The 244,160-nt window shown below is 45.2% G+C and overlaps 1 protein-coding gene across 5 annotated transcripts; it reads right to left on the bottom strand.

Moving 5' to 3' along the window:
• Positions 1-10,824: 10,824 nt before the first annotated feature.
• GIT2 (GIT ArfGAP 2) lies at positions 10,825-236,867 on the bottom strand. Of its 5 annotated transcripts, XM_082252665.1 has the most exons (21): positions 236,623-236,867; positions 190,929-191,062; positions 187,310-187,422; positions 186,456-186,561; positions 166,885-166,971; positions 154,917-155,047; positions 126,270-126,364; positions 126,103-126,148; positions 119,058-119,109; positions 118,539-118,611; positions 114,583-114,680; positions 113,915-114,026; positions 111,726-111,868; positions 109,125-109,274; positions 96,926-97,174; positions 95,471-95,560; positions 85,847-85,929; positions 68,426-68,614; positions 44,954-45,079; positions 25,472-25,535; positions 10,825-11,097 (listed from the first exon to the last, which is right to left on the bottom strand). In XM_082252665.1, exons 1-21 carry the CDS (start codon positions 236,672-236,674, stop codon positions 10,885-10,887), a joined length of 2,406 nt encoding a protein of 801 aa, XP_082108791.1. In that variant the 5' UTR covers positions 236,675-236,867; the 3' UTR covers positions 10,825-10,884. The 5 variants fall into 5 exon arrangements, with proteins under 5 accessions (XP_082108791.1, XP_082108787.1, XP_082108788.1 ...); XM_082252661.1 differs by lacking the exon at positions 44,954-45,079; XM_082252662.1 differs by lacking the exon at positions 44,954-45,079 and having other exon boundaries at positions 119,058-119,106.
• Between the last annotated feature and the right edge of the window lie 7,293 nt (positions 236,868-244,160).

Here is a 244,160-nt window from a genome sequence, read left to right as displayed (position 1 = left end):
CTAGCGCTTCCCGAGGGCTTCAAGCACTCCATCAGACCCCACAAACCGCCGCAGCTTGGTTGGGGTCTCGCCGTCTCTTACCCCCCCCCCCTGGACCTGCGACAAGGCTCCAGGTTCCATTGGGTGAACCACTCTTTCCCCAGAGAGTGCAGAAGACACAGGAACAAGCTGTTACAAGAGCCTAGTGATTATTCAAGGGAGTACGAAGAGCATAGCAATCCCTTGTAGCAGATTACCCTAATAAGAGACAGGACTCTCTATTGAGCGTAAAGTATAACTCAAACTTTAATGGTACAGCTGCTCTTTTATACAGTCCCCCCACAAGGTTACCGCCCAGGTGGACCTTGTGGGGAACAGGCCCTGAAACTCACAATCCAATGAAAACAGAGTGTTACACTCAGTCACTCCCATACAGTGTACACAATCCCTCCCCTCCGCCTGATTACAGTATCATATGTAGATGAAAGTGTATACAGGAAAATAATTAACCTAAACTAATTATCTAGCTATCTGGACAGAACAATGTGAGGTCATTAACATTTAACAATGGGACAGGCACAATCCACATTCTAGCTCAATACATAGACAATAGGAAGAGACCCCAGTATCAGTCTGTCCGTCTCTTACACTCCAGTACATGGAATACACATTATCTGAATACACAAAAAATAGGGAAAACCTGTCTGACATTGAGGGATATGGAATACTCACATTATTTAGGAGTCACAGACTTCATGGCAATGGTCTACAACAGTCTAAGTCTCCCAGTGTAAAGTGGGATTAAATCTTCATATTTCTATATGAAGATATTGCTGACAAATATTGCTGTCCCACTTTAAGCAATTCAAACCATTATTTATCTCTTTCACACCCAGTGGCGATGAACACCGTCACAGCCGATAACCAGCACTTCCTGGTAATGCTGCGATCAGACACAGCTGATCACACGGTAAAGAGCCTACGTCACAGGTTCTTTACCGTGATCGGAGATGCGGTGTGTTGGAGCAACTGCTGGACATATGACGTCTAGTCAGAACGGGAGAGCCACTGCCCGGCCGTCATTTTGCCATATGCTGAATGGGATGTGGTTAAAGCACCTTGCATAATCTGAACAGGTCAGAAATAACTTGTTTAGTAATACGAGGTGTTTTAGCCCCCATTCACACCGGTGTGATTTGTCATGTTAATTGACAGTTTCAAATCACATGACAAGTCGCACCCTATTGTCGGCAATAAAACCATTTAAATTGTTGTGACTGAAAAAAGGTCCTGCACTACTTTTTGCCCATTTCATTGTGACTTACATAGATTTCTGTTAAAAGAAGTTGCAAGCCACAATGACATCAGAGGGGAAAATCGCACTGATCTGTGGCTCTTAAATCCAGCTGAAGTAGCGCAATTTCAAAGCCGTCGCAGTGTGAACTAGGGCCTTTTTATTGAGACATACTTATTGCTGGCTCATAATTAGATACTGTTTGCATAGGTTAGGTTTATTCTGGTGAGTTGGGTGGGTTTCTTATCTCCAAGTTTTAATTCTAGCATTGAAATGAAAGAAAACATCACAACAGGCTCACATGAAGACCGTTTATTGCACAGCTATAAGTTGAAAATAAAAACCTAAAAATAAGATAAGATTCACAATTTTACATAAGTGTACATTAATAAACAATGTATACAATATTCAAAAGGTTTAATAATACCACATAAATACAGGTTCCAAGAGGCATTGAACGTTTCCTATGTCATAAAAACTTAATTTTAATATCCTTTAAAAGAAATTTTCTGGTTTGTATTACCTAGGCAAGCTGCTTAAATTCACCGTTCACCTCAATAGTAACCAAACCAGCCCTGTCCTCTAGAAAAATAAAATTTCATATTTTGACCAGCCTGACACTTCATAGCTTTTGGCACTGAAGGTAATAACAACTTAAGTGGTTACAATAGAAAATGCTTTCCTATTCAAAATCACATTCTAAAGCTAAGGGAAGATTGGGGAGGATAATGAAAAGTGCTTTTAATACTGTTTAAATCGTACAGCTCCAAATGGGAGGCATCCAGTACTACTGTCCAGTGAGGTTACCTCCTATTTTCAGTGGCAGACATATTTGTAGACCAGCAATGCTAACCAAGTATGTTACTAAAATAAAATGCAATAAAAATGGCATATTTTCCAGACACATCCAAACCACACATATACATCCTTTACTTCTGTTTGCAATGAATTAAAAAACTTGTAATGGGCCATACACACTATACAATTGTCTTTAGATTTACCAAAACCATAAAACAGGAGGTCAAATGTAAACACTTTCAATTAGTATGCAATCAGGCAGGCCCTTGCACTACAAAAGTTGTATAGTGTGTATCCAGTTTAACACTTCAGTGATAAGCAGGCTGGCTTTCATACACTGTTGGGGTAGTGCATGATCCTTGTTGCGTGCCATATATTTTGAATGGCACTTTAATGCACCTTGCCCGGGCACGTGGGTCTGAGCACATTCTAAGGCTCAGATGTGAACCATTGGTGCACTGTGTTGTGCTGCATTGAAAAACAAGGTCTATGTATGGGTTTGTGCACAGTAAAGTGAGCTCACAAAATACATCACTTTTAGGCCTCTTTCACACGTTTGCGACCTAAAAGTTGCACAATTTTTCCGTGATTTTGCAGCGATTTGGTTGCTGCGATTTTGACTGGACTTGCATGTCTTTGGACCTCAAAACGCACTAAAATCGTTCCAAAATAGTGCAGGGACTACTTTGAAGTCATTGCGACTTGAAGTCGTAACTATGAACCGTACTCATTGGAAATCATGGGGTACGACTTTCATGCGACTTTGCAGTCCCAAATTGCAGGAAAAGTCACACAAGTGTGAAAGGGGCCTAACATTTGCACTGTAAAGCACCAGACAACTGTGAGGGTTGCCTGAAAGTCAAATTGTAATTTCTTTACTCTTATAAACCTGGTATCTTTGGCATTACGCCTCAATGTACAAAGTTTTCTTAACCAACTTTTTTTTTTGGTGAATGTGTTGCAAAGTCTGTCACCTGGATATCCTGCCAGTAACAGCACTTCCTGTTTAAGGCTGACAGTGGTAATCCACTGCCTTGTAATAAGCATTAGAGCTGTCAGTCTGCTGTGTGCACCCCTTTAGCTGGCCTGCCTTTCAGGTCTATCGGACAAAACCCAATGGCCAGCCCAAATGAGCTTGCATGGCAAGCAAACAATGCTGCTAATTGTGAGGTAATGGTATAGTCTTGTCAGTCTGAAGCTGGATGTGTTGTAATTGGCAGGATCTCCAGGTAAGAAACCTTACAAAAAAAATATTTGTTTTAAAAAAGTGTATATAGTAAAACATGCTGCCAACAAAAAAAAATAGATTTCAGGTTTACATACCTGCCAATTGTAATCAATTACATTTTTAAACTGAGAACTTCTGCTGACCAGATCTTAAATATTCAGGTGAAGTGTGTGTGTGTGTGTGTTGGATCGTTGACTTGCCTTATTTAAAGCGTCTGTAAAGGAAATTAAAAAAATAAAATAAACATGTCATACTTCCCTGCTCTGTGCAATGGTTTTGCACAGAGCAGCCCCAATCCTCTTCTTCTCGGGTCCCCTGCTGGCACTCTGGGCTCCTCCCCCTTGCTGTGGGGGCACTCATGTGTGCTCACTCCCGAGCTGGCTCTCTGTCCCCATAAGACACAGAGTGCAGCTCAGCCCCACACCCCACCTCACTGATCATTGAGGTTTCAATGATTACAATACTGCATCCAAACTCTGCAAGAGGAGAGTCTCAAACACTTTGTCACAATGAATTACTGTAGAGCATGCCCCTCTTAAAAGTGAATTTTCTGTTATTTTAGTGAATGAGCTGAAACAAAGCAAAAAATTCACTCTGAAAAATTATTAGGTGCAAGAAAAAAATAACTGGATGCTTGATGTCAGCACAACTTCACCTCCTAAAACCCCGTTCACATAGGGGCGACGCTACTTGCTGGGGCAACCTCGGCGTGACATGCACGGACTTCATATCATTGAAGTCTATGCAGGTCGCCCCAAAGTAGTACAGGACCCTTTTTCTAAGTCGGAGCGACTTGTGTCGCTCCTATTAGAACGGGTCCTGTGCTAATCTATGGCAGGTGACCAAGTCACCTGACAAGTCGCGCTAGTGTGAACCGGGTCTAAATTTCAAATTGCAGAGAGAAAATTCACTTAGCTTGAAGTGATGTTGTACTGACCTCAATTGTCCATGTATTTCTTGCACTTTATTGGGTTTACTTCGCAAAGTGAATTTTCACTTTGATTCACCTCATATCCTATGAAAAGTAAAAAATCAATTTGAAAGTGAACAGGCTCTACTTTAGCAGATCAAACCAAATGTGTTTAAAATGTTGACTAATATTTTAGATCTACTAAAATCTGTGTAACTCATATGCAGCAGCATCGGACTGTAATAGAAGTGTGGCAGACTATATGACATAATAAACATATCCTGAGTTGCAGCCCAGTGGGAATAATAATTCATACATCTGTCCCATATGTTTTTACAGGTGAAATCCAATACGGTCATTCTTGCAAGCACCAGGGTAAGCAGGTGCAGATTAGAATAGCTGTCATACTGCTATATGGGAATCCACATTTTGTTTTTTTTACTACAAAATTTGGGACATATCTTTAATTAATTGGAGGCATACTCTGGCTCACAGAGCATTTTTTTCCAATACAACACTGGCCGCAAGTACTGCTTCTTCTAAATGTCAGTTTTTAGGCCCATTTTAAATAATCCTACTCCAGATATCAAAGTCCTATTATCTATTTTTTTTTTAATTCATTTTTCACTGAGCGGGGTTCCCTTGAAGCCCGATTTGTAATACCAACTTTGCTCCCTCCATTAAGGACCCATATACACTAATGTGTAACATACGTTGGGGTATCATTCATTCTGAATGGCATGCCAACGCAAGGTAATGCACAGTAGTATGTTGCAGTGTTTTGCATTACAAAAAAAGGATTACGTCTGATTTTTGGCAAGTTAAGGTGTGCTGTTAACACACTACAAATAAGTAAATGGGCCTAAAGCAAAGAACTATTTTCTTCAAAATACATATTGACACCTGGACAGTTTTGCCACATGCCAGCAGGCTGTCTACTAACTGCCAACATACAAACATGCGGTAGAGTCATGTATTCCATTGGGAGGTACTGTAATTTAAATGCTTTGTAATGTGACATTATATAAGGAACACCATGCAGCAAACAGAACACGCCATCCAACACATTAACACTGTTAAAAAGCCATCTATGCCCTTAAAAACTCTGTAAAATAAGAAATGTCCAAAAATGTGCCATTAGACAAACAGTTAAAACACTTTTTGAAATGTTGAAGTAGGAAAAGCACTGTTTTATGTTTTATCAGGTATTGTAAGTAATCTGCCCTCTTATCGTCTGTACCACACAGAACTCTACAAATATGTTCTACTATAACTTAGTGTAAACCTTCACCACTTGTACATGCTATTAAAGAGTTGCAGAATAGCTCCACCGCCAGTGCTTCTTAAATAACAGTCCTCTGAAACACTCTGAAACATTTGAATTGGATAGCAGCCTCCTGTCGTAATGCGGTATAACTTCTATGTTGAAAAAATGGTTCCCAATGGAGGGACTTGGATCATTCTTCCAATGGGAACCATTTATTCAACATTCCCTCCTTCCTTAAATGAAAGTCAACGTATCAAAACAATGATATTGTGATGTAGAAAAAAACCCTGGTACATATGGTAAACTTTCACCTCTTAAAACAAACTGTAAAAAGTATAAAACTGTATTTTAAAATTAAGTCACAAATTGGTAACACATGACGACTTGGTCACATGACTCTAGATTTGCTCTGCCAAATACACAAAAGGTATGACACAAGGGTACTATATTGTCACAACTTCTATGGGTGAAGAACGAGAGGCATTGAAGGCATGGTTGTATCAAGATTCTAATGGGCTAAAGGAGCCAGTCCTTCTAAAGACACAAGATCTAAATTTTCTCAGAAACCACTTTACCGCCAACCATAAACCTAACATTAACCCATGTATTATTAATATAATAATAAATATGCACCGTTAATATATTGCACTAAGCTAAAATGTATGTCTCCCATGGGGAACAAACTCAAAAACAAACCAAGTAGCTTGCCAAGATCACCTCTCCATGCCCTCTAGTGGTTTAATCACCTAATTACACATGCATTAACTCTTCCCATCAAACTCACATCATAACATTACAAAAGTCATTTAGTCCCTTTTGAACAATTCTGGTGGCACTGAAAGTGTCCAAAGTACCACCATTTTATTTAAACGCCACCACAGTCTTTAGAGATTTAGTGCTTGCTATATGAAGAATATGGGTTGCATGGCAAGAATATAAATGGTAAGGCACCCTAATTGGGGGTATGGGCTACAGGCTATTGGCCTAAATTACACTTTGAAGGATTCCAAGTTTCAAGAGAGGGAAAAATATTTATGGGACTACATGCTACTATTAAACTGTATTTGATTAAAAGCCAGTAGGCATTTTAAAAAATGAAGAAACCCCTGCCCACACTTGCTGAGATCCAAGCAGAAAAAAAGCACCACCAATTAATGCAGTTATGTATTAATTCAAATGATTACTAATTTCATAAAGATTACTACAATAATACCCAAGTCTGATTTATATAAATACAATTTATCACAGGACATATAAACCCCCAGTCCTAAAACTTGTAGTATGGGGGTGAAAAAAAACAATAAAACCATATCAGATTGAAAAATGATGCCCTTTTTTCTTTGATCAACAGGTCAAGTTATAGTTTTTGTTAGTTAATTGAATGCAACTCACAATCTGGATGAACAATGAAACTCTGAATGGTTTCCACTTCTGTACTTAATATTGTGCAATGAATGTAAGAAAAATACTTGGTCTAAGTGTGGTCTGGTCTATGTAAGAATATACTGAACAAAACAGAGATATATGTATAGTCAGTCATTGTTGTTTTAAAAAAAATATATTACATATGAAAATAATGAATAAATGCACATAATTTTGGAGGAAAGAGCCCGCAAAGCTTTGCACCCGTGATCACTAGATTGTAGTTGCAATGTCAGGCTTTTGCAGACAAACCCTACAGCTTTCTGCCCATACCTCTGTACAGGCTGTCAGATTGAAACCTGCTGGGCTTGTGAATGAACAATAGAGCATGAATAAATAAGGGTGTAACATGCTCCTAAAGGTGAACTTATCCTTTAAAAAGCAAAAAAAAAAAAAAAGGAGGTTATCGGATTTAAAAAAATATATTACATGTATTTTTAAAACAAATTAGTAAAAGTAATTAAGTTTGACTTCATAGCCTCTAGAAGCTCCCTGCTTAGTAGGATTGAGAAGACTGGAGAGGGAGGGGCAGTACTAGAATCCAATCAGGTGGGCTGCATGCAAATTTATTGACAAGCAATAAGCTCATAGGAAAAAGCATTCCGCTGCTGCTCCTTCATTGCCCAATTACGAACCCCCCCCCCCCCCCCAAAGAGAGAGGTAACCAGGCTGTATTGCATTACTGCCATAGAGAAGTGTAAGAAGGTAATCTGGTTGGCTGTGCGCATTGGCAGGGCTGTGTAAATCTCAGGACTAAAAGTACAGAAATACAAATACTTTAGCAAATAGAACTACACAGTACACACACATATATATATATATATATATATATATATATATATATATATATATATATATATAGATCTGGAGCCCAGCTTTTATAACTAATCCACTAGTCATTTAGTGCAATTCCCATTTCTCCATATATTGCTAAATCAAAGCTTCTGTGGTTGATTGTGTATTACATTTGCCCTGCTTTTTTTTTTATATGGCCCCAGAGGTCAGTTTTAAGTGCACTGCTTATAGAAATTGGAGTCGTTACATGAGAGATATTTCAAAAAGCTATGCAGAATCCCTTTTTCTTTTATCAATTATAACATACATTACCAGTCAATCCACCTGCACAAAACAAATTCAACAGTTATCATGATTCTATGTTATCTCACACCAGTGTTGTCCATTTTTTTGCCCAGTTACTGTTGGATAAATATTTTAGAAAAAGTAGCATTTTAGAAAAGTCATTGAAAATCATGAGATGTTTTGTTGCTTTGCTTACATATGGCAGCAATGACAGAATCTGTTTCCATATTGACTAGACAAAGGTGATAATAGGAAATTACCTTCTCCTTTCTAACAAATATTTGCCTGCCCAGGAGCAGGAGGGGGTCTAGTAATGCACAGTGAGGAAAGTAGTCTCCCTTACATTTCCTCTTGGGTGTTTTTTATATTGTAAAAATGAAGAGGAATGATGACTATGTGTACAATTAGCGCAGACAACACGGCTCTATATGAGGAGGAAACTTTGCAGCACTGCTGCAACTTGTAACACAAATATTTTATACTCTCCATTTTCTCACCAATAAATGTACTACACTAAAATTCCAAAAGTTTTCTTTCACTAAACAAAATCTGGCAAAAACATTTAATAAATTCTACCTCCAGTTATCAAAAAATAACTTTGCTTCTAACACTTTCTGTGCTGCTAGGCAAACAAATGTTGGAGCTCAAACACTTCCCTGGTATGCTCTAGTGCAGTGGTCTCCAAACTGCGGCCCTTAAGGATCTATTAAGGTCCCAAAGACAACAAGAGTGGGGCATAGTTCCTGCCACTGACACCGAAAATGGGGCACTTTTCCTAAAACATGGTATTAATGATGGGGTACTACCCCTTCTATTGACCAAAGGTGCTATGCAATTTCTTTACTGCCACTGACCATAAAGCCTGAGGCATGGTTTATTCCCACTGAATCCAAGATATTTTCTACCCCCACTGGTCACAATCCTGCCCTCCTAAAGTCTGAAGGAGAGTAAACTGAGCCTTCAGTTTGAAAGTTTGGAGACCGGTGCGCTATTGCAATCCAGACTCGCCTGCAGCTAAGAGAAGCAACCTATTTTAAATTGTAAATTTAACAAAGGGTAGGCTGGGTCTCAAGGAGCCAATCATTTTTTATTTACAGTGCACAGCTGAGTTTAAGGGCTGTCCAAATGCACAGCTGTTTTCCTGACAGCTGGAGGTAAGTGAAGGCATCTTGTGGTGCTTGCTAGTAGGCCATTATATTAGGTTTTGACTTGCTCTTTTTCCTTACCAGGTTAACTTTAAGGGGATGATTTGGGGAACCTGGAAGGTAAAAAGTAAGGGCAATGCACACATCATCTGAACTTTGTTAGATTTTTCAAAACACAGAGTGACGGATAGAGACAACAAGGTCTATATTACCTCCACTCTAATCCCCACTGTGTATCCAATAAACATTTTTACTTTCAAAACTAGATTCATCGAGAACCTGGAATCAATGCAATGGAAACATTCTGCTGGCAGTATTCTGGTATTACTTTAAATATTGGTGAGTGAGGCAGTTATCATATTTAAATATAGTTAAGGGAGCAGCATCTCTCTGAATATGGGAGCAGTAAGTAATAAATGCGTGGCATTTAAGTGTGCATTCTCATGGGTTATGAATGTCCAAATCTTTTAGTGCACTTGATATCAACATATCAGTGCCCACAGCATAAACATGTTTGGGGTACAGTACTTTAATGTTCATAAACAGGCACTTCACAGAAATCGAAAAATGTATTTTTAAAAGTGTAATAAAGTATCCTAAAATAGTAACAAATTTAAAAAATTTATTCATTTTGACCATTTTCACATTGGCCTGCAACCAGCTTGGTTTGTACTTTTTGTCAATCTGAAATCCAGAATGCACGATTCATAAAACCTAGTTATGTTTAAATACAGTGACCACCTTCTAAAGGCAGCTAAAAGTAGGATTATCAGCATTTTAATGCAGCTGACCTAGTACTGTTTAACCAGGGTGTTACACGTATCACCCCAGCTCGGGCACCAGCATAGACCTGCACATGTCAACACTGGTGAAGGGAGTTTTTTGTTTCAGAGTTATGTGCTCTTTCCTGTAAATACTACGTAAGGAAAAGATGACTTAGAAGAGAAGACTGCATTATAAAAACCAAATTTCAAGCCACACTTCAAAAGACACATATGCTCCCACTGAGATTGTTAACCCTATGAAATCAAACTCAGATTGAAGGGGTTATCTCAACAGGCTGTACATAGATTTTCAAACTTGCTGCACGACTCCTGTGACTAGCATTGATCACTTTAAACGCCAAAAAACATTTCATATCAGTTCTACACTATCAGGCTTATTTAGTAAGGCAGTGTAAATAAGCAATTGTGATGTGCAAAATGCGGACTGTAACCATAATTTAGGCAGTCAGTTGGTTATTGCATGTTGCAAACATTTACTGCTCTTTTGAACTGCATACCATGTATGGTTGACCTTAGAAACTACTGTGTCACACAAGGTTCCCACTGATTTCAAAATAAGAATCCCCCAGCTTTGGAAGAAACATTATAACAATATTTCGGGAGTAGGAGGAAGTGGGGTGACCCAGCACAGAATAATACTTTCAGTAATACAGAATGTGAAAAATGTTTCATGAAAGCATTTTTCTATATCTTCTCACAGTGATTTAAGTGAAAAAAAAAAAATTAGAGCAATGATAAAAACTATAGGACGCGACGCTGCTGATTTAAATAACACATTATTGTTTGAACTGGCAGTTTTACATATAAGGCAGTGTGTTAAATAGTCCAAAACAAATACTTTAGAATAAAACATGCAAATAGTAATACTGATATTGAGGAACCTGCCATTTCATATATATATATATATATATATATATATATAAAAAAGTCTTGGAAGTCAAGCCTCCTTCTCAATAAAACAAAAGGAAACGGTCATTTAGTTGGTGTTTTCTTTGGTTGTGATGGTGACTAGTTGCTTGGCTGCCTTAGCAATATCGTAGGCGCACTGGATCACTTGCTGTGTCACCAACTGGATGTCCGTGCTTGGACTAGATTCCACCTGAAGAGTCTTTTTGCATTCTGTTTGCAGTCGATAAGCACTGGATGTAAGAAGTCGTAGAGATGTCTTTACCAAATCGGACTTGGGTTTCTATCAAGACAAAATGGAGTATACATTAAAAAAAATAAAAGAACAGGGGTAAAAGGACAACATGCAGTCATAATGTTTTGCAATTGCTGCAGATGTTATTAGAACACTGAAGTTACAGCCCTTAAGCTGGGCACACATGGGGTTAATTTACTAAAACTAGAGAGTGAAAAATCAGGTGTAGCTCTGGATGGTAGCCAAGCAGCTTCTAACTTCAGCTTGTTCAATTAAGCATTGACTAGCACTCTAGACTTTTAGTAAATGAACCCCACTGAGTTTGTTTTTTCGTTCAACCAGCGGGCTGAACAAAAAAAGATAAGCCTCTTGGAGACTGGATGTGGACATGAGGCCCCCAATCTTCTCCATGCAGTCACAAGATGCCTTGGAAGGGGAAAAGGAACTTTACAGCCCCTTCCTGCAAAGTGCATTCTCCGAATGATGAAAAACATGTGGCCTAGTATAGTTCAGGAGAGGAACGGAGCCTGGCCACCCAGGCTTGCATGCCTGGATAAAAATCTGGCAGAAATTTTAAAAGGGGACCACATCATTTCTATTTCCTGTAACTATCGCTTTAAAATACTTTATCAAATTATTCTGAAACTGTACATGCAGCTTTAATTAACCACTTCCTTACCGCTGGATGTCATATGATGTCCTGGGCTTTAAGTGGGGATATCTGAATGATGCCCTCAGCATTCAGATATTTTTTTTGCCTGGTGATTTACTTCACCATAAGAACAATCATATTTTTGATGTGGGATGTGTAGTTCCGCAACAGCTGGAGGGCCGTAGTTTGAGGATCCCTGCTATATGGGTTATACTGCATCTTACAGGAGTAGGACACTAGGGCAGACAAAAACTTGACTATGCCTATGGGGCAGTCCCAGGGGTACACTCCCACTCTCTGCTATAGGTATTCAGTTTTGTTACAAGCAGTGTCAGAAGAAAAAAACCCAACTCCATAAAGAGGCAGGTGCTGTGTCCGTCAATGAACATCAGAGAAATGGATTTTACGGTAAGTCAAAAATTCAATTTTCTCTTTCGTTCATTGACAGGCACAGCTTCATCTTCATGACTATATGGGACATCTCAAAGCAGTGTCAAACATAAGGGGTGGGAACAGTAAGAAAAAACCTTTCCCAAGGCTAAACATAGCCAACCAGGTAACATGGAGCTCAACTATCAACAACTGGAGCTCACCTGAAAAAAATATAAAACACCCCCAAGTCCTCTAAATAGCAGCCTGCAAAACCTTGCGGCCGAAGGAAGCATCTGTGAATGCCACACATCCACCTTATAAAACTTTGTGAACGTGTGCACAGATGACCAGGTAGCCACCATGCAAACCTGCATCACTGACACCTGATGTTGGAAGGCCCAGGAGGCGCTAAGCGCCAAGTAGAGTGCGCCTTAACAGGGAAAGGAGGAACCTGACCCTTAATGGAATAAGCCTGAACCACAGTCTGTCTGATCTGTCTGGAAATGGTCGCAGCAGAAGCAGCCAGCCCTTTGCGAGGTCCATCCGTGAGGTTAAATAGTGAGTCTGACTTTGTAAAAGACTCCGTAGCTGCTAGGTAAACCCTTATTGCCTGAACCATAGCTTGTTCCCTCTCCAGGTCTCAGCGTAGGAGTTTTGCCAACTCTGTCATAGCTTGCGACACCAGGGCAAACGTAAATACTGGTCTAAGTGCCGAACCAGCCACAGTGAACATATGGTGGGTCAAGGGCCCGACCTCCTATCGGCCGGATCTGTGAAGACCTGGGACTCTTCAACCGGGATTACGATGGCTTTATTCAACCTGGAAACCGAGGAGTCCACTACAGGAGGAACCATCCATTTTTAAAGGAGGAAATCCTCATAGGGGTACCGCATTGCAAAACGCTTAGGGAATGCAAAGGTTGTTTTGTGACAATTTTGTCAAAGAAAACGGGAAAGGGGAACACCTTCGCCACTTTTGAGGACCTGTGGGTGCCAAAAGGTGACCCGCGCCTCCAGATGCTGCGTTAGTCGCATCCTCCATCTTTAAGGTTTCCCGCACTGAAACAATCAGTGCATCCACTAGCCCTTTTCATGTGTGGCTAGAGGAGCAGAGGAATCATCCTCACTATCTGAGCACGCGGGGTGCGTGGAGGCAGACTCCAAAGGGTAACTCGCATCCGCAGCGGCCGAATCAGATTCTAGATCTGATGAGACAGAGAAAACAGGTGAAGACGGGACACCAAGGACTCCAGGACCGCCGTTAGTGCAGTCAGTTGTTGGGACTCAGAGGGCCCGACAGCCTCTGAGAGGGAATCAGGTGGTGAAATATGCTCCAGGGACTCCATGAGTGGAGAGGGGAACCCACACAAAAAAAGGTGTAGAACACTGTAAGGGACTCCCCACTGTGCTGTGGCACCACAAGGCCCAGAACAGAGCACTACCGCTGCAATAGCAGAGAGAGGGAGAGAAAACCCCACAAAAGGACTCACCACCACTGGTTAAGTACTCACAGCACCGGACTTACTGCACACCGTGCGGCGATTAGGAAGAGTACACTTAATGGCAGCGCATAGAGACACCTCAATCCAAGGGGAAAAGCCAGGTTGACGTCCAATGTGTAAAAGTGCAGTTTATTGGTATTAAAAAAAAAAAAAGAATTACGACACAATTATTTACTTTCTTGGACCAGTTCTACTTGCAGGTCAAAGGCACTGCCATGGGGGCCAATTTCACCCCAGGTTATGCCAATCTCACAATGGGATATTGGGAAGAGAGGCACATCTGAGCACACAACCCCTTCGCCCAACACATTGTGTTTTATGGGCGCTACATAGATGACATACTTTTGATCTGGGGAGGTGGCCCTGACGTCTTCTCTTCCTTTGTCAACCATTGCAATGCCAACACTTTGGGCCTTACCTTCACCCATGTGATTGATCCCATAGAGATAGTGTTTTTAGATCTTGTTTTGACCCATGAGGTTGGCAAATTATCAGTAGGAACCATATCGAGCTCACTAGTGGCAATTCCTATCTCCACTACTCCAGTTGTCATCACCCCTACTGGAAGCGAAACATTCCTGGAGGCAAATATAACAGGTTGCGGAGAAACTGCATCAAGGTGGATGATTCTATTACACAAGGCTCCTCCCAGACCAACAAGTTTGTAGACAAAGGGTATCCTCCATCATTAATTAGGGAAGCTTTTGATGCCCATTTGAGTCCTGTTAAGAGCAACAGTTTTAAGGCAGTTATCAAGGACCAGGATACAATAAGATTCACCAGAGTGTTCAATGATAAATATAAAGTCATATCTGGTATCATAAAGAAACATTATAAGATCCTTCAGCCCAATCAAAGTTTAGCCCCCGTGTTACCTCCTGCTCCCCAAGTGACGTTTAGGAGAGCACGAACACTTAAGAATATTCTGGCTCCAAGTAAATTGCATTCCAGCAATAGAACATCACCTTTTGATATTAGATCATATTTTGACCACAGGACCGGAATTTATCAATGTAAGATAAGAGGGTGTCTCACATGCCAGTCCATCCCACACGGACAGACTGGTATTAGAGACAGTAAAGGTAGAATGTTTAACATTGAACAGTTTATTACATGCTCGACTGAGTTTGTGATTTACGTTTTAAGGTGCCCCAGTGGTCAGCTCTATAAAGGGCGCACTATGCGCACCTTACGCACAGAAGTTCGTGAACATCGCAGACTCATTAAGAAAGGATGCGATAAACACCGCGTCCCCCGGCATTTTCTACACACACATCACAAAGATGCCTCTGGTTTGGAAGTAATGGCCATTGAATCAATGTCCAAGGGCACATTGACGGACAATGAGAGTTTTTTACTCCTTTGCAAAAGGGAAGTCTTTTGGATATACCGTTTTGGCTCATTGTCACCCAATGGTCTAAATGAGAATCTGGAGATACACAACATAGGGTAATTTATATTCATTTATTACTATTTCTCTTTCCGTATACAACATCTATTCATTGTTTATGGGCTCCTTACCAATACATATGCTGTCTTTCAAAAAAAAATATATATATATATATATATATATATATATATATATATATATATATATATATATATATATATATATATATATATTTACCGTTTCTCCAAGACTGGCATGACAATGATATTACGTTGAAATAGACAAAGTTGGTCTCTCTTTTTTTTCTGTACATCAGTATACTGGCTCGATTTGTTGCATTTATACTCCAGTATTTATCCATATTGCTTTTGGATTTGATGCCCATAGGAAACTTTTACATATCTTACAGTTACACACATCAAAACAGAGAGCATATATTGCGATATGATTCTCCCAATCATTTGGTCTCTATACTAATTAATTTTATATTTTGTTCTTCCTTCCTTTCTCGTTATCTACATTTTTATTTTGATTTAGTTATCAATTGCATTGCCATTAAGTTTTTTTGCTCAAATTTAATTTGTATATGTCATATTTTTTTTTATAGATACAGTACATACATTTCCCACTGTATGGTTTATTATTAATATTTTGATTTTAGAGGTTTTGTGCGTATTAGAAACATAGAAACATAGAATGTGTCGGCAGATAAGAACCATTTGGCCCATCTAGTCTGCCCAATATATCTGAATCCTATGAATAGTCCCTGGCCCTATCTTATATGAAGGATAGCCTTATGCCTATCCCATGCATGCTTAAACTCCTTCACTGTATTTGCAGCTACCACTTACAGCGGCATAAGCACTTCCCTCTTTCTACTGCTTATACCTCCCCTATACATCCAAGCATTCTGCTGGCATTTCGTGCTGCTCTATTACATTGTCCTCCCACCTTTAAGTCTTCTGAAATAATTACTCCTAAATCCCTTTCCTCAGATACTGAGGTCAGGACTGTGTCAAATATTCTATATTCTGCCCTTGGGTTTTTATGCCCCAGGTGCATTATCTTGCACTTATCCACATTAAATTTCAGTTGCCAGAGTTCTGACCATTCTTCTAGTTTTCCTAAATCCTTTTCCATTTGGCATTTCCCTCCAGGAACATCAACCCTGTTACATATCTTTGTGTCATCAGCAAAAAAGACAAACCTTACCATCGAGGCCTTTTGCAATATCACTTATGAAGATATTAAACAAAATTGGTCCCAGTACAGATCCCTGAGGTACCCCACTGGTAACATGACCTTGTTCTGAATGTTCTCCATTGACTACAACCCTCTGTTGTCTGTCACTCAGCCACTGCCTAATCCACTCAACAATATGGGAGTCCATGCTCAATGACTGTAGTTTATTGATAAGTCTTCTATGTGGGACAGTGTCAAAAGCCTTACTAAAATCTAGATATGCAATGTCTACTGCACCTCCACTGTCTATTATTTTAGTCACCCAGTCAAAAAAATCTATAATATTTGTTTGACATTATCTCCCTGAAGTAAACCCATGTTGTTTTTCATCTTGCAATCCATGGAATTTAAGGTGTTCCACAATTCTATCCTTTAATAGGGTTTCCATTAATTTGCCTACTATTGATGTCAGACTCACTGGTCTATAGTTGCTCGATTCCTCCCTACTACCTTTTATGTGAATGATCACGACATTTGCCAATTTCCAATCTTCCGGGACGACTCCTGTTACTAATGATTGGTTAAATAAATCTGTTAATGGTTTTGCCAGCTCACCACTAAGCTCTTTTAATAATTTTGGGTGTATCTCATCAGGACCCTGTGACTTATTTGTCTTCACTTTAGACAGCAATCTTAGAACGTCTTCCTCTGTAAAGACACATGCATCAAACGATTCATTAGTCATCTTTTCAAGTGGAGGTCCTTCTTCTTTTTCTTCTGTAAAAACTGAACAGAAGTATTCATTAAGGCAGTCGGCTAGCCCTTTATGCTCTTCTACATACCTTCCGTCCTTTGTTTTTAATTTAGTTATTCCTTGTTTTAATTTCCTTTTTTCATTTATATATCTGAAGAATGTCTTATCCCCCTTTTTCATAGACTGAGCTAGTTTTTCTTCTGCCTGCGCTTTAGAAGTTCTTATAACTTGCTTGGCCTTTTTCTGCCTAATCTTGTAGATTTCCTTATCTTCATTGCTCTGGGTTTTTTTATAATTACAAAATGCTAGCTTTTTATTTTTAATGATTTGGGCCACTTCTGCTGAGTACCACAGTGGTCTCTTCCTTTTTTTGCTTTTACTGACAAGTCTAATGCAATTTTCTGTTGCCTTCAATAGTGCACCTTTTAAGTAGTCCCATTTCTCCTGGACTCCATGTAATCCGTTCCAGTCTGATAAGGACTCATTTATGACTAATTTCATTTTTGAAAAGTCCGTTTTTCTAAAATCTAAAACTTTTGTTTTTGTGTGGTGTGGTTCTTTCACAGTTCTTATATTAAACCACACTGACTGGTGATCAGTAGATCCCAAGGTTTCGCCTACAATGACATCATATACCGAATCCCCATTTGTGAATACCAAATCCAAAATGGCCTCCCTCCGGGTTGGCTCCTCAACCACTTGTTGCAGAGACAACCCCAGTAGGGAATTTAGAATATCTGTACTCCTGGTAGAACTTGCTATTTTGGTTTTCCAGTTTATATCTGGAAGATTGAAATCTCCCATAATGATAACTTCTCCTTTCATTGTCATTTTAGCTATTTCTTCAACTAGTAGATCATCTAGTTCTTTAACTTGACCAGGTGGTCTATATATCACACCTACACGAGTTACTGCATGATTAGCAAACTGCAACGTAACCCAAACTGACTCTATGTTAGCCTCACCAACTTGTATTAGGTTAGATTCAATGCTATCTTTCACATACAGGGCCACTCCTCCTCCTTTCTTGCCTTCTCTGTCTCTTCTGTATAAAGAGTATCCTGGTATGGTTATGTCCCAGTCATTTCTTTCATTAAACCATGTCTCCGTAACAGCCACTAAATCTACATTCTCAGATGCCATTATTGACCCAAGTTCATTGATTTTTTTACCTAAACTGCGAGCATTTGTAGACAGGACTCTGAGCTTATCATTTCTTAACCTCTGTGCTTCTGACCTGTTCTGGCATTGTTTCGGGGGGCAATTGGACTCTTGTATTTTCACTCTTTTGCCCCCCCCTCCTAGTTTAAATACTCTTTCGCAAATTCTTGGAGTTGTTCACTAAGTATATTTGTTCCTTTGAGAGAAAGATGCAAACCATCTATTTTGTACAGTTCCTTTCTATTCCAAGTAGAGCTATCATGAGAAACAAAGCCAAATCCTTGCTCTTGACACCATTTACTAAGCCATATGTTGAACTCCTTTATGCGCCTCTGCCTATCATTCTGAACATTATGCACAGGCAGAACTTCAGAAAATGAAATGGTGGATGCAAAATCCTGTATGTCATTTCCAAGTGTGATAAAAGATTTATTCACCTCTGACACTTCATTGCAAGCCAGGTCATTTGTCCCTAGATGGACAAGAACATCCACGTCCCCTTCCTGCTTTGCTTGCTTAACAATATTAATAATACGTCTTCTATCTCGCCTAGCAGTAGCACCAGGGAGACATCTCACAAAACTATTTTCTTTAAGCTCCACACTTCTTATGATTGAATCACCCAGCAACAGCTGCTTCCTTTGAGACTTCACTTTATCTTTTTTGTCCTTGGCTGCAGTCTTGCATACATTAGACATAGGAGTCGATGGTTTCTCACCCTCTGTGCTTGAGTCCATATCCATGTTGTCCTTACATTCTGAGAGTGCTGCAAATGAATTTTGGAGAACCACCGACTGTGGGACATGTCTTCTATCCACCACTCTAAGTCTTCCAGAACCTGCAGTAACCCATCTGCCATTTCTGGGGGTCCTCTGTGGCAGTGGCATTGCAACAGTCCCAGCTGGAGTTTGTTTAACAGATAATTTAAATATCTCTGATTTCAAAAATGCAATTTCCTGCTGCAGTAAGGAGAATTGCCTACAGATCTGACAGCATCCGAATCTCCAAAGAGTGGAACATGAAATAAATGCACAACAATTCAAACTTTTTCTGTCAGTCAGGAGTAAGGCATGGGCAACGACAGGTAATTAGTACACAGTACGCCTTTCCTCGTTTTGTTTCACAGTTCCGCCCCTCCTCCTGGCTTTAAATTCCCTTGTTTACGTTCCCTTCTGTGACTTGATCAACCAAATGCGTGCAAAACGCATAGTCACGACAACAGAGACTGATTGCGTTCCACCCTGGTTCCTTCACAGTGAGTGACGTCCTTCTGGTTTCACATCATCGCATTGGAGCACAGCAGAGACAATCGGAGCACAGCAGAGACAGTCTAGTCTATCCCCGTGCCGGCTGGTCCCGGCCATTGCCACACAGCGAGACTCAGCGTTTGATCATCTTGTCCTTCACGCTCCCAGTGCCCCTGTCTGACTCCCGACCCAGGGTGATGTATGCATTTTATGGACTTCCCTTTCTTGGTTTTTTAATACCAATAAAATGCACTTTTATACATTGGAGGTCTACCTGGCTTTTTCCCTTGGATTCCGGCGTCTCTATGTGCTGCCATTAAATGTACTTTTCCCTGTGTTAGTATCTATCCTATGCTTACTGGTTGGCAGCATAGCGACCTCTCTGGAGGCTTACAGGCCGTTTTTACCCCCTAGCGCCTGGTCATTTGGTTATGACGATTAGGAAGAGGAATGTCCAGGCATCAGCACTAGAGGCCGAGGAGAGGCTCCCACCACCGAATCAACGCCCATCCAGTTCCAAAAACATGGCCGCCGCTATTTTCAATGGGAAACTACAAGAAAATGGCCTCGAGGCTACACATGGCTGCCGATCTGTAGCATGAAAAGCTACAAGAAAACGGTGGCACTACATGGCTCCCGGGGGCCCTAGCGGCACAAAAAAAAAAAAAAAAGATCCCAACAGGAAGGGGGGCCCGGGTAGGCGCCCCCACCAGGCTCATCCCCCTTCTGGGAAATTATCATTCAGTCACGGTGCGCTCCCCCACCCCCTCCCCCCCATGCCCAGTGCAACACCCCAGGCCGACCTAAAAAGGTATGTCCACCCGGGGGGCGCTGTCAAAGCACCGGAGAGAGCGTAGCCACCAGATCAGGGATCTTCTCGTATTCCGGCTCAACAGGATCAGATTGTCTAGAACCTGTGGATTCTTGTTCCATCTGGCAAGGATCTACTTCTGTAGAGACCTTATTTGGAACTGAGCAAATGGAACCGCCTTGAAGGTGGAGACCATCAGGCCCAGCACTTGCATGCAAGTACTGAAGGATGATTGCCGGTTAGACAACAGGAGCCGTGTCGCATCCTGCAACTTCTTGAGTTTCACCTCCGAAAGAAACACCCGGGCTAAGGTCGTGTCCAGGGTCAGGCCCAGATAGTCCAGTTTTGTAGACGGAACCAGAACAGATTTTTGGAATTTCAGTTTCCATCCGAACGCTTGCAAAATTTGCACCGAAATGTCTAGATTGTCTTTCAGGGCATTCGGAGACTCACAGAAGGAGATCGTCCAGGTACTCCAGCACCGTATTTCCCTTCTGCCTCAGTAAAGCCAACATTGGGGCCAACACTTTTGTAAACACCCGAGGGGCCGAGGCAAGACCAAAGGGTAATGTCACAAACTGATGGTGCTCCTCGCCCACGGCAAAGCGAAGGAAACGCTAATGCCTGACATATATTGGGATATGAAGGTGGGCGTCCTTGATATCGATAGAGGCCAAGAAATCCCCTTGATGAATGGATGCCACCACAGTGCGAATGGATTCCATTCAAAATTTCTGAACCCGCACAAGGCGGTTCAAAGTCTTGAGATCCAGAATGGGACGGACCTTGCCTTCCTTTCTGGGAACAGTAAACGGGTTTGAATAAAAACCCCTGAAAACATTGCGATTTCGGAACCGATACAATGACCCCCCCTGTGAGAGCAGATTCTGTACCTCCCCAAGAAGACCTTGTAGACGATCCAGAGGCAAGGACTGAAACTCGATCTTGTACCCGGACCAAATCAACTCGTGGAACTATTTGTTTTGAATCAACGAGGTCCACAGAGCCTGAAAGAAGAGAAGACGTCCCCCCACCCCAAGTACAGGTGAGAGCGTCCCTTTAGGCAAAAGCGAACGTGTGTGCAGTCTAGGAGGGGCCCGCTCTGGACTTACCCGGCCACTGCCTCTTGGAACCCACTGCGGGGTTACAGGTGGATTTTGATCCCTGGTCCTTAGATCCCAAAGAACGGAAGGACCGCTTATGGGCCGAGAAGAAAAGACAGCGCTTGCGACAAGTCTCTTTACTCCTGGCAGACTGCGGAAGCAGAGTACTCCTACCTCGTGTAAGACCATTAATGATCTCCTACATGGAGGCACCGAACAAGCGACCTCCTACAAAAGGTAGATCAGTCAATACCTTCTTGGAAGCCTGGTCTGCAGACCAGTATTTCAGCCATAACATGCGACGCTGAGTCACCGCTGTCACATACATCCTGCAGGCTAAAGAGGGGCACATCCAGAGAGGCATCACAGATATAATGCGTGACGGTACTCACCATCACTGGGAGTGAAAGACAGATACTTAATGGACACTGAGAATATGGCTTGGATTGCTTCAAATGGGGTCTGTGCTTACACTTATGCTAATGTGTATTGAACTTCAATGTCAGAGACAGGCTCTCCCTATTGTTTGTGTATTGAGATGTGATGTGGATTCTGTTAAGCCTGTCTGCCTGTTAAATGTTAATGAACTTACATATTGTTTCAGTCCAGGTGGCTAGATAATTAGTTCAGGTTAATTCAATTTATGTATACAATTTCATCTACATATGCATGTACATCTGTGTGTGGTAATCTGATCAGGAGGGGGGGGGGGGGGGAACCATGCTGTATACAAGTTCTGTGTGACTGTTCAATAAAGAGATTCCAGTACAAGCTAAGTTGTTGGCTAGCTTTGTATGGGGGCAGCTAGAAAATCTGATATCTATGTTCAAGGCTGAAGGAAGCCGTATACTGACAGAAGCCCACAAGCACTGTGTGGGTCGGCGGTTCCGTTACATACTGTAACCCCTACACCAACTGGTCCACCAGCTCTGCCAGGTCAGGAGGATGTCCACCTTCCAAACCCTGCAGGAGCTTGGCCCATTACGGTAATGCTTGGGAAACCAAGGTTATGGCAAACACTGGCCGCAGAATGGAACCGGCCATGGTGAAAAGGTATTGTACCAGATATTCAGCTCTCTTGTCAAAGGGGTCCTTAAAGGATAAGTTAAGTTGTTGGCTAGCTTTGTATGGGGGCAGCTAGAAAATCTGATATCTATGTTCAAGGCTGAAGGAAGCCGTATACTGACAGAAGCCCACAAGCACTGTGTGGGTCGGCGGTTCCGTTACATACTGTAACCCCTACACCAACTGGTCCACCAGCTCTGCCAGGTCAGGAGGATGTCCACCTTCCAAACCCTGCAGGAGCTTGGCCCATTACGGTAATGCTTGGGAAACCAAGGTTATGGCAAACACTGGCCGCAGAATGGAACCGGCCATGGTGAAAAGGTATTGTACCAGATATTCAGCTCTCTTGTCAAAGGGGTCCTTAAAGGATGGAGAGTCCTCCACTGGAAGGAGGGTGGCTTTATTCAACCTGGAAACCTGAGAGTCCACCATAGGTGGTACCGTCAGTTTCTTTAGCAGGGACTCTTCAAACGAATACCTTCTAGCAAAGCACTTAGGGACCTCGACAGTGTGTTTGGGGGAACCCAACTGACTTGCGACAATGTTGTCGAAATAGGCAGGAAAGGGGAATACCTTTGCCACCTTGGAGGTTCTGCTGGTACCAAACTGCACCATCGCAGCCAATGCAGTAGTAGCTGCGTCCTCCAATTTTAAAGTTTCCCGCACTGATACAATCAATGCATCCACCATCCCCTTTTCATGAGCGACTGTAGTGGAGGAGGAATCATCCTCACTATCAGAACACTCAGGGTGCATGGACGCAGACCCAGCAGGGTGAGTCGAGTTCATGGTGGCCAAATCAACTAGGTATGGGTGAATGGGGGGTGGTCCTCAGAGGGCCCCTGATACTGAGGGGAAGCGTAAAGTGGGAAGGAAGGGCACTTGGGGGTCCGACCAACCCAGGGGGGCTTACGTCCACCCCAAGGGGCCCCCAGAGGGGCAGGGGGATACTACTGCACCAAGGGACCAGGCGGGCACCACTCTAGGCAGACCACCCACCATCTTGGCATGGGGGTGCTGTGGGCCAGAGGTACGCTGCAACTCAGGTCATGACTAGGATCGTGACCAGGGCTATGCATCCTCGTGAGACAATTAACTCGCCGTCCAGCCCCCGTCCAGTGGGGCTTTGCTGCGGCCAACCCAGCGCGGAGCTAAGGTCAGGTCGCGTTCGCTGGCCAGACTGGGAAGACTGTAAAGATCTAGGATATCCAGTCCAATGCCCAGTCCAGTGGATCGTAGTTCTCACAGGAAAGAATTTCTCACATAAACAGAAAATAATAAAAAGAAAAAAATGTTTAAAAAGAAAAAAATACTAGGACCAGAGATCCAAGCAAAGAACTAGGTCCTTACTCCTGACTAGGCAGAAAAAAGAGACTGAAGTCCTATGGCAGAAAGTGGGAGTATACCCCCTGGGACCAGGCATGGTCAAATATTTTTCCCACCTAGTGTCCTACTCCTATGGAGAGCAGAAAAAACCCATCGGTCAAGAAGATATGGTGCTGTGTCCGTCAGTGAGCGAAAGGAAATTATGATTTTTAAATGTAGAAGCGGAGTGCCAGAATTGACCCGGTATGGAAGAGGTTAAGGCATGCCCTAAGGATGCTATATATTTCCAATGTTGCTCTGAAAATGTTGCTGCATGAAAAGACCCTCTCCCTGCTGATAGTATTTTTTATTTTTTTTGTTATTGTATTTTGCATTGGTACAGGTCCCACAAAATGGTGTACAGCTACCCATGCCTCCTTTTTCAAAATAGCTTGCAAATTATTCTTGAAAAAGGCCAGGAAAAAAAAATGACAATATCCACCTCCTACAGACTTTAACCACTTCACTTCCAGAGCCATAATTTTCTGTTATTTGCATGTGTTAAAATACACATTTTCGGCCTGATGTTTCGTTTACAACCACCCCTGCCCCAAACAGTATATATTTTTAAACGCAAAATCCCTGGAGAATAAAATGAAGGTGGTGCATTTTTTTTTTATTACATATTAGGGCATGCTGATTAAATACCAATGATGAGGTTGCAACAAGTAGACAGATACCAAACATGTCAGGTTTTAAAATTGTGCATGTCCAAAAAATGGCGACTAACTTTGATAACCAAAGCTATTCATAGGTGTGGCTTTAAAAGCCTTTTGAGGTTATCATTTTAGCATTTATCATGAATGATGACCCTTGTATTGTTCGCCTCACTCCAACATTTACAAGTAACACAATTTTATGTGATAGCATACTGTAATAACAGGTTCCTTTTTACAGAGACATCATGGACCTGTTAGACCCCTGATATCGCCCCTGCCTTCCACTGAAGCGAACAGAGCACAGATGATGCTTCATTCGCTTTTTTTCCTAGCCACAGCAGTCACAGAAATTGACAACCAAACCCAAAAATGATGTAATACACATCACGTCCATGTACATTCACCAGAGGAGAGATCAAAATGGTGGGCTTAAGTCCAGCAGACTGTGGAAGTGATAACTTCCAACTGAAAGCCCATCGCTGGGCTACAAATTTAACCACAGTACCAGCTGCCAAATGTGTTTGAAGTCTCATTATATAAACAGCACTAAATAAATGAATATTAAGGTTCAGCACTATGTTCTGGGTTTGCGGAATCCACCACATACCGAACTTTGCCTGGTTCGCTAATTCTTAAACTTTACAAGACATAGGCATGTCCCACATACAGTATGGTGGGAGTGTACTCAAATACATCATTTCTGAGATACAATTCTAGCTATCTACAATAATGTTGTAAAGCTATCAAGCAATATGTTGCCTCCTCACCACCTGAGTTAAACCCATGATTTCCAAGAAATGCACGCGATTGCGACTTGGTAGTACAGCAATTAGAGGTTTAAATCAGGTGTGAGGAGGCAGCACTGTGCCTGGTGATCTTTGACTTCTCCCATGTTGTTCAGGTAGATCTTCATCTCTATAAGGCTGCCTATCCCTGATCTAAGGAGTCACTATAGATTTTAGCAATGAAGACATAAAATCAAACAAATATGTGGAGTAGACACTTTTGTCCTCTGTTTTCTTGCATTGAAAGTGCAGTAACCTTTAGTGTAAATGTAAACTTTATAGTTTTCCTTTAAATTACTAGCTATGCCCTTTGTATGAAACTTACTTATTCACATGGTAAACTAATTAAACATCACATGCATTGAGAAACTTACCTTTGGAAATAAGGCTGCCATTTCGGTCACTGCAACGTGTATTCTTTCTGAACATGGTATATAGCTGCAAGAAGGAAAACAAAAATATGAAACCTAGAACCTTCCACAGTGACAAATGCCACTACAATACTTTAAAAAATATTAAGAAAATTCTCTGAACCCCTCTTGGAAACCTGCGGTTTAGACATTTGATGGCTGTGTGTTGAGTTATTTTGAGGGGACAGCAAATTTACACAGTTATACAAGCTGTACACTCATTGTAGCAAAGTGTCATTTCTTCAGTGTTGTCACATGAAAAGATATAATAAAATATTTGCAAAAATGTGAGGGGGTACACTCACTTTTGTGAGATACTGTACATACATACACAAGCAGAGTTTAGGGAGTACTCAATTTTGTGAGATACTGTATGTTTTGGTTGTTTATTGCACTTTTGTTGGCTCGTATATTTGAAAGGGAAGCACAACAAGATTTAAGCATATACATTCTTTTGTTGTTTTGTATTTAGGCAATTATTTAGTGCTGCGGTTTTTTTTTTTTTTAGTTCTAATCATCTAGCCCAGATTCATTTTGTTTTTTCAAAACCTTGACTAGCAAAAAAATAATTTGCATACATCTCTGCCTAAATTAAGGTCTGGTCCATGGACCATAACAAACAAAAATGTAGGCCCTGTACATTTGTGATCGTGCAGCAGTGCAGCACACAGCATTTAAAATAAATGTTAAGACACGTGTTACCTAAATGTGGGTTGTTTGAATGTACTCCTTGGAGTAAGAGCACTCTCACTGGACAAGAATGGCAACTGGTGAAACTTAACCACACACATTACAATCTGATGTATAATGTACAATCTTCTTTATATCTACCAGCAATTATGTAAAGCAAGGGCCTACCTGACTGGATACAGATTGATCGGAAAGTTTCACTACAACCTCATGTTACATAGTTTTGGTAAATCTAGTTTATTGTGCAAAAATTGTGCCGTCAGATTGTAAGGTGTATTGGTTACCCTAAAGCCTCGTACACACGTACCGATCGTCGGCCGAACGATCAGCCGTCTTTTGTCCAGGGCTGTCGTGTCTGTTGAAAACTGCAAAAGACTGCACACAAATTTTGTCGGCCAACAACAGCCGACTGCAGAAGTGATGTCATGTGATGGTTAACTTTCCTTGTCTTTTTTTCTTTTCTGAGCATGCCCACTCTTGCTAATCTGCTGTCTGTCGGCCGAAATCTGTACTGACTGGCGAACAATCGACTGTTCTGGTGTTGGCCAACAAAAATTTTAATGCTTGCATGACAGATTCTGTTCGGCCGAAAAATGCGCTGTCGGAAGCATCATACTAACAAGCCTACAATCGGCCGATCGGTCGGTACGTGTGTACGGGGCTTTAGTCCTGAAGTCAGGACTCTAATAACCCCCATGCTTAAAGAACTAATGAATGTGCCCAATGTTTGCAGAGTACAGACACAGACTACCTACCAAAGAGACCCAAAAGACCCAATGTGTGAGCCGCTCAGGCTCCAAAGAGGGGTGCAGGTCCTTGATATCCACAGCTGAGAGTGCTGGACTGGGAGGGAGCTCGTCCTAGCTCCTGTGATCGCTAGATATAAAAGAAGGTCTCCCTTTAGCAGCACATCTGAACAATCCCACGGATCAATGGTTAGTGGCAACCTCAGCCTGGACTCGGAGCTTAATCATGGGGATGGAGATCCCAGGCATGAGGGGGAGTTTTTATAAATCATTGGCAGTCACATTAAAATAAAAAATTGGATTTTTGTACCTACCATAAAATCCATTTCTCTGAATTCATCGACAGACACATAAATCATAACTACTGGGTTATATTGCCTTCTCCAGGAGTAGGACTAGGCAAAACAGAAAAAACCTGGCTACACCCATGCCATGGGCCATCCTTAGCTTGGTATATAACCCCCCCCTCTCTGCTCTAGGTAATCAGTTTAGTAGCAAGCAGTATTAGAAGTATAAGAACGCCATAGAAGGGTGGGTGCTGTGTCCATCGAACTCAGAGAAATGGATTTTACGGTAAGTACAAAAATCCCATTTTCTCTTTCGTTTCACGGACACAGCGCTCCATAAATCATACCTACTGGGACGTTCAAAAGCAGTGCCAAAAGGAAAATGAGGGTGGGGAAAATAACCCAAGGCTAAACATAAGTGCCCTTAACCAGAACACAGGAGCCTTAACCGGTTGACAGGAGCCCCATCTGAAAAAATAAAAGTTTAAAGAAAAACACCCCTCAAGAGGGAACAGCCCTTCTCAAACAGCAGCCTGCAAAACTTTGTGGCCAAAAGAAGCATCTGCAGATGCCAAAGTATCTACCTTATAGAATTTTGTGAAGGTATGCACCGACGAACAGGTGGCACAGAGTGGCTGCCTTGCAAACTTACGATATTAATGCCTGATGACGGAAGGCCCAAGAAGCACTCAGTGCCCGAGTAGAATGCGCCGTGACAGGGAAAGGTGGAACCTGACCTTTAATGGAATAGGCATGAAACACCGTCTGTCTGATCCATCTGGAGATGGTAGCCGAAGAAGCAGCCAGCCCTTTTCTTGGTCCATCCGTAAGCACAAAAAGCAAGTCTGACCTCCGAAAGGACTCAGTAGCTGCCAGATACATCAGAATTGCACGAACCACATCCAAGGTATGCAAAGCAAATTCCTTGGGATAACCTGGCTTGGGACACAAGGAAGGAAACACAATGTCCTCATTCAAATGGAAGTCAGAGACAACTTTGGACAGGAATGATGGACAGGGACGAACAACTACTTTATCCCTATGGACCACCAAATAGGGACTGCGACAGGATAATGATGCCAATTCCAATACCGATACGGCGAGAACCCAGCATCATCATGGATTGGACACCATCCCTGTTCATATGTCCCGGGCACATGAAGAGGAAACTGAGGAGGAAGAGGAGGAGCTTTGGCATCCCCACGAGGCTTCAGTTTCCAGCGTCTCCCAGACTAAAGGAAAATAGCCCTCGTGACATCATCAGGCTACACAAACATGGCCGCCAACTCCCCCCAAAGCTAGGATATACGTTGGGGGACACTCTGATGTGTACTCTGCACTGGTCTATGCACTGGGACCCCCCTGCACTACCACCTACCCACACTGCAAACAGCTAGGGGTCTCCTACACTGGGACCCCTCCAGACTACAAGAGCAAGACACACACTGTCCCAGGACCCTTACAGAGTGGGGATAGCAGGGACCCCAGGGGTCTCCGCTACATTCTCTGCCCTGGGACCCCCACCAGACTCCTGGTCCAGACAGGGGGGAAAGGGAGTGGGGGAAAGCCCAGCTCATTGAGGGATTCATGGATAGGAGGAGGAAACCTGCAGGCAAGTCTGACCGTTCCTAGAGGTTACCCGCGTCCACCCTAAAAAACAGCTAAAAGGGGAGAGGGGGGACTGTACTTACCCTTCCATGGCGTGGGTAACGGTCCAGACAGAATCTTCGCCACCGAAGTAGGGGAGCTGTCGGCCAAAGGACCACTGCGACTCAGACCCACGCCTGGTCGTATGCAACCCTGCGAGATGTTTAACTCACGGGCCAGCCTCTGTCTGTGAGGCTATGTCACAGCCGACCTAGCACGTAGCTGCGGTCTGCACGCCCTCACTGGCTGGGGGGACCACTGGATCTAGATTATCCAGCCCATCGCCCAGCCAGTTGATTGTAGATCTCCCGAGAAAAAAAAAATTGATAGGACCAGAGATCCCAGCCGGGAGCCTAGGTCCTTACTCCCGTCTAGACAGATAAAAACTGATTGACTAGAGCAGGGGCTTATATACCAAGCTGAGGACGGCCCATGGGCATAGCCAGGTGTTTTTTGTTCTGCCTAGTCCTACTCCTGGAGGAGGCAATATAACCCAGTAGTTCTGATTTATGGAGCGCTGTGTCCGTCGATGAACGAAAGAGAAAAGGAATTGCCAGGTGTGTGCAGGTCTGCTATAGTGCTCTGTAAGAAACATGGCAAATATGTGATCAATGTAATCAGACTGCAGAGACCTATAGGATTTTTAAAACATTGGTATTTCACGTAACCTAAATGCAAAAGAGCAGAAGCAAAAAACAAATGCCAAAGCCTCCCTCCTCCCAAAAAAAAAAAAACAATAAAAATCTTCTTTATTATGTTGCTAAATAAAAACAACATGAACAAATATATAAGAGAAAACTTATTTTGCTAGGTATGGGGAAAAAAAAAGGTAAATATCTCTATTAATAGAATATTTGTAAGAATCCCTAAAAAAAGGGCAGTGCACTCAAGAATGGATTGACGTAAACATGAATAAAGCAAATTTAAAAAATAAATTTGATACTATGTGCAGTTTTAGAGTAGGAATAGATGAAAGAACAGGGGAAGGGGGTCAAAGGAAAGAATATAAGAAGCTATTCATAGTAAAGAGTGATGTCCCATGCAACATAAAGGCATTTGAGGATAGGAGTATCCAATTTAAAGATGCAACATACTTCCCTTCTAGATAGAAGGGAGAAATTATCCCCACCGTGAGCCGAGCAATCAACCTTTTCAAAAATTTGGACTTTAAAAGATGGTACATTTTGATGATGAAATTGACTGAAATGCCTGGCTAGATTGGTGTTTATGTTGGTTCTTATGTTAGAAAAATTGTCTCTCATTCGGTCATTGAGTCGCCTGGGTCATTCTTCCTAAGTACTGGATGTTACATATGGTACAGGTAATTACAGTACCTTGAAAAATTATTCATACGGCTTGAAATTTTCCACATTTTGGCATGTTCCAACCAAAAACGTAAATGTATTTTATTGGAATTTTATGTGATAGGCCAACATAAAGTAGGACATAATTGTGCAGTGGAAGGTAAATTTTAAAGGTTTTCAAAATTTGTTTACAAATAAATATCTTAAGTGTGGTATGCATTTGTATTCAGCCCCCTTTACTCGGATACCCCTAACTAAAATCTAGTGGAACCAATTGCCTCAGAAGTCGCCTAATTAGTAAATAGAGTACACCTGGGTGTAATTTAATCTCAGTATAAATACAGCTGTTCTGTGAAGCCTTTAAAGGTTTGTTAAAGAACCTTAGTGAACAAACCGCATCATGAAGGCCAAGGAACACACCAGAAAGCTCAGGGGATAAAGTTTCAGAGAAGTTTAAAGCTTTAAACATCACACGGAGCACTGTTCAATCCATCATCTGAAAATGGAAAGAGTATGGCACTACTGTGAATCTACCAAGACATGGCCGTCCACCTAAAATTACAGGCCAGGCAACGAGAGCATTAATTAGAGAAGCAGCCAAGAGGCCCATTGTAACTTTGATGGAGCTGCAGAGATCCACAGCTCAGGTGGGAGAATCTGTCCACAGGACAACTATTAGTTGTGCACTCCACAAATCTGGGCTTGTGGGGGACACAGCAAACATGTGGAAGAAGGTGCTTTGATCAGATGAGACCAAAATTTAACTTTTTGGTCTAAAAACAAAACGCTATGTGTGGCAGAAAACCAACACTTCACATCACCCTGAACACACCATCCCCACCGAGAAACATTGTGGTGGCAGCATCATGTTGTAGGGATGCTGGTCTTCAGCAGGGAAAAGGTCAGAGTTGATGGGAAGATGGATGTAGCCAAATACAGGGCAATCTTGAAAGAAAACCTGTTGGAGTCTGCAAAAGACTTGAGACTGGGGCCGAGGTTCACCTTCCAGCAGGACGAACCTAAACATGTATCCAGGGCAACAATGGAATGGTTTAGATCAAAGCATATTTATGTTTTAGAATGGCCCAGTCAAAGTCCAGACCTAAATCCAACTGAGAATCTGTGGTAAGACTTGAAAATTGCTGTTCACATACGTTCTCCATCCAAACTGACAGAGATTGAGCTACTTTGCAAAGAAAATGGGCAAAAATGTCACTCTAGATGTGCAAAGCTGGTAGAGACATACCCAAAAAGACTTGCAGCTGTAATTGCAGCAAATGGTGGTTCTACGAAGTATTGACTCAGGAGGGCCCAATACAAATGCACGCCATACTTTTCAGATATTCGTAAAAATTGTTTAAAACCATTTATCATTTTCCTTCCACTTCACAATTATGTGCCACTTTGTAATAATCTATCACATAAAATCCCATTAAAATACATTTGCGTTTTTGGTTGGAACATGACAAAAAGTGGAACATTTCAAGAGGTATGAATACTTTTTCAAGGCACTGTACATATATTACCTTCTTGGTGTAACAATTGACCAGCTGTGCAATGGTTAAGCAAAAACCATTTGAACATGAAGTAATGGCATGAGAGTAGCCAAAATGGCCTCAGGTCAAACATCTGGTGGCACCGCATCGGTACATCCCAGTGGTGTTTAACCACATGTATGTACATGCTAGGGTAAACCATGTTTCTTATTCTGCGTGCCTTCCTAGCAACGTATTTGACCCCTTTATATCTTGCGCTTTATAGCCTGAAACTGTGAACTGTAGTGTGTAGAAAACATGGGTAGGTCAGACTAACCAGTCTGTTGGGGGGATTGATGGATAATTTATTTGGTCCTATTTAAGTTCCTAGCGTGAAGGTGGGCTTGTTTGACTTGTGATTTCTTTTAGCCCCGTTCAAGTCTTTGTTCCAGTGAAAGGGCCTCTTTGTCATAATCCATCAAGCTGGAAAAGTTCCGCCTGATCTGGAGAAACTGTCCCCGTGGAATCGCTCTGATGGTAATAGGGGGATGACAACTAGATGCGTATAGGAGAGCATTTTTTTAAGTAGATTTCCTATATGCACCCACAGTAACCATCAACAGATATGGTGAGGTCAAGATAGCTGATCTTGACTTGATGTTCTTCTCATGTAAACCTAACGGGTTTTTGCTTAGATAGTTTTACAACTCAATGGCAGATAAACTCTGATCCACAATGAAAATCAAGTCATCAGTGTAGCGAAAATATGAAATGGTGCAGTCTCTGAGGATTCTGTGGCTGGAAGATTTATTCTTCCTCCTGCCATCCCATGTACAAATTAGCATAGGTGGGGGGAAAATATCGCTCCCATGGAGGTTCGTTGTTTTTGAATGTACCACTTTTCATTAAAGATAAAGTATTTATGATGTAGACCAGGTGTCACTAAATGGCGGCCTGTGGTCCAGTTCCGGCCCCAGTAACCTTCTTGCCCGGACCGCAGCCTTGCCAAGTAATTGCCGGTTTGTTCAGTCCCCGCCGCCGGCTCCCCTGCCTGCCTGCGCTGCCGCTATGTTCACAGATGTCCCTATCATATTAGCTCTGTATTGCCCCCTCCCCACACTTGCTGTCCTATTTACACAAGACATGAAGCATGGCCGCTCTGAACAAAGGGGCGGGACTTTTAAAGTTAATTAGTGGGTGATTGGTTGCTAGGCAGTGGGGTGGTCCCAGCAATCAATCACCCACCTTTAATGTGAAAAGTCTCGCTCTTTGTCCAGGGCTGCAGTGCTTTCCATCTTGTGTGAATAAGGTAGGGCTCTGTCGGGAGGGGGGAGTGCTGTGCTGTTATGAAAAGGACAAGCGTTTAATATCAAGAGAAAACTGTGATGGGGGTCTGTGATGGGTCAGTCTGATGGAATTGTAAAAAAATTTTTTTTTCTAAAATGCCGTGCCCCCCCATCAATACCAGACCCTTATACAATCATCCAGACTGGCAGGCAAGGAAAGGGGAGGGGTGAATAAGCGCCCCCTCCTCCTGAACCATACCAGGCCGCATACCCTTAACATGGGGGGGTGCTTTGGGGCAGTCCACCTCAAAGCACCTTGTCCCCATGTTGATGGGAAAAAAAGGCACTTTCCCCAAAACCATAGGTGGTGGCTATGGGAGTCTTTGGGCAGGGGGCTTATCAGAATCTGTAAGCCCCCTTTAACAAGACCCACCCCTATGTGAATGTGATTTCACCAAAAAAGTGTCAAAAAGACAAAACACAGGCACAAATTTTGACAATACCTTTATTAAAAATAAAAAAAGAAATGTCCTCCAGTGTAGATCCATTGTCAATCACGAAGCCACTGCCAGGATAAAAGTCCGGTATGGATATTTTTTTTTTTGGGGGGGGGGGTGTAACGCCACTCCATTTTTTATTTTTTTGCCGTGGGGTTCCCCTTAAAATCCATACCAGACCTGAATATGGTATGGATTGGGGGGACCTGCATGCTGTTTTTTTTTTTTTTTTTCTGGGGATTAAAGGAGGGGAGTCTCCAAGGAGCATTGGCTACCAGCCTTACGAGGCCTGCGTACCAAGACCAGCGAGGCCAGTCTGGAGCCACCAGAATGACTTGAATCTCTTCTGCCTCGATTCTGTGCAGAAGTCTCCAAGGGGCCACCAGAGCATCGGCGGCGTCGGCCAAAGGATCCCGAGAACTTGCCACAAACCTCTGAACCTTCCGGTTGAGATGAGAGGCTAACAGGTCCACATCGGTAGTCCCCCACTGGAGAGACAGTTGTTGAAACACTTTCGGGTGAAGAGACCATTCGCCCGGCTCCAACGCCTGTCGACTGAAGTAGTCTGCCTGCCAATTTTCCATCCCTGGAATGTGCACAGCAGAGAGGGCTGGAACATATCGTTCCGCCCACCTTAGAATGCTGGCTACTTCTCTGGCTGCTAGGGCACTTTTGGTGCCCCCTTGATGATTAACATATGCCACAGCCGTGGCATTGTCCGACTGAATCCTTACTGGGCACCCCTGCAGACGATCCATCTACAGGAACAGGCAAAGTGCGATCGCCCGGATCTCCAGGATATTGATCGGCAGACTGGACTCCTCACGAGTCCAAACCGCTTGAGCTGAATCTGTGCCCAAGGCACCTCCCCATCCGGACAGGCTGGCATCTGTGAAAATCACTGTCTAGTACCGGGGGAGAAAGGACTTGTCCTGTCGAAGCACCGGGCACCGGAGCCCCCAAATCAAGGATCCCCTCACACCCACCGGCTCAACAGGATCAGATTATCCAGAGATAGAGAATTCTTGTCCCATTTGGCAAGAATCTCCTTTTGCAAAGGCCTGGTATGGAACCACCTCAAAAGGTGGAGACCATCAAGCCCAGCACATGCATGCAAGTCCTGAGAGACAACCGACGGCTGAATCGCATGCTGAAACTATAACATTTTCGCCTCCGGAAGAAACACCCTGGCTAAAGCTGAATCCAAAGTCAGGCCCAGGTAGTCCAGGTTATTGGACGGAGTCAGAGCCGATTTATGAAAATTCAGTTTCCAGCCGAACTCTTGCAGAGTTCACACAGTGATGTCCAGATCGTCTTTTAAGACAGATGGAGACTCTGTTCGCAGAAGGAGATCGTCCAGGTACCCCAGTACCATGATCCCCCTCTACCTGAGCAAAGCTAACACCGGGGCCAACGCTTCTGTGATCACCTGAGGCCAGACCAAAGAGTAATGCCACAAATTGAGAATGTTCCTCTCCCACGGCAAAGCGAAGAAAACGCTAGTGCCTGACATATATTGAGATATGAAGGTATGCATCCTTGATATCGATAGAGACCAGAAAAACCCCTTGATGAAGGGATGCCACCACTGTGCGAATGGACTACATCCGAAATTTCTGAACCCGCACAAAGCAATTCAGAGTCTTGAGGTCCAAGATTGGACAGACCTTGCCTTCCTTCCTTCCTGGGAACAGTAAACAGATTTTAATAAATTCCCTGAAAATCGTTCCAACTGTGGAACCAGCACAATTACTCCCTGTGAGAGCAGATCATGCACCGCCCCGTAAAGGCCCCGCAAACGATCCGGGAACAGGCGTAAGTTGGAAGGAAAAAACCTTGCCTGAGGCAAGGACCGAAACTTGATCTTGTAACCAGACCAAATCAAATCATGTATCCATTTGTCTTGAATGAAAGCGGTCCATGGGTCTGGAAAGAAGCGAAGACATCCCCCCCACCCCAGATACGGGTGAGGGCGCCCTTTCAGGCAGAGGAAGGCTTGTCTGCGGGACCAGTGAAACCCGCTTTTGACTTACCAGCCCAGGGTCTCTTGGAACCTCCCACGAAGTTATGGGTGAATTTTGACCCCTTGTCCTGCGAGCCCGCGGGACCAACCTGTGGAAGCAGAGTAATCTTACCTCCCATAAGACATTTAATGATCGCTTCCATAGAAGCTCCAAACAGGCGGTCTCCTACAAAAGGGAGATCAGTCAACACCTTTTTGGAAGCCTGGTCCGCAGACCAGTATTTCAGCCAAATGCGGCAAAGGATCACAGCTGTCACAGACACTCTGCAGGCTAAAGGGGCTGCATCCAGAGAGGCATGACAGATATACTGTAACCCCTGCATCAACTGATCCACCAGCTCAGGAGGATGTTGACCCCCTTCCAAATCCTGGCACAGAAGCTTTGCCCATTCCGTTAAGGTCTGGGACACCAAGTTGATGGCAAACACCGACCTCAAAATTGAACCTGCCACGGTAAAAAAGGTATCGGACCAGAGCCTCAGCGCTCTCGTCTTAAAAGACATGGAATCCTCCACGGGAAGAAGCGTGGCTTTATTCAATGTGGAAACCTGAGAATCCACCACCAGTGGAACTGTCAGTTTCTTCAAAAGGAGCTCTTCAAAAGGATACCTCCTAGCAAAACGCTTAGGTACCCAACCATGCGTTTCGGGGATCCCCCACTGACTTGCGACAATCTCGTCGAAATAGGCAGTAAAGGGGAAACCATAGTCACCTTGGATGGTCTGCACCAACGCAGCCTTTGCAGCATTAGCGGTGTCCTCCAATTTAAAAATGTTTTCCGCACTGATACAATCAGTGCCTCCACAAGCACCTTTTAATGCGTGGCTGTCGTGTAAGAGGATTTATCCTGTCAGAGCACTCAGGGTGTGTGAATGCAGATCTGGTGGGTTGACTCGCATTGGTCAAATCCACCTCAGATTTTGAGGAGGCAGAGGATACAGGTGAAGGTGGGCGCTTCTTGCTAGGCCGCTTTGGAAGGGCCTTCTCAACTTTGGACACTAGGGACTGCTGGACCGCCGTCATAGCCGCCAGGGAAGACTGAGACCCAGAGGGTCCCGCAGATTTTGAGAGTGTGTCAGGTGGTGACACATGCTCCAGGGACTCAATGGTTAACCCAGGGATCACCTGCAATAACTGAAAAAAAATTGCTACAAGAATCCCCTCACCTCTGCAGCAGTGGTACTACAGGTCCCAGTGCACCAGCCGCAATGCTATAGCAGAAAGAGGGAGCTGCACACCCACAGGGACTCACCACCACTGACTTAAGGACACAAAGCGCCAAGCTGCTTACCATGCAGCGATCAGAAAGGAAGAGCATGTGCAGCCACTGCCAATAGAGGCCCACCGCCACATCAGTTCTCAACAGGCTACAAAAAAAATGTCCGCCACATTGAAGTCAATGGGAAACTTCGAAAACATGGCCACCGGACTACACAAACATGCCCGCCAAAGCCCAGAACAGCCATCCACAGGAAAATGGCGGCACTATCCCCCCCCCCTCAGGCACTTGTAGCCCGCCCAAGCGAACCTAACAGGGACCCCCACCATGACAATGTTAGTGTGAGCTGACGGCGGCGTGCTCCCTCCCCCCTCCAGCCCATCCCTGCATGACACCCCATACCTGAGAATAGCCTCGCCACCCCGGGTAGGGAGGACTAAGGGGGTAGGTGAGGGTGAGATATGCAGGGGGAACCCGCTAGTGAGGGAGGGCACCATGTGGGAAAGAAGGGCAGAAAAGTGGCCTACCAACCCAAGAGAAGGGCCGCATCCACCCCAACAGATCCCTAGAGGAGAGGGGGGGACACTACTCACCACACCTGGGAACTGAGCAGGCATCACTCCGGGCAGTCCACCGCACCATCTTGGAATGGGGGTGCTGCGGGCCAGGAGGTACACAGCGACTCAGGTCATAAACCAGGGCTATGCATCCTCGTGAGGTGTTTCACTCGCTGGCCAGCCTCCGTCCAGTGGGGCTATGTCGCTGCCAACCTAGCGTGGAGCTAAAGTTGGGTCACGCTCGCTGGCTAGACTGGGAAGACCGTAAGTATCTGGGATATCCAGTGCGTCACCCAGTCTGGCAGCTGATTGTAGTTCTCACAGGAACAGAAAATAATAAAAGAAGAAAAAAAAATTCTGTTTAAAAAAGGGGAAAATGCCACAACCAGATACCAGCAAGGAACTAGGTCCTTACTCCTGACTAGGTAGAAAAACTGAAGTCCTATAGCAGGAAGTGGGAGTATACTCCCTAGGACTGCCCTATAGGCGTAGTCATAATTGTTTCTGCCCAGTGTCCCACTTCTATGGAGAGCAGCATAACCCAAGGGTCAAAGAAAATATGGAGCTGTGTCCGTCAATGAACGAAAAAGAAAAAGAAGATTTTTATTGGGTTTTTTTTGGGAGGGGGGAGGCGTTTGCATGTTTGTTTTTTTCTTCTGCTCTTTTGTTTTTAGATTACATTAAGTACCAATGTTTTCCAAATCCTACAGGTCTCTGCGATCTGACTACATTAATCACATACTTTCCATGTTCCTCACAGAGCTCTATATCAGACCCCCACACACCTGACAATTCTGACATCTGACACACCTGACGATTTATGAAAACACCCCCTCATGTCTGGGATCTCCATCCCCATGACTAAGCTCCGAGGGGAAGAGCCAAACACATTGGAGGCGTCGCCTGGTTGGAGTCCAGGCTGAGAATGCCACTAACCATCAATCCATGGGATTGTTCAGATGTGCGGCTATAGCGAGACCTTCTTTCATACCAACCATCAGTTGTCTGCTCAGAGGCAACACTTTACAATGGCTGCCAGGTGTGCTTTATGGCATACAGTGGGGAAAACAAGTATTTTATACATTGCTAATTTTGCAGGTTTTCCTACTTACAAAGCATGTAGAGGTCTGTAATTTTTATCATAGGTACTCTTCAACTGTGAGAGACGGAATCTAAAACAAAAATCCAGAAAAATCACATTCTACGATTTTTAAATAAATAATTTGCATTTTATTGCATGAGTATTTGATCACCTACCAACCAGTAAGAATTCCAGCTCTCACAGACCTGTTATTTTTTCTTTAAGAAGCCCTCCTGTTCTCCACTCATTACCCGTATTAACTGCACCTGTTTGAACTTGTTACCTGTATAAAAGACAACTGTCCACACACTCAGACTCCAACCTCTCCACAATGGCCAAGACCAGAGAGCTGTGTAAGGACATCAGGGATAAAAATTGTAGACCCGCACAAGGCTGGGATGGGCCACAGGACAATAGGCAAGCAGCTTGGTGAGAAGGCAACAACTGTTGGTGTAATTATTAGAGAATTGAAGAAGTTCAAGATGACGGTCAATCCCCTCGGTCTGGGACTCCATGCAAGATCTCACCTCATGGGGCATCAATGATCATGAGGAAGGTGAGGGATCAGCTCAGAACTACATGGCAGGACCTGGTCAATGACCTGAAGAGAGCTGGGACCACAGTCTCAAAGAAAACCATTAGTAACACACTACGCTGTCATGGATTAAAATCCTGCAGCGCACGCAAGGTCCCCCTGCTCAAGCCAGCGCATGTCTAGGCCCGTCTGAAGTTTGCCAATGACCATCTGGATGATCCAGAGGAGGAATGGGAGATGGTCTTGTGGTCTGAGGAGACAAAAATAGAGCTTTTTGGTCTAAACTCCACTCGCCGTGTTTGGAGGAAGAAGAAGGATGAGTACAACCACAAGAACACCATCCCAACCGTGAAGCATGGAGGTGGAAACATCATTCTTTGGGGATGCTTCTCTGCAAAGGGGACAGGACAACTGCAACGTATTGAGGGGAGGTTGGATTGGGACCATGTATCGCAAGATCTTGGTCAACAACCTTCTTCCCTCAGTAAAAGCATTGAAGATGGGTCGTGGCTGAGTCTTCCAGCATGACAACGACCCAAAACACACAGCCAGGCCAACTAAGGAGTGGCTCCATAAGAAGCATCTCAAGGTCCTGGAGTGGCCTAGCCAGTCTCCAGACCTGAACTCAATAGAAATTCTTTGGAGGGAGCTGAAAGTCAGTATTACCCAGCGACAGCCCTGAAACCTGAAGGATCTGGAGAATCTGTATGGAGGAATGGACCAAAATCCCTGCTGCAGTGTGTGCAAACCTGGTCAAGAACTACAGGAAACGTATGATCTCTGTAATTGCAAACAAAGGTTTCTGTACCAAATATTATGTTCTGCTTTTCTGATGTATCAAATAATTATGTCATGCAAAAAAAATGCAAATTACTTAAAAATCATACAATGTGATTTTCTGTATTTTTGTTTTGGATTCTGTTTCTCACAGTTCAAGAGTACATATGATAAAAATTACAGACCTCAACATACTTTGTAAGTAGGAAAACCTACAAAATCGGCAGTGTATCAAATACGTGTTCACCCCACTGTATATGTACATGTATACACTGATAAGTAATTTTGATTTTACAGCTGTAAAAAACACAGGTGAGTTTCCTACACTTAAAAAGGTTGTATGTGTTAACTGTGGCATTAGGAAACCAAAACTCTTGAATTCAGGGCTTCACAAATACATCTTACAGATATTAAAGAACAAAAACATTTTATCCCATTCCATGCAATTATCTGAAAGGTGCAGAAGCTTAAAACACACCACTTAAAACAATTAGAAATAAATAATTTTATTCTATAAGCTATAAGTGTTTTATTAGACTTCAAACACTGCACACAGATGTTAATCACACGTAGCCTAAGAGCCTTATAACCTGTAGAACTCCAGAATGTTTTTAGCTTGTATCTCCATAGCAAACTGCTCTTTGCTTTTCTCAAACCTGCTGTCCCTGAAGATAAGCTACCCTAATGATGGCTATAAAAGCGGAGGTTTTTCATTCGTTTGTTGAGTTTGACGTAAAAATGTTGTCTTATAAAAATTGAAAGAAAATTTTGCCTGCATCAATTTGATCGCTTTCACTGACAAAAGCCGACTAGTAGCTATTGAAAAAGATTGTGTTGGTAATTGGTTTATTTGAATAGAAATGACGCATATAACACCATCTTTGCTTCTAACATCGAAATCATCCCGAACAAAAGATCTGAAGAAACATTTCTTCATTTGGTTGTTTTTCTATTTAATATTATGAAATTGGTTGAAGGAGGATCAAAATAACAGGCAAAATGATATTTGCTAGATGATTGTTTGATTGACATATGTATGCCTCCAGCATAAGACAGGCTGGGTCCCATTCATCGATTTGTGCATCCAGCATTAGACTGACTAGGTCTCATGCATTAAGCATCGCAGACACCACAACCAAGTAGTTGTAGCTGTCGGAAAAACTCTCAGATTGCTCTTCCCACAATGAAGAAAGGTCATGATACAGATTCATTTATCTACTTGGTGAGTGCAAGCACAGAATGCACTGGATTTTTACACAATACCACTTTAAAAAAATCTGTACACAGGTATACACAGCACAAAAAATGCTCAAAACTATAAAATTAGTCAACTTAATCCATTGATCTGTATAGCTGAAAGTACCTCTGCTACAAAAGTTAACAAATGTGAATAAAGTATCTTTTAATTCACAAAGCCAATACATGTCAACCTTATTGAGACCCTGTCCTCAATCTAAAAAAACTGAAGACAAAAGCACAGAAAAATGAAGTATTTTAAATGCTTACTTGCAGAAATTTTCTTTTTCATAAACAATCTTTAATGACTTGAAAATGCCTCTGAACTTGCTAGAAAATTGGAATATATAAAAAAAAGTCCATTGCCTGGCAAAGTTCCTTCCTTTCCTTGTGTGTCATAGCCCTGTTCTCTTCTGGGACTGTCTGAATACAGCCTGTGTGGGCCAAGCTCCTATGTAAACTGGCAGGAATGGGGAGCGAAGAGCAATACTAAAGAGCACATATGTCAAACTAAAGATTAAGGAATCTGGCATTTTCATGTGGCTCTTGCACCCAATTTTGTAGCTGGAACTTCTAGATTTATAGGGTACCCCTTAACTCTGTACGTATAATACTCCTAAACTCGGTGTGTGTGTGTGTGCGTGTGTAGATGTATGTATGGATGTACGTACAGTATCTCACAAAAGTGAGAACACCCCTCACATTTTTTGTAAATATTTTAGTATACCTTTTCATGTGACAGCACTGAAGAAATGACACTTTGTTACAATGTAAAGTAGTGAGTGTACAGCTTTTATAACAGTGTAAATTTGCTGTCCCCTGAAAATAACTCAACACACAGTCATTAATGTCTAAACCACTGGCAACAAAAGTGAGTACACTCCTAAGTGAAAATGTCCAAATTGGGCCCCATTAGCCATTTTCCCTCCCCGATGTCATGTGACTCGATAGTGTTACAAGGTCTCAGGTGTGAATGGGGAGCAGGTGTGTTAAATTTGGTGTTATCGCTTCTCACTCTCTCATACTGGTCACTGGAAGTTCATTATGGCAAAGAGCTCTCTGAGGATCTGAAAAAAAAATAAATAAAAATGTTGCTCTACATAAAGATGGCCTAGGCTATGAAATGATTGCCAAGATCCTGAAACTGAGCTGCAGCACGGGGGCCAAGACCATACAGCAGTTTAACAGGACAGGTTCCACTCAGAACAGGCCTCGCCATGGTCCACCAACAGAGTTGAGTGCACATGCTCAGCGCCATATCCAGAGGTTGTCTTTGGGAATGTATGAGTGCTGCCAGCATTGCTGCAGAGATTGAAGTGGTGGAAGGGTCAGCCTGTCAGTGCTCAGACCATATGCCACATACTGCATCAAATTGGTCTGCATGGCTGTCGTCTCAGAAGGAAGCCTCTTCTTAAGATGATGCACAAGAAAGCCAGCAAAGAGTTTTCTGAGGACAAACAGACTAAGGACATGGATTACTGGAACCATATCCTGTGGTCTGATAAAATCAAGATAAACTTATTTGGTTCAGATGGTGTCAAGCGTGTGTGGCGGCAACCAGGTGAGGAGTACAAAGACAAGCATGTCTTGGCTACAGCCAAGCATGGTAGTGGGAGTGTCATGGTCTGGGGCTGCATGAGTGCTGCTGGCACTGGGGAGCTACAGTTCATTGAGGGAACCATGAATGCCAACATGTACTGTAACATACTGAAACAGAGCATGATCCTCTCCCTTTGGAGACTGGGCCACAGGGCATTATTACAACATGATAACGACCCCAAACACACCTCCAAGACAACCACTGCCTTGCTATATAAACGAAGAGTAAAGGTAATAGACTGGCCAAGCATGTCTACAGACCTAAATCTTATTGAGCATCTGTGGGGCATCCTCAAACGGAAGGTGGAGGAGCACAAGGTCTTGAACATCCACCAGCTCCATGATGTCATCATGGAGGAGAGGAAGAGGAGTCCAGTGGCAGCCTGTGAAGCTCTGGGTAAGTCCATGCCCAAGAGGGTTAAGGCAGTGCTGGAAAATAATGGTGGCTAGATAAAATATTGAAACTTTGGGCCCAATTTGAACATGGCCTCTTAGGGGTTTACTGACTTTTGTTGCCAGCAGTTAAGACATTAATGGCTGTGTGTTGAGGTATTTTGAGGGGACAGCAAATTTACACTGTTATACAAGCTGTACACTCACTACTTTACTTGGTAGCAAAGTGTCATTTCTTCAGTGTTGTCACATGAAAAGATACAATAAAATATTTTCAAAAATGTGAGGGGTGTACTCACTTTTGTGAGATACTGGATGTATGTAAGTATGGATATATATATAGTACACTCCAGATACAACTGGTCATACTGCTGAAGCTGCCCACACTGAAATTAAGTTTGACATCCTGCTATAAAGTGTCACTTGAGTGATGGCTCTGTCTCTGCTGAGGCTGCTGATATCACAACCAAGATAGTAGGACCCAGCAGCAGTCTCAGGGCTTTTGGAAATCTACTCAAGGAAGGTTTTTTACAAATAAATAACATGGCCACAATATGTTAAATGGACAAATAGTTCTACGGAACGATTGCTTTTGAAATGAATATTCTGACAACTGAGCATCTTTAAAGCAAACACATCATCTGAAAGCATAGTAAGTATGGCCATGTGTAGATTTTAGGCGCCGTTCCTCTTTAAAGGGGAACTATCAGGAGAGAACGCTACAGACTCATTTTGGAATGTACAAGTCTTAATTCTCATCTTTGTTTCACTTTGTGAGCTCGACATGAACCAAGCATGCAGGTAGTCAAGTGCTCTGACACCTGATACGCGCATGCTCTCACCAAGTGGTTAATGAAGGAGAAGGATTATGGCCTTGGAGCATGGCACCTCTCAAGTAACTTTCACATAACACAGTTGGTCCTCAAATAAAAAAAGATATAAGATATTTTGTCACAATTAACTTAGATGTGGCTTATGTGCATTAATAACCGATTTCATTTTCTTTCCCGTAAACTTTTGACATTAAAATGATCAAAGTGAAACAGGCAAATTAATCACTTGCTTTGAACTGAGTGATCAATTCAGACATCTAATTGAAAAAAAAAAAATAATAATGTTTTATCAATCAAGACATGTTGCTAAATAATGCTAATTTCCCATTTATGGTGAAGCCCAAAAGTGATAATAAAGACCTAACAAGCCACAACAGTGAACATGCTGAATCATCGACACAATTTGATGCCTGCGCTAAGAGCTTCCAAAAGAAAACGATTCTGACTACATAAACACTGCAGAAGGTTTCAGAAAAAAGTCTTTCAAAACGTTTTAAATCTACACCTAGAAAGAGACAGATGGAAGTTGATTGCCCTCAATATTGTGAGGCAACAACACTTTCCTTTAGAAATCTTCTTGTGAATTAGCCCTACTATGTTGATATAAAGGAAAAAAAAACACTAGTGTGATAACTAAAAAATATGTTTGCATAGTTTGGCAATCATCCAAATAAAATCAGTATTCTGCCACAAAAACATAAAAAATATTATCCAAATATACTGAATGACTAGGGATTGCTATAGTGCCAGGTTATTTTGTCATTATTTGCTTTAAAACCTAAACTTCTAAATTATGGAGAAATATTACTGATGCAGAAAACCATGTGCATAGAGAAAAGGCAGTGCATCAAACAAAGGGCATAAAAGGAAACTCTCCATTTGTAAGTAGAAAGTATTTTATAAGCTAGTTAGGTAATAAAGTTATCCACATGCACTACTTATTCAACAGAGCATTGGCAGAGGTAGAAAAAATGATTCCAATACAATCTTTAGCTTTCTCACTGATAATGTGGTAAGTGTTGCAATGCTACTTTTATCAGTTGCTATCGCAATGTTGCTCTGATCAGCTTCTACCACATTAAGCAAGGTGAGCTACATTGTATTGCTATCATCTGAAAAAGATATTTATGCTATATCAAGACTATATGGAAATAGGATGCTTCAACCAATGGACATAACTTGCAGCAAAGAGAAAACAGGCAAAAACAAAGAAAGAAGAGAGGTCACTGTGCCTGGAAAACAGGGACAGAGGCCGGAATACCAGGAGGTAGAGTCAGTCTGCTGGAGGCTCAGTGGCGGGAGAGGGGCTTTCTCTGCCCAAGGAACCAGTGTACTGAAACAGCCAAGGCTATGCCTCAGCCTACGCACACCTTCACGTTCAAAGGGCCTGAGTCACAGTGAGGGACGGACAGGAAACAAAACATTAATATATAAAATGTTTAGTGAAATTTAGAGGAAAAAAAATATAATATATAGACATAAAACAGATCATTAAAGTAAAATTATAATGTGTAAATAAAAGAAAGGAAACAGCTATAACATATTTTAAATAAATTAAACAAGGGATACACCACCATGAGCCATAGTCTTATTCTCATTGATTGTATAATTCTCCAATGAAACTTTTCAATGTTTACTAACAAATATACTTCATATAAAATTGTCAGTGCTTATAGGGGTGGCAGCTAGCAACTGAACAGGTTAAAACACAAACCTTGGTACAAATGATAAAATATAATGTGCAGCGCCACAAAGTATTGTGAAAAAAAAAAAAAAAAACAATTAAATGACAATCATAAAAAAAAAGTTAAAAATTATTTTATTACATGCTGAAAAGTTCATAATAAAGTGATCAGCATTTTCTCTACCACTGTGTTCTCTCAGTCATGAAATCTTCTAGTTAAAATCACCACCATACCTGAGTGAGTGAAAAACAAACTCACCAAAATAATGTGTTGCAAACCACTGCAGCCCAACCAGCTTTAAAGTATAAAGCCCAGGATATTAGCTCTCTTCCTGTCATCATCAGCTCCATGCAAAGGCACTATCCCATTAGGTAGCAATTTGAAATTCAGTAACCTGCACAGTACTAGATCAAAAGAGGTTCACCACACAAGTAGATGAAGTGCCACATAGTGTAGTGTTTAATAATAAAGTGCAAGTATACACACAGAATAAAAGACCATTCAAAAACGAATCGGTCAAACTCACATAGAAAGCCATTGCCCAGCATCCAACAGCAGCAGCCTGACGTCAGCACTATGACTCCGCAACTATGCATTTCATCCCTGAAGAAGTCTTATTGGGAGATTTCATGATCAAGAAGTGGTAGAGATAAATCTGAATACTTTATTATGAACTTTTTAACACGTGATAATATATAGGTTTGAACTTTTATTTATAATAAATGTGCTGAGCTAAATTTTGAGGAAAGTTATAAGACATACTTCTGCAAATAAAAAAAAAAAATATATAAGAAGAAATGGAATAGTAATAAGAAAAGAAAATTAAAAAGAAAACACAAAATCAAGAAACTCAGGAACAAGCACTTCTGGTGTCCGTTCTCTATAAAAAGGTCTTCCTGCATCAGCTCTCAATAGGATATCTAGAACCCAGCAGATCAGTAGTTTTCCCGTGTTAAACGAAGGTGCCAAACTTTTGGATGCATTGCCCTTCAGAGCGGATTTTTCAGAATAATTTCAGTGTTATTAATGGCTTGATCGCTAATTTTTATCATAAATGGTTAAAGTGGTAATAAAGCTTACTATTTTTCTTTTTTTAATAAACATGTTATACTTACTTGCTCTGTACAGTGATTTGCACAGAACAGCTTCAATCCTCTTTTTTTCAGGTCCCTCTCCGGCGCTCTTGGCTCCTCCCCCTGGAGCAGTGCCCCCAGAGAAAGTCACTTGCCCAGGGGGTACTGCTGCAATCTCACTCCTGAGCCATTGCTCTATGCATCCATAACAGACACATAGAGCCATGGCTCAGTCAACCCCCTCTCTCTCCTCATAGGCTCACTGGCTGTGACTGACAGCAATGTGAGCAGGTGGGCTCCTGCTGCTGTCTCAACCAATGAGGAGGGAGAGTCCTGGGAGGGCCAAGGCGATCGTGAACATCGCTGGATCGGAGGGATCTCAAGTAAGGATTGGGGGGCGCTGCACACAGAAGGTTATGCATAAAGGTAAAAAACCTTCAGCCTTTAGAACCACTTTAAAGAGCCAAACCTTTTCTTACTTGTGGGCAGTGTGGAGGAGAATTCATAAACATCTCAGGTTTTTATGCAGGTTGTGGATTCCTTGTTAGGACAGGAAGTGATGAGAAATCTCTCGAGTGAAAACACAGACATTAACACAATTTTTCAGTGAAATGGTTAAGTCTCAGAGTCCTTGCCATGTTCTTCTTACTGTCCGGGGTCTTCCTGTGATGGTTTTGATTACCTCATTTATTTTCCTGCTATAGCAAAAACAGGAAGGGAGGTAAAAGGCAGCAATGAAATCTGACTTTAATGGTAGTGGGGCTTCAAGTTTAGATTTAGAATAAAGTTTGTTGGCTTGTTCTTTTGCACACCACTGCACATATTGGGGGGGAAACAAGAGAAAGTGCAGAGCAGGGCAACCAAACTGATAAGAGGCATGGAGGAGCTCAGCAATGAGGAAAGATTAGAGGAACTGAATTCATTCTCTCGAGAAGAGGAGATAAAAGGGAAATCTGATCAACATGTATAAATACATAAGGGGTCCATATAGTGAACTTGGTGTTGAGTTATTCACTTTAAGGTCAACACAGAGGACAAGGGGGCACTCTTTATATCTAGAGGAAAAGATATTTCATGTCCAAAATACAGAAAGGTTTCTTCACAGTAAGAGCTGTGAAAATGTGGAATAGACTCCCTCCAGAAGTGGTTCTGGCCAGCTCAGTAAATGGCTTTAAAAAAGGCCTGGATTCTTTCCCAGATGTACATAATGTAACTGGGTACCAATATTTATAGGTAAGGTTGATCCAGGGAATATCCGATTGCTTCTCGGGAGATCAGGAAGAAATGTTTTTACCTGCTGTAGCAAATTGGATCATGCTTTGCTGGGGTTTTTTGCCTTCCTCTGGATCAACTGTGGGTATAGGATTGTGCAAATGGTATGTCGGTTGGGTTTTCTTTTTTGTTTTTTTATTGGTTGAGCTAGATGGACTTGTGTCTTTTGATAACCTATGTAACATGTATGGTAAGAACTGGGCACATGGGAAACGGTGTGCTCAGCTCACACCATGGATGTGCAATGGCTTGTAGAAAAATGCAGCTCAATGGACATGGTCTGAACATACGATTCATGTTCTTACATACTTGAGCTTTTATATTTTTGTTATTGCAATAAATATAGAGATTAGAATTAGGATGTATTCATTCACCCTGCTTTATTAAATGTTCAGGGCTCGGTTTTCGATTGGTCCGTTGACTCTTAGACTTTGTGACGGAACCGTCGACCCACACCGTGCTTGTGGTCTTCCGTCAGTATAAGGCTTCCTCCAGTCTGGACATATAGAGATATTCCAGCCGCCCCCCATACAAAACTAGCCTGAACTTAGCTTGTATGTCTCTGAAAGCAACTAACTCTTTTATTAAAACAAGCAGCAGATTTTTATACACTTGAGAAGCATGACAGTCACTACATGAACAATGGCCTGAATATTTACATAAAAGCATCACATAATGAATAGATAACGAGGTAGAGCTGACTCATGGCTAATCCCATCTAGACAAGGTTATCATTCACATGCTAATTAGCTCAGCGTACTTAAGTCAGCCTGGAAGCCCAGACTGCCGGTGTTCCGTGAGAATTACCTACCCGTGAGAAAAACCTACCCCTCGTCACTTCCGGTTCACGGCACTGTATGGAATGCAGCGGTTACATTAAAACAGCGGGGCTGCAATACGAATCATCTCCGCTCCTGTGCCTGTCACTTCCCTGCTCTCGGCAAGTAAATATAAAAGCGGCGGCGGGTGTATGTAAACATAAATCACGGAGACGCCAGCCGCTTTTATATTTACTTGCCGTTAGCAGGGAAGTGACAGGCACAGGAGCGGAGATGATTCGTATTGCAGCCCCGCTGTTTTATTTAACCGCCGCGTGGGTAGGTTTTTTCCACGGTACACCGTGCTATTTCCATACTAGTGCGCATGCGCACTAGTCTGCTCCTCTGTTGTCCCTTTAGGTATCCGGCCCTGTGAGCATGCGCACTGCTGCGCTGCTCAGCTGTTCCTGGCCGGAAGTGACGAGGGGTAGGTAATTCTCACGGGGTAGGTAATTCTCACGTTACACCGGCACCAAAAGTAAAACAAGATACAAATACACATATTATAGTGTAAATACTGAGAACCCACAGTAAACAATAGATGATCAAATCAACATGATTTACAATCCATGGAAGACAGGTGTTTGAGCTGATGACATGCATCTGTTACAAGTCTGATCAACTGAGCAGTCCAAACCATCAATTTATCTGTCACATAGTTTTTTTTCAGTCTCAGTGACGGCGAGTACCGTCACAGACTTGCACTGCAAGAAAGAGAAGTAAAGCACTGACAAGCATAAAGGCAAATGTGAGTATGGAACAAATTATGGATGCCGCTGGTTCATATATCATTACAAACTATACACAGACGCACGCATATCAAGCAGATATATATTATAATATTGTATATCTGACATTTTTCAACACATTTCACAGAATTAACAAAGGTTCTTGCACCCAAACTGTCAAAAGTGGCATTAGCAGAGCAGATAGCTCTGTTTCAGGTCCATCTGCACCAGTTTTTTCAATTTTGCAGTAAAAAATAAACTAGCGCAGATCTGCACCTGAATAAACACATGGAATACGGCAGTTTTCCATATAGAAAACCACTGCAGATTCCCACCAGGTACAACCTTGTCGTATGGGATGCAGGCTGTTAGCAGATAGCTCAGATCCCTCTCTCTACACATCTAATAATTACGCAGTACAAGTAGAAACTGAACAGGGTTAACAACCCTACCCCCCCCCCCCCTCCCCCTCTGCTCTGAACCAAGATGAGGGTGGAGACAGGCACAGAGATTGGCTCTTCATTCTCTGTGCTGTGCCTGTCACACAGAGAACAGATTACTCCTGCTTAGGAGCAGCATCTGCCCAGTGATCTAAATTTGGAAGAGTTGTACAAGCATTGTGCTTGCACAACTCATTTCTTCGATATCTTAACATATTGATACATTAAAAAATTACATCCTCCCTTTAAGTGTTACTAAACCCACAATAGTAAAATCAGTGTGTATATGCAGTAAAGCATGCTTGTTATACTCACTGTGGAACCTAAGGGGTTAATCTTCTGCATTGTGTAAAAAGGCTGTTTTTAGCCTGTATCCTCTGATCTTCCCCTCCTTCCACTGTCCCTATTATATTTCCTGATAATACAGAGCCCAGCCGGGGACATGCTGCACATGCTCAGTTTGGTGTGTATTGCTAGAGAGTTTTTTTTTTTTTTTTTAATTGGGAGAGTGCATGTGATCAGCACAGGGCCAAACAGCACTGTCCAGATAGAGGGACAGGGGTCCTGCATCCTGATAGCAGAGTCAGTGCAGAATTAAAACTCCTACAAGCTTTACCCAAACACCAGTCAGAAGACTGCTATATACTGATGATGAGAAAAAGCATTTAGCAGTTTATATATTTACTAAAATAATTGCATTTCCATGTTATGCGTACTGTATGGAGACCAGATATAGTGAATGCAGGGTCCTGAGTTTAGTAATACTTTAGGTTAAATCTGAACTCCAGGAGAAAATAGCTGCAATACACATAAAAAGGTAGCTGCTTTATCTGCCAAAAGGATTTTTATTTTTGTCTATTCGATCTTGAAATTTACACAGCACAGCCAGCCTGGTAACCTAACTCTACTGCAGTTAAGCAATACAGATAGTTTATCTGCCCACCCCTCGCCTGTTACTGGACAAAGAATAAGCAACAACAGACTAATGAGGCCCTCTGCACACTCCTCCTTTTAGCATATTCCTTGTCAGCATATTTGCATGTAGCATACCTGGACGATTATCGGTGCTTCTCCCTCCCCCCGCACAAATACGTGCATTAACATGACTAATTTTATGCGCGCACACCTATAATAAGGCTTACCTGTGGGTAAAATGAATATCCCCTAAATGTGCACTGTTTAGGTGATATTTACCCATCATGAAACTGCTGACATATCTGCTGGAACTTCAGAGCTTCTTGCCGGAGCCGAGGGCTCCCGCGTGAGCCCGGAAAAGAAACGCCGGGGGAACATGTCAGCCCCCTCAGCCGTGACCGGGTACCGCTGCATGGGCTTCGTTCTAAGGTAAGTATTTCATAATGTGCTAGTATGCGATGCCACATTATGCCATTGTCTTGGTTTTTTTTTTTTTTTCAGGGTATACCACCGCTTTAAAGACTAAGCCTTTTTCTTACACTTTTTGCTTACAAGTTAAAACAAGTTTTTTTTTTTTTTTTAGCAGAGACCCTAGAGAATAAAATAGCGGTCGTTGCAATATTTTATATCACACTGTTATTGCGCAGCGGTCTTTCAAACACAATTTTTTGGGAAAAAATACGCTTCAACTATTTAAAAAAAAAACTAAACTGTACAGTTAGCCCAATTTTTTGTATAATGTGAAAGATGATGTTACGCCAAGAATCGTGAACATTATTCTAGGCAAAAAAAAAACGTGATTCTCATTTTATCCAGAATCGCAACGTTCTAATTCAGACCAATGGTTGGTTGTTTTTGTAGGCTTTGTTTACAAAAACAAAGCTATTGTGGGACCCACAGGACATGATGGGGGCCGAAACTTGAGGTCCTCTATAGTTACTAAGTTGACCACCACTGCTTTAGGACTTTGAGCATCAGCTGCCAGCTACTGCTGATTCTAAGGAGGTTCTGGACTATGGATATTTTGACTTTAGAACTGCAAGCTCCAACTGTTCATGAATTAGAACATAACAAATAATTCACTTTTATCATGCTAAAAACCTGTTGTTCGGTAACCTAGCGATTTATACTTGTGAAGCTTGCGAAAAATAAAAATAAAGGATGCAAGTTCACATGCATCTTAAGACTGGAAATTTGGTACACATTTTTTAATGCCAACCAGTTGCCCTTATAACTGCCAGGTTCGGTTTTTATACAGCTAAGTGTGTGCTTGTTGGGTATGGTGATGCCATGCTGACCTGGGTGCTGCATGCAGTGTGCAGGCATTACTAAGCTGAGATTTGTGGCGTAAAGTGTATAGTCTAAAACAAATGCATAGTACAACACAGGGTGCAGCAAAGCAAGGTAAAGCATTAAAGCTAATCTACAGCATTGCTGCAAAGTATAGTCGCATTCTATTTTTTTTTTATTATCCTCACAAAGCTAGGTAAAATTTGTCTTCCATTAGTGGTAATATGGTAATTCATTGCACATCCTGAAACTAAAGAATCAACTGACACCACTGAGAAGCATTAACAACTTGGAGAGGAGTCTGGATTTTACTTATCAGGTGCTGCCTGGGGCCAGTATATAGGAGGGTGGAGAAACGGAAATACAGGGTTCAGAGGGAAGTAGCGGCCTGGGCTTACACTTAGAATTCAAGAAAGTGGGAAATTTTTATGGTGGCTAGCCCTGTGTTGATACACCCCAATAGATGTTTGGTTGGGTAGGTGATATAGGGGATATCAATTCAGGGGGATATCAATTCAGGGGTAGAATTGATGGAACAGAACACCTCATCTAGCAGCCAAAGGAATGACTACTCCATTGAGGAAAAGAACAGATGTACAGGCTAGGAGAACCACATACTGGTGGTAGGTGACTCAGTTATTGGAAGGACAGATTGGATATGATGGTCCCGGTGACAAATTACACAGTCTGATGTTTTTCTGTGTGCTCAGGTTCTACATATTGCAGATCAGGTTGATAGACAGTTGGGTGGGGGTGGGGCTGGGAAAGACCCAGTTGTCATAATACACATAGGTACAAAGACAACGTAATGGGTAAATGGAGCATCCTTAAAATTATTACAGGGATTTGGGATGCAACCTTAAAAAAAGGACCTCCAAGGTAGTAACTTCAGAATTACTTCCGATGCCACAAGTCATGCCAAAGAGCCAGCAGGAACTGAACAAGAGGTTGATAAACATGAGTAGGAAGGAAGGTTTCAAGTTCATGGAGAAGTAGGATGACTGTGTCAAAGGGGTCACCAATTAAGAGATGGGTGAAACAGAAGGGGAAAGGGGGGCGGAGGTCACGCTAGACAGTAGGGTAATGATAGCGTTATCTAAGCCCTATAGGTAACAAATCCAAATTGAAGTTAAAAAAGTGAGCAATAATAAAATAATAAATGCGAATTAAAATGATTGTACACTAATGCAAGAAGTCCAACAAGCAAAATGGAAGAGCTAAAACTTATGTTAGTAAAGGAGTATTTTAATTGGGTGAGAAAACTAGAAACCTGATTGGACAACTCATAAAACTGGGATGTTACTATCAAGGGGTAGAGGAACAGAATAAATAGAAAAGCTGGTGACGTATACCTGTATGCCAAGAGTGATTTGAAAGTGAGAAGGAGGAGAGCGAACATTACTAACGAGAGTTGTAATAGTGGATGGAGTCACTATGCCTAAAACTTCTTAGTGCATCAAATGCCAAATTATTGTGGGAGTATGTTACAAACCCTCTCAAATGTAACAGATCAAGAAAAAAAAGAAAAAAAAGCTCCCTTCACAGACTTTTCCTATTAAAGGGGAATTTAATTAGCCAGGGTACTGATTGGGCATTTGGAAGAAGGGTTTGTGATTTCTTGAACTTAAAAGCAAATCAATGGGGAAAAGTGTCTTGTAAAAACACAAATTGGATGGAATATCCTTTGTATTTCAAAGCTACAAGAAATGCGATAACATATGCAAGAAAAATCAAGCCAGCTAAAATAGAATATCAAAAACATATTGCCACACTAAATAAAACAAATCAAAAAAAAAAAAATCAAATATATTAGGCATAAAAAGCTAAGAACAGAATATAGGCTCCATAAAAAATACATGGTGAGTTGGTGACAAGCCATAAGTTGAAGAGAGATGTATTAAACACATTTTTCTCTTCAGTTTATACAAAAAAAAGATATGGGTTTGACAAAGCAAATCCTAATACCAAAAGTAATGAATGTACTCCTGAGGCTGACAGAAATTCAGGTTTAAAACCGACTGAAAAAACAATGAGAATAAATCACCAGGACGGGTTGGCTTACATTGGCATGTCCCTAGTGAGTAAAGTGCAAAGAGAGGTTGTAAACGGCGCTACCTTTGTGCAATTAAAAGAGATAAAGTGCATACATTCACTGTTAAAGAATTATAAGAAGGGGAGTGTCCCATAAAATTGAAAAAATATATGTGCTATATATCAAGTGGGTTCTGGTCATAAAAGATCAAGATATCCTAGTCTGTGATAAATTAAACCCAAAAAGTGCTGAAGTGCAATAAATAAATTTAATACCATAGACAGTGTTTTTATTGTGATGTACAAATAATAAAAATCAATCCAGTGTAGAAATAAAATCAGATGTTAGTGATATTTCGGGCACTGTTTATTGCTGAAAGTGCACCATGCCCGCAGAAAAACAAATCAGTGAAGTAAAAGTGATAAAGGTTACCGGGGAAAAAATCCCTAAAGATAAAAAGGAAATAATGAAATGAAAAAGCCAGCTGCAATCACCCGTGTGACCACTAGGTGTCGCGCTGTAAATACAACCTGCCCTGCACGGAAGCTTTAGGCAAGGATGGATCTCCAGGGGTCCCCCTCCACAGTCAAAGCACCAGTTGGCGTGTTTCCATATGGAGAGAAAGAAGAGGGGAGCCTCATGAAGTATCAGATCGTATAAATAAAGAAGAAACGTAGCATCCACTCACTGTGTGAAACCGTGATAGCTGCCTCGGATCAGTAGTACTCGCCAGGAAGCTTCCGCGTTCCACGGCGGTGGAATCTCAAAACCGGAAGTGACGCTGTGACGCAATGGACCCGCCCTGCGCGTTTCGTCATCGACGTCTGCTGATCCGAGGCAGCTATCACGGTTTCACACAGTGAGTGGATGCTACGTTTCTTCTTTATTTATACGATCTGATACTTCATGAGGCTCCCCTCTTCTTTCTCTCCATATGGAAACACGCCAACTGGTGCTTTGACTGTGGAGGGGGACCCCTGGAGATCCATCCTTGCCTAAAGCTTCCGTGCAGGGCAGGTTGTATTTACAGCGCGACACCTAGTGGTCACACGGGTGATTGCAGCTGGCTTTTTCATTTCATTATTTCCTTTTTATCTTTAGGGATTTTTTCCCCGGTAACCTTTATCACTTTTACTTCACTGATTTGTTTTTCTGCGGGCATGGTGCACTTTCAGCAATAAACAGTGCCCGAAATATCACTAACATCTGATTTTATTTCTACACTGGATTGATTTTTATTATTTGTACATCACAATAAAAACACTGTCTATGGTATTAAATTTATTTATTGCACTTCAGCACTTTTTGGGTTTAATTTATCACAGACTAGGATATCTTGATCTTTTATGACCAGAACCCACTTGATATATAGCACATATATTTTTTCAATTTTATGGGACACTCCCCTTCTTATAATTCTTTAACAGTGAATGTATGCACTTTATCTCTTTTAATTGCACAAAGGTAGCGCCGTTTACAACCTCTCTTTGCACTTTACACATATCCTGACCCCTTTGGGGTTTGGTTGTTGGCTGCTTACACCTGTCAGTCTCTCACGCTTCACCGCACACTCCATAGCGCTGGTCATCTCTTGCCTTTACATGTCCCTAGTGAGCTTAACTCTGTTAAAGACAGGCCATTATTTGACCAATAACCGAAAAGAGTTGAGATGTATGCCAGGAAACTATAGACCGGTCAGGATTCCAATAGCATGTAAAGTAAAGTATAGGAGGGTCTGCTAAGGAACTATATTCTGGAATTTGTTTGGGATAAAGGTATGAAGAGTTATACCCAGCATGAATTTATAAAAGATTGTTCTTGTCAGACCAACTTATTATTCTGAGAGGTGACGGGTAGGTATTTAGATAAGAGGAATGCCAGTAGGTGTAGTATACCTGGGATTTTGCTAAAGCATTTGACACCTCAGTAATGTTTAATTTACAAAAAAAAGATCTCTTGGTGCAGAAGGACGGACTAGTGCTGTTTAACTTGTTTAATAAGGATATGGAGGTTGGAATTAAAAGTTATACACTTGAGCACTAAAAATATGCATGCAACAAACTGTACAGGAGTGGCTCCTCTAGGAAAATCTTTCCTAGAGAAAGATTATGGGGTCATTGTAGAATACAGAGTTATTCTACATTATCCACTTAAGGACTGCCCCACGTACATTTACTGTGGCAGGGCGGCCCTTAATCGCAAAATCATGTACCTGTACGTAAATGTTTCCATCGGCTCTGGGGCACATGAGCGGGCCACGCTCCTATTGGGATTGGACACAACGGGAGCCAATCAGCGGGTCCGGCGGCCGGGATGGCTGCCGGCCACCCACAATCGTTCAGTGGGATGACAGAACAGCGGTCTGCCTATGTATCGCATAAAATGCCCTGGAAGTGGTTAAAGAAGGTATATATTCAAAAGATTAATAATTCTACTCCTATAAAAAAAATTAAAAAAAACTCTGGTTCATTCTTTTCTTGAACACCCAGCTGAGTTTTGGTCAACAATCCATAGGAAGAATGCAGGGCAGCATTATTATTAAGGAAGTTGGAAGATCTCAGTTACGAGGACCGAATACAGAGATTACAATTATACATTGTGGAAGGAAGAGATCACAATGTACAAACATATCAAAGGAAATCATATAAAATGTAATAACTTGTTTGACCCTGAAGAAGACTTGTGGGCACAATTTAAGACTGGGTGAATAGAAGTTTAATCTTAAAGGCTAAGTTCACTTTTAAGAAAAAAAAAAAATAAATGCCCATATTTTTGCAGAAAACCCCTGTATGGGCTTTCAGTTGGAAAGCTGGAAGAAGTGTCAATGGAGTACAAGCGTGCTAATTACTGCACTCGTAGTCCGTTGATTGATGTAACATGTTCCTAAAAGGAAAACATATCTTTTAAATTGTGAAAGGGGTTCTTTACTGTTAGAGCAGTGAAAATGTGGAACTCTTCCCCGGGAAGTGGTACTAGCGGAATGTGAATTAAAAACAAAATGGAGATACCTTCCTCCATTAGCACAATATACAGGGCTATAAGAATTCTTCATATCAATAGGCATTGATCCAGGGATTATGCAATTGCAAATATGGGGTCAGAAAGAAATGCACACACAAAGGTTGAACCCGCCTTTTTTCAACATTATCAGCTATGTAACACAGCACGAGGAATGCTGTGTTTGGAAGACATCTGTAGATAGCTTAGTCTGCCACAAGTTATAAATCTGAACTATAGGAAAAAAACGTGGGTTAAACCAGGGCTTGACAAATTTTCCTGAAATCTAGGAGCCAGCTAAAAAAGTTAGGAGCCAGTTTTTTTTTTTTTTTTTTAAACTAACAACCAAGCTTTATTTAATAAAACGGATACTAAATTTACACATAAATACGACTAGAACCCCACTCTCCTCTATAGCGCAATTGGATGAAAACAGACTGTCTGTCTCTTTCCATCCGATGCTATCTGATCCGATCCACGGGATGGATAGAAAATAGAACCACCATCCGTCTGCATTTGGCGGACAGGATCAGATGGCGGCAGATTACTGCTCCATAGAGGAGAATGAAGGGTCCGATCAGGTCTGCCTGAAAAACTGACAGGCGGACCTGATCAGACAGCCCGTGTGAAAGGGGCCTTCGGCTGTGGCATGGCGATTTTTTTAATAATAATAATAGGGGAAAAAAATATTTTTTTTAAATTTTTTTAATAATTAAAAAAAAAAAAAGAAAAAAATATTATTTTTTTTTTTTTACATTTAAAAAATAAATTAAAATAATAATAATAACCACACTCCCTGTCAAAGGTAACTAACTGGACAGGGAGATGGTAATGCATTGAGAAGAAACAGGCAGTGGAAACAGTCATTCCAACAGTCATTACTCCCGGCCACCACAAGAGGGCGCCAGTTCCCCATTGGAAGCCTCTCTCATCTCAAGTAGGCCGAAAAGCCGGGGCCTCAATTTTTGGACGGCGCGGAAGTCCATGCACTCTGTGCGTGGAAGTCCGTGCAAAAATGACAGGACACCTTCTGCAGGGCACCCCAGGCGCCAGGTCGCTAATTCTAGTTGCAAATGCGACCTGGCGCCCGTGTTTTGTCGAGCCCTGGGTTAAACATGTACTTATTCTTGAGCAATATGACCTTCACTGGGAGCTTTATGATAAAATGTATTGAGAGGATTTCCATGCTGGCCATTAGCTAAATAAAATGTGTTATCTGATTTACTGCCCAATTTAGAGTCAGGTCCATAAATATTGTGACATCGCCACAATTCTTATCTTTTTTGCTCTATACACCACCACAATGGATTTGAAATGAAACAAACAAGATGTGCTTTAACTGCAGACTTTCAGTTTTAATTTGAGGGTATTTACATCCAAATCAGGTGAACGGTGTAGGAATTACAATGGTTTTATATGTGCCTCTCACTTTTTAAGGGACCAAAAGTAATGGTACAATTGGCTGCTTAGCTACTCCATGGCCAGGTGTGTGTTAGTCCCTCATTATCCCATTTACAAGGAGCAGATAAAAGGTCCAGAGTTCATTTCAAGTGTCAATATGAGATCCAAAAGAGCTGTCACTATCAGTGAAGCAAGCCATCATTAGGCTGAAAAAACAAAATAAACCCATCAGAGAGATAGCAAAAACATTAGAGGTGGGCAAACCAATCAAGACCCGGAAGACCATGGAATACAACTGTGGTGGATGACCGAAGAATTCTTTCCCTGGTGAAGAAAACACCCTTCACAACAGTTGGCTGGATCAAGAACACTCTCCAGGAGGTATGTGTGTCAAAGTCAACAATCAAGAGAAGACTTCACTAGAGTGAATACAGAGGGTTCACCACAAGATGTAAACCATTGGTGAGCCTCAAAAACAGGAAGGCCAGATTAGCGTTTGCCAAACAACATCTAAAAAAGCCTTCTCAGTTCTGGAACAACATACTATGGACAGATGAGACCAAGATCAACTTGTACCAGAGTGATGGGAAGAGAAGAGTATGGAAAAGGAAAGGAATTGCTCATGATCCAAAGCATACCACCTCATCATTGAAGCATGGTGGTGGTAGTGTCATGGTGTGGGCATGTATGGCTGCCAATGGAACTGGTTCTCTCGTATTTATTGATGATGTGACTGCTAACAAAAGTAACAGGATGAATTCTGAAGTGTTTTGGGCAATATTATCTGCTCATATTCAGCCAAATGCTTCAGAACTCATTGGACAGCACTTCACAGTGCAGATGGACAATGACCTGAAGAATACTGCGAAAGCAACCAAAGAGTTTTTTAAGGGAAAGAAGTGGACTGTTCTGCAATGGCCAAGTCAATCACCTGACCTGAATCCGATTGAGCATGCATTTCACTTGCTGAAGACAAAACTGAAGGGAAAATGCCCCAAGAACAAGCAGGAACTGAAGACAGTTGCAGTAGAGGCCTGGCAGAGCATCACCAGGGATGAAACCCAGCGCCAGGTGAGGTCTATGTTTTCCAGACTTCAGGCTGTAAATGACTGCAAAGGATTTGCAACCAAGTATTAATTAAAAAGTGAATGTTTGATTTACGATTGTTAATCTGTCCCATTACTTTTGGTCCCTTAAAAAGTGGGAGGCACATACACAAACTGTTGTAATTCCTACACTGTTCACCTGATTTGGATGTAAATACCCTCAAATTAAAGCTGAAAGTCTGCAGTTAAAGCACATCTTGTTTGTTTCATTTCAAATCTATTGTGGTAGCTTGTTCCTCCATGTACTGCTATGAGAGACCTGCAAGTTCCTGTATGAGTCGTTTTGGCCACCTCTTCACAACATCAGGTGTTCTGGCTACCGTTTGGGAATTACAACTACCAGCTTGTATGGCCCATGTACTACAAGGTATTTTGGGTCCATACCCTCCGGTGTGCGCATCCACTGTCTCTTTCTGGTGTGGGGATTCTTAACATGATCAACCTTCACTTATGAATTGGATGCACAGATTTATGTATTTTGTACTTCACTTGGGACTCATTTATGAACTTTTTTTCATAATTTTTTTTTTACCTTATAAAATTCACATTTCACATATGGTTATACATTTGTCCATTATGTAGCGCCGCACTTTTATGTTATATTTTGTATTACACAACAGATGTTGGTGTGCTAGCAGCTCAATTTCACGTTTATATTTGATTAGCGTGGTTGATTATTTTATATATAGAGCCAAAAAGATTAGAATTGTGTCAATGTCCCAATATTTATGGACCTGACTGTAGTTTTCTAACCCACACTAAAAAGTGTTTACCTCAGAGTGACTTAGGCTACATTCACACCTGAGCGTAGCGTTTTTCGCGCGTTTTTTACCGCGATTTTAGCGGCGATTTTTACCGCGATTTTACCGCGATTTTTACCGCGATTTTTGTGCAGCCGTTTTTAGATTCAATAGAGATCAATGGAAAACGCCTGTAATCTGCCCAAAAAGAAGCTCATGTACTTTTTTGAGCGTTGGGCGTTTTGTATACAGCTTCAAAACGCTCAGATGTGAACAGGGGCCATTGAAATGAATAGGATTTGTCTTGTTGGGCGTTTTGAGAGCTGATCCTAGAGCAGAAAAACGCCCCAAAAACGCCCCAAAACGCCTAGATGTGAACGGAGCCTTATGGACAGAGGCCCACTTTTTCTGCCTATCACACTTTACACAACAATACTTCAGTTTAAACCTTCAGGTTAAATTTGATAAAAACTTTCAAGGTATATCAAAACAAAAGGGGTTTACTGCCTCGTGGTTTGTTTTCTTTTTAAAGCAGTCATATCCTGAGCAGAAAAGCATGTCCCCTGTTAGCATACTACATAGTGGGACTGTGGGGAAACTGCAGTCTCATTGCAGAGGTCTGACACTACACCTATCAAGTAAAACCATTCAACAATGTTTGTGCTTCCTATGTCAGTGCTCTGGTTGTGACACGGCAGCAGCCATATCCAACCACAGAAAAAGAGAACTGCTTTCACAGAGATTAAGAGCCAGTTCACACCATAGAAACGCAGTCCAGATGCGTTCCAGATGCTTTTCTGCATGTGCGTTTTTGATGCATTCCAGTGCATCCCCCCCTTTTTTTCTTAACCTTAAATGTGTGAATTTTTGGTGCTTTCCGGAGCATTTCAGTGCGTTTTGGATGCATTTTACAGCTTTGTAGTTCAGTCCAGTTCAGGAAAAAACAAGCATATTCTACTTTTTTTGGAACTAAAACCCACTGGAACTGCAAGCACTGGTGTGAACTTTGCCACTGGAAACCATATAACCTACTTCCCATGCATTTTTGATGCAGAAAAAAAACCACTGGACTGCATGTGTTGTGAACTGGTCCTAAAGGTCCCACTCTGGCAGGGAATAGGGTTTGTAATTAAAATCGGATGATTTTTTTATAGAACAAAATGGAAGATTACAATAGGATACCTAATGGAATCAAAAATTCCTAACAATGATCACAGAAGTCACGCTGGGGTGTTTTAAAACAACCACATTTGTCAGTGTAATCCTATGGGTAACAAAAAGCGAAGAGAATTAAAACCTAAGAGGCTAAATCCTAGTGTAAAAAAGCAAATCAATGGGGAAAAGTGTCCTTTAAAAATACAAATTTGACGGGGGCGTGGCCTGAAGCTTCATGTGAGCAGACGTGCATGAGCTCCTCTCTCTTGGCATTTACGGTTTCTACCCATCCTGTGTCCCGATACCTGCCGATTCTCTGCCCTGGTGTGCCTGCCTACTCACCGTGCTTCCTCGCTGCCATGTCTCCGCCACAAAAATGGTCCGAGGCCGCTGCTAAGCTGGATCGTTTCCGCAGTCTGGAAGAAGGCATGCAGGCCCAAGATGGCGGCGCCCCATCCCCCGCTCCGGATCCGCCCGCGCAGCTCTCGGACAGCGGTAAGATCCTTGATGCTATTTTGCACTGTCAGGCTACCCTTACCTCGGAAATTGAGGAGGTTAAGGTGGACATATCGCTAATCCGCCAGGACCTGCAGAAACTCAGGGGGCGGGTGACCAAGGTGGAGGACCGTTTGGGGGTGGTGGAGAATGAGCTCCCTCCGGTCCGCACGTTGGTGGAACAGGCCTCCAGAGATATTGCACAATTGTTCTTTAAGCAGGATGACCTGGAAAACCGCGCAAGACAGAATAATATAATATACGCTTTATTGGTCTCCCTGACGGATAGGAGGGTGCCGACCCTGCCACTTTCTTGGAAAACCTACTGGTCACTACGTACAGCTGAGCCGCCTTTTCCCAGGCTTTTGTGGTGGAAAGGGCCCACCGGATGCCCGCTAAGAAGCCTCCTCAGGGTGCCCCACCGCGAGTCTTCATAGCCCGTTTCCACAACTACAGGGACCGGGATGCAGTGCTTCGCCTGGCCTGGGAGAAGGGCAACATTTCTCTGGATAACCACACTGTTATGGCGTTCCCTGATTTCTCTGCAGCTGTCCAAAAGCAGCGCAGTCAGTTCACTGAGGTTAAACAATGCTTAAGAACCCGCAATCTCAAGTACTCAATGTTATATCCTGCAAGATTGCGTGTTGTTGCTGAGGACAGGGTGAGATTCTTTGAGGATCCTGATGCTGCGGTGGCTTGGCTGGATGGTCTCCCGTAAAGCTGCATTCCACTGTCATCGACTGCTACCCTGGGCCTCATTGTGTAGCAGATGTCCCTCTGCAACGCCATCCTTGATTTACTTTTACTACTTCAGCTGCTGCACTTTTTCCTTGGACTGTTGTTTCCCCTCATGGACAGGCCTCTCTGCTGCAGGACGCGGGATCCCCTGCCTGGCCGTGCTCTATACAATCTCCCTGTCCATGCCTTTCTGCTGTGGAACAGTTCCTCTCCTACCTGGCTGCACCTCTCCCTCACCCCATGGACATGCCTTCCTGATGTGTGATATTACTCTCTCCTTTGGCTGGGGTGAGAGGGGTGCCTTGCATTGAGTCTCCCGTGGGATCTGCCGTTTCCCTCCTACTCCCCTGAGCCTCCTCCATCCCTCCGATGCGGAACATGGTTTACTTACTAACCGGGATATATCTGGCTCACGCTGACCTCTCATGTTTGATGACATACATCACTACAGGGCCCAGGACTTGGGCTCTTCCTTTGGAGAATGTTCACCCCTTTTCCCCGTTTTGGGGGGTACTAGTGTTAAGCCTGGTGCCCCAGCTGGTGTTCCATGGCCCCTTCTGGCTTTATTCGACCTGCTGGTGTCTTTCACATGTGCCTTATTGTTTTATTTTTTTGGTGTTTGTTCTGGGTTGATGCTCCCACGTGTTGGGGTCTGTGCGGAGCCGGGTGGGTTAATGTATTTGGGACTTGTAGGTTCCTGCTCATGTGTCTTTTTTTGGGTTCACTTTTTTATGTTTCTCATTTTATTTGCTGTACGGTCAATATTGCTTGTCACTTATGGTTGGGGTGGGCGTTGCTGCCTGCGCTGGGGATCCTCCCACTTCCCTTGCCTTGTTATTTCTTGCTTCCGTTACAATGGCCTCTCTAAAAATCCTTACCTGGAATGTACGAGGGGTGCGAGACAGGATTTAACGTTCTGTTGTCCTATCCTATTTCAAGGACCAGCGTGCTGACATTATGGTCTTAGTTGAGACACACGCTTAAGGCCACCTGTTACAGGCTCTGCACCGCCCATTAGTTGGATGGTCGTTTCATGCCACCTATTCCTCGTACTCGAGGGGGGTTTCCCTACTCATATCTAAATCGAATCCTTTCCAGGCGGGGGGAAGTGCTCACAGACCCTCAGGGCAGGTATGTTTTTGTCCGGTGGGGGGTGATCGGTGGTCGGGAAGTTCTGATTCTAGCATGGTATGTGCCGCCCCCTTACGCTGCCTCCCTTCTTGCAGTGGGTTTTGACTTTATGGCCAAGTTCCCCTCCATACCTGCAATATGGCTAGGGGACTTTAACATGGTCTCTAATCCCGTATTGGACAGAGAGAGCCCCTCCCTGGTGGACACTGCCCCTGTGCCTGACACTAGATTTAGTAGACTGCTTACAGACTGACTTGGTGGACACCTGGAGACATCTCTACCCTACTACTCGCGCCTACTCCTGCTACTCCGCCACCCATTCCTCCATGTCGAGAATTGACTCTATTTGGCTATCGCGCTCACTGACACCTGGTCTGCGGGTTGCGGGGTTTGGGCCCCCGCCTGCTCTCCGATAATGCCCCGTATTGGATCTCCTGACCACCTTTCCTGGCCATCCACGGGGCCACTGGCGCCTGAATCCCTTGTGGCTCTTTGTGGTACTGGGGATGGACAGCCTTGAGGGGGAGTGGACGCACTTTTTTGCTACCAATGACCTTGCCACCTCCCCCTTACTGGTGTGGGAGACGTTCAAACTTCATGCTAAAATGCTCTTGTCGGGAGCGCATCTCCAGGTTTAAGAGGTCTTCTCGGCTGGAGTGCTCCTCGGCAGAGTGCCAACTTGAGGCGCTGGAGAGTCAGTATGCTCTTGCGCCCTCCCCGGAGTTTCTTGCGGACTTGAATTTACAGACAAGGGCGGTGGAGCAGCTCTGCCGGGAGCAAGCTCTTTTTCAGTAAACAACGGGCTTTTGAGTTTGGTGAGAAGGCGGGTAAGCTCCTTGCGTACTTGGCTCATCTCCATGACAAGCCCTCGGTTGTTATCTCCCTCCACCGGATCGCTTCCGGAGACCCTGCGGATCCGGCTGCGGTTGCTGAGGAGTTCGTCTCCTTCTTCCAGGACGTCTACACGTCCAAGGTGCAGTATTCCCCTTCGGATCCAACGGCTCTACTTGACTCCATTACGTTCCCCACTCTATCCCCCAAACAGGCCTCTGCTCTTGATGCCCCCCTGTCGTTTGCCGATATTATCGAGGCCCTCTCCTGCTTTTCACGGGCCAAAGCACCGGGTTCGGATGGCCTCCCGGCCGAATTCTATTCCCTGTTCTCAGAGACCCTAGCTCCCAAACTCCTTGAGGTTTATAACGCTATGTTTGAAGCTGAGGACAGTCCTGTGTCCATGAATGAAGCCCAGATTGTCCTTATACCCAAACCCGGCAAGGACCTTTAATTTCCAAAATCTTATCGTCCCATTTCCCTCCTCCAGTGCGATATTAAAATCCTAGCCAAGATACTGGCTCTGCGCCTTAAGGTTATCCACTCCCTCATACACCCGGTTCAGACAGGTTTTATGCCCTCCAAGAACACGGCATGCAACACGCGGCGTCTGTTCATGAATGTACAGGCGACGCATGACCTGGTGGGTACACGAGTCTTGGTATCCTTGGATGCTGCCAAGGCCTTTGACTCGGTGGAGTGGCACTACTTGTGGCAATGTCTGGGGCGCTTCGGGCCTAAATTCGTGAAGTGGTTGACCATCCTCTACCATCGTCCCTGTGCTCGGGTGGTGGCAAATGGGCATACTTCCAGATCATTTCCTCTTTCTAGAGGCACTCGGCAGGGCTGCCCGATTTCCCCACTATTATATGAATTGGCGGTCGAGCCCCTGGCCATTGCCATACGAGCACACCCCGCTATCGTTGGCCTTCATCGTGGTGACCACGTTGACAAAATAGGCCTTTATGCAGACGATATGATTCTTTATCTAGCCGACCCTGGCCCTTCTCTGTCCATGGTCCTGGACCTCATCACTACCTTTGGTGGGTTCTCGGGCCTGACTATCAACTGGGATAAATCGCAGATCTTGTCCCTGGATGTCTTCCCCCAGTCACAGGAACAGTCTCTTTTGCCGTTATTGCGCGTCTCCACCCTTAAACACCTAGGAGTGCACGTTTCCCATACCCTTGCAGATAACATCTCTCTCAATATTGAACCCTTGTACTCCCTGATTAAGCATAAGACTCAAATTTGGTCCCGCCTTCCCATCGGTGTGAAGGGTCGCGTGAACTTAATTAAGATGATCCTTCTACCTAAAATCCTATATGCCTTGTGGCATTCTCCTAAGTATATCCCTTATAAATATTTTGCGATCCTTGAACAATTACTGAAGACTTTCGTATGGGGCTCCAGTAGACACAAACTGGCTTGGCGTCATGCTCAGAAGCCTACCATATTGGGGGGACTCGCTGTCCCTGACTTTGGGGCTTATTACCTCGCGTCTCAACAGTCTCATTTCTATCACATTAACGCTTTGGATGCCTCTAGGTACATAGCCCTGGCCTGTCCCCCTGCATTGGCCTTGAGTTCTCACCCCTTTTGTTATGTTCTCAGGGGAGCGGGCGGGCCCTCAAATGCCCATGTGTTGAGCGCTGTCTCTTCTCACTATAGGAGGATATGGGATTTGGCCCTGTCCAAGACGGGTGACCCGATGTTCCACGCTAAGACTCCCCTGTGGTTTAATCAACATCTACCCGAACTGCTACAATTACCGGGCTCTGGACTGTGGATGACGAAGGGGGTCTTGTATCTCTCCCATGTGCTGCGCAGGGGGGCGATCAGACCCTTTTCCCAGTTGCGGACTGAATTTGACCTCCCCCCTACCATGTATTACCGCTACTATCAACTTGGGCATGCCCTTCATGCTCAGTTTAGGGGCCGTTAGCCAGACTTGACAACAGTTGACCTTTTGGATGTCCTGACTAGCTCTGACTCCCGTAAGCTTATATCCCTTCTGTACGAGATGTTGACATCCAAATCTGCCACGACTCTGGCATTCATTGTTCGCCCTCGCTGGACTGAAGACACAGGCGACCTTGACGACGATTGGGCGGAAGCCCTTGGTGCCTGTAAGCTTGTCTCACCCAATTTGTCCGATAGACTGATTCAGGTGTATATACTCCATAGAGCATACCTCTCTCTCGATAGAATAGCTAGATTTGCTCCCTCCAGGGACCCTACGTGCCCCAAATGTCTTTTGTCACCGGGCACATTTGGACATTTTATGTGGCACTGTCCCCGTATCCAGGGATTCTGGGCGCAAGTCGTCCGCTTCCTGCATGACCGCATGGGCGCTCCTGTATCGCTGGATCCTAGGATCTGCCTTCTGGGTATATTTCCCAATGAGGATGTCGATAAGCATACCATTAAATTCCTCCATGAAAACCTCTTCAGTGCTAGAAAACTAATTGCCCGCACGTGGATCCAGCCTGCGTGGCCTGATTTGGCTATGTGGAAGGCGGATGTTAATCAATCTCTACCCTATAAGAAAGTTATCCACACAAGCCGGGGCTCTCTTGGTAGTTATCACAAGGTTTGGGACAGGTGGCTCCCCCGGGTGATTACTCGTTTTACTGTGACCGTTTTCCCTAGTTGAGCTGCTCTGCTCTGTGCATCCTCGTTCTCTACCCCGGGTGGTGTATGGGTGGGATTTGGCACTGTGTGATGGCTTGTATTTCTTTCCCTGCATAGATGTTGCACCTCCCTACCCCAGACATATTAATATTTTCTTGTATGGTGCCTATGCTCTCCCTTTTCTTGTTGTTTTTTATACTACTGTTATGTTGTGACTTGCTGTATTGACTGTTTGTGCTATTTTTCTTGTGAACCCAATAAACGTTTGTTTTCAAAAAAAAAATACGAATTGGACGGAACATCCTGTGTGATTCAAAGCTACAAGAAATGCTATAACATATGCAAGCTAACAATCAAGCCGGCTAAAATAGAATATCAAAAACATATTGCCACACTAAATAAAACAAATAAAAAAAAAAATGGAATATACATTAGTCATAAAAAGCGAAGAACAGAACATAGGCTCCATAAAAATACATGGGGAGTTGCTGACAAGTGATAAGTTGAAGAGAGATGTATTAAACACATTTTTCTCTTCAGTTTATACAAATAAAAGAAAAGGGGTTTGACAGAACATAAATCCTAATAACAAAGTAATGAATGTACTCCTGAGGCGGACACAATGTGAATAAATCACCAAGACAGGTTGGCTTACATTGGCATGTCTACCAATAACCGAAGAGAGTCGAGATGCCAGGAAACTATAGACCAGTCAGCATAACAATAGTATATAACAAATTTCAATTGGGCTTCAACAGTGACAGCAATAATTTAAACTGCTTGTACCATAGCACCAACCGCAGTATATAAAATACCCTGAGGTGCAGCCTCAAATGAACACTGCATAGCTTTGTTACAGCATTGTGGACACAGCCACTTTGGATTCTACTACATGCCGAGTCATAGCTGTCCTGTAAACGCATTGCCTCAAATGAGCGAATCAGCACGATCATGTGACAGCCCCTCTTTACTGGCTGTCATAACTATAACCCGAGTGAGGCTGGAAGGCCAGCCTGGGAAAATAACTTGAATCCAAGTTGGTTCATCTTTGAGGTTTCATACAGAATTACTTTTTCAAGCTGGTACATTACTTTAAAGAGCTTGAAGTCAGGGACAGCTGGTTTTGAAGGTGCTTCATTGCTTAGTTTACATATGTAATTAATTAGAGTCTGACTACATATTTATTTTAAAATTACAAGTCCATTTCCTGAACAAACATTAATTTTCTGAGACAAATATCCTCATGGCTTACCTGTCATGCTTGTTTTCTTGTGCTGCTCTCAGAAGTTCCTGAATGTTTTTTGTGATCTGCTCAGTTTTCCTTATAACATCTTCAGTGCTGGGGAGAGTTGCACTAGCATCAACATCAGGATCTTCCATTTCAGGAATTGAACCTTCTCCATGCCATGGTATACTTCGCTGCCTTCCTTTTCTACTTGAACTGCACAGAAAGCAAAAATTCATGTTACTATACACCAATACTATTTACGTCCGATGACCACAGTAACTGTTAACCCAACAGCAAACTTCTTCCCTCAGAAAGCAAAACGTTTCCTCTATTACAATCCTTAGTGATACACACATACATGGGGTATGGGGTACTGGTCTTTTAGACATTCTCATTCCAAACTCTTTTGGTGCTAGTCACTGGATCAATGCTAAAGTCATTTGATCAGTGCTAAGGTATTGGTCATATGGTCTCTGCTGAAGAATTTGGGGGACTGATTCAACCACAGCTGACCAGGATCTCAATCTAAACACTGATCTTCCACTCTTGCAGAGACCACTCCCTCTGCAACTGTCCTATAACCAGAGCCAAAAGAGTTTCCATTTAGAAGAACTGCATCCTCCAACCCCCATCATTATTAACCACTTCTGGACTGGAAGGTTTTCCCCCTAATGACCCGGCCATTTTTAGCAAAACAGCACTGCTTAATTTAACTGACAATTGTGCGGTCGTGCGACGCTGTACCCAAATAAAATTGATGTCCTTTTTTTCCCACTAATAGAGCTTTCTTTTGGTGGTATTTGATCACCTCTGCGATTTTTATTTTTTGCACTATTAACAAAAAAAGAACAATTCAGAAAAAAAAAAAACAATACTTTTTACTTTCTGCTATAAAACATTCCCAATAAAAAAAATTAATTCTAGGCTTATATGTATTCTGCTACATATTTTGGGTAAAAAAAATCCCAATAGGTGTATATTGATTAGTTTGTGCAAAAGTTATCGCATCTACAAACTAGGGGATAGATTTAGGTCATTTTTTATTTTTTTTACTAGTAATGGCGGCGATCAGCGTTTTTTAGCGGGACTGCAACATTGTGACGATCGGACACCTAACTGACATTTTGACATTTTTGGGGGTACCAGAGACATTACTACAGAAATCAGTGCTAAAAATATGCACTGTTACTGTACTAATGACACTGGCAGGGAAGGGGCTAACACCAGGGCGATCAAAGGGTTAAATGTGTCCCTATGGGGTGCTTTCTGGGGGATGTATTCACTGAATGAACACAGAAACCTGTGTTCCTAAATAAGAGGAACACATGATCTCTGCGTTCATTACTGACAGAACAGCAGTCTGCTGTGTTTACAACGGCAAACTCCTGTTCTGTCTCCACGGGGAGCGATCTCAGGTGTCTGGCGGGAATTGTGGCCGCTGGACCTGCTGATTGGCTCCTCCACTAGCGGTCCCGCAAAACACTTCCGTCGTTTCGTGGGATAGAGCTGCCTTGCCCCAGTATACGTACTGCTGGCGGTCGGCAAGTGGTTAAAGAAAAAAAAATCTACTTCATACTGTCTCGCTTGCCCACAACCAGACAGTGCTTTTCAGCCACAGCTTTAGTGTTCTCTCCACTGTATTTCAGTTTCTATATTTTAAACTACACTTATACTTTAAATAGGGCCATTAGTATATTTGGATGGGCAGAGTTTGAAGTACTGGGTTATGGGGGAGAATAGTCTGTAGCCAGTCTTACCCTAAGAAAGGCAGGCATTGCCACCCAGTCAGGCTATGAAAGTAAGAATAAAATCTTAACTAAAGGCTTGCAGAAGGCACAATTCTTTCATTTAAAAAAACAAATTAAACTCTGCCTTTCATTCTACCAGATAAAAAAAAAAATGGATTTTTGTCTTACTGTAAAATCCTTTTTTCTGAAGTTCATTGATGGACGCAGTCTCTGATCTTTTTTGGTAGGGTTATGCTGCCCGCTACAGGAGTAGGACACTAGGCAGAAAAAAAAACTTCTGGCCAAGCCTATGGGCAGTCCCAGGGGGTATACCCTCTCTTCCTGCTATAGGATGTCAGTTTGGATCAAAGCAGTGTCAGAGAAAATAATAAAACAAAAAGGGTCAGGGTACCACACGGGTGGAAAACCCCTGAAAGAAAGTTGCAAATAAAGCTCAACACCGGAATCGATACAAAACACACTTTATTGAAAACTCAGGCTGGATAACCAATTCCAGCCGCTAAAAATTACAGAGGGGAAAAAGACCCCTGTGGCACTCAGTGTATACACAAATAAACACAGTCACACATTAAACCGCGCATAAAATGGACCCCACACAACCAAGCTAGCGAACCAACAAGGAACTACATCTATTGAAACCTCATGTATTAAAGTGCAATGAAAGAAAATGTATGGGTGCTGTATTTACACTCCTTAAACAATCCAGTTTTACTGGTTCCCTCCTAACTGTGACATTTTACCTTTCATTGCACTTTAATACAATAGTCCCGACTCCAGACGAGGCTGTCCAAGGCGAGGGAGGCAGCCTAAGAAGGCAGAATGACGTCACGAAAATATCGGCCAGTTCCGGGGCCGATACCGATATATTGTGGGAAAGTGCATATCGGTCCCCAATTTATCGGCCTTGCCGATAATCGGTCTATCCCTTGTGAGAACAGCAGAAAAATAAGTCCCCAAGGCTCAACATATCCAACCAGGCAACATAGGACTCATCAGAACAACAAGATGAAACCCACCTGAAAAAAACATTAAACACCATCAAGGGAGACTAAGAACCCCCTCAAACAGCAGCCTGCTGTTTGAATTTTGTGAAGGTGTGAACAGAAGACCAGTTAGCCGCCTTGCAAACCTAAAGCACAGATACCCGATAGTGAAAAGCCCAGGAAGCACTAAGCGCCCGAGTAGAATGCGCCTTAACAGCGAAAGTAGGAACCTAACCCTTAATTGAGTAAATCCACACCACCGTCTTTCTGATCCATCTGGAAATAGTATCAGCAGACGCAAGCAGCCCTTTCTTAGGGGCATCCGTGAGTACAAAGAGTGAATCTGACTTCCGAAAAAAGACTCAGTAGTCACCAAGTACACCCTGATTGCCCCATCCACATCCAGAGTATGCAGTGCAAATTCCTTAGAATGTTTCGGCTTAGGACACAGAGGCTAACACGATGTCCTCATTCAAATGAAAACTGTAAACCACCTTCGGAAGGAAGGACGGATCTGGACGAAGTACCACTTCATCCCTGTGAACCACCAGATAGGGAGAACGACAGGACAATGCCGCCAGTTCATTACAGGGGAATCTCCCGAATACTTTCAAAAGGAGGTTTCTGGAGAACCAAATTAAGGTCCCAAGGTGGCAACGGAGGTAGCAAGTGTCGCACCCCCTGGATAAAGCTATGCACCAGGGAATGGGTAGCTAATGGCCTTTGGAAGAAAAATTGCCAAGGCCGAGACCTGACCCTTTATAGTACTCAAGGCCAACCGTTGATCAATTCCCCATTGAAGAAAGGCCAAGATCTGAACCACCGAGAAAGAGTGAGGGGGAGCCCCAAGATACTCTACGCAATATACGATTTCCACGTACGAGGATAGATCTTCCTAGAAGTTGCTTTCCTCGCTTTAGTGGGGGTCCTTCAGCACCTGGCCAAGCCATCAAAGCCAGTGACCGTAAAGCTGGATGGAAGATTGGCCCCTGAGACAGTAGATCCTCCCTGAGAGGAAGTCTCCAAGGAGCATCCGAGACTAACCTGACCAGGTCGGCGTACCAAGATCGGCGAGGCCAATCCGGAGCCACAAGAATGACCGTAATCCCTTCCGCCTCGACCCTGCAAAGAAGTCTTGGCAGCAACTTCAGAGGAGGAAAGGCATACATCAGCTGATACTGATCCCACAGGGCCACCAGCGCGTCTGCGGCCTCCGCCAGAGGGTCCCAGGAGCAGGCCACAAACCTCTGCACTTTCCTGTTGACCCGAGACGCCAACAGATCTACATCTGGAGTGCCCCAACGAAGGCACAACTGCTGGAACACCTCCGGATGGAGAGACCATTCCCCTGCATCCAATGCCTGTCGACTGAGGTAATCCGCCTGCCAATTTACCACTCCTGGAATCTGAACAGCGGAGGGAGCCGGAACAAAGCGCTCCGCCCATCGAAGGATGCCTGCCACCTTCAAGGCCGCAAGGGCACTTTTGGTGCCCTCTTGGTGATTGACATAAGCCACGGCCGTGGCATTGTCTGTTTGAATGCGCACTGGACAATCCTGCAGGTGCCCAGTCCAGTGGACTAGGCAAATCCTGATCGCTCTCAGCTCCAGAACACTGATGGGTAACATGGACTCTTCCAGAGACCAGACTCCTTGAGCAGAAAACCTGCCGAAAACCCCTCCCAATCCGGACAGACTGGCATCTGTGGTGACAATTGTCCAATATACAGGGAGGAAGGATTTAGCTTGCTTGAGCATCAGGGACCAAAGCCACCAAATCAGGGACCCCCTGGTCACCCGGCTCAGCTGGATCTGATTGTCCAGGGAAGTGGGATTCTTGTTCCATTTGAGAAGGATTGCCTTCTGGAGGATCCTCGTGTGGAATTGAGTGGAGGGGACCGCCTCGAAGGACGACACCATCAGTCCCAGAACTCTCATGCAGGTCCAAAAGGGACGACCATTTGCTGGACAGCAACAGCTGAACCGCGGTCTGGAGTTTTTAGAGTTTTTCCAAAGGAAGAAATACCCTGGCGGAGGATGAGTCCAACATCAGGCCCAGATAGTCCAGTCTCAAAGGGACCAGGGATGACTTCTGAAGGTTCAGAATCCACCCAAACTCCTCCAGAATTCTCATGGTGATCCCTAAATTTGTCACTAGCACCGAGGGAGACTCGGCACGGAGAAGCAGATCGTCCAGGTAACCCAGGACCGAAATCCCCTGCTGTCACAACAGCACCATAACCGGAGCCAACACCTTTGTGAAGACCCAAGGAGCAGAGGCGAGACCAAAGGGTAACGCCACAAACTGATAGCGATCCTCTCCCACGCCAAAACGGAGAAACCGTTGGTGACCTGCACAGATTGGAATGCTGTAGGGAAGCCACCACCGTGCGAACTGATTCCATCTTGAATTTTTGAACTTGCATGAAGCAATTCAGTACCTTCAGGTCCAGGATTGGACGCACCTTGCCCTCCTTCCTGGGGACCGTAAACAGGTTTGAATAAAAGCCTCGAAAACGTTCCGCACACGGAATCGGAACTATCACTCCCTGTTGTACCAGGTCCTGTACCAGGCCCCAAAGAGAGCCTGCAAGTGATCTGGGGACAGTCACACATTGGAAGGGAAAAACCTCACCGGCGGGACAGATCAAAACTCGATCTTGTAACTGTACCGTATGATCTCTTGAACCCATTTGTCTTCTTGTATCCGGGAGAGCCACCGGTCTGGAAACTAGCAAAGACGTCCCCCCACCCTAGATACGGGTGAGGGCGCACCATCAGGCCGAAGGAGCCTTGCCCTCAGATCTGGAGAAACGAGATTTATGTTTGCCAGTCCAGGGCCGCTTAGACCCATCCAAGGGAGTCTTGAAGAACTTTGCCTTATCGACTGACCCTGAGGGACGAAAAAACTTTTTGTGAGCTGAAAAGGAGGGACCCCGTCTGACGCGGATCCTTACCCTTTTTAGCCTGTTGGAGAGAGGTACTCTTACCCCCTCTGTAAGACCTTTGATAATATCATCCAGGGTAGCCCCAAACAGGCGATCTCCTTGAAATGGTAGATCAGTCAAGCCCTTCTTTGAGGTCTGATACGGAAACCTGCACTTTAGCCAAAGTATACACTGGAGGACCACTGTCGAAACCGACAGTCAGCTCAATATGGAAGCAGTATCCAGCGTGGCATCGCAAACAAATTGCAGCCCCTGCACCAGCTGGTCCAACAGCTCCTCAAAGGCAGGAGGAAGATGTTTCCCATCCAGGTCACGGCGTAGTAACTTAGCCCATTCAGTCAATGTTTGCGAGACCAGGGCAACCGTAAACACCCGAGTGCAGACCCCGCCAGGGAGCACATATTGTGGGCCACAACTCCGCCTTTCTATACCCCGGATCCCTAAAGGATGGGGAATCCTCCACTATTCAGTCTTTAGACTGGAGGGTCCACAGTAGGTGGCACAATCCACTTCTTTATAAGAGACTCCTCAAAGGGGTATCGTCCAGCAATCTGCTTAGGCACCTCAGGGGAATGCTTAGGGCGGTCCCATTCTTTTTTGAGCATGTTGTCCAAATAAGCAGGTAAGGGATAAACTTTTGCCGCTCTGAATGGCTTGTGAGTGCCAAATGTAACCTGCGTTTACACAGCTGCATCCTCCATTTTTAGGCTCTCAAGCACAGATACAACCAGTGCGTCCACCAGCGCCTTTTCAAGCGTGGCAGTGGAGGTAGAAATATCCTCATCACTATCAGAGGAGACAGGACGCAAGGTAGTCGGCCCGGCAGGGAGACCCGCGTCTGCGGTGGCTGAGTCAGACTCAGAATCCGAAACATCAGATTAGGCAGGGGTAGGCGGAGGGTGTTTTTTAGCACCTCGCCCCTTAAAGGCCACCTCCACCCGGGACACAAACAATTCCGGGACCGCCAAAATTGCATCTATGGACAGCTGGGAGCTGGAGGGCCCTGCGGCCTCCCTGAGGGAGTCAGGTGGGGACACGTTCCGCAGGGTCCATGTTGCACCAGGGGAACCCGTCAGCAAAAAACTTGGGCAAAAGGTTTTTTTTTTTTTTTAAAAACGTCCTACCGTGCTACAGCGCCCCCAGGAGGTCAGGCTGCGCGCACTGGGGACCCCCAGCAGAGAGAGAGACAGACCCCCCAGACTCACCAGGAGGCCCAGAACGTCTGCACAGCACGTGTCAGCAGCGATCTTGATTCAGAAATAAAGATCAGAAAATCCGCCAAAGGAAGAAGGGGGGGGGGGGGGACATTTACCATACCGGAACAGGCGGGAGCCATCTCCTGACAGAACCCCTCTCCGCCGAAGTGGGGGGAGCTGTTGGCCAGATAGGAATGCTGCGATTCGATCCGGTAGTATGCGACCTGGCGATAGGTTTATCTCGCGGGGCCAGTCTCCTTCCAGTGGGACTATGTCGCGGCCGACCCAGCGCGGAGCTTAAGTCTGCGAGTGCTCGTTGTAGGGCTGGGCGATTTTGCCTAAAAAAAAAATCTTCGATTTTTAAAGAAAAATTCGAGTTTCGATTCGATTTTCGATTTTTTTTCCAATATACTTAAAAAATGACTACAGACATCAGATATAGTGTCAAAAGTGCAACTTTATTGCTATTTTAACTCCTCAAGAGTTAAAATGCATAGAATCCCAAAACAAAAAGTAAACGAGGCTCTGTCATTCAACAATTCCAAGTTTTAACCCAGGTTTAAGCAAAACTAAAGTGCAACAACTTCACAGTAGCTTAAATTTTCTGTTCAAAAAATCAGATAATTACAAATTTTGTAACATATAACATTACACAATTAAAAAAATAAACTCTTCTCAGTGTGAACTGTGAATATAAAAAATGAAACATGCCTGGCCCTGTGGCAAACATATAGCCTGCTCAAAGAGTGAACAAAACAAATGTAAACTAAGTTTTATCTATAACAACAAAACACGTGCTTGTTAGATCTCTGAAACATTGCGCATGCTCAGAGTCATTCTAAACATTTTTTGCAAGAAAGATGAGCCTGTCCACAACCTCTGGCTTAAGGCAGGCCCGGTTGCAGGTAACTATTCCCCCACCCACACTAAATACCCTCTCTGAAGGGGCACTAGTGGCTGGAATAGAAAGATATTTTTTAGCCAGTAAGCTTAGCCTTGGAAAGTTGGGCTGATGCAGCTTCCACCATTCAAGAGGATCTGTGTCAGGCTCTATGTCTGGAATAAGTAAATACGTTGCAAGCTCAGTCTCAATTTTAGCTTTCTCAGATTGTGGGTGTGGCGTGGTGGATGGTGCACTGTTTTTAAAGAAGGCACCCAGAGTCATTTTCTTTTTTGGTGGCAATGGTGGTGGGGTGTTCTTCTCTTGAACAGCTGAGGGACCAGCTTCCTCTGTGTTAGAGTTGCAGAGAGCAGAGATCTCAGACACCGCTCTTTTTTTGACAACTTCCAATTTGCTAGTATCAATGTAGGTTGTACGGAACCTCGGGTCTAAAAGTGTGGCCATGTCCAAAAGTTCCTCTTTCTCCAAATCAGAGTATTTACTTTCGAGGTAACGCATGATGTCAGCTTTGATTGTTTTTGTTAGCTCCAAATCTTCCTCCTCTGGCAGGAGGAGACTTGTTTTAAACAAATGCAGCACTGGTTTGATGCAGGACACACTGACATATGATTCCCCTGACAGTGCATCAGTGAAGTCCTGGAGAGGTTTCACTGCTTTGTTGGTGGCTTCTAATACTTCCAAATCTTGCCACGTGGGAACAAGATGACGCGTTTTCTTGTCCGCACCCAGGACACGAGTTATTGCCTTCTCTTGCTCAAGAAAGCGCTCAATCATCTTTTGACGAGACCCCCAACGTGTTGGGGATTCTGAGATCAAAAGATGCTGGGGAAGTCCAAGCTCAGCCTGCAACTCTGTCATGTCTCGCCTTTTTTTCCAGCTGTAGGAGAAGGCTGATACAGCTTTTTTGCAGACCCCTATGGCCCGATCGATCCTTGGATCCTTTACACCATTCTCTGTAATAAATGTGAAAAGATATTTAGTATACAGTTCTGGCTAATTAAATTATGAGCAAACAGTACTTTACAATGTGCAACAGTGCAAGTATTGTGCACCTATTTATTCTTACACCAACTCTTACCTATAGCATTGTGGAGTCTGTGGCCAAAACACTGCAAGCTGGGCCAGTTGTTGTCTTTAAGGGCTTTTATGATGTTGGTGCCACTATCAGTTGTCATGCAGACGAGTTGTTCCTCCGAAAGTCCCCAGGAGCTGAGAGCGTCTTTTAAGCCATGGGCAATTATGTCACCAGTGTGGTTGTCGGGGAAATACGCTGTCTGAAGGCAGATGCTGCGCAGAGTCCAACTAGCGTTGATGTAGTGAACTGTCAGACTCAGATATGGCTGCATCGTCCGGCTGGACCACAGGTCTGTTGTGGCTGAGAAAAACTGCATCTCCTCCATCTCACTGCGGATCTTTTCCCGAGTTGTATTGTACAGGTGAGGCAGCGCTACTTCAGCGAAATACTTGCGACTGGGGACAACGTACCTCGCATCTAATACTTTCATCATGTGATTAAAGCCTCGCTTTTCGACAGAATAAATTGGCAGCATGTCTGTGGCAATATAATACGTGATCGCCTCTGTAATCGCTTTCCATCGCGCTCCGTTCTTATCATAAGGCACACAGTTTGTAAAGCTGTCAGGAAGTGTAGTTTGCTTTTTAGCAGCAATAGTAGCCTTAGTAGGTGTGCTAGAGGAGCTGTTTTCGCTACGGAGCCGGCTGCACTTCTCCCATTCTTCGCGATGTTTATTCCTCAGGTGCTGGAAAAGATTTGTTGTACTGCTGCTTCCAGTAGCAACAGCCTTGAAACATATTTTGCAGCAAGGCTTCGTCTGTGTATTGTCTGCTGCATCAAAACCAAACCAGTTCCAAATTACAGAATTACCTGTGCCTTTCTTTGGAAGTAGTTCTTTGCTGGTGCTAGTAGTACTACACGCTGCCATGTTGTTAATTTTTTGACTGTGTTCTTTTAATAGACTACTAGACAGATTAGACAGTAAAAGAAGACGCGGGGGCGTCGCGCTGAGCGGGGAGGGAGGAGAGCTCACTGTGTTGAGGGAGGACTGAGGAAAGAGAAGCGCTGTATATGTGACTCTGACGGACCACCGCCGCGCCTGGATGTTGTGAGGTCAGCTGCGGGCGGTGCGTCTGTACAGGGGCTGCGCTGTGATAGGTACAGTCCAGAAAACACACAGTAACCGGCCACCTTTTTTAGTTTGACACAATTTTTTTTTTTTCAAAAATTTGAGTTTTTTTCTACAATATGGTTACTTTATTCTGCCTTGTGCAGCCAGCCCCTGCCTAACTACACACACTGGGTCACACCCTGGGCCTGGGCTCAGCCAGCTCATAGTCTGCTGCACAGGAACTGATTCTGAACTAGTCCACCACAGTCAGTAACGTTTAGTTGAAGACAGTACTTTGAAACGTTTTTTTTTTTAACTCGAGTTTTTGTGTACAATACAATACTTTTCTGCCTTGTGTGCACTGTGTGCAGCCACCGAACTCCCCACCGCCGCGCCTGGATGTGACGTCAGCTGCGGGAGCGGGCGGTGCGTCTGTACAGGCCGGGGCTGCAGCGCTCTGTGATAGGTACAGTCACAGTGACAGTCTCCCCGGCCTGCATGTGACGTCAGCTGCGGGGTGGGCGGTGCGTCTGTACAGGCCGGGGCTGCGGCGCGCTGTGATTGGTAAAGTCTCCCCGGCCTGGATGTGACGTCAGCTGCCGAGAGAGGAAGTGGGCGGTGCGCCTGTACAGACGCACCGCCCGCTTCCTCTCCCGGCAGCTGACGTCACATCCAGGCCGGGGAGACTTTACCAATCACAGCGCGCCGCAGCCCCGGCCTGTACAGACGCACCGCCCGCCCCGCAGCTGACGTCACATCCAGGCGCGGCGGTGGGCAGTTCGGCTGCAAGGGAGAAAAAAGGATTATACAAAAAAACTCGAGTTTCCCAAAAAAAAACCGTTTCTAACCAAAAAATCGATAAATCGATTAAATCGATTTATCGCCCAGCCCTAGCTCGTTGGCCGGCTGGGGTGACCACTAGATCTATACATCCAGCCCGTCACCCAGATACAGCATAGTTGCTTGTAGATCTCACAGGAAAAAATCCGGAGAAAAAGTGAACTAAAAAAAAATTATCTAGAAAAAAATAAAAACTTTGCTAGGACCAGAGATCCTAACAAGGAACTAGGTCCTTAATTTAGACTAGGCAGATTAAAACTGACATCCTATAGCAGGAAGAGAGAGAGGGTATACCCCCTGGGACTGCCCATAAACATAGACAGAACTTTTTTTCCGCCTAGTGTCCTACTCCTGTAGGGGGCAGCATAACCCTACTGATATGAAGATCAGAGACTGCGTCCGTAAATAAACGATAGAGAGAAACTTTATTTTCATTTCAACATATTCAGATGTGTTAATGAGTGAAATAGCCCTTTCTTAAAAGAAAATGTTTAGATTCATAAATTATAGTGCAGTTAGGTTACAGGTAGAATAAGGAGCAAGCATAGGAAAATTGAATTATTAGGATAGCCTCTGGTCAGATATGCTTTAAAACAAACATATGCTTTGTCTATACAAAGGAAAGCAACAAGTTTGCATATTAATACCCTAACCACCAGCAGCACACACTCACCCTTCCTTCGGGTCCCCCACCTCTAATTTCCGCCGTAGAAAAATAAAGAAATAGCACCCTGCGCAAGCTCTGTGTCACTCTAGTTGGAGCTTGCACAGAGTTGAGGAACAGGAGTGAGTCACATACGTATCTATAACCAGTACCAGGTAACAACTTTGCACATGCTACAAAAAATGATCTTCTAGTCACCTTCCACAAACACATCAATAGACTGTTTGACATTATTATTTCATTTCTTATTAAAAATAGAATAATATTTTCTCTCTTCAGGAGAATCACAGAGGTAAGTTTATAATGTAAATCATAGTTAAGGAATAACATTTTTTTGGGATCACGTTACATCCAAGCATTGCATAGACTCCACAGGCTTGTCTTCTTCCCATACTGCATACTACTGCCATCACTTTCCCAGGTGCTGTGACAAATATGCATCCAGCAATCGACATGATGTAAAAGAAAACGTGTGTCATCAGACCAGGCCACTTTCTTCCATTGCTCTGTGGTCCATTTCCAATGTTTGTGTGCCCATTGTAGCGCCTGCCTTCACGCCCCATGTGCATAAATAAGCTTTGGCTGCCCATGAGCCTGTCGCTGGGTTGCCAATTTTCCTTCCTAGGACCATTTTTGGTAGGTCTTAATTACTGCAGAGTGGGAAAATCCCACAAGAGCTACAGTTTTGAGGTTATTCTGACCCCGTTCTCTAGCCATTACAATTTGACTCACATACCTACGCTTGCCCATTTTTTTTTTTTTTTTACTCTTAAAACAAATTTCGGAGACAATAAGTTTACTTGCTGCCTAATATATCCCCACCCACTTTCAGGTGCCATTGTAATGGATAATCAATTACCTTTTTTCTCCTATAACCACTCATTTGGTCCTGGGTTGTCCTGGTTCTACTCATCAGTCTGCAACATTATTCCTGGAAGAAATGTATGTTTTGCAAAGAGGACTGTGCAACAGATGTGTGATATCACTGCACTGGTTCATCTAACACCTGACGACATCTGATGTCATTGCCCCGTGCAGGGAAGGCACGCAAATCCAGCATGGTAAATGTCAAAATGCTAGATGGGATAATTATCAATTTTAGAAAGTAACTTTTTAGACTTCGGGTAAGATTATTTATGATTATTTAGCTATTATAATTTGAATGAGACATTATAACTCCAGAGATGGGAGTGACACTCCCCTTTAAGAAAAATTCCACTAGGCGTAATCTTGCAGGAAAAAATGTCCCCATACTAAAAGATTGGAAATTACTGAACTTTCTGCACAGTGCATACCACTGAGAGATGGGGCAAAGGTAACCTTTGCAACACCATTGATTAGAAACTGTTGTACAAGTACTGTCACTCCTGGAACCCCTTTTTGGCTTATTTTTGGAAGGGCATGGGTTTGATCACCATTCTGAATGCCACTCAATAGTTCTACTGATAATGTTGTAACAGCTTCATTGCTGTTCTAAGTGTAGCGAGAACAAATTTACAAAGAATGTATGAATAAGAACTGATGCAATAAATTGTGTTCTTAAACTATGATTTACATTATGCAGATACTTACCTCTGCATTTCCCCTGAAGAAATGCGTCGTTGGCTCAAAAAACATGAAGTTCCTCTATCATGCATTTTGACGTGGATAGAAGATTTAACATAAAATTTGATATTAAATTTGATTAAAAAAAACTTTAATGTGAAGAAGGTTTTTGAGCAGGTTCAGTGGGCTTAGTGGTGAAGGGTTTGCATGAGGTAAAACACCTGCAATATAGGATGAATGGGGGGGGGGGGGTCACAAATCGTTTCTGTATGGTAGAGGAGGCCTACTGTATAGAGAAGCATGTGTAAGAATAATGGGGTAGGAACGTCCTTCCCTCAGGAATCACCTCATGGAAATTTCCAGAGGAGTTTACTTTCAAAGGGCATGCAAAAAAAGTCACCTTTCATGAGGGCAAACCAGGTTTTAAGCCATAAGATTATGCACAGACCATAAAGACACTGGAGAATCGACAGGATCATGTTTGACATGTCATCTACACAGAAAAGCAGTGCTGCGGGCAAGAGTTGTAATATCTTGTGGCAAGATTAGGACCAACTATATGTGGAGAAAGTTCACCATCGATCTCTCCAGTGCAGTTTGCCTTGGTCTGGGTAATAGCTAATTGCAAGGTTGGGCCTTCCAAGGCAAGTTTTAAAGAGTCTGCAAACGCCTGTCAACTGAATCCCTGATGGAGGCAATGCCATTAATGGAAACAGTAGATTGAATATTTAGTGCAAGAAAGGCCAAGTCCACGGTGGGAACAGTTAAATTCAACTGTGTGGTAGAAAAGCAGCACTAGGTATACAATACCTATCCAGTAGCCAGCCCGGCGATGAGCTAAAAAAGTACTGTCACAAAACCCTGGGAGGTGAAAAATCACTTGCAGCCACCACTAAAAAATTGACATCCCCCTTGTGTTTTGTAAATGGAGTGCACTAGGTAGATCAGGTTGTAATGTCTTAAGATAAAAAGGGGGATTAGAGAGGCAGAAGAGCATTTAAGGGTGCTTGTTCCTATTAAATTCAGAAATGGTGATATCCTTTGGAATAGATAAAAGAGAATGGCAGAGAATTCTGCTTTGGTTAGACAAGCCACATGTTTTACATATGTAAGGGAGCCCCAATTATGGTGTTGGAGCAATGTTAGTGTAAGACCTGGTTTCGGGAAATGGGAACTGCTATCAACCTGGAAGGTACTTGAAGTTTCCCCAGGACCTGCAGAGGAATCTCTGCTATTTGACCCATGTGCTTTCCTCTCCCAAGTGCCTGTAATCTGCAGTTACTAAGTGAGAATCTTCCCCTGTGAGGTATTCAGAATGGATGCAGACCAAGGGTGCTGTGTGTCTAGTATGAAGGAAATGACAATAACCCAGAAGCTAAAAGAGTTCCTGTGGCTGTGTCTTGGAGGTATCGGGCAACGGATAAGATGGTAAATGATCCGCTTGCGTCGTCAGCGGAAATGGCAGCCAGAAATGAAGTCTTATGGAATCTATGTCACTAGCCTCTCTGGCTAGTGACATAGATTCCATAAGACTTCATTTCTGGCTGCCATTTCCGCTGACGACGCAAGCGGATCATTTACCATCTTACCAAAGTAGAAAAGACTGCCAATTTCAAATTATGTTAACCACTTTCTGCCCAGCCCCTGCATTGTTTTCACTGGGTCTTTATGCCTGGGCTGGAAGAACTGCCCAATTATAAAGCTGTTTTTTGCCAGTGAGAGAATAGTGGTGTCCAGTCTGTTAAATTTTTGACAACAGATAACATGTAAATTGTGAAGCGAAATAGGCCTACACATGGACAATGCAGTATGGTCAGTGTAGGGTTTAGGCATCATGCACGTGGCAAGTAGTGGTTTTACTCTCCCCTAGACCGAAACAAGCAGATAACCCTTGCAGTGCGGGCAAAGTCCCTGCACAATGGGAGAATTTTTCACGAATTACCAAGTTGGTCTTTAAGGAGATGGGTAAAGAATGATTTGGTTGCCGGCTGGTTGGTGAGTTGAGCTGGGAATATTAGTTTTCTTTTGCATGCGTTGCCCTTTCATGTGCTCCTTGCCGTGAAGGCAAGTTAAAGGTAGAGGCAGTGGCCATTTGTTTGTACTGTAAAGAATGTTTTTTGTCTAGTTTTGGGGGTATAGTAATAAACAAAGGTGAAATACACACTGTTAAGTTGTCCATTAAAGATTACATATTGCTCATCAGGGTAAGGCTGTTTCTTAGAGGTAGAAAATGGATCATATGCTTAAAGGATACATTACTTTTTGGAACTTGTTACAGGCTCCACCCATATTTAGGGTGGAACATGAAACATGTTCCAACAACTGCAGCCATTCCCATACCCCCCTCCCCCCTGGTGACAGCAGGCGGGCATCTTCTCCGGGCGCCTGTTGTCACTCTTTAAAACTAACTCTGCCCTGCCATTAATTTACAGTCCTCTGTGAATGGGAAATGGGTAGTTTTTGAATGGGTAGTTCTCAATGAACTACCACAGCGCAGTTCTTTCAAGCTTTCTGCCAGTGAGTTTCTGCTTGCCTGTATGAGGTATGAACAAACACTCAATTAGGTCTGTCAGCAGGAGTCCTGCATGGTAACAATGATCTGCTGATCACTGGTGCAATGCTTTACAGCAGCCTTTCTCAACCTTTTCAACACAGAGGAAACCTTGAAATAAATTTCTCATCTCTGGGAACCCCTGCTAAAAATGAAAAATATACAACTCATGACACATTAGTGTGACAGTCAGTGGGAAGAATGCGCCTTACTCTTGTCATCATTGAGAAGAATTACCGCCTTACAGATAGCTAAAAGGAACAATGGTGTCATTGGAAACTTATCTGAGAGGCAGAAATTGCCCACAGCTCAAGGAACCCCTAGCAACCTCAGGAGGAACCCTAGGGTTCCATGCAACCCTCGTTGAGAAACCTTGCTTAACAGGCTCCCAAAGGAAAACAAAAAAACAGTAAATGCACAATTTTTTACCTGCAAAAAAATGTGCACTTATTTTTTTGTTAAAAAGTGAACTTTTCTCTTAAAAATACAATGAGAATCCGCTTTTTAGTTGAAACATTGGGTGTGTGTGTGTGTGTGTGTGTGTGTGTGTGTGTGTGTGTGTGTGTGTGTGTGTGTGTGTGTGTGTGTGTGTGTGTGTGTGTGTGTGTGTGTGTGTGTGTGTGTGTGTATATATATATATATATATATATATATATATATATATATATATTTACACACACATATACAGTACAGACCAAAAGTTTGGACACACCTTCTCATTCAAAGAGTTTTCTTTATTTTTATGACTATGAAAATTGTAGAGTCACATTTCAAGAGGTAGTCACCTGAAATGGTTTTCACTTCACAGGTGTGCCCTGTCAGGTTTAATAAGTGTGATTTCTTGCCTTATAAATGGGGTTGGGACTAGGGATGCACCGAAATTATCGGCCGAAAAGGAGCCTATCCAATTTCAGCAGATAATGGGTTAACATTGCCGAAATTAATTTGGCCGCCGCGAGGAAGGAGGAGGGAGCAGCGCAAGGCAGGTTTTAAAAGTCCCGCCTCTGGCCGGCCGCCCGCCTCTCAATGACGTCCCTACTACTATGATCTTTGTATGAATGAAGGGACATACCAGGCGGGAGGGCGGGGCAAGCGGCCGCTAATAGATATAACTATGTGATCCTTCCCTGTCAGCGGGACTGTGTGTGAATGAGAACTGACCTGACACCGGGCGGGGGGAGCGGCCGCTAATAGCTGTAACTATGTGAGCCTTCACTTCCCTGTCAGGCATGCATCTCCGCTGACAGGGAAGTGAAGGCTCACATAGTTATAGCTATTAGCGGCCGCTCCCCCCGTTCCCCTCACCTGGTGTCAGGTCAGTTCTCATTCACACAGTCCTGCGATACTGTATTTTAAAGTGCTCCCCCTGCAGGGATAGGTCATAAAGTACTAGTATGCACCGCATACTAGCAAATGCTGACAGGCTTACCTGTAAAGCAGATCCCTCCCGCACAGTGCGGTCATGGATCCCCGGCGCTGCCATTTTCACCTGGTCTTCCCCTTTTGGGTTCGTGGGCACTGGCTGTATGAATGGTTGCGCCCCCCGGTGACATCGCTCCTGCATATGCGCGTGGGAGCCCTCGGCTCTGGCACGGAGCTCTGAACATCACTGGCAGTATCGCTTGTGAATATCTCCTAAACAGTGCAAGTTTAAGAGATATTCACTGTACCTACAGGTAAGACTTATTATAGGTTCAAAAATAGAGTTCACCTCCACTTTAAAGCAACCCTTTCAGACAAGAAAAACTACTGGTACCACTGACTTTAAAGCAGTTGATATAGGCATTGTGACTGTGTTGCAGTGGATAGCGCCTGCTGAAAAGCTATTATAAGTAATATCAGCAGCTGAGAGACACATGTGAGGTTTACAATGCACGGATGTACATGAACATGAAAACAGAAAGCAAAAAATTAGAATTTTTGGAATTAACATTTTGAACTTACCTTGTTTCCTCAAGCTCTGTATCATGGATGGTATTATCATAGTCACTTTCTGGCACACTTGACTGTTTTTCTACTTTTGACCCCTAAAGCGAGTAGACATTTATCTTTACATTTGTACCAATTTCCATTGTAAGCAAGTTACAACATAAAAGAAATCACAAAAAACAGTAAACAATAGTGAAAACCTGTCAATCAATGACAGCAATTGATGGCATTAGTCACTTATATAGAAATTAATGATATGGCAGGCTAAATATTTGACTCTATGTTTTATATGTATAACCTATGCAGATAATAAAACTGAATCTGGCTGAGGAAATACAGCCAATATTAAAGGCTGAGGTCCTTTCTTAAGCTAATAAGCAGAAAAGAAGGAACCATTAATTTTAAATTGCCAGATGATCATTTTAGTCAAATCAGCTACACACTTACTTCATTTATCTTCCATTCAGGAAAAAATAAAATGTATATTGTACTGCCATACCATATCTGCACTAGAACACAGACAAGCATTAAAAAAATACTCTTACCTTAAAGTAGACTTTTTTGTTCTTCTGACTGGTCCTCTATCAATAGTGGCAGCAGGCCAGTGACACGTGTAGCCTTTTCATTGCAAGAGTCAAAAGCTTGCATTTTAAGAGCTACTAACTTTCACTACTAGAGAATGAGATGACATCACAGCTGCTAATACTACTGACTAGATCAGAATCCACATCTGGATTTCAGGGTCGAAGTAAATTTGACTCTGTTCTCACAGTGCTGTACAGTTGTACAAGCAATTGTTAAAAAAAAAAAAAAAAAGACACCAGCCAAAAATGGAAATGCTATTAGGCAGGCTTTTAAAACTAAATAATAGACCATCCATAAAGATGGCTTTGGGTTTAACAACACAAAATTTCCAAAGCAGCCAATGAGGAGTAAGCACACAAAGGCACCTCGGGAGCGAGCACAAGCGAATGCCCCAGAGCAAGCAGCCTGCTATGGGGGCACTTGGCAAGGAGGGGAGCCAGGAGCGCCAGTGGGGGATCTGAAGAGGATCATCGGGCTGCTCTGTGCAAAACCATTGCAAGAAGCAGAAAAGTATAACATGTTTTTTTTTTTAAACATAAGCTTTTATTATTACTTTAAAAGTACATCACGGGACATGGAGCATCTTCATGTTGAGGATGATAGGTCGTCCCCTTCCAGGCATAACCCCTCTGTAAAAGGCAAGGCTTCAGTTTTTTGTAGCAAGCCATAAACCACAGAGCAATAGGAATAGGATCTGTGTCCCATGATGTACTCCAAGAAAAGGATTTTACAGATAAACAAAAAAAATCTAATTTTCTTTATTGTACATCACAGGACACAGAGCATCTTTATATCCATGACAATAGGGATGTCACAAAGCACTGAATATTGGTGGGGGTATAGCAACAAGACAACAGGCCCCCAAAATGAGAAAAGATTTGAATCTCACACACTCCAACCAAAGGTAGTGTCCTCAGCAGCTCTAACATCCACTCTGTAAAACATAGTAAAACTATGAACTGAAGACCAAGTAGCAGCTTTACAAACTAGGGCTACTGAAGCCTGATGGCGAAAAGTACAGGAAGCACCAATGCTCCTTGTAGAAGTGCAGTCACTAAAAAAAGATGGAACTTTGTCATTTAGAACGTAAGAATAAGAAATAAGCTGACAGATCCGAGAAATGGTAGACCTGGAAACAGCATGACACTTCCTTGGGCATTCAGGAAGCCACAAAGAGGGAATTTAACTGATGAATTGCAGCAGTCGTATTCAAGTTACATGTGATGGCATGAACCACATCCAGTGTGAAGAGCCCAGTCCCCAGCATCTGCAACTTAAAGCGGAGTTCCGGCCTCAAAAAACACTTTGGGCCATCCGCTTGCTCTAGGTCACCTGAAAAAGAAATGGATAGTCCCGATTTTTTTTTTTGTTTACTTACCTTGTTATTGAAGAAAATACACTTACCTTTCTTCCACTTCCTCCATCTGCGGCCGCAGCCCGCGCCGTCTCTTCCTGCTTGCATTGACTCCTGGGAGCTGAAAGTCGTCGCTCCCAGGAATCAATGCGCCTGCACCGGCCCCACTCGTCAGTTCTGGTGCAGGCGCGTCATTCCCTGCTAAACAGCTTCTGGGCATGCCCCGGAAGTGACGAGCGGGGCCGGGGCAGGGCATTCAGGGACCGAAGAGGACACGGAAGAGGACACCGAAGAGGACGCTCAGGCTTCAGCTGCCCACACCTGAGATAGCAGCGCTGGACAAGACATTTTCAAGGTAAGTATTTCTTCTAAAAGGCAAGTGCAACCTGGGACAGTTCAGAGAATATCTATTATGAAATGCACTAGCCCTGACTGTCCCGGGGGTATTTTTATCTAAAAAACATTTCCAAGGCCGGAACTCCGTTTTAAGACAAAGGAGGGAAACACAATGTCCTGGCTGGAACAAAATGATGAAAAATTACAGAAACACTGCTAACCAAAGTAATGGCAAGCAGAAAAAATCTTCAGAATTCAGAAGACTAGGAAAGAAAAAAAAAAGTCAAAGGACTAAAGGAATATTCTGGATGGATTCAAACGGATTTCTGCAATACAGAAAGTACCAAATTGAGGTCCCAGGAAGTCAGAAAAAAGCAGAAAAAATCTTCAGAATTCAGAAGACTAAAAAAAAAAAAAGTCAGAAGGACTAAAGGAATATTCTGGATGGATTCAAAACGGATTTCTGCAATACTGAAATTACCAAATTGAGGTCCCAGGTAGTCCTGACTGGTGGATAAATATATGTGTTATGCCTTGGACAAAAGGCACACACTAATGGATTGTGGAAAGTCGGTCTCTGAAGGACTGCCAAAGCCGAAATCACTCAAGGCCAGGCCCACTCCAGGTTGGAGAAACACCAGGATGCAACCCATGACACACTTGCAAGGAAGAAATTTCCTAGCCTCACACCAAGCAATATAAAAAGTTACAAGTCCTGTTTTAAAACTTCCTCAAGTCACCTTTCTAGCATTCGGTAGGGTAAGAATGACCTAAAAAGAGACTCACTTGTGTCTCAAAACCATGCCGTTAAAGTCAGAGACTGTAAAGAAGATTACAGATTGCACCTTGCAACAGAGGGTTGGGTCAATTCAGAAGGATCAAAAGGTCATCTGATGACATGTTAATGTTAAGAGTACCAAGTTCTAATGGACCCGGCCAAAGCAATCAGAATCACCAGAACTCCTTCCATCTGAATCCTTCAAAGCAGACAAACAGGAAGCTTTAACAGTGGAAAGGCATAAATTAGGGACAACTGGTCTCACAATGTCACCAGAGCATCCACTGCCAGCACCTGAGGATCCCTGATCCTGGAGCTGAACCTGACCAGCTTCCCATTGAACTTGGATGCCAGAAGATCCACATCTGGTGTGCCCTACCATCAAGTTCTTTAAACATCTCTGGGTGAAAAACCCAACCCCCCAGTTGTTGACAGCTGAGAAAATCTGCCTGCCAATTTTTCACACCTGGAATGTAGACAGCAGGCAGCATGGGAACATGGAGTTTTGCCCAACACAGGATGAGATACACTTCCCTCTGCACAGACCGATTTCTGACGGCTCCTTGATGATCTATGTACATCACAGAAGTGGCGCCATGTGACTGGGCCCTTACAGAAAAGCTCTTCCGCTACACCGTTAAACACAGTAAGGCAAGGCGAATTGCGCACGAATCCAGGATGTTAAAGGGCAGTGACCTCTCATGCGGTGACTGAGTTCCCTGGACCAAGAGATTGTTCAGAACGCTATGCCAGCTCATCAAGCTGGTATCTGGTTAACCAAATGGTAAGCCCCTTCATTGTGAAGAGAACTTGTTCCCCCGACTTTGCAGGCTTTGAAGTTCAAGGTTTCTGGCAGAACTGAGGTTTGGGCTCAGAGTTCAAGGCCTGGGAATGATGAAAGGAATGCTTTTTTGAAGAAGGAGGAATGGCATGTTATATAACCGTAGGATTAACCTTCTTTCTAAGCGGTAACAGAGTACTCACACAGCCACCTTCTGTATGTAATCATGCAAAGCAGGACCAAATGTACATTTCCCTTGAAAAGGTAAACGTTTCATGCAGGGCAATTCCACTGACCAGCCCTTCTGCCATAAGGTAATGTGCATGTTTATGGATAAGACTACTAAATCGGAAAGTTGCTGTATGCAGTCCTTCAAGGCATCTACAGAAAAACTAAGAGCATGTGGAAAAACCTCCAAGTTTCTGCTTTATTCAGTATCTCCACTAGTAGGATCTTGCTCTCAGGTCATGCGACGAGCCAAGATTTTAAGGCTTTGACACATGCCTACAGTCGCAATCAACAGGTTGTAAAGCTACTCCCACCAGAGCAAGAGAGGCTTTGAGTAAAGCCTCCAGACATTTGCCAGAGGCAACCTTATAAACCAGGACTCTGACCACTGGACATGAGGATCTAGTTAAGAAAAGTAGTTCGGAAAAGAAAGCTGCCAAATCCACCAAAAGCATACTCAATTTTTTAGTGAATTTTCCACGGGTATTGCTGAGCAAGCCTACCTGGGGGAATGAACACACTGCCAGGGTGAGACCAGCCCACGTACAAACCATCCTTTAAGTGAGGATGTAAAGGAAATAATTGGGGCTTTTGTGGAGGATGCCATATTCCTAATCATATCTGAGTAGAGGACTCAGGAAGTAGTAACTTTAAATTAGTTTGAACAACTGCAACAGCAAAGCTTAAAAGGCCTTTTAGGTCCGATATAAATTCTGACCCCGAGTTCTTCAGCAGTAGATTGCTCAGCTGAGGTTCTTCTGTGTCTCCTTTTACAGGAATTGTCTCAGCTTCCACTACCTCATCCTCTACTGATTCCTCCTTGGTTCATGAGGAGAAGGGGAAAGCTTCCATTTGCGACCAAGGACGTCCACGCTGGTAAGTGTTTCACAAAGCCGATACTGTAAACCTGCAGCAGCAGATGGTAAATCCTCCCCTGACACAAAGGTACTGAAGGAAGATGCCCTAGAGGTGGTGGAGATACCAGATAGTAGAAGGGTGTCAAAACCACATGGAACGCATAGACCTCCAGAGGATGCATAGCACGGGGGATTGCATCCAAGTTTCTCCCTACCTGGAGAAAGTATTTGGAACCCCTGACTCCCTATATCCCTTCCTCTCTGGCATAGGTGAGACATGACCTGCTAATGACTGTTCAGAGACCTTCGCTGGATCAGCAGTTGGCGTCAACCGAGAGGGCACCATGTTACTAAACTTTTGCTTAGAAGGGGACAGTGTCTTTTTTGCCAGTGTCCAATCACCTGAAGGAGTCAGCATAACCCTATCGCTATGGATATGAAGATGCTCTGTGTCCCGTAATGTACAATAAACAAATTAGGCAGGCATCTTCTGTTACAGTGCTAGATCTATCCCAGACCTTTACAAATCTGTCACAGTTATCTGCCCAGGATTACAGGTGTATGGGTGGCAAATTAAGAATGTTCCACAGACTTCGCTAAATGAGAGCCGCTTTCATTTGCACATAACTGTATTGCTAATTTGCTTGATAAATGTGCCCCACTGTGAAGCAATTCATCCTCAAGAATCACTAGAAATGCATTAAGTTTTCAAGTTGGATCTCAACAACTCTGCTTTTCCCCCTTTTAGACCACCTGCTGTATGTTAAAGTTACCAGGAGAACGTCACAAATACAGAACAAACCACTAGTAAAAGTAGCGCAGATAGATAATTAATAATGTCATAATAGTCCTCCACAAACAAGATTAAAAGTCTCTTTAAAATCTCATGCAGAAGAACAGACTCCTCAGATTGGGAATAATCGTGATTTTTATGGGGTCACCACACCACACATCCTTCACCTCGGTGCTCAATAAGGGGGGTGGCAACTCACCGGACAATGTGGCCCACCTACTCTCACAGGATAGGCAGCAGAGCAGAATACCACAAATCTTATCCAATCAGATGGCACCAAGTGACTGTGTCTTTTCTTGCAAAGATCTCCTTCTCATCACAATGATACTCCCATTCACCACAGTTGCAGGGAAAGAAGGGAAAAACCACACTAGCGTAATATTGTTTACACTCCACACGTTTTATTCACCAAATCCAAAAGAAATGTACTCACAAACAAAGCATATAAAAGAGCCTCCAATATCAAACGGATTGTGTCACGGATGCACCGATCGGTGCTGAAGGTCTGGCTTTTAATCTTGTTTGTGGAGGACTATTATGACATTATTAATTATCTATCTGCGCTACTTTTACTAGTGGTTTGTTCTGTATTTGTGACATTCTCCTGGTAACTTTAACATATCTTTAACTTTAAAGTGGCTGCGATAGGTCTGTAATTGGACTCATTTGCTATTTTTATACTTGTGCGCAGGGGATATATTTTATTTATCACTTGTTGATATTTATTTTATATATTACACACCACCTGCTGTATGTTGACATTAAATATAATAAGGCTGGCAAATGCCTGCTGGGAGGTGGAAAGCAGCAGAAAGTGAAAGTACTTCTGCTGTAAAATTTGAAGAGGAAATTACCTCATACCTTACCTGAGGTCAGTGAGGGCTTGCTTCACAGCTCATTTACCATTTGCTAAGAATATGTTCATATCTTTATGTCCATAGCCTGGCCGCAGTTGAGTTTTAAGTGGGTTTAGGTATCTCTATTTGAGAATCATATTTCTTTATGCAGAAGGAGAAAAAGTAGGATGTGCTGTTAAATGGTAGGTAGAAGGTCTTCTTTATGGTCCAATAACTTTGACTTAGGATCTAGGTAAAATGGATTTTTCACAATATGCTAGTCAAACCTGGGAAGCATCTACAGAGTTTAGTATTTTTATCAAAGTTCCATTTTAAATGTCAAAACAAGCTAACACCTGGCTCAGCCTCTCAGCGAACCGCTGAGAGCCTTAGCTGGCCTCTCCCCGCCCCTCCACAGCTCAGCGATCCAACGAGCGAGGAGGCAGGGCTTGGGTAGCTGTCAGAACCGAGTGATCGGCGGTGTTCGATCAGTCTGTTCTCAGTGCAGAGGTAGCATCGGACTGATGCTGCATCCACCTAGGTAAGTATAACTGGGGGAAAATATTAAAACCCATACTTCTCTTTTAAGCAAACAAAACAAGTAAGACATTTACCGTATATACTCGAGTATAAGCCGAGTTTTTCAGCACATTTTTTTGTGCTGAAAACGCCCCCCTCGGCTTATACCCGAGTCATAAAAAAAAAAAAAAAGAAAGTCCCGGCCGGCCTGATGTGCTCTTATTCGCCTTGGATTTAAAAATGGCGACGCCCGGCGCCAACATGTCACCGCGCATGCGCCGCCCCTCGGGGAAGGCCGTACACGTTCGGCTATTCCCGGGAATAGCCGAATGTATACAAGCTTTTCCGAGCGCCGGCGGCACCGCATGTGCAATGACGTGTTGGCGCTGGGCGGCGCCAGTTTTAAATCTAAGGTGCCTCAGGAGCAGGTGAGACTTCTGCAGCTCACTGATTCCCAGATGGCAGATGTGGCCAGGTTCTGTAACCGCTATCCTAATATTGAGCTGTCTTATGAGGTAGCCGAGAAAGACTCTATTAGAAGTGGTGGTGTCATTCTTGTGCTTGAGCAACTGATGCAAGAGAAAGAAGTTACAGCTCATGCAATTGCTCCCTTATTCCCATACCATGTACCATGCCTGCAGCACTGCATCTCCTGTAGTATGCCCGCAGGCCCGCATTCTCTTGTACTATGCCCGCAGCCCTGCATTCTCCTGTACCATTACCATGCCCACAGCCCTGCATTCTCCTGTACCATTACCATGCCCGCAGCCCTGCATTCTCTTGTACCATACCCGCAGCCCTGCATTCTCCTGTACCATGCCCACAGCCCTGCATTCTCCTGTACCATGCCCACAGCCCTGCATTCTCCTGTACTATGCCCACAGCACTGCATTCTCCTGTACCATGCCCACAGCCCCTGCACCATGCCCGCAGCCCTGCATTCCCCTGTACCATGCCTGCAGCCCTGCATTATCCTGTACCATGCCCACAGCCCTGCAACTCCTGCACCATGCCCACAGCCCTGCATTCTCCTGTACCATGCCCGCAGCCCGTCTTGGGTCTCGTGGTGGTCCAGTAGCTAATGCATTTCCCACCCTAGGCTTATACTCGAGTCAATCATTTTTTCAATTTTTTTGTGGTAAAATGAGGAGCCTCGGCTTATACTCGAGTATATACGGTACACATCTCTGTATCTTGGTTGTTTATGTGGCATAGTAAAATTTACTATACAAAAGATTAAGAATGCGTGTACAGTGAATTATTATGGATTTTGGACACATGGGCCTCTCATGATCAGTCTGTCACATTTTTGGAAAAGGTAATAAAAAAAAAAAATAGGAGAAGTGGGGCCAAAACAGCACACTAACCAACAGTTTTTGGTTTAATTTCAGTTCTGGTGTTAAAACTTCTGTCAGGCAAAAAAATAAGGGGCCATTCAAACCAGCAGCTGTGCCAGAGTGCAGCATCTGGTGTGTGGTATGATCACAGTGCTGCCAATGCGCTGATCCCATAACACAGTTTAGTTTTTTATTAAGCAAACTTCATAGTAATGTCACAACTGTGTCAAGGCATGGATCAATGGGGTCGACTGCATTGCACCAAGATATGCTGAAAAAGTTCTGCATTCTATACTTCTTTCAGTACTTCCATCGCAACAGGGTGAACTGGCCTTATTTTGATTTGTCTTGCTGTGGGACTGCACTCCTTAGTCCCATCGCACCTGGTGTTAAAGAGTCCTAAAGTGTTGAAAGATTTACACATTCATTGTTCTCCATGGTGTTCGGCGCCACAAAACATCTTAGACCAATCTCTTCCACTTGGCCCAAAATAGGTTACATGAGATCAAAAGATAGTACTGTAGTATACATTTGGCCTTATATAAAAAAGAAAACATTATACGACTAAGGCCGGCCATAGATGGAATTCCCCATCAACACAGTCAGTGTTGATAAGGGAATCCCTCCCATGGAGCAATTGTGTTCTCCCTGTGTGAACACAGTGATTATTGCTTGCAACTATAACAGCCGCTAGCAATAATCACATTTAAAATCTGACAGGCTGAATGTATCCAAGTTGCTCGATTGATCCACTTGGGTTCATTCAGCATTCCCATACATAGTTCAAACCATCTATGGCCGGCTTAAGAGGTTATTATGATATTGATTCTTCAACCTAGATGGCTTCATTCCATAGATTTCTACATATTTTCAGCTGCTGACTACAATCAGAAACCTATTTCCAACTCACTTTGAGTCATTTAGAAGTTCAAAATTTTCACACAATAGTTTAGCAGTGTTTGAATACATATATCAAGTTGTCCATTGCAAGTGAATGAGTGGAGCCAAGACTTTCTCATGTGAAGTTTGGTTATACAGAACATCGTGCTGCTAGCATTACATGGTTGTGGAGAGTGGATGGGTAGCAGTGAATGAAAGTTATAATGAGGCATTATTGCTTCATGCAGAGAAAAAAAGAGGTCTGTTAGCAAAAATGGCAAAAAGAACAGATATAGAGCTCTCATGGAGAAAGTCAAGGTCTCCAAGGAGCAGAGCTAACTTGGAAGGTACTTAACCCTTCGTGTGCTTTCATCTCTTGACCAGGAAAGCGTGGAGGGGAAGGATGGCAGGGATGAAGAGGAGGTCACAAAAGCACTCCTCCCAATCTGAAGGGAAAAAGAAAAACACTCGAGACACCCAAAAACAAACTTGAATCAAAACACTTTAAGAGAATATGGACCAGATACTTCCACAGTTATGAATGCAGATAAAATAATGAATTGAATACTTCAATATTATGCTTCTTTCTCCTTGCTTAAAAGTATTAACAATTACATGCTTAGGTATACACAATTTATTTAGGGCATTTATATTTATAAAAAAGCTTAACCTTGCTTGGAAACACTGAATATTAAACATAAAACAGCTAAGGCATAGATGAAAGTAAGGAACCGACGACCGTGCTTCAGCCTCATGATGTAGTATTTGCTCGTTATGATGAAGCGTCAGTCACAAAAAAAAAATCTATTTCTAGTGTTTCAGTAAAGCAGGGTCCCAAATTTCAACTTGACATATGGAAGGGGATCCGCTCCCCTCCGGCTGGCCGGATTGGATTGGAGGGCAGCCAGGTATAGACAGCCAGTCTCTTTACATCCGGCTACCCATAGAGCAGAGCAAGCTGCATCTGTGTCAACTCTGCATAAGCAGAGCAGGCATGAACCTGTCATCTGCCAGCTCTGCTCAGTTCAGCAGGGGATCCACAGACGGATCCCCTGCTGAGCACAAACGGATCCGGCCCATGTGAAAGGGGCCTTAGGGTAGCAGTACCCTGAAGATGTAGGTAGTACAAATACAGCAGTGTAGGTTTATTAGTGTGTATTGGCAGAAAACGTATCATGAGAGGCCATTTCCTTTTAGTTTGACATTTTCTTTAGCTAATGCAAGAAATATGAACATAATGGGGGAAATATGGACATCCTTATGTATGTAGCTGTTTGATAGCTTTCCTTTTAAATTCCAGGAATATAATCTATAAATAAAATAGGTTCTTCTAAAAATAAGGGCTTTATGTGCAGAACATCGCAACCACTGGGAAAAATGTAAGCCTGCTACCTTTTCAACACCTACACCCCTAATTGGGTAATGAAATAAACCTAAAAGTCCAATTTGGGCCAAAAAATTGACAAAAATAATGCTTTACACTTTGATCCAATCTGAATGAGTACTCTTGCAAAATAATTACCGTAAATTTAAAAAAAAACTTTTGTAAATATGGGACTTTTCTTGAAAGTCTGTTAGTATGTGTGTTGAAAAAGATTGTAAAATAGGATATAACTGGGGAAACAAAACGTGCACATCATATTTGGATGCACAACTAACTGTTGGTGAATTGATCATAGCTGTTTTTTTATAGCAATAACCGGTTTAAAAAAAAAAAAAAAAAAACTGTAAAAGGCAAAAATGGGGAAGCACAAATGCTAGTTGGAACAGCAAAGCATGCAAAAAGTGGGAGAAGCACTCTGTTTACTTACATGTGGTGGAAAAGGCTGCAGTCTTTTAATGCCCTCTTCTGGATATGAGACTTCCCCCAATGGGAGGTAGGGTTTCTGAGCTGATCCAGTCTCATACATAGACATGGGTCTACTACCTCGTGCTGAAGGCCGTCTCTTTAGGGAAGGTGGGTTGGTGAGGTCTGCAAATTCTGACCCAGCAGGGACCTGATATAGATTTGCTGTGGCCTGTCTCCTGAGGTTGGTGTTTTCACATTGCAGTGTTTGGAGCTGAAAAACATGTTCACCAGTGGGACTTTGCAATTTGCTTTAGAATAGAGATGTAGGGTGAATAGGTGGACAAACAGCTCTTCTAAAGTAATCATATGTAAACATAAAATTCTGTACATGCTGAAATTAACTGGAGCTAGTGCCTGCCACTAAAAAAGACCACATTCCAGTATAAATGGAATAAGCAGATGATCAACCGCTATCATTAAATAGATAACCATCACGTAAAGTTATATACCTATAGAGCTGTTAATAAGATAAGATGTAAGAACCTATTTCCAGTTGGTTGCCTTTTTATCGTTTCTTTTGGATAAGCCAAGTAAATTAAACCTATCCTATAATAATTCCCGAGTTATGCCAAATATTCCTCGTCATTGAAGTGAAAACAGTTCAACTAGAACGCACTGTTTTACCACCAGACGTCAGCAGTGATGCCAAGAAAGAAAAAAATAAGAAGCAAAGCAAAGCAATAGCAGCAATGCAATGAACAAATAATCATCCAAACAAATCCAGAAAAATATGTTTAAATAGATTTTATTATCAATTGCTTACAAAATTGTACATAAATGACAGGCAATATCAAATGTCTATCCCAATTTACAGAAAACCTCAAAAGAAGTGGACTGTCTGGTGGTACTGCAGTGTTATGAAATAACACCATTTTCCCACTACATTGCTATTCAGATTCTCAGCTGACAGTGCTCAAGACTGATACTTTAATAAGTACTATGGCTAACAAAACTTTACATTAAAGCAGCATATAAACAATGTACAACAGAGATTGATGTAGGCCAAGATAATGAAATGTATTGTCCAATGTCTTGCAAAAGTACATAGAATTTAAAAACGTATTTGCTGAACATAAAAACCTACCCTGAACCGCTGTTCGCTAAGTTTGTTAAATGCAATACTGTTTAGGAAAAAAAAAAAAGAACTGAAATATTTTGCATTTATGATTGACCCCAAACATTACTATTCTGCAGAGCAGTCTTTTAGGACTGAATAAACCAGCTTAGCACACTATTTGGGAGAAAATTTTTTTTATTCAGTATAGTGCCAGGTTCTCAAAATACCTTAACAAATTGGAGCAAATCTGCCTTAAAAATAGGCCATAATCAGAACGAAATACAGAGCTGGTAATGTACTTAACTCCAAAGATTTATTAGGGGTACCTATAGGTAAAGTAAATCTCTCCTAAACGTGCATCTTTTAGGAGATATTTACTTTAACCACTTTAAGACCGGAAGGATTTGCCCCCTTAATGAATAAGCCCTATTTTGCGATTCGGCACTGCGTTACTTTAACGGACAATTGCACGGTTGTGAAACGCTGTCCCCAAATAAAATTGATGTTCTTTTTTCCCCCACAAATAGAGCTTTCTTTTTGTGGTATTTGATAACCTGTGTGATTTTTATTTTTTGTGCTATAAACAAAAAAAAAAAAAAAAAAAGAGCGACAATTTTGAAAAAAAAAAAAAAAAAACAATATTTTTCACATTTTGCAATAGGACATTCTCCAAAAAAATGTAAAAATCAAAATTTTTTAACATTTTAGGCCAAATTGTTTTCTGCTACACATTTTTAGTAAAAAGAAAAATTGCAATAAGCGTATTTTAATTGGTTTGCGCAAAAGTTACCGCGTCTACTAGATACGAGAAAGATTTATGTAATTTTTATTGTTGTTTTTTTTTTCACTAGTAATGGCGGCGATCTGCGATTTTTTTGCGGGACTGCGACATCACGGCGGAGGGATCGGACGCCTGACATTTTTTACACTTTTGGGGGTACCAGTGACATTACTACAGTAATCAGTGCTAAAAAAATGCGCTGTTACTGTAATAATGACACTAGGAGGGAAGGGGTTAACCCTGTGGGTGCTCAAGGGGTTAAATGAGAGCCTAGGGGAGTGATTCTAACTGTGGGGGGGGGGGGGGGGGTGGCTTCTGAAATGACCATAGAGACATGTGATCCTATATAGAAGGATCACATGGGCTCTATGACCATTCCAGGGAGAAGAACGGTCTGTGTTTACGACTGGGTGAAGATGGAAGTACCTACAGTGGTGACAGCATGGCGCTTGAGGGCTTCAGTTTTAGTTAAATCGGTCACAATGTGCTACAATGCAGTGCACAATAGTATAATATGATTTAAACTGCCTGGGGCCCAGTTTTTTTTTTTTTTTTTTTTTTTTATTTACTGCTGCGGTTTACTACCGCTTTGATACAGTTGTTGTTGTACATGGTAATGCCACAAAATATGTACGTGTAGTAACTGAATAATTGAACAGTCAACTTCTGTTTTTTTCTGTTAAAGTTAAGTGCCTCTGTGTAGTAAACATATCTATCTTTTAGCGATATGGTCTTCCAATAAGTATTTAATGGATAAGTTCACCTTTACAAACAAAATAATAAATGCACAATTTTTGCATGTAAAAAAATATGCATTTATTATTTTTTTTGTAGTGGACCTATAAAAGCATTGCACCCACAACAGCAGATCGTGGGTGTAATGCCACCATCCCCTAGACTTTCTGTGCATCTGTCTCGCTGTACCTCCGATACAACCAAGCAGTTACACTGTGACAGGAAGACTTGATGAACTACCACAGCGCCCCCAACAGAGCAGTGGTAGTTCATTGAGAACTAAAAGCCAATAGCTGCAAAGGCTGTTGAACTTTGTAGTTTTCCCATTTACAGAACACCTTTTTTGCAGCTTGTGACAGCTAGCAGGGCAGGGCGGTGGGGGGGGGGGGGGGGGGTTGGGAGATCCCCCACTGTCATAACGGGGGATCGGTACATCTGTAACATGTTACACCCTGAATATGAAGTATAGCGTAAAACTAACTCTAAATCTACTGGTGGCCAAACTCTAAGACTAATTTAACCCTGTATAGCAAGAATTGCTATACTTATCTTCTCTGCAGCCGATCCAGACAGCCAAAAATGGGTGTAAAATGCCTGGGAAGTGACATCACCCATAGAGTTACTATGGTAAGCTGCACAAAAAGGTATGTATAGAGATTTTTGCTTTACAGGATCAGGTAGATTAGTCTTGGAATGTGGAAGCTAGAAGATTTAGAATTAGTTTTAGGGCTGAGCTTCTAGTTTAAGGCTTTTTTTTGTATTTCTTTTTTTTATGGAACACGATATGCTAAAACTAACTGACAAAATGAGCAAGGACATGCAAACAAATCTTAATAGTATGATTAAAAAAACAAATCTAAGGATGGCAGGGGGATGAGTTAATAAAGGCCAGATTAGTGGGTAAAGTCTAAGTATCCACTTTCTTTAACCACTTGCCTACTGGGCCTGTATATCTCCTTCCTGCCCAGGCTAATTTTTGGTTTTCAGTGCTCTCACACTTTTGCATGACAATTGCGCAGACATGCAACAATTTACATATATATGACATTTTTATCATTTTTTGAAACCCATAGAGCTTTCTTTTGGTGGTATTTAATGACCACTTAGTTTTTTTATTTTTTGCTAAACAATTGAAAAAAGACCAAAAAGTTGGGGAAAAAAAAAAAACACCTCTCTTTAGTTCGGTTATAACATTTTGCAAATAAGTAATTTTTCTTTTCACTGATGGGCACAAATAGGCTGCGCTGACTGGCTCCGATGAGGCTGCACTGATACGCACAGATTTGTGGCACTGACGGGGCTGCACTGATGATCAGTGCCCGGATCATCAGTGTAGATGTGTCCTGTCACAGGAAAGCTGGTTTTCGGCTTTTCTTTCCTCAGACAGTGACAGCGCTGAGGAATGGAAACTGGGATTTGTTTACATGTGATGAGCTGTGATTGGACATAGCTAACCACATGGTAAAGGGCCACTGTGATTGGCCCTTTACCTCGATCTGTGATCAGCTGTGTCCATGGGCACAGCGATCACAGAGCGCACCCCAGGGGCACGCAGCAGGCATGGTTCTGAAAGAACGTCAATAGACGCCCTCCCGGAAATGTGCAACCTCGCTGTAGCAAACATTCGGCTATAGTGCGGTCGGGAAGAGGTTAATAAACCACTATAAAAAAATAAATATGGCAGATACACTAAGTAGTTTTTTAGAAAGTTGCAGCTAGCTATAATATACAAAGTTTTCAAGCTGTCAAACTGACATCAGTTACCGGCAGCTACAAGCATGGGCTCAGTGTAGGATTTACTGTTCAGTAAAATGAAAAAATTAGTTCAGGGACAGAAACTTTTGCAAGAAAATGTATATACACACACACACACACAACATTACCAGCCACATCTACCACTGAATCCTTTAGAAGAATGAATAAAAAAATCTAAATTAAATAAATAGCATACAGGCCATCTTAAGGAACCAGCAAGCCTAAAATACTACTTGACCTATACAAACCAGCAAAAACATTAACGAATTTTCCACCAGATGAAGAAAATATTGGTCATGTTAAAGTATTACTGGAATGGCTTCATTTCCACCATGCAAGCTGTTTGAAGAGAGGGAAAGCGCATACAGCCTTATGTCCTGTTGATCAGAATTTTACAGTTTAAAGTAAAACTAAAGGCAGTGGATGCAGTGTAAAGGGATTAAACCACCCATCAGGTTTTTACTGCTATCTGTGCCCCTGTCAGGGAGATTCACCCTCTCTATTTTTCCATTTTACCCTTATCAATAAAAGTGAAAGTTAAAGAAAATCGCCAAATTTTGGATTGTCCCCAGAATAGGAATAGAGGGGGAAATCTTCCAATGGGGAAACTAAATCTGGAGACAGCAAAGGATTCCCTCACTTTAGATGGATTCTCGCTCACTTCCCGTTTTGGTATGGGGAAGGAAGTGAGGGGAAATTTCCCCAATGGGACACAGATGGCAAAAATAAACCTTAATAAGAATAGAAAAATGTGCCGAAAATGGCGCCAAGAACGCCATGCGACTCAAAAATGCCATCAAAAACATATGGGTGAGTTATTGATGCGTTCTGTGTTTTTAATGCATTTCAACAGTTAGGTGCGTTTTTTAACTGACCAAAAATGCAGCAAGTCAAATTTTTAACACCAACGGACCAGTGTGAAGACATGCATAGAATTTAGAGAGATACATTTTTCTTGAGCTTTTCTTGCGCTAAAAGCTGCTAATAATATCCGACAATAAATTCAAATTCATTTAAATTCATGATATTAATTAAAAAGTCGAATAGAATACAATTATTTATAAAACTATCAATATTTTTTTAAAAATATGATTTTCGGTTTCTAACCAAGTGCATTCTGCATTTTCGGTACCAAGATTTCCATTCGGTGCACCTCTAGTTATAACTCTACCCTACTCTAACCTTTAGTTCTACTTTAAAGAGGAAGTAAACCCTCCTCTGCAATGGTCGCTGGTGCCGTTCCTTCAGAGCCCGTGCCGTGACCGTCGGCTCCCGTGCGGGAGCAACGTAATCGCGGGTCCGGCTAATCAGATGGCCGGATGCCGCGATCCCGGAAGACGGGCTACTGAACATGTCGCCCGGCATACAGGTAAGCGGGCGGCACGGCGGGGGCTCGTTCTAAGGTAAGTATTTCATAATGAACTAGTATGCGATGCATACTACCTCATTATGTGTTTCTATTTCAGGTTGGGAAAAAAAAAAACCTTTTTTAATGAGTTTACAACCTCTTTAAGTCAACCTCTAAAACACATCAAACAGCATTGCAAAGGCTCAAATATAATATACCTTAAAGGTTATCTAAAACACAAGAACACACTTTTAATATATTGTACCTTGCCAGCCCTTAAATATAATGGCTGCATTCATTTTCTGTTTTCAGACTAAGAACATTTTTAGCAAGTACAAAAAATAAATCTCGATCTTGCCAGAAATGGAGTGTCCTTTTCATTTCCTGTTGGATAAACTAGGAGCAAAAACCAGGTTATCTTTCTTTTGCAAACTACTAATATCATCAAACTCTATATAATGGGGACAAGCAGATATAAATTCAAGCCCCAGCCTGTGTGGCAACCATCATTCCTTCGACAGATGGAGTGGAGCCACACAGGGACAAGAAAGTGTGTGTTTATTTCATAGAATTACCTTTTGAAAGTCAAGGGAAAAGGGGCTGAAAAAGAGACAACAAACGCAGCCATTTTATCGTAGGACTGGCAAGCTGCATCAAATTAAAGTGTGCTTTTAGATTTGCACTGAGTAGTTAAGAGTTAGAACCTCTGCCAGGTTTATTGCTTTCCTGCTTTTACTTTGTGGGGGTTTACTCTCGGTTAGTTGTCACCAGAAAATAAATATAAGGGAAAACAAATATCTAAGATAGTGTTTCTCTCACTAGGGGGAGAGATTTCCTCCCATTTCCTGCTGTGTGTACAGGACAGAAAGTAATCTCCTTGTAGAGACACAATGACAAATGAAAACCTGATAGGGTTTAAACCATTTTCTATCCAAACGGAAAAAAAAAAAAAAAAAAAGTTTGACTTTATATATACATATATTAAATATACTTGTGTTAGTAACCTTTTCAATAATGTTTTAGGCTTACTGGTTCTTTTAGTAATAAATTGAGCCTTTCACTGTAAAAAGTATATGATCTTTTTTTTACTCAAATAGAGAAAGTCCATACATTTTTTAAAGGTAAAAAATAAATTTGTTCATGAAAAGAATGACCATAGATATGTAATCATGCAGCACTCAAGCTGAAAGTTTAAAAAAAAAAATCCCTAAATTATCTCGTAGTTTTCTAGTGGTTTTGTTTTTTTCTTGGTTCTCCTCTTCGATCCATAGAAAAGATAGAAAAGATATATGATAACCTTTCCCACTATAATAGTCAGTCTGAATTGTACTAAACTCAAACACCACTTCATGAAAAAAAAAATGACCCATCCATGAAGGAAACATATTGACAGCAGGAGTAGCTCCTCGTCTTCTTTAATTAGTCTTTTTCCAGTAACTGTGAAAGATCAGATATTGATCATACGACCAGCTCTACCGTTCCAATTATACACACTATAAGAATATACTTAAGGAACTGCCCATGCTAAAAAGTAAAATGTGGCTGCTACTCTGATTGAAATAAAATCCTATCAATGAAAAGCAGCAGTCAAACCCTTAACCCACTTATATTTTATCAGTAAGTTACAGTCCAACTTACAAATATAAAATAAACAATGTCAAAACCATCAAGCTGCAATACCAGGAATAAAGTTTACCTTAATAGCCCTAATATACAGCAGGGAAAATAATTTATTTGATTCCCTGTAGATTTTGTAAGTTTGCCCACTTACAAACAAATGAAGGGTCTATAATTTTTATCATAGGTGTATTTTAACCACTTAAGCCCTGGAAGATTTTACCCCCATTCTGACCAGGGGTTTTTTTGCGATTCGGCACTGCATGAATTTAAAGGACAATTGCGCGATCGAATTTGACATCCTTTTTTTCCCATAAACAGAGCTTTCTTTTGGTGGTATTTGATCACCTGTGCGATTTTTACTTTTTGCGCTTCTAAACAAAAAAAGAATGTCAATTTTGCAAAAATAACAATATTTTTCACATTTTTTATATGAAATTCCCAGAAAAAAAAAATGTAAAAATCAAATTTGTTTAACATTTTTGGCCAATTTGTTTTCTGCTACATATGTTTGGAAAAAAAAAAAAAAATCGCAAAAAGCGTATTTTGATTGGTTTGCGCAACAGTTATTGCGTTTACTAACTAAGGGAGAGATTTCTGTCATTTTTGGTGGGTTTTTTTTTACGCTTAATGGCGGCGATCTGCGATTTTTTTTGCGGTACTGCGACATTTCGGTGGACAGATCGGACCCTTGACTGACATTTTTGACACTTTTGGGGTTACCAGTGACATTACTGCAGTAATCAGTGCTATACATATGCACTGTTACTGCAAAATGACACTGGCAGGGAAGGGGTTAACTTTATTGGGGAAGGAGGGGTTAAGTGTGTCCCTAGGGGCGTGCTTCTTACTGTGATTGGACATGGCTACTAGTGTTAGTAGAACCGTATGATCACCATTCCTACACAGGGGAGAATGACAGGCGGCTTGTTTACATCAGCCGCCTGCCTTTCTCCCTTCACGGAGGACGATCGCGAGTGACCGGCGGACATCGGGTCCGCCGGGCACACGCACAAACTTCCCAGGGAACGAGCCGGGGCGGGCGCCCGCTCGCCTGCTATTGGCTCACAAGCAACTGACAGGCTAGTGACGTATATATACGTCACTTTGCCTGGCCGAGGCTGATCGCCGCAGTATATGTACTTGCGGCGGTCGGCAACCGGTTAAACGATAGAGACAGCATATCAACCAAAAATCCAGAAAAAAGACACGATACAAATGTTATAAATTGAGTTGCAGTTCAGTGAGTAAAAGAAGTATCTGATCCCCAAGCAAAACATGACTTAGTACTAGGTGGAAAAGCACAGAGGTAAAGCTAGGCTGCCATGCCTCGCAGCATGCAGGAAAGAAGTCCCTGCACTATTTTTGAAATTGCAGCCGCACAGGAACCAGGAGGATTAATGGCATCTGCCGGTGGGTCCTGCATTTTGCTATGTGGTGGGTGTGGCTGCAGGAATTTGTGCAGGTCCCGCAGTAGCAGCACAGGTGTGAACCTAACCTACGACACTTTGTAGTTGGTTACCAGGTTTGCACACATCTTAGGGATTTTGGTCTACTCTTTACAGATCTTTTCTAAACCCTTAAGGTTTCTTGGCTATCGCTTAGCAACTTGAAGTTTCAGCTTCCTCCATAAATTTTCTATAGGATTAAGGTCTGGCGACTGGCTAGTCTACTCCATGACCTTAATGTGCTTCTTCTTGAGCCACTCCTTTGTTGTCTTGGCTGTATATTTTCGGTCATTATCATGCTGGAAGACCCATCCACTACCCATCTTCAGTGCTCTGGCTGAGGGAAGAAGGTTCTCATCCACGATTTTACAATACATTGGCCCCTCAAAGCCACAAAGTCAGCCTGTATAGAACAGAAACAGCCCCAAAGCATAAAGTTTCCACCTCCGTGCTTGTCTGTAGGGATGGTGTTCTTCAGGTCATAGTCAGCATTTTTCTTCCTCCAAACACAGTGAGTCGAGTCAATGCCAAACATTCTCATCTGACCACAGCACTTTCTCCCAACTTTTCTCTGAATAATTTGGATGTTCATTGGCAAGCTTCAGACAGGCCTGTACGTGTGCTTTCTTGAGGAGGGGGGTTCTTGTGAGGGGTGGAAGATTTCAATCTATGGTGACTTATTGTGTTACCAATGGTTTGTTTGGTGACTGTGGTCCAACTGCCTTGAGATCATTCACAAGCTCCTCCCATGTAGTTCTGGGCTGATCCCTCACTTTTCTCACCATCGTCCTTACCCCATGAGGCGAAATCTTGCATGGAACTCCAGACCAAGGGCGATTAATGGTTATTTTGTATTTCTTCCATTTGTGAATAATTTCTCCAACAGTTGTCTCCTTCCCACCAAGCTTCTTGCTGATGGTCTTGTAGCCCTTTCCCAGCCTTGTGCAGGTCTACAATCTTGTCCCTGGCGTCCTTTGACAGCTCTTTGGTCCTGCACATGATTGTAAGGTGTCTTTTACACTCATAAGGAGTTGTCATTAGGACCTTCCTAAACTAACAGGACTAATCTGTGTACCACATGAGCACATACTGTAGCCAGTCTGTGGGAGCCAGAATTATTGTTAGTCGGTAAGGAATCAAATACTCATTTTACTCACTGAACTGCAACTCAATTTATAACATTTGTCATCCTTTTTTTTTTTTGTTCTGTATTTTTGGTTGATATTCTATCGCTATCATTTAAATTACACCTATGATATAAATTATAGACCCTTCATTTCTTTGTAAGTGGGCAAACTTACAAGATCTACAGAGGATCAAATAATTATTTTTTTCACTACAAACAGAGCCTTGGGTTGCATAGCAGGAACAATAAGCGGAACATAACTCAGACTTCTGCTCGGTTAAACTTAAAACTTACTAGAAAATGCATACTTCTCCACAGGGCAATTCTCAGGCACCACCAACTGTATGATAAACTGGGGAAAGGGGGCACAAAATTCCAGTTTTCAGGGGGAACTCCAGTGAAGCCCTTGGTGAGAGCAGATAGTAGACAATCTGTCAAAACGCCACGGCAGGCTCTTGTCTACTTGGACTTTACAGTGGATTGAAATGGATCTTGGCCCATTTGTCTTTTAAACTGCAAAAAATCCACATTAAAAAATGCAGGCATTGTCAGTCTGCAGGTTGTGTGCACAAAGGGTAAGGACATGTTTTTTGAATCCCGTAATTTGATTCCATATGCAAGCACAGGTGGCCACTCGATGAAAGAGAGGAAGACTGCACATGCATTTGTCTGCCCTGTTGTCAGTGGTCTTTAATCAATATCTAGTTTTCACCTACTGCCAGTTGAATTATTGACACTCTGTCATGCGGTTATTGACCCTTGCACTCTCCTGCACTTTAAATTGCCAATTAGGTAGGTCAAATGAAATAGGAAAATAATGGAAAAGGTGCACGCAGACCGGTTACTCAGTCTTTGCTTGAAATTGGAAAATCTTTCCTAGGGAAAGGTTTCCTTTTAATTATGCTAATTGTAAAAGCAGTAGGTCTTTAGAAACACCAGGACAGTGTAAAGTGGTTGTAATACTTACCCGAGCCAGTGATGTGCACGAGTAGTGGCTCTCCCAGGTCTCTCCATCATCACTGGCTGAGAGACAGCAACAGCAGCCACTGGCTCCCGCTATAGTCAATGACTAGCAGTGAGGAGGGAGTGGGTTTGAGCCATGCTCTGTGTCTCCTATGGAACAGTCCTGAAAGTGCAGTGCGATCCTGTGCATGCGCAGTGGGGAGCTGGATGTGAAACACCAGGAAGTTACAGCCAGCTCAGAAAGCCAAGATGGCAGCGTCAGGGATCCGATAACCACTGAAAAACCGGCTCCGGGTGAAGACAGCACTGGACTCCTAGACTTGAGTGTTTATCCTAAGTCAGCAGCTACACTTTTTGCAGCTGACTTAAAATTAAAAAAAAAAAAAAAAAAACGAATGTAATTTCTCTCTAAAGCGAGCTCTAGTTGTTTTTGTGTTTATTAAAAAACTCAGCAGCTACAAAAAGTGAAGCCCTGACTTTTAATAAACACACACTCATCTGTCCCATGATCCAGCGATGTGGCCGCCCAAAACCTTAGTACTCTCTCACTGCTCTCGCTGGCATAGCCGGGTGCGCATGTACGAGTCGCACTGCGCGTCCTAAATGGCTGGGCAATCTTCTGGGACCTGTGATGTGTCCCAGAAGATTGCAGGGAGGAAGTGGGAGAAGAGAACTTTCACTCGAGCCGCCTAGGCGGCCAGAGCGGAAGTGGGTACCTGTCAAAACTAGGTACCCGTAGCACCCCAAAAAAGGACATGCCAAATGTGGCATGTCAGTTGGTCAGGAGGCCTTAAAGCAGAAGTTCCACTTTTGGGTGGAACTCCGCTTTAAGTAGATCCTTCTCAAGGTTGTAAACTCCAGACCTAAAAGTGTGAAAATCCACCTGTGTGTGCTATCCAGCACTAACCCTTGTTCATATTTGGTAAGGCCAATACAGGTATACTGAAATTTGCAGGTACTGGCACAGGATAGATCATGGATCTCGATTCTTCTTGTACACTCATCTTTTACAATTATGCAAAGTTGACAGAAGCAGCTTTGAGTTTTAGCCTCTCTTGGAAAATACCCTTAAGGTCTTTTGTTTTTTCCCAGAACACATTTATTGGAAGTTTTGAAATAAACAGGCACAAACAATGACAGCTGCCTTAAAGAAATTTAGCTGGTTACCATCAAGCCCCCATGAACTGAGCAAAATAAAGAGAAAATACATTAAAAGTCAATATACACGAAATGCTCCTAAAGAAAACCTACCCTTTCTTAACCAGTTTGCCACCAATGAATCTATATTCTGATAAATATTTAGCACAGGTAAAATCTGTGTAAATGTTTACCTTTTTCTGCATTATCCGAAGCTCATCACTCAGATTACTATTAACCTTCATCAGTTGTTGAATTTTTGCTTCTGATACAGCCAGGGCATTTTTTACATCCATAAAATCTTGTGCTGTGACAGTCCCATCAGACACATCACCTTCCAAACTCTGGGGAGTAAATTATATATTTTTATATACATTAAAGTTAGAAAACTGTTCTAGGATTTAAAGTAAACCTGTCATAAGAGAAATATGGAGGTTGATATTCCTAACCACCTTCTGAACATACTGCTTGGCTGTCAAGTGACACTGTCTTCAATACCTTTTCAGCCACTGACCTGGAAAATAAGCACAATCCTTTTCTTTTTGTTGCAAAGCACTGACGTAAAAGGGTAAGTATGATATCCAGGCAACTACAATTTTCAGAAGGCATCACTGGCCTCCTTAGGAATAAATGAGAAACGTGTTGGCAGTGGGGAAAGCTGTAGATCAGCAAAGGAGAGTGCTGATTTGTCATCGGGGTAACATGGCAAACCGAGAGATACATTTTAACCACTTGCCGACCGAGTACGGTAATAGTACTGCGGCAAAGTGGTTCGTTATCGTCCAGTCACGTAGTATTACGTGACTGGACACTCCCCCTTCTGGGCGGCGCTTGCGCGCCGCCGGAGGCTCGCTCCCGCTGTTTTCATTCACAGCGGGAGTCGGGCCAGGGGAGGAGCAGCGGCGATCGCCGCTGCTCTGCCCCGATCGCCGGGGATCTAGTGTGGAGATCCGCCCGCTGTGTGTAAACACAGCGGGCGGATCTCCATAGTGACAGATCGGACTGTTCAGCATAGCTGGACATCCGATCTGTCCATGACTCACTCAGGCCCCTCCCCCCCTACACGTCAGTAAGCACCAGGCATACATTAACCCCTCCCTCTCCAATAAAATTAACCCCTTCCCTGCCAGTGTCATTTTTACAGTAACAGTGCATATATATAGCACTGATTACTGTAGTAATGTCACTGGTAACCCCAAAAGTGTCAAAAATGTCAGTCAAGGGTCCGATCTGTCCGCCGCAATGTCGCAGTCCCACAAAAAAAATCGCAGATCGCCGCCATTACGCGTTAAAAAAAAAAACACCAAAAATGACAGAAATCTTTCCCTTTGTTAGTAAACGCAATAACTTTTGCGCAAACCAATCAAAATACGCTTATTGTGATTTTTTTTACCAAACATAGGTAGCAGAAAACAAATTGGCCAAAAATTTTTAAAAAATTGGTTTTTACATCTTTTTTGGGGGGAATTTCATATAAAAAAATGTTAAAAATATTGTTATTTTTTCAAAATAAACGCTCTTTTTTTGTTTATAGCGCAAAAAGTAAAAATCGCACAGGTGATCAAATACCACCAAAAGAAAGCTCTGTTTATCAGAAAAAAAGGACGTAAATTTCGTTTGGGTACGGCGTCGCACGACCGCGCAATTGTCAGTTGAAGTCGCACAGCGCCGAATCGCAAAAAGTGGCCTGGACGGAAGACAGCAAAATCCTCCGGTGGTAAAGTGGTTAAAGTTGTTGTAAATTTAGAAGGTTTTTTTTTTACTTTAATGCATTCTCTGCATTAAAGTAAAAAAACCTTTGATCGGCTGCCCCCTAAATACTTAACTGAGCCTGATCTTAAACCAGTGCTGTGCCTGAGAGCAGCAGTGGTGTTCTCTCTCTCCTCAATGGACATGGAGAGAGCAGCGGGAGGCATTGGTTTTTGCTGCTGTCAATCAAATCCGGATGAGAAGGGAGCAGGCGGTGGGGCTGAGCAGCGCTGTGTGTGTCGCCTTTATAATTACTTTAATGAGAGCACCCTGAAATTACCTCCCAAACCTTAATAACAATTATAGTCCTAGCTAGTTGGATAGAGTAATTTTATAGCAAAATCTTGCAGCGCAATCCACAAATCTACAAGTAGGACCCGCAGGGGCTGGATCTTTTAGACAATCCCAGTCATTACTAATCCTTGCAAACTAAGTCAGAGGTTATGGTTTCATTTTTTTTCTTTATAAGTAAGTTTTAAACAATGTTTAATACTTACTACACTCCTTGGGTAACACTACAATACAACTCATGCTGTAAGCATTAAATGCAAGTTGTCAGCAATTGAAATAGTTTCCATGCAGTATCATGGATAACTAAGGGAGATGTCATGTAAACGTTACACTTTCTACAAAGAAGGTGTGACAGGCCTTGTGCGCTAAACATTTCCAGGTTTACAAACTATCTAAAATGCATAACATATTTAAATCTAGTAGCATTCATTTTTTTCAGATATCTTTATATATTTGACAATATACAGTATAACTGAATTTAAAGAAAGATTTGGCGATATCGTTAAGTCATTTTAAGTCATTGCCATATAGTGTTTAATAGCTGTAGATATTAATTGAGTTAACCTATGGTATGAATATTTAATTTAGGGGAAAAAAGGTGGCACCATTAGCATAACTAAGTTTGTTCTTGCTAAGCCTCGCTACAAGGCTATGAATTTTACATAGAAATATCCTATGAACTGTAACAAAAAGCTGTACATCAATTAAAAATATTAGCACCAACAAGGTCACTTTGCCCTGAAAAAAAAACTTACCTTTTCTCGATTTGACTTAGCTGGAGCATTCTCTGAGTCGGTTTCTTCATCTGATGCCACACTGTCATAATCCGGCTGGTCATTATCTTGACTTTCTGTACTATGTTGATTACTTATACTTTTTAACACTAATTCCACATTATCTGTAAATGAACATAGTTATAGGTGGAATAGAACATGCTAAACGGGAGCAATACATTTCCAATTGTTCTGCACAGGTGTGTTTTTTTTTTTAAATACAATGCATGCTGCCTCAATAGGTTTGACTGGAAAGTAACGTGCAATAGCTATGTGCAACATGTTGTAACCCAAACCAACCAGATTTTGGAGAGATTTCATCTTACACTCCTACTTAAATAGCTGCAGCTTTGTTAGGTTAACACACCCTAGCAAACATGCCCTGGGTAAATAGCTAGCTATCAATACAATTAGCCAGCATACATAGGATGGTTAAACATTATGTGTGCCTGCAGAGCAAGTGTAGGTACAATAACAATTATCTTAAAGGAGTTTGGGATTTCTAAAATAAAACAAACATACAGACCCACCTCCATGCTGCAGCATCCGTGCCACACTGCAGCTGTCCCATGCCGGCTCTAGGACTGGGAGCTGAGCGGAGATTACAAGACCACTGATCAGTTAGTTCTCAGTCTGCTTGCAGCATAGAACAGTGACTGTCAACCACTGCTCTCTGCTTTGCTCCTTCAGTGCTCATTGGAGCTCTAGGCTGGTGAAGCAGTGGGAGCAGTATGCGCCGGCTCTTAGCTGCACTCTGTAGACAGAGCTGAGTGTCAATCAGGCAGCTGGGTGGATCCCAATAATATTGGTGGGCTTCTTCCCCATACTTGCCCATGCCTCTGCCCTGTTAGCGGGCAGAAGCTTGCTATCAGCTGACTCTGGGTAGAACAACAAAAGTAAATGTACTCTTTTGATCCAACAGAAGTAGATCCAAAAATAGTTTGGCCATACTTCTCTTTTAAGCTGGGCCAATGTCCCAAAATACAGCAAAATAACGCATGCGTATGAATGAGGTAGTCCCAGAGCTCCAGGCAACTGATGCTGCCTAGACCAAGAAGGGAATTCTGGGGGAACTATGTTATTAGCCTGCTATAGGCTGAAGAACAGCCATTTCCTCATTCTCTTCTTCTCAAACTGTAACAATACAGAAAGTCTCAAAATGAGGAGCAGCAGCAGTGGGCTGATCTGTGACAGACAAAATGAGTGCTTAGACACCAGAATTTATATCATCCTGTCATCTCTGAGCCAATATATCAGTTAAGGATGCAAATGCTGGCTCTGGATGATGCCTGAATGAAGATAGTGCCAGCCTTCTGAACAGAAAACAGAAGAAGCCATAGTAGGAGATTACTGTGCAAACCTGGAAAATATGTATGTGATGCTAGATCTACGTTAAGTATTATAACCATGTTGGAACTTTTATGCAGTAATGGTGATGTCATCTAAAGTAACATTTACATTAAGACCTGTATATGGCAGGATGAAAAACTGGATACACAGAATAACAAATTTGTGCCCCACAGTTTGGGAGTTTACTTTGGTAAATATGCACAATCCAATGTTAGAGAAAAGGATCTGCAGCTTAAATCCAAGTGTTGATTTAGATCAGTGAGTAGAATCATGGTGGGGGTGATTTACCAAAGGAGTATTTTCACTTACCTTAGTGAATGAGGTTAAGGTAAGTGAAAATTCACTTTTAAAGAATAACCAATCATGTTTAAGCAAAACAAAGTGGGACTCCAAACACAGACATTTGTAAATCCTTTACTGAAAAAAAAATGACCTCTAGTCATGCAATTTAAATGTGCAACTCTGTTCTCTTTACTGTACAATTCATACAGATACTGCTGTGGCTCTCAAATAATATAGGGAAGCAATAGTGTAGTTTATCCATCCCCCCAATGCCTTGTATTCTGTGAACTGACAAGATGGAAGAGGGGGGAAGACAAAACACGTCTCCATAAAGTGGTTTATTATGCATAAATAAACGAATAACTGAAGAGATTAGCAAAGCTTTTTTTCCTCTTTTGTGACATGACTGCCTGCGGAAAAAAACTTGCAATTCAAGGACACAAAAGCAAAAAAGACAACAGCTGAAAAAGGTCATTTATCAGTAAAACACTGACATCTCTTGTATATTTTAGCAGTATCATCAGCAAGTACTAACTTACCTTTCGATCCAGATACTGAATTTCCCTGTTGTCGTCTTTTGGCATCACTTAGAATGTCGATCACCAGTGTTGCAAATTCATGAGCATTAAATCGGGCTAATTTTTGCCTTCCCTGAAATGATAGAGATCTGAATAAAGACAAAGTCCACTTTGGGGCATTCAAAATGTTGTCAAGGCCACAAGTGACTGCATAAAGCTGGATAAAGACATCAGAAGGCAGCTGTTATTGTGTGAATGAAATAACCAGTGCGTTTCTGGGTGTTTTGGATACCCGATTCTTCAAGCCACAAGCTGTGGTTCCTCCTGCCGGCTGGTAAATCCTGTAGTGACGTACAAGTGGCAGGAGAAGCCATAGTGTATGGTGGGAGGACCAAGAAAGATAATTATATAGCATTAAGCTTTACAGGCTGGCATTTTTCCATCGACCCCGTGATGATAGGATGACTTTAAGACAATACAGCAACTGAAAATAATTAATAGAAAAAAAAATGGAATATGCATATACGCACACACTTTTCCCACACAGACAGACATGCATGCGTATATATTTAGGCATGCCATTCTCACGCCACTTCTTTCTGTAAATTAAAAAATAATGTGGTTGATTCTGACATACACACTAAATAGGAATATCTCCGCTAGGTGAACTTGGAGTCCTGTAGCATTACCTGGTTACGTGTTGAAGAATACTCTGGGTTCACTGGAAGGAAAGGTACAACCGTGGTCTCTGTGACAAGGGTGCTGTGGTTCTGAGTGGCAAGCCAAACTGAAAACACAAAAAAGCATTCATTACACACACAGGTGGTCAAATATTACCATTTTTACTTAGTCCCAATTCTAGACATTTTTATAACTTTTTTTTTTTTTTTTTTTCAGATTTTTATTTTTAACATTTCTACAGATATTGTGATACTACATCAGGAGCTCACTAAGCTCTTCCTATATGTACAGTTGTATCCTTACAGTGTGTATGAACGACACCAGTTTTGGAGGTAGTGCCTCTGCCCCTCACTCTGCTTTGCCATTCATAAAGCACCAAAAAATGATGATGTTTGTGCCATGCTCTGTTTATGGCAGAGCGAGGGGACAGAGGCACAACACCAAAACAGATGGTGTTTACACACACTGTACGGATGCAGCGGAGAGCCTGAAGTGTGGCTCCCCACTGTAAAGATCAGGAGCTCTCAGAGGTAACGTGAGAAATAAGGGTTAAAACAAAAAGGTGCCTGGAGATGGCTTTTAAAAAAATTCATTTTAACTGTGTAGATAATGCTATGGTCTGCAGCTTCCTAATGAATTTATAGAATATGGGATATTTCATAGAGGTATCTGACAACTCACGGGTAAGGAATTATATTAGCAACAATTTTGGCAGATGCAGAAGTTTATTTGAAAGCTGCTGCAGAAATGTGGCTATACATTTGAGCAGCAGAGGGCACTCTTGTATAATGACAGACCAGAACATACAATATTGTCTTGCTGTTGTGTTTCTTTAAGGCCCCATGCACACGGGACGTTTTTAACGCCGCTGTAAGCAGCGTCAGGCGTTTTCTTTTTGCAGCCTAAAAACGCCCCTCCATGTTATTCTATGGCCTCATGCACACTCAGACGTTTTTGAGCTGTAAGTGGCTTAGACGTTTTTAGGCTGCAACAAGAACCCACCACCTGCGCGTTCTGAGGACCAGCGTTACAGCGTTAAAAACGCCTGACGCTGCTAAAAGCTGAATAACTTTGCTATAACGTTGCTTAACGTGCGTTAAGCCACGTTATACGTTTTTTTTTCTTCCATTCAAAATCAATGGTTCCCTATGGGATCCTATTGATTTGAATGGAGGTCGCACCGCAACACCGCAAGTCGGATCCGACTTGCGGGGTGACTTGCGCTGTGGGAATCTTGAGGGGGAACGCCACGCCAAAATGGGAAAAAAACGGCGTGGGGGTCCCCCCCAGGGTTCCAAACCAGGCCCTTCGGGTCTGTTATGGAATTTGAGGGTAGCCCCATGCCGAAAAAAACGGCATGGGGTCCCCCCCAAAATCCATACCAAACCCTTATCCGAGCATGCAGCCCGGCAGGCCAGGAAAGGGGAGGGGACGAGCGAGCGGCCCCACCCCCCCTGGACCACACCAGGCCACATGCCCTCAACATGGGGGGGTGTTGGTGCTTTGGGGCAGGGGGAGCTCTGCACCCCCCACCTCAAAGCACCTTGCCCCCATGTTGATGAGGACAAGGGCCTCATCCCCACAACCCTGGCCGGTGGTTGTGGGGGTCTGCGGGCAGGGGGCTCATCGGAATCTGGAAGCCCCCTTTAACAAGGGGGCACCCCAGATCCCGGACCCCCTCCCTATGTGAATGGGTATGGGGTACACTGTACCCCTACCCATTCACCCCATAAAAGGCAGTGTATGGAAATAACGACAAGAGACGTTTTGGAAAGTTTATTAAAAATCTTCATCCGACTCTTCTTGTCTTCTCCTCTCCGGGGTCTTCCCTGGGGTCTTCTCCGGGGTCTTCTGCTCTTTTGCTGTCCGCCCTTCTTGTCTTCTCCTCTCCGGGGTCTTCTGCTCTTTTGCTGTCCCCCTCTTCTTGTGTTCTTCTCTCCGGGGTCTTCTGCTGTCCCCTCTTCTGCTGTCCTCTCTTCTTTTCTTCTCCTCTCCGGTCTTCTGCTCTTTTGCTGTCGGCTGTCTTCTTCCTCCGGTCCTCCTCCGACGACGTCTCCGCTGATTATGCCTATCTCCGGTCTCTTCAGCTTATTATATAGCCATTAGGGGCGTGGCCCCGATGACGTCATCTGGAGACCCCGCCCCCTCATGTCACATATGACGTCATCTGTGACATGAGGGGGCGGGGTCTCCAGATGACGTCATCGGGGCCACGCCCCTAATGGCTATATAATAAGCTGAAGAGACCGGAGATAGGCATAATCAGCGGAGACGTCGTCGGAGGAGGACCGGAGGAAGAAGACAGCCGACAGCCGACAGCAAAAGAGCAGAAGACCGGAGAGGAGAAGAAAAGAAGAGAGGACAGCAGAAGAGGGGACAGCAGAAGACCCCGGAGAGAAGAACACAAGAAGAGGGGGACAGCAAAAGAGCAGAAGACCCCGGAGAGGAGAAGACAAGAAGGGCGGACAGCAAAAGAGCAGAAGACCCCGGAGAAGACCCCAGGGAAGACCCCGGAGAGGAGAAGACAAGAAGAGTCGGATGAAGATTTTTAATAAACTTTCCAAAACGTCTCTTGTCGTTATTTCCATACACTGCCTTTTATGGGGTGAATGGGTAGGGGTACAGTGTACCCCATACCCATTCACATAGGGAGGGGGTCCGGGATCTGGGGTGCCCCCTTGTTAAAGGGGGCTTCCAGATTCCGATGAGCCCCCTGCCCGCAGACCCCCACAACCACCGGCCAGGGTTGTGGGGATGAGGCCCTTGTCCTCATCAACATGGGGGCAAGGTGCTTTGAGGTGGGGGGTGCAGAGCTCCCCCTGCCCCAAAGCACCAACACCCCCCATGTTGAGGGCATGTGGCCTGGTGTGGTCCAGGGGGGGTGGGGCCGCTCGCTCGTCCCCTCCCCTTTCCTGGCCCGCCGGGCTGCATGCTCGGATAAGGGTTTGGTATGGATTTTGGGGGGGACCCCATGCCGTTTTTTCGGCATGGGGCTACCCTCAAATTCCATAACAGACCCGAAGGGCCTGGTTTGGAACCCTGGGGGGGACCCCCACGCCGTTTTTTTCCCATTTTGGCGTGGAGTTCCCCCTCAACATTCTCACAGCGCAAGTCACCCCGCAAGTCGGATCCGACTTGCGGTGTTGCGGTGCGACCTCCATTCAAATCAATAGGCTCCCATAGGGAACCATTGATTTTGAATGGAAGCAAAAAAAACGCTGCTAAAAGCAACGTGGCAAAACGTGCAATAACGCCAATGGAAAAAGCTACTGAAAGCACGTTTTTACAGCTGCTTTTTCCGGCGTCAGAACTAACTTTGACGTACGTTTTTTCTAACGCCCCGTGTGCATGGGGCCTAAAGCCGAGTTCCAGCTGTTTCTGTGTTACTTAAAAGTAAGCAGCTACAAAAAGTGTAGCTGCTGACTTTTAAAAAAACACACACTCACCTGTCCCACGATCCAGCGATGTGGTCACCCGAAGCCTTGGTTCTCTCTCTCGGCTCTCCCTGACACCAGCATCACTAGTGTGGGCATCCCGCTGTGACAGCTTGTGGCTTTACAGTCAAGTGCGCACTGTGGCTCAATGGCCGGGCAATCTTCTGGGACCTGTGATGTGTCCCAGAAGATTGCGGGGAGGAAGGAGGAGAGAAGAACTTGGGGACTTCAGTGGAAGTGGGAGCGAGTACCTGTCAAAACTAGGAACCTGCCCCCAGCCCCCCCAAGAAAATGACATGCCAAATGTGGCATGTCAGGGAGTCAGGAGTCCTTAAAGCGGAACTTCCACTTTTGGGTGGAACTCCGCTTTAAGGATGCATGGGTTAACCTCAAAATAGCGTGTTCTTTTTTTGTGTATATATTTGTCCCCTGACCACTGTAAACCAAAAGATCTACTGGAAATCAGAAAGTCTAGATTTGCAAAGAGACTTGTACAAAAATATACAACAGAATAAAGAAGGCAAACTCACCTGCATCTGTTTCTCGCCTGTCAACTTCATCATATACATCCATAGCTAGTTCTTCGAACAAGTGATTGCTTAACTAATAAAAGCCAAAACAAGTTTTAGCAATATTACACACACAAACAATGATAGTCATAGACCTCGTAGCATGGGGAAGGGATAAAACCTCTGACAAATCTCTATTTCAGTCTGTGTGCCCCCTCCACAGTAACATGCAAAGAATATGCTTTAAACAAGGGAAATTGAAAGTTCAGCTCACAGCTATACCTGGGAGTCACAAGAACAGTTTGTTTCCATATGCTGTTCCAGACTTACCATTTGTGCAGACTGCGCTGCACAATCATATAGTGTCCCGTTTACATGAGATGTTATCTGCCTATACAGAAATAATGTTTGTACATGGCCATTGAAAGAATGTGAAGCCCTAAAAAATTGTTCCTGCACAGGAACCCTCTGGTGACTATATTTGTCATTGTCCTGTTCCCGCAACATTTTGTCGGTTAGTCATTTAACAATGATACTTACAGATTGAAGTTTTTTCTTTGCAGCCTTAGCAAGTTCTGATAAATCTAAACTGCTGCAAACAAGGAGAGACACTCAGCATCAGTAATTATAACACACATCATGTACAACATAAAGTGCCCTGGGAGATTTTTAAGTAAATGAAATGTCAGTTAGTGTTTGTGGTTTTCCTCTAGGGTTATTTTCTACATTGCACTTTCATTGGTTAACAATGCTTTCAGATGGTAGAAACTGATACACATTTACATGAATAAATAATAACACATTTGCTAACTTAACATTGTATAATAAACGTACACAGTAAGACACTACAGATACATTCACTCATGCCACTGTATCTATAGAGGGAGCTGTGGTTGCCACCTAGGATGGACTACAAATACATCAGCCTTTGTTCTTAATACATCTCCGGAGGTGCAGGGTTTTTTTATAGTTTACAGAAGGAAGATAACATCTGTACTTCCAGTTTAGCTCACTGGAAGTGACGAGGAAACTGGGTTTTGGGAAAGATGAAGAGATATACTCTTATACATGATGAAAATGTTTTTAGCCTGAAGAACACAAGTTCTCTCCTATGTTTAAATTTACTTTTCTCAATTCTCTGAAAAATAGAATGATTACGGCCACACGCACCTACACAGGTTGAACTGGATGGACTATGATCGCGCTCAGCTCCAGAACATTGATCGGTAACCTGGATTCTTCCAGGGACCAGACACCTTGAGCAGAAAGCTTACCGAGAACACCTCCCCACCAGGACAAACTGGCATATGTGGTGACAACTGTCCAATATAGGGGGAGGAAGAATTTTCCTTGTTTGAGCGCCGGGGAACCGAAGCCACCATATCAGGGATCCCCTGGTCACCTGGCTCAGCTGGATCTGGTTGTCCAGGGAATTTGGATCTTTGTTCCATTCGAGGATTTCCTTCTGGAGAAACGCAAGAGACCACCTGGGAGGACGACACCATCAGTCCCAGAACTCCCATACATGTCCAAAGGGACGACCATTTGCTGCACAGCAATAGCTGAATCGCAGTTTGGTGTTTCTGGAGTTTGTTTGAAGGAAGAAACACCCTGGCTGAGGATGAGTCCAAAGTCAGGCCCAGATAATCCAGTCTCATGGAAGGGACCAGGGACGACTTCTGAACTCCTCGAGAGTTCTCATGGTGACCTCCAAGTTTGTCACCAGCGCCGTGGGAGATTCTGCACGGAGAAGCAGATCGTCCAGGTAACCCAGGACCAATATCCCCCGTAACAACGCCAGGACCGAAGCCAACACCTTTATGAAGACCCGAGGAGCAGAGGCGAGACCAAAGGGTAACGCCACAAACTGATATTGATCCTCTCCCACAGAAAAGCACAGAAAGCGTTGATGTCCTGCACATATTGGGATGTGAAGGTTGGCATCTTTTTTTTTTTTTCCCCCAAAGAAAATATATTATTTATTGAGTATAAACAGTACACTGTATAAATAACATCAACAGTAGACACAACCAGTTACATAACCAGTGCTAGGAAAAACACAAAAGTATAAAATATATAACAACAACAAGAAAGGAGAACGTCATTTATAAAATATCGCACTCAGGTGTATAGTGCATCATAGGAAACAATCCTAAACATTTGCATAAGAAAGCATGCAGTTATCCTCACAAAAAAGTAGTAGAACTATGCACACCTAACTGTGTAGCACATACCTCCGCATGCTAACAAGAACCCACCTGGAGTACAAAATATAAATAAAAAAATAAAAAAAGGAGGGCAGAACTTTGGCAGATAACTTAAGGGGAAAAAAAAGGATGGGGGGGGGGGTATAGGTAGAAAGAAAAAGAAAAAGAAAAGGGAGAGAAAAAGAAAAGAACATGGTAAAAAGGGAAGGAGAAGAAAAGGATGGCAAGACACTGCACGCTAGGCCTTCTCAAAAAATGTCACCCTATCCCAAGAGTAACCGGTCCATTACTAGTTGGGATGGAGCCAAGGCTGGATCATCCAGCCAGGGCTGCCACAATGAGGAAAATTTCTTATTATCTTTTCGATGCTGGTATGTCAGTTTTTCTCTGATCAAAGAGGCATTAACCTGTGCAATCCACTGGCCCTTGCTCGGTATCCTGGAGGAGATCCAAAATATAGCAATTAATTTACGAGCAATGTATAGCAATCTCAACACAGCAACGTGGGCATTTGGGGTCAGAGTGTCCACCTCCAGAGCACAGATATTTAAAGGAGTCAACCACTCGCACTGTTGATGCACAGTCAGGGAGGGGCTGAGTCATGGGATCAAGGGGCATCAAAACTGATTTATCCCAATTTATGGAGAATCCCGACAGGGACCCAAAGTAGTTGATAAGGGACATCACCGCCTGTAAGGACTCCCCTGTGTCATCCAGGTAAAGCAGCATATCGTCCGCGTAGAGTGAGATAACGTCTGCTTGTAAGCACCTTCTGAACCCCACTATTCCGGATCCGCGCCGCTAAAGGCTCCAATGCCATGGCAAACAGAAGTGGAGATAACGGGCAGCCCTGTCTAGTCCCCCCTGTGTAGACAGAAGGGCTCAGAAAAGTTCCCCATTCACTCTCAGTCTGGCCGTGGGGGCAGAATACAGTACCCGTACCCAAGTCAGAAAGGTCTCACCCACACCAAATCTTTTGAGAACTTCCCACAGGTACACCCATTCGACACTATCAAATGCCTTAGCGGCATCTAACGAAAAGACTGCCCAGTTTCCAGGATTGTCCACCGGGATCTGAAGGTTCAGAAACAGCCGGCAGAGATTAAGTGCAGTTGATCTAGTCGGGATAAACCCCCGACTGATCCCTATGGACAATCCCGTGGACAACAGAGGACAGCCTAGTGGCCAATATCTTAGCTAGAATTTTAACATCTATCGTCAGTAAGGATATGGGCCTGTAGGAATCCGCCAACAGCGGATCTTTGTCCGGTTTCAGCAGTAAAACAACAATGGCTTCAGACATAGAAGCAGGGAGGCAACCAGTCAGAAAGGCTTTGTTATATATACACGTAATAATACAGGCACCAGCTGTTCAGCTTATCTACTGTAAACCTCCGATGGGATACCATCTGCCCTCGGAGATTTACCAGGTTTAGCAGATTTCAAGGCCGCATATATTTCTTCTTCTGTAAGGGGAGCCCCAAGCACAGCCACGTCCGAGGTAGACAGAGAGGACAAGTCGCAGGAGGATAAAAAGTCTGCGATCTCTTGGGAGTCAGACGAGATTTTAGAGGAGTAGAGATCCGTATAAAACTCCCCAAGTACTCTCCCTACGTCGGCCGTGGCGTGCCAGAGCACCCCCTGAGGATGGATCCTTGAAGGTTGGCATCTTTGATGTCTATGGAGGCCAGGAAATCCTGGGAAGCCACCACTGTGCGAACGGATTCCATCTGGAATTTTTGAACTTGCACAAAGCAATTCAGTGGTTTTAGGGCCAGAATTGCCTGCTTTCTTGGGGACCATAAACAGGTTTGAGGAAAAACCCTGAAAACGTTCCGATTTCAGGAGCGGGACTATTACTCCTTGTTGTAACAGGTCCTGCACTTCCCCAAAGAGAGCCTGTAAGCGTTCTGGGGACAGTCGCACATTGGATGGGAAGAACTTTACCGGAGGGACAGATAAAACTCGATCTTGTAACCCAACCACATTACCTCGGGTACACACTTGTCTTGTAACTGGGATAGCCACAGGTCCGGAAACCGGCAAAGATGCCCCCCCACCCCAGATACGGGTGAGGTCGCACCTTCAGGCCGAAGGAGTATTATGCTCCCTGACCCTGAGTGACGAAAAAACTTTTTGTGTGCTGAAAAGGAGGGACCCCGTCTATGACGAGGGTCCTTACACTTGTTAGCCTGAGGGAGAAAGGTACTCTTACCCCCTGTAATACCTCTGAAAATGTCATCAAGGGTAGCCCCAAACAGGCGATCACCTTGAAAAGGTAAATTAGACAAGGCCTTCCTGGAAGTCTGATCTGCAGACCAGCATTTTAGCCAAAGTAATGGCTGAACGACCACAGCCGACACTGACAGTCGTGCCAATAGTGGAGCCACATCCAGTCAGGCATCGCAAAGAAATTGCAGCCCCTGAATCAACTGGTCTGCCAGCTCAGTGAGGCATCGCAAAGAAATTGCAGCCCCTGAACCAACTGGTCTGCCAGATCCGCAAAAGCAGGGGAGAGATATTCCCCCTCCAGATCACAGCATAGTAACTTAGCCCATTCAGTCAAGGTTTGTGACACAAGGGCAATAGTTAACACTGGTCTGAGGGCAGACCCTGCCAGGGAGTACATATTGTGGGCCACAGACTCAGCCTTTCTATTCGCCAGATCCTTAAAGGACAGGGAATCCTCCACTGGAATCATGGTAGCTTTATTCAGTCTGGAGAACGGAGGGGCCACCATAGGTGTCACAGTCCACTTCTTTATGAGGAACTGCTCAAAGGGGTAGCATCTAGCAATCCCCTTCGGCACCCCAGGGGGATGCTTCGGGTGGTCCCAATTTTTTTTTACCTTGTTGTCAAAATATGCGGGAAAGGGGAAAACCTTTGCCGCTCTGGATGGCTTGTGAGTGCCAAACGTAACCTGAGCCTCTGTCGCATTGTCCATTTTTAGGGTCTCACGCACAGATACAACTAGTGCATCCACCAGCGCCTTTTCTTGCGTGGAGGCGGAGGGAGACATGTCATCCTCACTATAATAGGAGACAGGTCTCCACGTCTGCGGTGGCTGAATCAGATTCAGAATCGGACCCTTCGGTTTAGGCAGGGGGTGTTTTTGGGTACTTCGCACTTTAAAGGCCGCCTCCACCCGGGACACAAGGAGGAGGGACAGGTAAGGGGGGGTGCGTAACAGGTATGGGGGGGTGCGTGACAGGACAGAGGGGAATCCGGGGGGGGGGGGGGTCCGACTGTCCTAGGAAGGGGCCCGCGTCCACCCCAAAACCCGCCAGGGGGAGAGGGGGGGACAATTACTCACCATACCTGGAACAGGCGGGCGCAATCTCCTGACAGAGCCCCTCCACACCGAAGTGGGGAAGCTGTCGGCCAATAGGAACGCTGCGACTCGGGGCCTAGGCACGGTGGTGTGCGACCTGGCCGGCTGGGGTGACCACTGGATCTATATATCCAGCCTATCGCCCAGATCCGGCTTAGTTGCTTGTAGATCTCACAAGAAAAATATCCGGAGAAAAAAAACTAACTAGAAAAAACTTTTTGGCCAGGGCCACAGATCCCAGCAAGGAACTAGGTCTCCTTACTCCTGACTAGGCAGCTTAAAACTGACATGCTATAGCAAAGAAGGGGGGGGGGGGGGGGGAGTATACCTCCCGGGACTGCCCATAGGGGTATCCAGAACTTTTTTCTACCTAGTGTCCTACTCCCGTAGGGGGCAGTATAACCCTGTTATGAAGAACAGAGACTGCGTCCGTCAATGAATGATAGATAAATCTTTATTTAAAATTACATTTGATTCATTTTAACACATACCAGCAATAAATATTTGTAAAGTGTTTGTTTTCATATCCCCTCCGTGAGCTCAGTCCCTGTGATCTAGTAGGAATCAGCCTATCCCCTTGCCATATTCCTCCGTAAACATAAGATACCGCACAGGAATAGTCACATCCATTGTTAGCCATACATGCTTAGATTTCTCTACCAATTCCCCCATCCACACCGTGACAGCTAATTGCAGTAACGTGAGTGCCAGAAAAGTGATTACATCTGACAGAATATAGTCACTGTTTGGCCAAGAAGTTTACATTTAGGTCTTTTTTAAATTTACTTTCAGCCCCGGTTCACACTTATGCGAGTGCGGGGTTCGCATGTAATGTCGGAGCGCACTGCTCCTTCATTACATGCGATCGGCTGTGCGGTGCGAGTTTAGCCATACACTTTGTATGGCTAAATTCGCACCGCAGCAAAACACGCACAGGACCCTTTTTGGAAGCCGCATCAGGATCGGATCGCACAGCGGTTCACACTTGTGCGATCCGATCCTGTGCGAACTGCACAATCGCACTGCGATATGCGATCAAACTGGGGGTATCGTTAAGATTACATTGACACCCCCAGCGTATCGCATATGGCAGTGTGAACTGCCGGGGGTGCGTGTGCGAGGCGGGAACAGGCTGCGGATTCGCAGCCTTCCCGCATCGCATAAGTGTGAACCGGACCTCAAAAGGAATCCGCTGAAATTTAGGCAGTGTATGACCAGCTTAGTTATGCTACATTCTCCAGTTTCAATGCTATGTATTGCACACAAATTCTACATTACACTCACCACTAAGAAGAATTTGTTTCACTAAAACTCTTACCAAAGATGCAACAAGTGTTATTTATTTATTTTTAGAACTGCACCAAGAGACAGACAAGAGTGAAAATGCAGCCTTTTCTTCCACCTTACTATACATACTCTAGAGACTCTCCACAATTTTTGACCACATTGGCTATTTTGAAAACCTTTTTTCTTAAAAGTTAAAAATGCACCAAAATAAACAAAAAATGAACCAATCTGCTTTCCCAGTATGCAATTACTTCTAAACAAAATGCAAAAGAGATTTACTTACAGCCTCCTTTTTCCAGATGTACAGCCACAGAACAAAAAGGAAAATTAACATTATGATGTATGCAGATTTAAACTGCTTGGAAAAAAAAAAAAAAAACCTTCCACATAATGATAAAAGCTGCCTACATAACAAAGATGCCATTTACAAGGGTTTCCTGCAGCTGCCATGCAGCTGTCTCTTCCTATCAAGTAGAATACCAAGAGCTCCATAACAGATGAAGTCACTACTTGTTGGAACAGTCGCTTGGAACTCTTTGAAGTTAAGCGATTATTTAGAATCATACTTTTAATTTTAAAAAGTCTAACTATATGAATTATTTCAAACAAGCAACTTTTTTTTTTTCTTTGCAATAGAACAAATGCATTCAACATTCTAGGAGACTTTTATGAATAGAAAGATCACCAGCTGATTAATAGAACTAAAATATGATTAAAACCTTGAACAAATATTTTTATTTATTGCTTTTAAAAAACTCACCTGTCTGCCATGTGTGGTATAATAAAGTGCTGTCCATTTCTATGGTCTAGAAAACAGATAGCGCATTAATAAACATATTAAAACCTTATGAGCATACAGTATATGCTTTCTGCTGTATAATATAGTATGAATACCTAAAAATTATAAATTATTTGTTTGCAGCTTACCGGGCTTCCTTCCACATAAATAAAATGCTAATCTGTCGGTCAATTCATGTTGAATTTCCACAAGACGATCTGCTAATTCATGATGGCCACCTTGCCTGAATAATGAGATACAGTGCATTGAGTTACAGTCAGGCTCTAGACTAGGATTTGAGTTACTATTATCTGAAAAGCACTTGCATTAGGGATGAAAAAATACCAATAAAATAAAAATAAATAAAGCCGATTCCAGGATGCATGTAATGTTTAATGCATAAAATTACACTGGAGAATTCAATCAATCATCATGCACATTTGTCTAGCATTCTCATTTTTCAGTCAATACAGCAAAAAGGCATGTGAAGAATGCCTATGAAATGTGATCTGTATTTAGTGGGGATGTGCATATTGGCTCCTTATTTTCAGGCAAATATAAATCACACATATAAATATCGATACAGTTGAGATTAGGTAAAGAAGATGATCTAGCGAAATTCTGTTATTCAGCAAGGGTGTATATAATTGTTAAATCTATTCATTAACAGTGTATGGTTAGATCATTAATCCAATCTGCTTTGACTTAAGATCTTAATTAGTCATACACTTTGAATAAAGATGTTCCCCCATCCACTGCAGGCTATTGTATTCTGACAGCTGGTGACCCTGTGTCCGAATACCCAAATACAGTAAAACCTTGGATTGAGAGTAACTTGGTTTGAGAGCATTTTGCAAGACAAGCAACTTTTTAAAATAAAGTGATGTATTGATATTCAAGTAGCATCATGTCACAACTGAGTATAAAAGAGAAGAGAGGCACCTCTAAGTGTAGCAATATGGTTACATTTAATTAAGGTACAACATTCAGCAACTCACATAGTTGATTAATAAAACAGGCACATCTAAGTATGCAGGCATCTGGGGTAAAGCTGTCCACATAGACCATCCTCCTCCATAGCCATCAACGTCATCCCTCCCACGCTGCACTTCACGAGCACTTCAAGCCTCATTTTCAGATTGCTCTACTGCAGTGTAGCCTTCCCCGTTACAACTGCAGACTGACAGCGGTGAGAGCCGGCGGTGCGGAGGGTGGTCTATGTGGACAGCTTTACCCCGGATGCCTGCATACTTAGATGTGCCTTTTTTATTTTTCTTTAACTATGCGAGTTGCTGAATGTTGTACCTTAATTAAATGTAACCATATTGCTACACTTAGAGGCGCCTCTCTTTTTTATACTCTGTAGCTCCTGCTGGATTTTGCTTCTAATCCCCTTACGGAGGCTGCCATTTGTGAATGGACATTTTATGGTTACACAACCGATAACATTGCTATAATCTTTTTATATGGACTATAAACTGAAGGACTTCTTAATAAATGGTTGTGGAACGAATCATCTGAGTTTCCATTATTTCTTATTGGTAAATTATTTTTGATATAAGAGTGCTTTGGATTACAAACACGTTTTCCACGGTTGCTCACAATCCAACGTTTTACTGTACTGACTCCAGCTGACTGAATGCAGTCACTGTTCGGCTGAGATTTTCCTGCCAGTCTCTTCAACCTTTAGGCCTCATAAACATGAGGCGATCCACAACACAAGACACCTATGCGTCCCTGTGCAGGTAAAACATGGCCTTGCATGGGGCACGGCTTTATGCTCTGTTCACACTTGTGCGACTACAAAGTCGCACAATTTCCAGTGCGACTGATTCAATTTTGCACTCTCTGGAACTCAAGTTGTATCAAAGTAGTTCAGGAACCATTTCAGAGTCGCATAGATCTGAACGGGTGCCAATGAAAACAATGGCATGCGACTTGTCATGCGACTTCATGTGTTCAAAGTCGCACAAGTGTGAACAGAGTCTAAATCTCCCCGTGCAAACATGGATTTAGACTAAAGTTTGTCGAGCCAGGTTGTGCTGACAAGGCAACCGATGGCTCAAAATTTCCCCTGTATTGGCAGGAAACAGCTGAGATTCAAGATGCATATGGCCAACTTAAATTGTTTTTATTTTTTAACAGACATCCTGTTCCCTTATAGCTGAATGAACAGCTCAGTGCTTCGCAATTTTATCTGCCCCTCTCTAAATGGTGAAAAGCCCGCCACTTCCTATGTCCTCACCATGGTCTGCCTGCGTGCCTCCATCACCTGCAGCGCTTCTGTCCTCCTCACCCCCTTCCTCTCTGCCTGTCCGCTCCCGTGTCTGAGTGAGCTGTCTCTGCCCCCCTCATGTCGCTATTCATTGTAAAACAAAACCTTTACAAAATATCCTGGCAGCTCACTATACAAGTGTTTTTTTAAATAGATGTCCCCAAATACCTTTTCCCAATTATTTGCAAGCCGGTCACCTGACTCCCAGCCACTCTGCTACTACGATCCAAGACTACAGTGGGAGGTGCCGAGCGGCCAACATGGTCGCCGCGTGACCTCCTGGCCGATGTCAGAGGGAGATCTCAGCTCCGCTCGCTGTAGGCCTGGATCTGAGTAGCAGACCGGTTGGGAGTCATGTGACCGGCCTGCAAATAACTGGAAAAGGGTATTTAGAGGCTTCTATTTAAACAAACACTTACTCAGTAAGTTATGGCCAGATAAAGGAAAGGGGCTGCTAGTGAAAGTAGTTTTAGGATTACAACCACTTTAACTCTCTTTTGCCAACATAAACGGAATCAGATCGCAAATTTGAGCTCTTGATCTTAGAAAAAAACTTGGTGAACAAAGATATTGCTCTGGTCTGTCCCAAGAGACTCAGTTAATACCTCACTGGAAGCTTCTATCTTGGCTCTCTCATTCCATAGAGAAGGTGAAGCCAGGCTCTTAGTCACAGCTCACCCATCTTAAACTGGCCATACAATATATTATCTTATTGTGTCATATGCAACTATTCTCTAATCAGCATCCAGGAGGAGTGGTTATATATGGAAATAAGGGCATAGCTGCGGACTGTTCACAAAAGGTCTAACTTTTAATATCAGTAACAGTATTGTTTAGTCTGCTCGTGTTTGAAACAGCTGGGGCAGATTATGAAGGTACGCCTATCATAACATGTCCAGAGAATGGAGAGATTTATCTCAAAAGCAAACGTTTAATCAATATAGGTTGCTTTTATGATCTTGGTATTATGTTACATGCTACACCCTAAATGGGTTTAACATGGGACCTAAAGGTGGAGTTAGACTTTAAAAGTTTATAGATGCAAGCTTTCAAAGCAGGTAAGCACAAAATCTTCCATCCAATATATTTATTATTAAACTGTTAAAGAGAAGGAATTGTTTCAATTTTGAAAAATTTGCAACAGCTTGCACAATGCATCACTATCTCAAACCACAAACATCAGTTAGGGCTCCGTTCACGCCCTGTCTGTTGGAGCTGTGTTGATATGCATTGATCAACGCAGGCGCAACACAAGAAAATATAGAAGGCACTTGTTTTCTTTGTGTCCTGTATACATCAAAACGTTGCATCGAGGTCTGCTCAATAAAAATGGAGCATGTCTGCATTTTTATTCAGCGATACACGCTGTGGAGCAGAATTGAGTGAAAGGTCACTTTCTGACTTTTCAACAAAGTTAAAAAAAGAAGTAAAAAGTGCAATGTGTCATAAAGCATTACACCGCCGTCCATAACACACACACCAGCATACAAATTTTATCTGAAGCATAATGCATGCAGGCTGCTGTAAACAACCCCTTAAAGATAAACCGTTTGAAGCAACAGATGAAAACATTCAATGAGGTACTAATGCTATCCATGAAATACTTAAAACTGTACCACCATCGAAGTCAATGAAGCTTATTTTCATCTGAGCACCCTGCAATTCAGTACTACTAGATTTTCACAATCTTTCGAACAGGCTCAGCAGGAAGGCCCAAGGAGTGTATTTCCTGAGACCTGTGTAACTTCCTCTCTCTGTCTCCTGCAATCACATTAGAATTCCCAAAGCAGATTTAAATCTTATTTGCAGCTGAAAGAAAATACTTAGAACTATCCTTTTTTACATCAGGCTATCTGTATGGAAGAGGCATTGAGTAGCCTGTAGTAGGATGTTCCAGAATCTTATTCCAATGCATTCCAATATCACAAGGTTTCCAAAAAGGGAGTAGGGGCACTGGTGTGCATTAAAGCAATTTTGGGATGAAAGACTAGTAATCTTGCTTTATTACATCTCAAAGCTGCATTCCCAATTTTATATGGACTGTAGCTTTAGATCATCGGCATGATAATATGTGCTAGTGACTCTTCACAATTTGGGTCACATTGGAATTGTGTTAAACCTCCTTTGTGACTTTGTCAGCAACCAAAGAAAATATAAACACTTATTAAAAAATATAAAATGGTTTCCTTTATTGACAACACATCATAAAATTCACCACTTCATATAGTGGCGTCTCTTAAAAGCAATTTGTGTACATTCACAAAGGAGATAGAGGATCAGTGTTAAGAGTTAGAGCCGGTTCACACTAGCGCGACTTGTCAGCCTGACAAGCCGCGCCCCCTTGCGGTCCATTGACCACTACAGGACCCGTTCTAATAGGAGCGACACAAGTCGCTCCGACTTAGAAAAAGGGTCCTGTACTATTTCGGGGCGACCTCGGAGCGACTTGCATAGACTTCCATTATGTGAAGTCCCTGCAAGTCGCTCCGAAGTCGTGGTGCATGGTAATGCACAAGTCGCCCCCAAAGTAGTAAGGAGCCGTGTCGCCTCAGTGTGAATCGGCTCTTATACTTGACAGGTAGTGGTAGTGGATAAATATTTAAACTTGATCAGTCTTTTAGATTGGATCTTTGTTTCCTTCTGACTTCGTTGCATTTGGGTTTTTCACTCTCCCTCTTTACCACATGATGGGCTCTTCAGTGGATATTTGTGAGGATCACAAGTGGAACTACAGCTTTGCACGAGTTGGTATAGAAAATGTATTTAGGAATACAGTTGATGTTGATCATGTTTAAATGTTTATTTACTGAAGGCAATGTTTTTACCTCGCAGTGGGGTACTTCCCTGATGAAGAACATTTTTTAATGCTGTTTAGAAAGCCATTGGATAACTTCAGGTAAAGTGCACTGTGGAGCGGTCATCCTGTCAAGTAAAACTAAGACTGATCCTCGGTCTTCTTTGTGAATGTATACAAATTGCTTTTAAAAACGCCACTAATAGAAATTGTGAATTTTATGATGTGTTATCAATAAAGAAAAACATTTTGTAATAAGTGTTGATATTTTCTTTGGTTGCCGACAAAGTGACATAAGAGGTTTAACCCAATTTGACACATTCAGGATGGTGGCAATCCTCACCTACATTTGAAGGGAAAACTGGATTTTTGTCTTACTGTAAAATCCTTTTCTCTGATATTCACTGACGGACACCGCTTCATCTCTTCTTTGACACTTGGGTTATGCTGCTCTCCTTAGACAAAGGACACTAGGTGGAAAATAATTGACTACGCCTATAGGGCAGTCCCAAGGAGTATACTCCCACTTCCTGCTATAGGACTTCAGTTTTGTAACAAACCGTGTCAGAAGAATACACAACCCAATTCAACAGAGGGGTGCTGTGTCCATCAATGAACATCAGAGAAAAGGATTTTACGGTAAGGTAAAAATACAGTTTTCTCTTTCGTTCATTGATGGACACAGCGCCATATCTTCGTTGAACCTTGGGACGTCCCAAACCAGTGTCAACATGAGGGATGGGAAAAACACAGCAATGAACATATTTCCCAAAATGGCTAAACTTAGCCAACCAGGTAAACCAGTAACTCGACCAGGAACAACTGGAACTCACCTACCAGGAAAAAACACACCCTCTGCAACAGCAGCCTGCAAAACTGCGGCCGAACGCAGCATCAGCAGATGCTAGTACATCCACCTTGTAAAACTTTGTGAATGTGTGTACAGAAGACCAGGTAGCTGCCTTGCAAACCTGGACCACTGACACCTGATGACAGAAGGTCACTAAGTGCCCTTGTAGAATACACCTGAACAGGGAAAGGAAGAACCTGACTCTTGATAGAATAGGCCTGCACCACCGTCTGCCCGATTCATCTAGAAATGGTCGCAGCAGATGCAGCCTGCCTCTTACCAGAACCATCCATAAGGACAAACAAGGAATCAGATTTGCAAATCGACTCAGTCGCTGCCAAGTACACCCTGATGGCCCGAACCACATCCAGGGAATGCAAGGCAATTTCTTTTGGATGTTTCAGCTTAGGACATAATGAAGGCAACACAATGTCTTCATTTAAATGGAACCCCGAGACGACCTTAGGAAGGAATGACTGACAGGGACGTAGTACCACTTTGTCCCTGTGAACCACCAGGTAAGGTGACCGACAGGACAACGCAGCCAGCTCGGAGACCCTGCATACAGAAATAATAGCTACCAAGGAAGCCACCTTCTGTGACAGAGAAAGCAGAGGAAGTTCAAAAATAATTTCAAAAGGCAGTTTTTGAAGAATCGACAGTACCAGATTAAGATCCCACGGAGGCACCGGGGGACCTTACCGGAGGAGCTAGAGGGCGAACCCCCTGTCCTTCAGTACCTGGCTTTCAATAGCCAAGCCATTAAAGCCAGAGACCGTAAAGCAGGATGGAAGATTGGCCCTTGAGACAAAAGATCTTCTCTGAGAGGGAGAAGACAAGGGGCAGCGGCTACCAGTCTTACCAGGCCTGCGTACAAAGACCGTCTAGGCCAGTCGGGGGCCACCAGTATGACTGGAATCCATTCTAACTCGATCCTGCGCAGAAGTTTCAGCAGAAGCTGTAGCGGATGAAAGGCATATATTAAACAATACTGGACCCAAGGGGCCACAAGAGCGTCTGCAGCGTCTGCCAGAGGATCCCAAGACCTTGCCGCAAACCTCTGAACCTTCCGGTTCAGACGAGAGGCTAACAGGTCCACATCGGGGTTCCCCCATCGGAGACACAGTTGTTGAAACACCTCCGGATGAAGAGACCATTCGCCCCGGCTAAGGGCCTGCCGACTGAGGTAGTATGTATGCCAATTTTCCCCCCCTGGAATGTGCACAGCAGAGAGGGGTGGAACAAAGCGTTCCAACTACTACTTTTGATGCCCCCTTGATAACTGACAAAGTATGCCACAGCCGTGGCATTGCCCGATTGAATCCTTACCAGACACCCCTGCAGACTATCCGTCCACTGGGACAGGCAAAGCTTGATCGCCCAAATATCCAGGATATTTATCGGCAGACCGAACTCCCTGGGCAGATTACGTGTCCAAGACACCTCCCCACCTGGACAGGCTGGCGTCCGTGGAAACCACTGTCAAGTACAGGGGAAGCAAGGACTTTCCCTGCCGGAGCGCTGGGGAACGGAGCCACTACAGCAAGGATCCCCTCGTACTCTGGCACAACAGGACCAGATTATCCAGGGACTGAGAATTCTTGTCCCATTTGGCCAAAGTCTCTTTTTGCAGAGGTCTGGTATGAAACTGTGCAAGCTGAACCGCCTTGAAGGTGGAGACCATCAAATCAAGCACTTGCATACAAGTTCTGAGAGATGACCGGCGGTTGGATAATTGGAGCCGAATCACATGCTGCAACTTCAGTAGTTTTGTTTCTGGAAAAAACACCCAAGCTGAGGCTTAATCCAGAGTCAGGCCCAGCTAGTCCAATTTGTTGGATGGAGTCAGAGCTGATTTTTGAAAATTCAGTGTCCAACCGAACTCTTGCAAAGTTTGCACAGTGATGTTCAAATAGTCCTGTAGGACAGACAGACTCTGCTTGCAGAAGGATTGTCCTGGTACCCCAGTACCGCAATCCACCTCTGCCTGAGCAAGTCTAACACCGGGGCCAACACTTTTGTGAACACCCGAGGAGGAAAGGCAAAACCAAAGGGGAATGCCATGAACTGATAGTGCTCCTCGCCTATGGCAAAGCGAAGAAAACGCTGATGCCAGACATATATTGGGATATGAAGGTAAGCGTCCTTGATATCGAGAGAGGCCAGAAAATCCTCTTGATGAAAGGATGCCACTACCGTGCGAATGGACTCCATTCTGAATTTATGAACCAGAACAAAGTGGACATACCAATCCTGAACCGCCCAGAGAAGGCCCTGTAGCTGATCCGGAGACAGGCGCAGGTTAGAAAGAAAGAACCTTTCCGGAGGCAAGGGCCGAAACTCAATCTTGTAACCGGACCGGATCAACTTGTGATCCCATTTGTCTAGAATGAAGGAGGTCCACGGGTCCGGAAAGAAACAAAGACGTCCCCCCACCCTATGTACGGGTGAGGGCGCCCATTCAGGCAGAGTAGGACTCGTCTGCAGGGCCAGCAGGGCCCGCTTTTGATTTACAAACCCAAGGTCTCTTGGAACCTCCTGAGAATATACGGGAGGATTTAGAACTCTTGTCCTTCAACTCCGTGGGACGAAAAGGCCACTGGTGGGCTGAGAAAGCAGGACCACGTTTGCGGCAAGGCTCTCTGCATTTAGTAGCCTGCGGAAGCAGGGTGCGCTTACCTCCCGTGAGACCTTTAATGATCTCTTCAATAGAAACCCTAAACAAGCGATCCCCCACAAAGGGAAGATCCGTCAGCACCTTTTTGGATGCCTGGTCCGCAGACCAGCATTTCAGCCAAATAATGCGGCGAAGAGTCACCGCTGTCACAGACACCCTGTAGGCCAAAGGGGCCACATCCACAGATATACTGTAACCCATGTATCAACTGATCCCTCTGCTCAGGGGAATGCAGACCCCCTTCCAAATCCTGGCATAAAAGCTTTGCCCATTCCGTCAAGGTCTGGGAGACCAAGGTTATGGCAAACACCGACCTCAAAATTGAACCTGCCACAGAAAAAAAAGTAGGGGACCATAGAATCCACCTTCCTGTCTACAGGGTCTTTAAAAGAGGGAATGTCCTCCACTGGTAGCAGTGTGGCTTTATTTAACCTGGAAACCTGAGAATCCACCACCGGTGGAACTGTCAGTTTCTTTAAGAGGGACTCCACAAAAGGATACCTTCTAGCGAAACGCTTAAGTATCCCAACCGTGCATTTCGGGGAACCCCACTGACTAGCGATAATCTCGTCAAAATAGGCAGGAAAGGGAACACCTTAGTCACCTTGGATGGTCTAAGGGGAACCAAAATGCACCAGCGCAGCTGAAGTAGCATTAGCGGTGTCCTCAATTTTTAGAGTTTCCCGTACTGATGCAATCAGTGCCGCCACCAGCGCCTTTTCTTGCACCAATGTAGTGGAAGAGGAATCCTCCTCACTGTCAGAGCACTCCAAGTGCGTGGATGCAGATCCCGTGGGATGACTCGCGTCCGCAGCTGCAAATTCAGCCTCAGAATCTGAGGATGCAGAAGATGCAGGTTAGTGCAGAGGGGCACTTTTTGCTAGGTCTTTTTTGAAGTGCCAAATCCACTTTGGACACCAGGGACTGCAGAACCGTAGTCATGGCCGCCAGGGTGGACTGAGACCCAGAGGGTGCCACAGCTTCAGAGAGTGGGTCAGGTGGTGACACGTGCTCTAGGGGGCTCCATAGTAACCTGGGGACCACCAGCAATAGCTGTACGATTAAAAAAAAAAAAATAGCTGTAAAACCCCCACTGCTGCACCAATAGCACCACAGGTCCCAGCGCACCAAGCAGCGCTGCTATAGCAGAAGAGTGATTATGTACAGCCCCCAGGGACTCACCGCCACCGACTTAGGAGGACAGAGAGCGCCAAGCTGCCTGCTGCACGCTGATCAGAAAGGAAGAGGAAACGGAAGTACCACTACTAGAGGCCCACAGTCGAGAATAGCTCCATTTGGCTACAAGAAAATGTCCGTCACAGTGATTTAAATGGGAAACCACTAAAACATGGCGCTGGACTAGACAAACATGGCCGCCAAGCTCCCATTTAGTCAGCCACGGGAAAATGGTGGCACCACGTGGCGGGCGGGCGCGCGACTCCTGGGACCCCAGGGACTCTACAGGTACTTAAGCCCAGCAAGGGGGGCCTAGCCATGGACACCCCCCAGGACGTTTCTTACCAGAATAATGGCAAATGGAGCCACTGAAGCCCCCCCCCCTCTTCGAGCCACAGCTCACCTCACACCCCACCCCCAGGACAGCACAGCAACTCAGAAGAGGGGACTATTGAGGAGGGGGCGCCATTAGGGTAGGAAGGACACATGGGGGGACCTACCAGCCCGGGGAGGTGCCAGCATCCCCCCCTCAAATTTCCCAGAGGAGAGGGGGGACACTTCAGGCACCACTCCGGGAAGATCACCTCCCCATCTTGGAATGGGGGGTGCTGCAGGTCATGCGCGTCCTCGCGAGTTGTTTCACTCGCAGGCCAGCCCCCGTCCAGTGGGGCTATGTCGCGATCAACCTAGAGCAGAGCTGCAGTCTGCATGCGCTTGCTGGAACAGACGTGACTGTAGAAAGAAGACAACAAAAGGAAAAAAAGTTAAGATTTAAAAGGAAAAATGCTAGGACCAAAGATCTCAACAGGGAGTTAGGTCCTTACTCCTGACTAGGCAGAAAAAAAGTGAAGTCCTATAGCAGGAAGTGGGAGTATACCCCCTGGGACTGCCCTATAGGTGCAGTCAATTATTTTCCGCCTAGAGTCCTACTCCTAAGGAGAGCAGCATAACCCAAGGGTCAAAGAAGATATGGAGCTGTGTCCGTCAATGAACGAAAGAGAAAGTATACATTTTTCACAATTTGGGTCGTATTCTCTGCAAATTAATTCTGCAGCTGCCACATCTGTGCAGCTCATAAAAAGCTGTTAAAGGATTAAAGTGTAACTAAAGGCAATTTTTTGGTAGTTTTGGACAGAGTGAAGAGGGATTAGAACACCTGTTAGTTTTTATTGCGGTCTGTGTCCCTGGTAGGTAGATCCATCCTTTCTATTTGTCCTGTTCACCATTATCATTGAAAATTAAAAAGAAAATCCCAAGTTTTGGGTTGTCCCCAGAAACTTAATAGTGAGGAAATCTAACGGGGACACCAGTTCTAGTTACCCGGGGTCTCCAAGGAATTCCCTTAATTTGCAAGAATTTCCTGTCACTTCCGGTTTGGCTATGGACAGGAAGTGACGAAAAATCTTCCCAAAAAGGAAACAAAAAATCTGACAGGTGTTATAACCCTCCCATGCTCTATCCAAAATGAAAAGAAAAAAAAAAACGGAATTTTTGTAAAATCTTACATGTAAAATTCCTTTCTCTGAGTCCTCCGACAGTCGCCGCCACTTCATATTCATCACTAATGGGGTTATTGACCTTTGCTCCGCAGGAGTAGCTAGGCAACAAAATTTGTTAATATCAAAGCTTTTAGCATATCCCAACCCCTAGGGGGTGGTCCCCTCAGTCAATACCTCCCTGCTTCCTGCATTCTCAACTCAGTTTCAGTAGCATAGCAGTAGAGTACATAAACAAACCCCAAAAGAGGGGCGGGGGCGGCGACTGTCGGAGGACTCAGAGAAAGGAATTTTACAGGTAAGATTTTACAAAAATTCAGTTTTCTCTTACGTCCTCCGACAGTCGCCGCCACTTCATATTCATCACTAATGGGGACGTCCCATAGCAGTGTAGACATGAGGGGTGGGAAAAAACGCAGCCGCGCCTAAAGCAACGCAGTACCCACATCAGAGAATGGAACCTTACCAAAGTAAGAGAACCAACTGGGCAACAGGAAAAAAACGTGCTCAACAGGAGCAACAACCCAGGAAAACAAGTAACCTAGGGATAAAGACATCCCAACAGCCAAGGACCCAAAACAAGGGACCCTAAAGCACTGCCGCAGCACTAAGAACTTTGCGGCCAAAGGAAGCATCCGCCGATGCCTGAACATCCACCTTGTAGAATTTGGAGAAGGTGTGAACTGACGACCAAGTCGCCGCCTTACACACCTGGGCAACAGAAGCCTGATGACGATAGGCCCAAGACGTACTCAGAGATCTGGTAGAGTGCGCCTTCACAGGGAAAGGAGGAACCTTCCCCTTCAAAGCATAGGCTTGCACAATGGTCTGTCTGATCCATTTGGCGATGGTCGCAGCCGACGCTGCCATGCCCTTCCGAGGACCCTCTGGAAGAACAAAAAGAGAATCCGACTTGCGAAAGGATTTCGTCGAAGACAGGTAAACCCTGATCGCCCGAACAACATCCAAGGAATGCAAAGCCACCTCCCTTGGATGCTTAGGCTTCGCGCAAAGCGAAGGCAAGACAATCTTGCAACACGGACAGAACAAGGTTCAAATCCCATGGAGGTAAAGGGTCCCACCGAGGAGGGGCCAAGTGTCGCACCCCTTGAACAAAGGTGCTAACCAAAGAATTAGACGCCACAGGGCGTTTAAAGAGAACGGCCAGCGCAGAAATCTGACCCTTAATCGTGGCCAACGCCAAACGCTGGTCCACGCCCGTTTGAAGGAAAGCCAACAATCTCGACACCGAGTACGAGCGAGGGGAATACCCCCTGGACTCACACCAGGCAAAGTACGCCTTCCAAGTACGGTAGTAAATCTTCCCCGAAGAGGCTTTTCTAGCCTTGATCAAAGTGGGAATGACCTCAGGGGAGAGACCCCTATCCTTCAGGACCTGGCTTTCAACAGCCAGGCCGTTAAAGCCAGCGACTGTAAAGCAGGATGGAAGATCGGTCCTTGAGACAGGAGATCTTCTCGAAGAGGCAGACGCCACGGAGCGTCGACCGCCAGATTCACAAGGTCTGCGTACCAAGACCGGCGAGGCCAGTCTGGCGCCACCAGAACCACCGTGTGCGGTTCCGAGCCCAACCTGCGAAGGAACCTCGACAGCAGCTGAATCGGTGGAAAGGCATACATCAGACGATACTGATGCCAGGGCGCCACTAACGCGTCTGAGGCGTCTGCCCGAGGATCGCGCGTCCTTGCCACGAACCTTTCCAACTTGTTGTTTAGACGAGACGCGAACAGGTCCACATCTGGGGAACCCCACTTCGCGCACAACATCTGAAAGACATCCGGGTGAAGGGGCCATTCTCCCAGGTCCAGGGTCTGGCGACTCAGATAATCCGCCTGCCAGTTCTTCACCCCCGGAATGTGAACTGCAGATATCGGCGGGACGTGCGTCTCGGCCCAAGACAGAATGTCGGCTACTTCCCGGGCCGCTCGGGCACTCCTGGTGCCCCCTTGGTGGTTGATGTAGGCCACCGCTGTGGCATTGTCCGTCTGCACCCGAACCGGACGGCCCTGAAGCCTGTCCGTCCAACGCAGAAGGCAGAGAGTTATCGCTCGCAATTCCAGAATGTTGATCGGAAGGGAAGATTCCTCCTCCGACCAAGTTCCCTGGGCGGACAGAACGGCCAGGACACCACCCCAGCCCGACAGGCTGGCATCCGTGGTGATCACCGTCCACGACAAAGGACGAAAAGACTTGCCCCCCGACACCGCCGGGGACTGGAGCCACCACAAAAGACCCCTTCGGGCGAGGCGGCTCAACGAAATCCGCAGATCAAGAGATTGCGGACGCCCGTCCCACTTGGCCAGGATCTCCGCCTGAAGATCCCGTGTGTGAAACTGGGTGAAGGGAATCGCCTCGAAGGCCGAGACCATCAATCCCAGACACCTCATACACGTCCGGAGGAACGAGCACTGATTGTCCCTGAGGGACCTGACCTCGTTCTGAAGTGTCCGGAGCTTCTCTTCCGGCAGGAAGACCTTCGCTTGAACAGAGTCCAGTATCATCCCCAGGTAGGGAAGACGAACTGACGGACACAACGTTGACTTTGGGAAATTTATCGTCCAACCGAACTCCTGCAGAGTCTGCATCGTGATGGACAGGTCGTTCACCAGGCCCTGACTGGTCGCAGACCGAATCAAGATATCGTCCAGATACCCCAAGACAGAGATGCCCTGGGCTCTCAAAGCCAGGACCGGCGCAAGCACCTTGGTGAAAACCCGCGGAGCCGAAGCGAGACCAAAGGGTAATGCCACGAATTGGAAATGATCCTCCGCAATGGCGAATCGAAGGTACCTCTGGTGACCCTCGAAAATTGGAATGTGAAGATACGCATCCTTCAAATCGATGGAGGCCATGAATTCCCCCGGGACCAGGGCAGCCACCACCGAGCGCAGGGATTCCATGCGGAACTTGCGAACCCGCACAAAGTGGTTCAGAGCTTTCAAGTCCAGAATCGGACGTACCTTGCCCTCCTTTCTGCGCACAGTGAACAGATTGGAATAGAACCCCCGAAATCTGTCCCGATGAGGCACCGGAACCACCACTCCCTGGGCCCGCAGGTCCCGCACCGCCAGGTGCAGATCCTGCAAGCGCTCCGGAGTCAGCTGAAGGTTTGAGGGGAAAAATCTGCCCGCCGGCCGAGAGAGAAACTCGATCTTGTATCCAGATCGAACGATTTCCTGAACCCACCTGTCCCGAATGCGGGCCAGCCAGGGTTGAAGAAAACCGAGCAAACGTCCCCCCACCCCAGAACTGGGTGAGGGCGTCCCTTCAGGCCGTATTGTTATGGGCAGCGGACCCGGACTGGCCGGACTTCTGCTTACCCGTCCACGGCTTCTTCTGGGAGCCTTGGCCCTTGAAGGGCTTGCCCTTATAGTGCGACCGAAAGGCACGAAAGGACCCCTGAGAGGGCCTAAACGAGGTATTCTTCTTACCACGAACAAACTTATTCTTGTGAGTTTGGGGCAAGAGAGTGCTCTTACCCACAGAAATCCCCTTTATCAGAGTATCCAAAGATTCGCCAAAAAGGCGAGATCCCGCGTAGGGCAAATTAGCTAAAGTCTTGCGAGAAGATTGGTCAACAGACCAACATTTCAGCCATATCAGGCGACCGTTCAATACCGCCACACTTGAAAGACGCGCAGCCAAAGGGACCATATCTAAGTCCGCATCACACAAATACATGACACCCTGATGAATTTGATCCACCATAGCCAAAGTTGTCGGCGGGGCAGAGTCAGCCACCAGGGTGCGCCTGAGCACCTGCATCCAATCCGCAATAGCCTGGGCTGCCATAATGGAAGCAAAAATAGGCTTCAGCATAGAACCAGCAACCGTATAAGCATGACGGGCCAGAGACTCCAATCTCCTGTCCGTCGGGTCCCAGAACACCGGGGTATCCTCAGCAGGGATCGCAGTGGATTTATTCAAAATCGCCACCTCGTGATCCACCTACACACCAACGCTCATCAGTGGTGGGTGTAAATGGATAACGCAATTTGAACCTACTCGGCACAGCAAAAGGCTTCTTTAAATTGCGCCATTGCTCATCAACCGCGCGCTGAAATTCCACAGAGCAAGGAAAAACCTGTGATGTTTTGCGTTTCCTTTGCGTCCCATAAGAGGACATCAAAACAGGAGGACATGGTTCATCCTGCAAATGCAGCGTTTGCTTGATAGAAGCAACCAACTCATCCATGAGTGCAAGCTCTTCAGACGAGTCAGGGGGAGCATTATCAACCCCTTCTACCTCAGCCTCCCCCTCAGACCCCACAAGGTCTAGAGATGAGTGAGACCCTGAGAAGGGCACTCCAGCCATAGCAGCCCCATCGCCCTCTGAATCAGAGGAAATAGACACTCTGGGCCGTTTGGTGGATCGATCAGCCACCAGCATCTGCACCTGAGCAGCCAAGTTCGCCACAATAGTAGCCAGATCAGCCCCCTCGGGGGATGCAGCAGCCCCTTGGCCCCCCACCAAGGTGGGAGGAAACTTGCAATCCTGAGAATCCATGCCCCAGCAAAAGTAGAAAAAATTGATTTTTGTAAAATCTTACCGTAAAATCCTTTTCTCTTAAGCTCATTGACAGACGTAGTCCTCGCTGATTACTAACAACTCGGGTTATGCTGCCCTCTACAGGAGTAGGACTAGACAGGAAATAAAACATTCTGGCCACACCTTAGGGGCAGTCCCAGAGGGTATATCCTCTCTCTCTCTGCTACAGCAAATCAATTATGTCACAAAGCAGTGTTTAGAGAATTTAACCCAACCCAACTCAAAAACAGAGGGGCGGGTACTACGTCTGTCAATGAGCTTAAGAGAAAAGGATTTTACGGTAAGATTTTACAAAAATCCATTTTTCTCTGTCGCTCATTGACAGACGTAGTCCTCGTTGATTACTAACAACTCGGGACGTCCCAAAGCAGTACCACAAATGAGGGGTGGGAAAATGGAAATCAAAATCCAATCTAGAAGGCCCAACCGGTGCCAACTAGAAGTTCTAAAGGCTCATTAATCAAAGATGAGACTCAACAGAAATTCCAACGGAAAAAAAAACCCTCGAGGTAGACCACCGGTCTCCTCAAATTGCGGCCTGCAAAACCTTGCGGCCAAATGAGGCATCCGTCGATGCCATCACATCAATTTTATAAAATTTTGTAAAGGTATGTACCGACGACCAGGTGGCCGCCTTACACACCTGGACCACTGACGCCTGATGGCGGAAGGCCCAGGAAGTACTGAGCGCTCGAGTGGAGTGCGCCTTAACAGGGAACGGAGGATTCCGACCCTTAATAGAATAAGCCTGTACCACCGTCTGTCTAATCCATTTGGCAATGGTCGCGGCAGATGCAGGCAACCCCTTTCTGGGGCCATCCGTGATCACAAAAAGTGAATCCGTTTTACGGAACGATTCCGTAGCCTTCAGGTATACCCTGATTGCCCGAACCACATCCAAGGAATGCAACGCATGTTCCCGATGATGATTGGGCTGAGGACACAAGGAAGGTAGCACAATATCTTCATTCAGATGAAAGTCTGAAACCACCTTTGGAAGAAAGGATGGCTTTGGATGAAGAACTACTTTATCCCTATGAACCACTAAATATGGGGACTGGCATGATAATGCAGCCAGTTCTGACACCCTGCGTGCAGAAGTGATAGCCACCAAGAAGGCCACCTTCTGGGATAAAAGTAAGCAAGGGAATCTCCCTGATGTTTTCAAAGGGAGGTTTCTGCAGAACCGACAAAACCAAATTAAGATCCCAGGGCGGTAAGGGCGCGCGGACTGGTGGAGCCAGGTGCCGCACACCCTGAATGAAATTCCGCACCAAGGAATGAGTAGCCAAGGGCTTCTGAAAGAAGATTGCTAATGCTGAAACCTGACCCTTGATGGTGCTCAAGGATAGTTTCTGCTCAACCCCCTTTTGCAGAAAAGCCAAGATCCGGGTCACCGAATAGGTACGTGGAGGAAATCCCAAAGATTCACACCACGCGATATAAGTCTTCCATGTGCGATAATAGACCTTGCTGGAAGTCGCTTTCCTTGCCTTAACTAGAGTAGAATTAACTGAAGCTGACAACCCTCTGTCCTTCAGTACCTGGGTCTCAATGGCCAGGCCATTAAAACCAGCGACTGTAAAGCACAATGGAAGATCGGTCCTTGAGACCGCAGACCCTCCCTGAGAGGAAGTCTCCAAGGAGCGTTCGTGACTAGCATGTCCAAGTCGGCCTGACCGGCTTGACGAGGCTAGCCTAGAATTTCCAGGATAACTGGAGTTCCCTCCATCTCCATCCTGCGGAGAAATCTTAGCAGCAATCTGATAGGAGGGAATACCTCTAATAGCTGACACTGCCTTAACAGGCCGTTCAGCGCGTCTGCTGCGTCCGCTGGAGGATCGTGGGCGCGCGTTACCAATCTCCGCGCCTCCGGGATGCTCTGAAGAAGACACAGATGGTGAAATCCTTGGTGATCGACTTAAGTCATGACCCTGATATTGTCTGACTGGATCCAAACCAGGCTGCCCTAGAGCTACCTGGCCCAGGCAATCCGACAAAGTCTGATCATTCTCTGTTCCCACACATTTATCAGACACCTGATTCCTATCAGGAGTGATGATTTCTCCTGGTTGAACATTAGAGACCGAAGTCACCCGGCTAGAGGCTTCTTGGTCTGTCTGCTCAACCGGATCCGATTCCTGTGGGGAACTGAGATTAATCTTTGGAAAAGGTAAAGAAAATGATCTGTTCAGGGAACGGTAACTACCGCTCCCTGTAGTACTTAAATGTTGGAAGGGAAGAATCGCACCGGTAGCAGTGATCGATGCTCGATCTAGTGCTCTGAATACCGGTGAAGACGTCCCCCCACCCTCAAGCAGGGTGGGGGCGCACCTTCAGGCTGTGTAAGCCTTAGCTTCAGGTTTGGCTGAGTCGGTTTTTTGTTTGTCCGACCAGCGCTTCTTGAACCCTCCTAGAGGGGTTTTGCCTTTCCCGCTCGCTCCAGCAGAGCGAACGAACCCTTTATGAGCGGCAAAGAAAGGTCCACGCTTGTTACGAGGTGCTTTAGCTTTAGCAGCCTGTGGCAAAAAAGTGCTTTTGCCCCCAGTGACATCCTTAATGATCTCATCTAGGGTGCCCCCAAATAGGCGATTCCCCTGAAAGGGGAGATTCGCCAAGGTCTTTTTGGAACCTAGGTCCGCTGACCAGCATTTTAACCACAGCACACGTCTGAGGATTACCGCTGACATAGATGCATGCCCTAATAGGGGGGTGGCATCCAAGGCTGCGTCACAGACAAACTGTAGTCCTTGTATAATCTGTTCCATCAAATCAGATGTTGCCTGGGGGATACCTTTCCCCTTCAGGTCCTGGCGCACCAATCTCGCCCATTCCGTTAATGTCTGAGAAACTAGACCAATGACAATTACTGGTCTAAAGGCTGACCCTATCAGGGAAAAGATAGTGCGGGACTCCGCTTCTATCTTCCGATCCACCGAATCCTTAAAGGACGAAGCGTCCTCCACCGGAATAACCGTGGCTTTATTCAGTCTGGAAATAGGTGGATCCACCACTGGTGGTACCGTCCATTTCTTAATGAGGGATTCCTCAAACGGATAGCGTCTAGCAATGCGCTTGGAAATAGTAAAGGTACGCTTTGAATGATCCCATTCCTCTTTAATCTTATTACCAAAACATTTGGGTAAAGGAAAAACCTTCACCGTCTTGGTAGGTTTGCTAGTACCAAAGGGAATTTCCATTTCAGTTGCCTCTGCCGGTAAAACCTCAAGTCTTAAGGTTTCCCGAACCGCCACAACTAGTGCGTCCACCAATGCTTCTTCTTGTGCTATGGCGGAAGCAAGAACGTCCTCCTCACTGTCTGAGGGAACTTTACCTGAGACAACAGCCCCTGCAGAGGGACCTGCAGCTGCAATGACCATCTCAGAATCTGAATCTGAAGTATCAGATGATATAGGGGTAGGCTGGGGTCGCTTTCTTGACCCCCGTTCCTGACAGGCCGTCTCCACCCGAGTCACCAAAGACTCCAAAACTGCTGTAAATGCATCCATACTCTGTGCACTGGCGGGTCCCGCAACCACCTCGAGGGAAACCGGTGGGGGTACCTGTGTGGCAGGGTCCATGATAATTCCAGACACTTGCTGGAAAAAAATGGATTTTTGTAAAATCTTACCGTAAAATCCTTTTCTCTTAGCTCATCGACAGACGTAGTCCTCGGTGATACACCACCTTCGGGTTATGTTACCTCCGCAGGAGCAGGACTAGACAGGAAATTAAAAAGCTCTGGCCACACCCTAGGGGCAGTCCCAGAGGGTATATCCTCTCTCTCTCTGCCTCAGCAAATCAGTTATGTGAAAAAGCAGTGCTTAGAGAATTTAACCCAACCCAACTCCAAAACAGAGGGGCGGGGACTACGTCTGTCGATGAGCTAAGAGAAAAGGATTTTACGGTAAGATTTTACAAAAATCCATTTTTCTCTAGCGCTCATCGACAGACGTAGTCCTCGGTGATACACCACCTTCGGGACGTCCCAGAGCAGTATCACAACTGAGGGGTGGGAAAATGGAAATCAAATCCCAATCTAGAAGGCCCAACCGGTGCCAACTAGAAGTTTACAATGCTCATCCTTAATGATGAGACTCAACCAAAAAAAAGAGAAAACAATTTTTTTTTTTTTTTTTTTTTTTTTTTTTCAAACAGAAAAAAACCCTCGAGGTAGACCACCGGTCTCCTCAAATTGCGGCCTGCAAAACCTTGCGGCCAAATGAGGCATCCGCCGATGCCGTCACATCAATTTTATAGAATTTTGTAAAGGTATGTACCGACGACCAGGTGGCCGCCTTACATACCTGGACCACTGACGCCTGATGGCGAAAGGCCCAGGAAGTACTGAGCGCTCGAGTGGAGTGCGCCCTAACAGGGAACGGAGGACTCTGACCCTTAATAGAATAAGCCTGTACCACCGTTTGTCTAATCCATTTGGCAATGGTCGCGGCAGATGCAGGCAAACCCTTTCTGGGGCCATCCGTGATCACAAAAAGTGAATCCGTCTTACGGAATGATTCCGTAGCTTTCAGGTATACCCTGATTGCCCGAACCACATCTAAGGAATGCAACGCATGTTCCCGATGATGCTTGGGCTGAGGACACAAGGAAGGTAGTACAATATCTTCATTCAGATGAAAATCTGAAACCACCTTGGGAAGAAAAGATGGCTTAGGATGAAGTACTACCTTATCCCTATGAATCACTAGGTATGGTGACTGGCATGATAATGCAGCCAGTTCTGACACCCTGCGAGCAGAAGTAATAGCCACCAAGAAGGCCACCTTCTGGGATAGAGTAAGCAAGGGAATCTCCCTGATGTTTTCAAAAGGAGGTTTCTGTAGAACCGACAAAACCAAATTAAGATCCCAGGGCGGTAAGGGCGCGCGGACTGGAGGAGCCAGGTGCCGCACCCCCTGGATGAAATTCCGCACCAAGGATTTGGTAGCTAAAGGCTTCTGAAAGAAGATTGCTAATGCTGAAACTTGACCCTTGATTGATAATAGACTTTGCTGGAAGTCGCTTTCCTTGCTTTAATAAGGGTAGGAATGACTGAAGTAGACAAACCTCTGTCCTTCAGTACTTGGGTCTCAATGGCCAGGCCATTAAACCCAGCGACTGTAAAGCACGAAGGTAAATTGGTCCTTGAGACCACAGACACTCCCTGAGACGAAGTTCCCACGGAACGTCTGCGACTAACATGTCCAAGTCGGCCAGGCCGGCTTGAGGAGGCCAGCCTAGAATTTCTAGGACCACTGGCGCTGATTGGATCTGAACCAGGCGTCCCTAGAGCTATCTGGCCCCGACCATCCGAGAAAGTCTGGTCGTTTTCTGTTCCCACACATTTATCAGATACCTGATAGTTATCAGGAAAGGTGATCTTTTCTGGTTGAACCTCAGGGACCGAAGTCACTCGACTAGAGGCTACTTGGCCTATCTGGTCAACCAGATCCGATTCCTGTGAGGTATCGGGACTAATCTTAGGAAAAGGTAAAGGAAAAGATCTTTTCAGGGAACGGTAACTACCGCTTCCTGTGGTACTTAAATGTTGGAAGGGAAGAATCGCACCGGTAGTAGTGGTTGATGCTCGATCTAATGTCCTGAATACCGGTGAAAACGTCCCCCCACCCTGAAACCGGGTGGGGGCGCACCTTCAGGCTGTGTACTCCTTTGCTTCGGGTTTGGCTGGGTTGGTCCCCTTCTTGAACCCTCCTGGAGGAGTCTTGCCTTTCCCGCTAGTACCAGCCGGGCGCCCTTTATGGGCGGTAAAGAAAGGTCCTCGCTTGTTGCGAGGTCCCTTAGCTTTTGCAGCCTGTGGCAAAAAAGTGCTCTTGCCCCCAGTGGCATCCTTAATGATTTCATCTAGGTTGGCTCCAAATAGACGATTCCCCTGAAAGGGGAGATTGGTCAAGGTCTTTTTGGAACCTAGGTCAGCTGACCAGCATTTTAACCACAGCACACGTCTGAGGATCACTGCTAACTTAGATGCATGCCCTAATAGGGGAGTAGTGTCCAAGGCTGCGTCACAGATAAACCGTAGCCCTTGTATGATCTGTTCCATCAAATCAGATGTCTCCTGGGGAATATCTTTTCCCCTAAGATCTTGGCGTACCATCTTCGCCCATTCCGTAAGTGTCTGGGAAACTAGACCAATAACGATTACTGGTCTAAATGCTGACCCTATCAGAGAAAAGATAGTGCGGGACTCTGCTTCTATCTTTCGATCCACCGGATCCTTAAAGGACGAAGTGTCCTCCACTGGAATAACCGTGGCTTTATTCAGCCTGGAAATAGGCGGATCCACAACTGGTGGTACCGTCCATTTCTTAATGATGGATTCCTCAAACGGATAGCGTCTAGCAATACGCTTGGAAATAGTAAAGGTACGTTTAGAATGCTCCCATTCTCCTTTAATCTGATTACCAAAACATTTAGGTACAGGAAAAGCCTTCGCCGTCTTGATGGGCTTATTAGTCCCAAAAGGCCTCTCTGTTTCAGTTGCCTCTGCCGGTAAAGCCTCAAGTTTTAAGGTTTCTTGCACTGCCACAACTAGTGCGTCCACCAATGCTTCTTCCTGAATTATAGCAAGAGAAGAAGCGTCCTCCTCACTGTCTGAGGGGGCTTTACCTGGGATAACAGCCCTTGCAGAGGAACCTGCAACTGCCGTGACCATCTCTGAATCTGAGTCAGAGGTGTCAGATGGTATAGGGGTAGGCGGGGGTCGCTTCCTTGACCCCCGTCCCTGACAGGCCGCCTCCACCCGAGCCACCATAGACTCCAAAATTGCTGTAAATGACTCTATACTCTGTGCACCGGCGGGTCCCGACCCTCGAGGGAAACAGGTGGGGGAATATGTGTGGCAGGGTCCATAATAACTCCAGTTACTTCCTGGATAATATAATTCAAAAGTAAAGAAAAAAACTTTTTTTTTTTTTTTTTTCTTTTCTGACCCCCAGCGCCACAAAAAAGCCCCTTAGTGTTACCTGCTTAGGGATCCCTATCGATCGAGAGAGAGAGAGATAGACCCCCAGGCTCACCACTTGATGCTCAGAGTTAAACTGCAACAGCTTACAGCGCTGTCTTGACAAACAGGAAGTCTTTTGGCTGGCTGCCCAGGAAGAAAGGAGGCGGCTCCGCCCCTCTGCACGCCTTCCGGCGCCTCCCCCAAGCTCCACGAGGTGTAGGATCACCTCAAACATGGCCGCCCCCATGCTGGAGACACGAGGCTACGCCAAAATGGCGGCTCGTGCGATCCTGCAAGAAAAAATGGCGGCGGCCTGCTGAATGGCGGTGTGCTGCACACAACACTGTCTCTGCCTGGGGATATGGCGTGGTTGGCGGTATCGGCCCCTGGCGGACCGCATGGCCGTTCGGGAGGCCTGCTAATAGCTGGAGATCTGATTTGGAAGGCAGTCTACATGTCCGTGGCTTCCGACTGGTAGGTAGCTTATACTTAACCCATAAGATTCCCAGAATGCCACAGATTACATCTTTTAAACATGTATACAATAGATTGTTAGCTCCCAAACCAAGCCTCCTGGCTTTTTGTACACAAAAAATCACACTCAAAGTAGGAGGATCTGTGACATGTTATAGGATAGAAAGGACTCTTTCTTACCATACCGAGAGGGGCCCGCGTTCACCACAAAACCCGTCAGGGGGAAAGGGGGAACATACTACTCACCATACCGGAACCAGGCGGGCACCAACTCCTGACAGTACCCCTCTCCACCGGGGCGGGAGGGCTGTCGACCGATACGAACGCCGTGACTCATGGTCTTTGGCGTTTCAGCGAGACGTTTAACTCGCGGGTTCAGTCCTTTTAATGGGACTTTGTCGCGGCCGACCCAGCGCGGAGCTATGGCCTGCACGCGCTCGTAGGCTGAACTGGGGTGACCACCGGATCTCAACATCCAGCCCGTCGCCCAGTTCAGCTTTCTTGCTTGAAGATCTCACAGGAACACTGGAGAAAAAGCTGTCTAAAAAAATCCTTTAAGAAAAAATTCTTGCCAGGACCTAAGATCCCAGCAAGGTGTCTAGGTCCTTACTCCTAACTAGACAGAAAATAACTGATTTGCTGAGGCAGAGAGAGAGAGGATATACCCTCTGGGACTGCCCCTAGGGTGTGGCCAGAGCTTTTTAATTTCCTGTCTAGTCCTGCTCCTGCGGAGGTAACATAACCCGAAGGTGGTGTATCACCGAGGACTACGTCTGTCGATGAGCGCTAGAGAAAAAATAATAATTTGCCAAAAAAAAATATAACTTTTTTTTTTTTTTCAGACCCCCAGCGCCACCTGCTTAGGGACCCCTACCGAGCGAGAGAGAGAGATAGACCCCAAGGCTCACCACTTGATGCTCAGAGTTTCAAATGCAACTTGTTTCAGCACTGTCTATAACAGACAGGAAGTCTTGGCTGGCTTCCCGGGTAAAAAGGAGGCGGCTCCGCCCCTTTGCACGCCTTCCGGCGCCTCCCCTAACTCCACGAGGTGTTTTGGTTACCTCAAACATGGCTGCCCCCATGCTGGAGACACGAGGCTACGCCAATATGGCGGCCTCGTGCGATCTGCCAGACAATGGCGGCGGCCTGTACAGGATAACGGCGTGTCTGGCGGCCTGCGGGAGTATCTCGGCCCCACAAACCTTCACCCTAATGGTGATCAACCTGGCCAGCGGTACCGGACCCTGGCGGGCCGCATGCGGTCCGTGGGCCGTCGGAAGGCAGCCTGCCCTTGCTGGAGGAATGCGATCTGGACTGTAGTTATACATGCATAGACATCGCCCTGTGAACACCTCTGACAGGTAGGATACCGTATACTACCACAGTAATATTCTAGTACTGCCACTGACTTCAGTCATCTTTACAGTTTTGAAATGACATTAGATTGTCAGCTCCCAAACCAAGCCTCCTGGTTTCTTGTTCACAAAAACATTACACTCAAATAGGGGGATCTGTGACATGTTATAGGATAGAGGGGAGACCCATCCTTACCATTTCAGAGAGGGGCCCGCGTTCACCACAAAACCCGTCAGGGGGAAAAGGGGGAACATACTACTCACCATACCGGAACCAGGCGGGTGCCAACTCCTGACAATACCCCTCTCCACCGGGGTGGGAGGGCTGTCGACCAATACGGACGCCGTGACTCATGGTCATTGGCGTTTAAGCGAGACGTTTAACTCGCAGGGTCAGTCCCCGTCCAGTGGGACTATGTCGCGGCCGACCCAGCACGGAGCTATGGCCTGCACGCGCTCCTAGGCTGAACTGGGGTGACCACTGGATCTCAACATCCAGCCCGTCGCCCAGTTCCAGCTTTCTTGCTTGAAGATCTCACAGGAACACTGGAGAAAAAAGCTGTCTAAAAAAATCTTTCTAAGAAAAAAAATCCTGCCAGGACCGAAGATCCTAGCAAGGCATCTAGGTCCTTACTCCTAACTAGACAGAAAAAAACTGATTTGCTGTAGCAGAGAGAGAGAGAGGATATACCCTCTGGGACTGCCCCTAAGGTGTGGCCAGAATGTTTTCTTTCCTGTCTAGTCCTACTCCTGTAGAGGGCAGCATAACCCGAGTTGTTAGTAATCAACGAGGACTACGTCTGTCAATGAGCGACAGAGAAAAAAGGAGTACCGCCCCTTTAAGACCGCGGCGAGCGTAGTCCACCGTACCCTACTGAATACACCGACCCCCACAGGGATAAGAACACTGGGCAGGGAATACAGGAAAAGGAAAAGGTAAAAACCTGGAGAGATCACACAGGCTGCTGCCACCGATCGCTGTCCCAGAGCAAAAGGAAGTGATGCAATGACTGACCGCCCTATAAAGCCTATGTAAGGCTACACAAACATGGCCGCTCGGCTGAGGATTCCTTAGGCAAAGAGAAAATAGCGCTGACATGTGGCCTGATCAATCGCCGCCAAAATGGCGGAGTTTGACGCCAAAACGCAGCGCCGTACCACACAGGACCGGTCACCAAAAATTTGCCGCAAAAAAATGGCGGGTCGCAGCAGCGATCGCCGCACAGCATGCCTAAGCCCAGACTGCTTCATGCATTCACACAGCAGAGCGGGAGAGCCCCCCCCCTCGCAGCCCACAGACAGGCAGCTATTCCACACAGGAATCTGACAGGGAACTCAGCATTTTCACAGACATGCAGGGTCACACAGTCCCAGACTGACACCCAAATAGACAGGTCCCCACACAGATTTACACTTACCAGTCCGGATGGCGTGGGGAGCCGTCTCCAGCGACCAAACCGCTGCACTGAGGACAGGGAGTGTCGCAGCCAGGACGCAGTGGAACTGCGGTGCGAAACCGCAATGGCGTCCAGTGAGGTAGCCACCTCACAGAAAGCATCCCTGCAGCGAACAGGGATGGGTCGTTCAATATGCCAGGGAAACCTGCGCTGAACGCTCAATGGCAGGCTGGGAAGCCCCTGGCCCTGAACCCTGGGATCCAGGGTGGCCAGTCCGAGACCCAGCTCCGCACGATCATCTTCATCCGAAGAAGCTAACTAATGCTGAAAATTAACAGCTAAGTAAAAGAAAGAGAAAAAGACTCAAAATAAAATCAAAAAGAGAATAGAGGCTGAGACAGAGCCCCAGCACAGGAACAGCCAGCCTACTCCTAAGCTAGGCATTAGAAACTGAGTTGAGAATGCAGGAAGCAGGGAGGTATTGACTGAGGGGACCACCCCCTAGGGGTGGGATATGCTAAAAGCTTTGATATTAACAAATTTTGTTGCCTAGCTACTCCTGCGGAGCAAAGGTCAATAACACCATTAGTGATGAATATGAAGTGGCGGCGACTGTCGGAGGACGTAAGAGAAAAAAGGTTTTGCCTATAGTTCTATTTTAGATTCACCTTCATTAAAGAAAATACTAAATGCACATTATTTTGCCATAAAAAAAAAAAATAATAAAATGTGCATGTAATGTTGGGGTTACAGCAGACACTGCTGACAGCTTCTTGCTTTACCTCTGAATGGGCAGAGAGTGTCAATGAGCTATGAGGATGCCCATAAACCACCCTGGTAATTCATTCAGAACTATAAGCCATCTGCTGTAGTGGAAAATGGGAAGTGTAGTTCAATCATAACGCAGCTGCTCTGCAGGCATGGGGTGGTGATGCTGCATAGTAACATGTTATACGCTAAATAGGGCTATATATAACATGTAACATGTTACTAAAAGGTGAACTTATCCTTTAACCACTTCCCCCTAGGTGGACGTCATATGACATCCAAACTTTGCGGGGGTATACCGGGATGATGCCTCTAGCTAGAGGCATCATCCCGGTACCGTTGTTTGAAGCCGATGGTCGGCTTTCCGTCGGTACCGATCGATGCGGCTCGGGAGCCGCTCGATCGTTACCCGGGGGTGCGGGAGGGGACATCCCCCCCCTCCCGCCGCCTTCCGCGGCTTTTACCGGGGCTCCCGTCCCACCGGGAGCCCCGAGCACCCAGCCGGCGCGTCCGCCGGCTGGATGGAGTCCCGATGAATGCCGGAAACGGCATCGATCGGGTCTCCGATGACGTAACCCGGAGGCGGCGTCCATGACGTCACTTCCGGGTTAGTGTGCTGCAAAACGCCGCCAAATTTGAAAAACGGCTGTATAAAAAAACGCCGTTTTCAGCGTTTTGCATACAGGGAAGTGTAGTGGAGGGGTCTAGGGTCTTTTAGACCCTCGATCCCTCCATAAAGTGTACCTGTCACTGCATATTGCTGTCACAAGGGATGTTTACATTGCTTGTGACAGCAATAAAAGTGATCAGATTTTTTATTTTTTTTTAAAAACTGTAATAAAGTTAAAAAAATAAATAAAATAAATGGGAAAAAAAAAAAAAAAATTAGCCGCCCCGATCACCGTTAGCTCGCGCACAAAAAAAACGTATACGGAAGTCGAGCCGCGAATGAAATCGCTGTTCAAACCACACATGTGAGGTATCGCCGCGATCGCCAGAGCGTGAGCAATAATATAAAAAAAAGAGCTACACTCTAACTCTAAACTGGTAACCGTTAAATAAATTTAAAGCGTCGCAGATTGAGATCTCTATTGACCGTAGTTTGTCGCCATCCCACGGGGGGGCGCAATTTTAAACCGTAACATGTTGGGTATCTATTTACTCGGCATGACATCATCTTTCACAATATACAAAAAAAATGGGCTAACTTTACTGTTTAGTATTTTTTAAATGCAGTGAAATGTAATTTTTCCCAAAAAAATGGCGTTTTAAAGACCGCTGCGCAAATACCGCGTGACAAAAAATATTGCAATGACCGCCATTTTATTCTCCAGAGTCTTTGCTAAAAAAATATATATAATGTTTGGGGGTTCTAAGTAGTTTTCTAGGAAAAAATACTGGTTTTAACTTGTAAACACAAAGTGTCCGAAATAGGCCTGGTATGAAAGTGGTTAAATCCCAGTCTCACAATTAATGTTAACCTCTTCACCCTGGCGGTACGCTTATATGCGGTCTCTCAGCAAGTGGTTTTTAAAGCCAAGCACCTGTATTTATGCGTACCAGAATGTAAACAAAGCTGTGCCGAGATTGCGCGCCCGGCCCACTCCCGGCACGGCAGCTAACTGAAAGCTCCCAACCTCTACTTGCGATCGGGAGCTTTCCGATCATGTTACCCAGTGACAGCCAATCACGGTGGTTACATGATTAGAAACCACACCCTACCTCCTGGCATCAGAAACCTCTTGAAGGGCTGGGAGGCGCTTGTGTTAGAGGATAAAATAGAACCTGTTGCCAGACCCTTTAACGTATTTGTACAGGTTTTTTACCAAAAAAAGTCACAACGCAAGTGAATGAAAATAATTAAAAGAATAACACTGCAAGTAAGCAATTAAAATAACTGATTTTTTGGGGGGCTTTTAACCAATCATTCTGTAGCTTGCCAAACAAAATTCTATAGCCAATCAATGGATTATGTTTACACAAGACAGTTTCCACTCACCTTGCATAGTCAATGGGTGTTTTGCCAGCAGAATCTGGTGTGCCTGGATCTGCCCCATACACTGCAAGAAGCTCTGCCTGTAGGATCTGTCCTGCTTTAGCTGCCACGTGAAGAGGTGTACTTCCCTTTTCCTTTAAGATAAAAAAAAAATTATGAAACTCCATGGGTTTGCTAGCTTCAAAATGACTCTAGTCTATGCATTTCTGGATTTATGAATGAAAACATTGCCTTTCTGTGATTGTAACTAAATATTCCTTTAGTCAGGTACAAATATTTTATATTGTGCTGAGATAACATTTAGTTCTATTGTGCACTGAGAGTAACTTTGTGTCATAACTCGGAAAAATGGAGAATGAAATTCAATATAAAAAGTAATGCAACTACGGTACTTACGTTTTGGTACAGCATGTGTACGATTAAACCAGTAAATTAAAGTCACTTTATTGTTCCCTCACTGCCACATATACCTAAATTCTCCTCTCCTAAAGGGGGGCGGGGGGGGGGAGGGGTGTTACAAGGGGATGCGTAGGGACTGTGCAACAAAATATGGCACTTGCAATGCATCCTGTAAGCCAAATGCCTATGAAAAGCGGGTACAAGAGGGGGTAGTCTGTGCACAATCTAACAGGGCACTACCTAATATTTAGGTTTGTGTGAATGATGGGTAAAAAGTATTGATGATTTTAGTGTGGTGGTCAAGACATAGCCTGGTGCTGTTTAGGGAGTCAAGCATGTGCCATGTCCAAAATTGATCTTCATCTTGCCCAAGGTCTTAGTCAATCATTTCTCTATCTCGAGGACTGCTGGGGGAATGGAGGTGCTTATCCTTTATAAACACTGCTTACCTTTCCCCATTCATGCCCCATTGCAGTGCATTTAAGGGTCAACAAAATTACACCATTCGGCAAACTAACTCACAAGGGAATCAATACAAATTAATAAGGAAATTGTTGAACAGGATAAAACCTTGACATAAGTCATTCATCCACTTGTTATGAAGAACATGGCATCATTTATAACTAGCTGGCACATCATCAGTTGTGCCTTTGCCAGTACTGTGTTCACGCTAATTAACAGAGATATGATGTCTGCTTATGAAGTCTCAGTATGTTTGCCAGTTATATTTGCCACGTTTTAGAAAATTCTGACAAAAATGCAAAGCTCACTTTTTGATGATCGGACTGAATACACTAACAAAGGTGAACATATAAATCCTAACTGGAACATTAGGGCCCTTTCCCGCCAGCGTTCAGTATGGATTAGTCTGTCAGTTTTTCAGATAGATTTATACTGAACCACAATGTATGTCTATGGGCAGGCAGATGTAAACGGATTTACAGCATGCCTGTTTAGATTTGCTTATATCCAGAGAAAAAAAACATAAAAAGGTTATGTCCTTTTCCGTTTCTATAGACATAAACGGATGTACACAGATGCCATTCTGCTTACGTTCATTTTTGGGAAAGAAACATTTTGGTTTATACTTTTGTCCACCTTTGACTTTTTATTGAAACAAAAAAAAAAAAAACGACAACTAGATGTGAAAAAACAGACATAAATACACACAAACACACAAAAAACTGAAAAATTGGGCGTGCAAAATTATTCAGCCCCTTTACTTTCAGTGCAACAAACTCTCTCCAGAAGTTCAGTGAGGATCTCTGAATGATCCAATGTTGACCTAAATGACTAATGATGATAAATAGAATCCACCTGTGTGTAATCAAGACTCCGAATAAATGCACCTGCACTGCGATAGTCTCAGAGGTCCGTTTAAAGCGCAGCAGAGAGCATCATGAAGAACAAGGAACACACCAGGCAGGTCCGAGATACTGTTGTGGAGAAGTTTTAAGCCGGATTTGGATACAAAAAGATTTCCCAAGCTTTAAACATCCCAAGGAGCACTGTGCAAGCGATAATATTGAAATGAGAGTATCAGACCACTGCAAATCTACGAAGACCTGGCCGTCCCTCTAAACTTTCAGCTCATACAAGGAGAAAAGTACATGAGGAAGGCAGCGCATGAACCACACCGGGATGCAATGGATAAGGAAGTCAGGTGAACATCCAGTATAGAATGGGTTAACAGTTTATTGGTATTGATAACTGTAACGGACCGTTTCAGCAGACAAGGGGTTAAAATCCGTTTAGGCGATATGCCCCTTTCTGAGAGAGCAGGCACAGCTACTTGCAGGAGATCACACTCCCGAACTGGATACAATATAGCACTCCAACCTGGAACCTCACGAATAGCTGCTAGCAGACGAACAGGAGAAGATTACATCAGCTTACATTCCTAGCAATCGGTCTCCAACAGCATACAGTGAATCCCCCCAAGAACGAGACAAAGCTCCATGTGGAAGGTCAAGCAGTGGTATATTTATTGAGGGCTACCTGCCCCCGTATTTATACAGGTCTCCCACCTGGTGGACACTCCCATAGGGAACCAAATGGAACACTGTAACACAAACAGACATGTATCACATTACAGACTCCCAGAAGCAAAACATCCCCACAATGCATCCTGGCTTCCTCCCTTAGTAGACAGCCAGGTGAGCTCATTAACATGTTTATCAATAGTCTCAGTTAATCAGTAGACATTCCTCAGGAGGGGGCTGCTGGAAACAATCCCCCCCCCTCTCTCTCTCTGCAGCTAGAACTAGTTTTCACAGCGAGACTCCATTACACGCATGGGGACCCAAATACAGTATTCTGCTTTAAAATATATAAAGTTACTTTTTATACACTAAACATAGACATGTTACATATCCCCAGATAGCTCAGGTCTGAGTGCACATTATTAGGTGAATGGCACTCAGACCCCACGAATACAGTTTAATTGCCAGGGAGTCAAAGTCTTTTAAAGTCTGGTCCATAGTCCAAAGGCAGCAGGCGGGCAACCAGGCTCCTCCAATGCAATGTGGCGAGACTGGTCTCGTCACAATAACTGAAAAACAAAGTACATAAAAATGCTTACATCCCCCTGGGCTGGGGTGTACAAGGGCACCTAGCAGCAAGCAACATGAGTGCGAGGAGGTCAGTCTCCCAGGACTGCTGAGCAGTGTGCGGACAAAGCCGGAAACCAGCCCGCCTTATGATGAAAGGACTCTGCTGTAGTTCCGTAGCGGTGACATCAGCTGGACAGGCGCCACTTGCGGGGAAGTACCAGGAACCAGGGTGGACCACAAGCTATATGGTTGCCATGACTACATGTTGATAAAGCGCATAGCACAAAACATGTAGTCATGGCAACCATATAGCTTGTGGTCCACCCTGGTTCCTGGTACTTCCCCACAAGTGGCGCCTGTCCGGCTGATGTCACCGCTACGGAACTACAGCAGTCCTTTCATCCTTACACCAGCTGGTTTCCGGCTTTGTCCACACACTGCTCAGTAGTCCTGGGAGACTGACCTCCTCGCACCCGTGTTGCTTGCTGCCAGGTGCCCTTGTCCACTCCAGCCCAGGGGGATGTAAGCATTTTATGTACTTTGTTTTTCGGTTATCAATACCAATAAACTGTTAACCCTTTCTATACTGGATGTTCACCTGACTTCCTTATCCATTGCATCCCGCTGTGGTTCATGCGCTGCCTTCCTCATTTTATCCATATCAGCACCCTTCCTATGCTCGTTGGCTAGCAGCAGAAAAACCGCTGGGGAGCCTCACAGGCTTATTTCTATCCCTCCACCCTAAAGGCACCCCAGGAGCGCCAGATTTGGGATTATTTCTTTGACTTCTGGACTGGAATTTTTCCTATGGCTTCCCTGGGTGCGAATCTCTTTACTGAGCCATTAGTTGGCTAACAGCAAAACAACCGCTGGGGAGCCTCACAGGCTTACTTCTATCCCTACACCCTACAAGCATCCCAGGAGCGCCTGGTTTGTAAATATTGCTTTTTCATACAAGGAGAAGACTGATCAGAGATGCAGCCAAGAGGCCCATGATCACTCTGGATGAACTGCAGAGATCTACAGCTGAGGTGGGAGACTCTGTCCATAGGACAACAATCAGTTGTATACTGCACAAATCTGGCCTTTATGGAAGAGTGGCAAGAAGAAAGCCATTTCTTGAAGATATCCATAAAAAGTGTCGTTTAAAGTTTGCCAAAAGCCACCTGGGAGACACACCAAACATGTGGAAGAAGATGCTCTGGTCAGATGAAACCAAAATCGAACTTTTTGGCAACAATGCAAAACGTTATGCTTGGCGTAAAAGCAACACAGCTCATCACCCTGAACACACCATCCCCACTGTCAAACATGGTGGTGGCAGCATCATGGTTTGGGCCTGCTTTTCTTCAGCAGGCACAGGGAAGATGGTTAGAATTGATGGAAAGATGGATGGAGCCAAATAATGGACCATTCTGGAAGAAAACCTGATGGAGTCTGCAAAAGACCTGAGACTGGTACGGAGATTTGTCTTCCAACAAGACAATGATCCAAAACGTAAAGCAAAATCTACAATGGAATGGTTCACAAATAAACATATCCAGGTGTTAGAATGGCCAAGTCAAAGTCCAGACCTGAATCCAATCGAGAATCCGTGGAAAGAACTGAAAACTGCTGTTCACAAACGCTCTCCATCCAACCTCACTGAGCTCGAGCTGTTTTGCGAGGAGGAATGGGCAAAAATTTCAGTCTCTCGATGTGCAAAACTGATAGAGACATACCCCAAGCGACTTACAGCTGTAATCACAGCAAAAATGGATTTTTGTAAGATCTTACCGTAAAATCCTTTTCTCTTAAGCTCATTGACAGACGTAGTCTTCTTGATTCTCAAGAGCTGGGTTATGTTGTCTCCGCAGGAGTAGGACTAGGCAGAAAGACAAAACGTTCTGGCTCCACCTTAGGGGCAGTCCCTGAGGGTATATCCTCCCTCTCTCTGCTACAGGGAATCAGTTCTGTTCTAAAGCAGTAACAGAGAATTTAACCCAACCCAACTCAATGATAGAGGGGCGGGTACTACGTCTGTCAATGAGCTTAAGAGAAAAGGATTTTACGGTAAGATCTTACAAAAATCCATTTTTCTCTATCGCTCATTGACAGACGTAGTCTTCTTGATTCTCAAGAGCTGGGACATCCAGAAGCAGTGCCACAAATGAGGGGTGGGATTGACAAAAATCAAAATCCAATCTAGAAGGCCCAACCGGTGCCAAACTAGAAGTTTTAAAGGCTCATTATAAACAAAGAATGAGACTCAAAAGAAAATTTTCCAACGGAAAAAAACCCTCGAGGCAGACCACTGGTCTCCTCAAATGGCGGCCTGCAAAACCTTGCGGCCAAACACGGCATCAGATGATGCCATTACATCAACTTTATAATGTTTTGTAACCAGGTAGCCGCCTTGCACACCTGGACCACTGACGCCTGATGGCGAAAGGCCCATGACGCACTAAGCGCCCGAGTGGAGTGCGCCTTAACAGGGAACGGGGGCTCCCGACCCTTAATAGAATAAGCCTGTACCACCGTCTGTCTGATCCATTTGGAAATGGTCGCGGCAGATGCAGGCAACCCCTTTTTGGGTCCATCCGGGATCACAAAAAGTGAATCCGTCTTGCGAAACGAGTCTGTCGTTTTTAAGTATACCCTGATCGCCCGGACCACATCCAAGGAGTGTAAAGCAAACTCCCGAGGATGACTGGGCTTAGGACACAGGGAAGGTAATACAATTTCTTCATTCAGATGAAATTCTGAAACCACCTTTGGTAGGAAGGATGGATTCGACGAAGAACCACCTTATCTCTATGAACCACCAGATATGGGGAACGACAAGATAAAGCGGCCAGTTCTGACACCCTGCGTGCAGAAGTGATAGCCACCAAGAAGGCCACCTTCTGGGACAACGTAGGTAGAGGAATCTCCCTAATATCTTCAAAGGGAGGTTTCTGAAGAACCGACAATACTAAATTAAGATCCCAGGGTGGTAACGGCGCGCGCACTGGCGGAGCCAGATGTCGCACCCCCTGGATGAAATTCCGCACCAAGGAATGAGTAGCCAAAGGCTTCTGAAAGAAGATAGCTAATGCTGAGACCTGACCCTTGATAGTGCTCAAGGCCAGTTTCTGCTCAACCCCTTGTTGCAGAAAAGCTAATATTCGACTAACCGAATAAGACCGTGGACGGAACCCCAAAGGTTCACACCATGCAATGTAGGACTTCCATGTGCGATGATAAATCTTTCTGGAAGTCGCTTTCCTTGCTTCAACTAGAGTAGGAATAACTGAAGCTGACAATCCCTTGTCCTTCAGCACCTGGGTCTCAATAGCCAGGCCGTTAAAGCCAGCGATCGTAAAGCAGGATGGAAGATCGGTCCCTGAGACAGTAGGTCCTCCCTGAGAGGAAGTCTCCACGGAACGTCCGCCACCAGTCTGACCACGTAAGCGTACCAAGCTCGACGAGGCCAGTCCGGAGCTACCAGAATTACTGGAATTCCTTCCTCCTCTATCCTGCGAAGAAGTCTTGGCAGTAACGCGAGAGGAGGGAAGGCATACATTAGCTGGTATTGCCCCCACGGGGCGATCAGTGCGTCTGCGGTCTCTGCTAGAGGATCGTGGGAGCGAGCCACGAATCTCTGTACTTTCCTGTTGAATCGTGATACCAACAGATCCACATCCGGGGTGCCCCACCGTAGGCACAACTGGTGGAAAACTTCTGGATGGAGGGACCATTCCCCCTGATCCAGAGTCTGACGGCTGAGATAATCTGCCTGCCAATTCTCCACCCCCGGAATGAATACCGCAGAGATAGCTGGAACAAATCGTTCTGCCCAGCGAAGAATGCAAGCCACTTCTTTGGCCGCTCGGACACTCTTGGTGCCCCCCTGGTGATTGACATAAGCCACGGCCGTGGCGTTGTCCGACTGGATCCGAACCGGGCTGCCCTGGAGCTGCTCGGTCCAGTGAATCAGACAAAGTCTGATCGCTCTCAGTTCCAATACATTTATCGGCAACCTGGATTCTTCCGTGGACCAAAGTCCCTGGACAGATAACTGACCGAGAATTCCTCCCCATCCGGATAGACTGGCATCCGTGGTCACTATCATCCAATATATTGGCAGAAATGACTTTCCCTGGCTGAGCATCGGAGACCGAAGCCACCAGACCAGAGACTCTCTGGTCTGTTTGCTCAATCAGGTCTGATTGTCCAGGGATTCCGGATTCCGATTCCATCTGAGAAGAATCTCTTGCTGAAGAATGGGACTGGGCAAATGGGACTGCTTCGAAGGAAGCCACCATCAACCCCAGAACCCTCATGCAAGTTCGAAGAGAAGACCAGCTGTTGGATAGTAACAACTGGACTGCTAATTGAATCTTCCGGAGTTTCCCTACCGGAAGAAAAACTCTTGTCCTGACTGTGTCTAGAATTAGACCCAGATATTCGAGCCTCTGGGTGGGAACCAAAAATGACTTTTGCTGGTTCACCAGCCACCCGAATTCCTGTAAAGAAATCATAGTAATTTCTATGTTTTGTAGCAAGGTCTGAGGAGACTCTGCATGAAGCAGAAGATCGTCTAGGTAACCAAGAATCGATATGCCTCTTTGGCGCAGTAGTGCCAACATTGGGGCCAACACCTTCGTGAAGACCCGAGGAGCCGTGGCGAGACCGAAAGGTAACGCCACAAACTGATAGTGGTTCTCTTCTACGGAAAAGCGTAGAAACCGCTGATGTCCTGCGAAAATGGGAATGTGAAGATATGCGTCCTTGATGTCTATGGACGCTAGGACATCCCCTGGATGCAGGAAGGCTGCTACTGTGCGAATGGACTCCATTCTGAATTTTCTTATGTTGACAAAAGAATTGAGTGCCCTTAAGTCCAGAATTGGACGCACTTTGCCCTCTTTCCTGGGTATTGTAAATAGGTTTGAATAAAACCCCTGAAAACGTTCTGTCCAAGGAACGTGGACTACCCCTCCTTGTTGTAGTAAATCCGTGACTGCTCTCCGCAGATCTTCTAAACGATCCGGGGATAGTCGAATATTGGAAGGGAAGAATCGCGCCGGTGGGAGAGATCGAAACTCGATCTTGTACTCTGACCTTATGACTTCGCAAACCCACTTGTCCGGGATTCTGGAAAGCCATGGATCCGGGAACCGGCGAAGACGTCCCCCCCACCCCAGTTATGGGTGGGGGCGCACCTTCAGGCTTTGGACGATTTATCTTCAGGTCTGGAGGGGGCGGGCTTTTGCTTGCCCGACCAACGTCCCCTGAAGCCTCCTGAAGGAGCTTTGGAGGACTTAATTTTTTCACCCGCGGGACGAAAAAACCTTTTGTGAGCAGAAAAAGAAGGCCCTCGTTTTTGACGAGTTCCTTTACCTTTAACATTTTGCGGTACAAAGGTGCTCTTTCCACCCGTGAGATCCTTAATGATCTCATCTAAGTTGGCTCCAAATAGACGCTCTCCTAAAAAGGGGATATTAGCCAATGCTTTTTTGGAACCTTGGTCGGCTAACCAACCTTTTAGCCACAGTGTACGCCTGAGAACCACCGCAGAGACTGATGCTCGCGCCAATAATGGAGTGGCGTCTAACGCCGCATCACACACAAACTGTAACCCCTGTATCATTTGTTCCAACAAATCTGATACCGCCTGAGGGACCTCTTCTAAGTCCCGGCGTAACCACTTGGTCCATTCAGTTACAGCCTGCGAAACCAGACCAATAGCAATTATTGGTCTGAAAGCTGATCCAATCAAGGTAAACATGGTGCGAGACATAGCTTCTATCTTGCGATCCACTGGATCTTTAAAAGACGGAGCGTCTTCTAGAGGAATAACCGTGGCTTTATTCAATCTAGCAATTGGTGAATCCACCACAGGTGGTTCTGTCCATTTCTTAATGAGAGTTTCCTCAAACGGATAACGCCTGTTAATGTGTTTAGAAATAGTAGCAGTGCGTTTTGGCAGACTCCATTCTTCTTTGATTGGATTGCCAAAACATTTGGGCAATGGAAAAACCTTCGCCACTTTGATGCGTTTGTTAGTCCCAAAAGGGATTTCAGTTTCAGCTATTTCCGACGGAATACCCTGTAATCTTAAGGTCTCTTGAACAGATATAATGAGTGCGTTTACCAACGCTTCCTCTTTGGCTATGGCTGATGCCGAAACATCCTCCTCACTGTCTGAAGAGACAGTACACGAGACACCAATCCCAGATGAGGTACCTGCAACTGCAGAAATAGGCTCAGAGTCTGAATCCGAGGTTTCAGATAATAAGGGGTTAGGCGGGTGTCGCTTTCTTGCGCCCTGTCCCTGACAAGCCACTTCCACCCGGGACACAAAAGTTTCCATAATAGCTGACAATGATTCAATCGTCAGTGGGGTGCTGGAGGATCCTGCAGACCCCTCGAGGGGATCCGGAGGAGATACATGAGTGGCAAGGTCCATGTTAATTCAGGACACCTTTGCCAGAAAAAACAAAAAAAAACTTTTTTTTTTTTTTTTTTATGTGTCTCCCCCTAGCGCAATAGCGCCCCTCAGAGTACCTGCTTCTCGATCCCCACAGAGAGAGAGAGGGACCCCCAAGGCTCACCAACCGATGCAGTGAAGTTTCCAACCAATTGCAGTCAGCGTCTGTCTTTTACAGACTGGAAGGAGCTGTTGCTTTTTCCCGGGTAGAAGGACGTGGCTCCGCCCCCTGTGTACGCCTTCCGGCGTTCCCAGCTCTCCACGAGGTAGCTGGGCTCATGAAACATGGCGGCCCCCATACAAGAGACATTAGACTCCAAAAACATGGCGGCCGGCGTGACCTGAGGACATACATGCACCTGGTCTACGGCAAAATGGCGGCGGACCGCCGAAATCGTTTTTCCCAGCACATCCACCTGCATCTCTGCTAGGTGGCGATTTATTGATCTACAGGAGATACACTACAAATAAGGTAGGATTATACCTCCTATGTCTGCTGTAATGCTACAGTCTGCTGGGTAGAGTGTTAGCTCTCAAACCAAGTCCACTTCCCACAAACACATACTGTATTTACAAGGGGGACTTTTAGTGTCAGATATATACTGACCATGTATGGAGGGGCCCATAATTCATACTGCCTCATAACGAGGAAAGAAAAAAGGGAACGTTTACTCACCATACCGAACCGACAGGCACCCTCTCTTCACAATACCCTCTCCACCGGGGTGGGGGGTTGTGGACCACTCCGGACGCCTCGACTCTCTGGTTCCTGGCGTCCAAGCGAGACTTTTAACTCGCAAGGTCAGTCCCTCCACTGGGACTCCGTCGTGGCCGACCCAGCGCGGAGCTCTGGTCTGCACGCGCTCGTAGGCAGAAACCGGGGTGACCACTGGATCTCAACATCCAGCCCGTCGCCCGGCCCCGCATACTTACTTGAATGTGTCGCGGCCGACCAAGCGCAATGCAATGGTCTGCGCGCGCTCGTAGGCCGGCTGGGGTGACCACTAGTGTCGCCCAGTCCGGCGTTTTTGCTTGAAGATCTCACAGGAAAAAAACACTGGAGAAAAACTACCTAAAAAATATTTTTTCTAAAGAAAAAATCTTGCCAGGACCAAAAAGATCCCAGCAAGGAACTTAGGTCCTTACTCCTGACTAGACAGAAGAAAACCGATTCCCTGTAGCAGAGAGAGGGAGGATATACCCTCAGGGACTGCCCCTAAGGTGGAGCCAGAACGTTTTGTCTTTCTGCCTAGTCCTACTCCTGCGGAGACAACATAACCCAGCTCTTGAGAATCAAGAAGACTACGTCTGTCAATGAGCGATAGAGAAAAGGTGGCGCTACAAAGTATTAACTTAAGGGGGCTGAATAATTTTGCACGCCCAATTTTTTTCCGTTTCTTATTTGTTAAAAAAGTTTGAAATATCCAATAAATTTCGTTCCACTTCATGATTGTGTCCCACTTGTTGTTGATTCTTCACAAAAAATTACAGTTTTATATCTTTATGTTTTAGTCTCGGTTCACACTTATGCGAGTGCGGGAAGGCTGCAAATTCGCAGCCTGTTCCCGCCATCGCACACGCACCCCCGACAGTTCACACTGCCATATGCGATACGCTGGGGGTGTCAATGTAATCTTAACGACACCCCCAGTTTGATCGCATATCGCAGTGCAGTTCGCACAGGATCGGATCGCACAAGTGTGAACCGCTGTGCGATCCGATCCTGATGCGGCTGCCAAAAAGGGTCCCTGTGCGTGTTTGGTGCGGGTGCGGTGCGAATTTAGCCATATAAACTGTATGGCTAAACTCGCACCGCACAGCCGATCACATGTAATGTCGGAGCAGTGCGCTCCGACATTACATGCGAACCCCGCACACGCACAAGTGTGAATCGGGGCTGAAGCCTGAAATGTGGCAAAAGGTTGCAAAGTTCAAGGGGGCCGAATACTTTCGCAAGGCACTGTATATACAGTTCAGCCGCTAATCCGACAGCTGTGTACGTGCGTCTGTAGGGTCTGCGTTCGGGGATATGCATCCACATGAATGTCAAGCTGGGACCAGTGGCTGTGTTTGCGCACCTGCAGTTTCCCTACAGACATCCATGTGAATGTCCGCACGTAGATGCACAGGAGATCTGTGTATCCTCTCCGGGCAAAGAGGACACTTCACACAGGTGTACACATAGGTATGCCCATGTGAATGAGATCTTAACCAGCAGCCACCAGAAAGTGCCTGCAGAAACCTGCAGCAGTTTACTGCAGATATGACCGACTGAATTGCTGGGCCCTTCTAGCCAGCTAAATTACCCTCCCAAGTCCAAGTAGTGCTGGACCTTGCGGTTAGGTCTCACACCCTTGTATTCCTATCAGTCCATCACTATGATGACCTAACCCACCGGGCAATAATACCATGCAGGAGCCAGGAAGAGTTGGGAAAAGTTTCGGCCTTGGATGGTTTGTCAGAAAGGCATAATATTCAGCAGTGACAGGAAGGTTTGAGAGGCTGCTTCAGGTATGTGCAGGCACTTCTACGTCTAGTATACAAGTTCACAGAAACAGTTGCTTACCGGGTTAAAAAAATTGGCCTGTGCCCCCAGGGATAACAGCCTTAGACAAGTTTCCAGATTGCCAGTCCTCACACTTGAGTGAAGTTGCTGCACAGAAAAAAAAAATATATATACATATATTATTTTGTCATGTATTTTAAACAGTTTGTTACAGCTTGTTATGTCAAAACTTAATGAACTACTGACTCAGAACAAGTGTGCATATAAGTTCTGAATTCACTGGCTACATGCCTGTACTAGTTCAGCAACTTGGAAACTGGTGATGAAGTCAAAGGCTCAGCATGACTTCCAGGCAACTAGTATATTCTACTTTACTGTAGAGATGAGTTTGAGGCCTAAATCTCATTTAACGTAAGAACGTTCTTTACTGTCCCAAACTAAGAACAGAAAACAACACGATAAAGCAAAATCCCTAAAATCAATGGTCTTTGTAAATAAACCTTGTACATGCAATCAGGTAGAGGACAGCATATATTAATAACACAAGGATAAAATCAGCAGTGTCAAGTGGTGTGGCCTAACTGAACACATGGACAGTCACACTCTCCAGCTAAGTCACCTTCACCCTCATTCTGCAGGTCATCCTTAACCTTCACTGCAAGCATCCACCCAAGCAGGCCTGCTTCCAATATAGTGCTTGCTTCCCTCTTCTCTCACAGCAGTGGGCCAGAACGCACACAGCTGCAGCCTCCAGCAATGGGGGGAGGCTTCAATCTCTACTCTAGCCATTCTAAGGATGGACCATTCACCTCACCATGTAACTCTGCTGCCACTTGATAGAGTGACTAGGTGTTCCGACAGCCACACATCAAGTTAAGATCTGCTGACAGTGAATGGCTGTCTCAGCCTGGACCGCCACTGAAGCTAACTCATGGGAGCTTTCTCTCCTGCCACCTGACATACAGTAAGACAAGGAATACAACTGAGTAGACCACCCTATCCCAGTTTATGAATGGAAAAGAAACTGTAAAACGTCTCTTACATCCAAAATGGAGCGCACACATAGTAGTCCCTTAGAGTGGACCACCCTGACACAGAAGAGAGCAGTATCACTCTTAAAGTAGAACGTTAGTCATTAGAAAATTAAGCCCTGCTAGATCACTTGAGGATGGTCCTTTTTGCAGGTATAGCTATGAAAAACATTAAAAATAGGAGCCTATACCAGCCTTTTCCAACCAGGGTGCCTTTAGTTTTTTTCAGGGGTGCCTTGGCAAAATCCCTAAAAACTACCCAAAATTGTTCATAAGCCAGCAGGTGGAGCAAGTCTGCCTTTTAGTTACACAAAGCCACAGGTTTTCAATATGCACAGTTACATCCTTCCAGCCACTGGCTGCTAACAACCAGTGACCTCATTGGTTGAGAAGAACATTGTCTGGCGCCTGAACGGCATACTTATTTGTCCCTCCCCTGCCCCTCCTCTGTCGCAACTGGGGTCACATTAGCTGAATGAGGGAAAGAAACTGAGGGAGAAGAGAACCATTGGAATACTAATCAGTACCAGTGTGCAAAGGTGTGTTGCTTTGGAAGGATAAATCACCTCTAACTCTGGGTGTCCTGCATGTGTGGATGTTGCTGCATCATGCAAAAACTGGATTTTTATAAGAACTTACCCTAAAATAGTTTTCTCTGAAGTCCATTGACAGACACAGCTCTTATGCTTCTTATATAATAGGGTTATGCTGGCCCCTACAGGAGTAGTACTAGGCAGGAAAAAATTCACTGACACGCCTACAGGGGCTGTCCTTCACGGCATAACTCCACACACACTCTGCCACAAGCCAGTTTCATAGCAAGTAGTGAAAAAGACGAAACAAGCCATCCCCATAACAGAGGGGAGGGTGCTGGGTCTGTCAATGGACTTCAGAGAAAAGGATTTTACACCAAGATCTTACAAAAATCCAGTTTTCTCTATCGTCCATTGACAGACGCAGATATTATGCTTCTTATACAATAGGGACTTCCCAAAAGCAGTGTAGGCATGAGGGGTGGGAAGAATGCAACCAAAAAAAAAAAACAGGTAACGTTTTTCCAAAGGCTAAACATAGCCAACTAGGTAACAAAGCTCAACCAGGAACCACAGGAGCTTACCCATAGATAGCAAATATAAACCCTTGAAAGAGAAAAACAAGTCTCTTTAAACAGCAGCATGCAAAACCTTGCGGCCTAAGCATGCATCCGAAGATGCCAACAAATTTACCTTGTAGAATTTTGTAAAAGTATGCACGGACGACCAAGTCGCCGCCTTACACACTTGAGTAACAGAGGCCTGATGAGGAAAAACCCAAAAGGCACTCAGCGTTCTGGTAGGACGCGCTGTCACAGGGAAAGGAGAACGCAGCCAAACCCTTACGAGATCCCTCAGTTAAGACAAAAAAAAAGGAGTCTGATTTCCTAAAGGACTCTGTGGCCAACCGGTAAACCCTAATCGCCCAACCACATCCAGAGAGTGCAAGGCAATTTCCTCGGGAGGCTTAAAACATAGTGAAGGCAAAACAACATCTGCATTAAAAAGGAAATCAGACACCAACGCAGGAAGAAAAAAATGGATTAGGTTGGAGAACCACTTTATAACTTTATCTCTGTGGACGACCAAATAAGGCAGACAGGAAAGCACCGCCAACTCAGATACTCTGCGAGCAGAAGTAATAGCCACCAAAAGGCAACCTTCTGATATAACAAAGGCGCGTTTTTTGAAGAATAGACAAAACCAAAAGTCAAATCATACAGAAGCAAGGGGGATCGTCTCGAAGGAGCCATATGACACATCCCTTGAAGAAAAGTGCGAATCAAGGTATTAGCAGCCAACGGGTGTTGGAAGTACATCGCCAAAGCCGACACTTGGCCCTTGATCATGCAAAAGGCAAACCATTGGTCAATTCCTTTCTGTAAGAAAGCCAAGACCCTAGCCACCGAAAAAAAGGCAAGGGCGCAAATTTGAGATTCACACCATGAAATATACACCTTCCACGTGTGATGATAAATCTTTCTGGAAGTCGCTGTTCTAGGCCCTCAGCAGAGAGACCTCTATCTCCCAGCACCTGGCCTTCAACAGCCATGCCATTAAAGCCCGGGAACGTAAAGCAGGATGGAGGATCGGCCCCTGAGACAGTGGGTCCTCTCTTTAAGGCAATCGCCAGGGAGGCACAACGACCATCTTTACCAGGTCTATGTACCAAGACCGACGAGGCCAGTCTGGAGCCACCAGAACCACCGAAACTTATTCCACCACCATCCTGTGAAGAAACCTCTACAACAGCTAGGCATAAATCAGCCGATACTGGCTCCAAGGAGCCACCAATGCGTCTGTGGAGTCGGCAAGAGGATCTCAAGCGCTGGCCACGAACCTTTGCAACGCTTTGTTTAGCCAAGACACAATTAGGTTGACCTTCGGGGTCCCCCAACGGACACAGGAGACAAAAAAAACACTGGATGAAGGGACCATGCCCCGTGATCCGGAACCTGATAACCCCGGTAATCCGCTTGCCAATTCTTCACTTCCGTAATGTGAACTGCAACTGCGGAGAGAGCCAAAACCTATCCTTCCCCCCACATCAGAAGCCCCTTTGATGATTGATGTAGGCCACAGCCGTGGCATTGTCGACTGGATCCGAACCGGGAGACGGAGCAGTCGATTTGTCCATAGATAAGACAAACTTGATAGCTCCGAGTACCAGAACATCGATCAGGAAAAGACTCCTCTGTCAACTAGACTCCCTGGGCACAGGGGTCATCCAGCACCCTGCCCCAGCCCGAGAGGCTGGCATCCGTGGTGACCACTGTCCACAGGAGCGGTAGAAAGGACTTGCCCTGACTCAGGGCAGGTGACTGAAGCCACCAACAGAGCGTTGACCTCATGAGGCGGCTCAAACTTATTCTGTCTAAATACCATAGATCCCTGTGCCACTTGACAAGGATCTCCTTTTGCAGAGGCCTGGAATGAAACTGAGCGAATGGGACCGCCTCAAAGTTGGACACCATCAGACTCACGGCTCTCATGCATGTCCGTAGAGAAAGGAGATCGCTTTCCAGCAGCAATCGGATCTCTACCTACAACTTCTGAAGTGTGTCCCCGGGAAGAAAGACCCTCACCACGGAGGAGTCCAGAGTTAGTCCCAGGTAATCCAGATGCACCGAAGGGGTCAGTGCAGATTATTTTAAGTTGATGATCCACCCGAACTCTTGAAGGGTCTGAACCGTGATTGACAGATCGCCCAACAAGGCTGGGTGAGTGTTTGCTCTCAACAGGAGATCATCCAGACATCCTAGGATCGCAATCCCTCTTTTGCGCAGCAATGCCAACACCGGGGCCAAAACCTTGGTGAAGACTCTGGGAGCGGAGATGAGACCAAAGGGTAACGCCGCAAACTGAAAGACCTCTGGTGTCCCCCGTATATAGGGATGTGCAGATACGCATCTTTGATGTCAATGGAGGCTAAAAAAAAATCCCCCTGATCTAAAGACGCTACTACCGACCGAATGGATTCCATCCAAAACTACTGAACCAGCACAAAGAGGTTCAGAGACTTGAGGTCCAAATCCGGATGCACCTTACCTAATTTCCTGGGCACCGTGAACAGGTGCGAGGGACCCGACAATCACTTCTTGTGCAAGGAGGACCTGCGCTGCCTCCCTGACATCCTTCAAGCGATCTGGAGACATACGAAGATGTGAGGGAAAGAATTTGTCTGCCGGCCGAAGCCGAAATTCGAATTTGTACCCGGAACGAATCGGTTCGTGAACCCATCTGAGTGCACAGGGAATGCCCAGAAACAACCCCCATACTGTATCACCTCACAGAGAAACCAGCAACGTCTGCAGCATGGAGAACTGAGCACAGGAAGCAATGTCACAGGAAGAGGCCGAAACTGCCTGTGTAGCTCCAGGCTACAACAAAATGGTGCCAATACAACTGCATAGGAAGCCCAGGAAGCATGGCCACATCACCTCACACACAGAGAGCTGATGCCCACACCTAAGATGGCGGCCGAACGCTGCCATGCAGTCAGGACCCAGATACAAGGCCACACCAGGGATCTACCTAAACAGACCCCACAGGATAAGGTACCGCTGTATACCCCGGCCCACGGGCACCAGGCACCGAATATAGCGCCCCCATGCGGGAGCAGGGAGGGCAGGGGCAGGAACCCGATAGGCCAGGGGGATTTGTTAGAAAAACCGGGTCCTATTATCCCTAGGAGTGGGCCCATATCCCCTCCCAGAGGCCACTGGGGACACGGGGGGGGCTCAGTTTACTCACCATACCATGGACCGGGTGGGCTCCGCTCCGGACGGACCACCTCCCACCCTGAGTGGGGATGCTGACAGCCGAGGGGTATGCTGTGACTCAGGGCGTTCCAGGTCGATGCGTCCCGGCAAAACATCCACTCGCAGGCTCGTCCCCATCCACAGGGGCTGTCGTTGCAAGGCCTAATGCGGGACTATAACCTGCTCACGCTCGTTGGCCAGGCTGGGAGACCGTAAGGATCTATATTATCCAGTACGAAACCTCAGCCGACTTTCGCTGGTATTTCACCAGGAGGATCCCCCCTGACACTAGCTAGCCAAGTCCCAGCAGGAAACCTAGGTCCTACTCCTTCACCAAGCAGCAAGAAACTGGCTTGTGGCAGAGTGTGTGTGTGGGGTTATGATGTGAAGGACAGCCCCTGTAGGCGTGTCAGTGAATATTTTTAGGCCTAGTACTACTCCTGTAGGGGGCAGCATAACCATATGGTATAAGATGCATAGGAGCTGCGTCTGCCAATGGATGATAGAGAAACGTTTAGTTTTGTACATTTTAAAATGGGGTACCCTAAGATGCGTATAATTTTAAAGGGGGCCTTGATTGAAAAAAAGATTGAGAAACACTGGCCTATACGGTTTATAATCCAGTAGTACACTGTTTCACCCTACTCTGCACATGCTCAGTTGCTCTCCATTTTTAGACACTGCAGAGTTTGTAGAGGCCGATCTGCTGACAGCCTTAAAAAGGAATTAAATCCTCCTATCCTTTACAGCCAAGGAAGCCGGTTCGGTTTGATCTGCAATTCCCATGGTGCTGCACATGTGATTAGTTATGATAACGACATTTGATGGTTGGACAGTCTGGTAGAGGACACAAGCAAATGTGACAGGTAGCAATCGCAGAATTCCAGGAATGTAACTGTTTTTTGAAACCGTAAAATTGATGGGTTTAGTTCTGCTTTATGATTTACTGCTGCTCAGGGGCTTTGGGCTTCAGCAAAATTGCAGGCTCCAGCAAGAAGAAACTGGAGTAATGCTGGAGGCAATTTACAGCACACACCAATTTTGGTAGCAAAATTATTCATGTGGAATGAATGTTCCTTGCTAAAGAACCTTTTTATCAATCAGTTATGGGTAAAGTGCTGCTTTAAGGACACCAGCTCCCCACCCTCTGTGGACCTCTGCACATAAAAAAAAAAAAAAAAATTAAACACCTGCGCTTCTTGGTTTTCTGTAGAAATGTGAAGAGTGCCATGACTGAATTTTTTCTAAAAAAAAACTGGCTGCAAAAAGACCTTTCCTAATCTCGAAGTTTCTGCTTTGTTTAGGCTGGGTTCACACTGGTGCGATGTAAGACAGATATCGCATGTGATTTGTACCACACTGCTGTGCAGATCCAAATTCAGCCATACACATTGTATATCTGAATTTGCAACACATTTGCACCAAAATGGTGCAGGACCCTTTTTTTGGTCCACACCTGAACCGGATCCCATGGATGTTCACACCTATGCGATCTGATTCCTGCGCCATTTGGCAGTTCGCACTGTGATCTGCAAACTGATCTGGGTGTGTCATTAACTTTGTATTGACACATGCAGCGGTTGGCATAGGGGCAGTGTGAACCGCCGGCAGGTGGCATGCAATGAAATGGCACTGGTTCCCGCATTGCATATATGTGAATCGGCACTTACTGTTGAAGGAGCCGACTGCCCCACACCCAGTCCCCCACCCCCAGGAACTAACCCTCACCCTTTTAATTACTAAAATCCAGAATTTTTTCTACAAAGTCACACAGAGTCTACATTTTAACAGTGCCAGAATCTGTATAACCCTATTACACCTTTAAAGTTTCTACCTGGCTAGAGAGAAGCTCCCCATCAGGGCATTTCCAGTTGTCAGGACAACTGCATATTCTCGGGATACCAACCTCATGGATCTTTTTCACTCGCCAGCCACTTTATTAGGTAGACCTGCTCAATTGTTTGGTAACACAAACTGCTAATCAGCCGATCACATAGTAGCAACTCAATGCATGTAGTAATCTAGATGACTTGCCAAAGTTCAAACTGAGCATCAGAATGGGGAAGAAAGGGAATTTAAGTGACTTAGAACATGACATGGTTGTTGGCGGCAGACAGGCTGGTCTGAGTATTTCAAAATCTGCTGATCTATTGGGATTTTCCAACACAACCATCTCTAGCATTTAAAGACAATGGTCCAAAAAAGAGAAATTATCCAGCGAGCGGAAATTGTGAGGATGAAAATACTTTGTTGATGTCAGAGGAGAATGGTCAGACTGATTTGAGATGATAGAAAGGCAACAGTAACTCAAATAAGCACTTGTTACAACCAAGGTATGCAGAAAACCATCGCTGAACGCACAACACATTGAATCTTGAAACAGATGGGCTACAGAAGCAGAAGACCACACAGAGTGCCACTCCTGTCAGCTATGAACAGGAAACTGATACTACAATCAACAGTTCAGGCTGGTGGTGGTGGTGTGTAATGGTGTGGGGGATATTTTCTTGGCACACTTTGCACCCCTTAGTACCAATTGAGCATCATTTAATCGCCACGGCCTACCTGAGTATTGTTGCTGACCAGGTCAATCTCTTTAGGACTACAGTGTACCCATCTTCTGATGGCAAATTCCAGCAGATTATTGTACCATGACACAAAGCTTATATCATCTCAAACTGGTTTCTTTAACATGACAGTGAGTTTACAGTATTCCAATGGCCTCCACAGTCACCAGATCTCAAGCCAATAGACCACCTTTAGGATGTGGTGTAATGGGAGATTCGCATTATGGATCTGCAGCCGACAAATCTGCTGCAACTGTGTGATGTTATGTCAATATCGACCAAAATCTCTGAGGAATGTTTCCAACACCTTGTTTAATCTATGCCATTAAGAATTAAGGCAGTTCTGAAGGCAAAAGGGGGGTCTAACCCAGTACTAGTAAGGTGTACCTAAAAAAGTGGCCGGTGAGTTTAAGTGCCTACATTAGTTCCTGGTGTATGGCAGGCTTCCAGCTTTTCCTGCTACATGTCCTTCGAAGGCATCTCTACATCGCCCATTCTAACTACGTACCTAAGTACTGCAAATTTGATGGCAACTGTTTCATATACTACTGATGGCAAATACACACACACAGTAAATATATATAAAAAAAAAAAATGAAATATATATATTAATAATTATACACACACATACACACATATATATCTATATATATATACACACATATACACACACACACACATACATACATACATACATACATACATACACATACTCACACACTACCAATGCCACAACACTTCCAGTATGCAAAATACATTTAACCTTTTCTTAGTCTGAACCCTTTTTATCTGCTCACCATCCTGAACATGAATGAATCCCCTCTACTGGATATTAACCATTTGTTAACCAGCAATGTTTAAAATTGTAGTGCCACTGGCCCCCTACGTGATACCAATAAAGTTAACTGTAAAAAAATATATAGTTACAGTTCCCTAAAACATGCACATAAGTACAAAAATGCATGCGGTAGGTGCGCCTCCGTACGAAAACAATGATTACACTACATTATCGTCATATCGAGTGAAAGCCATAATTCTAGGACAATAATTCATGAGTAAAGCTGAATTCAAGCTTTTTCTTTTCACTTATCTTTCTGGTATAGGCAGCCTGTCCCTCCTGTGTTGACATTTGCTCCTGTCTCTTTCCTGTCTACAGAAGGAACCACCCTAAGTACCTCCCCACTTTCTCCCACGATGCCTTGCAATCATGAGAAGTCCTATGCTGTACTAAGCTCCCAGCGATGACCTGGATTGCCATACAAAATTGGGTAGACCTAATATTGCCTTTGCAAATTGGATTGTTAATATTACCTTGACAGATGTGTGGTAACAGAGGCATGCAGGTAAACTCATTTACTCTAAAAACTCAGATTCCCATGGTGCATTCTAACTTATTGACCTAGCGTATACCTCATCCCTACTCCCACAAATTCTTGATGCAGAACACCTTACCAGAGGTATCGTTGATCATTCTCCACTGGAATTAACCCTTAGGTACACTGGGTTGTGTTAGCCCTAGGGTACACTGCGGAAGGGGAGCATCAGTCTTTGGAGACCAACCCTATCTAACTCTAGGTTACTGAACAATACAAACATGGCATTGCGCACTACTGGAAAGACAATTCCCCAATTGGAACATTCTTAAAATGTGAGGCCTTTAAAGTCACTTTATGGAAAGCCTTCATGTTGGTTGTAGATAATGTATATTCAAGTACAGCGCCACATTAGTAGATGCCAATAGAAAGACAATGAGTAAACAGAGTCCATAAAGTCCGTGAAACCAGATGCTGAAGTGCAGAAATGAATGCAAAAGGATTCCAACACCATAAGTGAAGACACAATCCTGACGATCACCACGTGCTCTAATAAGGTGATTCCCTTACCAGAACTTTAGACCCCCTGTTACGGAGTCCACCAGGTCCACCACGGAACTTTCATTCAAAGCAGTACAACCTCAAATGCTCATAGGTCCCAAATATTGGATGATGGTATCCCTCCAAAAAACAAGTGAGGCTCACATAGTGAAGTACGTACATTTATTGAAGTAAAAACAAAAGGTAAAAAACTCATATGACATCTGTTTGATTCAAGCATGTAGTTAAGGTCGCCGCGGCTGGAGGCGTGTCTGCATGAGGGCTGGCGTGTCTGGCGCGTTTCGTCTTACTGTCACACGTTGTCAAAGGCAAAGCCCTCATCTTGCAGCACGCTCTTTATACTGTCCCCTCGCTGGAAATGCGGTAACGCACTTCCGCTTCCGGTGCACGATGACGCACTTCCGGTTTCGGCAAGGAGCACGTTGAAGCACTTCCGCCCATACTAGAAGTCGGTCGGGAGGCTTGAATGAAGCACAGCAGCGGGCACTATCCACTGCATCACTTCCGGAGAAGCGAACCAGAGGACGATACCCCCCGCTGAATAATATGCCTTAAACCAAAATAAATGCGGATCATCAAGCGTGCCGCCACTTTCTCCATAGAAACATATGGCATATCGCCACAATGGGCATAAATAGATTAATCAAACTAAATGGTAAATACATGTATGATCCACACTTCCCACACTAAAGGCACAAAAACACATAAAAAGATATATAAAAACACCCCCAGTGCGGCGTGTGGATCACAAACCATTGTACAGCTAAAAATGCATATTAAATAGTAAATGAAGCAATGCCCCAAATGAATGACGTGGTGCATCAACAATCACTAGCATAAAAAGCAGATCTAATGAACATTTATCATAAAACCTTATTGAAATAGGTAAGATATTAAAATGTCCTTAATGTTAAAACTGTGGTATAAAAACTATTAAAAGATAATCCTTTGATCCAAAGTAATCATAAGCAGTAAAGATTAGAGGTCTCTCCAAAGTGGAGTGGGACGTCAACCTACCCCTCAGCTGTTGTTTATAAAACAGTTGACGTCCCAGTCCACGTTGAGACCATGGAGGGTGTAGCACTTGAGGTCAAATATCCAACGGGTCTCCAGTTGGGAGATCTCCCTCCTCACATTGTTACCCCTCCAGTGGGCAGTAAATCTATCAATAGCAATGATTTTAGTGCCAGCTGATTTTTTATGACGACATTCTAGATAATGTCTAGAAACGCTGTGCTTTGGAAAGCCACAGCGAATGTTGCCAAGATGCTCATTCACTCTAACCCGCATGGCTACTGCTGATGTGGCCTCCCTCTACACCATCATCTCTCATGACCATGGGCTTAGTGCAGTATCTTCATTCCTGCAGAGAGATCCACAGCTCATCCCGGCGCAAAGGGATTGGATCCTTGATCTCCTTTCCTTCGCCATGACACATAACTATTTCTGGTTTGGAGATTCTTATTACCTCCAAACCAAGGGTGTTGCTATGGGTGCTAAATTTGCACCCAGTATGGCGAACCTGTTCATGGCGAAGTGGGAGGAGGATTTTGTTTTCAAGGACCAGAGGGATGAGCTTATATTGTGGAAAAGATATATCAACGATGTCATCTTGATTTGGAATGGCACCGTTGAGTCTTTAACTGGATTCTTTGAGGAATTGAACGATAACATCTTTGGGATTCGGTTGCAGCACAAAGCAAGTGATTCTAACATCCATTTCCTTGATCTTAACAGCACTGTCAGAAACAATGCTTTAGTGACAACTACTTATTTCAAGGCCACGGATTGCAACGGCTTTATTGGCACTGATAGCTTTAAGGCATATTATTCAGCAGGGGGGTATCATCCTCTGGTTCGCTTCTCCGAAAGTGATGCAGTGGAGAGTGCCCGCTGCTGTGCTTCATTCAAGCGTCCCGACCGACTTCTAGTATGGGTGGAAGTGCTTCACCGCGCTCCTTGCCGAAACCGGAAGTGCGTCATCGTGCACCGGAAGCGGAAGTGCGTTACCGCATTTCCAGCGAGGGGACAGTATAAAGAGCGTGCTGCAAGATGAGGGCTTTGCCTTTGACAACGTCTGACGGTAAGACGAAACGCATCAGGCACGCCAGCCCTCATGCAGACACGCCTCCAGCCGCGGCGACCTTAACTACATGCTTGAATCAAACAGATGTCATGTGAGTTTTTTACCTTTGTTTTTACTTCAATAAATGTACGTACTTCACTATGTGAGCCTCACTTGTTTTTTGGAGGCATACCATCATCCAATATTTGGGACCTTTGAGCATTTGAGGTTGTACTGCTTTGAATGAAAGTTCCGTGGTGGACCTGGTGTTGGACTCTGGAGTGGACCCTATCCTGGTGGTTGCATCCATGCCCTATGCTTGGTGGACCTTCCGTAACAGGGGGTCTAAAGTTCTGGTAAGGGAATCACCTTATTAGAGCACGTGGTGATCGTCAGGATTGTGTCTTCACTTATGGTGTTGGAATCCTTTTGCATTCATTTCTGTACTTCAGCATCTGGTTTCACGGACTTTATGGACTCTGTTTACTCATTTTTCTTAATACAATGTGTTCCTGTGACAATAGTCACACGTGGGCTCAGGTCTGGGTTTTTTTGCCTGCAAGGAATGTCAGCTGGCAGTAACCTTCATTTGTAACCCCAAAATGTACATATTTAGTTAGCTTGCTGGAAAATTTCTGGACCATATGCCCACTAAAAAGCTATTTCTATTCCCACTCTTCTTTACTAAAAAAAATGTATTCTTAAATGGAAGCAGAAATCTCCTTCCTTTGGTATGACTTTATTTAATTACCACCAAGCTACTTCTTTACAAACATGAGCTTAGAGGGAATTTGAAAGAGTTTGATAAGATCTGTGGACCTTGCTTCTTCTCTCCTCAAATGCTTACCTCACTTACACCCTGGTAATTTGTCCTTGTAATGCATTTATCCTTTACTGTCTTTTTAAAAAAAACTCCTTTTACTTGTTGTTGCCATGTGATTTACAGTTGATGGTCATCTTATTTAAATAAAACAAGAAAAGGACTATAAACAGGGGTAACCCAGTTGTTGGAAGTTACACACACGGGGGCCCCTCCATTCACTGGTGTAAGTGGCAACAATAATAAACCCTCCTTCATTGGTGTCTGTGGCAGCAATAAAAAAAAACCCGCTATTCATTGGTGTAAATAGCAGAAATTCTAACCCTCATCAGTGGCATTTGGGACGGATGTGAACGCATAATGTATATGTAAAGTGTTGCGTAAAAACAATGAAAAGAATAAAAAGAATTTAAAAAAAAAAAAAAAAAGGGCTGCGCAAATTGATGACGCTATACAAGTACCTGTAATAAATACAGTAAATTAGTGGCAGCAGTAATAAATCCCTGTTCATTGATGTCATTGGCAGCAGTAATAAATCCCACTTTAATGGTGCCACTGGCAGCAATAAAAACCCTTAGTATTGGTGACAGTGGCAGCATTAATAAACCCCCTTCACTAGTGTTGGTTACAACTGCAGCAATAATAAATCCTATCTCATTGCTTGGTAGCAATAATATGCACCCCCCACCACACACATACACACACTTTATTGCCATACAGTGAGAGCAAAATTAAACCTCCCTTCATTGGTGTTCATAGGTTTCTTACTTGAATGCATGCTCTGGAAAGTTGTCAGTGCAGTGTGCAAAACATAACGGAATTTTTGTAAACTCTTACCGAAAAACTCCTTTCTCTGAGTCCTCCGACAGTCGCCGCCCACTCATTCAGTCTTCACCAATGGGGTATTGACTTCCTCTCCTTAGGAGTAGCTAGTGCATTTCCATAGACACACCCATGGGCCCTGTCCCACTGGTCCAATACCCCTCCTGCAATAGCCATCTCAAATCAGTTTGGTATCAAAGTGTATAAGAACCCCAAAAGAGGGGTGGGGGCGACGACTGTCGGAGGACTAAGAGAAAGGAATTTTACAGTAAAATTTTTTTACAAAAATTCCGTTTTCTCTTACGTCCTCCGACAGTCGCTGCCCACTCATACAGTCTTCACCAATGGGGATGTCCCAAAGCAGTGTAGACATGAGGGGTGGGAAAACGCAACCATCAGAAAAGGCAACGCAGTACCCATCTCAGAGAAAGGAACCTTACATGAACAGAAAGGTAACCCTCTGGGCAACAAGAGGCTCAACAGGAGCAACAACCCAGGAAAGCAAATAACCAAGGGGTAAACAACCCCAACAGCCAGGGACCTGCATAAAACCTGGGTCCCCTACTGGACTGCCACACAGAGAACTTTGCGGCCAAAGGAGGCATCCGCTGATGCCAGAACATCAATTTGTAGAATTTGGAAAAGGTGTGCACTGACGACCAAGTCGCAGCCTTGCACACCTGGGCCACTGAGGCTTGATGCCGGAAAGCCCAGGACGCACTCACTGACCTGGTAGAGTGCGCCTTGACAGGGAAGGGTGGTACCCTCTCCCGCAACGAATAGGCCTGAACAATTGTCTATCTGATCCATTTTGCAATGGTCGCCGCAGACGCAGCCATACCCTTCCGCGGTTCCTCAGGAAGGACAAAGAGGGAATCCGATTTCCGAAAGGATTCAGGCGACGACAGGTAAACCCTGATCGCCCTGACAACATCCAAAGAATGCAGGGCAATCTCTTTAGGATGCTTAGGATTCGCACACAGCGAAGGTAAGACAATGTCCTCATTGAGGTGAAAATCCAAAACCACCTTTGGAAGAAAGGACGGGTTAGGTCGCAAGACCACCTTATCCCTATGAACCACCAGGTAAGGGGGGGTGACAAGATAACACCGCCAACTCCGACATTCTGCGAGCAGAAGTGATTGCTACCAGAAAGGCAACCTTTTTCGATAGCAGAGGTAATGAAATTTCCCTGATGTTTTCAAACGGGGAACGTTGTAATACGGACAGAACCAAGTTCAAGTGCCATGGAGGCAGAGGCTCCCTTCTAGGAGGGGCCAAGTGACGCACACCTTGAATGAAGGTGCGAATCAAAGAATTAGACGCCACAGGGTGCTGAAAAAGAACAGCCAGTGCAGAAACCTGGCCCTTAATCGTAGCCAACGCGAGGCGCTGGTCCACACCAGATTGGAGGAAAGCCAACACTCTCGCCACCGAGTATGAATGAGGAGAGAAACCCCTGGACTCACACCAGGAAAAATAAGCTTTCCATGTACGGTAATAAATCTTACCAGACGAGGCTTTTCTAGCCTTGATTAAAGTAGGAATGACCTCTAAGGACAGACCCCTGTCTCTCAGGACCTGGCTTTCAACAGCCATGCAGTTAAAGCCAGCGACTGTAAAGCAGGATGGAAGATCGGTCCCTGAGACGGCAGATCTTCCCGCATTGGCAGCCGCCAAGGAGGCTCGACGGCCAGGTGAACAATGTCCGCGTACCAGGACTGGCGTGGCCAGTCCGGCGCCACCAGAATCACCAATGTTGGTTCCGAGGCCAACCTGCGAAGGAACCTGGACAACAACTGAATCGGAGGAAAGGCATAGATCAGACGATACTGATGCCAAGGCACCACCAGCGCATCCTCGGCGTCTGCCAGAGGATCGCGCGTTCTTGCCACAAACCTATCCCCCTTATGGTTTAGCAAAGATGCAAACAGATCCACATCCGGGGATCCCCACTTCGCACACAGCATTTGAAATACCTCCGGGTGTGGGGAACCATTCCCCCTGGTCCAGGGTCTGGCGGCTCAGATAATCGGCCTGCCAATTCTCCACACCCGGAATGTGAACTGCCGATATCGCCGGGACAGGCGTCTCGGCCTAAGAAAGAATACTGGTCACTTCCTGGGCTGCCCGAGCACTCCTGGTGCCCCCTTGGTGGTTGATGTACGCCACCGCAGTGGCATTGTCCGTCTGCACCCGTACAGGACAGCCCTGAAGATGATCCGACCAGTGGAGCAAGCACAGCCTGAACGCTCTCAATTCCAATAGGTTTATCGGAAGGGAGGATTCCTCCTCCGACCAAGTGCCTTGGGCAGACAGGTTGCCCAGTACGCCACCCCAGCCCGACAGGCTGGCATCCGTGGTAATCACTGTCCATAGTAACGGCCGGAAGGATTTCCCTGCCAAAACAGCCAGGGACTGAAGCCAAGAGATCCATTCTGGTTTGGCGACTCAGAGACACTCTCACGTCCAAGGACTGAGGTAGTCTGTCCCACCTGGCCAGGATCTCCGCTTGTGAAACTGCGCAAATGGTATCGCCTCGAAGGCCGATACCATCAACCCCAGAGACCGCATACAGATCCTGAGTGACAAGGATTCGTTGTCCCTGAGGGACCTGACCTCGGACTGTAGGGTCCGGAGCTTGCCCTACAGCAAGAACACCTTTGCTTGAGCAGAGTCCAGAACCATTCCCAAATACGGGAGACGAACCGAAGGAGACAAGGTCGACTTCTGAATGTTGATCGTCCAACCGAACTGGAGACTCTAGACCATAGTGGACAGATCGTGCAGCAGGCTCTGACTGGCACTCGATCTTAACAGGAGATCGTCCAGATAGCCCAAGACCGCAATGCCCTGCGCCCGCAGCAGCCCCAGAACAGGAGCCAGTACTTTGGTAAAGACCCTTGCAGCCGAAGCGAGACCGAAAGGTAACGCCACAAACTGATTGTGTTCCTCCGCGACAGCGAATCGGAGGTACCTCTGATGACCCTCAAATATGGGGATGTGTAGATACGCATCCTTCAGGTCGATAGAGGCCAGGAATTCTCCCGGGCTCAGAGAGGCTACCACCAAGCGGAGCGATTCCATGCGGAATTTTCGAACGCGCACGAAGCGGTTCAGAGCTTTCAAGTCCAGAATCGGACGCACTTTGCCCTCCTTTCTGGGCACAGTGAACAGATTCGAATAAAACCCCAGAAACCTGTCCCGATGAGGCACCGGGACGATTACCCCCTGAGCGAGGAGATCCTGCACCGCTTGATGCAGGTCCTGTAACCGCCCTGGGGTCAAATGAAGATTTGAGGGAAAGAATCTGTCCACCGGCCGTGAAAGAAATTCGATCTTGTACCGTGATCGAACGATTTCCTTAACTCACCTGTCCTGAACTCGGAGCGGCCAAGTTTGGAGGAAACCGCGCAAACGTCCCCCCACCCCTGAAATGGGTGAGGGTGCCCCTTCAGACAGAGGCGGACTGGGCTGCCGTACCAGCTTGGCCGGATTTTTGTTTGCTGGCCCAGGGATTTCTCTGGCCACCCTTGCCCTTGAAGGGTTTCCCCTTGTACTGTGACTTGAAGGCACGAAAGGAACCCTGATTAGGTTTAAAGGCGGGACCCCGCTTGCCATGGAAAAACTTGCCCTTAGGATTCTGGGGTAGCAGAGTGCTCTTGCCCCCAGTAACTCTCTTAACCAATTCATCCAGGGATTCCCCAAAAAGGCGAGACCCCGCATAGGGAATGTCAGCCACCGCATTCCTAGATTTCTGGTCAGCCGACCAGCTCTTCAACCAGATCAGCCGACGGCTAAGCACCGCGACACTGGACATGCGCGCAGCCAAAGGGGCCTCATTTAAGGCCGCATCGCACAAATACATGACCCCTTAAATCTGGTCCACCATCTCCACGGTAGTGGGAGGGGCAGAATCAACCACGAGTGTGCGTCTGAGCACCTTGGTTCAGTCCGCCACAGCCTGAGCCGCCATGACAGAGGCGAAAATAGGCCTGAGCATGGAACCCGCCACAATTATGTGGCGGGCAAGCGATTCCAGCCTCCTATCCTTAGGATCCCTAAATACCGGAGAATCCTCGGTAGGAACCAATGTAGCATTGTTCAATCTGGCCACAGTGTGATCCACTTGAGGAGCCACACACCAGAGTGCAACCGTAGTAGATGAAAAGGATACAGAAGTTGAAACCTCCTAGGCACCGTGAAGGTGAGTTTCAAATTGCGCCATTGTTCATTCACAGTGTGATGAAACTCAGCGGGACAGGGAAAAACCTGCGCCCGGAGGATTGGGCTCATCCTCTAAATGTAGTGTTTCTTTAATGGCAGAAATCAGCGCATCCATAGCCGCACGTTCCTCCGGCGTCCCAGGGGGGAATCATCCACCCCTGTAACCTCCGCCTCCCCCTCAGACTCTTGCGGGTCCTGAGAAGAGCGAGACCCTGAAAGGGACACGCTACCTACAGCAACCATGTCACATTCAGAATCAGAAGAAAAAGAAATCCTAGGCCTTTTTCTAGCAGCACGTTCAGACATCAGCACATCCATTTTGGACACCAAAGACGCCACAACAGCAGCCAGATTAGTCAGAGTGGAGGATTCAGAAGAACTTGAATCCCCCACCAAAGCTGGAGGGAATTTGCTGTCCTGAGATTCCATTGCAAAAAAAGGTTTTTTTTTTTTCTATGAGGTACTGGCCCTTTAAGAGCGCCGCGGACCCCCGTAGCACACCGCTACAATGGCTGTGGAACACAGACCCCCCGCAGGGACAAGCTGAGCCAGGAAGATTGCACAATGGAGGAAAAGAAAAGGACAACAGGAAAGAGCCCCAGAAGTGTGTTACCAGCTCCTTCGGTCGCTTCAGAGTAAAGGAAGGAAGTGATGTCACCGCAGAGACTGAACAGAGGCTGCAGGCTAAGGAAACATGGATGCCTATGCAAAGCAATGGGAGGCTTCGGCAAGGTGGCCGCCGACATGTGTTCGGAACGATCGTTGCCACACACACAAGATGGCGTCGCAAGGCGCCAAAATACACTACACACAATGCTATACAAGCGCCCACAGTGAAGCCAGACATGCTGCCCACACCTAAAAAATGGCGGACCGGCGGTTTTCAACACCGCAGCGGTCGCCACGCTAGTCTGTACCTCCAAGCACCTCAGCGACACAGGAGAGGGATCCCCCAAACCCCACACAGCGCAGGCTGTGAGAGAAAAAAAACCCCGCAGGGACCAGGATCAGGGAGCCCAAAAACGCACAGACATAGGGGACACCACAGACACAGAGGACTGCCGACCCCAGACAGAGACCCCACACAGAGTGTACTTACCTGTACCCGATGGCGAGGGGTGCCTCATAATAAACGGAAAACCGCCCACCCTCAGATGGCAGGGGAGTGCCACCAGCCAAAAAACGCAGGACACCAGGAGTGCATGGACGAACCGTGCATGTGTCCGGTGAGGTAGCCACCCCACAAGGCTGCATCCCTGAGGACAGGGATGGGTCGTTTATGAGGCCAGGGCGAACACATAGCCTGCGAAACGCTCAATGGCGGGCTGGGATTCCATCTGATCCTCTGTCCTGGAGAATCAGAACGACCAGTCCGATTCCCAGCTCCGCGAACTCCATCTTCATCCGAAGATCCGACTAACTAAAAGCTGACAAAATAAACAGCTAGCAATGCAAAGAAAAAAAGACATTTTCAGAAAATAAAATCATAAAATAGAAGAAGGCTGAGACTGTAGCCCCAGCACAGGGAAGCCTTACTACTCATGAACTAGGCAGAAGGCAAACTGAGTTGAGATGTCTATTGCAGGAGGGGTATTGGACCAGTGGGACAGCCCCCATGGGTGTGTCTATGGAAATGCTTTTGTTTTAACAAGTCTTTTGCCTATCTACTCCTAAGGAGAGGAAGTCAATATCCCATTGGTTAAGACTGTATGAGTGGGCGGCGACTGTCGGAGGACGTAAGAGAAAGAGAGCGTTTCAGCATTCAGAACTTTGCTACCACTGGGGCTGGAGGGCCTTGCAAGCTGCCAACTCAACAGCCCGGTAGCAAATGTATTCCACCTGCACAGGTCAACAGTGACAACAAGGTACCATGGGGCTACATCACTATTTACTGCACACAAATGCACATAAACTAGGAATTACATATTTACCTTGCTAAGGTCTTTGGCTGTAACACTATCATCTTCTCGACAGGGTAATCGGTGAACAAATGCCAGCATTTGATATTTAGCTCTAATAAATTCAGCCTTGTTTGGACTGTAGGGGAAAAAGTATATTAAACAAAGAAAAACAAAACATGCAGCATGTACATTACTGTCTACACAGAAGCCTGTTGCCCCCCATTAGATATACAAAATGCTAGCACTACCCCATGAGGTACAAAATTCAACAATTCAGCAGTTTGGTCACAATGCATGGTAAGACAGCAAGAGAAATGGAAGGGTAAGTGCCTTCATTTTTTACTATCCTGGGGCTTAAAGAGGAACTTTAGTCTTCTCTGTATTGGCTTTTGCACCCTTTCTTCCTCTGGTTCCCCAATATGGCGCATTTGCAGAGGTGCCAAAAGACTGTCAGGCCATCAGGTCTTTCCAGAGCCCAGTGGCACATCTGTGCACTGGCAGGTGATTTGCCATGCATGCACAAAGACAGAAATGGTTTGGGACTTCCCTAAATGCCATCTTTGCACACGTGTGGGAAATACTGTGCATGCGCAGACAGGGCTGGCCATGCATGCTCAGTTGTGCCACAGAGCTCACTCGGAAACCTGAAGCCCTTCCACAAATAAATTGCATTAATTTAAAAAATACATTTATGTCCAATTGTAACATAAGGAGGAGGCCAGGCAACATTACACACACTTTAGGATTAAGGTCTGAAGGACTCAGACTGTGGCTATCCTCTACAAGATGTTTTGACATCTCTATAAAACAAACAACTCAGCCACACTACTTATAGAAACAATCATTACTTATGTTCAAAATGAATGAAAAAGGACTCAACTTACTGAAGTTTATCTTGGGGATTGGCTTTACGCTTTCCACTCATTATAGATGCCGGGTCAAGCAAAGAATGTTCCCAGATTGAATTTGCTCCATTGCTGTACAATGTCTGGACCATCTAAGCATCAAAATAGCAAGTGTTGAGGTATAACACTTTGTATCGTTGCCAACAAACAGTCCTAAGGCCCCATCATTTTCAGTTGGATTTTGCAATAATCTCATGTTTTTAAGAGCATGCAAACACACCCACCTGAACCGGTCACTATTGCTATTGTTCCCCAATGAAGGCCAAAAGTGTCACAATAAGCCAGAAACCAAACTTTTTTCCTCATTACAATACCACTAAAATTTTGCAAAGCTTAATGCTTATGTCTCTGAAGCTTTTGACAGACTGCAAGAACAACTAAAAGTGGTTGTAAAGGCAGAAGTTTTTTTATCTCATTGCATTCTATGCATCAAGTAAAAAAAAAACCTTGTGTGCAGCAGCCCCCCTAATACTTACCTGAGCCCCTTCTAGATCCAGCGATATTGCAGCAGTGTCTTGGGTGCCCGGGACACCCTTCCTCATTGGCTGAAAAAGCAGCGCGGCGCCATTGAGTCAGTCATCCAATGAGAAGAGAGGGCAGGGCCAGATCGCTGCTCCGTGTCTGAATGGACACAGGGAGCTGTGACTCGGCTCAGGTGCCCCCATAGCAAGCTGCTTGCTATATGGGTACTCATCAGGAGGGAGGGGCCAGGATCACCGAAGAGGGACTCAAAAAGAAGAGGAGGACCCAGGCTGCTCTATGCAAAACCACTTCACAGAGCAGATAAATATGAAAGGTTTTTTTTATAGAAAAAAAAAAAACAAAAACAAAAACAAGACTTTACAATTCCTTTAACCACCTCCCACCCGGGCCATTGTAAATATACGGCCGGGTGGGAGTCTCCTCCTGATTGGACGTTCCGGAACCCGCGGTGGCGCGATCTCGATGTGCCTGTGTCCCTAGGACACAGAGCAACAAGCCTCGGCAGGAGGGCCCTGTGATTGGCCCTCCTGATCACATGACGGCTGTGTCCAATCACAGCCGTCATGTAATGTCAATACAGCCGTTGTAACGGCTTCGATCTCTTCTCCTCCTGACAGATCCTGTCAGTGAGGAGAAGAGCAGAGGATCGATACTGCAGCCGGGGTGATCAGTGAGTATTTCTAATTACTCACTGATCACAGGGGGGGTCTGTGCTGGTAATCAGATGATTGATTACCAGTGCAGCCCTGGGGGGAGGGGGTGCCACTAGAGCCACCAGGGATGCCCACCCATGACCACCAGGGATGCCCACCATGGCCACCAGGGATGGCAAACAGGGCTCAGAGAGCCTGCCAGTGGTGCCCCCCTATTAGTGCTGCCCACCAATGCCATCTATCAGTGCTGCCCACCAGTGCCCGTTATTGCCATCTATCAGTGCCGCCCACCAGTGCCCATTATTGCCCACCAGTGCTGCCTATCAGTGCCGCCTATCAGTGCCGCCGATCAGTGCCCATCAGTGCCGCCTATCAGTGCCCATCAGTGCCGCCTATCAGTGCCCATCAGTGCCGCCTATCAGTGCCCATCAGTGCCGCCTATCAGTGCCCATCAGTGCCGCCTATCAGTGCCCATCAGTGCCGCCTATCAGTGCCCATCAGCGCCGCCTATCAGTGCCCATCAGTGCCGCCTATCAGTGCCCACCAATGCTGCATATCAGTGCTATCTATCAGTGCCACATATCAGTGCCCATCAGTGCTACCTATCAGTGCCCATCAGTGCTGCATATCAGTGCCACCCCATCAGTGCCACCCCATCAGTGCCACCCCATCAGTGCCACCCCATCAGTGCCACCCCATCAGTGCCACCCCATCAGTGCCACCCCATCAGTGCCTGTCAGTGCGGCGTAATCAGTGCTCATCAGTGCAGGAAAAAAACATATCTATTTTTTTTTTTTCAAACTTTTCGGTCTTTTTTTTTATTTGTGCACCAAAAAAGAAAAAACCTGGCGGTGATCAAATACCACCAAAAGAAAGCTCTATTTGTGGGGGAAAAATGACACAAATTTGGTTTAGGTACAGTGTTGCATGACCGCGCAAATGTCATTCAAAATGCAACAGCTCTAAAAGCTGAAAATTGGTCTGGGAAGGAAGGGGGTTTAAGTGCCCAGTATTGAGGTGGTTAAAGAGGAGCTTCAGCCAGATTCTAAAAAATTAAGAGTCAGCAGCTACAAAAACCATAGCTGCTGACTTTTAAAAAACAGACAATTACTAGTTCAGGGATCCAGCGTTGCCTTTACCCAGGCTGGTTCTTCGCCGGTCTTCAGGTTCCCAGCACCAGCAGGTCAACTGTGGGAAGCCGGCTGTTATTCACTACGGCTTCAAGGCCAACTTCCCATTGTGCCTGCGTAAGCCGCGCTGCCCCCTATGAGTGGTTCCGCAGCCTCCTAGGACAGGGGGAGGGTAGGGGGCCTGAAGTGGGAGTGGGTACCTGCCAAAACTAGGTAACTGCTGCCCCCCCCACCAACAAATAAATAAATCAAAATATGGTAGAGGAGGGGTAAAGTTCTTGCACATGTAAACATAAGCTAGTTACCAAGAGTCCACTGAGACTGACCAGTAAACCTCTAAAAGCCCAAAGCAGAACAGAAGAGTTCAGTGCGCAGTTTGAACAAGATTTTGAATAAACCTTGTGTGCATGCATGGGAGTTTCTTTAAGGCAATGCAAGTCTGCTATAATGTGCAAAAATGCTAAGCATATTTTACTGCAACAAATGCTGCCAGACAGGAGAAAGATGAGAGTTTAGAGTGTAATGTAAATATCACTGGTCTATATCCCATATTCATGTAAGCCTAACCAGTTCAGCTACATATGTCCAAAGAGTGATAGGTTGAGCACAAGTTACAAATGGCTTTTGTAAGGCATTTTATTCTATACTCACCCAGGTTTGCTATCCCATGTCCCTTGCTGGCATTGTTCCTAAACGCTGGGAATTGGTAATCCAGTACTACAGATTTGGCCTCGATGGCCAGTCCCTTACGCAGACTTCAACACTTAGGATCCAGGAGACGGACCAGAGGGCACCCTTTCGTTGGATAGCAAATAGGTAATGTCCATGTCAAACAGGCAGATTTTATTTTTTAGCTTATTTTAAATGCCATCGATCAAAGGGGGAGAGATGAGGGGTGTGTGTGATTTAGGGGAAGAATAGCCTGGAGTGACTAGGCAATTAAAGCTCCAACATAGTCTGAAACTAAAAATAGACATACATGAATCAAAATTCTGGTGGTTGAGCAGGGAGCGGACAAATTTCGTTCCAATTATGGGCAACTCTAGTTGTACAGAAGTCGATCTATTGACTGATGTTGGAAAATTTCCACACAATCAGCACTGCTGGGCTGCTGGCTATAGCTGGCTGCCCTGATCAGTGTATTCTGACGGCGGGGAAGTCTCCCTGCTGTAAGAATACACAGGTTCAGTGGGTGTGTTTCCCCCATCAACATCAAGTATGTGGATTGAAGAATCAGTCCATTTTTTTATTGTTCAACCTGTTCGTTAAACAAAAAAAATGGACTAATGTATGGGCTGCCTAAATACGGAGCGTTGAATATCAAGCTATTACCTGCAGAAGGGTTGGGGGCCATGGGGTGTGCTTAAGATGCCTCACTTGTGAGATGTGCCGTCCCAGGCTTCTATGTACACTGCAGCATTCATCACATATCAAGACACCTCTGTTAATAGACGCCCAGCGAGGATCTACAAATAAAAAAAATGAATACAAATACAATAATTTAAAAAGTGTTTCTAGGTAATTATAACATACAATCCAATACGTAAACTTAAAAGAAAAAAAAATAAATTACGAACAATCATATAAACTATGCAAACAGAAGTGAGATGGAAGCAATCCAGCAGGTAAACAGTCAATAGGTCGCTTCCACAGATCCAGACCCTGCATGATTCTGCACCCCCTGCCATATTTCCCAGGCTCCGTTGCTCTACCAGTAGGTCTGGGACCTGCGTGGTGGGTGTCGCCGGGTAGTGGGAAGGAAGACAAGCTGTCCATTTACTCTTACTCCCCTGGTTAAAAAGAATCCAGCAACCACGTGTATCACCTCACATAAGGGTTCGGCTGTCACTTTCCCTTTCACGATCTGTGCACTATTGCCTCACTAAAGAGAATCACTCACAAAAATTGCTGGTCAACCCCCCCATATGATGGTAATAAAGTTTATTGAAAAAAAAGTAAAAGAATTCAAGTGACACCCAAGCAACCCACCCCCCCAAAAAATGTAGGTCTCCTCTGTCCCACATACACACAAACAAACATACGAAAACTGTGCTCGATTTACACATAAGGCTACATTCACACCTGAGCGTAGCGTTTTAGCGCGTTTTTACCGCGATTTTAACCGCGATTTTTGTGCAGGCGTTTTTAGATTGAATAGAGACCAATGGAAAACGCCTGTGATCTGCCCAAAAAGAAGCTTATGTACTTTTTTGAGCGTTGGGCGTTTTGCTCACAGCGTCAAAACGCTCAGATGTGAACAGGGGCCATTGAAATTAATAGGATTTGTCTTGTTGGGCATTTTGAGAGCTGATCCTAGAGCAGAAAAAAAACTCCCCAAAAACGCCTACATGTGAACGGAGCTTTATGTATAACTGCACATGCAGAGTGACAGCAATAATTCTAGAGCCATTATTCACAGGTAACTATAAACCAACGGCCTTGTCAGGGCTTTTAACCACTTAAGCCCCGGAAGATTTTACCCCCTTCCTGACCAGGGGGTATTTTGCGATTCGGCACTGCGTGACTTTAACGGACAATTGCGCGGTCGTGCGACGCTGTATCTAAACGAATTTGGCGTCCTTTTTTTTCCCACAAACAGAGCTTTCTTTTGGTGGTATTTGATCACCTGTGCGATTTTTTGATCACGCGCTATAAACAAAAAAAGAGCGTCAATTTTGCAAAAATAGCATAACATTTTTTTATATGAAATTCCCCCCCCAAAAAAAATGTAAAAATCAAATTTTTTTAACATTTTCGGCCAATTTGTTTTATGCTACCTATGTTTGGTAAAAAAAAAAAAAAAAAAAAAAAAAAAATCGCAAAAAGCGTATTTTGATTGGTTTGCGCAAAAGTTATCGCGTTTACTAACAAAAGGGAAAGATTTTTGTCATTTTTGTTGTTTTTTTTTTTAAAGCGTAATGGTGGCGATCTGCGATTTTTTTGCGGTACTGCGACATTGTGGCGGACAGATCGGACCCTTGACTGACATTTTTGACACTTTTGGGGTTACCAGTGACATTTCTACAGTAATCAGTGCTATACATATGCACTGTTACTGTAAAAATACACTGGCAGTGAAGGGGTTAACTTTTTTTGAAAGGGAGGGGCTATGTGTGTCCCTAGGGGCGTGCTTTCTACTGCGATTGGCTGTGGCTTCAGATGTATGAAGAGTGATCAACGGTTCTACATAGTAGAACCGTATGATCATCCTTCATACACAGGGGAGAATGACAGGCAGCTTGTTTACACAAGCCGCCTGACTTTCTCCCTCTCCCCCGCCGATCGCAGAGTGACCGGCGGACATCGGGTTCGCCGGTCACACGCGCGGGGGGGGGGGGGGGGGGGTCCGTGACCACGCGGGGGCGGGCGCTCGCTCCCTAGACCCTCACAAGCTAGTGACGTAGCCCTACGTCACTTTGCCTGTGAGGGGCTGACTGCCGACGTAGATCGGCGTTAGGCAGTCGGCAAGTGGTTAAAGCATTGCCTATGGACAATATTGTGTGCTGAAGTCTGCCACCATTTCAGGATCATGCAAGATTGTGCTTAACATGTTGGGCAACCTCATCTTTTAGTGAAACAAGTGATTAATAATATGTGACCCCTGATGAGGTCAAAAAAAGGCGCTGGATGGGATCTGCAAGACACGTCACTTCTTCCATCTTTGGAATGCAGGTGGAACGCAAACCGGCATCCCTGCTTTTTTAAACAAGCTTTTACTGATCGTCAACACTGTAAGTGTAATCTTTTAGGCTACATTCACACCTGAGCGTAGCGTTTTCGCGTTTTTTACCGCGATTTTTGTACAGGCGTTTTTAGATTGAATAGAGACCGATGGAAAACGCCTGTAATCTACCCAAAAAGAAGCTCATGTACTTTTTTGAGCGTTGGGCGTTTTGCTCACAGCGTCAAAATGCTCAGATGTGAACAGGGGCCATTGAAATGAATAGGATTCGTCTTGTTGGGCGTTTTGGGAGCTGATCCTAGAGCAGAAAAACTCCCCAAAAACGCCCCAAAACGCCTACATGTGAACGGAGCCTAAAGCGTGTAATTCAATAAACCTTTAGTACTGCACTTTGTTTTTCATTCCCGTTTTCCTGTGTGAGATCGAATCTGGAATCATGAGGGTTTAATAATATTGGTGGCTGATGGAAGTAGGCTTCCTAGCTTGGCTTAAGGACCATTGAGAGTGGCATCCCTATATTCCAAACTTGCTTTTTGTGACTACTTGTGATGGAGGTCATATAGGTCTCATGAGTGGGTGTGCCTAAATGTCGGTGAAAGGACAAACTTTCACATATTGGGTGGGGAATTTATAAGATTTTATTTACACTAGGTTGGAGACACCTGGTGGCTGTTTATGGACATTGCACTTTTTTGTGTTATTCCATTGAGTTGCTTTGACTGGTCGATGTTTATTGCAATTGTCTATGCACTTTAATAATTTGTTTAATCTTCACTAATTTTAACATTTAGGGAGCCCTTAATATTCTTACAGCTTCATCTTTTCCATTTTTACAAAACTGGGCAATAACTATATTTTTGTTAAGATCTTACCGTAAAATCTTTTTCTCTGAAGTCCATTGACAGATGCAGCCTCCATATTCATTAGCTGAATGGGTTATGCTAAATATAAATGTACACGCCCACGGGGCCATCCCCACAGGCATAACCCACACACCTCTGCTCAGCAAACCAGTTTAGTTGTAAGCGATGAAGAAACAAACATCTCCATATCAGAGGGGCGGGTGCTGCGTCTGTCAATGGACTTCAGAGAAAAAGATTTTACGGTAAGATCTTACAAAAATCATGTTTTCTCGATCATCCATTGACAGACGCAGCCTCCATCTTCATTAGCTGAATGGGATGTCCCAAAGCAGTGTAGGCATTAGGGGTGGGAAGAACGCAACCAGAAAATAACGTAAATTCCAAGGCTAAAAACTTAGCCCACTGGGTAACATTGAGCTCAACCAAACAACAGGAGCTCACCCAGGTTAAAAAAAAACATTCTCTTACGAAACAGGAGCATGCAAAACCTTGCGGCCAAAATAGGCTTTCGAAGATGCCAACAAATCCACCTTGTAGAATTTTGTAAAGGTGTGCACAGACGACCAAGTCGCTGCCTTACAAACTTGTACAACTGAGGCCTGATGGCAAAAACCCCAAGAGACACTCAGCACTCTAGCAGAATGCACCTTCACAGGGAAAGGAGGAAGCTAACCCTTGAGTGAATAAGCCTGAACAACCGTTTGCCTGATCCACCTCGAAATGGTCGGAGCAGACGCAGCCAAACCTCTGCGAGGACCGTCCGTAAGGACAAAGAGAGAGTCTGATTTTCTAAAGGACTCAGTAACCGTCAGATAAACTCTTATCGCCCGAACCACATTCAAAGAGTGCAAGGTAAATTCTTTGGGATGCTTAGGCTTAGGACATAAGGAAGGCAACACAATGTCTTCATTAAGATGAAAATCCGACACCACCTTAGGAAGAAAAGACAGACTAGGTTGGAGGACCACTTTATCCCTGTGGATCACAAAATAAGGTGGACAGGACAGTGGCGCCAACTCAGAAATTCTGCGAGCAGAAGTAATAAACACTAGAAAGGCAACCTTCTGCGACAAGGAAGGCAGAGAAATCTCCCTAATATTCTCAAAAGGAGGCTTTTGAAGAACAGACAAAACCAGATTGAGATCCCACAGAGGCAACGGGGATCTCATCGGAGGAGTCAGATGATGCATCCCTTGAACAAAAGTGCGAATCAAGCTATTAGTAGCCATCGGACGTTGGAAGTAAATGGCCAAGGCCGACACCTGACCTTTGATAGTGCCCAACGTCAAGTGCTGCTCAACCCCTTTTTGCAAAAAGGCCAAAACCCTAGCTATAGAAAACAAGCAAGGGTGCAGCTGCAGCGATTCACACTATGAAATCTTCCTAGATGTCGACTTCCTGGCCTTCAAAGGGGTAGGAATCACTGAGTCAGAAAGACCTCTATCCTTCAATATCTTGCTTTCAACAGCCAAGCCGTTAAAGCCAGCGACCGTAAAGCAGGATGGAAGATCGGTCCCTGAGACAGCAGATCTTCCAGTTGAGGAAGTCGCCATGAAGGATCCACAACCATTCTTACCAAGTCTGCGTACCAAGACCGCTGAGGCTAACAAAAAATGAAACAAAATCTCAGGGGAGTTTGAGATCTCTCTTATCCCCATACCCCACTTCAGATATAGTCTATCATCTGGAAGCTGGTACCTTGCATTATTTGACTACTTATAGGCTCTCAACAATCTATACATAGGTGGATAATACACCATTCTTTTGGTCTTTTGTTGGCACATCCCGATCCCGAATCCCTCCCCTTTGTGGAGGGAACCGGGAACCGGGCTCCGAGGTGCTCACCGAAAACCATAAAGCCCCCTCAGCCTTTATAACTAATTTTATATTGAATGCTTTTGTTTTATTGTAAGACTCATTGAAATTGACATCCATCAGCCTTCCTTTCCCAACCCCCCCCCCTTTTTTCCCCTCCCCTTTTTCCTTCCGGTTTCCTTTTTTTCCCCCCTCCTTTCCTTTTGGTTTGTCTTTTCCCCCCCGTTTGTCTTTTTTCTTAATTTTCAGTCTGTACCCTTTACCTGGGTCAATCACCATGGACGTTCTAGGGACAGCGTGGACAGGATTCATGACGGGTATCCATAACTCCTGCTTAACAGGTAGAAAGATTGAGGAAGACTCCAAACATTTTTATAACAAAATCTTTGGCCTGCTTAAACGCAAGTCTAATTTATACTGGCACTTAGAATATTTTAAATATTATATTGATCAGGAAATCTGCCCTATAGGTCTACGGGTACAGATTTTTCCCACTATCAGGGAACCTACGGCAACCCTGAAACAAGAGTGGGAAAAGTGTCTAACCCAATGTAGTTCAGACCTTATGAAAGTGCTAAGAAAGCAATATTTAGACGACATGACTGTATTGGACAAAGAAATTGAGAACCTAAAAGAAAAGTAAAAACATATTTTGGAGCTTCTTTCGTTTCCTGCCAAATGGAAAGAAATAAGAGACAAAATTGAAAATTTAAACAAAGACATAATTTCTAAGAAACAAAACAAATTCATTAAAGATCAATTAGCCTTCTCCGAAGGCTATGCATATAAATGGTGAGGAAGATCTGTGGGAAGAAGGGGTCCCCCCCGTTCCCACAATCTTCCTCAAACCTACGAATATACAGAATCAGATTCCTCTGTCTCTTCGGTCTCTTCGTTACATAGTCAGTCCAGACCTACAGGCCAATTCAACCAAGGGACTTCTAGGAAACGGTCTCATCCTGGAATTTCACCTAACGACCCTAAAGGCAAAAAAGCCAGCAAAAAACCCAAAACCAATGCCACGTTACACAACACTATCCCCAAGGCACTTAACACTATAGCCAGCACATCCCGCACTCCTACACTAGCTGACGATGGTTTTTTAGACCCAGCTCTACTCGAACACCGAAAGTCCCAGGGCAACCTGGACATGTACTTTCCCAAAACCCAAGCACCCATCCCACCACCTCCAAACACCCCCTCCCCCACGAACCCACAGGTCTAAACATTATTAATCTCACCAATCATCCCCTCACCCAGGACGAAACCTCAGTCCTCTATTTAGGCCTGGGCTTCTGTCCTTTCGATTCCATCAACGTTATGGATACCATTAAGAACCTATATTTATTTTCGAGAAATTTGACCTACAAGTTTATTTTTGATAAAGACAGACAAAATCTTCATCTAAAAAACGAATTGACCCAACGGACGAAACATTTCTCAATGGCTGAATTTAGAGCCTTACGCGACCTCATGTTGCTCTATGATGAAAGTAATGACCCTGATGAATCCACCTCGACTTCCCCTCCCTCCACGGTTGCCAGTCCCATGGAACTTGCTGTCTCCAAACGGGCCTTCAAACCTCCATCAACACAATTCCCCGACCTTATGACGTGTCCTACTATTTGGTCTTTCCTACATTATTCCATTGCAGACCTCAAAAAGACCAATTGGGAAAACCCCAGCTCCAATCTTACCCCTGAGCAAAATTTAGCCCTTAAGAGACTACAAAAAAAGACAGGACATAGTGATCAAGCCCTCCGACAAGGGGGGCAACATCGTTATTATGTCCCATATACAGTATCAAACAATGTGTTTAGATGTTCTGACCAACGAAGATTGGTATCAAAAAATTTCCCCTACGGAGGTACAGGGCTTCCGTGAGGAATACAATTGTATTATCCTTGATGCGTGGCAAAGAGGTCTTATTGACAAAGACACCTACCAGTTTCTATTTACTAAGTTTCCTCGAACATCGACCTTTTATACACTTCCCAAGACACACAAATGCCTCTCCTCCCCCCCAGGTAAACCTATCGTTTCTGGCATAGGGTCCCTCACGGACAGTGCCAGCAAATATGTCGATTCACATCTTGCTCCCCATGTCCACGCCCTGCCCTCCTATATCAAAGACATCACAGATCTTCTCAAACATATAGAAGGGGTTCAGCTCCCCCAAGACGCCCTACTCGTTGCGGTTGACGTGGAGGCTTTGTACTCCAGCATCCCACACGAGCGGGGCATCAAGGTAATTAGCGAATTCCTGATGGAACAGGATAGAACAACATGGAGGCTAAACACCTTCATCCTTACCCTTCTTCGATTTATTCTTAACCGTAATTATTTTACATTTATGGAGGATATGTTTTTACAGAGACAGGGCGTGGCCATGGGGACCACATGTGCACCGTCATATGCGAATCTCTACCTGGGGGGCTGGGAGAGGTTTATTTTTGCTAATGATAACTATGCAGATTATCTGCTATTTGTGCCCTTTTGGTACAGATATATAGACGATCTGCTCCTGGCTTGGACAGGCCCTATTGAGATGCTACATGCATTTTTGGAAAAGTTAAATAGAAATGATTGGAATCTACGTTTTACATATGCATGTCATAGCTCTCAAATCACTTTTTTGGATCTCACCATCTTAAAATCTGAGGATGGCACTATTTTTACGGATTTGTACCGGAAACCATCTGCAGGTAATACTTTATTACGTGCATCCAGTGCACATCCTCAACCACTAATACAAAGTATTCCTTTCGCTCAATATTTACGCCTAAGGCGAAATTGTACGAGGGATGATGATTTCCATACACAAGCCAATGCCCTTCGGGAGCGCCTCCTCCAAAGAGGCTACTCCCACACTATACTTAGGAAGGCCTTCAACAAGGCCCGAGCCAGGAGCAGATCGTCTTTACTGCACCCATCTAGACAACCTGATACACCTCAAACAGTTAAACTGATTACCAAATATTCAGCTCCTCATCAACAACTACGTTCAGTGATTACCCGTCACTGGCACTTACTTACTGACCATCATATTCTAAGGAACTACGTTAGGGACACCCCAGAACTGGTCTTGAGAAGGGCTACCTCACTTCGTGACCAGCTGGTCCACAGCCACTATACCACTGTCAGACCTCGTTCCATAGGCACTAGGGGCACCTTCCCTTGTCGGGACTGCCCCCGCTGCCCCTGGATACTAGAGGGTTCAACATACGGACTCCCTAATGGGGAACTGTGGACACCTCGTAGCCACAGTGAATGTGGGACAAGAGATGTCATCTATTTAATGATCTGCCAGTGTAGTTCTTACTATGTTGGCAAAACGAGACGAGAACTGCGCCAGAGAATAGGAGACCACTTGTATTATTCCTCTGGGGGTAAATTGACAGCAGTTGGGCGCCACATTGGCCTATATCACAGATGGGCAATTGGGATCAAAAATTGCTCCAACGTGAAACCCAGTGGATTGAAAGGTTGAATGCCACCACCCCCCCTGGCTTGAATGAAATTGTTTCATATAAGCCCTTTCTCTAAAATATCAACGGTTTTAGGGACCAGACTGAATTTCCCACCCTTTTCATCTTTCTCTCCCCTATTTTTGTCTTCCCTCCACCTTTTTCCCACTGTTGTCAAAAATATATATGTATTTATTGTGCATATACATTTTTCCCCTCCCCTTTTTTCGTTGTTTGTTCACTGTTCTCTGATGGATGTCTAAACACTTTATGTGTTTTGTTTTTTCAATGAGTCCTTATACACATTTGTCTTAATTATGCACATTGTTACAATGTCAATTTCCAATATCGATACCCCGGTATTTGGATTAATTCAAATGTTAATGCATGTTATATTCACATTTATATATGTTTATATCCATATGATCTTGTTATACTGTGGGCTGTACTGTTTTAAAAACTTGTTTATGGCTTTTGATATTTCCTGTTGTCGCCTGGATGTGGGGCCCTGGGGATACCGCGGCTGGATCCGGTCTCTCCGGCGGGTATGTGTTCCCCCTTGCCAGCGGACTTCCGCTGGTCCCGCCGGATATCCGGCGGAGTTCGATTGCGCCTTCGCGCATGCGCACTTAGGAGGGACTGGGCGCGTGACTCGAGACGCCGCGTTTGCGGCGTCATGACGTCACAGACGCTTGGAGACACATAAGAGGCAGACGCGGCCATTATGTCGGCGTCTTATGCACCATGCGGAGAGGACGATTGTGAGGCAGCCCACCAGGTAACACAACTTATTGACATCACCTACGCTACCTCTACCCCCTTACTGTGGGACATCCCACTTATCCTTGGGTTATCTGTCTCTCTACAGGACTATTTCCCTTCTTATGAAGCATTTGGGATATTATGACAACTAATGGACTACCATATGGCTATTTGGGCTGACAAAGAATAGGCTAACTTTAGGGGTCACTCCCGGTTGGACTTCGTCCAGGGGGCCCCCCCAGGCCTTTCTTTTGACCAGACTCTTAAGTTGGACATTAAACTACCCCTCATATCCCACGGTTATCAAGTCCTCACACCCTCTCCGCCTGGTTGTAACCTATGTGATATCCTTGAAAAGGTGATTACTATCATATTTCAATATGAGTGGTCAATGTATATTCTGTCTTCCGCCCTGCTTCCTTTCCTATTCTCTTCCCTGCTTCTACCCCACCCATACCTCTTCTTCCCATCCCCTTTCCCTTCCCCTCTTTTCCTCCTCGGCTCTCCCCCCTTTTCCCATCCCTCCCCTTCCTTCTCCTACTTTTCCCCTTCACTATCCGTTTCTTTTCACTAATTTCCTTTCCTCCTCCCCCTTTTTCCTTTATCCTCCCAGGTTCCTTTCCTTTCTATCCTTTTCTTTTTCTCCCTCCCTCCTCCTTTTTCTCCCCTCCCCCTTTTCCTCTTTCTATACATTGATACAACTTAGAGCAATATTGAATTTATGAATTTATAAATTCTTATATTTTCATATAATAACATTAAGGTCTCCCATACTCGCCGATGAGACTTTGTGATGATCCTGCCGCCCCCATCGGCCAATCCTGCCCTATGGTGACCGCAGGTAATTTGGATATTTCTCCCCACTTCACTATGGGCTTCCATAGCTCGATGTTTATGTGAATATCTGTATTAATTATGCTGTGACTCATTCAATCTTGTTCTATTTCATAGAAATGTTTTTAATTCATTACGGTTTCTCCTGAAGAAGCGGCTTAGTCCGCGAAACATGTAGAGAACCAATCGCGGAGACATCCCGACTACTCTCCACAGTTTAATACTGTGTCAAATGAATCTTAGTCAATTTTGATTGTATATTGATCTGGTTTTTGTGTTCTTTTCACCATGTATGTCTGTGCAATAACCTTTTTATGAAATAAAGACTATTTTTATTTATATGTGATGTTGAATTACAATCTATAGATACCGGTACCCATAAATCCAGTCAACAATTCCCATCCCCTTTCCCTCACCCCATTGAGTACCTCTTAAATTGGGGAGTTTGAGGTCTCTCTTATCCCCATACCCCACTTCAGATATAAACAAAATCTCAGGATGCACTCAGGCTTCTGCCCACTTGGAGGTCTGTTCCTCTGTTCTCCTTCACTAGTTGGTTTGACTTTGGAGACGACCTTCCCAGGGTAAGTTTGCCTCCCTTACACGGAGGCCCTGGGAATAGCGCGTTCTCTACTTTATTGTAATTTAAACCATCGGCTCACCTTTTTATATTTTTTCATACTGTCCGCTTCTGATTCCCCGCACTTTTGTGTTGTAATGACAAACCTGTTTCATGTATCTGCATATTTGCTTGTTGCCTGTATTGTATTCTTTAAATAAAAAATGTAAAAAAAAAAAAGAAGACCGCCGAGGCCAGTCTGGTGCCACCAGAACAGAACGCCTTCCACCGCCACCCGGCGAAGAAACCTCGGCAGGACGACGAGCGGAGGGAAGGCATAAATCAGGCGATACTGGCTCCAAGGAGCCACCAGAGCGTCTGTGGCGTCATCCATAGGATCCTGAGACCTGGCCACAAACCGCTGGACTTTCCTGTTGAGGCGAGATGCAAACAGATCCACCTCCGGTGTCCCCCCACCGGGCACACAGGAGGTTAAAAACCTTCGGATGAAGGGACCATTCCCCTTGATCCAACACCTGACGACCCAGGTAATCTGCTTGCCAATTCTCCACATCCGGAATGTTGACTGCGGAGAGAGCCAGAACATTTGCCTCCGCTCAAACCAGCATCTTGGCCACCTCCTTGGCCACCGGGACACTCTTGGTGCCCCCTTGATGATTGATGTTAGCCACAGCCGTGGCATTGTCCGACTCTATCCGAACCGGAGAACCACGTAGCCGACTTGTCCAATGGAACAAGCAAAGCTTGATAGCCCTCAGCTCCAGAATATTGATCGGCAAGGAGGACTCTTCTGTCGCCCAATTCCCCTGGTCAAAGAGCTTCCCCAGCACTCCACCCCAGCCGGACAGGCTAGCATCTGTGGAGACTACAGTCCAGAACAGCAGCAGGAAGGACTTGTCCTGACACAGAGCAGGATAATGGATCTATCAGGATAGGATCGACTTTGTGAGATGACTCAAACAAATCTTCTGGTCCAATGACCAAGGATCCCTGTTCCATTTTGACAGAATCGTTTTCTGCAGAGGCCTCCGGTTTCCATCAGCAACCTGATGGTCCTGTGCAACTTCTGAAGCTTTCCAAGGGGAGAAAGATCCTCGCTAGAGCGGAGTCGAGAGTCAGCCCCAGATAGGTGACGCGTACAGATGGCGTCAAAGCAGATTTCTTAAAATTGATCATCAACCCGAATGATGGGCCAGGACCTGGGTAAAACCTCTGGGAGCGGAGGCGAGACCAAAGGGTAACGCCACAAATTTAAAGTGCTCCTCTGCCCCCGCAAAGCGGAGGAATCGCTGATGTCCCTAGAATATGGGGTAGTGGAGATACGCATCCTTGATATCGATGGAGGCCAAGAAATCCCGGATTCAAGGCCACCACCACTGACCGAATGGACTCCATTTGAAACTTCTGCACACGCACAAAGAGGTTCAGAGCCTTGAGATCCAGGATTGGAAGCACCTTGCCCTCCTTTCTGGTCACCGTGAACAGGTTTGAATAGAAACCATGACAGGATTTCTGCGGAGGAACCAGCACGATCACTCAGAGCCAGGAGGTCCTGCACAGCTTCCCAAAGATCTGGAGACAGGTGAAGATTCGACTGAAAAAAACCTGTCCCCTGGCCGGGACCAAAATTCGATTTTGTACCCGGAACAAATCAGTTTGCGAACCCATTTGTCTTGAACGAAGGAAGTCCAGGGTTCCTGAAAAAGGAGCGGACATCCCCCCACCCAGGAACGGGTGAGGGTGCCCCTTCATGCTAAAAAGGACTTGTCCGCAGCACCAGACTGACTGGTCTTGGACTTGCCATAGTGCTTCTTAGCCCCTCCAGGAGCTCTGAATGGCTAACCTTTTTCTTGCGCCCCAGGGGCAAGAAAAAAAAACGTCTATGAGCAGTAAAGGAAGGACTCCGCTTAGCATGAGGTGTTTTACCTTTGGAGGATTGAGGAAGAAGCGTACTCTTCCCGCCAGTCAGACCCTTGATCAACTCATCCAGCGAGTCGCCAAACGCTCTCCCAGAAAAGGGAGATCCGTCAGGGCAAGCTGACCAGCTCTTCAGCCAAACCATGTGCTGCAGGGCAATCCCCACAGCCGAAACTCTGGCCACCAGGGGAGCCGCATCCAGGGACACAGGAACACCAGGGCCTGGACCATGTGGTCCAAAAGTTTCTATCAGTTCTCTGGGAACCACGTCAGGGTCCAAGTTCCCCTTCAGAACCTTAATCCATTCTGTAACTGTCTGCAATACCATAACAGACACAAAAACTGGTTTTAGAATAGAACCCGCCAACACGTGAAGATGGCGGGAAAGGGATTCCATCCGCCTGCCCACCGGATCTGTGAAAACCGGGGAATCTTCCACGGGCACAACAGTAGATTTGTTCAACCTGGAAACAGGGTGATCCACCTTTTGTGGCACTGTACAACAGTTGGAGACTGTATCAGCAAAAGGATACCAGTGTTTAAACAGTTTCGGCACCACCAACAAGCGATTAACGCGCCACCATTGGTCATTCACAATATCATGAAAAGGCCACCCGCGTCCCTGCCGGAGTGGGCTCATAATGGAGAAGGCAGCAGCCGTTTCCGGCTAGTAACCTTTTTCATGATAAAATCAACTTTTGTTGCCAGGCTTTCCAGAGCTGCTGAAATCGCGGCCAGTGACTGCAATCCCGACTATCCGGGAGTCGCACAGAGTGGGTCTGAGGGTGAAATCACAGTCTGGGACTCCATAATTAAAATACAAAAAACGGAGTATTGTCACTTTAAGAAGCGTCGATCGCGGTTCCCATCGTCGATCGCCACAGTCTGCAGAGTCAGAGTCCCCCTTTATTGTACACTAACAGCAGAGTGTGTAAGGATATGCCTGCAAAGACCCCAGTACTGTAACACCTCCAGGGAGAACCCTCTCGAACGGCATCTGCAGCATGGAGAAGAGACACAGGAAGAAATCTCGGCCTGCCGCAGGAAGAAGCATCACAGGAAGTGACCTCGGCCTGGATGTAAAAGGTCATGCTGCCAGTGCAGTAATGCAAATAAAAAACACAAAAAAGGAGCGCACCGACCTAGCACATTATCCTCAATATTGGCTTTATTGTTAAAACAAAAATGGCTACTCACAAACACAGGTGAAAATCAATCATATCGAACTCAAGAACTTGAGTATCAGGAGTAGTCCATACGATTGTCCATTGTCCTATTTGGATGACGGCTGACGTGTTTCGAGGCATACGCCTCTTCCTCCGAGCCCCTGAGCCCCCCTGTTAGCGTGAGGAGGGACATCAGCCCCCGAAGAGGAGGAGCATCTGTGCCCACCAGTGCCACCTATCAGTGCCCCATCATCATTGCTGCCTATCAGTGCAGCCTATCAGGGCCGCCTCATCAATGCACATTAATGAAGGAGAAAAATTACCTGTTTGCAAAATTTTATAACAAACTATACAAACTTTTTTTTTTTCTAAATTTTCGGTCTTTTTTTGTTTCTTCACCAAAAAATAAAAACCACAGTAGTGATTAAATACCACCAAAAGAAAGCACTATTTGTTTGAAAAAAATAATAAAAATTTAATTTGGGTACAGTGTTGTGTTGCATGACCGCCCAATTGTCATTCAAAGTGCGACAGCGCTGAAAGCGGAGAATTGGCCTGAGCAGGAAGGGGGTTTAAGTGCCCAGTAGGCAAGTGGTTAAATCATACTTTTTAAAGATCAACTGTCATCTTTGTCCGGCAGGGGCTCCACCTCTTACCCGCTCTGTTGACTCACCGACAGTCCCATTCATTTTAATGGGACGGCTGGTGATGCGGCAGTGACACAACAAAGTGAGGGTTGTGGCAGCAGCAGGTGAATGGATGCCCAAGAACAGGCGCTGCCATGATGTATCTGAAATGATGGGTGCTCTTCAAATGTAAGTACTCATTCATGCTGGTATTTAGAATCTTTAATATTCGCAAACAAAACAAAGGTTTCCTATTTAGAATAAGAAGCTGTCAGGTTAGTAAAACAGCGATATCAGAACCAATCATACAGTTTGTAATTTACATAGATTTGCAAAACAATGGGATAAAGGAATATTCCTGAACTTTGAATGCATCAATGCAGTGCATGTTATTTCAGCTTGCAGAGCTTGGATTCACCAAAAATGTAAATACTGCAGACTATACAGCCTCATGCTATTTAGGGTCCTTTCACACGGCCGCTCCGCTGCGGGACTTTTTTTTTTTTTTTTTTTCACGGAGCGGATATCATCCCATCCGTTTGCAGATGATATGCGGACATAATGTAAGTATATGGCACTGCGGATGTCAGCGGATGACACCGCTGACATCCGAATTTCCTTCCTTTCCATTTTTTACACGGATGAAAAAATAGGGTTCTGTTCCATTTGAAAAAACGGAACAGAACTGAAAGGAGGAAAATCGGATGTCAGTGGATGGTATTCCACTGACATCCGCAGTGCCATTCACTTACATTATGTCCGCAAATCATCAGCAAAAAAATAGGATGATTTGCGGACACACGGAGCGGCCGTGTGAAAGGACCCATACCTAAGCTCCATTTCACGCTGAATAAACTAAATTATTAATGCATCCTAAATAGAAGTCTATCTTCAGACAGATTTTTACTCCAAAAGCATTTTATTACAATAAATTTGATAAAATCAAAATCTGATTTTTTTTTTTTTTTTAAATCATTGATTTATATCCACCCTGGTTTCCAGCGACAGGGAATGACTGCTCTGGCTGCAGTGAGAAGGTGTCTAAGACCATTTTTTTTCATGGATTTAGGGGTCCAGGGATCATGGACAGGAGGGCCACTCCCGAGTGATGTGTGAATAGAAGTGTTCATAAATGTACAGTACAGATCAAAAATGTATTGCCAGAACAACCATACAGGGGTGCAGTCCCACCAGATGTGGAGCATATGAACTTTCGAAGCATGGCATTACCAACGGGTATATCATGGGTAAAGTGATGAAGAACCAAAGGGCACCTATACCATCTGGTTACCAGTTTAAAGCCTTTTTCTTGAGTTTTCATGGCCAGTGACACTTTATGGGTCTGAAAGGGAGAAAGTCTGTTGGAGATCTTTTTCCCAAGTTCGCGTGTACGAAGGAAGGTATGGGTGAGCCACCTCCAACAGAATAGAGTACAGAAGGGAAATCTACCTTTAGCCACTTGCCTACCGCTCACTGAGCTGGTACTGCAGCAAAGTGGCTCGTTATCGTCCAGCAATGTAGACCTACGTCACTGGAAAACGCCCCCTCTCACTCTCTCCCGCTTTATTCAGACACAGTGGGAGTCGGGCCAGGGGAGGAGAGGCGGTGATCACCGCCGCTCTTCCTCGATCGTCTGGGATCGAGTGTGGAAATCCGCCCACTTGTGTAAACAAAGCGGGCGGATCACCTCTGTGACAGACAGTGACAGATTACAGGATTCAGCATAGCTGAACCTGCGATCTGTATCTGTGTCACACAATCCCCTCCCCCCACACAAGTCAGTAAGCATGAGGAAAATATTTAACCCCTTCATCACCAATAAAGTTAACCCCTTCCCTGCCAGTGTCATTATTACAGTAACAGTGCATATTTATAGCACTGATTACTGTAGTAATGTCACTGGTACCCCCAAAAGTTTCAAAAATGTCAGTTAGGGGTCCGATCTGTCCGCCGCAATGTCAAAGCCCGCAAAAAAGAATAAAAATTGCAGATCGCCGCCATTACTAGTAAGAAAAAAGATAAACAATAAAAATAACAAATCTTTCCCATAGTTCGTAAACGCGATAACTTTTGCGCAAACCAATCAAAATACGCTTATTATTTTTTTTACCAAAAATATGTAGCAGAAAACAAATTGGCCTAAAATGTTAAAAAATTTAGATTTTTAAATTTTTGGGGGGGGGAATGTAAAAACGGAATTTTTGTAAAATCTTACCTGTAAAATTCCTTTCTCTGAGTCCTCCGACAGTCGCCGCCTCTTCATATTCGTCACATATGGGGGTATTAGACTTTGCTCCGAAGGAGTAGCTAGGCAACAGAATATGTTAATAAAGCTTTTAACATATACAACATATCCCACCCTCAAGGGGTGGTCCCCTCAGTCAATACCCTCCTACTTCCTGCAACCATATCTCAGTTTTAGTGGAATAGCAGTAGAGTATACAACCAAACCCCAAAAGAGGGGCGGGGGCGGCGACTGTCGGAGGACTCAGAGAAAGGAATTTTACAGGTAAGATTTTACAAAAATTCCGTTTTCTCTTACGTCCTCCGACAGTCGCCGCCTCTTCATATTCGTCACATATGGGGACGTCCCAAAGCAGTGCAAACATGAGGGGCGGGAAACACATCCGCGCCGAAAGGCAACGCAGTTTCCACATCAAGAAAGGAACCTTACCAAAGGAAGGAAACCAGCTGGGCAACAGCAAAAAACAAGTGCTCAACAGGAGCAACAACCCAGGAAAAGGCAAAAACCAGGGGATACAAAACTTATCCCAACAGCCAGGAGTCCCCAACAAGGGACCCTAGGGAACAGCCGCACTAAGAACCTTGCGGCCAAAGGAAGCATCCGCCGATGCCCGAACATCTACTTTGTAGAATTTTGTGAAAGTGTGCACGGTCGACCAAGTCGCCGCCTTACACACCTGGGCTACAGAAGCCCCATGACGACAGGCCCAAGACGTACTCAGAGATCTAGTAGAGTGCGCCTTCACAGGCACAGGGGGAACCTTCCCCTGCAAGGCATAGGCCTGTTCAATGGTCTGTCTGATCCATTTAGCGATGGTAGAGGCCGAAGCCGCCATGCCCTTCCGAGGACCCTCTGGAAGAACAAACAAGGAGTCCGTTTTACGAAAAGACTCAGTCGATCGAAGGTAAACCCCGATCGCCCGAACAACATCCAAAGAGTGCAATCTCACCTCCTGTGGATGTTTAGGCTTCGTGCACAACGAAGGCAAGACAATGTCCTCATTAAGATGGAATTCCGAAACACGTTTCGGAAGAAAGGAAGGATTAGGTCGCAAGACCACCTTATCCAAATGAATAACCAAGTACGGAGACTTGCAGGACAAAGCCGCCAGTTCCGACACTCTGCGAGCCGAAGTGATCGCCACCAAAAAGGCGACCTTTTTGGATAACATAGACAACGAGATCTCCCTGATCTGTTCAAAAGGAGCACGTTGTAACACAGATAGCACGAGATTCAAGTCCAAAGGGGGCAGAGGATCCCTCCTAGGAGGAACCAGATGCCGCACACCCTGAATAAAGGTGCCAACCAAAAGGTTGGATGTCACGGGACGTTGAAACAGAACGGCCAGAGCAGACACCTGACCCTTTATCGTAGCCAGCGCCAAGCGCTGATCAACACCCGCTTGAAGGAAAGACAGCACACGGGACACCGAGTACGTGCGGGGTGAAAACCCCCTGGACTCACACCAGGCAAAATAGGCCTTCCAAGTACGGTAGTAAACCTTCCCAGAGGAAGACTTCCTCGCGTTGATTAAAGTATGAACGACCTCCGGAGAGAGACCCCTCTCCTTCAGGACCTCGGTTTCAACAGCCAGGCCGTCAAGCCAGCGACTGTAAAGCAGGATGGTATATCGGTCCTTGAGACAGTAGATCGTCTCGAAGAGGCAGACGCCACGGGGCGTCGACCGCCAGATTCACGAGGTCTGCGTACCAGGACCGGCGAGGCCAGTCCGGTGCCACAAGAATCACCGTGTTGCGTTCCGATTGAAACCTGCGAAGGAACCTGGACAGCAACTGGATCGGTGGAAACGCATACATCAGTCTGTACTGATGCCACGGGGCCACTAACGCGTCCGACGCGTCTGCCCGAGGGTCGCGCGTCCGTGCCACGAACCTCCTCACCTTGTTGTTGAGACGTGACGCGAACAGGTCCACATCTGGAAGACCCCACTTCGCGCACAACATCTGGAAGACAGCCGGGTGGAGAGACCATTCCCCCTGATCCAGGGTCTGGCGACTCAGATAGTCCGCCTGCCCAGTTCTCCACCCCCGGAATGTGAACCGCCGTTATCGCCGGGACATGAGTCTCGGCACAAGACAGAATGTCGGCCACTTCCCGAGCCGCTCGGGCACTCCTGGTGCCCCCTTGGTGGTTGATGTAGGCCACCGCCGTGGCATTGTCCGTCTGCACCCGAACCGGGCAGCCCTGCAGCCGGTCCGTCCAGCGACGAAGACAGAGACTTATCGCACGCAATTCCAGAATGTTGATCGGAAGGGAGGACTCCCCCTCCGACCAAGTTCCCTGGGCGGACAGAACGCCCAGAACACCACCCCAGCCCGACAGGCTGGCATCCGTGGTGATTACCGTCCACGAGGTAGGACGAAACGACTTGCCCCCGGACACCATCGGGGACTGGAGCCACCACAGAAGGTCTTTTCTGGTGCGATGACACAACGAGATCTGAAGATCCAGAGATTGAGGTCGCCCGTCCCACTTGGACAGGATCTCCGCTTGGAGACCCCTCGTGTGAAACTGGGCGAAGGGAATCGCCTCGAAGGCCGAGACCATCAATCCCAGACATCTCATGCACGTCCGTAGAGACGATTGCGGAACGTCCCGGAGGGACCTGACTTCCTCCTGAAGAGTTCTGAGTTTGTCTTCCGGCAGGAAGACCTTCGCCTGCACCGAGTCCAAAATCATTCCCAGGTAGGGAAGACGAACAGACGGACTCAGTGCCGACTTTGGAAAATTTATCGTCCAACCAAACTCCTGCAGAGTTTGCATCGTGACAGACAGGTCCTGCTCCAGACCCTGGCTGGTCGCAGACCGAACCAGAATGTCGTCCAGATACCCCAGGACAGAAATGCCCTGGGCCCTCAATAATGCCAGAACCGGTGCAAGCACCTTGGTGAAGACCCGCGGAGCCGAGGCGAGGCCAAAAGGCAACGCCACGAACTGGTAGTGATCCTCCGCAATGGCAAATCGAAGGTACCTCTGGTGACCCTCGAAGATGGGGATGTGAAGATACGCATCCTTCAAATCGATGGAGGCCATGAATTCCCCCGGAACCAGGGCAGCCACCACCGACCGCAGGGATTCCATGCAGAACTTGCGAACCCGCACAGAGCAGTTCAGAGCCTTCAAGTCCAGAATCGGACGAACCCTGCCCTCCTTCCTGGGCACGGTGAACAGGTTTGAATAAAACCCCCGAAATCTGTCCCGATGAGGCACCGGAACCACCACTCCCTGAGCCCTCAGGTCCTGCACCGCCAGGTGTAGGTCCCGCAGGCGCTCCGGAGACAGTTGAAGATTTGAAGGAAAAAATCTGCTCTCCCGCCGAGAGAGAAACTCGATCTTGTAACCAGACCGAACGATTTCCTGAACCCATCTGTCCCGCACACGGGCCAACCAGGGCTGAAGAAAACCGAGCAAGCGTCCCCCCACCCCAAAACTGGGTGAGGGCGCCCCTTCAGGCCGAACTGTTATGGGCTGCAGGTCCGGATTGGCCGGACTTCTGCTTACCAGACCAGGGCTTCTTCTGAGAGCCTTGACCTTTGAACGGCTTGCCCTTGTAGTGCGGCCGAAAGGCACGAAAAGACCCCTGAGGGGGCCGAAAATTAGCATGCTTCTTCCCAGAAGCCCCCTTAGCCTTGGGGAAATGAGGTAAGAGAGTGCTCTTACCCCCGGTGATTCCCTTAATCAACACATCCAGGGACTCCCCAAAAAGGCGAGACCCATCATAAGGCAGATTGGCTAAGGTCTTACGCGAAGATTGGTCCACCGACCAACATTTTAACCAAACCAGGCGGCGAGACAACACCGCCACACTGTGCACCCGTGCAGCCAACGGAATCAGGTCCAGGTCCGCATCACACAGATACATGACACCCTGGTGGATCTGATCCACCATATCCAGGGTCGCCGGCGAGGCCGAGTCGGCCACCAAGACGCGCCTAAGCATCTGCGTCCAACTTGCGATCGCCTGGGCCGCCATGAGAGAAGCAAACAGAGCTTTAAGCATAGAACCCGTAACAGAATACGTATGACGGGCCAGAGACTCCAGTCTCCTATCTGTGGCATCACGGAAAATGGGTGAACCCTCTGCAGGAATCGCAGTGGCCTTGTTCAAAACCGCAATCGCATGATCCACTGGTGGAGGCACGCACCACCTTTCATCAGTGGCAGGTGAAAAAGGATAACGCAGCTTGAATCTACTTGGTACCGCAAAAGGTTTGCGCAGATCGCGCCATTGATCCTTAACAGCGCGCTGAAAATCAGCATTGCAGGGGAAAACCTGTGGCGTCCTGCGTTTCCTCTGCGTCCCATAAGCCGCCAAGGCAGCGGGGGGACACACTTCGTCCTGCAAACGCAGCGTTTGCTTAATAGAAGCAATCAACTCATCCATGATTGCAAGCTCTTCAGGCGAGCCAGGGGGAGAATTATCAACCCCCTCAACTTCAGCCTCCACCTCAGACCCCACTAGATCAAGAGAGGAGCGGGACCCCGATAGGGAAGCCCCTGCTAGAACAGCCCCATCACCTTCACCCTCAGAATCAGAGGAGAGCACAACTCTGGGCCTTTTGGTAGATTGAGCAGCCACCAGCATTTGCACCTGAGCAGCAAGGCCAGCCACAATAGTGGCTAAATCCCCCCCTGGGGGGGAAGCAGCGGTCCCCTGGCTTTCCACCAATACTGTAGGAAATTTGCCCTCCTGAGAATCCATTGCCCCTGTAATGCCAGACAACCAAGGGTTAACTGCCCCTTTCAGCAAGCGCGGCAAGCGCAGCCCACCGCGTCACACTAAGCACAATGAGACCCCCACAGGGATATGTAAACTGAACACAGGCAATGGATAGCAAGAAACAGAAGGATAAAACCTGAGGAGACCCTCGCCGCTGCTGCTGCCTCGATCGGTGTTCCTGGGAAGAGGAAGTGATGCTGCTAGGGCGCTCTATGTAAACCTATGGAGGCTACAAGAAAATGGCCACCATGCATGTAAAACATGCGGCCGGAGCGAGGGCAGGCAAAATGGCGTCTTTTGGCGCCGAAACCGTCGCTCCACAGTGCAGTAATGCACACATGTCTGTATGTAAAAAAACAGAACCGATTGCCGCAGCGATCGCTTTAAGTGCCCAAACATGCCATAAAACATGCCCCACAGCACACAGCTTTCCACACTGATCATGCTGACACCCATAGTGCCACACAACTCCCCCCCCCCCCTTGCAGCCCACAGCATGCAGCCGAGAGATAGGGAGACAAACAGTGAGGCAGGGAGAGTCGCATACAAGACGCTCCGAACGTGGGTTAAGAAACCGCACAGCGTCCAGTGAGGTAGCCACCTCACCAAGCATCCCTGCACCGAACAGGGATGGGTCGTTCACTATGCCAGGAGCGTTACCTGGCTGAACGCTCGATGGCAGACTGGGAAGCCACTGACCCACGACCTGCGACCAGGGGGATCAGCCCGAGACCCAGTCCGCATGATCCTCTTCGTCCGAAGAACTAACTAACGCTGATAAAACAACAGCTAAGTAAAGGTAGAGAGAAAAACTCAAACAAAATATTAAAAAGAAGAAAGAGTCTGGGACATAAAGTCCCAGCACAGAGAGAGCCAGCCACTCCTGACAAGCTAGACATTAAAACTGAGATATGGTTGCAGGAAGTAGGAGGGTATTGACTGAGGGGACCACCCCTTGAGGGTGGGATATGTTGGATATGTTAAAAGCTTTATTAACATATTCTGTTGCCTAGCTACTCCTTCGGAGCAAAGTCTAATACCCCCATATGTGACGAATATGAAGAGGCGGCGACTGTCGGAGGACGTAAGAGAAAAATAGTTTTTTTTTTCCCAAAATTGTCGCTCTTTTTTTCAAAAATTAAAATCGCACAGGTGATCAAATACCACCAAAAGAAAGCTCTATTTGTGGGGAAAAAAGGACATAAATTTAATTTGGGTACATCGTCGCATGACCGCGCAATTGTCCATTAAAATAACACAGTGCCGAATCGCAAAATATAGCCTGGTCAGGAATGGGGTGAAATCTTCCGGTCTTAAAGCGGTTAAAAATATGCTCATTGAGGATTTTTTTGTCAAAGACATGTAGCTAAATACATTTTGGCCTAAATATATGACAAAAATTTAATATATTGGATATTTTTTAACCGTCAAAGTAGAAAATATCAATTGTTTTCGCAAAATTTTCGCTCTTTTTTTATTAATATCGCAAAAAATGAAAAGCGCAGAGAGGATCAAATACCACCAAAAGAAAGCTCTGTTTGTGGGAAAAAAAGTACGCAAATTTCGTTTGGGTACAGCATTGCATGACCGCACAATTGTCAGTTAAAGTCGCGCAGTGCCAAGCTGAAAAAAGTGGCCTGGACGTAAAGCAGGAAAATCCTCCGGTGGTAAAGTGGTTAATAGCAAAGATGCAAAGGTAGTCGGTTTGGCAAAAATGTCTGGCAGCGAGGAAAGAGATTATACGTAAGACAGCGTCTGTTGCCTCTGCAGCCACTTTGTAGAATTACGCAGGGGCATCGCGGAGGAAGAAGCTGTCGTTATTGACAGGTCTGACTGGAGAACCTGGGAGAGGCTTCCTTGTTCCTGTTTGTGCTAAAGGCCAAACACAGTTGATTGAAAGGCTGGTGGGAAGGCCGGTGTTCCAAACAAGGGGGTCATGGGGCCCAAGTATTTTGATATACCAAAGGTGGTAATCGCAAGGTCCCACATGTAGAGATTTAAGTAAGGTCAATGGGAAATGAGGGCCCCTTGCGAAGAACGGGTGGCGTTCACGAGGGGGCACAGAAGTCTATAGTATACAAGTGGCCTTCCAGTTGTACCCATAACTTGGAAGGAGGATGGTGAAACCAGTCAAGGATGCATGTAAATATTGCGACTTTATGATATAAAGAGGCATCCCCTACCCCTGCTCCATCTCAATGCTTCGGGAGAGACAACATCCCAAAACAAAGTCTGGGATGGGTGGAGTTCCACCCAAGTAAAGTTTTGGAAATAGGAAGCCTAGGATAGGGATAGGGGTCGTTTGGAACAAGTATAAGAAGCGGGGGAGAGGATATCCATCTTAGGAGTGTTGATTCTGACTAACCATGATTCTCTTGGAGAAATATGAATCCATGCCCATCTGAATCTTGTGAAGCACTGTGAGAAAATTCAAAGAATATAATTGGGATGCCAAAGCTGGTATCCAGATCCCTAGATAACTGATAGAGGAGGAGGTGGTGGTATCACCTGAGGCCAGTCACTAGCATGAAATTCATTAATGAACAATGAATTCTGTAGTCAGACTGTTTTTTAGGGCTTTCTGGACAGATACCAGAATAACAAAGGTGATAAAGTAAATTTGATCTAGTGGTCCTATCTGTGAACAGAATGTGCTCTCTTTGTAGACACCTTTTTGCCTCTAGTCAAGACATGACTTGAACTTACAACCATCACGTTATTATTGTTACTGATAACCAATCTTCTGAATTACTATGCAGAAAAATACATCAAAGCCATTACCATGTCTAAATTCTACATTTATCTGTCGGTCAGATCAGGAAAATAATTGCTATAGATCCAAAAACAGTATACAAAACTGAGGCTTAGTGACAGCGCCAGACTATGCTCCCTTCCCTTACCCTGAAAAGTCCAAAGATAAATCATTTTAGAACTTTTTCCACCTGACCTAGAAACTGTACAGCTCAATTGAAAAACAAACTGAAATCTTTTGGGGGGGGGGGGGGGGGGAGTAAAAAAAAAAAACGTTAAAATAATGTGGTTGCATAAGTGTGTACACCCTCTTATTACTGGGGTTGTATCAATTTTCAGAAATAAGCAATCACATTCAAACTCATGGTAAATAGTCAGTACACACCTGCTCTCATTTAAAGTGCCTCGGATTAACCCCAAAAGTAATTCATCTGTTAAAGTAGGTCTCTCCTGACATTTTATTAGTCGCATCCTAAAGCAAAAGCCATGGTCCTTAGAGAACTTCCAAAGCATCAGAGGTATCTCATTGTTAAAAGGTATCAGTCAGGAGAAGGGTGCAAAAAAAAAATAAAAAAATGTCAAAGGCATTAGATATACTATGGAACAAAGTGAAGACAGTCATCAAGTGGAGAAAATATGCACAACAGTGACATTACCAAGAACTGGACGTCCCTCCAAAATTGATGAAGAGATGAGAAGAAAACTGCTCAGGGAAACTGCCAAGAGGCCTACAGCAATACTCAAGGAGCTGCAGGAGTATGTGGCAAGTACTAGCTGTGTAGTACATGTGACAACAATCTCCCGTATTCCTCATATGTCTAAAGCCCCGTACACACGTACCGATTGTTGGCCGACCGATCGGCCGTCTTTTGTCCAGTGTTGTTTTGTTGGTTGAATTGTGCTCTAGACTGCACACGAATTTTGTCGGCCAACAACAACCAACTGCAGAAGTGATGTCATGTGCTGGTCTACTTTCCGTGTGTTTTTTCTTCTCTGAGCATGCCCAGTCTTGCTCATCTGCTTTTGTCGGCCAAAATCTGTACTGACTGTTCTTTGTTGGCCAACAAAAATTTTATAGCCTGCACACCAGATTTTGTTCGGCCGAAAAGTCGCAGTCGATTGTCGGAAGCATCATACTAACAAGCCGACAATCGGCCGATCGGACGTTGGCCGAATATTTACGGCCGACAATCGGTACGTGTGTACGGGGCTTTAGACAGAAGCCTTTTCTTAGGAAGAAAAACATGCAAGCCTGGCTAAATTTTGCAAAAACACATCTTAGGTCTCCCAAAAGCATGTGGGAAAATGTGATATGGTCTAACAAAACCAAGGTTGAACTTTTTGACCATAATTCCAAAAGATTTGTTTGGCGCAAAAACAACAATGCACACCACCAAAAGAACACCATACCCACAGTAAAGCATGGTGGTGGCAGCATCATGCTTTGGGGCTGTTTTTCTTCAACTGGAACAGAGGCCATTGCCAAGGTTGAGGGAATTATGAACAGTTCCAAATACCAGTCAATATTGGCACAAAACCTTTAGGCTGGGTTCACATTGGTGCGATGGAAGACATCCCATGTGATTTGCACGGTACTGCTGTGCAAATCACATGCAATGTCTGTGTGATGCAAATTCAGCCATAAAGATTGTATGGCTGAATTTGCATCGCATTCGGACCAAACTCGTGCAGGACCCTTTTTTTTGTCCGCACCAGAATCCGATCGCATGAGTGTTCACACTTATGCGATCAGCTTTCCTGTCCAAATTGACAGTTTGCACTGCAATATGCGAATCAATCTGGGGGTGTCATTAACTTTGTATTGACACTCCCAGCGGTTTGCATATGGCAGTGCCAAATGCCTGGGAGTCTGGTGCGATGTGGAAGCCTGCAGTGGATTCACAGGGTTTCCCGCATCGTACCAATGTGAACCAAGCCTGAGGCTTCTGCTAGAAAGCAGAGCATGAAGAGGAACTTCATCTTTCAGCATGACAACGACCAGAAACATACATCCAAATCAACAAAGGAATGGCTTTACCAGAAGATTTTGGAATGGCCCAGACAGAGCCCAGACCTGAATCGGATTGAAAATCTGTGCAGTGATCTGAAGAGGGCTGTGTTTGACAGATTTGGAGTGTTTTTGTAAAGATTTACTGTGCTGGCCATGGTACTGACCAGCATAACAGATTTTTTTCCTCAGTTTGGCCAATGGTATGCCTACTACCTCTTTAGCACGATTGTAATATTTGTTTTTAAACAATAAAAGTTTCCAATAACGCACTAGGGTGACATTGTTCTCTTGCCCTTCTTGTTTTTCCTTCAGTTATGGCTTAAAACATATCAAACGTTGTAAAAGGGCTGCAAAACCTATTCTTTACCACACTAGTATACATTGTTGCAATACTACTGTGTATCCAAGCTGGTCAAACTTAAGTGTATGTTCCTACGTCTCCTACTAACATTAAAAAGGAGAAGTACAGCCAAAGCATGTTTGGCTGTACATCTCCTATGGCTCACAGGAGCGCAGTTCCTTCTGCACTCCTGTGACCCGTTTTCAGCAGAGAGCGAACTGAAATCCACTCTCTGCTGACGTCACAGACGACAATGGAAGTCGGGATCTGCCATGTGCCTGGACCGACAACGGGCTCAGCCTCTCAGCGAACCCTTGAGAGCCTGAGCCAGCTGCTCCCCGCCCCTGCACAGCCCAGCACTCCAATGAGCGTGGAGGGGGCAGAGCTGAGAGCTGTGACTGACAATCAGCAGCTCTCTACTTGGGGAGCTGTCAGAAGCGAGTGATAGGCGGGGTTTGATCGCTCGGTTCTCAGGGTAGAGGCACCCGGGGACAGATGCAGAATCGAACCAATGCTGCATCTACCTAGCTAAGTATAATCAAAAAAAACAAAGCCATACTTCTTTTAAAACCAACTCCAGGGAAATAAAAAAGAAAATCCACCCTAGCAGTAAGCCAGAGTAATAAATGCTTATAGAGGTTTTGCCTTTTCCCTGGTGATCTTGCCAATTCCCCTCTCTTCATGTTGCATTCTTACTTCACAAATACTTTAAACCCTTAACGCCATCTTCTGATGCCCTTTAAAGTGACACTAAACAATATGCTTATTTTTCAAAAATAATTCATACGCATCCACTACTTAAGGCTCCATTCACACCAAGGCAATTTAAATCACCACGATTCTGCCAGCAAATTTTAAATCACGGCAAAACATAGGGCGCATTTGTCATGCCATAACTTCTTAATGGCACCCCAATCACGGTGCGATAAATTGCGCTGCAATCACGGTGAATCACAACGTGCGGCGCTGTCGCCCAAAAGAAGCTCCTGCTCCTTTTTGATTGGCAAGCTTTGTGCATAGCGATTTTGCAGAATTGCAGCGATTCCATCACCAACTCAAATCGCCTAAGGTGTGAATGGAGCCTTAATAGGGAACCTTATTATATTTTTCAATCAATTGTTTCTTTTTTTATTGTTTTTACTGCAATTTTCAGAACATTAAAGAAACAGAAAACACACATTTAGGAACAGCCTGACAACTAGGCGACAGATGACAAACAAGACCAACAATATGGCTCAAAGGCTAATGTATATTTGTGATAATAGTAAGTCTATTACATCTTTAACTCAAGCAAAGCATGTTGTAAAATTACTTTACTGACTCCCAATTCTGATAACAGTCTATTGGTCCACAGTACAAAATAACAGACCCTGGAGATAATACACACTTACCCTGCCCAGATCAAAAGAAGCCTCTTACAAAGTCCCAAAATATCAGCGCCGAACTATACAGATATACAATATGGCAACTACCTGGAGCCATTAGAATATACTAAACTCAGTCAGACATTGTAAATACACTCTTCGTCCACCCACTCCACATTTTATCAAATTTACTGGGTATTCCCCTACTGAATTAATCACGGTAACATTGCGCAAACAGAATCGCGGGAGGCATGACGCCCAAAAAGGTACAGGAGCTTCTTTTGTGCGTCATGCGTCCCGCGATTCTGTTTGCGCGATGTTACAGCGATTCGGCAGGCGGAAATCGTGGCAACATCGCACAGCGTTTGGGGTGCCATTGCAAATCACGGGCATCGCACAGGCGTCCCGCGATTTGCAATGATTCCGGATCGCGGGCTGAATCGTGGTGATTCTGCCCGTGATCCACTACGCCCACATGTGAACGTAGCCTAAAGTTAGCTCAATTTTTTTTTTTATAATGTGAAAGATGATGTTACGCTGAGAATCGTGATCTTTATTCTAAGCAAAAAAAATTGTGATTCTCAGTTTATCAAGAATCGTGCAGCTCTCGCCTGAACTTAGGGCAAAACCTATACGCTTCCAACACTGATGTCATAATGCCAGTCCACCGAATCGAAGACCTTTTCAAGGTCCAAAAAAACAAGAATACGTCCACTGGAAATATCCGGTCCTAGAGAAGTATAGGGAAAAACCCTGCGCAGGTTAATGTCAGTGGCTTTTTTCGGCATGAAGCCTGTCTAGTCAGTGGAAATCAAGTGCTCTAGGACAGGGGTTCCCAAACTTTTCAGACCGCGACCCCCAATATTAGATTGCTGACGACCCGCGACCCCTCCCCCTCCCCCTCGTATGTAAGATTTGCGATTTGGTTACATACTGACAGAGCTAAAACAAAAAGGAACACAATCTCTAAGCCAGGCTATTTTATTAACAAATTACAGCCCACCAGCAGTGTCCATACATGCAGCCCACCAGCAGTGTCCATACATGCAGCCCACCAGCAGTGTCCATACATGCAGCCCACCAGCAGTGTCCATACATGCAGCCCACCAGCAGTGTCCATACATGCAGCCCACCAGCAGTGTCAATGAATGCAGCCCACCAGCAGTGTCCATACATGCAGCCCACCAGCAGTGTCCATACATGCAGCCCACCAGCAGTGTCCATACATGCAGCCCACCAGCAGTGTCCATACATGCAGCCCACCAGCAGTGTCAATGAATGCAGCCCACCAGCAGTGTCCATACATGCAGCCCACCAGCAGTGTCCATACATGCAGCCCACCAGCAGTGTCAATGAATGCAGCCCACCAGCAGTGTCCATACATGCAGCCCACCAGCAGTGTCCATACATGCAGCCCACCAGCAGTGTCAATGAATGCAGCCCACCAGCAGTGTCCATACATGCAGCCCACCAGCAGTGTCCATACATGCAGCCCACCAGCAGTGTCCATACATGCAGCCCACCAGCAGTGTCCATACATGCAGCCCACCAGCAGTGTCCATACATGCAGCCCACCAGCAGTGTCCATGAATGCAGCCCACCAGCAGTGTCCATACATGCAGCCCACCAGCAGTGTCCATACATGCAGCCCACCAGCAGTGTCCATACATGCAGCCCACCAGCAGTGTCCATACATGCAGCCCACCAGCAGTGTCAATGAATGCAGCCCACCAGCAGTGTCCATACATGCAGCCCACCAGCAGTGTCCATACATGCAGCCCACCAGCAGTGTCCATACATGCAGCCCACCAGCAGTGTCCATACATGCAGCCCACCAGCAGTGTCCATACATGCAGCCCACCAGCAGTGTCAATGAATGCAGCCCACCAGCAGTGTCCATACATGCAGCCCACCAGCAGTGTCCATACATGCAGCCCACCAGCAGTGTCAATGAATGCAGCCCACCAGCAGTGTCCATACATGCAGCCCACCAGCAGTGTCCATACATGCAGCCCACCAGCAGTGTCAATGAATGCAGCCCACCAGCAGTGTCCATACATGCAGCCCACCAGCAGTGTCCATACATGCAGCCCACCAGCAGTGTCCATACATGCAGCCCACCAGCAGTGTCCATACATGCAGCCCACCAGCAGTGTCCATACATGCAGCCCACCAGCAGTGTCAATGAATGCAGCCCACCAGCAGTGTCCATACATGCAGCCCACCAGCAGTGTCCATACATGCAGCCCACCAGCAGTGTCCATACATGCAGCCCACCAAGTGTCCATACATGCAGCCTAGCAAGCGCAATGTCCAAATATGCAGCATCGCAAGCGCCATTGGAACTAACCTCATTTTGTTTCAAAAAAGACCGGGAAGCAGCGCCGAGAGCAGAAGGGGCGGGCCGGGCCGAGAAGGAAGGACGAGCTGTCATACCGTAAGAGCAGAAGGGGGCGGGCCGAGCCGAGGAGAAGGGAGAACAAGCGAGCGCAGTCATCGGAAGTCCCGTCTCCTCTGCCGAGACGTGTGACGTCTGTCATAGGCGGGACTACCGATGACTGCGCTCGCTCGTTCTCTCTTCTCCTCGGCTCGGGCCGCCCCTTCTGCTCTAATGACAGCTAGTCCTTCCTTCTCCTCGGCCCGGCCCGCCCCTTCTGCTCTCGGCGATGCTTCCTGGCCGTTTTTTTTTTTTAATATCGGCGTATAACACGCATCTCGCGACCCCCCTCTCCCCACTCCGCGACCCCCCGGGGGGTCGCGACCCCCACTTTGGGAACCACTGCTCTAGGACATGCATGAATGAGTCTGTTAGTCAACAATTTAGTGAGAATTTTGAAATCCATATTAAGTAGGGATATAGGTCTGTAGGAGGAAATTCAATAGTTTCCTACTGGGTTTTTCTTGCTTCCTTGTAATATGCTCAGAGCTGCAAAACCTCTCCTTTTCCCCTCACTTCCATTTGTTTGGAATGAGCAGTGCTTCTTAAGGCCCGTACACACGATAAGAAAATCTGAAGGGAAATTTCGTCCGATGACCGATCTGCCGATTTTCGGATTGTTAGTATGGTGCTTTCGACAGCCGACTCCGACTTTTTGTCCGAAAAAATCCTGATGTGCAGGCTATATAATTCTTATCGTCTGTAAACACAACGTCCGATTTTTGTCTCATTAGTACAGTTTTCAACGGAAAAAAATCTTAAGAGCAAGACCAGGCATGCTCAGAGACGAAAGAACACATACAAAACAATACAACACATGACATCACTTCTGAAGTAGAATTCTGTCGTACGGGAAAATTCGTATGAAAATAACCTCTTCACTTACCACATCAGACTAGCATGCCACAAAAAACGGACAACAGATCGTTCGATAATCTGATCGTGTGTACGGGGCTTTAGTTGTGGTCACATACACTGCTCTATGCACACTACACATCCCATAGGCCATGGACCAAAGTCTATCCTAGAAGTGAAAAACAAAATGGGTGGCTAAGCTCTGGGACAATAACAAAAACTTCTAAAAGGATCTAACTTGTTTTCGGCTTTCAGTGCAACTTGTCCCTCATTATAGAAGGACGTCACACTGAAGTCAGCCCAAAAGTAGTGCACAAACAATTTTTCAAGTCGCAGCAGTTAGAACAGGCCAAATTGAAATGAATGGCTTTTGACTTGACATGTGTCAAGTCGCACAAGTCGCAATAGTGGGAACAGAGCCTAAGATGTGCATTGATCATGTAGTCTCATGGCATCATTGTTTGTTGCTCTGTATGAACAGTCTATAGTAGAGTAAAGCCCCGTACACACGTACCGATGGTCGGCTTACAAATGTTCCTCTTTTCTCCCCGGGATGTCGGTGTCTGCTGAAAAGTGCAAAGACAGCACAAGGACAGCACAAGAATTTTGTCCGCCGACTGCAGAAGTGATGTCATGTAATGGTTAACTTTCCCTGTGTTTTCTATTTTCTGAGCATGCCCAGTCTTGCAAATCTGCGGTCTGTCGGCCGAATTGTGTACTGACAGGCGAACAATCGTCCGTTCTGGTGTCGGCATACAAATATTTTCATGTTTGCACGAAAGACTTTTGTCCGCGGATTGTGCGCAGACATCTGTCGGAGGCACCATACTAACACGCGTACAATCGGCAGATCCTTCGTCCACCGACGTTTGTATGCCGACGATCGGTACGTGTGTACGGGCCTTAAGGCCCCATGCACACAGGGCATCAGAAAAAACGAGCTGCAGAGCTACTTCTAACGCCAGGAAGAAGCAGCAGTAAAAACGTGCTCTTAGTAGCTTTTTTCATAGTTACATAGCTAGTGAGGTTGAAAAAAGACATCCGTCGATCCAGTTCAACCTATGATGTGTGTGTTTGCTGTTAACCGTACATTGTATACCCCTGTATGTTTAAAGGTGCCCATCTAATAGTTTTTTAGAACTATCGATGCTCCCTGCTGATACAACTGCTTGTGGAAGAATGTTTTTATTGGCATTATTGCACGTTTGGCCACGTTGGCTTTTAGCAGCGTTTTTTTCTGCCTCCATTCAAAATCAATGGTTGCCTAGGAGCCATCTTTGATACGGCTTTCAACCCCTTGATTTGAATGGAAGTGGCATCACAAGTCGGATCAGGATGATCCAACTTGTGGTGCGACTTACGCTCTGAGAATCTTGAGGGGGAACTCCACACCAAAATGAGGAAAAAAATGGCGTGGGGTCCCCCCCCAAAATCCATACAGACCCTTATCCGAGCATGCAGTGCGGCAGGCCAGGAAAGGGGAGGGGACGAGCGGGCGGCCCAAACCCCCCGGACCATACCAGGCCACACGCCCTCAACATGGGGGGGGCGGGTGCTTTGGGGCAGGGGGAGCTCTGCACCCCCCAACCCAAAGCACCTTGCCCCCATATTGATGAGGACAAGGGCCTCTTCCCAACAACCCTGGGCGGTGGTTGTGGGGATCTGCGGGCAGGGGGCTTATCGGAATATGGAAGCCCCCTTTAACAAGGGGGCCCCCCAGATTCTGGACACCCTCCCTATGTGAATGGGCATGGGGTACATTGTACCACTACCCATTCACCCCATAAAAGGCAGTGTATGTAAATAATGACAGGAGACGTTTTGAGAAGTTTATTAAAAATCTTCATCTGGTCTTCTCCCCTTCGGTCGTCTTCGACAATGTCTCCGGTGATTATGCAGACTCTGGTCTATGCAGCTTGTTATATAGCCATTAGGGGCGTGGCCTCCTGGTGATGTCAACAGGAGACCTCACCCCCTTATGTCATCATGACGTCACCGGGAGGCCACGCGCCTAATGGCTATATAACAAGCTGCATAGACCGGAGCCGGCATAATCACCGGAGACATCGTCAGAGGAGGACCGGAGGAAGAAGAAGACCAGAGGGGAGAAGACCAGATGGAGATTTTTAATAAACGTCTCAAAATGTCTCCTGTGAACGGAGCCTAAAGCAGTATTAAACTCTACTTTTAAAATGTTGCTGACAGGCAGGGTTTTTTTTTGTTATTATGACAAAAGACCCCCTATGGGTCCCTATATGCTTTCCTCTGCCTGTCATGTCATGTACACTGAGATGTGCAAGCGCAGCTCAGCATACATTTACAGCACCCAATCAGTGCCATGGTTATAGGACTCCCATGCACATGTGTGGAAAAGACGTCATTGCGGCCCTGCCATTCAAGCAGCCAAAGAAACAGAAACTGGAAGGAAGACTGGGCGAAGATGGAAGAGCTCAGGAACAGCTAGAGCAGTGACAACGCAGCGCTAGAGAGCTTCATTTGATAGGCGAATCTACCATAATGTGTTAATATAGGGCTTGACAAATTTTCTTTGAATCTAGGAGCCAGCTAAAAAAAAGTTAAGAGACAGTTTTTTTTAATGACAAAACCTCTCTTCTCTTATGTAGCCCTGATGTGTAGCTTTATGCCCCGTTAAGATAATCGGACGACTTATCGTTCGCATTTTGTTGCATGATACCAACATTGAATTCAACAATGTGTACAAACCGTATGATTTTTGTCGTAAGATTCTGGAGAAGCTTCCTGGTTGCTTAGCTATGTATCAGATGGTGCAAAACAAAAACAATGGCAGCTAGGCTTTTTCCGTGCTATTTTAGTGTTTCTGAGCATGCGCGGTCTTTGTCGATCGATTTTTAGCGGACGCATAGTGTACTGATGAAACGATTGTCGTTCGCGAGGCTGTCGTACGACAGAAGTTTTCCTGTTTGTCCCTTTGGATTTTGTTGGACTAACTGTCGTGATCGGCTGTCGAAAGCGGTGTACTAACGATCAGATTATCATGAGATCAGGTCGAAAGCGAGTTTTGTCGTCCGATTATCTGAACGTGTGTACGGGGCATTACAGATGCACAACACAGGGTATTCCCTTCCGCCATTGCAAGAGCACACTCTGTCTAAATCAAATACCATGACTACATTCTCCCCAGTTTTTACGGTGCCCAGCTCAATGCCATGACAACAGGGTAGATACTAGCACACCTGCAACATCTGAATCCAGGAGAGATGTTGCTGTGGTACTCCAGCTGCTGATGCCCACTCTCTCTCTGAAACTCTAGGATTAAACTGCTGCACACACGCTGTGCACCATTTACACCAGTGCCATGATGCTGAGCTCATAACCTGAAATCGGGGATAAATCAAAACATGCATATGCTCCTTCATGTATGGAGGCAGCCATTGTGAGCTTCTTTTGAAAATGCTAGTTGCTAGGCTTCCTGTGCCCTGAACACACATAGTGTAAGGCAGTCTGGCTCCTGGGGATCACCCTAAATCAGTGGTTCCCAAAGTGGGGGTCGCGACCCCCCGGGGGGTCGCGGAGTGGGGAGAGGGGGGTCGCGAGATGCGTGTTATACGCCGATATTAAAAAAAAAAACGGCCAGGAAGCATCGCCGAGAGCAGAAGGGGCGGGCCGGGCCGAGGAGAAGGAAGGACTAGCTGTCATTAGAGCAGAAGGGGCGGCCCGAGCCGAGGAGAAGAGAGAACGAGCGAGCGCAGTCATCGGTAGTCCCGCCTATGACAGACGTCACACGTCTCGGCAGAGGAGACGGGACTTCCGATGACTGCGCTCGCTTGTTCTCCCTTCTCCTCGGCTCGGCCCGCCCCCTTCTGCTCTTACGGTATGACAGCTCGTCCTTCCTTCTCGGCCCGGCCCGCCCCTTCTGCTCTCGGCGCTGCTTCCCGGTCTTTTTTGAAACAAAATGAGGTTAGTTCCAATGGCGCTTGCGATGCTGCATATTTGGACATTGCGCTTGCTAGGCTGCATGTATGGACACTTGGTGGGCTGCTTATATGGACACTTGGTGGGCTGCATGTATGGACACTGCTGGTGGGCTGCATGTATGGACACTGCTGGTGGGCTGCATGTATGGACACTGCTGGTGGGCTGCATGTATGGACACTGCTGGTGGGCTGCATGTATGGACACTGCTGGTGGGCTGCATGTATGGACACTGCTGGTGGGCTGCATTCATTGACACTGCTGGTGGGCTGCATGTATGGACACTGCTGGTGGGCTGCATGTATGGACACTGCTGGTGGGCTGCATTCATTGACACTGCTGGTGGGCTGCATGTATGGACACTGCTGGTGGGCTGCATGTATGGACACTGCTGGTGGGCTGCATTCATTGACACTGCTGGTGGGCTGCATGTATGGACACTGCTGGTGGGCTGCATGTATGGACACTGCTGGTGGGCTGCATGTATGGACACTGCTGGTGGGCTGCATGTATGGACACTGCTGGTGGGCTGCATGTATGGACACTGCTGGTGGGCTGCATTCATTGACACTGCTGGTGGGCTGCATGTATGGACACTGCTGGTGGGCTGCATGTATGGACACTGCTGGTGGGCTGCATGTATGGACACTGCTGGTGGGCTGCATGTATGGACACTGCTGGTGGGCTGCATGTATGGACACTGCTGGTGGGCTGCATTCATGGACACTGCTGGTGGGCTGCATGTATGGACACTGCTGGTGGGCTGCATGTATGGACACTGCTGGTGGGCTGCATGTATGGACACTGCTGGTGGGCTGCATGTATGGACACTGCTGGTGGGCTGCATGTATGGACACTGCTGGTGGGCTGCATGTATGGACACTGCTGGTGGGCTGCATTCATTGACACTGCTGGTGGGCTGCATGTATGGACACTGCTGGTGGGCTGCATGTATGGACACTGCTGGTGGGCTGCATTCATTGACACTGCTGGTGGGCTGCATGTATGGACACTGCTGGTGGGCTGCATGTATGGACACTGCTGGTGGGCTGCATTCATTGACACTGCTGGTGGGCTGCATGTATGGACACTGCTGGTGGGCTGCATGTATGGACACTGCTGGTGGGCTGCATGTATGGACACTGCTGGTGGGCTGCATGTATGGACACTGCTGGTGGGCTGCATGTATGGACACTGCTGGTGGGCTGCATTCATTGACACTGCTGGTGGGCTGCATGTATGGACACTGCTGGTGGGCTGCATGTATGGACACTGCTGGTGGGCTGCATGTATGGACACTGCTGGTGGGCTGCATGTATGGACACTGCTGGTGGGCTGCATGTATGGACACTGCTGGTGGGCTGCATGTATGGACACTGCTGGTGGGCTGTAATTTGTTAATAAAATAGCCTGGCTTAGAGATTGTGTTCCTTTTTGTTTTAGCTCTGTCAGTATGTAACCAAATCGCAAATCTTACATACGAGGGGGAGGGGGAGGGGTCGCGGGTCGTCAGCAATCTAATATTGGGGGTCGCGGTCTGAAAAGTTTGGGAACCCCTGCCCTAAATGACAGAAGTAGTAATGGCAGCCTCCATGTTTCAATAATACAGCCTTCCTGTAGTGGGAGTTGAGTGAAGTTGGTGCCATGTAAACAGGCCAACTGTGTGCAGAGTGTGCCTGGACCAGACATGTTGGCACGGAGGGGGATTACCTCCTCGCACTCCTCCCTGCCGCTGGCTCAGCTCTTCTGCATCTCTATGAACTGCTACTGGTTCAGCCTCTCCTTCCGCCAGCGGAGCAGGATGCTCTGGTGCCAGGAAACCACAAACCTCGGAGCCCACACCTCCCAAAGCCGGGCCTGCTCCAGAAATACCCTGGGGAAGGGTGGCAACATCAGCGAGGATATAGGGCCACCGGGGATCCCAGCTGAACTGCACTCTGATGGCCACTTGCTCCACCCATCATGTCAGCGGCTGCCGTGCCACTCTCTTCCTGCTCCATCACCGCTGCTGCTGCTAATCAGGTTTCCCATAATGATGGCGGTGCTGAGCAGTGTTCTATTGTGTCCAAAGAGCCAACGAGGCCAAGGCCGCCTCCACCTTCCTGATCAAGACCCGCACCGCAGCCCAATTGCAGTTGAGGTGCCTGTCACTGACAAAAGCCCGGACACTAGGTATCAATTTCTAGTGGCCATGGCGACTAGGGATGCACCGATCCGACTTTTTTGGTCCCGATCTCTATCTTTTGCTTTGTGAAATCGCCAATCCCGAGTCCGATCCGGAACTACTATTTTGTGAGCTTATAACAAAATAATACTTCCCGATCGGTATCGGCAGATACCTTATAACAATTGTGCATTTAAGAGGTTAAACTTCTCTCCTCTGCCAGATGGAACAAAATTATACATTGTATTCATTGTGTTTACCTAACTGGGAGACTGACAGGCATTTGCAGGAGGCTCTTTTTTTTTTTTTTCTTTGACAGCTGTTCTCTGCTCCCTCACAGCAATGTAAAGCGCAAAACCGGATCGGCCCGTAAATCTGTTAATTTTACCAATCCCCCGATCCAGCTATTATGTAGAGGGTGGCACAGTGGTGTAGTGGTTAGCACTTTCACCTAGCAGCAAGAGGGTCGCTGGTTCGGATCCCAACCATGACACTACAAACTGCCTGGAGTTTGGATGTTCTTCCTGTGCCTGCGTGGGTTTCCTCTGGGTACTCCGGTTTCCTCCAACACTCCAAAGACATGCTGGAAGGTTAATTGGATCCTGTATAAAATTGGCCCTATTGTGTATGTATGTGCATGTATGGGACCTTAGATTGTAAGCTCCTTGAGGGCAGGGACTGATGTGAATGTGCAATGAATATGTAAAGCGCTGCGTAAATTGACAGCGCTATACAAGTACCTGAAATAAATAAAATTATGTCCATATCGGCGCCGATATCCGATCCCAATATCGGATCGTTGCATCCCCAATGGCGACCTGGGATTTGTTGAGCCCTATGCTAATATGTGGTGCATACTAGCACATTATGGCAAAATCCACCCGGGGACCTCTGTAATAAAAAAAAAAATGAAGGTTTCATACCGGTATCAGTGAGAACCCACACACAAAAAGAGTGTTGGCCAGATCAGGCAGATAGAAGCTTAAATCTCAGGCAGACTAAGTAGAGATGCTAGTTGATTGCTCTGGGTTATTGCATAGCACTATCTGCACCATAAATAAGCCTATAGGTGTGAACAGCTGGTAAGCCTGACCAGTGAAACATTAAACAGTAGGGTACTCTTAAATTAGATATTGTAGAATGTGCTCACTTGAGATTGCCAACTGGTGCCAGATATTACAGTAGGGAAAAGAATGAAAAGACAACTGCAAGGGAAAGAAATGGAGGAACAGTATTCTAAACCAAAGCAAATGCTAACTGTACGTACCCATTAAAAAAAAAAAAAAAAACTTCTGCAATCCTCTTCCTGTCTTGACCAACAAGAGACTGCATTTGCCATTTTTGCACATGAACCATACACTTAACCAACAATAATAACGCTTCTCTCAGGACATTAACACATCAACTCCCTGCATGGTGTTTTCCACACACTGCTCCTATTCCTTTTAGTGTACAGAGCAATCGAGATTTTGGCACTTTTTAGTCAATTGCTTTCAAAGCACAAGAAAAAAAGAAGTTGTGTTAAAACAGGAAGACAGGATGCAGCTATCTCACAACGATTTCTGGTGCATGCTAAGCAGACGTTTACATGTATCCTTTGTCAGCAGGGAGTTTATGTAGCATGTACAAATATAATTAGCTACAAAGTAAAGCCGGTTTCCCTACTACACAATACAAGTCTCACTGCCAATTACCATCATTGGCAACATTAAATCTTTAAATATATCCCATACAATAACAAAAGATTTGGGGTCTTGTTAGGGTTAATCTTACGCAAGACCACAGATACATTATTTAAAGAGCAACGCAACTCTTAAAATGAGTTTGTTCAGTTCAAAAACACTGCCCTCCACGACCACAGTTTATTTTTTTATATTTTTCCTCTGTCCCCACCCTTAGTCAGACACATCCCTGGCCCTGCAGCCTCCTGGATATTCATGTAACATTTCCCAGGCGGCTGCACAGTAAGCGGCTGGAGGGCGGGTTTGGCGCATCATTGCCACCTGGCTGTCTGAACCAGGAAGTAACAGCTAGAAAAGGGCCAAGGTGGTGGCACAGGACCTCAGCTATTTTACCCAAACAGTGGATCATGGTGCAACGACTGGATTCGCTGTGCAGCAAGTTTGTGTTTAGAAGATAAGCCAGCAATATAGGTAAGGCTCCATGTACACGGGACGTTGTTAAAAGTCCCTTTGAATGCTGGAATTTTTAGGACGTTTGAAACGTCCGTTTGGTTGCGTTTGTACCCGCGTTTATGCGTTTAGAACCGTTCCTAGAGGTCAAAAAATTATTCCCCTTTAAAATGGAAAAACGCGAACGCTAAACGCGTATCATCGCGTTCGGATGCGTTTTTGCGTTTGAAACGCCGGGAAACACACGTTCGAACGCAAATAATTGCGTTCTAGAAAAAGTCCCTGAACGCAACTGCCTGCAAATGACTGTAAACGACCCAGTGTACATGGACAGATAAGATAAAATGTAGGTGGGTTCAGGGGCTTCTAAAAAAAAACGCCCAACTGCTCCTAAACGGCCATTTACAACGTCCCGTGTACATGGAGCCTAAGAGGGAATAAAAAAAAATATATAACGGGGGAGTCACACTTCAAATAAATGCACCAAATGTACTACTATTCATGGAGGTCTTAGGCCTTATTTGTAAACAAGACAGATAATACTTAACCTATAAAACAAATGCCAAAAGGAGGATTAATTTAATCTTATACACTTTGTTTCTCTGCAACTGGCCACAATGACGACAACTGTGTATCATGCAGCTGTTTCAAAGATCGAATCAACAACTACAAATGACAGGCCGTCCTGACGCAACCACCAATATTAGTTCCTATCATTGAATGGTACCTGATCAAATCACATTGGGAACAATTCAATCACAAAATTAGCACCATTACTCCGCATCTACAAAATATACTTTTAGTCAAGCTTGTGGGGCATTTAATGCTGAAGGGAATTTGACCCTGAGAATAATCATGCAGTTGTGTAACATTCTGCTGAATACTACATAGGAATGATATATAGCAATGAATAAAATACAACGTATGGCATCTAGTAAAGAGGACTCGGACGGTGTCAAGATTTCTGATCGGTGGGGTAACAAGTAAACTGCTATCTAACAAGTAGACAAGCCAAAACACGCATCTACATTTATGGGAAACAGAATGGTCCACTGCTACAAGGCAGGGAATAAAGTGAAGAATGACTGACACTAGTTTAGTTTACACCATAGCTGCCACACTTTAACCCCTTTGTGACCAGAGGTTTTAGAAGCTTAGATAACCCAAGCCAAATACAGCAGTGTCAGTTAAAGTGGAACTTTAGAGCTAAAAGAAAAAATGGGTGAACTGACAGGAATTTTAATACACAAGAGACAGGTTTTGTTTCTTCTGCATTAAAGTTACCTACCTGCCTCAGTCCTTGTACAGCAATGCCTAATCTGACGGAGCTCCTGCGCATTAGCAGGAGTGACGTCATCCCTGCCCCGGCCAATGAAAGAGGCCAGCAATCGATACCCGAAACCCGGCCACCCAAAGATGTCAGTGGCTGGGCAGGGGGCTCTGGGACGATGTATCACTGGAGCAGAGGTGTCTAAAAAATACTGTGTTGGTTTTCTATTATATGGATTTTTGTATTATCTCGGCTAATATTAATTTCTAAATTCATCTCAAATGCCATAGGGGTGTTTGTGACACATTTGCAGCACGCTAACATTGACATCAATGGAAGCAATTGGTGAGCAGTAAAGCCTGACAAACTTTGGGTCAATTTTGTTGTGACTCCAATATGACCATGTGAACACCACTAGGAGCTGCAATGCACACAATTTTGATAGGCAATCATGGCTTCAAAAATGCTTATGGAATGCCTGCTTTTGAAGCTAGTGTGAACTTAGCCTAAGGCTGGATTCCCACCTGGACGTTTTGAATTGTGGGCAGATTTGCCTCGATTTCAAAAACACCCTGGTGTGAATGAAAAATCACACATTCATTTGAATGGCACCTAAAAATGCGGTGCGGTTCTGGCGCGATAAATCTCGCTGCATTCGTGGCAAAACACATAGTGTGAAGCTTTTCGCCTAAAAAAGTTCAGGAGCTTCTTTTCAGTGACGTGTCACGTGTTGCTGTTTGCCACCAGCGCTGCTGTTAGAAATCGCGGGGCCCTGTGCAGACTACCTGGCAGGGCCCCCCCCCCCCCAAGAAAATATTAAAGTTATATTTAGCTAAAATTACAACAAAAATCACTATTAGCAGACACAAATATAACATAACTCGCATAATTCCTGCTAAATCTAAAAAAAAAAAAAAAAAAACTATGTTAAATAAAAAAGAAGATGAGATGAGAAAAATATACAGGCTGGGCAGTTGGAGCTCAGTGATCAGAGAGACAGAGAGAGAGAAACAAAGTTACAAATAAACTCCTGAGCAGAGATAAGTGCTGGGAGGGGCCCACACAAGGGAGGGGGATTAGTGAGGGACAACAGATAAAAGCTGATAGCAGGGAGAGGGACAGAGATCAGATTCAGGTGCTGGAGGAAGATTTCTGTATTTGTTCTCCATCACTAATCCCCCTCTCTGTGTGGGCCCCCTACAAGAGGGCTGGTGGCCCCCCCCTATCAGCGGCCCTGTTTGCCATGACTGCAGGGTAACAATTGCAGCCAAACCACACCGCCAAATGAATGGCATCTCAAATGTGCCTTGTTCGATATGTCATTCACATATGGGTGATTTTAAATCGCTGGGGAGAATCGCAGTGAGTCATTCCACGATTCAAAACGCCCAGGTGCGAATGCAGCCTAAGTGTCGCCATGGATGGATCAAACAAATGTAACCCTCCATGCTGAAACCTTGTATTCTGACAGTGGGACTCCCTGCTGTCAAAGTACACTGATCAGTGGCTGCAGCCACTGATCCAGAAAAAATTTCCTGTTAGACAGAAGTTGATCATTAGATTGACTTGTGAAGTGGAAGCAGCCACACATGAATCGAAATTCAGTCAGTCCCTGCTGAACTGGCCAAATTTGAATCCATCTATGGCCAGCTTAAACTTTGTACAGCATGTTTTTTTTTTTGGCAAGTAGACAGTACCACCTCCAAATGCACCCTAATCAAGCAAATAAAACCACACCCTAGTCAAGTGAATGGGACTGTGATGCCACTGTGCCTGATGTCCATGGGTGCGGTGAAGCAGGGATTCACCAAAAGAAAAAAACAGACATCCAGGAGGGGACATATAACATGTCAACCAGCTCTGAGCCACTATGCTCTGTGGGTTGCTTTTTAGAGCTGTCACAAAAAAAAAACAGACTGTGTGAATGAGGGTTAAGATACTCCGTAAAGAGGAGCTCCAGTTAAACTGGTGTTTAAAGTCAGCAGCTACAAATTTTTAAATGAACACTCCTGTCTCAGGATCCAGCGATGTTTTTACCCGAGCCATTCCTTTCTCTGATCTTCTGTCCCTGGCGTCTCAACCTGTGGGCACAGAACTGTAACAACTTGTGTACCCACTGCGCATTCTGAGGTGTCCCATGGTCTTTTGGGACCTGTGAAGACTGCAGGGAGGATAACTTCCACATCCGATTACCTAGGCAAAGATTTTGATAGGTACCCGCTCCCGCCCTTAAAGAAAAAGTGTCATTACGTAAAGATTAGGGGAGAAGGCCTTAAAGTGAACTTCCCCTTTATGGAAGAGCACCGCTTTAATCATTTCCAGGGACACCAGCATGCTGCAGCTAATTATGCACCAACAAGACTTCCCTTCACTTCCTGTCCAATAACCAAAAAAGGAAATCCCTCCAAAACTGGATGTCACCAGGGTCATCAGAACTAATGCCCCCAATGGAAGATTTCCTCTCTATTAGTGTTCTGGGGACAACTCAAAATTTTGTATTTTCTTTAACTTTCAATAATGATAAACAGGACAAACCGAGAGAGTTAATCTACCTCACTCTAGGTTCATAACTGTGTAAGCACTGTGCGTGGGTACGCACAGCAGCCCATATTTGACCCATTTGTCACTGACCCCCATTTTAAAAAAAAAAAAAAACAACACAGCCGCACAGAACTGCTGGCACCATGGGATTTTGGGCACCTGAAAAAATTGCATTTTCTGATATGTGGGGGTGTCCTTAAGAATGAATGACCCTAGTTCACACCAGTTAGTTCCACTGCAGTCAACAAAAGTAGAAGCTGCAGCATTTTTTTTTGTCTGGAACGCATGCTGCAAAATACATTTAAACATAATAGAACAGATGTAAACAAACCAGAACACACTGGAGATTGTCCTGAATTAGGATAACGATTTTTTCAAGTGTTAAAAAAAAAAAAAAAACACACTGGAACGCACTGAACACATATCAAAACGTGCATGCAAAAACAGAATTAGGAAATTGTGGTGAGAAGTTCAACCAGCTCTAAGCCCTGACAGTTCAAAGTCACATGACAAGTCGCATCCCATTTGCATCAATAGACCCCTCGAGTCACAGTGACTTTGAAAAAGGTTCCTGCACTATTGGAGTCGCACAGATGTCAGCAAGCTGCACATGAAATCGCGCTGAAGTAGCGAGACTTCAAAACCGCACTGCTGTGAACCAGGGCTAAGGCTGAAAAAAAGATGTTATAAATAAAAACTGAATTTAAAAAAAAAAAGGGGGGGTTAAATTCACACTGCCTTGCAGTAAAATGCAGGGAAAACCGACGTACATTTCCATTCATTTTACATGCATTATAACGCGCATAACGGCGTTTGTTGACGCGCATTTTGCATGTTTCCTGTGACATCACATTCTGTTCCTGTTTGTGGGTTAGAGAAAAATCAATGACAAGGCTAAGTTTTTGTTCTTTACTTGCTTAATTTTGGTGCCGAAACTGAAAATTCAGGATGCACTTGGCCGAAACCAAAAATGACAGTTTTTAAAAAATGTATACTCCAAAGACATGCTGGTAGGTTAATTGGATCCTGTATAAAAAAATTGGCCCTACTGTGTATGTATGTGAGTTAGGGACCTTAGATTGTAAGCTCCTTGAGGGCAGGGACTGATGTGAATATACAATGTATATGTAAAGTGCTGCGTAAATTGACAGCGCTATATAAGTACCGGAAATAAATAAAATATATTGTATTAAAGTGGAGTTCCAGCCATTCACTCACCTGTCCAACGGTCCAGCGATGCGGCCGCCCGAAGCCTCGATCTTCTCCCTCGGCGCCGGCATCACTGCTGTGGGCACCCGGCTGTGACAGTTTGCGGCTTCACAGCCGGGTACCCACTGCGCATGCGCGAGTCGCGCTGCGCGCCGTGATTGGCCGCCAATCTTCTGGGACCTCTGACGTGTCCCAGAAGATTGCAGGGAGGGAGGGGGAGAGGAGAACTTCCGTTCAGGGCGCCGCGGCGCTCTGAGCGGAAGTGGGAGAGGGTACCTGTCAAAACTAGGTACCCGCTCCCCCCCCCCCAAAAAAAATGACATGCCAAATGTGGCATATCAGGGGGTCAGGACTCCCTAAAGCGGAAGTTCCACTTTTGAGTGGAACTCCGCTTTAAATTAGACATTTCAATATCATGAGTTTAAATAAATATGAATTTATGGTCGGTCATTATCAGCACCTTTAGTGCAAGAAAAGCTCAAACAAAATGCATCCCTTTAAATTCTATGTATGTCTTCACGCTGGTACATTGCGCCAAAAACGCACCTGTTAAAATGCATTGAAAACGAAGCAAGAACCCATCAGCAAAGCACCAGTGTTACGTTTTTGATGCAGTTTTTGAGTCACAGGACTGATGAAAAACACATAATAAGCACAGTAAAATGATGTGCATTTTCGGCGCCATTAACGGCATCTTTTTCTCTATCTGCTAAATCCCGAAAAACAACATTTTTGGCAGCTAGAATTTTGGTGCATCACTAGAGTCTATCTGCATAAGTGTGCTAATACACAGAGTTTGGGGGGGGGGGGGATTAGCCTTTAGGGTATCAATGACATCATCAAAGTGCTATACACAGCCTGAGCAGAGGTGTAGGAGGGGCCTAGCTGTAACCCAATACAGGCTACCTTGCAGACAACTACAGAAGGGGGCGGAGACAAGACCAGTCACCCTGCAGGAGGAGAGAGATCAGCAGTGACTGGTCTTTATTAGAGGAAGGGAAATTGTCAGCCTGGATGACAGGAAGAAATCCCCTCCTGGTTAGTCTGTATGAGAGGTTTTGGGAGCTGAGCCTGCTGCCCCATCTCTACAGAATGATAGAGGAGGAAATGATGTGATGAGGTAGAAATAGCAGAAGGCTGGTGTAGAGATTAGAGAAGTACATTACTCCCATCCTCCCCCGGTACACAGGAAGACCAAGGCTCTATATGTTCCTACCATCCCCCCCAATACATCCTCCTCAATATGTCCTCCGCCCGCCTCGCCCCCCTCTTCCCCCTCAGGTGACAGGCGCCCTCTTACCCGGCAGGCTGCAGTCGGCGCACACCTCCGGGCTCTTCAGCCGCTTGGACATGATGGCGGGGGGGCCGAGAGGCCGGTCCCGTGCTGTCGGAGTGAGGCGCACAGAGGAAGGAGGAGATGCTCTCGCCCTCCCTCAGGTCCCGGGACACACAAAGCAGGCCAGGGCTGGAAAGACGCTAAGCGGCGCTACACACAGCCCCGGACGGGCTACAGACACGACTCCGCCCCCTTGTCTGAAGGACACGCCCCTTCCACCCAGCGCACGTACCCGCGGACACTCGTCTGGCACGAGCACGCCGCCCCCTCCTGTGCAGCGGAAGAGTGTCAGGAGCGGGTCGTCCTGTCTGTGTGATGACGGGGGAAGGGGGGTGCCTGCCGTGTGTGTGTGTGTCACTGTCTGTGGAGACCTCTGCAATGGCTTTCCTTCATAGAACAAGCCCACTACAGGCAGGGTTTACATTGAGAACTTCGTTTTGTGTCTCAGGGTGAATGTTACTTCACGTTTCATGTGTCCAAAACTTTCAGCGTGGAATAAGAGTTTCCAGGGTAAAAGAGGCCATTTCAGGGCATTAACCACTTAAGCCCCGGAAGATTTTACCCCCTTCCTGACCAGGGCCTATTTCGCGATTCGGCACTGCGTGACTTTAACGGACAATTGCGCGGTCGTGCGACGCTGTACCTAAATGAATTTGACGTCCTTTTTTTCCCACAAACAGAGCTTTCTTTTGGTGGTATTTGATCATCTGTGCAACTTTTTTGATCATGCGCTATAAGCAAAAAAAGAGCAGCAATTTTGCAAAAATAACAATATTTTTAACATTTTTTTTTTTTAAGAAATTCCCCCAAAAAAATGTAAAAATCTAAATTTTTGAACATTTTAGGCCAATTTTGTTTTTTACCATATGTTTGGTAAAAAAAAATCGCAAAAAGCGTATTTTGATTGGTTTGCTCAAAAGTTATTGCATTTACTAACAAAGGGAAAGATTTTTGTCATTTTTGTTGTTTATTTTACGCGTAATGGCGGCGATCTGCATTTTTTTTTTTTTTGCGGGACTGCGACATTGCGGCGGACAGTTTGGACCCTTGACTGACATTTTTGACACTTTTGGGGTTACCAGTGACATTACTACAGTAATAAGTGCTATACATATGCACTGTTACTGTAATAATGACACTGGGAGTGAAGGAGTTAACTGTATTGGAGAGAGAGGGGTTAAGTGTGTCCTAGGGGCGTGTTTCTAACTGTGATTGGCTGTGGCTACTGGTGTAAGAACAGTGATCAACGGTCCTACATAGTAGAACCGTTTGATCACCATTCTTACACAGGGAAAACTGACAGGCGGCTTTGTTTACATTAGCCGCCTGCCTTTCTCCCGCTGTCACGGACGATCGCGAGTGCCCGGCGGATATAGGGTCCGTCGGGCACACGCGTGGGGGGTCCGTGACCGAGCGGGAGCGCGCATCCGGCGGCGCGCTCGCTCCCAAAACCCTTATAGGATAGCGACGTAGCCCTACGTTGCTCTGCCTGTGAGGGGCTGACTGCCGACGTAAATAGTCGTGCGGCAGTCGGCAAGTGGTTAAAGCGGAGTTCCACCCTGAAAAATATTTTTTAGATAAAAATACCCCCGGGACAGTCAGGGCTAGTACATTCCATAATGGATAGCCTCTGAAATGTCCCAGGGTGCACTTACCTTTTAGAAGAAATACTTACCTTGAAAATGTCTTGTCCAGCACTACCATCTTATTTTCGGTGACATCGGAGTCCCAGAATGCGCCTGCACCGGCCCTGCTCGTCACTTCCGTTGCAGGCGCGTCATCCTTGCACCAGAAGCTGTTTAGCAGGGAATGACGTGCCTGCACCGGAAGTGACGAATGGGGCTGGTGCAGGCGCATTGACTCATGGGAGTGATGACTTCTCCCAGGAGTCAATGCAAGCAGGAAGAGACAGCGCGGGCCGCAGAGGAAGGGAGGAAGGAAGGTAAGTATATTTTCTTTAAAAGCAAGGTAAGTAAATCAAAAAAAAAATTAAATTATCCAATTCTTTTTCAGGTAAAAAAAAGCAAGCGGATGGTGCAAAGTTGTTTTTGAGGCCGGAACTCTGCTTTAAAGTGGAGCTCCACCCACATTTGGAGGGGGTGGGGAGTGGATACCTGTCAAAATCAGATACCCACTTTCGTGTAAGAAAGACACAATCATTGTAAGGCGATCTATGACATTTCTGGCCCCTGGAGCGGTTTCAAAAAAGGTGTATATATACTGATTTATTCTTCTTTACAGGGCTAGATAGATTAGTCTTACATAGTGGATGCCTGTAGATTTAGGGATTTTAGTGTTAGAGAGGACTTCTACTTTAAAGGGGAGTTTCATCCAAAAGTGGAACTTCTGCTCATCTGCGTCCTCCCCCCCTCCGGTGCCACATTTGGAACCTTTTAGGAGGGAACGGGTACCTGTTTTTGACAGGTACCCTTTCCCACTTCTGGGAGACAGCTCCGTGACCCCGTCCCTCGAATGTTCCGTCCTGCTCCTTCCTCCGCTGCTGAGCCAATGAGAATGCGCACTGCGCTTCACGCATGCGCAGTAGGGAACCGCCTGTGAAGCCGAAAGGCTTCATTGCCAGTTTCCCTTAGAGTAAATGGTGGCGGCAGCCGATCCAAAAATAGGCTGGGGTGTTGACATCGTGGCCTCCCTGGACAGGTAAGTGTCTATATAGTAAAAGTCAGCAGCTACTGTATTTGTAGCTGCTGACTTTTAATTTTTTTTTCCACAGCTGGAACTCTGGTTTCATGAGTAAAAAAAAAAAAAACAAGCACAATATATCAATATAAAGAATCGCCAAGTGAAAAAACCAATATAGGGGTTATGGCATATTGCTGCAGCAATAACCATGGTATTCCACTTGCCAACCAGGATGTAATTTGTCTACAGCTTGGTCAGCAAGTGGGTAAACACTTGGAAGCAGCTTAGCGCAGCAATATAGGCAGGGGCCAGGCTGCTGTTAGAATTAACATCCCCGTACAGCCTACCTGACAGGACACCCCGCCTTTCCATAAATATGAAAACTATATTTTCACTAAAAATACACTAAAATCATTACTACAGGACAAAAAACCCAACATAACAATATTCCTACAAAATGTAAAAGGTAAAACTATGTTGAGGAAATAAAGCAGTGTGTGTAAATTAGGTCTTGGGACTCATTCATATGGATGCTGTGGCCTGTACTGTGGGAATTCAAGTTTATTTTTTAAAGCGGAACTAAACCCATCAATTCAAAGCAGAACTAAACCCTTCGATTGAATAGTTTAAAATAAGTTACATTCCGGCATGCTGGGAAACCTATGTCATATTTGCTTACTTCCTCTATCTGTCAAACTATCAAATGAGTGGAGTCATAACTAATTACGTGTGCAGCACCATGGCAGTTGCAGATCAAACAGAGGCCAAGATGGCAGCTTCCTTGGCTTAAAAGGGTAGAAGGATTTAGTTCTGCTTTAAATGTGGCTATTGCTGTGTGCAGGCAGCCTATGTTACACTGTAAGGACCTCCGCTGTACAAACACATCCACAGGTCCTAATGTGACAGGCATGTGGATGCAGGTTAATGGCCTCAAACACACACAGTGTGCATTCAGGACCACTCAATTACACCTGTCAAATTAGGACCTGTTCATAGAGCTCCTGCATCCTTATAGAGCAACAGGTAGCTTTAGCCACACAAACTGCTCATTTACACTGTATAGGCAATAGAATCAGCCCTTCAAATTTGTAAATAATATTTTAGATTTTTTTTTAAATTTTCCAATACATTTTTATTGCCTTTTACAGTTTTTAAATTTGTTTTTATTTACTTTTTTGCAGGGTTTGTTGGGGCTGCCTTTGGTGAAAAATCAAGGGTCTAAATAGAGCCATGATGTCTCACTTTTGAGAAAGGGAATCAGAATGTAAATACACAAAGCAGTTTACTATGTTTCATTCTCGACCACATTCTTGACCACATTCTCACCCACAATGTCTTCACATTCCAAAATTCCCACTACCTCCAGGTGCAGGGCGTAGCGATGGGGACATTTTGTGCCCCATCCTACGCCAATTTGTACCTTGGGGAGTGGGAAAAAGCCTTTCTTTCTGATGAGTCTCTCTCCATATATACTGACTGTATCCGGACTTGGATCCGGTATATAGATGACATCTTCCTAATCTGGGATGGCCCTTGTGACCTCCTAGATAGATGTATGGAGAGACTCAACAGAAATGACTTTAATCTTTCTTTTACTTCACATACAGACCGGCAAAAAATCAAATTTCTCGACGTAGAGGTTTTCAAAGGGGAGGATGGTGTTCTCCGCAGTGGTCTTTATCGTAAGCCCACTGCGGGAAACGCCATCCTCCATGCCACCAGTTTCCACCCCCAACCCCTAATACGGTCCATCCCTGTTGGTCAGTACTTACGTCTTCGACGTAATTGTACTGACCTGAATACCTTTAAAGTAGCAGCGGATGGCTTACGAGACAGATTGCTGCTGAGGGGATACTCTAATAAACTTCTAAAAAGAGCATATAAAAAGGCTCTAACCAGTGGTAGAAATACACTTCTAATACCTAAAACACGAAAAACCAACGATACTCTTAGAATAATCACTGGGTACTCCCAGCAGCATCAGGACTTGCGCAAAATAGTGATGAAATATTGGCACCTTCTGGCATTAGATCCCTTGTTAGGCCCTTATGTGCCACAGGTGCCACAGTTCACTTATAGACGGGCCCCTGCGCTTAGGGATAAACTAGTTAGCAGCGAGTTTAAACAACAATCTAGTTTCAATCCTTGTAAATACAAGGGAACGTACATGTGTGGGTCCTGCAACTATTGCAAATACATGCATGTACAGCACAACATCATTTTACCCAATGGTACCAAATTTCAAGCAAAACATTTTGCAAATTGCAGCATTAATGGAGTGGTTTACCTCCTGCTTTGCAATTACAATTGCTTTTATGTTGGTAAAACCAAATTGGAATCTTGGAGACGCATATACCAGCATGTCAGGAGTATGCAAACTTGTGTCCCTGAGTTACCGCTGGGGCGTCACGTTGCCCTTGTACATTCCGGCAGGTTTCCGAAAGTTAAATTCCTTGCTTTAGATCGCATCCATCCTGGCTCCAGAGGCGGAGACTGGAATAACCGTCTCCTGCAGCTGGAGCTTAGATGGATTTATTCCCTTAAGGCGACTGAACCTCCAGGTTTGAACGAGACTATTTCGTTTAAGCCTTTTTTGGAAGGTTTCAGTTCTGGAGGTATGGAGAAATTAGATATTTATCTTTCTTTCCCCATGCCTCTACATTGGGTCTATATATAATTATATTGTGTATAGAACTCAAACCTTATGCCTGGTTTGTTATCTGTCTTTGTGTGATTTTATTTCCAAAGTCTTTTCATAATACTGTTGGTCATGCTATATTTTCTTTCTTCTATAACAATACATGCCCAATTCCTTCTATGTAAAAAGACAGGAAATGCTCTAGCCCACTACAGCCGTGTTCAAGCTATTTTTCATTATTATCATAATATATGCACAAGTTCTATTTGATATGATATACACATTGACTTTTATGGTTTTGTAATCCTTTTAAGTCTCTGCAGTATATTATAATTTCTAACTGAAATAAGTACATTTTCTGTACTTAGATTAAGCCATTAGTTTGCCCTTTTACACCTGAACAACCCGGCACGGTGAGAGGGGCTGTCATTCGATATGCCCCCGTTCCGGGAATACGTTAGTACACACTGCTGACACTTCTCTAGTATCAGCCGTACTTCCGGTATATGTCAGTGGCCGCGCAAGCGCACGACGCACTGACATCACTTCCGTGCCGGTGGGAAGCGCTCTGCCGACCACGCCTACTTCCGACGCCGTGACGCACATCCGCATGTGTCCGACGCTTGTGGACGTGTACGGCAGGCACCGCCCAGGGAGCCCTCAGCTGGCGGCAGGGCTTGCTGCTAATAATTTAATTGGGATCAGCTGCATGGATGCTATATCAACCGGCTCCTAGCGGTGGTCATTTGTGCGATCCACCGCTGAGAGAAGGAGTCCATGCAGCATTTGATCCCAAACATCATCTCAAGGTAAAGTGAATGCTTTTTTCACATATGGGGCAGCCATTTTTGAACTTTTTTCATTCAATCCTAATATATAATTTACCTCTAAGCTCTTGTGGGATATTATGCCTAAAATCCTTAAATTTTGTCTGGTCCCTAGATATGCAATTAGCCGTGCTGCAGCCATAGCCTATGTTTCTGGCTTTGGTTTCCAGTGTTTGATCGAGAAGAAAGTAACCGCACTCCGAGATGAAAATCAAACAGGAGTGTATTTATTCCACATCAAAAATAGGCATCAAACTTCAAACTGTGAGACATAGGACAATAGGTAGACGCGTTTCACGACTAAGAATGTCGCTTACTCATTACCAAGTTCATTCTGAATGTGCACAGACCATAGATAAAGATACATATGCAGCTGAGGGTAATAAAGTTATTTGGATGTTCATGGAAGTGAACCGCTGCTGGATATCTATGGTCTGATTACATGGACAGAATAACCCCCAATCAAACCAAAAACATGATAGGTGATAAAAGCAGCCCTCAAATTTTCCACTCGCCTGGTCGCATTTTGCGAGTGGAAAATTCTGTTGGGCGAGCTCTGGGGAAGAGAGGAGAGGAAAGCCAGAGCTAATGTCAGAGCGGCGGATCATCCCGCTGTAATAGCTTCAATTGTAATTGCGGGGCGTTCGCTGACACACACAGTCCCGCCTCCTAGCCCGGCTTCTTTGATAGACAGAACACCTGGCCAACCAGGACGTGTGACGTCTATCAAAGGAGCCGGGCTAGGAGGCGGGACTGTGTATGTCACCGAGCGCCCGGCAATTACAATTGAAGCTATTACAGCGGGATGATCCGCCGCTCTGACCTTATCCGGCCGCATACCGATGGGGGGTGTCAAGCCGGCGTGAAAATCGATCTCCCAGAGCTACACCGGTACTCGCGCCGATCATCTCCTGTGAAGGCAGCTGCTCCCTCGGTCTGTGCTGCGCTGCTCACGGGTGCTGGAAGCAGGTGAGTGTCCAAGGATTTAGCAGCCTCCCTGTGTGACTGGATAGGAGGAGCGGTGGGGCGGCTGCATATAGAGGAATTGATCTTTCCAGCTGGATGCCTGATTCTCCTCTCTGCAGGCATTGAGCAGCTGCAGGAGGAATATGCAAAGATCAATTCCTCTATATGCAGCCGCCCCACCGCTCCTCCTATCCAACTTCTTTTTTTCTTTTGCTGGCCCCCCAGTGCTGTACAGCCCCTCCCTCTTCAGCCCTCCCAGTGCTCTTCAGCCCCCCCTCCAGCCCCCCCAGTGCTCTTCAGCCCACCCCTCCAGCCCCCCCAATGCTCTTCAGTCCACCCCTCCAGCCCCCCCAGTGCTCTTCAGCCCCCCCTCCAGCCCCCCAGTGCTCTTCAGTCCACCCCTCCAGCCCCCCCAGTGCTCTTCAGTCCAC

The sequence above is a fragment of the Pelophylax lessonae genome, assembly GCF_965119305.1.
Source record: "Pelophylax lessonae genome assembly, chromosome: 1".
Taxonomy (NCBI): Eukaryota; Metazoa; Chordata; class Amphibia; order Anura; family Ranidae; genus Pelophylax; species Pelophylax lessonae.
This window is presented reverse-complemented; position numbering and strand designations above follow the sequence as displayed.

Excerpts from the sequence above, each read along its gene's own strand:
- GIT2 (XM_082252665.1), bottom strand. The coding sequence starts at position 236,674 with ATGTCCAAGCGGCTGAAGAGCCCGGAGGTGTGCGCCGACTGCAGCCTG. Across the intron at positions 114,027-114,582 it reads ATTCTTCAACACGTAACCAG|GGAAGGCAAAAATTAGCCCG; the intron begins GTAATGCTACAG and ends CTATCATTTCAG. Across the intron at positions 68,615-85,846 it reads ACAGAGCTTGAGGAAACAAG|TTCAAGTAGAAAAGGAAGGC; the intron begins GTAAGTTCAAAA and ends CTTTCTGTGCAG.